This window comes from Microcaecilia unicolor, chromosome 1 (assembly GCF_901765095.1).
Source record: "Microcaecilia unicolor chromosome 1, aMicUni1.1, whole genome shotgun sequence".
NCBI lineage: Eukaryota > Metazoa > Chordata > Amphibia > Gymnophiona > Siphonopidae > Microcaecilia > Microcaecilia unicolor.
This window is the reverse complement of record NC_044031.1, coordinates 180,723,029-181,011,386: the sequence shown is the minus strand read 5'-3', so window position 1 is coordinate 181,011,386 and position 288,358 is coordinate 180,723,029. Positions and strand designations below refer to the sequence as shown.

The 288,358-nt window shown below is 44.8% G+C and overlaps 3 protein-coding genes and 3 long non-coding RNA genes across 9 annotated transcripts; 4 read left to right on the top strand and 2 right to left on the bottom strand.

The window, feature by feature from the left end:
• Nucleotides 1–67,243: 67,243 nt before the first annotated feature.
• SEPTIN3 (septin 3) lies at nt 67,244–137,890 on the top strand. The gene is given in 11 exon segments (XM_030189978.1): nt 67,244–67,253; nt 72,589–72,734; nt 72,736–72,781; nt 87,248–87,376; nt 92,590–92,671; nt 106,653–106,790; nt 114,182–114,299; nt 114,854–114,949; nt 116,334–116,433; nt 129,505–129,556; nt 136,679–137,890. Coding segments are annotated over 11 exon segments (1,056 nt in total). The 3' UTR covers nt 136,818–137,890.
• A 6,089-nt stretch (nt 137,891–143,979) lies between these two features.
• Nucleotides 143,980–148,911, bottom strand: LOC115470012. Its single transcript, XR_003942104.1, has 3 exons — nt 148,871–148,911; nt 147,160–147,251; nt 143,980–144,583 (listed from the first exon to the last, which is right to left on the bottom strand). It is a non-coding gene; the product is annotated as an uncharacterized LOC115470012 (long non-coding RNA).
• Nucleotides 148,912–150,456: 1,545 nt separating this feature from the next.
• Nucleotides 150,457–164,530, bottom strand: LOC115460138. The gene is made up of 4 exons (XR_003940387.1): nt 164,443–164,530; nt 163,347–163,441; nt 158,112–159,156; nt 150,457–150,821 (listed from the first exon to the last, which is right to left on the bottom strand). It is a non-coding gene; the product is annotated as an uncharacterized LOC115460138 (long non-coding RNA).
• A 79-nt stretch (nt 164,531–164,609) lies between these two features.
• PHETA2 (PH domain containing endocytic trafficking adaptor 2) lies at nt 164,610–185,201 on the top strand. Its single transcript, XM_030202838.1, has 3 exons — nt 164,610–164,788; nt 180,165–180,259; nt 184,063–185,201. The coding sequence occupies exon 3, from the start codon at nt 184,075–184,077 to the stop codon at nt 184,933–184,935; it is 861 nt and encodes a 286-aa protein (XP_030058698.1). The 5' UTR covers nt 164,610–164,788; nt 180,165–180,259; nt 184,063–184,074; the 3' UTR covers nt 184,936–185,201.
• Nucleotides 185,202–185,624: 423 nt separating this feature from the next.
• Nucleotides 185,625–209,464, top strand: LOC115470007. Its single transcript, XR_003942103.1, has 3 exons — nt 185,625–185,636; nt 200,766–200,779; nt 209,389–209,464. It is a non-coding gene; the product is annotated as an uncharacterized LOC115470007 (long non-coding RNA).
• Nucleotides 209,465–211,514: 2,050 nt separating this feature from the next.
• CEBPG (CCAAT enhancer binding protein gamma) lies at nt 211,515–259,467 on the top strand. 4 transcript variants are annotated; one of them, XM_030202818.1, is made up of 3 exons: nt 211,515–211,547; nt 257,024–257,558; nt 258,483–259,467. In XM_030202818.1, the coding sequence occupies exon 2, from the start codon at nt 257,085–257,087 to the stop codon at nt 257,553–257,555; it is 471 nt and encodes a 156-aa protein (XP_030058678.1). In that variant the 5' UTR covers nt 211,515–211,547; nt 257,024–257,084; the 3' UTR covers nt 257,556–257,558; nt 258,483–259,467. The 4 variants fall into 4 exon arrangements, with proteins under 4 accessions (XP_030058678.1, XP_030058660.1, XP_030058669.1 ...); XM_030202800.1 differs by lacking the exon at nt 211,515–211,547 and adding an exon at nt 212,289–212,387; XM_030202809.1 differs by lacking the exon at nt 211,515–211,547 and adding an exon at nt 212,505–212,893.
• The last annotated feature ends 28,891 nt before the right edge of the window (nt 259,468–288,358 follow it).

Below are 288,358 nucleotides of genomic sequence, written 5' to 3'. Positions count from 1 at the left end.
TGGAGAAAGAAGAGCTTATGATCACCTGGGACATCCCCATTCTGATAAAAAGCTGGATGCAAGGAAAACGGGCACAGTGATAAGAGAAAAAAACAATAGAATGGCACTGATCACAGAGGCGTCAGTCCCAAGTGATTTCTCTGGGAATTGTGTGGAGAGAGCGAAGATCCTCAAGTAATAAGAAATGCAATCCAAGTCCAAGAAAATGTGACAGAAAGATACAGAACTATTTCCCATTGTTCTGGGTGCCAGAGGCCTGATTAAAAGGAATTTTCAGGCACATTTGGATAAGTTGCTTATACATGCTACAAATCTAGTGGGGAGCTCTCTTTGGCATGATACAAGTTCCATGGCGAGTGTTAGCAAAAAATCTGACAGACTGAGATCAAACTCCCAGGCTTAAGAGTGAGGTTCATTTCTGTTATGGTATGCACAAAAATAACCCATTTGGAGACATTGCCCCCTGAAGAGGACTTGGTGTATTTAAGAACTGATCTATTTCAGCTGGCTGAATTAAGGGGGAAGGAAAGCCAGTCAGTTGGTCTTGATGGCAGGAGGAAAGGGAAACAAGCTCACCTGGGAGGAAATAGGGAAGGGGGGTCAAGATGATTTTGGAGAGTGTGCAGGGGAAAGGAGAAAGGGGATTGAGAAGGTCGGGGAAGAGGGAATGGAGACAAAATACAGCACCTGCCTAGGAGATACACAGGTAAGAGATTTGGGCTAGTTGGTGAGAGGCAGGAAGATGAGTCAGATGATTGGTGGGGGGGGGGGGGGGGGGGATCCCAAAGAGCACATAGATTGTATGCTGATTATTCCAGGGATAAACAGTGAATTTCTGAAGTCTACCTTAATAATAGTTTATGGACTTTTCCTCCAGGACCTTGGCCAAACCTTTCTTAAATCCTGGATGATGCATGCACCACACTATTGTGTTTGCCTGTAACCTCCTGTCTTGAATATTGCGATATTATCCTATCCAATCTCCAGGGCCACCAAGACACTGAGCCAGACCAGGAGCAGGGTCACCGCCGCCGAGCCCAGGGCAGGGTTGTTGTCGCCGCCTCCCCCCCCCCCCAAATCATTATCGTTGCCCCCCCACCCGCCCTCCCGAAGTACTTTGGTTGGCCACGCCAGCTGCAGGCAGCGCGGCTCCTTCCTCTGCCCAGCATCGCCTGCCTTTCAACTGCTTTCCTCAGGTGGCACATGCTCAGTCTCAAAACTGAGCAGGCGCGGCCTGAGGGCCCAGCAGCTGCTAGGCAGGCAATGCAAGGGGGGTCCTGGCATCAGAGTTTTCTCTCTCCTGCTCCTGTCGGAACGCGATCACCCGGGTCCCATCAGGAGCAGGAGAGAGAGAGAGACCCCTGCGCCGGGCCCCCCCTGGAGGTCCAGGCCCAGGGAATTTTGCCCCCCTGCCCTCCCCTATCGGTGGCTATGATATGGCTATTCTTTCAAACTACTACTACTACTACTACTTATCAACCTAACACCTTGAACTATATTCTTAAGTGCTAAATTATTGGGTTGCCTCTCTTTCAACCTAGTTGTGGTATAAATATGTGCGCAGAGATTGATATTCAGAAATACTTAAGTGGACAGCTGAGGAAGGAGCAAACTGCCTAAATGCTTTTTAAAAAAAGATGGGAGGTATTCAATAGATAATTTTGGATGCATAAATTGTTTTATGCCCAAAGTTAGATTTCTGAAAAGGGGGCGGGATTTGCTGCATTCCGCCAAACTATCTTACATTACCCAAAATTTCCTATTTAATTTCTTGCAGTGCAGTTCTATCCATCTCCACCAGATTATCCATGCTTATGATTCACAGTGACATATCAGCTGGATGTGACTGAGTGCCCCATCTGGAATATCTGACAGACCCCCCTGGTGACATCATCGTTTTTTCTGGCATAGCACAGAGGGAAGTTTCATACCTGACACAATTTGTTTCAGACGCGGGATCTGCTTTTACAGCAAAACAGCACCATTGTGACCTGGAACCTTGCTTTTACAGCCTTTGTTTATGCATTGTTTGAAGTGTTACCATTGTTTTCTGTATTATCCAACTTTTCACTTATCCGACAATGGGTCGGTCCCGTTTACATCGGATAATCGAGACTTTACTGTACTTTCTTCACATACTCTGCTCAATTGTAGCTGCAGCAAAGCATTTGAAGGAATGCTCAATGTTCTGTTACCCATTCAATTCTCTGCTCATTTCCAGTTTTACCAGGAAAAGCATTCTTTTGGTACTGAAACCAGCAAGAAAAATGATTTTGATTAAAGGCACTGAGGGGCCAATGCACAAAGACTCACGGTGGAGCCATGTACGGATATTTGAGGCATGGTTCTTACTGCGAGTGTAATACCGCACCATACAGAAAGTTAAATATATATTCGAATCTTATGTGTGGAAAACTTGTGGCTAATGGAGGGGGGAGCACACCTCACCAGGTTCATGCCTCAAGCTGGCCTTGTGAATTCCTCCTATGTCTCTCCACAGCAGAACCTTCTAATGACGTAGGTAGAGACTGGCAGTGAAAGGGTAAGCTCACTGGGAGCTATGACAGGTAAATGACTAGGTCAGTACTCCCCCTGACTCACCCCTCCCTTTCGCTTACTGCTGCTGCAGCTGCTAGCATTCAGCTTGCTTGGCTGAGCTGTCAGTATCTATCAGCATGAGCAGGGAAGAAGGGCAAAGCTGGACCTTGGATTTCTGAGATCACTACATGCTGCAGTGGGGAAAAGCATGCACAGTGGCTGCGTAGAACAACTCCCGTTCAGAAGTTCACACCAGATTTTCAGTCTCACTAAAGCATTACTATAGCCCAATACAAATCAAAATGGAATTAAGGTCAACTGCACAGCATTTGGTTGGCTTGAATAATATTTATTACAGGAGTACGGCAGCTGGCAGGACCCTTAAACCAACAATATGCTGGTAGGTAGTCTTTCCAATTGTTTGCCTCTCTCAATCAGCAAATTCCCAGTGGATAGAACAAACCATCTCTCTTACCCCAGCCAGTTCAATTCTGCTCATCGCATCTCAAAAAAGATATAATGAAATTAGAAAAGGTACAGAGAAGGGCAACCAGAATGATAAAGGGGATGGAACAACTCCCCTATGAGGAAAGGCTAAAGAGATTGGTATGCTCAGCTTGGAGAATGACTGAGTGGGGATATGATAGAGGTCTATAAAATCATCAGTGGAGTGGAACAGATAAACAAGAATTGATTGTTTACTCTTTCAAAAAGTACAAAGACTAGGGGACATATTATGAAGTTACTAAGTAGTACATTTAAAACCAATCTGAGAAAATACTTTCCACGGAATTTATTACCTGAGGATGTGATAGAAGCGGTAGCATAATTTAGTTTAGTTTAATTTATTGGGCATTTGATATATTACAGTGGTGTATGTAGCTTGGTTGCCAGTGCCACCCAGGGTGGAACACCCCCTCCCTCCCTCCCTCCCTCCCTCCCTCCCAGCAGCAAGTGAGGTGAAGGTGGACTGAAGAGTTGCATGGCTGACGGCTCTACTGGTCCCCTGCCCCAGAACAGGATGTTGATGTCAGAGGGGGCATCTGCGCAACTGCTCAATGTACCTCCTTACTGCCTGCACCTGGGATGGACCACACCCACCACCCTGCTCTTGGTACGCCACTGATATTCTGCCTTTCAAGTAAAATCAAAGTGTTCTACAATGAAATTATAGGAAAAGAAAGGAACTACATAATGACAACAGGACAGAGGAAGACCAGAGAAAAGGATAGGATTGGGAAAAAAAACATATATATAACCTGCATACTAATTGCCAGTCTGCTCCAAGATATAACACAACTCTTCCACTGTTCGATTCCCTAATGTGGCTGTGCCATATGAACTTTATCTTACCACTACACCACCTTGTATTTGTTAACACCGGAGCCTGCTAACGCCTCTCCAGTATTATGTAAGCCACATTGAGCCTGCAAATAGGTGGGAAAATGTGGGATACAAATGTAACAAATAAATAAATAAATAAATATTTGAGAAGGCCAGTGATAAATAGGTGGGTCTTTAGGGAGGCCCTAAATCTTCGATAAAACCATTCAGCATAAAGTTCTATGGGAAGGGAGTTCCATAAGGTAGGAGTGATGCAGAAAAATACTGACTGGCAGGAGGATTCAAGGCAGGAAAATGGACAGGAGAAGCAACTAGCAGTAAGCAGAAGCTGAGCACAGAGACAGGAAGGAGTGTAAGGGGTAATGAGAGAGGAGAGACGAGAGAGGTTCTGAGGGATTTGAGAACAGCAGAGGTGGTCCCTCTTCACAAGAGTGGTGATAGGGAAGAAGCTGGAAACTACAGGCCGGTAAGCCTCACTTCGATTATTGGAAAAGTAATGGAAGCGATGCTGAAGGAAAGGATAGTGAATTTCCTGGAAGCCAATAAGTTGCAAGATCCGAGACAACATGGTTTTACGAAAGGGAAATCGTGCCAAATAAATCTCATTGAATTCTTTGATTGGGTGACAGGAGAATTGAATCAGGGATGAGCTATAGACGTAATCTACTTAGATTTCAGCAAAGCTTTTGACACGGTTCCCCACAGGAGGCTCTTAAATAAACTGGATGGGCTGAAGATAGGACCCGAAGTGGTGAACTGGATTAGGAACTGGTTGACGGACAGAAGCCAGAGGGTGGTGGTGAATGGAATTCGCTCGGAGGAGGGAAAGGTGAGTAGTGGAGTGCCTCAGGGATCGGTGCTGGGACCGATTCTGTTCAATATATTTGTGAGTGACATTGCCGAAGGGTTAGAAGGTAAAGTTTGCCTATTTGCGGATAACACTAAGATCTGTAACAGAGTGGACACCCGGGAGGGAGTGGAAAACATGAAAAAGTATCTGAGGAAGCTAGAAGAATGGTCTAAGGTTTGGCAATTAAAATTCAATGCGAAGAAATGCAAAGTGATGCACTTAGGGAATAGAAATCTTCGGGAGACGTATATGTTAGGCGGGGAGAATCTGATAGGTACGGATGGGGAGAGGGATCTTGGGGTGATAGTATCTGAGGATCTGAAGGCGATGAAACAGTATGACAAGGCGGTGGCCATAGCTAGAAGGTTGTTAGGCTTTATAGAGAAAGGTATGACCAGCAGAAGAAAGGGGGTGTTGATGCCCCTGTATAAGTCGTTGGTGAGGCCCCACCTAGAGTATTGTGTTCAGTTTTGGAGGCCCTACCTTGCGAAGGATGTAAAAAGAATTGAAGCAGTGCAAAGAAAAGCTACGAGAATGGTAAGGGATTTGCATTACAAGACGTATGAGGAGAGACTTGATGACCTGAACATGTATACTCTGGAAGAAAAAAGAAACAGGGGTGATATGATACAGACGTTCAAATATTTGAAAAGTATTAATCCGCAAACAAACCTTTTCCGGAGATGTGAAGGAGGTAGAATGAGAGGACATTCCAAGCATCCACTACTCTCTCTGTGAAAAAATACTTTCTGACATTTTTCTTGAGTCTGCCCCCCTTCAATGTCAGAAAGTATTTTTTCACAGAGAGAGTAGTGGATGCTTGGAATGCCCTCCCGCGGGAGGTGGTGGAAATGAAAATGGTAACAGAATTCAAACACACGTGGGACAAACATAAAGGAATCCTGTTCAGAAGGAATGGATCCTAAGGAGCTTAGCCGAGATTGGGTGGCAGAGTCGGTGGCGGGAGACGGGGATAGTGCTGGGCAGACTTATACGGTCTATGCCAGAGCTGGTGGTTGGGAGGCGGGGATAGTGCTGGGCAGACTTATACGGTCTGTGCCAGAGCCGGTGGTGGGAGGAGGGGCTGGTGGTTGGGAGGCGGGGATAGTGCTGGGCAGACTTAAACAGTCTGTGCCCTGAAAAGGACAGGTACAAATCAAGGTAAGGTATACACAAAAAGTAGCACATATGAGTTTATCTTGTTGGGCAGACTGGATGGACCATGCAGGTCTTTTTCTGCCGTCATCTACTATGTTACTATGAGAGATAAGGGGGAATTCCAGTATGAAGTACATTGTGAGGTAAGGTAAGAATCTTAAAGTGGAAGTGAAAGGGAATGGAAAGCCAGTGGTGTCACGCAAAAATGGGGCAGAGGTAACATGATCAGACATGTGGGCATGTGAAAGTAGCCAGATTGCAGTATTCTGGACAGTTTGTAGACGTTTGAGGAGAATGTTAGGGAGATCGGCATCGCTTGAGGTATTGGACATGTAAGCACTAATTTTACAATGCACACATGTACAGTAACTGCTGGATTTTACAAAATTGGATATAAGCATGAGCTAGTTAAGAAGCCGAGCGAAACAACTTTGGAGGTGCTTTCAAATACCGGAGAGGTAAGTACGATTGTCCCTCAAACACTGGTGCATACCTCAGGTCCATATGAGCAACTATTTGATACTTCTACCTGCCTTGGAGCATGTGTAAATGCTGACTTCTAGATGGTTTAAAGCATGGTTTATGTTTTTTTTAATTTCTTAATAGAGCACCTTTCCTGGCAGCATGACAAAGTGGTTCACAATAATAACAAACTTTTTGGGAGTAAGAAAGGAGCGCTATTTCATGATAGCAAAATCAAGGTGAAAGTAGAAGATAGGATATAATTTATGAGGGCATTGGCATGGTTATCTACTGGGACTGCTGGCCAGAGTCAGATTGCAATAATGGACGTTGGCTAAGAGGGAATTCCAAAGAAGAGGTGTTGTGCAGTAGAAAGCACAGAAACGAGTGAAATCGAGCCTTACACAGTATGGGAGTAGAGGAATAGCCTAGTGGTTAGAGCACCAGTCTTGACATCCAGGCGTGTCTGGTTCAAATCCTGCTGCTGCTCCTTCTGACCTTGGGCAAGACACTCAACCCTCCATTGCCTCAGGTAGAAAATTAGATTGTAAGCCCTCCAAGGACAGAGAAATGCCCAGTGTACCTAAATATAACTCACCTTGAGCTACTACTGAAAGAGGAGTGAGCAAAATCCAAAATAAATAAATACAGGAGGTATAAGTAATCTATAGTCATTTAGGGATCAAAGAGTTCCAGTTGGCATGTAGAGGATGATTAAGTTGGAAAGATGTTAAGGGAAATCAGGGACGCAAACAAACTGGGCAACACAATAATAATGGGGGATTTCAATTACCCGCATATAGACTGGGTTAATGTAACATCTGTACACGCAAGGGACATAAGATTTCTTGATGAAATCAAGGACAGCTTCATGGAACAGCTAGTTCAGGAGCCGACAAGAGAAGGAAAAATACTAGACTTAGTCCTTAGTGGTGCTCATGATCTAGTGCAGGGGGTAACGATACGAGGGCCGCTTGATAACAGTGATCATAATATGATCGGTTTTGATATTGGCATTGAAGGAAGTGAAACTAGGAAATCAAGTACGCTAGCGTTTAACTATAGAAAAGGTGATTACGACAAAATGAGAAAAATGGTGAAAAAAAGACTGAAAGGAGCAGCTCGCAGAGTAAAAAACTTGCATCAGGCGTGGATGCTGTTTAAAAACACCATCCTGGAGGTTCAGGACAAATATATTCCACGTATTAGAAAAAAGGGAAAAAAGACTAAACGTCAGCCGGCGTGGCTAAACAGTAAGATAAAGGAAATCATTAGAGCCAAAAAACAATCCTTCAGAAAGTGGAGAAGAGAACCAACTGAAAGTAACAGGATAGATCATAAGGAATGCCAAGCCAAATGCAAAGCGGAGATAAGGAGGGCAAAAAAGGACTTTGAGAAGAAATTAGCGTTGGAAGCAAAAATACATAGTAAAAATTTTTTTAGATACATTAAAAGCAGGAAACCGGCCAAAGAGTCGGTTGGGCCGCTGGACGAAAATGGTGTTAAAGGGGCGATCAAGGAGGACAAAGCCGTAGCGGAGAAATTAAATGAATTCTTTGCTTCGGTCTTCACCGAGGAGGATTTGGGGGGGACACCGGTGCCGGAAAGAATATTTGAAGCGGGGGAGTCGGAGAAACTAAACAAATTCTCTGTAACCTTGGAGGATGTAATGGGTCAGTTTAGCAAGCTGAAGAGTAGTAAATCACCGGGACCTGATGGTATTCATCCCAGAGTATTAATAGAACTAAAAAATGAACTTGCGGAGCTACTGTTAGAAATATGCAATCTGTCCCTAAAATCGAGTGTAGTACCGGAAGACTGGAGGGTAGCCAATGTTACTCCGATTTTTAAGAAGGGTTCCAGAGGAGATCCGGGAAATTATAGACCGGTGAGTCTGACGTCGGTGCCGGGCAAGATGGTGGAGGCTATTATTAAGAATAAAATTGCAGAGCATATACAAAAACATGGACTGATGAGACAAAGTCAGCACGGATTTAGTGAAGGGAAGTCTTGCCTCACCAATCTAATGCATTTTTTTGAGGGGGTAAGCAAACATGTGGACAATGGGGAGCCGGTTGATATTGTATATCTGGATTTTCAGAAGGCGTTTGACAAAGTGCCGCACGAAAGACTCCTGAAGAAATTGCAGAGTCATGGAATCGGAGGTAGGGTATTATTATGGATTAAGAACTGGTTGAAAGATAGGAAGCAGAGAGTAGGATTGCGTGGCCAGTATTCTCAGTGGAGGAGGGTAGTTAGTGGGGTCCCGCAGGGGTCTGTGCTGGGTCCGTTGCTTTTTAATGTATTTATAAATGACCTAGAGATGGGAATAACTAGTGAGGTAATTAAATTCGCCGATGACACAAAATTATTCAGGGTCGTCAAGTCGCAGGAGGAATGTGAACGATTACAGGAGGACCTTGCGAGACTGGGAGAATGGGCGTGCAAGTGGCAGATGAAGTTCAATGTTGACAAGTGCAAAGTGATGCATGTGGGTAAGAGGAACCCGAATTATAGCTACGTCTTGCAAGGTTCCGCATTAGGAGTTACGGATCAAGAAAGGGATCTGGGTGTCGTCGTCGATGATACGCTGAAACCTTCTGCTCAGTGTGCTGCTGCGGCTAGGAAAGCGAATAGAATGTTGGGTGTTATTAGGAAGGGTATGGAGTCCAGGTGTGCGGATGTTATAATGCCGTTGTATCGCTCCATGGTGCGACCGCACCTGGAGTATTGTGTTCAGTACTGGTCTCCGTATCTCAAAAAAGATATAGTAGAATTGGAAAAGGTACAGCGAAGGGCGACGAAAATGATAGTGGGGATGGGACGACTTTCCTATGAAGAGAGGCTGAGAAGGCTAGGGCTTTTCAGCTTGGAGAAGAGACGGCTGAGGGGAGATATGATAGAAGTGTATAAAATAATGAGTGGAATGGATCGGGTGGATGTGAAGCGACTGTTCACGCTATCCAAAAATACTAGGACTAGAGGGCATGAGTTGAAGCTACAGTGTGGTAAATTTAAAACGAATCGGAGAAAATTTTTCTTCACCCAACGTGTAATTAGACTCTGGAATTCGTTGCCGGAGAACGTGGTACGGGCGGTTAGCTTGACGGAGTTTAAAAAGGGGTTAGATAGATTCCTAAAAGACAAGTCCATAGACCGCTATTAAATGGACTTGGAAAAATTCCACATTTTTAGGTATAACTTGTCTGGAATGTTTTTACGTTTGGGGAGCGTGCCAGGTGCCCTTGACCTGGATTGGCCACTGTCGGTGACAGGATGCTGGGCTAGATGGACCTTTGGTCTTTCCCAGTATGGCACTACTTATGTACTTATGATACTGAGGATTGCTCTGAAACGTATTTTGTGTGTCAGTGTGAGGATCTTAAACAGGGATATTTTGGGTTTTAACTTAGGTTTTTTTTGAAGAAGAAGAATGTGAAAGAGTAAAAATAAATAAACATATACTGATTATGTTTTTTGTATGTGATTTTGTTGTATTACTGTGTTTGTTTTCTTGTAACCAGACTAGTTAATTGATAAATAAAATAAATTTTCTATAAAAAATGGGATGCCAGTGATAGTGAATAAGGAGTGGAGAAATGTGATCAAACTTTGTGTGTGGCAGAGAGCTCTGTCTGTGACATTCTGAATGGATTATAAATGTTGAATAAGCAATATCAGAATACATGATGCTACAGGAATCCAGTTGTTTGATCACTAATGCATATTTTTATTATTATTATTATTATTATTATTATTATTTGTTACATTTGTATCCCACATTTTCCCACCTTTTGCAGGCTCAATGTGGCTTACATATAACCATTAACGGTGTTACTACTACTACTACTACTACTTAACATTTCTAGAGCGCTACTAGGGTTACGCAGCGCTGTACAATTTAACAAAGAGAGACAGTCCCTGCTCAAAGAGCTTACAAACTAATAGACAAGTGAACGGTCGGTCCGATAGGGGCAGTCAAATTGGGGCAGTCTGGATTCACTGAACGGTAAGGGTTAGGTGCCGAATGCAGCATTGAAGAGGTGGGCTTTAAGCAAAGACTTGAAGACGGGCAGGGAGGGTTTGAACAAATACATAGTATGAATGAATACAAAGTGATATTGTGGTATAATGAGGTATACGTCAAGCCCCGGAGTAGAGTAGTGAGTTCCTGTGTCAGACAAAGTCCAACAGCCGAACAACCCTGATCTTACCTTGGGAACGGAGATGAAGAGCCAAGGTACCACAGCACAGTCCAGGTCCAGGCAAGGTTCAAAGACAGGCGGCAGGCAAAAGGCAAAGTCCAGGTCCAAACAAGGTTCAAGGCAGGCGGTAGGCAAAAGGCAAAAGTCCAGGTCCAAGCAAAGGTTCAAAAGCAGGCGGCAGGCAAAAGGCAAAAGTCCAGGTCCAAGCAAAGGTTCAAAGGCAGGCGGCAGGCAAAAGGTAAAGTCCAGGTCCAAGCAAAGGTTCAAAGGCAGGTGGCAGGCAAAAGGCAAAGTCTAGGTTCAAGCAAAGGTTCCAAGGCAGGCGGCAGGCAAAAGGCAAAGTCCAGGTCCAAGCAAAGGTTCAATCCAAACAACGAGAGAAATAAGCGCCCAGGAATCCACACACGTAGAAGCCGAAGCAGTGAGTGTCAAAAAGTGCTGCTCTTAAATAGCCCTCCCCATCAGGAGGGCAGGGAACAGCTGGTAGGAGGCGGAGCACATCTTCGAAGGCCAAACAGCCCCGGATTGGCCGGCCAGAAGAGAGAGGCAGCGTCAACCGCGGGTGGCCAATCCGGGCGTCGAGAAGAGAATCTCCATCTTCTTAGGCCCCGCGCCCGGAACAGACTCCTTTCTTCGGGGATGCCAGCACTGCCAACATGGCCAGCGATCCCCAGCCGCAACTGCAGCAAACTGGAGCGCCAGAGCTGCCCAAACGGCCGACAGCATGCCTCTGGGGCGCTGGCGACGACCAGTGTCAGTCCGATTCTCCTGCCCCGCACCCCCTCCAGCAGAGTCGCAGGTGAGGAAAGCGACAGTATATGTATGGTAGGAAACAGTTGGGGGGAACTTAGAGAAGGAAAGGGGAAAGAAGAGTCAAGTAATGTCCGTTGCAGTCTTTGGTTATGTTGTGTCATAAGTGACCGGTATTTTTATGTTGGGTCAGTGGGATATGCTCTTCTGAACAGGTCTGTCTTTAGTGCTTTCTGAAAATTTAGGTGGTCGAGCGTAGTTTTTACTGCTTTTGGCAATGCGTTCCATAGTTGTGCGCTTAGGTAGGAAAAGCTGGATGCATAGGTGGATTTGTATTTGAGTCCTTTGCTGCTTGGGTAGTGGAGGTTTAGATATGATTGTGCAGATTTTGTGGAGTTTCTGGTTGGCAGGTCGATGAGGTCTGTCATGTACCCCGGTGCCTCACCGTAAATAATTTTGTGAACAGTCATGCAGGTTTTGAAAGTGATGCGTTCTTTGATTGGTAGCCAGTGCAATTTTTCTCTGAGTGGTTTGGCGCTGTCAAAACATGTTTTTCCAAATATAAGCCTGGCTGCTGTATTTTGGGCGGGCTGAAGTTTCTTTATGATTTGATCCTTGCATCCCACATAGTTTCCATTACAGTAATCTGCGTGGCTTAATACCATGGACTGTACCAGGTTATGAAATATTTCCCTCGAGAAGAATGGTTTTACGCGTTTGAGTCTCCACATTGAGAAAAACATTTTCTTTATGGTGGACTTCGCTTGGGTCTCTAGTGATAGGTTACGGTCGATTGTTACTCTGAGAATTTTCAGGCTGTCTGAGACAGGGAGGGTGTGTCCTAGGGTGTTAATGTTTGTGGGTTTGTATGTATTGTATTGGGATGAGATGATGAGACAGTGTGTTTTTTTCTGTATTGAGTTTTAGTTGGAATGCATTTGCCCATGAGTTCATGATGTTTAAGCTTAGTTTGATTTCATTGGTGATTTCCGCCAGATCATGTTTGTATGGGATGTATAATTTAACGTCATCAGCATAGATAAATGGGTTGAGGCCTTGGGTGGATAGGGTCTTGTCTAGTGGAGTCATCATGAGGTTGAAGAGGATCGGTGATAGTGGTGATCCTTGCGGTACTCCACAGCCTGGTTTCCATGCTGACGATATGTTTGTTTTTTATTTCACTTGATATGTTCTTGTGGTTAGAAAGCCCTTAATCCAATTCAGAGTGCCACCACTGATTCCGAAGTATTCTAGGATTCTTAGCAGTATGTTATGGTTAACCATGTCGAATGCACTTGACATGTCAAATTGGAGGAGGAGAATATTCTTGCCTATTGCTATTTCCTGCTTGAATTTGGTTAGGAGAGTGAGTAGTACTGTTTCGGTGCTGTGTAGGGGTCCAAATCCTGATTGTGACTCATGTAGTATAGTGAATTTGTTTATGTAGTCGTTGAGTTGTTTGGTCACCAGTCCTTCCATGAGTTTGACTACTAATGGGATAGAAGCTACTGGGCGGTAGTTGGTAATATCGTTTGTTTTTTTCTTAGTGTCTTTCGGTATTGGGGTGAGCAGGATGTTGCCTTTTTCTTGAGGGTATATACCCTGTTGTAGCATGAAGTTTAAGTGGGATGTGAGATCTATTATGAAGGGTTGGGGGCAGATCATATTAGGTAGCTGGGGCAGGTGTCCAGGTGACAGTGGCTGTTTGAGTATTGTTTAATCGCCTGGGTAACTGTGTCGGCTGTGAGTAGAGTGAAATTGGACCATATTCGGTCAGCAGGGTATTCACCAGGGGTTGGGTCTAGACCATTAATGAAGTTTTCTTTGTCCATGTTGTTCTGAGGTAGGGTTTTGCATAGGTTTATGATTTTTTCATTGAAGTATTTAGGATTAACTGGGAAGAATCATCTAGCTAGTTGCAGACTGATTGAATTGATGCAGAGCATAGAATCCTTTTCTTACTGTTGCATTGGTCTGCAGTTCAAGTGTGAGTTCTTGATCTAAAGGGATACGTAAGTATTTAATATGGGGGTCCAGAGTGACTGGGGTATTGCAGAGAGAAGGTGCCAAGGCAGGGTTATAAATTTGGCCTGTTATCCAAGTAGCTATATTTTTGGTCTGGTTCAGGACAATTTGATTGTTCTGTAACCAGAACCACCACAAAGAGCAAACCAGGGGCATAGCTACGGGTGGGCCTGGGTGGGCCCAGGCCCACCCAATTTCAGCTCTGGCCCGCCCACCCACTTTTCCTTCAGGCCCGCGCCAGCCCCAGCTCCCATTGCCGGCCACTGCTGCTTTTCCTGATGAGCAGCAGGGCCGGCGCTACAAAAAGAAGAAGCGCTCAGCTGACTGAGCTGAGCGCCAATGCAAACGACGACTCGACGAGAAAAAATGTTTTTTAAAAAACGCGGCACCGCAGGCAGCCTCGAAGCATTGGCTGCTGGCTCTGCAGGCTCCGCCCGTCTCTTACGTCACTGCCCTTGGAGCGAAGCAGGGGCAGTGACGTAAGAGATGGGCGGAGCCTGCAGAGCCAGCAGCCAATGCTTTGAGGCTGCCTGCACTGCGGTGCCGCGTTTTTTTAAAAAACATTTTTTTCTCATCGAGTGAGTCATCGTTTGCTTTGGCGCTCAGCTCAGTCAGCTGAGCGCTTCTTCTTTTTGTAGCGCCGGCCCTGCTGCTCATCAGGAAAAGCAGCAGTGGCCGGCAATGGGAGCTGGGGCTGGTGGGCCTGAATCGGGAGTGGGAAAATGGATGGCAGGATGATGGGGAGAAAAAGGGAAAATGGAAGGATGGGGAGAGAAAGAGGGAAAACAGATGGGAGGAAGGCAGAGAAAGAGGGAAAACGGAAGGATGGGGAGAGAAAGAGGGAAAACAGATGGGAGGAAGGCAGAGAAAGAGGGAAAACGGAAGGATGGGGAGAGAAAGAGGGAAAACAGATGGGAGGATGGCAGAGAAAGAGGGAAAACGGAAGGGTGGGGAGAGAAAGAGGGAAAACAGATGGAAGGATGGCAGAGAAAGAGGGAAAACAGATGAAAGGATGGCAGAGAAAGAGGGGAGATGGATGAAAGGATGCAGAGAAAAAGGGGAGAGACTGGAAGGATGTGGAGAGAGAAGGGACACTGAACAGAAAAAGGTAGAGAGATAGACACTGGTTAGAAGGAGGGAGAGAGACAATAGATAGAAGGATCAGGAGAGAGGGTAGATGGGTAGAAGGATGGGGAGAGAAAGAGGGAAGATGCTGGATGGAAGGGTAGGGAGAAAGAGGTGACATGATGGAAGGATGCAGAAAGAAAGATGGGAGACTATTGGAAGGATGGGGAGAGAGAGGGGAGACACTGGAAGGATGGGGAGAGAAAGAGGAGAGCTGCTGCATGGAAAGGGGGAGTAGTGAAAGATTGGAGAATAAGAGGAAGGGGCATGGGGAGAACAAGGGTGAGAAAAAGATGAAAAGCCATAAGTACATAAGTACATAAGTACATAAGTACATAAGTACATAAGTAGTGCCATACTGGGAAAGACCAAAGGTCCATCTAGCCCAGCATCCTGTCACCGACAGTGGCCAATCCAGGTCAAGGGCACCTGGCACGCTCCCCAAACGTAAAAACATTCCAGACAAGTTATACCTAAAAATGCGGAATTTTTCCAAGTCCATTTAATAGCGGTCTATGGACTTGTCCTTTAGGAATCTATCTAACCCCTTTTTAAACTCCGTCAAGCTAACCGCCCGTACCACGTTCTCCGGCAACGAATTCCAGAGTCTAATTACACGTTGGGTGAAGAAAAATTTTCTCCGATTCGTTTTAAATTTACCACACTGTAGCTTCAACTCATGCCCTCTAGTCCTAGTATTTTTGGATAGCGTGAACAGTCGCTTCACATCCACCCGATCCATTCCACTCATTATTTTATACACTTCTATCATATCTCCCCTCAGCCGTCTCTTCTCCAAGCTGAAAAGCCCTAGCCTTCTCAGCCTCTCTTCATAGGAAAGTCGTCCCATCCCCACTATCATTTTCGTCGCCCTTCGCTGTACCTTTTCCAATTCTACTATATCTTTTTTGAGATACGGAGACCAGTACTGAACACAATACTCCAGGTGCGGTCGCACCATGGAGCGATACAATGGCATTATAACATCCGCACACCTGGACTCCATACCCTTCCTAATAACACCCAACATTCTATTCGCTTTCCTAGCCGCAGCAGCACACTGAGCAGAAGGTTTCAGCGTATCATCGACGACGACACCCAGATCCCTTTCTTGATCCGTAACTCCTAATGCGGAACCTTGCAAGACGTAGCTATAATTCGGGTTCCTCTTACCCACATGCATCACTTTGCACTTGTCAACATTGAACTTCATCTGCCACTTGCACGCCCATTCTCCCAGTCTCGCAAGGTCCTCCTGTAATCGTTCACATTCCTCCTGCGACTTGACGACCCTGAATAATTTTGTGTCATCGGCGAATTTAATTACCTCACTAGTTATTCCCATCTCTAGGTCATTTATAAATACATTAAAAAGCAACGGACCCAGCACAGACCCCTGCGGGACCCCACTAACTACCCTCCTCCACTGAGAATACTGGCCACGCAATCCTACTCTCTGCTTCCTATCTTTCAACCAGTTCTTAATCCATAATAATACCCTACCTCCGATTCCATGACTCTGCAATTTCTTCAGGAGTCTTTCGTGCGGCACTTTGTCAAACGCCTTCTGAAAATCCAGATATACAATATCAACCGGCTCCCCATTGTCCACATGTTTGCTTACCCCCTCAAAAAAATGCATTAGATTGGTGAGGCAAGACTTCCCTTCACTAAATCCGTGCTGACTTTGTCTCATCAGTCCATGTTTTTGTATATGCTCTGCAATTTTATTCTTAATAATAGCCTCCACCATCTTGCCCGGCACCGACGTCAGACTCACCGGTCTATAATTTCCCGGATCTCCTCTGGAACCCTTCTTAAAAATCGGAGTAACATTGGCTACCCTCCAGTCTTCCGGTACTACACTCGATTTTAGGGACAGATTGCATATTTCTAACAGTAGCTCCGCAAGTTCATTTTTTAGTTCTATTAATACTCTGGGATGAATACCATCAGGTCCCGGTGATTTACTACTCTTCAGCTTGCTGAACTGACCCATTACATCCTCCAAGGTTACAGAGAATTTGTTTAGTTTCTCCGACTCCCCCGCTTCAAATATTCTTTCCGGCACCGGTGTCCCCCCCAAATCCTCCTCGGTGAAGACCGAAGCAAAGAATTCATTTAATTTCTCCGCTACGGCTTTGTCCTCCTTGATCGCCCCTTTAACACCATTTTCGTCCAGCGGCCCAACCGACTCTTTGGCCGGTTTCCTGCTTTTAATGTATCTAAAAAAATTTTTACTATGTATTTTTGCTTCCAACGCTAATTTCTTCTCAAAGTCCTTTTTTGCCCTCCTTATCTCCGCTTTGCATTTGGCTTGGCATTCCTTATGATCTATCCTGTTACTTTCAGTTGGTTCTCTTCTCCACTTTCTGAAGGATTGTTTTTTGGCTCTAATGATTTCCTCTATCTTACTGTTTAGCCACGCCGGCTGACGTTTAGTCTTTTTTCCCTTTTTTCTAATACGTGGAATATATTTGTCCTGAACCTCCAGGATGGTGTTTTTAAACAGCATCCACGCCTGATGCAAGTTTTTTACTCTGCGAGCTGCTCCTTTCAGTCTTTTTTTCACCATTTTTCTCATTTTGTCGTAATCACCTTTTCTATAGTTAAACGCTAGCGTACTTGATTTCCTAGTTTCACTTCCTTCAATGCCAATATCAAAACCGATCATATTATGATCACTGTTATCAAGCGGCCCTCGTATCGTTACCCCCTGCACTAGATCATGAGCACCACTAAGGACTAAGTCTAGTATTTTTCCTTCTCTTGTCGGCTCCTGAACTAGCTGTTCCATGAAGCTGTCCTTGATTTCATCAAGAAATCCTATGTCCTTTGCGTGTACAGATGTTACATTAACCCAGTCTATATGCGAGTAATTGAAATCCCCCATTATTATTGTGTTGCCCAGTTTGTTTGCGTCCCTGATTTCCTTTAACATTTCCGCATCCGTCTGTTCGTCCTGGCCAGGCGGACGGTAGTACACTCCTATCACTATCCTTTTCCCCTTTGCACATGGAATTTCAATCCACAGTGATTCCAAGGAGTGTTTTGTTTCCTGCAGAATTTTCAATCTATTTGATTCAAGGCTCTCGTTAATATACAATGCTACCCCTCCACCAATCCGATTCACCCTATCACTACGATATAATTTGTACCCCGGTATGACAGTGTCCCACTGGTTATCCTCCTTCCACCAGGTCTCAGAGATGCCTATTATATCTAATTTTTCATTTAGTGCAATATATTCCAACTCCCCCATCTTATTTCTTAGGCTCCTGGCATTCGCATATAGACATTTCAAACTATGTTTGTTGTTCCTAAGTACATCATGCTTAGTACTTGACAGTATTAATTGGCAATCTTTTGTCTGATTTTTATTGTTATTTAGAGATACCCGATCTACTACAATCTCTTTTGCAACCTCACTATCAGGATACTCTATCTTCCCTGTTATGGTGATATCTTTGAAAGATACCTTATCCCGAACCATGCTCTTTTGAGCGACTGTCGGCCTTCCCCCCATTTCTAGTTTAAAAGCTGCTCTATCTCCTTCTTAAACGCTGATGCCAGCAGCCTGGTCCCACTCTGGTTAAGATGGAGCCCATCCTTTCGGAATAGGCTCCCCCTTCCCCAGAATGTTGCCCAGTTCCTAACAAATCTAAAGCCCTCCTCCCTGCACCATCGTCTCATCCACGCATTGAGACTCTGGAGCTCTGCCTGTCTCTTGGGCCCTGCGCGTGGCACAGGTAGCATTTCAGAAAATGCTACCCTGGAGGATCTGGATTTCAGCTTTCTACCTAAGAGCCTAAATTTTGCTTCCAGAACCTCTCTCCCACATTTTCCTATGTCATTAGTACCCACATGTACCAAGACAGCCGTCTCCTCCCCAGCACTATATAAAATCCTATCTAGGTGACGCGTGAGGTCCGCCACCTTCGCACCAGGCAGGCAAGTCACCAGGCGATCCTCACGTCCACCAGCCACCCAGCTATCTATATGCCTAATGATCGAATCACCAAGTACAACAGCTGTCCTAACCTTTCCCTCCCGGGCAACATTTGGAGATATATCCTCGGTGCGAAAGGATAATACATCCCCTGGTGGGCAGGTCCTGGCTACAGGAGTACTTCCTACTTCACCAGGGTGATGCTCTCCTTCTAGGAGACCTCCCTCCTCCAAGGTAGCACAGGGGCTACCTGACTGGAGGTGGGACTTCTCTACAACATCCCTGTAGGTCTCCTCTATGTAGATGAAGGAAATTAAAGAATGGATAGTAAGAATGAATTAAATCTGGACAGAGAGAGAGAGGCAGAAAAATATTGAAGAAAGCAAAGAAAAAGGAGAGAAAAATGACAAATGGCCAGGAAACCCTGGCAGAAGAGTTAAGCGAAAACGAAGGAAAGCAGAATCTAGAGACTGGGAGCAACACAATGAGAAAAAGTAAATGGCCATACAACAAAGGTAAAGAAAATAATTTTATTTTTAATTTAGGATAAAGTAATATGGTGTTAATAAAGTTTCAGAGACCAATACTTCCTTCCTTAGGTCAGGAGAGGATACCGTAACAGCATTATACTGACCTGAGGCAGGAGGTTTTGGCCTCTGAAAGCTCACTGAAAAGGATTAGGCTATTAAATAAATTGTCTGAAATCGGATGCACTGAAAAGCAGCACTTTACCCTGTGTGACAAATGCATCTGAGTGTGACTAAATTTTGCTGGGGGGGGGGGGGTATAGAGAAAATTTTGTGCCCACCCACTTTGGGTTCAGGCCCACCCAAAATTGGCAGTCTGGCTACGCCACTGGAGCAAACAAGGATATACAAAACAGAGTTAACATCTAACTATAATAAATATCCATTGATCTCTGATGTATATATTAATTTAAAAAGAGGAAAAGCCTCAAAATCTAGAGAAGCACTCTATCGTTGATCACATCAACATACAGGAGGTCCTCTAAATCATCATAGGCAAAAACCTCTTTTTTATTAGTATGGCTAACCTGCTCAAATACCTAAAAAAAACAACCATGTGAATATTCACTAATCGGTTACTTATCTTTTCTTTTATGTTCAGCAGTCAAAAGAACACCAGCCACGGCCCAACTTCGGCCCAAGTTTCGAAATACTGCCTCAGGGTCCGTGGTGTATGACTGAAAAGATCTAAAAAGAAAAGAAAATCATCCATCAGTATTGTTTCCGAGCTTTCCGAGCTATTAAAGCACTTGTTATTCAGCTCTTACAAAGCGGTTTTGAATATATCCTTTTGAATGATTTGACAAGTCTTTTCTTTGTCTTTAAGACGATGCATACAGATTCTACATGTTTTAGGGGTGGAGTTAATAAAGGCGTCTGACGTCAGTATATATAAACTGCAGCCATTTTGGGATCAGTTGGCGAATGAACTCGGACAGAGAAACCGCTTTGTAAGAGCTGAATAACAAGTGCTTTAATAGCTCGGAAAGCTCGGAAACAATACTGATGGATGATTTTCTTTTCTTTTTAGATCTTTTCAGTCATACACCACGGACCCTGAGGCAGTATTTCGAAACTTGGGCCGAAGTTGGGCCGTGGCTGGTGTTCTTTTGACTGCTGAACATAAAAGAAAAGATAAGTAACCGATTAGTGAATATTCACATGGTTGTTTTTTTTAGGTATTTGAGCAGGTTAGCCATACTAATAAAAAAGAGGTTTTTGCCTATGATGATTTAGAGGACCTCCTGTATGTTGATGTGATCAACGATAGAGTGCTTCTCTAGATTTTGAGGCTTTTCCTCTTTTTAAATTAATATATACATCAGAGATCAATGGATATTTATTATATTTAGATGTTCTGTAACCAGGCCAAAATGAAATCTAATGCCAGTTGGATGTTGTACAAGTCTGGCTGAAGGGAATCAGTATGGCAGATTAGTAGTATGTTGTTGGCATAATAGAATGCTGAGACACCAAGATCTTTTGTTCATAAATTTTTATTGATTTTTGCAAAAGTACAAGAAAAAAAGAAAACAAAATACATATACATTTGCGAAAGTACCAAAAGTACAAAAAGGGAAAACATGAGCACGTAAATTAGCCCGTAATATAGGGGAAGAAAAGTAAAAGTAAGAAATAAAATCAAGAACCAATCAACAATGATCAAAGCAGTACAGCAATTTTAACCAAAGTTACTATAATCATGTGTGAGAATCATCACAAAACTATAAACAAGGCAGATATATATTGCCCATATAGTACAAGTCAAAACTTGTTATGTACAATAACACAAGTGTCTATGAAATTTTACACTTTAAGTTGAGTGTATATAGTCCTGTGAAGGAGCCCAAGTCTTATCATAAGCACGTAGTGATCTGGTTTTCTCTGCTGCAATCCATTCATATTTCATATACCTATTTGGAATAATCAAATGTTTCAGATTAATGGTAAAACCATCTACTGCCCCACTGTGGCGTAAATCAGGCATTGTGACTATTCATCAGTTGATAGAAAATTCCATGTGGATTCCATTCCTTACTTTAAGTACACGATACCACCTTCTTCCTCATCACATTTTCCACTAGATGCAACTTAAACATTGTATACCCTCTAAGTTAAATATCTCAACATTATCATCTGATGAACCAAGTGTTTGGGCTTTGTGCTACACTTCTCAAGCTAACATTAAACCCGCCTCCACTTGGTATAAACTTCTACAATAGTGGAAATACATGTCACTTCTTAATACTGAAGAAGCATGGTCAAATGGCATTAAACAACAAATTTCCTGAGACACCAAGATCTTGTGTAAACAGGGTTAGGAGACCCAAGAAGATGCTGAGGCAGAGGGCTAAAACTGAACTCTGCAAACCTCTGCAAGCTAGCCTGAAAGAGAGGATCTGTCTTGCAGGAAAGAGCAGATCAGTCATGCAACAGTTTGTTGAAGACTCTCAGGCTTATTTTTGAACGAGAAGGGCGCCCATCTTCCGACACAAATTGGGAGATGGGTGTCCTTCTCTCAGGGTCGCCCAAATCGGCATAATCGAAAGCCGTTTTTGGGTGTCCTCAACTGCTTTCCGTCGCGGGGACAACCAAAGTTCACGGGGGCGTGTCAGCACCGTAGCGAAGGCGGGACTGGGGCGTGATTAAGAGATGGGTGTCCTCGGCCGATAATGGAAAAAAGAAGGGCGTCCCTGACAAGCACTTGGCCGACTTTACTTGGTCCATTTTTTCTTGCGATCAAGCCTCAAAAAGGTGCCCGAGCTGACCAGATGACCACCGGAGGGAATCGGGGATGACCTTCCCTTACTCCCCAAGTGGTCACCAACCCCCTCCCACTGTAAAAAAAAAACTTAAAAAACATTTTTTGACAGCCTCTATGCCAGCCTCAAATGTCATACCCAGCTCCATGCAGGTCCCTGGAGCAGTTTTAGTGGGTGCAGTGCACTTTAGCCAGGCGGACCCAGGCCCATGTCCCATATTATACAGACCCATGTCCCATTTCTTATCCTTTAGGTATATCCCTTGTTTATCACTCTTAATCTTTGCGCTTTAGTGTTAAGCAGAATTTACACTTTCCTCACCTGACGATACATTATTATTTCTTTTTTTTTAATTTGGAAAATTTTTATTCAACATTCAAATAACAGTGCAGTTTACACAATATTAGCCATCAGGCTTCAGAACTCTCAGTATCAAATCAGTCCTTAAATCAACTTACACACATACATTATTTTTCCCTCTCCCCCCCATTGCTCCCCCCCAAAATACTCCCCTACCCCCCTCCTCCCTCATTTCCACATCCTCCCCGTCCCTATACATTATTATTTCTGCCTGATTTCACATCAATTCATTTCGATTTCTATAGTTTGTTAACTTTGACCAATCAGCCATACAATCAAGCATACCTCTTGTTTGTGTATATATACGTACATTACTAGCACTGTGGACTCCTATAGCATATGTATTGTACTAGAATCATACACACTTTTGTATAACATGTTTTACATATATAGTCAATCCAATATTACGTTTTATTGTTTGGAACTGTCTCATTTTATTTTCGTCTTTTTAGTGACAAGGATAACTTGTACTTCTTTTAAACATTGTGTTATTATTGTTTCTTTTATGAGGATGCATCTACTTACTTCTATTGTATCTTTTTTTGTTATTTGAAATGATTGCTATACATACGTTACAATGTATCAGCCACACTATTAAGTATTTCTTTTTATTTTTTTCTTTATGCATTTTTTAGGCACTAGATTACTTTGTGCATGTTTCTGCATATACATTCTCTTATACAGCAAATGTTTCCATGTTTTATTCAAGATTGTATTTTAATAGTTATATTTTTATGTGTATCTATTATCCTAGACTCCTGAAGCAGGCCTGCGGCTGAAACACAGTACTGCGTCGAGTCTCCTACCAACAAACTTGTTCTAAGAAGCTTTACATCGCTGTCCTTTTCTCTTGAGCTCAAGGTCTACTTCCCATTGTCCATCACTCCTTGTTTGGCTGGAGGCCACTAAACAGTTCAACAAACACAGGTTACTCCACTGTTCTTATAGGTTATATTCACTGAACAGCAAAATTTAAGATGAGATGATCCACTGTTTGTGTGACAAGGTTTGCAATAGCAAAATCCTGTTACCAGTTTTGCTGTTTCATTGGTTTACTGAGGAATCATTTATATCTCCCTTTTGCTTTTACTTTTTACTTTTAACTGCAAGCATCAGATGTAACTGAGTAAAAGTAGTAAAGCTTGAAAAAAAGTATTACTTCTGTAAAAGTAAAAATAACAAATGTTATCCTGTACTTCTTTACAAGTACAAGTAATTAAACTTTTACTTAAGTAGAGTAACTAGTTACATTTACTTAGTAACTATACAACATTGCATGGGGACCAGGCAACCCTAGGTCGACCTTTGGTCTCACTGTCCAGGTAGTGTAGTTGGGCATCGGTATTCCGGGTGCCCACTGTACGGTGCATGTTGTGTCCTCTGCCTTGCTTTGAGATTCATCCACCGGCGCAGGGTGGAAGCCTTGCTGGTGCAGGTGGACATGGAATTGGCCTTTCGATTGCCCTCAGTTCATCATTCTTGTTCCAGCTGTCTGGTCACCCTTTGTGGGTGTCGGTCCCCAAAATATCTGTATACGACTGTGTACTTCAGGATGTGTGGCTCTTAGGTTCTATGAGGGCTGCTCAGGTGCCCGGCCTTCTGTACTTGGTTCCTGCTTGTATTCTGTCTCACGGGGCTGGCCCTTCTGTTGGGTAAACATCTCTCGTGTTTGACAGCCTGCTTGGCAGGTTGGCAGAGTTTTCTGGGGTATCATTTGGTAGGGTCAGATGAGTGGGACCAGTTCCTGAGCTCCCCTGTTTGGTGTGGTACTGATCGCTGAGCACATGGCCCAGGTCACTGATGAGGGGGAGTTGTCAAGGAGAGTGTCTTGTGTGGTGGTTCTTGTGGCTAAGAAATTGCGTTGCATACTGGGCAGCCTCAGCTGGGTGATGTCCCAGTCTCCTGTTAGCTCCTGTACAAATGGCCGATGGGCAGGGCGCCAACAACGGGTGAACCTTCCCTAGGAGCAGCTAGTGAGAGCTCCGCGGTCCTTGTTTTGTGATTCACCTTTTTATCTTCTGTTTTCCCCTTCCTCCTGTGCTGGCCCTCCTCTTCTACCTGCGGAACCAGCTATGGCACAGGGGGTAGGGGACAAGGGGGCCCCTAATCTGGTGCTGGTGCATTTCTCAGGGAGGGTGGGGGAGCACTATGCATGAGAAAGGATGTGAGCAGGTTTCTTCTCAGTCTGCTTCCTGCTCGTGCGGGGTCTTATGGGTTGTGTCCTCGCTACTGGCACGGTCTATCTGTGCTGAGACAGCTCTTGTATTCACTCAGGGTTTCTACTGCTGCCTGATTCCTCCCTTATCTGTCCTTCGGCAGGTGGCTGACAGCGGTACAAGCAGAGGATGGTGGTTTGGAGGGAGAACAGTTGCTGAGTATGTGGTAGAGGGCACTAATTGTCCCTTCACTCTTTCGGATCTAGGGGCAGTTTCGGGGTCGGGGATGGAGCAGGCTGGCGGTTCCATAGGTCATCCTATCCTGGCTTTTGCCTGTAGGGTTACCCTATGGGTGGGGTTTTTCTCAAGATGCCAGGCGGCGGCTACAGGTGGTGTCGACAGCCTGCGCCATTTGGTGCGTGTGTCAATAGGACTTAGGATGGGCCTCAGGGGATGGGGGTTTGGAATCCTTTATGGTTGTGGCATTGTAGGGAGCTGGTCTTGACGGGCCCACATTAACTAGGGGCTGGGCCACTTACCTGGAGGCTGGGAGCTGCTGGAGGTGGAAGCATCCAGAAGGTGGGTGGTCCCAAGTAGGGCAAACACTTTGGGGGACTGGCGTGGCAATGGGATTGGTCACATCATAATGCAGCTGACTTTCCTGCCGTTTCTCCACAGCCTGATTGGATCCCCTAAAGGTGTGAGGCATGTTGCAGATGTATTTAAATGAGGATTCTCTCAAGATCCTTGGAGGCAGCTTACCCACCCACCCTCCCTCCCAGTATGGTAGGTTTGATGTGCGGGTTGTCAGCTAGCGGGGACCCGAGCTATTGGTGGTGGTGGCTCATGGGGGATGAGCCACAACTTGTTGCAGAGATCATGAATTGATTGTCGTGGTGAGTAAATTACATGGGGCATGGAGGTCCATGCTAGCTCCAAGGCCCTAGCTGTCAAGGCGAGGCCTGGGGAAGTGAAGATACTCCATGATGGAGCAATGGATGCAGTGGCTACTTAACTGTCAGGGCGAGTAGCTGGAGGGAGAGAATTTTGTTTTTGTTACCATATCAAAGTAGCTCAGGGTGTAACTGTTTTAATTCATTGACTTTATAAATTGTTAATAAACAAAGCTGCACACTATTTATACTCACAATTGGTGTGTGTTGAGTTATTTATACTGTTTATTAGGGTTATAATATTGGTCAAGGGGTGTCGGGGTGGGGGTAAGGGATTTGATAGCTTTAGGTAAGAAGATCCCAGCTCCGTTGGATAAAGAATAACATAGTAAATAACAACAGATAGACTAAAATGGCCCATCTTGTCTGCCCGACAGTGTGTTTAGGACTGTGGTTACCCCCTGTCTTTTTTCAGGGTTGTAACTACTGCTCCATTCCTGATCCCCCTCCTCGATATCTTTGTTTAGGGTTGCAACTGCTGTTCCATTGCTGTTCCCCATGTCTTTGTTTAGGATTGTACTGTCGCTTCATGCAGGTTACCTCCCTCCCATGGCCTGTAAATGCTGCTGTATTTGTGTCCCTTCCCCTGTGACTTTGTGTAGGGCTGTTACTACTGCTGCATGCAAGATATTCCCCCTGCCTTTAGGAAAGCAAAGTACAGTCATTTTATTTATGTATTTGTTTGTTTGTTTGTTTATTTGTTTATTTATTGGCTAGCATGATTCCCTTTATCCTCATTTTAGTCTATTGTTCAGGTACAGCCTAGGGATGTGTTAAGACCCAACATCTACAGGGAGACTTTTGGCCATCTCTGGCTTTGGGACTTGCATCCTAATGTATTGTGGGATTTGTAGTCTTCATGGCTGCCATGTGACATCAGCGCTTTGGGTATCGGGATGTTGGGAGGGGTGGTAGTGAGGAAGCCAGGGGTGGGATCAGGTCTTCCTGTGGAAAGCGGGTCATCTCACTTCCCTGCAGCCTAAAAATCATCTCCATTTTGCTAGGAAGTCATTGGCTAAAAGAACACTGAGCTTTGCTGGTTGTTGCTAGGGAAACAGCTCAATGGCTGAAGCTCTGCTGGAGTTCAGTTGTCTCAGACACAGTCCCTCCATCCTTGGGTTTGTGCACTCCTTGGGGAGGGTGGAGGGAAGAGGACCACAGCTGAATTGCTGGAGGAAGGCCAGCCCAGCTCCATTCTTGAAAGGAAGAAAAGACTGCATCTGAATAGCCCCTGAGAGGGACAGGGACAGATTGTAAGACTGAAAGAGAGAGACTTTAAGACTCAGACTGCAAGAGAGACACAGATAAGAAGAGACCGACACAGCGAAATAAAAGAAGGATGCAGAAAAGAAAAGAGAGACATCAGTGTGAAGAAAAACATTTTCAGGCTGAGTCTGTCTTTGCTCACATTATATCCTCGTCCTTGCTACCCAGCCATCTCTTTCACTGACAAACGGGCAAGTTCCATCCTTTTCACCAGCAGTCCAGCATCATGGAGAGACAGCACGCCTAGCTTCATCTCCAAAACAGGAGTCCCTACGGTGGGCCACTGGAAAAAGAGGCAGTGGGATCATCATCAGTGGAAAGGTAGGCAGAGAAAAAATATTAAATCACCTTTAAATAAAATTGTAACATCAGCACTCTGGTCATAGAGCAAGAGGGGCATTAAAGTGATAGTATGGTTTAGGATCATTTCACATGTGTACCTACAGTCTTATGTACCACACCGTCAGTGGTGGAGGCTGGGTCCCATCCTGTGATTCAAAAACTGCCCCTTTTCCCTTCTCTCGAAGGCCTTGCTCCTCGCTTCCTCTCATCTGGTTTCCCTTTCCATCTTAAGCCTAGTGAAATATAATTCTCTATATTATTTCTAATAATATCTCACAGATCAGTAGAAATGGCCCATTGTTTTCAAGGAATATTTACAAAAATTCCATGAACACCATTACAATACTAAAAATAACAAATACAAAGTTTATATAGCACCAAAGAGGATTTTCTTTGATTGGCAAAGCAATCTTTATAAAAAATTATACCCAGAAACCTTCTGTAGACACTCCAAAGAATTGTAGATTACTAGGGGCGTCTTTTACTAAAGCTTAGCTCATGTTATCTGCAGCAGGGCCCATTTTATTCCTATGGGCCCTGCTGCAGATAACTAAAGCTAAGCTTTAGTAAAAGACCCCCTAGGTGGTTTGGCACAGTGCTCTGGTACTACAAGAACAAAAGGTGCTGCAGGGTAGAAATGAGCTACACAGCAGAGCTCTGACTAAGGTCCCAGTACTGGAATAGCAGGGGAATTCTGTGAGTTGGACCTGGTGTCACCCCTGAGGAGAAGTGCACAAGTTAAGGTTTGCTTAGGGCAAGTTACCCTTGGCTGGCCTACGCCAGTCCACATTGAGGTTTACAGCTGCCACCACCTGCTTTGCTGACAGCTGGGATTGTGCTATACCAGGCCTTCCGTGTGCTCTTTCACTAGTGAGCTGTATCTGGTGACAGTTCAGAGACACCACTAGTTCTTTCACCACTAGAAGCTTCCAGGAAGTGGTCTCAGTTTCAGATATAGTCTTCTCTGTGAGTGTCTTGGCATCTGCAGTATAAGTGAGCATCATCACTGTTCTTGGATGGGATAATTCATTTTACTAAGGATTTTTATCCCTTCCAACTCAGTGTTTCTCTCCATCACAGCCTGAATTTCTTTGGAGCTAGTTCCCAGTGGCACATCTTATAGTAGGAAGACCCTAGCAGGGTCTACTCCCTCAACTCAGCACCAATTAAGCAAATTTTGCATCGCCATGTTTCACAATTGTGGGGCAATAGAATACAAGTCAAAGTCACACAGCGCTGTGTATGTCTAGTAGCGCTATAGAAATGATAAGTAGTAGTAGATCACAGCTTGCTTGTTTATTTTTTCAAAATACCAAATCCGCACCAACGTGTAATTCAGCTCTGGAATTCGTTGCCAGAAAATGTGGTAAAGGTGGTTAGCTTAGCAGAGTTTAAAAAAGGTTTGGACAGCTTCCTAAAGGAAAAGTCCATAGACCGTTATTAAATTGGACTTAGGGAAAATCCACTATTTCTGGGAAAAGCAGCATAAAATGTTTTGTACTTTTGGGGGAGATCTTGCCAGGTATTTGTGACCTGGATTGGCCACTGTTGGAAACAGGATACTGGGCTTGATGGATCTTTGGTCTGTTTCAGTGTGGCAATACTTATGTACTTATGCACTTCTCTGATAAATTCAAGATCCTGCTGTCAGGTGCCACTTGTGTAACTCCAGGGGTCAGTCTGCATGCTAGCAGCCACCTCACTGATGACGGCTGGACTCCTGTACACCTCAGGCCACTGCTTCTGGGACTGGATGCCAGATGGAATTTGGGCTCTGGAGCAATTGCAATGTATGATTTTATGTACCCTCTAATAAACACTAGTATTCCCACCAGGGGCATAGCCAGACACCCAATTTTGAGTGCGCCTGGGCCCAAGATGGGTGAGCAGAACTCCACCCTGTCCCACAAGTGATTTGGTCTCTCCCTCTCTCGCCTGCATGCCATATGGTCTCTCAAATATCCCCCCTCCCCGCATACCTTTTAAGTAAAAGATTTTCACCGGCAGCGAGCAGCAACTAAGACACACTACTCATTTTGGCCCCATAGCCTTCCCTTTGATGCAACTTCCTGTTTCCGCATAGGTGGGAATAAATCAGAGGAATGGCTGTGGGGCCAGTGCAAAGAGTATGTATCAGTCACTGCTCTCTGCAGGTGAAGATCTATTATTTACAAGGTATGCAGGAGGGACAGTTGTTGGGAATTTTCGGCTGGTGGGGCTTGGGGATCCCTGCCAGTCACATCATAGGTGTGCTGCTACTGGGTAGGCCTGAGCTCAAAGTGGGTGGGCCTGGGCCCACCCTTGGCTATGCCACTGAGCCCCACACTCAGACAGCCTGCTGTAATAAATATTACCCTCGCTAATCACTTGGAAAGATAAAGAAGCCTTGTGGGACAATTTATCCTGTATAGGCTATTACAGGGTAAGGAGTCATGAAGATTAAGCAAAATATTTATTTATTGTACAACTTTACAATCTCACGATTCTAGGCAGTTTTCAAAATAATATACACAATAGAATCATTCAAAACATAAAAGTAACATATTAACCACAAATAAAAAAAATTATACATACACACAGCAGTCAAACATAAAATTATTCATTGCAGCAGTTACTTTAAAAAGTAATATGTCTAAATATCAGCAAATGCTTGGCTAAACATATACACTTTTAGTTGTTTCTAAATTGCACAATAGAACACATTTTTTGCAATGTTTCTGGCAATGCATTTCAAAGAACAACCCCTTTATATAGAAAATAGAGGAAAGATATATGTCCAATCGAACATGTCTAACAGACAGGACATCAAGCAACAAGCAAGTCCACCACTCTAACCACTAGGCCACTCCTCCACTCCTTTTGTTAGAGCTTTATGAATCTACTGTAGGCAATAGGATTACATACAACATCTCAACAGCACAGAATTAACCAGGGCTGTACATTGTACAGACTACAATAAATATAACCAAAGGCTGTTTGCGGCCTCTTTTTGTTACCTAATGCTCCAGCTTGGGGGGGGGGGGGGGGATGGAAAATGTTCTGCTGGCTAGTAGATGGTTTGCAAGCAAGTTGTAAGCAAATTCAATCTGAGATGTGTTCCAGATTCTTGTGGACCCCTAGTGATTGCTTCAGTAATTTATTTATTTATTTTTTTTTAATCTGACCTCCTTGCAGAGGCTAGTCTATGGCTTGGAGTGTATAAGGGAATATATTTATCTCTCTTTCCCGCAGGTTACCTGTAGGTGGAAGGAATAGATCCTTCTTTGAATAGGAGACCAGGCTGGTAATGTGGGGCTGCAGCCTGAGTTCTCTTCCTTCTTCCACGGTGTTACAGTCCTTGCAAAAGTGCTGTTAACAAACACTAAGCTTGGCTGTCAGTTAAACCAGAGAATAGAACGTCACTGTTCAGACTCAGAACTCTTGAGCCAAAATCTTCTTTAACACAGAATCAAAGGAATTGACTTACAGAGCAAGAGTTTCTGCTCAGCAGATTGGAGAGTCTGTTCTCAACCAGCTCATTCTGAATGCAAGAAGAACCAGGAGATCTCAGCACCCAGCTGAGAGAGAGTAGATGTTGTAAATACTTTTAAAACTGGTGAAAATTTGATGATGTTACAAAGGTTTTGAAAGGCTCAAGCACCAAGGTACAGTGCTTAGTTACAGTTCATGGAGAAGTAAGCTGCAGTTCGATTCCCCCTGCTTGAAGGAGAGGGAGGGGCTAACTCCCAACAAGCTTAGAGAATCAAGCTAGCCAATAGGGTGAGTTCCATAAGACACAGGGAACTGGAGGGCTCTTTTATTATGCCGTGTAGGTGCATACAAGCATCCTACGTGCGTCAATTTGGAGTTACCGCCCAGCTACCATGTGGCCCGGGTGGTAATTTCATTTTTTATGCATGTCCGCTACGCACGCTGGAAAATAATTTTTATTTTCCTGTGTGTGGTGGAAATTGGGCAGCAATCGTCATTCTACGTGCGTGGACGATTATCGCATGGTTACCGCATGAGACCTTACTGCTAAGTCAATGGGTGGTGGTACGGTCTCAGACCCAAAATGGATGCTCACCAATTATTTTGCTGCACGTCCATTTTCAGCAAAAATTTTAAAAGGCCTTTTTTACAGGCGTGCTGAAAAATGGATCAGCTTGCACCCAAAACATGCGCCTACACTGGCACATCCCATTTTTCAGCGCACCTCAGTAAAAGAACCCTTGGGACATGTGCTCAGGAAGATCCTATCAAAGAACTACAGAATGAGAAAAAAAAGTGTAGTCCTATCCTATTTAAAGGCACAGGAACTAAACCTGGCTATAAGCAATGTCCAATATATACATATAAACAACCTGTCTCCATGCAAATGGGGGCAGAACACATGGGCTGTACTCTCCACATAGGTGAGGAACACAGTTGCAGTCCACAGCAGGCTGTGTTCATGGTCTCTGTGGTAGGATAACCTCTACTGAGTTTGAATCAAAACACCTCACTGAAAGTGCCCTCTTTAATCTGTTCTTCCCAAACTCACAGTCTGGCAAAATCTTGCAGAGAGTCTAGTGCCTCTCTTCTCTCCCTCTCAGTCCTTTTCCTTGGCATTTGTCTGTGTCACATTCCTCTTCCCACCTTATCAGCAGAAAAAGAGGGAATATTCCATGGCCTGGATAAGTGCCATTGAATATCCCCTCTGAGTGCCACAACCCTGGTCATAGTGCCAGGATGGTCTGTGAGTAGTCAGAGCATCAATATTCAGAGCCAGTGCCCACATATTTAATTAGGCCCAGTATGCATTGGTGGCCTAAAAAGTAAGCAGGATGCTAGAAAGTTTTAGGAAAGGAATGGTAAATAAGACCAAGAATACTATAATGCCTCTGTATTGCTCTTTGGTGCAACCTCACCTTGGGTATTGAGTTCAATTCTGGTCTCCATATTTTAAAAAAGATATACCGGAATAGGAAAGATTCAAAGAAGACCAAAATGATAAAGGGGATGGAATTCCTCTCATATGAGGAAAGGCTAAAGAGGATAGGGCTCTTCTGCTTGGAAAAGAGACGTCTGACAGGAGAAATGATTGAGGTCTACAAAATCCTGAGTGGTGTAGAACAAATAGAAGTTAATTGATTTTTTACTCTTTCAAAAAGTAAAGAGGTGTGTTAGCCGTGTTAGTCCACTCTTAAAGGTAATAAATAGAAATCAAACAAAATTAAAACATGGAAAAGAAAATAAGATGATACCTTTTTTATTGGACATAACTTAATACATTTCTTGATTAGCTTTCGAAGGTTGCCCTTCTTCATCAGATCAGAAATAAGCAAATGTGTTAGCTGACAGTGTATATAACAGTTCCTCATAGATGGTCTAGCAGGGTGGGTAGGAGATGTATATGGGGACTTCAAAGCATTCCATAGTCTAGCAGGATGTTTGTGGGGAGGGGAGGGGAGGGGAGGGGAGGAGAGGGTGATAAGCAGTGAAATACAACTTATGGTTTATAGTGGGCTAGAAAGCCCAGATCCTTGTTAAGTCCTGTCCATTGGGTGTCAAAATATTCAATCATTCTGATTTCAAAGGTTTTACGTTCCTGTATTGTTTTAAAGTTACCTTTCAGTATTCTCACTGTGAAATCACTGGTACGGTGTCCTGGTTCTGTAAAGTGCTGTCCCACTGGGATTGGGGCCCTACTGGCAGTATTGTTCGTGTGATGTCTATGTAAATTGAATCTTGTCTTAAGCATCTGGCCTGTTTCTCCAATATAACAACCTTCGTTGCATTTTTTACACGGAATGATATATACCACATTGGAAGATGAGCATGTGAAAGATTCCTTTATGTTGAATATCTTTCCTTTGTGCATGACTGTGGGGTCCTGTGAAATGTTTTGGCATAGTTTGCAGCTAGGTATATTACAAGGACATGTGCCTTTCTGTTCACTTTCAGTCTGTGTTGGCAGTTTACCTCTGATAAGCTTGTGTTTTAAGTTGGGTGGCTGTACCACCAGTACTGGCCTTCCGAGAGCCACCCAACTTAAAACACAAGCTTATCAGAAGTAAACTGCCAACACAGACTGAAAGTGAACAGAAAGGCACATGTCCTTGTAATATACCTAGCTGCAAACTATGCCAAAACATTTCACAGGACCCCACAGTCATGCACAAAGGAAAGATATTCAACATAAAGGAATCTTTCACATGCTCATCTTCCAATGTGGTATATATCATTCAGTGTAAAAAATGCAACGAAGGTTGTTATATTGGAGAAACAGGCCAGATGCTTAAGACAAGATTCAATTTACATAGACATCACATGAACAATACTGCCAGTAGGGCCCCAACCCCCGTGGGACAGCACTTTACAGAACCAGGACACCGTACCAGTGATTTCACAGTGAGAATACTGAAAGGTAACGTTAAAACAATACAGGAACGTAAAACCTTTGAAATCAGAATGATAGAATATTTTGACACCCAACGGACAGGACTTAACAAGGATCTGGGTTTTCTAGCCCACTATAAACCATAACTTGTATTTCACTACTTATCACGTTCCTGGGTCCTTTGGCATCCAATAAAAAAATAATCTGGCTGATACTCTGCCCGCTGCAGGCAGCATTTGTTTAACACTGACCACCACGGGAAGAATAAACCCCCGATATTCAAAGCCAGGTCATGTCCAAGCACCAGTTTGAACATCAGGCTCTAGATCAAGATAAGGAAGCCATCAGGGCTTATGCGGGCCATGACTGTGGGATGAATGAGGGAACAGATGAGAGAGAATGTAAAGAGGCAAAATGAGGAGGTAAAAGACAAAGAGAGGAAAGGTGAGGTGTAAAAGAAGAGGAGAAGGAGGAAGATATAGTGGGAGAGCAAAAACTGGAAGGGCTGAAGATGGAGGATTGAGAGGGATGTACAGAGGAGGAAGTTGGATATGTGATAGGACAGTGAAGAGGGAACATGGGGTGAGTGAAGGTAGAGAGATGCAACCAGTAGAATGGACTGACTGAAGACTGAGCATTTAGAAAAGGAAGCCATGAATGGGGGAGATTGAGGGTGAAGGGTACAAATGAAGTGATGATGGATAGAAGAGAAACGGCAAGGCAGACGGAGGAGGATGTACAGCTGCAGAAAAAGGAGAGACTTAGAAGGAGCTAAAATGAGATGTGTCTCATGGTTTCATATTGTGTATTTTATCTAAGCTCCAAGAACAATGACAAGAAAAAAAAATTCAAAGAATTAATATTTATTGGATAATGTAAGTTTTAAAAGTTTTAAATTTACATATGGCAAAATTTTTGAAATTTCCATGAATTTCCAATAAATAGGACATATAATAATGGACAAGTGGCAGTGTTTCCCTGTTTTAGGGAAGAGAAATGGGACTTGATATACTGCCTTTCTGAGGTTTTTGCAACTACATTCAAAGTGGTTTACATATATTCAGGTATTTATTTTGTACCAGGGGCAATGGAGGGTTAAGTGACTTGCCCAGAGTCACAAGGAGCTGCAGTGGGAATTGAACTCAGTTCCCCAGGATCAAAGTCCACTGTACTAACCACTAGGTTACTCTGCCATTCCACTTACTCAGTAAGTGCTATTTTTTTTATGTTTTCCCAGATTTGAAGAGTGCAGTCTCCAGCTCTAATTTCTCTCAGCCTCAATCTTATCCCTGAACTTGATCATTAACTCCCCCTCAACATGGCTGCTCCCAGGAACTTGCAGGGGAGCTGCTAAATGAGTTTCAGGAATGTGATTGCTAAAAACATGAGCACTGCTGTTTACTCCTTGTATGTTTTTAATACCATGCCTATGGAAGGTGTGTCTTTCTTTTTAACCATGGGCATTTCCCCAATGCAATGAGACAGTTTCTGTTACTTGACAACTGCTGCAGGGCAGTGTAAAATTCATTTTTCCTCATCTTCTTTGTTTTCTTGCCTTGTAGTCACAGCGATGCCACATTTCTTGGACTGGTTTGTGCCGGTGTACCTGATGATCTCCATCCTCATCTTGGTGGGCTTTGGAGCCTGCATCTACTACTTTGAGCCAGGCCTGCAGGAAGCACACAAGTGGAGCACCCAGAGGCCCATCATGGAGCGTGACATTAGGAAGAAGCTGATGATACGTGATAGCCTCAGTTTTGGAGTTCCCGAGGTCTAATTCAAGGAGGTGCCAATCAGCCAGATGAATAGCTACGGATAGCCAAGCAATAACCATGCTGTGGTCTTGTGGCAACTGTTCTCACCAGTCAAGTCAGAGCTCATATATATTATGCCTTCTTTGACATGGACTCAGTCCTAAGTAAACCATTCCAGTCTGCCATTTTCACCTGACAACTCACTCATTTTCCACTACCATATAATAGTTGTCAGAAAGCATCAAGATTCAAGCACGGCAATTTGGAAATGTGGCATATAATGTTAGTGGATTTCATTAGCTCTAGACTTGTGTAAATAATCCACCACAAGATAGCTCTCTGGTCCCTTACCAACTTAATGATGTCCTTAATCTACTCTCCCCAAACTCACTCTTTCCCTTCTCCCCAAAAAACTTTCAAGTATCTGGCCTAGCAAGACAATTCACTCTTCAAGAACCAAACTAGTTTAGCTTTGATAAGATTATAACACTAACCCAAAGTCACTTACCAGAGACTAAAAATTGATATCAGTCAGAGCAATTAAAATGCAAGAAACTTTATTGATTTGATGCTTTAAATGAAAAATTAAAACTGAGGGAAATACATACAGCATATACAGTTGACATGGAGGCTATAGTCAGTCACCGTTACTCCAAGAGAGCAATACTCTATAGCAGAAAATGTTGTTCTGTTTAAAAAGGCAGTAAACCAGACAGTTTTGATCATAAGCAAAATCATTTCCTCTCAGTATGTATTAAGGCACAAGGTTTTTTTTTTTTTAAGATCCTGTTACATTACATTAGAGGCTTCTATTCTGCAATAGCCTATACAGTTCCATGCAGATCACATAATCATAAAAGTTACCAGAACAAACATCTGGGAATATACACAATAGAACTTCATCTAAATTCAAATTATTTTACATATTTCTCAAACAGAACAGCCTTGAGCTGTCTACAAAAAGATTGAAAGTGAGTTCAGGAACGTACAAATAATGGTAGAGTATTCCAAGCTGTCGCGGCTTGATAGGGAATAGAGACTGCTAGCTGTTTTATTCAGTCATCTATGAAATAATTTACTATGGTGGGGCTCATTTTCAAAGCACTTAGACTTATAAAGTTTCATAGGCTACTATGTAATTTTGTAAGTGCTTTGAAAATATGCCTCGGGAGTCACCTCTCATAATGTAAGAACCTTGAAACTGGGAAAGAAAATCACAAGTAATAGCTGTCTGCTGAAACTTGTGTGTTGTGGTGTTGTGTGCCATAAGATGTACCTCATGGAAGATATAGATATATACAGTAGAGCCTCGATTATCTGATATAAATGGTACCGGCCCTTTGTCAGATAAGTGAAAAGCCGGATAATATGGAAAACAATGGGAACCCTTCAAACTGTACAGAAAACATACTTTATGCACATAGAACAGGCGGATGGTATCTTTAATTAAAATATTATTAACACTAATCAGCAATGACAAAAAAAATTAAAACAATTTGTACAGCAGGCAATTTGAGCACAAATACAGAGAAGTGTACACAGGATAGCAATTGTACAGCAGGTAATGTGAACAGCTCAAAACGTTTTCAATGGTTCCCTCACTGCAAAAGCGGAGTCCCAGATCCAAAAATTATGGTTCCCTTGCATAGAACCATGGTCTCAAAAACAATTGATGCATGAAAGCATAGTCTCAAATCAAAAAATGGTTCCCTCGCTGCAAAAGAGGTGTCCCAAACAGGAAGAGAAGCCAGGCACTTCTTAACTCAGATGAGGGGTGCATGAAGGAGGATCAGCTGCAAAGCATGGTTCCCTTGCAGAGAAGCATGGACTCAGCTCAAATGGGGCTCAAAAAATGGCTTCCTTGCAGCGTGTGAAGCCAGAAAACAGGAAGAGAAGCCACATGCTTTCTAAGAGCAGGATAATCAAGACTGTACTGTACATACATATATATATATATATATCTTTTATAAATTACCAACAAGTAATTAATTAAACAAATATTGAAAGACATTCCTTCCTTCCATGCCACCAGCATTAACTGTAGATCCATTCTGCCATCACCCTGTCTATAGGGGTGTATTATTAAGAAATCCATGTGCAATTCAAGACTACCAATCATGTGATCCCAATGATTAATGTCTTCACAATGATTGACTTTATTTTCTGTTCATCAAAAGATAAAAAGTGCAAACCTTCACTACACAGAAGGCCCATCTATATCATGCATCAGCTTTGGTTACCGAGATGAACTCGATTTTTCACAGGATTTTGCTTTCAAACTGTGACTTCCAGACTAATTCTTCATGTGCCATAACTTTAAAAAGCTGAGCTGCTCATCCTGTCCATAATCTGTATTCTTAACCAAGAACAAATTTCATCCTGTTCCATTCTTTAGCTTGGCTCGTCATAACCCTGAAGGACTTCATCCACGACAACTTCAGCCTTCTTGAGCAGAAACAATGCATATGTTTTCATCCACCATGTCTGCAGGCCTTGTACAACAGCATTGCCTTGCTATTTCTTCAGTGTTTTCTCAAGTATCATTACCTAGGTGCTCCTCCTCTGCAGATCTGTTGGATGAGGAGTCCGGTCCTGAGTCTAACTGACCCAATTCAGCAGAGTCTGACACCAGTACACCTCTGTACACCTGCCTGCACACTGCCAGAGCAGATGTCATCCTTTGTCTCATGTGCACGTATCCATATGCATTCTATACAGGGACTCCCTCTTACTATCATATAACAACCTGTCTTTAAGCAGCAATGCCATTAATTTCCAAGAGTGACTGTTTGGTCTTAGTTTATGTTTAGAAACTGAAGCACTTACAGTCCTGTTTATTGAAGTCTGCTACGCAGAAAATGTGGGAATTAGCATGTGCTGTTGGCAGTGCAGCTTGACAATGTGCACTCAGCTGCCACACAGGTAATGGGCAGGACTGTGGCTCACAGTTAACATGGATGTGGTTAGTGCACATTAACTGTTAACACAGCAGATAACTTGGAGCGTTATCTGCATCTGCTTTAAATGTATTTTCTCTATATTAACTGCAAGGAATAATGCTGGAAATGCTACCAATAGCACCGCAGCTTTGCAGTTACCATGTGGTGATTTTGGCCATGAATGCATGCTAACTGCCAAACTTGAAAACACTTTATTACATAGGGCCTTTAGGGGAGTAGTTATTAAGGTGTGTTTTGGACATAACGTATATTATTTGCCCTTAATGCGCATTAAACAATAATGGGTGTTATACTTCCATAATGAGTGGAGGAGTGGCCTAGTGGTTAGGGTGGTGGACTTTGGTCCTGAGGAACTGAGTTCAATTCCCACTTCAGGCACAGGCAGCTCCTTGTGACTCTGGGCAAGTCACTTAACCCTCCATTGCCCCATGTAAGCCGCATTGAGCCTGCCATGAATGGGAAACCGTGGGGTACAAATGTAACAAAAAAAATAATGCATGTTAAAATACTGTGGGATACATAATAATGAGCTACATTATTCCTGGAAACATAATCATACTGCCTGCAAGCACTGCATCACTAAGTTGTAACCTGATACTCCCAGGCTGCCTCTTAAAGAGGCAAGCCAATAATAGCTGAACTGCCCCTTCCCCTGAAGCCCCCTATCACATTCCCCCTTCCCAAAGAGTCACCCCCATCACATACCCCTACCAACAGGGGTTAGCGGTGCCATTTTGAACCCAATGCTGGCAGGAGCAGGAGTGGCTGGGATCACTCCTGTCCCACTAGACCCAAAGGATATGAAAAGCAAGGTCGGGGGGGGGGGGGGGGGTCAACAGGAGGAAGGGGGCTTTTGTGGAAAGGAAAACATTTGGAGGGGGATATGTGCAAATGGGGTTTTCAGGTGGGTAGTATATGATGAGGTGGAGCAACGGGAAGGGAATATGTAATGGAGGGGATCTTTGGGGCAGGAGGTATGTGTCTAGAGGGGGGGCTTTGGAGGGGGGTCATTATTGGTTTGCCTCTTTAAGATGCTCCCTGGTAATATGAATAACACTTCTTGCATGGTTGATTGCAAACAACGTTATTCATATACTACAAGAATGACTAAATTGTGTTACAGAGATACCGCGGGTTAGTCACTCCCATGGGAAATTAAAATGCAGTAAAAGCTTGACTTCTACTGCACCTTCTTGACTACCCCCTTAATGTGTTCAGCAGCTAAAGGGCTGTCCTGCACCCCATTATTTTATCCTCCACAATGTGAAGATGTTTTGCATACTGTGAAGTGTAAAGCACTGACCATCATACAGCGTCAGGTACTATGTACAGGTATAATCCATATTTGGTGCTAGCATCCCTAATGTGAATATCTGCATTGAATTTCTAAGAAAAGTAATGATAAACTGCTTGTCCTGTGAAACTTCTCTCTCTAATACCCTATTGTACGAATAGAAATAGAGACTGGCTAAAGGTTCTCCAGGAATCAGGGGATGGTGTCATGGACGTAGTGGTGGGCGTGGGATGTTTTGTGCTATGGGCCTCTAAGAATGGGTAGGAAGGCTCATTTGGCTTTTGCTGTACAAACACTCTTAACTCAGTCAAAAATATTATTGCACCCATGACATTGTGTGTTGTCTGCCTGTACAATACTGTGGTGTGCTGGGGGGGCACAGTTAATTGGAACTGGAGCTGTGATCTTGTGTGAAGTCTTCATTTGCAACTGCCTCCCAACTTCTGTAGCCCAGTTACTGCTTGGAGGGTGGCTCCCAGTCCTGAATTGGGACCACCCTCCATGATTTTCTCTGGCAACCTGCACTTTTGTGGATCCGCAGAGTGACTGCAGGGCCTCTGCAGCCTCAGAAGCTGGTTGTGAAGCATCTCTTACCCTGGCTGATATGGGGAACAGAAGACCTGACCCAGAAATTAAAGCCAGGCTAGCCATGTGGAATTAGAGATACATTTTTCATGGTCTTGCTGGTGGTGGTGGTGTGTGTGTGTGGGGGGGGGGGGGTAATATTTCCTGACAATTATTGGAACAAACATGGGCACTGCAGTGAGCAGGAAGGATAAAATCCTTAGTTTTCTACATTTGTAAGGTGGACTGTTTCAGGGGTCTTTATCTACAGCTGTCCAAGAGAACATTTGGTTTATAAGTCTCATTAGATTTTTAAGTCATCTACCCTAAATAAAAAAAATAAATAAATAAAAACTCTGAGCAGTATACAATAAATGCATAAACAATAAATCATTCAACTATAGCAGCATTGTTTAGTATGTTAAACATTAATCAATAAAAATATAAATAAAAATCCTTATGCCTAAATCAATGGGACCACAATAGAGGCAAGAGACAAATAAGGAAAAAGCCACAAGCATCAAAATACACACACAAAATCAATAAGGAACATTAGAGATGCTTCCAGAGGATATAACAGAAACAGAATAATACAGAACAGGGTGATAGTGGCCAGGGTGAATAATTAACAAAACGCCACAGAGACCAAATATATAAACCAGGACATAAATACAAAACATAAAAGTTACAAAGACCAGATATATAAGACAGGGAAATAAGAAAGAGAGCTGTACAGAAACAACAATCTCCAGGGGAAATAACCCATATTTAAGAACATAAGAATAGCCATACTGGGTCAGACCAATGGTCCATCTAGACCAGCATCCTGCTTCCAGCAGTGGCCAATTCAAGTCACAAGTACCTGGCAGAAACCCAATTAGCAGCACTATTTTCATGCTACCAATCCCAGGGCAAGCAGTGGCTTCCCCCATGTCCATCTCAATAGCAGACTATGGACTTTTTCTCCAGGAATATGTCCAAATCTTTTTTAAACCCAGATACGCTAACCACCATAACCACATTCTCTGGAAACGAGTTCCAGAGCTTTATTCTTTGAGTAAAAAATATTTCCTTTATTTGTTTTAAAAGTATTTCCATGCAATTTCATTGAGTGTCCTCTGGTCTTTCTACTTTTTGAATGAGTGAAAAATCGATTCACTTCCACCTGCTCCACAGCACTCAGGATTTTGTAGACCAGAGTATGGATAAGGGTTTTGATAGTGTGTTAAGAATGAAAGAAATGCATTTTGTTGATGTCAAGGATGATCCAAAGGTTGCAAGCTGAGGAGATGGAGAGGATGACATTGTTTTATACACAGAAATAAAGAATGGAGGAAGAGGAGAGGTGGGTATAGGGAGTATAAAGGACACTCCTGTACAGTATTTCAAAGATGTTCTCCTATGTGGTGTTTAAGAAAGAACATGTTGCACAATCGTCCTACCTTTCCACTGTCTGGGGGTATAAAGCAGGAGGGAAAACATACAGATTATGGCTTCTGGAGTTCTTTCCAACCCCTATGTGTATTTGTGGGTTTGTGCGTGCATGTGTGTTGAGACATTTACAAGGTGGGGTTATTAGTGGGCACAATTTGTGGGTGATGGGATAGTTATGGGGAGTTTTGGAGGGTGGTAGTAGTCTACAGTGTGGCAGGACAATTGCAGGGTTTAGTTCGGAGAGTCTGAAGGGTAGAGGGGACAGTTGTAGGGTAGTTTTTGGAGCTGGGGCAGTCAGGTTTTTGTAGCAGTTGCAGGGGATAAGTATTGTGGGTAGGGCAATTAATGGGTTAGCGGGGCAGTTACAAGGAGTGTGTTTTAGAGTTTGGCCAGTTTGCAGGGTAGTGGAGCAGGTGGAGAGTAGTTTCTGTGGGTGGAGGCAGTTTATGAGGCAGGAAGTTGAAAGGGAGTAATTTTTAGCTCTGGGGCAATTTGTGAGGTAGTGGGGCAGTTGTGGGGAAGTAGTTGGTGGCAGTAGACTGCAGAGTGGTGGGGCATTATGGGGTAATTTTTGGAGCTGTTGCAATTATCAGATTAGTGGGGTATTTGTGAGGGGCTAGCTTTTGTGGATGGGACAGTTTGTGGGATAATGAAACAGTTTCAGGAGTAGTTTTAGGGGGTGGAGCAGTTAGTGGGTTTATGGAGCAGCTGTGGGGGAGGGAATTTAGGGGGTTGGGCAGTTTATTTATTTAGGACATTTATAATCTGCCCATCATGATATCTGAGTGAAGTAAAATCAAAATATACATAAATGAATATACACCATCCCCTGATTCCTGGAGATTTGGACACACTACAGATGAACTGCATAGAAAAAGTCTTTAAAATGGGTTTCAAAAATAGCAATTTGGACAAAAAAAAGTCCATCTGCTGCTTTGTGCTGCTTGTTGGACTTTTTTCCATTTGGAAAATGAGCCCCATAAAGCTGATGTCATTTACATTAAAAATATACTAAAGGGTGTTAAGCCCTTAATGCACAGTTAGCACATGCTAACAGGCTACTACAAAATGCGTTAACATGTTTTGCAGTATTTTGCCTGTTTGTGCACAGGAACCCATGTTACTTATTCTTTTCAAAGTTTTAGGAATGGATGTGTCATGGGTGGAGAGCGAGCACTCCCATGTTATCCAGCTAGTGCGTTAGGATTTGCGCAGTGGGGGCCCCTTTTACAAAGCAGCGATAAGCCCAAAGAAAGTACCGCCGGGCTACCGCAGCATCCCGGCAGTACTTCCCAACCCCAGCGCCATCATATCCGGCGCTACAAAAATATATCTATTTTTGTAGTGCCGGTGTGTACCCGGTGGTAATTGGGCAGTGCCACACAGTGCCCGGCTACCACCAGGTTAGTGTGGGAGCCCTTACTGTCACCTCAATGGGTGGCGGTAAGGGCTCCCCCCCCCACCGAAATGGCCACGCGGCCACTGTTTACTTGCCACATGGCCATTTTCTGCAGAAAAGCAAGACCTACCTTTTACCCACTGCAGTAAAAGGGGGCCTTGGCATGCATCAAAATCACCCTTTTGCCACAGCTCAGTAAAAGGGGCCCTTGATAACACAGGAGCACTTAGTGCCTCCTAAATAGGAGGCGGTAAGTGCTCCCACATCAATTTTTTGCAGGTATTCACACCAATGGGAACATTATTAGCACACGTCCTGGAAAGATAAGAAAAGAAAAGAAACAGCCTTCCAAAAATGCCGCATGGGAAAGTCCCACATGAGAATGCACTAAGCCCAGAATTACTGCACTTTAGGTAAAAGGGCCCCATAATGTGACTCATACAAAAGTTATACAGTATTGTTCTTTAAAAACAAACTCTTTAAAACCTTACCACGCTACATATTGACATGTGCCAATGTGGTAGGGGAGGCTACACACATCACCATACCATAATGTGCAACAAGCATTTGATGAAATTAAGAGTTTCTGCACAATGTCCATCATCATGCAAGAGCATTGAACTTTAATAAGATTCACTGAATTGTAATTCGCATGTTATAAAATGCGAGAGATCTCATCACCACTCCTTCGACGAGATTCACTCAATTCTGCTTTGCACAGTATAAAACGTGAGAGATGCATGACATCACAAGGCCTGACTGTAGCCAGCAAAAAGATTTTTGGGTTTTGGCCAAAATGGGCTATTTCAAGGAAGTTCAGTTCCATCGGATAACCCTTGACTTGTTGAAAACAATATTCAGTGAATATATCCGTACCAAAGAGCATGATTAGAACAAGCGGCTCCCCTAAGCTGTCTGGCTGCAGAATTCTGGATTAACTGTAGAGCCCTAATGCTAGCCTCTGAGAGTCCCAAGTAAAGAGCATTACAGTACTGAGGTTTTTGTCAGAATCAAGCTGTGGACTAAGAGCTTAGGGAACTCGGTTCAATTCCCACTGCAGTTCCTTGTGACTCTGAGCAAGTCATTTAACACTCCATTGCTACAGGGACTTAAAAAAACCCACACAGATTGTGAGCCTACTAGGGACAAAGAAAGTACTTGCATATAATAAATATAAAACTGCTTTGGTTGAACCACAGAAAGGTGGTATATCAAATACTTGCCCTTGACCTTTTACAAGATTGTTTTAAAGTCCTCAAAAGACAGCATTGGTTTTAGTCAACTCAATAAGTAAAGCCTTATAATAAGGGACCACATCACTGAAATAATATGCATAGAATCAAGGATGACCTGAAAGCCACAGACTTATTGGGAGAGCCCGCATCATTGGAAAGGACGCTGGAGGGAACATCAGGTGCATGAGATTGGCTAAGCACAAATCTCGGGTTTATTCACATTCAGCATAAATCTTTTGGAGGCTATCCAGAAAACAAGGGCCGTCAAGCAAAGTTGTTTACTTATTTCCTCAGAAATAGGACAACTAAAGGGAAAAAGAATGCTGTCAGCTGATGAAGCATGACTTTTGGCTGTTGCTGTTTCAGCGCCGGCATTTCTGTACTGCTGTCATGGCACAGAACTTGGCTGCAATAATATTGGCTGCAGTGGAATTTTGGACATGGCCAAAATTTTTGCTCTTCTCACAGAACATGCCCCATACTTCTGCTGGTACTGGAACAGCAGGCATCTTCAGCTGGGGGGAGGGTGTCACCCTCACCACGTGTACCTGTGCTCTCGCACCTCTTACCTGCTCATTTGTGTTCTCTTAAGGACAGTGTACAGTGGGTGCGGGGAGGCTGTCCCTAGCTGGCTCCCTATCCCCTCTGCTCCCCTATGCTCCTATCCCCTCCCCTCCATTGTCTCTCACCACTGACCACCAGATCTTGGGAGCAGGGCCCATGCCAGTTCGCTGCTGTGCAGGTGGGGCAGTTCTTGGGAGCAGCCAGGGGTCCTTGAGCAGAAGGGAAATGTGAGCTGCCCCAGGTGGTACCTGTGAGGGAAGGCAGAACAGGCTTCTTGAAGAACTGTCCTCCCTCACAGGCACCACCTGGGACAGCTCACATTTCCCTTCTGCTCAAGGACCCCCAGCCGCTCCCATGAACTGCCCTGGCTGCACAGCAGCGAGCGGGCACACGCCCTGCTTCTGAAAACCAGAGGTCAGTGGTGACAGACGGCAGGTGGCAATGGGGTCTTGCAGTGAGAGGAGCAATAATTTTGACTGCATCCATTTTTTCCCGGCACCTATTTTTCAGCACCATTTACTGAATCTGGCTCTTTGCACCTAATTTTGGGCGTGAGCCTTTACGCCTACCAAAGGCTGGTGTAAATGCTTATGCCCAACTAATGGCAGATAGGCGCAGAAATGTAGATATTCGTTAACACTGTGCCTACATTCTGGGAATGCCCCTGACCTGCCTTTGCCCCTCCCATGACCACTCCCCCTTTGGAACTGTATGTTATGAAATTTAGACCCACATGTTATAAAATAGGGTATAGGGCAGATCTGTGTGTAACTCTTAAGTGCTTGTTAATGCCAATAATTAATTGTTAGCTTATTAGTTTATATGCAGATCTGCAATCCGTGCCCAAAATTGTGCAGGCAACTTTGAGCAACCTCTACAGAATCCGGGCCCTAGTGATTACGAATGGGGAGACTGTTTCTGAAATTATAGTGGGTGATCATCTGACATCCTATGATCACCAGATGGTGTAGTTCAATAATAGGACAGGTGTGGAGAGGGTTCATTTAAAAGTGAAGTTCTAGATTTCAAATTAAAAAAACAACTAACTTTATTGAGATGGGGGATTACCTCAAGGGAACATCTGGAAGAAGTAGAAAAGTAGTGGGCAAAACTAAAACGACCTTCATTTTAGGAAAATAAATAAGGTGGAAAAAGAGGCCACTTTGGTTCTCAAAATGGTAGCTGAAAAGATAAGGGAAAAAAAATCTTTGTCTCCTCCTCAAACACCAGTCAAAACCATTTAAACTGTTAGAGACTGGCCTCAGACTCTGGCACAGACAGGCCCCTTGAACTCTGAGTCTCCTGAACTCCGTTCCTGACGGTGTCATTCCGATTCCTCTCATTTCTATTCAAGGATCAGGAAACTGCTTTTCTCCTCTTATTCCCCGAGGCCTCCTTTAGCCTCTTTCATCTCACATGGAGACTAGCCAGCTCATTTTCGAAAGGGATCGCCGGCGATATTCCGACACAAATCGGGAGATCGCCGGCGATCTCCTGATCCCGGCCAAATCGGTATTATCGAAAGCCGATTTTGGCTGGCCCCAACTGCTTTTAGTCGCGGCGCCGGCCAACCTTCAAGGGGGTGTGTTGGTAGGGTAGCGAAGCCAGGACGGGGGGGGGGGACGGGGGCGTGGTTACAGGATGGCCGGCTTCACCTTATAATGAAAAAAAAAAATGGCCGGCTCGAATGAGCATTTTGCCGGCCGGATTTGGTCCATTTACTTTTAGGACCAAGTCTGAAAAAAGTGCCCCAACTGACCAGATGACCACCGGAGGGAAGCGGGGATCACCTCCCCTTACTCCCCCAGTGGTCACCAACCCCATCCCACCCAAAAAAAAAACCTAAAACTTTTTTTGCCAGCCTCTATGCCAGCCTTACATGTCATACCCAGCTCCTTGACAGCAGTATGCAGGTCCCTGGAGCAGTTTTTAGTGGGTGCAGTGCACTTCAGGCAGGTGGACCCAGGCCCATCCCCCCCTACCTGTTACACTTGTGGTGGTTAATGTTGAGCCCTCCAAACCCCCCCCAAAACCCACTGTACCCACATGTAGGTGCCCCCCTTCACAGGGCTATGGTAATGGTGTAGAGTTGTGCGGAGTGGGTTTTGGGGGGGATTTGGGGGGCTCAGCACCCAAGGTAAGGGTGCTATGCACCTGGAAGCTTTTTTTAAGTGCCCCCTAGGGTGCCCGGTTGGTGTACTGGCGTGTCAGAGGGGCCAGTGCACTACAAATCTGGCTCTTCCCACGACCAAATGCCTTGCATTTTGCCGGGTTTGAGATGGTGGGGCCCGGTTTCCATTATGGCTGGAAAACAAAGCCGGCCATCTCATGTAAACCCAGCGATCCTGCTGTAAACCTAGCGAGCGATTTGGCCGGCGCCAAGCGTATTTTGAAAATACGCTTGGCTCCGCCCCCTCACGGAGCCGGCCCTGAAAATAGCCGGCCATCGATTTGGCCGGCGCCATTCGATTATGCCCCTCTAGGTTGTCCAGCAGTTTAGCCAGCCAAAGCCAGAATGCTTTTGATACAGTAGCTAGTCAAACCAAAGACAAGGTTATGTCCTTGGCAGGGACTCCTCCTATTCCTACCTTACTGGTGATGAATCCTCCCAAGCCTGGAAAGTTTTTTCATTTTAGATAATATCAACTCTATTTCCTGGTAAATCCACTAGAGATCTTGACATAAAACTACTCTCATTACCAATTCCTCTCCTCCCTTCTTGCACTGAGATCTCATCCCCAGTGGCAGAAAATTCTGCCCAAGCAGCCTCCACAGTGCAGGGAGGGGTCCAGTCAAGAAGGGGATCCACCCAGCCCAGTAACCCTGCACTGCACTGGTGAAAGCAAGCATAAAAAACATTTCAACCAGGCCTTTAATGGAACGCGCACACACACACACACAAGGAGTGACTCGGGCTTGAAATACTGCAGCAGGACATGTTTATCCACTCCTACTCTAGCTGGGATCATATTTAACCATCTCTATGACCTCATGTGCACCTTTCTTTAAATTATTTCCTTATTTTCTAACTCCTCTTCCTCTCTTTCCTATCTAAATGTTCCATCTTTGCTTATACCCTACACTGTCAGTTAAAATGTTCTATTATGTATTGTGTTGACATTGTAAGTAGTGTACTATGCTGTACCTCCCGTAACCTCCGTTCACAGGATAAATCCCTCCTCTCAGTACCCTTCTCCACCACCGCCAACTCCAGGCTCCGCTCATTCTGCCTCGCCTCACCCTATGCTTGGAACAACCTTCCTGAACCCTTACGCCAAGCCCCCTCCCTGCCCGTCTTCAAGTCTTTGCTTAAAGCCCACCTCTTCAATGCTGCGTTCGGCACCTAACCCTTACCGTTCAGTGAATCCAGACTGCCCCAATTTGACTGCCCCTATCGGACCGACCGTTCACTTGTCTATTAGATTGTAAGCTCTTTGAGCAGGGACTGTCTCTCTTTGTTAAATTGTACAGCGCTGCGTAACCCTAGTAGCGCTCTAGAAATGTTAAGTAGTAGTAGTAGTAGTAGTACTTTGTACTGTTATTTGAATGTTTTTGCTGCTGTTATTGTCTATTGCTCATGTTTGACTTATTGTACACTGCCTTGAGTGAATTCCTTCAAAAAGGCAATAAATAAATACAAATTTTCTTTAAAATAGGTTTCTACGCCATCTCTCTCCTCCACTCTAATGAAAGTATTCTTTCCCAGTCTCAAAGAAGCACCTCCTCCTGCTGGGCAGAAGTCTCACATTTACAGCTGAGATAAGTGGAAAGAGGCAACACAGCAAAGATAAAGTAAGTTGTGGTTGTCAACTGCTGCAATCTTCCTTATTTAACTTTATTTTTTGGGGGAGGGGGCTGAGTGTAGGACCCTGCCTTCCCCATCCCCCAGCTGCCACCGCCGCTATGGAAGCCCTTCATTTCAACTTCCACCACTGCGCTTCTCACCTAAAAATACTTGAAACAATAACAAATTAAGGGCTCCTTTTACAAAGCCATGCTAGCGATTCCAGCGCAGTAAATGCAAAGAAGCCCATTCAGTTCCTATAGAATTCGTCACATTTGCTGCACCAGAATGAACCAGTGCAGCTTTGTAAAAGGAGCCTTAAATTATCCAGACACATAAGAAAGTTTGGAAAGCAACTTTGATTGTATACAGTAAAACTTATTTAGGGGTCCTTTTACTAAGATGTGCTAGAATTTAGGTTTAGCACATCCTAACGCAGGACTTTCCCTGTCATAGTGGGCAGGACATAAAACAATTATACTGTTAACAGTGACAACCAATCCACCTGTTTATTAAGCCCATTAGGTTCTACGCTGTTCCACTGAAAAATTAACTTCTTCTCTTTTGCAGAAGTTAATTTTTCAATGGAAGACTGTAGAACCTAATGGACTTAAAGAGGTGGATTGGTCATCGCTGTTAACAATATAATTATTTTAAGTCCCACCCACTATCATGAGTTGGGTATATCTAGAAGCAGGCAAGTCTCTGCACATGTGTGAGCATCTTTAGAGCTGAAAACACCATTGATGAACAGTCATTAGACTCCTTATCCTGCTATGGCAGACGGTAGGAATTTAGGTATTTTATATTTTTTAATTTTGAGCTAGTATACTTAGGAGAGATATATAGTTATTATGTCTTTTTGTTGTATTAGGATTTGGTCTCCTGAAGAAGCCAGGCAAAACATGGTTCATGTAGAGACCAAGTGGTTATATTTCATATACTGCTCTTGGAGTATGAGCCATCTGCATGTTCACTAGCTTGTTCATCTGTATGTTCATTTGCAAAGCCAACAGGAGTTCAGATTATGAGTTTTGCAAGCACCAAAGGATTTGAGCTGAAGATTTGAATGTTTGACTGGGAGATTTATATATGAGCTTTAACAACATATTTTTTGACCCATGGATTAAGCGTTATTGGAAAAGACAAGATCTATATGAGAACTATGGGGTTTTCCTCAGGCCAGCCAGTGTGATCAAAAGGACTATATAAGACTATATTGAACCTTGAGAAGGCTGTTTAGATTCATTGTCAGTTCTACATCAATCTCAGCCTTTCAGATGCGGGGTGTGTTTTGTATTGGGTGAATTTTAGCTAGTTTGTTTTATTATTACCTGTGGAGAAGATTGAGAAAACCTTTTAGTTTCTCATTATAATATGCACAGATGATACCCTGGGTGACAATTGTGAGTATTTAAATGGTTTTGAGAGGTCAGTTGTATTGTTATTGGTATATATTTGTTTAATAAAGTATATTTTTAAACTTTTCTTGTATAAAGATGAGAATGTAAAACATTGTAATCAACAACTGTTATAGGTAACTGTGTATTCTTGGGAGATATCCTGCAATTTGCAAACGTAACCTGTGTGTCTCTTGAGCTCCAAAAATGGTCACCTCCACACCTGAGATTCTTCCCCGTGCCACAGATTTCCAGGGAAGGCAGTAGGTGCAGCTGAGGCCTCTGAGGAATGGACTGCCTGGGCTGGGCAGATGGATGACCAGCAAAGATCTCTGTGACATGGCTGCATCTGGGAAGGAAAGGAATGAATATAATGTCAGGACTCTGAGCCCTGTGGGATTTCCACAAATGGCCCTTTCTTCATCTCCCACTCTATAGCTCTGACCGTCCTGTAAACAGAAGGAGAGAAGGATCGAAGCAGAGAGAGGGGAGGAGTGGAGGAAAGGGATGTCAGCTAAGGATCACAGAGGGGGAAAGAGCCCCAGAACGTCCTGAACTATTAGCCCCAGCCAGAATCAAACACGTGACTTGGGGGTCAGGTGACAGCTAGAAAGAGAGAGTAAAATAAGGGAACAGCGCAGACATTGTAACCTGCGGATTCGCTATGGACAGAGAATGTTCATTCCTTTGTCCCCGTGCCTTCGTGCCTGTTTTATCCTGCCTGTTCCATTCTTTTCACTTTTTGCTCACTAATGCTTTGTAATGCCAGTTATGGGAGGATGGTTGTGATGGCGACCTCTTTCTCTCATTTCCTGCTTGGCTCCCTTGTATTTTCCGCTCTTGTCTTGCTATTCGTCTTCCCCTGATCCGGGCTCTTCCCCACTCCCCTTCCCCCGATCATTCTGCCAGTGTCTCCTGCTTCCAAGATCTCAGCCGTCTCCTGCATTTTTATAGCATCAAAGGCCTCTAAGAAACGAACAGCAAAATGAAAAGTAGCAGACGTGGCATAGCATTAGTCAGTCCCAGAGCAACAGTGAGCTGTATTACGCAATTTCACGATATAGTATCACATACCTGTAAACTGTGTATGATAACAAAAGAACAGAATGGCAAAAGGCATTGTTTCATAGCATCGAAAGTGAGAAAAGGGGGGAGCGGAGGTATCCTGGTGCAGGACTGCAGCATGCATATGCCTTATTATCCTGCTTGTTGCAGGCAGCCCAAGCTATGTGGTTCATCCTGGTCTTTTCCCCATAGATGCAGAATAGGAGAAATGCCTTGCAAATGAAACCCAAAGTTTGAGGCCACAGGCTATGTAATATGTCTATTCCATTCTTCTTGCTTCAATGCCCACCCCCCAGCTGCATTCCTCCTGCTCACTCCCCCTCTCTTTAAATTCTGTCACACTCTCTTTTCTCTCTTTCTTTCTTTCTTTCTTTCTTTCTTTCTTTCTTTCTTTCTTTCTTTCTCTCACTCCCACCGAACTTCTTCCAGTTCTTCGAAAATTCTTCCAGTCAAGAGAAGGGCAGAGAGAGCACAAGAGATCCAGGAGGCCGGAGGAAAGGGAAATGTGTGGCCAGCCAACAGAGAAGGGACCTGTAACTTGGGCATCTCTCCTGGCAACTGCCACCTGGGCCAGGGCAAGCCTGCCATTTCCATCACTGCCAGGATCAGCTATGTATCATTTGCAATCAAAAGGACCTCCCTCCTGAAACCTTCCCTAGCTCACCCTCCAGCCACACCTGTTCAGAGTTAGGTAAGTGGTCACCCCTACAAACCAAGCAATGAAAGCTAGAACAGGGCTATTTTACCACCCAAACAGTGACAAAAGGCAAGCAAAGCTAGAGCTGAAAGCAGATAATAGTGGTATCAAACATTCTGTAAACCAGTGGTTCCTAAACCTGGTCCTGGAGGCACCCCTGCCAGTCAGGTTTTCAAGATACCCCCTGGGCTTTTTTGAGGGAGTACTTGGGGGTACTGAGTACCAGCACCTTTTCCATTGTCTGCTAAAATTGGCCCATGGACCCCAAGTTTTAATGAAAGAACTCCTCTACACACCAGTTCTGCCTTGTCATGATTCATGCAAGGCGCAGTGCCCCGTGGGTGCACAGAGCCGAAAATAACATGGTGCCGTGCACCGACGGGCATGCGCGCTGAGGCCAGCGGGGAGCGAGCGAGGCGAGGGAAGGGGCAGGACCCCGTCGCCAAAGGCTCCCCGCTGGCAACAGGAGGAGCTACAAAGGGGTTAAAAGCCCACGAAGAGGGCCAGGACGACCTCTTCCGGTGGCCAGGGCAAGCGGACTGCACCCAGCCCCCCCCCCTCCCCAGTATAAGCATGATGTACACACGTATAAATTGTCGCAGCTTTGGCAGGGTACCCAAGCCAGATGGTATTAGCTAGGCAGCTGGCAGCTGCGATTATGATTTGACCCCCTTGCTGTGTGGCGGGGAGCTCTGTTCAAGATTAGCCAGTCTTGCTAGGGCTGCGGACTTGGCTTGGGGGTTATTGAGCCAGAGGCTGGAGCGGCTTGGGTATGCCCAGGGTTAAGATATGTTTTGTATTTAAAATAAAGCTGCGGCCAAGTTGTGCCAAGTCAACAAATACTATGTGTGAAGTCTTTATTGAGTTATGGTGGCAAATACAGTAAATGGGGGCCCGAGGGGTCTCGGCTGCCTATGTTATGTGACTGGTTGCAGGGTCCTGGCTATTGTGGGGTGGGTCCCTCAGTGATCACCCCACCACCTGAAGGGTAGCCAAGCATTTGAGTACCAGCACCTGTTTTGCTAGATAAAACACACTGCCCACAATGAATATTCAAGAGAGAGGTTTGCATGCAGTGGAGGCAGTGCACGCAAATCTCTCTCTCAAGAATAATTGTGGGTATCTTGAAAACCTGACTGGTTTAGGAACCTCTGGTTTACAGAATGCTTAGTCTAGTATTCTCTGAGTGTAATGAACAGTAGAAAATTTGTGCTTAGCACACAGCATCTTACCACCTAAATTATGGCAACCTTTTCGGAATGACCCCCAGTGAGGACAATTCTATAAAGGGGCCTGTTTTTAGCCTAGCTGGAGCCTGTTCTAAAGGACAGTAAATGACTGCCTTCCTTCATAAAGCACTAGGGTAACTGGTAATATGTGCAGATGTGTGTTCCGCTGCGAGTACTTACAGCAGCCATAGAGCTGGGGCGATATGCATGTAACACGTGGAGGGGCATTTTCAATATGATGTCTAAGCCCAATTTTGGATGTTTTGCAAAATTGCGAACATAGCCATTTTTGAACCAGAAAAATCTCTATCTTTTTGTTTTGAAAATGGCTATTTCCTAGACATTTTGTGCTCAGTGCGTTTTACTTTTGTGACCATTTTTGGGAAAGAGAAGTCCAGGGGGAAAACACACAAAAACAAGTCATTGGGATGTATGAGGGCCAGCATTCTTAGTAGAGTGGAGGAAAAAAGTCCTCAGCCCCAGCCAGAATCATACAAGTGACTTGGGGTCAGGTGACAGCTAGGGAACAGTGCACACATTGCAGCCTGCAAACTCACTATAGACAGAGAATGTGCATTCCTTTCTCCCTGTTCCTTTGCTTCTGTATTATCTGCCTGCTCCATTCTTTTCACTTTTTGTTCACTAATGCTTTGTAATGCCAGTCATAAGAGGATGCTTGTTGTGATGGTGTCCTGTTTCTCTCATGTCATTCTTGGTTCCCTTGTATTTTCCCAGATACACATCTCACTGTTACCCCCTTATATTGTATGGTAAGCTCTCCAAAACCTACCAAAATCCTACTGTACCTAATTGTATACCACTACAATAGCCCTTATGCCTGCGGTGTCACCTATATGTGGGAACAGTATGTTTTTGGTGGGTTTTGGAGGGCTCATACTTTCCACCATAAGTGCAGGGCCACTGAGAGGCAAAGCCAGACCGCCCCCCCCCCCCCCCCCCCCGGCATGCTTACTTGATTGTCTTCTTCTGCTTGCTCTGCTTTGATGCACAGGTCCTTCTTCCCCCTACATCCAAACAGGAAGTACTGTACACAGAAGGCAGGACGTGGCTGGCAGAGCAGAGTTAATGCTGATAACGCAATAACTGCTCTGCAGCACAGAGGAGCAGGAAAGCCATGCCAGCACCGGCTTCCCCTTGGAGGCCAGACCCTGGGGAAGTTTACCCCCCATGCCTCCCGTTCTCGGTGGCCCTGCACAAGTGCGGCAGTTAGGGTGGGATATGGGGGATATGGGCCTGGGTCCCCTTCTCTACAGTCCACTGCACCGACCACTAGGCTACCCCAGTGATCTATTTGCTGCTCTCATAGGACTGACTATAACATCTGACGCTGTCATAGAGGCTGATATGTACTGTTTCTTTCACATCTATGGGGGGTTGGAGGGGTTCGGTGACCACTGGGGGAGTTAGGAGAGGGGTCATGCCTTAGTCCCTCTAGTGGTCATTTAGGGCACCTACTTATGACTTACCCCACTGTTTACAAAGTCACGCTAGTGGCTGCTGGTGCACAAATGCTGACACAGCCCACCATTCACTTTGAATGGAGGGTTGTGATTGAAACAGGTCTAGACTAAACCATTTCATTTTTAGCCCTGGACATTTTTTGCTTTGTTTCAATAATGTCAGAAAAACATCTAAGTTTTGGGAATGCCCAAATCCTGCCCCCAATACACCCCCTTGTGATTTGTACACACTGCAGACAAACTGCATAGAAAAATGTCTTTCAAAACTAGCTATTGGACATTTTGACCAAAAAAAATCCATCATCCACTTTTTGGACGTCTTTCTGTTTTGAAAATGAGCCCAATAGTTTTCTATAAGTTATGCACATATGTGCACCCTTAAACACCCACCAGCAAATGTACATGCTATTTCAAATATCCACATACTTACCAAAGAAGGTATAGCTATATTTTTTATTTATTCATGTTATGTGTTTAGACGTGAACTGGTGTAAATGTTTGCATCTAGATTGGAGAGATAGGAATGTCCCTTATGTGTGCATCCCACCCAAACTCTAGTCTCCACCCATGTGAATGTCCACCTGCAACGTATAGAGGGGCATAATGGAACAGAAACGCCTATCTCCATGGGCGTTTATCTCCGAGAACGGGTCCGTGAAGGGGCGGGGCGGATCGTATTTTTTAAAAGAAAAAGACGCCCATGTTTTATTCGTCAAGGTGTGAGCTGGGCGTTTTTGCTTTTCAGCGATAATGGAAAATGAAATCGCCCAGCTCAAAAACGAATAAATCCAAGGCATTTGTTCGTGGGAGGGGCCAGGATTCATAGTGCACTGGTCCCCCTCACATGGCAGGACACCAACCGGGCACCCTAGGGGGCACTTTTACAAAAACCAAATAAAAGGTAAAAGAGCTCCCAGGTGCATAGCACCCTTCCCTTGGGTGTTGAGCCCCCCAAATCCCCCTCAAAACCCACTGCCCACAAGTCTACATCATTACTATAGCCCTAAGAGGTGAAGGGGGGCACCTACATGTGGGTACAGTGGGTTTGGGGGGGTTGGACGACTAATAGCATTAAGCAGCACAATTGTAACAGGTAGGGGGGGTGATGGGCCTGGGTCCACCTGCCTGACGTCCACTGCACCCCCTAACAACTGCTCCAGGGACCTGCATACTGCTGCTTGGGAGGAGGGTATGACATTTGAGGGTGAAAGTAAACAGTTGTGAAACATCATTTGTTGTGGTGGGAGGGGGTTAGTGACCACTGTGGGAGTCAGGGGAGGTCATCCCCGACTCCCTCTGGGGGTCATCTGGTAATTTAGGGCACTTTTGGGGGCCTTATTCGTAAAAAAACAGGGTCCAGGAAAAGTGTCCTAAATTCTAGCTCAAAACTGTTCCATTATCGGCGAAGGGCGCCCATCTCTGTTCGCCCGATAACCACGCCCCAGTTCCGCCTTCGACACGCCTTCGACACGCCCCCGTCCACTTTGTCCGCATCCGCGACGGAGTGCAGTTGAAAGCGACCCAAATTCGGCTTTTGATTATACCGCGTTATTCGTTTTTGTGAGATAAACGCCCATCTCCCGATTTAGGTCGGAACTTGGGCGTTATTCTCGTTCGATTATAAGCTGGATATTCTACTGAAGATATGCATGCATTTACCAAATAACACATATTGATGTATTCATTTAGCTGGTTTGTTATTTATTTATTTATTTTATTTTCATATTTATATCCTGCTTTTAATCCAAAGCAGGTTACAGTAAAAACATACATAAAATCAATAAAACAAAACAAAAACATAAAATCATATGTTTCATAAAATATCTAACATTATACTGCCATCCTAGGAGAACAGTCCATTACAAATCTGAGATCAGTCATCAGCAAAGGACTTTACAAAAAAGTATGTTTTTAAATATTTCTTAAATTGATGTCTATTAGAGCACAATCTCAAATAACTGAGAAAGTGATTCCATAGACTTGCTCTTGCAGTAGAAAAGGCCCAGTTGCATGTCGTGGCCAAACGACTGAAAGGAATGCACAGTTGCTTAGTGCTCTCTGAGCGTAACGCCTGCCTTGGGTGATATACAGACAAAGCATTCAGAAAATGTTGAATAAATACAGTGAATCAAAAGCAACAGGTATATGACTAGACTACCAGCATTTACGCTCATATTTGCTGCCTAAATCTTCCCAGCTCCGTATAGAATTCTGTTCTCTGTGTTGTACAGTGATTTGCTAGTGGTACTTCAGCTCATTCTAAGATGTTGACTAGACTGAAGGGTTTTTCTCATGAGCATATAACATTGTTGAAATGCTTGTTCAGGGGGTTTATTTCCAGATGCCTACCTTCTTACTGAGCCTTCAGGTTCATAATCAAACAAAAATATTAAAACAATAAATAAAACATCATGCAGACTCTAAATGAATAAGAATATTGATAAGTAAAAGCTCCATCCTAGATTATACACATTACTGTGGTGTAGCAATTCTGAGAAAAAGATTGCTGAAAAGGTGAGCTTTCAGTTGTTTTCTAAAAATAAACCATGCCAGTAAAGTGACTACAATAATCATGAAGCCTAATCTGTCTAAATGAGGATAGATCAAATAGCCCCTTATCAGCATTATAACAATTTTTCATACACAAAGAAATGTGTGTCCCATAGCAGGTAGGACATTTGTTGTAAAGCTGTTATTTTGATGGTTGTGTTTCCAGCTCTAATCTGAATTTCCCAGAGAGGGAGAGAGTCTGCTAGGGTTGCTGTCTGGTTCAGTTTCTAAAGAACAGGTGGATTCAGTCCTGGTTCTAGCCCATTGAACACATGGATGGGTAATTTTGATTCTTCTATTGAGTTCCCTCAGAAAAAGAACAAGTCCCTACATGCAATGGGGCAAAACCAGGACTACACCAACAAAATGGAAGCAGAGAGCAACCCTACTATATATGAAAAGAGGTTTTGTCAAGTTCAGCTGCTCAAGCAGAGTATGAGTTGCTCAAATTTCCTTTTGACCAGCTGACACAGAAAGTGAACAATGTTTTTTGTTGTAATTTTTTGTTAAAGGGTAAAAGCTAGAGAAGACAAAAGAATGGAGATAGATCCTGCTTCTTCACTTCCTGTACTGAAAAGAGACACAATGAGTGCCAAGGTCTACCCTCATCCCAAACGTCTGCCTTGGCTGACTGCAGGAGGAATAGAGCTCAACCCCATTGATAGTACCATTGTGAAATCCAAACTCCATGTAGACAATTCTGCTAATCAGTATTCGTCCAACATGGAGGCCTTGACACGTATGAGCCAAATTCCAGTTAGCAGGGTCAGGACAGTAACAAATATTACTGCCAGGTACCAGGAAGCAAGAGTGTCTGTTAACAGTGAACCACTTACACAACTACTGCCTGCAGCCCCCGGAGAGGAATTATCAAACCCAGGAGATCCCTTTAAGCTCTTCTCAGCACAACCAGGAATAAAGAAAATTAATTCTTTTTCTTTAAAACTTAGAAAAAACAGTTGTCCTTCTTCACCAGTTCATCCCACCTCTAGCCCCTATCTGAGTCAGCCTATAAAAAGGCACTTGTCTTCTGCTATAAGTATGCCACCAAAGGAAGAAAATTGGAGAAATGGAAATAAAGTGTTATCAAGGAGTGTGTTTACCACCTCACCTCTAAAGAAAATGCCCAAGTCCTCAGCAGTACCTAAGCTCTCTGTTGGTCAACCTGAGATCCAAGGTGATGGACACATTGATTCCAAAATGTCAGCACCTGAAAAAGATGTTATGACATCCTATCACCACACATCCTTACCCCAAAAATGGGTGTCTCCCCAGCCCAGAGTTAGCCATGCTCTTGTGCTCTCTCCTCAGCAATCAAGTGATGTCCAGAGCACTTCTGATGTGCTAACTGTTGCTGGGACTGGAAAGGGGGATAGGAAGGCATCTTCCCAGAAAAGTGCAGATTTGAAGAACAGAAAAAGTCCAAATATATGGACTCAGATGAAGAAAGAACCTGATCTCTCTCCCAATCCTGTATCACAGATGATAGAACAGATTGGAGAACATGGATCTACAAGCATTCATATCATGGTCTCCTCAAAAGGTACTATCACAACTGGCTTGCTCTAGCAGCACAGAAAAATGGAAGTAGGAGCAGATGGTTTGCTTGGTAAGTGTACAAAAGATGTCAGGTTTGGTTTGGGGTTTCATCATCTTTTTGACATATGAATACAGGCCGTAAATCAATGGTTGCTTTCTCAGTCATTGTTTAGACAATGGAACTGAGTAGCACACATCACAATCATCCTCAAGGTATCTCTCTCAATTGCATAGCAGCCCACAGAGGTGCATAAAGGATAAATAGTTCTATGACCTCTTTGTCTCCAAAATAATTCTTCATCCCCAAATATCTCACAATATTCATAGCTTTCAATCAATGTTTAATAATTACTCCTCGTATTGCAAGATACACAGAAGAAATGAGGAACATACAACATCAATGATCCTTACCTAGTCTATAAGTCTTTGATGCCTTGCATTATCCCTGGGATTCTGTATAGTGCAACTTAAGTTGCACATGCATCTCCAGTCAATTCTGGATTTCCACACACAACTTAATTAGTTAGCAAGCCAATCATTGCCAATAATTGCCACTTAACATGCAATTATTGATACTAATTGACATTAAGTAGAACTTACCTACATAACTGTATTCTATAACATGATGCACATAAATTCTAAGTCACGTGGTTGAAATGGGGCATGGAATGGGCGGGTCATGTGCATTTCTAAAATCTGTGCACGTGGTTATAGAATACACCTGGTCCACACATAATTTAGTCATCAAGATTTACACAAGTTTTACTTGGCGTAGCTGCCCACGGCTAAATGTAGTCACACAGATGGGTGCTTGGCGTATTCTATGAACCACGTGGAAATTTAGGCTTATTCTATAAAGTACACCTAAATTTAGGCATACTTTATAGAATACGCCTAGGTGTATTTCATTTCTGTGCCAATTCTTTAGGCATCATATATAGAATCTAGTCCTATAAGGGCAATTCCATAACAGGATGGTTATATACCACTTGTACACATACATTTACAGAAAACCGGCACTTATGTGTATAAATGGCAGCTAAGTGACTGAGCAATAAACTATCAGGGTGTATGTAAGTAGCAGAGCGCATAAACGCAAGGGGGCATTCACAAGGAAGGGCATCGTCTCCAGAATATTTTTCAGATTGATTTCTTTCCCTTTGGATCGTAGAATCCTGAGAGCCTGAGATCCAAATCATTTAATTTTTTCTTCATTCGTTGGTACTCATTATATGAAAGTTCTAGAGGATTCTTTGTTTTCAGGCTGTTCATTTTTGGCTCTCATTACCTTTGGATCGCCGAGCTTCTTCATTTTACCTCTCCTTTCACAAAGATCTGAAAGTTACTTATTTAAAAAAATTTTGGTTCAATGAATTCTGTCCTCTCGCATAGAAATCTAAACCTACTTGTCCATAATTCTTTGGTTTATTAATATGCTGTACTGACTACCTTAGTCTTTGTCACCCACTTTGAACCTCTGTTGTTTGGGAGTTAGTGGGATACAAGAATCAAATTACATTACTTTACATTACATGGGTGAGGCTGCTACTTATATGTGCAATTACAGAATACAGTAAATTGCATGCATCTTTGCAAAATCTTGGAACCCATGGTTATGCCCACTCTGTGGCTGATGTAACTTCAGGTACCCAGATGTTAGGTGCACTGATAGCAGGTTACACTACTATTTGGAGTGGAGTAATGGCTTAATGGCTAGTATAGCAAGCTTTGATCTTGGTGGCCTGGGTTCAAATTCCTACTGCAGTGCCTTGTGCCCTTGGGCAAGTCACTTAACCCTCCATTGCCTCAAGTACAAAAACTGAGATTGTGAGCCCTCTAGGGCTAGAGAAAGTACCTGCTTATAATGCACAGTTGTCCTCCACCTTGAGCTTGATGGTTAAGCAGATTATAATTGCCTAAATTAAATTCTATAATGGAATCTGCTCATCCCAGTGCTATTTTAGAATAGAGTCTTATTGCAAAGCAATAGAAGGGGGTACGCACCTCCTCAGAGTCTGGGTGTTTGCTGTATTCTGTGTGAGAGGACAGCCTATAGGGGCTAGCATCCACACTAGAAGGACACATTCTGTGATGTGCAGTGAGTGTACTAGGCACTCCTCTGAACATGGGCCCACAAAATGTAGTGGAAAATCCAAGAGTGAAAAATGCTCTCATTCAGATTTTCAGTTGTATTTTAAATTGTCTCTTAATCTGAAATCTCTCAGTTTAACAGAAGAGCTAATTCCTCTCTCAGCAGTTCATGCAGATTGAGTTATATGCAATTTGATAAATTTGTCTACCAAAACATCAATTGAAAGATTACAGGTTTCCTCCTCCTTCACTTCCTAGGAAGAACAGAATTGGGAAAGAGTACACCAATAAACTTCTTATCTCCTTCTTTAGAAGAGGAAGTATTTTCCCCCAAACCCCAGTTCTCCTCTTCCCACTTTATTTCTGTGGATAACAGTTCATCAGTCCCCTCAACCTATAACCTTCATCTTCTTTCTCTCTTTTAGTTGTATATTCACAGCACTGCTCGTTTCCTTCTCAAAATCTGTCCTTTCTTTTTGGAGAACACTACCAAAACACTTATGCACTCTCTCGTCACCTCTGGCTTAGACTACTGCAACCTGCTCCTCACAGATCTCCCAGTAGGCCTTGTGTCTTCACATCAATCTATTCAAACTTCATCTGCATGAATTATCGTTGGTCACTGCATTCAAACAAACTGTTTGATATGCTACCAGATTAGACAAACCTTCTTGGCAGTTTACAAAATGTCTGAAATGCAGTAGCTAGATTATAGGTTAGAAATTGAAAACCACAAGAATTACATTAGTATTACAGAATTATAGAATGGAAGAGTATGATAGAATTAAAAAAGTATCAATGTGGCTCCCTATATCCTTTCACATTCAGCTCAAGCGCTTCACTATCTCTTCTTCTTTATTTCTTCCTACAAACACTTCTCATGAACTTTCTCATCAAACAAGATACATTTATCTTCACTCTTCTTCTGCATGGACACTCCCAAGAGGTTTGATTGACAGGAGACAGCATCACATGGCAAGGCTGAAGCCATCTATACCCAAGGAGGTCTAATTGAGTCCCTATTGCTTTAGGCCAGATAATGGACCAAACACGCTCCGGCTGTCTCCTGTCAAACCTCCTTGGATAGTCCCACTGCTTTCTACCTTACTGTACCATATGCTTGGAATAGATTTCCTGAGTTGGTGGGTTAGGCTTCCTCCCTGGCCTTATTCAAATCCACTGAAATCCTAAAGCCTGTTTCTCCTGGTCACAGCCTAGCTGCTTTTAGCCATTTTCTTAATAAATTAAATTCCTGAAATCTTTGTGTCATGTATATTTGTCTTGATCAGATTGTAAGCTTCTGAATGTATTTGTACAGCACTTCATAGTCTAGTAGTGCTATAGAAATAAGGAGTAGGAATTGTACTTGGTCAAAAAAGAATGATGCACATTTTGATGTACTTTCTGAGGATTATTACAAACAGTTGGACTCTTTTAGGAAGGAATTGAAGCAAATTAAGAAGAGATGAAATGGATTATAAGAATGGAATTGTATAACCTTGGCAGAGGAGAGGCAGGAATAGAAGGAGTAGACACATCTCATTTAACAATAATAATAGAAATATGGGTAACAAATGGATTAGACTATCATGACAGAAATAATTTACCCCTACAAAGTGAAAACCAAACATGCAAAAAGTAAAGTGAAGAAAACACAGCAGCAATCCCACAAAAACTGAAGAAACAGAAACCTTCAGATGTTGTGGGATTGCTGTGTTTTCTTCACCCAACAGGGATATTTGCCAATTTAGTATTGGTGGTTTTCCAAGACACCCTGTGGCCAGCGGTACTGCACCGGTCAAGACGGAATTGAGTCCTGAGGCAGACGGGACTTCTGCCGAAACATGGACCATGCCAGTTCTTTTTTTTCCACTGTTGGTGCTTTGCAAATAAACATTTATCCTTGAGTCCCTTTTGGCCTTATGTGGTTTGTGATAGCCATTGCCTATCCCTACTTTTTGCTTGTTTAGAAATAATTTACCACAAGGTCCAAACTATGAGAAGGAGAGTAAATGTAGCAACAATGAATCAGAAGAGGTCTTGATCTCTCAGCTTCCTTGTACCAAACTCCCCCCTAAACACAATATAGAACAGTAAGTGTTTTGCTTAGGAAAAGTGTGGAAAAAGAATTCAATATCAGATGAGGCCTTGCATCAGGGGAGATAGAAAACGATGGGAGAGGGAGGGGAAGAATCGTATAAAATAGGACATTAAAAGAACAAGACCATCAACAGCTGTTACATTCAATATCTTCCACTAGCACAAGAAGAACAGTAGGAAAGATCTTTAAGCTATCAGATAGGAGACTAATGGGCTCATTTTCAAAAGAAAAGGACGCCCATCTTTCGACATAAATCGGAAGATGGGCGTCCTTCTTACAGGGTCGTCCAAATCGGTATAATCGAAAGCCAATTTTGGACGTCCCCAACTGCTTTCCGTTGCAGGGACGGCCAAAGTTCAAGGGGGCATATCGGAGGCGTAGCGAAGGCGGGACTTAGGCATGCCTAACACTTGGACGTCCTCGACCCATAATCGAAAGAAACAAGGACGTCCCTGACGAACACTTGGACGACTTTACCTGGTTATGTTTTTCTTACGACCAAGACACAAAAAGGTGCCCAAAATGACCAGATGACCACTGGAGGGAATCGGGGATGACCTCCCCTTACTCCCCCAGTGGTCACTAACCTCCTCCCACCCTCAAAAAATATCTTTAAAAATATTGAGTGCCAGCCTCTATGCCAACCTCAGATGTCATACTCAGGTCCATCACGGCAGTATGCAGGTCCTTGGAGCAGTTTTAGTGGGTGTAGTGCACTTCAGGCAGGCGGACCCAGGCCCATCCCCTCCTACCTGTTACGTTTGTGGAGGAAACAGTGAGCCCACCACAAACCCACTGTACCCACATCTAGGTGCCCCCCTTCACCCATAAGGGCTATTCTAGAGGTGTACAGTTGTGGGTAGTGGGTTTGGGGGGCTCAACACAAGGTAAGGGCGCTATGTACCTGGGAGCAATTTATGAAGTCCACTGCAGTGCCCCCTAGGGTGCCCGGTTGGTGTCCTGGCATGTCAGGGGGACCAGTGCACTACAAATGCTTGCTCCTCCCATTGCATTTGGTCATTTCTGAGATGGACGTCATTGGGTTTCGATTATCGCCGAAAATCAGAAACAGCCAAGTCTAGGGACGACCAAATTTCAGGATTTGGACGTCCCTGACCGTATTATCGAAATGAAAGATGGACGTCCATCTTGTTTTGAAAATACGTGTTTCCCACCCCTAGATCGGGATGTTTTGCGAGGACGTCCATATCAAAACATGGACATCCCTTTCGAAAATGCTGTTTGAGTAAGGGTCTTTCCTTCACCCCCAACCCTCATTATAATGCATTTAATACCAGAGTTGAGCTTTTCTGTTTTACCAGAAAATTGAGAATTATCAACTATTTTCAAAACAAACTGCTAACCACGCTGACCTCTCGACTGTCAGACGTGACAGTAAATGGAATCCTCCAGGTAATGCCAATCCCTTAATTTTAGCATATACCTGTAAGAACCTAGTTTTGAAGGCTATGGAGAAGCTAGAAAATAGCAATGGAGAATTGTTCATAATCTAAGGAAGGAAGAAAAGAAAGCGATTGACTCCCTCAGGAATGATGTTATCATTGTTATTAAATCAACTGATAAGGGAGGAGGTGTGGTCATTGGGCATTATTTGAATAAAATCCTTGCAGTACAAAGAAACTCCATTTTTGTGATCTACATTTCTTCTGCACCTCTACTGGTTGTGGATCTAGACAGCCTCTCTTGTAGTCTAGTAGTGCTACAGGAATAAGGAGTAGGAATTGTACTTGGTCAAAAGTATCAACAATTTTGTATTGTCCCAGTCTCCTTCCTAAAATCTCTCCAGTTCATTCAGTGGAAAGGCAAGACATCACCTTTCTTCTCTTATCAAATCAGCCTCTTGGTAGCCCTCGAATGTTGGGGTGTGTACATGGGGTCATGGATTTGATGTACTGCCTTTCTGTGGTACAACCAAGGTGGTTTACATATATTATACACAGGTCAAGCTAAGTTTTTGTACCTGGGGCAATGGAGGGTTAAGTGATTTGTCCAGGGTCTCATGGAGCCACAGTGGGAAGTGAACCCAGTTCCCTAGGTTCTTGGCCCCTGCACTAACCATTAGGCTACTCCACTCCTGAGGCCTAATTTTGTAAAGCATGTTTTGCACATTACATATGGAAAAGGGTTATACACAGCTGAATAAAGAAGGCACATAGAACATTAGTCCCTGGGGGCATAGCTTTGGCAGAACAGAGGCAGAGTTGTGGTGTTTGTATATATTTTAGGACCAGGCATGAATTTGTGTGAGAGGGTTTATGTGCTTCTGGGTGCCTATGTTGCCGTTATAAAATAGAACTTGGTTTTTAGAACTTGGTTATAAGCCCCTCTTACAAAATGGCTGTAGCTCTTTCAAGCCCTTTACAAGAACAGTTCCTCCATGTTCAAAGAAATCACACAAATGGAACAGCAACACTATGATCTCTGCATCATTAATCCTAAGCCTGCAACTCATAGAGGAGTAAAGGTACCCAAAAATGCTGATGATAGCAAGACAGCAAGAACAGATATGCTACATATAAAAACAGAAGACATGCTCCTAAGCAGTGCAGCCCCTATATTCCACCCCCTCAAGCACCAGAATCTGTAGCAAAGACCCTAAAGAGAACCTTGCCCGTGGAGGCTCTCTCTACAAGGAGTAGGCATGTGCATTTGTTAGTGAGTGTTTGGTTCGTTACCACACCTTTAAAAATTTAGTGCACGCTAAATGGATTTAAGGTACTTTAACTTACAAACTAATGTGCATAAAGTCAGGGTACACTACAATTTTTTAATTAAAATCAATGTGTGAAACAAACCAAAACGACACCTGAAAATCAGAAAATAAGCCCAAATGAAGCAAAATAGCCCTCAAAGCTTTGTCCTGTCACAGCCCTAACAAGGAACAGGTCTGTGTTACAGAGAGAAAAGGTTTGCTACAAAGCAGCACTGTATTCAGAGCTGTTTCTTTTTACCCTCAGGACACCTATCTCCAAGGTCCCTTAGCTCTTCACAAGTAATTTCCTTGGTCTGCACTGGAAAATACGTGTAAGAGACCTGATGCATCTTGGAGATGGCTGCATTGCTTAACAAGGCCCAACAAAACCGGGGAAAATATAGTCACCAAAATAATATGTGAAAATGGAGAAGCCCTCTGATGAATGACTCACCCTTGCCACAACCTTCAAAGTTTAATTGGGTGGATTTTTTAAAGTATTTTTCATAGGGCAAACTCCAACAAAATGTGCTTAACAATTAGTATTCAACTGTATCTTTCACATTCAAGGAGTGGAGGAGGAGTAGCCTAATGGTTAGTGCAGTGGGCTTTGAGCCTAGCAACCTGTGTTCAATTTCCACTGCAGCTCCTTGTGACCTTGGGCAAGACACCCAACCCTCCATTGCCCCAGGTACAAAAACATAGATTGTGAGCCCTCTAGAGACAGAGAAAGTACCTGCTTTATAAAGTGTATAGCACTGCAAATGTCAGGTAGCACTATAGAAATGATTAGTAGTAGTAGTAGAGTCCACAAAAAAAAAAAAAAAATATATATATATATATATATATATATATATATATATATATATATATATATATATATATATATATATAACTCCCCTTCAAACACCCAACACTGCAGCTTTCATCTCAGCAACTTCCACAAGGACTCATGTGAACTTTATACTTCTATGATCCTTCTCCAAGAAGCATAATATCTCTGCTGCATGGGTACTTGTAAGACTCCCAGCAAAAAGCATATCCTGGAAATGATATCATCACAATTGATATAATTGATATAATTAACTTTATTAACATCAGACTTTATGGAAACATACATAGGCAAATTTTTCTCTTTGACAATGAATAGCAAGCCAGCACCATATCCCTTTAAAAATCAAATAATGGAATTCCACTCTATAGATTCATTTAAACCAGAAGGAGAGACTGATTGTAATTCAAAAATCCAATATTGCTCTCTGAGTCAGTAGTAAGTCACGATCACCCTCATGTTTGGAAAGAAAAATCTGATCTATGATATGCCACCTGAGGTCCTCAAACACATGTTGTTTCTATAGACAATGTGATACCAAAGGTGGAAACATGATACAGGTATTCAATCGGCTCTTATGTTCTGTTAAACGCATCTTTATCCTTCTGGTTGTGCGTCCCACATATATGAGATCGCATAAATTAACAGGCATCACCAACCTCACAGAGCTCTTTGGAAATGTTTTAGACTGATTAGTGATACACCTGGATTCCAAGGGTGTGTCATAGGATGTAGATTTAGTCATTAGCAGACACACCTTATAGTCTTGTTATTTAAATGTTCCACAAAGCAAGTCCCACCACAACACCATCTGATGTAAAATCCCAGATCCACCAGGGATATAGGCACAACATTTCAAACTGATTGGAGGTGCCAAACACAATACAAATCACCCCTCCCTGGACACAGTGAAGGAGCTCACTCAAGACTGGGGGTAGTTCAGCACCCACAGAACTGGCTCCTATCACCAGGGAGCCTTAAGTGGCAGATGAGAGAATGACAAAAAGAAAAGATTCAGGCAGAGTAAATAGCAGGCATGTATTTTGTCTGAGAAACCACACACACACACACACACTAGCTTTCCTTCTCCTCTCCCCCATTGTTCTCTCAGGACAGCTTTACAGCATACCGTGTCTGACATATACAGTACATACGCAGAGAGAGAGGCTCTGACACGCAGACACACTCTGTCACCCTCCCTCTCCTATCTCAGCCCAGCCAGCAGCTCTCAGGTGGAGAGGGAGAGCTCAGGGGATTCTGCAGAGATGCTTAATATTCAGATCACGTGAGTACAGCTGCAGCCGCTAGAGCAGCATCCCTGAGAAAGCCAGGGAAGAGCAAAGCCAAGTCCAAGAGGCCGAACCGCTTGGAGGACAAGGGTGGAATAAAACCAGACAGCCATTTCTGAAGGAAAAGAGGAATTCATGTTTAAAGGTAGTATATTCTGTTTCTGTGTATGACGTGGTATTTCTACAACAGAGGTCAGGGAGGCAGTGAAGATAGGCATCCACGATACACATATGCACACACACAGATATAAAAACACACACATACCTACCTGAAGATATTCATATCCACACACATATATACACTCATTGTCATCAAGATACCTACATTCAGAATGGAGGCTTGGCAAGGGAAATATGTATTTGCAGGAAATAAAAAAACAAAGGTAGATGGCCAGACATACATAAAGGAGAAATATGAAAAACAGGAAAATGAGGAGGCGAGAAGAGCAGAGGGAGGAGGGAAGAAGGGAAATCCCTTTTCACTATATGAATTCTTTGGGTATTTTACAGTTCTATATTCAATAACATTTCTCACACATGCATTTGATTCTCATCTCATATAAAGGAACTCCCTGGCTTGTCTTAGCAGGGGCAGATGTGAGAAAGGCAGGGAGGGGGGCAGCAGCATGAGCCGCCTGTTCTGCCAAGGGAGGAAACCAAGCGTTTGAAGCAGAATTATGCTGGAGCAGGAGGTGGTTGAGAGGAGGAGGGTACCACAGAGGGGCAAATCAGAGACGGAGAAAATTATTTCTGGGCTCACGCTCTTCCCCAGAATACCTTGTGTGAAGCTGTAAGGAAAGTTGCTCCCAACCTCCTTTTACCTTAGAGACACTGAGTCTGTTTCCCTCCACACTGTCAGGGGGTGACGAGTTTCATAGGTTAACTGACTTGGATGAAGAAATATTCCTTTTCTCTCCTGGTTGCTGTGCTAGTTCACTTGACTCTTAAATTCCTTCTATTTCAGAGATTCATCAGCTGCTCTCTAATTCTTGTACTATCAGACACAGGGCTATATTGAATAATGACTTTACCCTCTGATAAAATTACATGAGTTTTGCATGTACAAATATGGGCAGTGCCAAGGACGAATGTAATTTCAGAAGACCCATGGGTAGGCGTGCTTGAGGAGAGCATGGTCAAGAGTTGACCTAAAGCTGGATACTCTCAATAGCACTCAGAAATGGGCACTGGAAAAGATTGGCACTAAGTGTGATTCTATAAACAGTGCCACTTCCTGTGACCTTAGTTTGGACACAAGACTTAACGTCTGCTGAAACCTGGTGTAAATGCTGGTGCCCAAGTTGGGGATGGAGACCCAGTATTCTGCAGCAATGCGCAACTTTTCAGAACACCCCTGACATGCCCACACCCTTCCCATGGCCATGCCCCCTTTCGAGTCACATGCAATGGAATTTGAGCACCTTGCTTTACAGAATAGCATGCAGCCAGATGTGTATGCAAATCCTATTTGGTGCTAATTAACATCAATAATTGATTAACAGACAATTATTGCTTATTAATGGCTCATTAGCCAGTTAAATTGCACTCACGCGTCTCAGGATCATGCACAAATATAGGCACTCAAATCTGGGCACCATCTGTAGAATCAGGGGGAAAGGGCACAGAAAGTTTACAAAATACACATCTGTGCATGACAGGTGTATGTGTACACTGCCTCATTGGCAGCATTTGTAAGATTATTTTATAGCCACTTAGGCGCACATGTATGTTTTTAAAATAGCCTCAAAATAGGGGCCTACTTGGCCTCCCAAAGCAGGTGACTTAAATGTGAAACCAGTAAATCAGCATTTTGGAAACCCCTGAAATACTTTTTGTTATTTAAACCTTTTATGATACTGACTGATGACGTATTTGTGATCTGTCTTGAGTTCTCAGGTTTTCTGTATTTGTTTTGTATTTTTTAAGAATGTTTTATTGTAACCCGCCCTTGATAAGGGTGGGCTAAAAAATAATAAATCTAATCTAATCTAAATCTATTTATGGGTGCCAAGAAGGCATCTATTTAGTGCCTGTTCTATACAGGGAAGTAGGCACCTATAGAAGATTAGTGTAACAGGTCATATGTGTGCCTATATTTTATGCATGGCCACTTATACCAGCCATAAAGCTGGTGCACATGCTCACTCTTAGAATACTGATACATGTAACTGCACTCCAGCCGGGCTCCTCCATGACTTCACCCCTGTGCATGACCACCCTCAAACCACGCACCACCACATTTAGGCAGGGCCGCCGAGAGGGGGGAATGGGGGCAAGATTCCCCCAAGCCTAGCCTCCAAGGGAGGCCCAGCCTCCAAGGGGCGCCTGGTGCAGGCAAGGCTTCTAGTGGCAGGCAGGCAGGAATACACAGGTAGAAGGCTGGATTGATGATCTGCTCCTGTGTGCCGGGTTATCATGAGTTATCGTATGAACATGCCACAGGTCCTTCTTCCTGCCTCATCCTGCCTCCTTCTTTGTGAAGTACTTCCTGATTCCGTATAGGCAGGAGGGGACACAGCAGAAAGAAGGACCTGTGGCGGCAGAGCAGAGTATGCATTAACGTGATAACACGGGTCCCGGCACACAGGAGAAGAAGAGAGAAGACATCGAAGGAGCAGATGCAGTAACTGACAGTCAAACTGGAGGAGGGCACCACAAGGGTAGCCACAGGGGTGCAGGAGGGCCATTAAGACTGATTGTTTTGCCCTGGGGCCCTGCCCCATCTCTCAGAGTCACTGCATTTAAGGACCATTTTAAAGAATAGTGTTAGCTGGAATACTGTCCTATTTGCACCTACACACCTATTCCGGTCATTTACAAATGTTCTTGGCACCTAATCATTTGTACTGTCTTTATAGAATTATCCCCCAAGTCTGTGTCTGTGGAAAACAGTCTTTATTGAATAAGGGCACATAATGAATAACAGTTCCCCACTGTCTTCCTCCATACATTTCATGATTTTATTTGTGTCCCTCTCTCTCAAATTTCTTCAATCAGTTGTCTCTTTTGTAAGCCAGAGCACCCTAGGTCTCTTCTGTGTGTTTTCTAGGTCTCCCATTTTCTTTATAGGAATCGTCTAAGGTACTTGTGCATTATGTCTGCTAGCTTTCTGTTGTAGTAGGGGTGTTCAAATTGCCTTCAACGTATAAACATTACTGTGGTAGATTTTCAGAACAATATAGTCACCTTACAACAATGTTAGACAGCTGGAACTTTGAAAATCTCCTGCCACACTGAATGGCTAAAGAGTCATCTAGTTTTACTTATCAGCCAAATTGAGATGCTGAAAGTCTTGGCAACCCCATGGGTTTAGTTAGCCTGGGGAGAGTAACTTAGTCTGCAAGTGCAGGGAAAACTAGTTTAAATCTAACCTGCTGTGCTGCAGCTGAACCTTTGCTTAAATCTAGCTGGCTTGATTTAAGCTATGCACACATTCACAATTGGCTTCACTGCATTAAGGAGTAATGAAGGAACTGGCTATATAAGAAAGCAAAGAATGATGGATGCATCAAATGATTAGTGAAAAAACCCACAAGAGAGTAGTGGTAGAACCATATGATATCTGAAAGATTATTTATTCATTCATTTATTGGGGTTTATTTATTTATTAGGTGCAGGAAAATGATCTCAGCTAGAGTAGGAGTGGATAAGCAATATTTTCCGTAGAGATTGATAGAATTCTTGGATCTGTATTACAGATTTGTTTTGTTTGTTTAATAGATCTCCCCAGGACATACTGGTGTGCTACAGATACCTTTGCATGAATAGCAATCATAGGCAGCGAATGTGGAATAAGATCTCTTTCTCCCAGGATCCCACATGATCCACAGACTGTAGAAAGTCCTTGTCATGGGGTCTAGACTGTCATAAAATAGCCTGGTTTACCTACACTGGTATCACCAGACAAGAACAGAAAATAGGAACCCAGGGATTTATTAAAGCATGTTTCTTGGACAGTTAGAGGACAGTTAGAAATTGGAAACAACTTGAAAAACTGGCTTAACCTTCACAGGTGTTTCACTGCTGTTCAGCACTGTGGTCCGGACAGCTCCACCAGCCTGTTTAAAGTAAAAAAAAGTGAGGGACAGACAAGCTGAAATGCGTTTTTTTTTTAACATATTTGAAAGATGTCCAGAATAATTCAGTGGTGTAGCCAGATGGCTGATTTAGGGTAATTTTGTCTCCACTCTTCCCCCCTCCCACCCCCGCACAGCTCCTCAAAACTAAAAATAGAAATAACTGAGCTGCCTCCCAGCCAAAGTCCTCCTCTCGGATGGAACACTTGCAACCTGGACAACCGGAAGTGATGTCGTCAAGCTGCCACCACTGTCACAACCAGGCATACTCAGTTTCATGCATGCATACATGCACTTAAACTGAGTATGTAAGGGGGCAGGAAGGCTGGTGGTGGAGGCTTGAGAACACTCCTGCTGGCTGGCCAGGTTGCAAGTGTATCAGCTGGGAGGAGGTCTTCGGCTGGCAGGGCTTGGGGATCCCTGCCATCCACACTAAGGTAGCACCAATTCTGGGGGGGAGCCTGAGCCCAAAGTAGGTGGGCCCCACCCCACCCAAGCTCACCTGTTGTGAATCTGATATAATATAATATGGACATTACAAACTAGATACCTAGAGGTCTATTTTATCACCAGAGGCTAGCTTTGTACCAAAAGTCAGGTCTATTTCAAAGATAATAGGGGAAAGGATAAGAAGTTGGGCTTACTAGCAGAATAGGGAACCCTACAGCAGAATCAGAGGTACACACTCTACAACCTTTGCAGGGAGTATAAAAATACTATTTGGGCACCAGGGCCGTGCCAACACAGTAAGCGAGGTAAGCACGGCAGGAGGGCGCCGTCCTCTGGGGGGCGCCCCGCCGCGCCATGCTTACCTCGCCCTCTCCCAACTGCCCGCCCTCTTCTCCCCCCCCCAACAAGATCCCTTTTAAATTTACCTCCGGCAGCGAACGAAGGCGCAGCGTCCGTGAAGGAGGCAGCGCTCCCATCTCTATTAGTCTTCCCTTCGCTCAGTGTTCCGCCTTCTTCTGACATCAAGGAAATGATGTCAGAAGAAGGCGGGACATAGAGCGAAGGGAAGACTAGAGACGTCGGGCGCGCCGTCTCCTTCACTGACGCTGCGCCTTCGTTCGCTGCCGGAGGTAAATTTAAAAGGGATCTTGTTGGGGGGGGGAGAAGAGGGCGGGCAGTTGTGACATGGCCCAGGGAGCAGGAGGGCAGCGATCACCTTCATGGGGGGGGGGAGGGGGGCGTGCAACTGTTCGTCTGCGGGGGGGGGGGGGGCGCCAACTGATCATCTGCAGGGGGGCGCCATAGACCCTTGGCACGGCCCTGTTGGGCACTGGTCTTTTGGTGTAGAAATCTGTTCATGGATAGTGTGCTGATTATTTGTACAGAATGACAACAAAGCTCCAAATTACTCTTCACCCCACCAATTTACAAAAAGACTTTTCCTTCTTGTTGTAGGATCTGCAGATAACAAGTCGGAAACAATCATGTCCGACCAAGTGCCAGAGACCAGACCCAAGCCAGCTGTGCCCATGAAACCCACTGGCATCAGCACCAACCTTCTGGGCTACATTGGCATTGATACCATCATTGAGCAAATGCGCAAAAAAAACCATGAAGACGGGCTTCGACTTTAACATCATGGTTGTTGGTAAGAGATCAACATAGATCAGATTTCAAGAATCCCCAGCACTTATTACTCATACAGTGATATCAGGGGACCCTGCACTATGCAAGATAATAAATGAGGTAACAAGATCCCTTTCCTGAGAAGCTTACAGTGTAAATGTGAGCACGGGAGGGGTTAAGTTACTTGCTCAAAGTCATGCCTTGCATAACGGATGAGATTTAGGTGATGTTTCTTGAAGGATTACTCCATAAGGTGATAATTTAATAAAAGATTTTCACACTTATAGACCTTTTCATGACCATAAAAGGGGCCTTATTAAATTACACCAGGGGTTACGTGCATTAAAGTACATGCAATATACTTTTTTGTGACCCGTGTGTAGGCATGTTCAGGGATGGAGTTTGAGCAGAGCATGGCTGGTAATTTACACACATTACAGTAGATATTCAGCTGGCAGTAGTCAGAGTTTTTTTAATGCTGACCGCCATGGACAGAATTTGCCATGGAAATTCAGTGCAGGGCCATGTCCGGGCATTGTAACTAAATATCTGGGGCTAATTTTTTATATATTGGTCACTGGAGCTTATGTGGATCTCAGCCAATATTCAGCTTGGATCTGCATAAGATAGTTATGTGGGCCTCGGCTGAATATCAGCTGTGACACACATAAAAGATGCAGGTGTCCTCTGGTCCCCTCTGCTGCCCCATAAGGCAAGATTTCCACTCCCAGCCCCCCAGGTCCATATGCACTCCCCCACTCATGATAGCCCCACTGGGCCTACTTAAATTCCCCAGTGGGGGGGCCTATCATAAGTTGGGGAGTGCCTATGGACCTGAGGAAGCTAGGAGGGGGATCTTGCCTCATCAGGAGGAGGGAGGGAAGGGGACCTTGCCTTGTTGAGGGGGTGGCAGAAAGGGAGGGAGGATCAGAGAGGGGCTTCAACTTTTTCCAGGAGTGGAAGGGAGTTGGGGAGGCTGCAGCAGGAGGTTGTGATAGCCATTTTCATGAGGCAGCTAGTAGGGGCAGGAGTAAGTGGGGTATGCTCCAGACCCCATTGAATCATCAAGGACTTTAGGTAGGCCCGGGGGGGCTATTGTGAGTAGGGGGAAGCGCGTATGGACCTGGGGAAGTTTGGAGGGGGAATCTTGCTTTGTCAGGGGGATCAGAGGGGGGTCTTCATCTTCTTCTGGGAGGGTGGAAGGGAGGATTATAGAGGGCTTCATCTTGTTCCAGGGGGTGGGAGGAAAGTAGGGAGGATTAGAAGGGGGCATCAACATGTTCTGGGGGGTTGTGAGGGAGGGAGAGGGTTAGTACCATTTCAAGCTGGGACCCAGAAGTTAACCAGGCACTGGCCGATGTTCAGACCGGTGCTCAGTCTCTCCACATAAAGTTTAGGACAGCCTTTTTGTCTGTCCTAAGTTTGGGACCCTTTAGTAAAGCTTAGCACATGTAATAAACATTGGCATGCGCTAAATGCTGCACATCCTATTTTATACCTAGGGGCCACATGGCACGTAGCTCACACTAATTTCCTTTAGTAAAAGGACCTCTTTATGCGGTTGCTCAGCTGCTTAGCAGACTGAAAATCACCGTTAACCGATTCTGCTCCATCCTTGGACCACCTACAAACTATCTGGTTTCAGCATGTGCAGTTGGAGGGGATATTCAGCGGAGCTGTCCGGTTAAGTACTGCTAAATGCAGTTAGCCCTGCACAAGCAATTTAAACAGACAGGAGGCAATGTTCTGTTGTGGATTAGGAATTGGTTAATAGATAGAAAACAGAGGGTAGGGTTAAATGGCCATTGTTCTCAGTGGAGGAGGGATCTGTACTGGGGCCGGTGCTATTTAACATATTTATAAGTTATCTGTAAATCGGAACGACGAGAGAGAGGATTAAATTTGCAAATGACACAAAACTGTTCAAGGTTGTTAAAACACATGTGGACTGTGAAAAATTGCAGGAAGACCTTAGGAAATTGGAAGAATGGGGCATCCAAATGGCAGATGAAATTTAATGTGGGAAAAATGCAAAGTGTTGCACGTTGGAAAGAATAATCCGAATCATAGTTACCTGATGCTAGGGTCCACCTTGGGGGTCAGCACCCAAGAAAAAGATCTAGGTGTCATTTTAGACAAATCTTCTGCCCAGTGTGCATTGGTGGCCGAGAAGCAAACAGGATGCTAGGAATTATTAGGAAAGGGATTCAATATAAGACATGAATATTATAATGCCTTTGTATTGCTCCATGGTGCGACCCCACCATAAGTATTGCATTCAGTTCTGGTCGCCGTATCTCAAAATAGATATAGCGGAATTAGAAAACATTCAAAGAAGAGCAACCAAAATGTTAAGGGGATGGAACTGCTCTCATATGAGGATTTTGTATGGTGATGGTGCTCATTTGCAAAGCAAATGGGCATCTTTAAATGCTTTTAAAAAGTCTAGCTGCTAAAAATGCTCAAATCCTGATTTTTGGAAAGTCAGAATTTGGTTGTTTCACTCTGCAGTTTGTCCAAATAGCAAGGGGGCATGTTGTGGGTGGGGCTAGGGAGGGCCCAAAAGTAGGACATCCAACAGGGATTTTTGAATGGGAAGAAACATCCATGTCTAAAAAGAAGAATATTTTTATCTAGACCTGCGTCAGTCACATCCAAGTTACACAACGTTTCACCACTGGAGGGATTAAGGCATGACCCTTCCTTAATGCCCCAGTGGTTGCTAGCCCTTGGTCAGCTAAAAGTATTATGACCATTCTGAACAAAGTAATAAGCAGGTCATAGGAGTAAGGTAGTGGTTAGTGCAGTGGACTATGCGCCAAGGGACCTAGGTTCAAGTCCTACTTCACCTTTTTTTTAAATATAATTCTGAGCCTTCCAAAAACAGAAAAATACCTACTGTACCTGATTATATAAGATACCTGCAAGCCTGAAGGCTATTGAAGGGATGTATATTCAGGTACAGTGAGTATTTTTCAGGTCCTGGAGAGATCATATTTTTAAAAAAAAGAGTTATAGTGGGGTTTGAACCTGTGTCCCTTGCTTTACACTCTACTGTACTAACCACTAGGCTGCTCCTCTATTCTGAAGGCACATCTGTGTGGCTATATTTTTGAAAATGATGCCAGACAAAAATTCATGTCCCTGCTTTTTGTCATTCAAAAGTTGGATGTTTCACTTTGGACATTTTCAGTGCAAAAATGTCCATCCCACAGCCATAATCGAACAGGAAATCTAGATGTTTTTCTTGTTTGATTATGGCTTTGAGATAGGCAGGCTTTTTGGACATTATGAGCAGGACTTTTTTTTAAATTCCCCTCCACATATTTGAATTTACACACAGGGGTCGATATTCAAAGCGATTTAAGCGACCAGAAATGGCTCCTGACCAGTTAAATCACTTGTTCGGGGCCAACTAGTCATTTTCAGTGGCAGTTAACTGGTTAGTGCCGTTGAAAATGTCTGGTTAGCACCGAATTCAAAACCGGCTATTTTGGGGGAGTCAGCACTTGGCCAAGTGTCAATATTCAGAATATAACCAGCCAAGACAACTGAATAAACAGGACCACATAAAAGTTTGTCCTATCTTTATGCAGTGCCCCATAGCCGGTTAATGCTGAATACTGCACTTCACCATCTATGCTTTAGTTGGCTCCACAAACCTGGAAATTCAATGCTGAAGCCCAGACATGGCACAGCATTCAGTTTCTGGGCATAACACTCACAGCGGTCATCAAAACCCTGAGTGCTGCTGGCTGAAAATTGATCCCATATTTTTTACCAGTGAGATATATAGGCACAAAGTCAACAATCCCAATCCCAAACTAATATAGGGACATAGGACCAAAACAGCATTAAAGAAATAATATATACCTTGTAGTCCACAATTCAATGGAAGAACCCAGCTGTACCTGGAGCCCAGATGAAGCAAAGATAATAACGAGAATGTGTAGTAGCATTAAACCCGGAGCAGAAGCCCATCAAGAAGCGTTGCCAGGTTGGGATGTCTGGGGGACTGGAGAGCAGAATGCGCAGGCACACCCAGGTGCAACAGACCGTTCCCTGGATTCACATCATCTGACAGAATATGCACCTGAGTAAATTGAGGAAGCCTATTTGCTTGCTAAAAAAGAAAGAACCAACTTCTCTTTTTATTATTTTTATTTTTATTATCATGCCGGTATTAGCGGCTGCCACTACTGCATTATGTAAGCCACATTGAGCCTGCAAATAGGTGGGAAAATGTGGGATACAAATGCAACAAATAAATAAAATTATAAAATTTTACAAGCAAAACAGGCACTTCCTCCATGTGAACATTGGACTCGGGATCTGGGAGTGGACATTATTTCAGACATGCTCCAAAGTCTTGTGTTCCTTTTGATTAGTATTCACCACCTTGGCTAAAGGAGTAAAGACATTTATAAGTTTGCCTTCTGGGCTTATATAGAACCTGATAGGGACCAAAAGATGGGTATTGTTTGTATAAAGAGACACTTGTATAAAGTGTGGACAGCAGGCAGCTACTTGACCTATCTATTTTAGTCATGCAAATATATACAAAGATTTTGGGAATGAATGCATAGATATATCATTTGAGTGTTGTATAAACAGATTTCCTTCAGTCCTTAATTGTTTTTGATTCATAATTGCTCATCAATTCGATGCTCCACAAGTGTGTCTGAAATCAGTTATTTTATTACCTGTTTCTTTTAGCTCGGAAAAGTATTTTATTACAATGATGCAGTGCCTCTCTGTCATCTTTGATGCAATGTCTGAACTTGGTTTTTGCTATGATGGTACAGGAGCACCACAGAGTGGGGTGGAAAAATATGAGACGTTAGCTCAAGTTTCAAAATGTTTGGGAACCAGTATGGAGAGGAATGCCTCATCGGGCACACATCTGGATTCTTAATTATTGAGCCAGAGGGTCCTGTAAGAGGGTTTTTATCCCTCTTTGTTCTTGTTCATTTGACTTGGGTGTAAGGAACACTGCCCAAGTTGGACCATTTTTCTTTTCTTGGGGTTGTTACTTTTGGGAAGGAGGAGATTAGGTTAAATTGTTTCATTTAAAAAAAACAAAACAAAACTCAAACAACGTGTAATGTTCCAGTTATTGTACTATGATATGGTGGCATTCACTGTTCTAACAGTTGTTCTGAGTTATGGTCTTAAGTATTCTTCTGCTACTTTTTTGTTCTCAATACAGTGAAAAAGAAAATTATCAAGGTGTTCAACTTCTAGTCAGCTTTTCATCTAACTTCTAATGGCTATCAAAAGATTTATTTTAAAGCAGGGATTCTCAGCCCAGTCCTTGGGACACAGCTAGCCAGTCAGGTTTTCAGGATATCCACAATGCAGGGGTGGACTGCCCCGGGCAGTAAGGGTAATTGAGGGCCCCCTGGCTGCTGCCCACCGCCCCACTGCTACACACTACAACCTCTTCCCTGCCACTGCAGTTGCTGCCCCTCTCCCACACACTACAGACCCCTGAGTCTCAGTGGGCCTTCCCTGGTCCTACCTTGAAGGACCCTGGTGGTCTAATGGCTTCTTTGGGGGCAGGAATGAACCCGACTCTTTCCTGTCCACTACTGCTATTCTGCCCGGCACTGCCGTGTTTTCAGAATGGGTACCAAGACTTCCGTGGGTCTCGACAGTCTTGCAAGACTGCCACAGGGAGTCTCGGCAGCCATTTTTAAAACACGGAGGCTCCAGGCAGAATAGCAGCAGCAGACAGGACAGAGTGTTGCTCTTTCCTGCCCCCGCAGAGATAACTAGACCACCAGGGCTCTTCAAGGTGTAACTGGGGAGGGCCCACTCAGGTTCAGGGGCTGTAGTGTGTGGCAGCAGCAGGGGTGGGGGGAGAGAGCTTTTGGGCCCCCTAGAGCCTCTGGGCCCTCAGGCTCAGTCAGCCCCTGCCGCAATGAATGTGCATGAGATAAACTTGCAAACAGTGGAGGTAGTGTATGTAAATTTATCTCATGCATATTCATTTTGGATATCCTGAAAACCTGACTGGCTGGGTATGTCCTAAGGACTGGGCTGAGAACCACTGCTTTAAAGCAATGCGTATTATATACCTGAATGAGGATTGATTATAAAAAGCTTATGCTTTGCTCTCTTACTGTTCCTCTGCTACACACACACATGCATATTGTATATTTTTATCTACTACATTGCTTGTCCCAAAAGGCTTCAGAGTGGTTTACAGCCACAGTAAAGATATATATATATATTTTTTAAAAGCATTTGATAATAATTACTAAAATTAATCATGAACAGCTGAGAGCAACCAAAATTATAAAATGTATAGAAAGAAAGCAAGTTCTAGCATATTTTTATTTCTAGAGCAGGATTTCTCAACTGAGTCCTCGAGACACATACAGCCAATTAAGTTTTCAAAATATAGAAAATGAATATGCATGAGATAAATTTGCATGCAGTACCTCCATTGTTTGCAAGTTTATCTTATGCACATTCATTGCACCGGCGTCCAGATGAGTGAGGCACCATTTTCTCCTGGCACCAAAGGAGGTCTGCTTTGACCACACAGTTTGAAAATAAGTTACTTCAGTTGAACTCCTGACAACGCTTAGTGAAATGCAGTGACTATGTCGGGTTTCACAAAGGAGGGGGAGACTGCATGAAAAGAATATTGAGGCTATATTGAGGCGATACTTTTATCTCAAACATGAGTTGGAGGAAGTAATTTTAGGCTGTAACAGTGCCCTCGGCAGGAGGAATTTACAAGAAAATAGCATGGACATGTTGAAGAATTGTTGCTTATAAGTGACTGGTGCAACATCAGGATGTTTATATGGTTTAAATTTGTATGGCCATAATTAGTAGTAGTAGTAGTATATAATAGAAGTTAAGAGAAGCTGCTTTCTACAACTGAAGATTAATGGAAAGTATTATACAGCTTTAAAAGGAAAACGATAAACACTTAAGTTTGGATAGTGAAATTCCAGCATTAGAGGGATTATTAGTAAACGGTATTATTGTTAGATTGGCATGAATGTGAGGAGTGTATAAGTACTGAGAGAAGAGAATTTTATGTATAATTTATGTATTTAATAAAGAATTTTGATAATTAAAGTTAGTAGTACAGTTACTGAAATAAGACATACTATTTATAACTAGAGGAACATATATACTCAGTGGATGATTATATATGCACATTTGTTGTGGATATCCTAAAAACCTGACTGGCTAGGAGGGGCATAATTGAAAGGGGCGCCCAAGTTTTCCTGAGGACGTCCTTGCAGGACGTCCCAGCGAAGGGGCGGGGAAACCCGTATTATCGAAACAAGATGGGCGTCCATCTTTCGTTTCGATAATACAGTCAGGGACATCCAAATCGTAAAATTTAGGTCGACCTTAGAGATGGTCATCCTTAGAGATGGTCATCCCCGATTTTCAGCCATAATGGAAACTGAGGACACCCATCTCAGAAACGACCAAATGCAAGCTGTCATGGAGCTGGGTATGACATTTGAGGCTGGCATAGAGGCTGGCAACAAATATTTAAAAAGTTTTTTAGGGTGGGAGGGGGTTGGTGACCACTGGGGGAATAAGTGGAGGTCATCGCCAATTCACTCCGGTGGTCATCTTGTCAGTTTGGGCACCTTTTTGTGGCTTGGTCGTAACAAAAAATGGACCAACTAAAGTCGCCCAAGTGCTCGTCAGGGACGCTCTTCTTTTTTCCATTATTGGTCGAGGACGCCTATGTGTTAGGCATGCCCCAGTCCCGCCTTCGCTACGCTTCCGACATGCCCCCTTGAACTTTGGTCATCCCCGTGATGGAAAGCAGTTGAGGATGCCCAAAAGCGGCTTTCGATTATGCCAATTTGAGTGACCCTGGGAGAAGGACGCCCATCTCCCGATTTGTGTTGAAAGATGAGCGACCTTCTCTTTTGAAAATAAGCCTGCAGGTGTCCCAAGAACTGGGCTGAGAACCCCTGCTTTAAAATAAATATTTTGATAGCAAATGGAGACAGTACATGCAGATCTATCTCATGCATATTCATTGTGGATATCTTGAAGCCAGACTGGCTTGGTGTGTCCCGAGAACTGGTTTAAAACTCTTGTTCTAGAGAGAGAAGATTCCAAACAGTGGGGCCCATATGAGAAAATGCTCCTTGTCTGGTTCTGTAAGCATTACAATAGAGGGTATGACTAGACAAAGCTCTTTTCTCCTTTCTTTGCTCCTCCACCCCCATCCCATACCCCTCTGTCCCAATTCTTGACTCCCTTGCCTCACATACAATCTCTTGTTTTCTCTGCTATGTGCCTCCTGCCTCACTCACTTCTTTGTGCACTTCTCTCTCTCTGCCCCCTTCCACATACACACATTCTCTTGCCAAAACAACATACACCACACTTCAGATATTATTACAAGTATAATCCTCTTCTGGGAGTGCCTGAAGTTGCTCTGAATCCCAGAAAATAATAAAATTGTCCTTATATTTCAGCTTGCACTTGGCTTGATAGGATAACACAAAGTCAGCACTCAATACAACATGAGGGGTTTTTTTTGCTTTTGAGAGGACCTTTCTTTTGTGTCTCCTCTCCTCCAGTTACAACACAATATAGTTTTGATCTTAGTACCTAATTTCACTAATGATAGCCTTCATACTAAATTCCTTGTAGGGCTCTTAGACAAAGGAAACAAAGAGTGGATTTCTGACATTCCAAATGTAGAAAATTACCTGAAATATTCAGAGCTGAACATTCACCAGCAACCCGAGGTATCAGTGGTAGAAAATGTGCACTTAGAATAGTATTGGTGGAAGGGTTACATTCTTCAATGGAAGGCTGCTTTAAATCTTTTTCTCCTCATTTTCCAGGTTCCCCTGTTCCCTTAGAATAGTGATCATCATCCCAGTCCTCAGGACACATCTAGCCAGTCAGGTTTTCAGGATATCCATTATGAATATTCATGAGAGAAATTTGCATGCACTGCCTCCATTCTATGGAAATCTATCTCCCCGCCAAGGATCGGGTAGAGTGTCACTGCCTTAGAAAAAGAGTGATCAACATAATATTCAGTTGGCACAGCTCTCCTGCCCCAGTCTGTATTCACCAGCAGTTTTGTTTTTTTTTAAATGAGAGTTGGCAGAAGAAACATGAAGACAACATACCAATATGGCTGAGCCCAGGATAACTTCTCTCCTGACTACCTGGTTCAGCATGTCCTGTCTTCACTGTCTGCAGCAGGCTAGCAACCACACTGTGTCTGTGTGTGCAGTGTGCACAGTTTTACTGCTACCAGACCCAATGCATACTGCACCAGTGCCAGCAGCCCACTGTGTGCTAGTCCCAGCCCACTGTCCACCACATCTTTGCCTGCTCTACGTGCTTCACCAGCATTCCTTTTTGGTTTTCCGATGTCTAATGATGTGGAGGTACAGTGATTGAAGGGTGAGCCACAGCATCCATTTACTGGCACCAGCTTTTTTTGGTGAGTGGCACATCAATGGCCAGCACTGACTGAATGAGAAGAGCAGCCAGCCAGTCATGGTCCTGGTCCCTAGTGCAGTGCAGTCCTGCCTGGAAAGAGGAAAACACAGCAGCAAACAGCAATGGACTGGTAATTTTCAGCAGCCTGTGCTCAGGGCTAAATTTATCTATTAGTAGCTGGGTGGCTGTATCCCCTTAATGCAAAGGGCCCAGGGCCAACAAGGATAGTTGTATCCACTGTTCCCTCTAAGCCAATGGTTCCCAAACTTGGTCCTGGAGGCACCCTAGCCAGTCAGGTTTTCAGGATATCCACAATGAATATTCATGAGAGAAATTTGCTTGCCCTGCCTCCATTGCATGCAAATCTCTTTCATTAATATTCATTGTGGATATCCCAAAAACCTGACTGGCTGGGGTGCCTCCAGGACCAGGTTTGGGAACCACTGCTCTAAGCTGAGCAGAAGACCTCCACCTATAGTCCTGACAGTGGGAGGTGCTATTTCATTATCACATTTTCAATAGTGAGGGACAGGCAAGCTCTGCATGACTCCAGGGAGCCTGCCTGTCTCTAGCAATTGATAGCACAATATTGAAGCAGCACCCCCTACTGGCAGCAGTGCAGTTGGAGAACTCCCACTCAGCTTACAGAGAGCAGTGATTGCATCCCCATCTTCTGTTGACTCCTCCTCTGCCAGACAGTTCAGTCACGACCACAAAAAAACTAAAAATGATGGGTGCAGGATGTGCAGAGCATTCACTGGGATTGAGAGTAACATCAGGTTCCAGCAAAGCAATGCAAACACAAGTGATCAGGTCAACATCTCCTCAATGGATGCCAGCCTCAGTCATAGACAATAGAAAAGGGAGAGCCAATGGAGCCATGACCCAGTTAAAATTTTGCCCAGATCAGCATCAGCAACTAGAAAGCTTGGAGGTGGGGCTGGAGGTTGGTTTGTTGGCCCCTTCAACTAAAAAGGCATTTCACTGTCCCTGGGCTCAGCAAAGACACAGAGGAAACAGTTTGGGGGGGGGGGGGGAAACTGATCAAATCTTGGCCTTGTGTGTCACCATCACTGAATGAATAGGTAGCCAGGCAGAGGAGAAGTATCTACCTTCAATTTCTCTTCAGGTGCCATCTTAGGGTTTTTTTTTAAATCTGATAGAACCTCTCCATTATTGATTGAACTTCATTGGCTCTTGTTTCATGCTCGTATTATTTTTCAATTAAGTCTAGTCTATAAAATTCTCACAATTATTCCACCAGTTTTTTCACCAATCTTTTATCCAATGTCGTGAAGGATGTCCTACTTACAAGGTGACTTATACTCTACTACCCCTTGGTCATCGGTCTATATTACAAAACAGCAATGCCGACCAGTAGTTAACTACTTAGTTAAACTACTTTTCAGTAGTTAATCCAAAAAGTGTAACTACTCAAAAATAGTTGGTAGTTGCCCAGCAGTTAAACATTTTAAGTAGTTACTTACTAAATAGTTTAACTACATTTTAAGTAGTTAACAACAAAAGAAAATATCTCAGTTGGATTTGCTTAATAACGTACTAACACCTCAGCTAGTGCAGTTCCCTTGTGATATAATATCTTTAGTTCTGGAGCAAATGATTGGATAAAATGAGAAATTGTACTGTGATTGGATGGATAGGAAGGAAGTACTGTGACTGGATAAATGAGAAGTTGCACTGTGATTGGATAAAATAAGAAACTACTATGATTGGATGGATAGGAAAGAAGTAATAGTCTGTGTTTGGATAAAATGAGAAACTGCATTGGGGATATTTCTTTTGTGTTATGGCGTAGCTGGTGTTTTTTGTTGATTTAGGAATCAGTTGATGTTTAAATAAGCCAGAATGAATAGTTTGATAGTGAGAGAATTTTGTGAGAAATTGAGATTGAAAAGTGATAAACCGGATGAGAAACATTTTGTAGCGAACTGTAAACTCTGTGGGCAGCGTGAGATGAGTGGCCATAACACTTCATAACACATCTCGTGCTGAGTATTGTAAGCTACTGATACACCGATTGTCCGCTTCTTAGTGTCTCATTTTCATATAATTTTCATTTATATAACACTGGTTTGGCAGATTAAAATGTGGCGGCAGCACATATTTTACCAACAGCTGCAATTTGTTAAAATGCTGTTGTGATTTATAACTATCTGATAAATGATTTGAAAATCTATGTTTAATACTGTTGCAATGCAGTTGTTATGTAAAAATTAAAGTAAAAATAAAATTTAAAATCACTTAATCTCTCCCTTAATTTCATTCCTTCATTTACGCATTATATTCTGTTCAGTGAGACTAAGGATGTTTAGTCTAACTTCCATAAAGTAACTTATGTGCAAAACATTGCATTAAAATAGGAACAACATCCTAGTCATCCATCAAGGTTCAAGGCCATGCAGTCAACAACGGCAAAAAAGAATGGCAGGAAATGGAGTGCTGAAGGAAGTGATCTATCCAAGCAACCAGAGCCACCAGTGAAAAAATGTATCCAAGTTCCACTCAACAGTTCTCTGCCCAGACAAGGAACTATTTCACAGAAACAATTTGATCATGAAGTCTTGTTGATGATTGCAGAAGATATGATGCCACTTGCAACAGCTGAACAAAGTGATTTCAGAAAGATTTTCAGGGATGTATGCCTGCTGTCCAACTTCCAAGCAGACACAATTGAACATGAAGCTTAAACAAACTGTATGACATTCACAAAAACTTGCATATTACAGAATTAAAACAGGTAGAATATGTTTCGGTAACAGCAGATCTTTGGAGCACCACAAGCGTAGTTTTCTTAGTATGACCGTTCTTTACATAAACAAGAAGACACTATTGTGCCGTTTCCATGCTTTGGCTTTTCGAAGGTGTAAACATTCCTACACTGGGGAGAAGATTGATAATACGATGGCTGAACTATTCACAGAATTCCACATAACAACTAAGATCATTTGCTGCATTACTGACAATGCACAGTGGAGTGGAGGCGTGGCCTAGTGGATAGGGTGGTGGACTTTGGTCCTGGGGAACTGAGGAACTGAGTTCGATTCCCACTTCAGGCACAGGCAGCTCCTTGTGACTCTGGGCAAGTTACTTAACCCTCCATTGCCCCATGTAAGCCGCATTGAGCCTGCCAGGAGTGGGAAAGCGCGGGGTACAAATGTAACAAAAAAAATGCACAAATGGCTTGCATCTTCTGAAAAACAATTGCGCTACTGGCAATGAAGAGAATGGCAGTTCATTCTCAACAAAGTTCAACAGCCAGTCACTTTCCAAATCAGAGGTAGTCGAAACTGCTGATGCTGGATTTCCGTTTGATGCAGTCGAAGATGAATCTTGCGCTGATAACATTGACCCCAACTGATTTCACAAGCACAAGAGATAATATGCCAGTCACACAATCAGTGTTGTAGCAGTTGTTGACAGCCGTGAAGTATGAAAAGAATTGTGCTACAAGCAACTGTTTGACAGGGCAACAGGGAAAGTACAGGTTCTTAGCAATGCAGTCAATTAGAGTACTAAACATGCGGATGTTGTTGAAGAGATGGCTGGCCTTACATTCCTCAATTCAAACTGCATGAAGTGGGTTTCAGATTACTTAGCCATCATTCGAATGGTTACAGTTGAAGTGGAGAAAATACGAGAATGTCAACAAAAAACAGGACTAGAACTGAAGACAGATATTGAGATGGTGTTCCTCAAGAACTAAGTCAGTGTCATTAAAATACTAGGACTAGGGGGCATACAATGAAAATACAAAGTAAATTTAATACGAATCAGAGAAAATTTTTCTTCACTCAATGTGTAATTAAACTCTGGAATTTATTGCCAGAGATTGTGGTAAAGGCGGTGAGCTTAGCGGGGTTTAAAAAAGGTCTGGATGGCTTCCTAAACGAAAAGTCCATAGACCTTTATTAAATTGACTTGGGGAAAATCACTGCTTATTTCTAGGAAAAGCAGCATAAAATGTATTGAACTTTTTCGGGATCTTGCCAGGTATTTGTGACCTGAATTGGCCACTGTTGAAAACAGGATGTTGGGCTTGATGGACCTTTGGTCTGTCCCAGTGTGGTAATACTTATGTACTTATATACTTATGATCACATTTACATGTACCATACATCAGTTTTGCTGCTGTGTTCTGCCTCAGCCTGAGGAAAACTTTCCTAGTTAATTATGATATCTGGCTTTTCATGGTCAAATGAAAGAGTCTACGAATATCCCCAGAACCCTCAAAGATGTTTGTAAAGGAAAATGAGAGCCCAATATTTTCAAAGATGAACTCAAAGGATCCCAGGAAGAAGGGGAAAGACATTTGTTTTATTAGTATTTAATTTTAGTTTATATTGAGAACCCCATTATTCCATCAGTCTAAGGTGATCAGCTATTTTGCTTACACTGTCTTCAACTGATTTGGATAATGGAAATAAGATTGTTATGTCACCTGCCTATAAATACACATTATCTTTAGAAAAATCAAAAAACTTCCTTAAAGTTGTCATTAAAACTTTAAAAAAGGATTGGGGAAAGTTGAGTGAATACTACTATTACTGACTTTATAGAGTGTCCCCTGTGCTTTCTGAAAGAGTAAACCACCAATCTGCACGTACCCATTCTATTCGACTCATGAATTTATGTTCCTGTATCCTAACTCCCTCAATAATGCAGACAGTTTTTAATATCAACAAATTTCAGTCCAGAAGACAGAGTAGCATAGAGGACAATGCTGAAAGAAAGCAGATACACATTAAAAGAATACCAGTGTGACATCTAGAGATACTGGTACAAAAGCCAGAGATACCAGTGTCATAGCTGAGGATACTGGTGCTAGAGATGTGGAATACTGGTATAGAAGGAGGGAATACCAGCTATAACACAGGTAGTACTGGTGTTGCTGCTGGGGATAACAGAGCTGGTGCTGCCTAGATTTACTGGTTCCAGGGGATCAAATCTGGCACTGGGAATGGTGGTGACAGCGCTGCTGTGTTCTCTTTCTCTCTTATGCCAACAGGTCAGAGTGGGTTGGGCAAGTCCACACTAGTGAACACTCTCTTCAAATCCCAGGTGAGCCGGAAATCAGCAGGCTGGAGCCGGGAAGAGAAAATCCCCAAAACTGTGGAGATCAAAGCCATTAGCCATGGTGAGTGATAGCGAGGGGGTAGGGTCTCAGCATTCTTCATTTTCAGCATTTACACATGTTCAGCCTGTGCATGCTTTCATCTATCGTAAGCACAGTCTTAATAGTTCAATTATTTTGTAACTTTCTTATGCATAGGCGTAGTTTGACTGTTTCATTTGGGGGGGCAAAAAAATGGGCGGAGCATATTAGCATATCATTTGCATATATACATATGCAAATGAATATGCTAATATGGAGGAAGGAAATGAAATTTACAGGCAAAATATCACAGATGCACATTTCAAAAAGCTGACATTTCAATTAATAAATTATGAATAAAATAAACTTTTATTTACCTTTGTTGTCTGATCATGTAGTTTTTCTATTCGCTTTGATCCCAGTGTCTTCTGTTTTATGCAGTGTCTTCTTTCCAGTAGGCTTCCCTCTGCTGCCCACCCTCCCAGTCCCATCCATCTCTTGCTCCTTCCCTCTGCTCCCCACCCCTCCCAGTCCCATCCATCTTCTGTTCCTTCCCTCTGCTCACCATCCCTCCGTCCCATCCATCTCTTGCTCCTTCCCTCTGCTGTGCCTGACCTCTCCAAATCCCATCCATCTCCTGGTCCATCCCTCTGCTCCCCACCCCTCGCAGTCCCATCCATCTCTTGCTCCTTCCCTCTGCTCCCCACCCCTCCCAGTCCCAACCATCTCTTGCTCCTTCCCGCTGCTCCCCACCCCTCCCAGTCCCATCCATCTCCTGCTCCTTCCCTCTGCTCACCTCCTTTCCCAGTCCAATCCAATTCCTGGTCCTTCCCTCTGCTCCCCACCCACCCCTCCCAGTCCCATCCATCTCTTGCTCCTTCCCACCCCTCCCAGTCCCATCCATCTCCTGCTCCTTCCCACCCTCCCAGTCCCATCCATCTCCTGCTCCTTCCCACTGCTTCCCACCCTCCAAGTCCCATCCATCTCTTGCTCCTTCCCTCTGCTCCCCACCCCTCCCCCCCGCGCGAGGTCCAAGATGGTGACTCCGTTTACCCCCTCTCTTCCTCCCTCCCTCCCTCCGGCGCAGGCAGCAGTCTTTTCCAGCGTTCCTGGCAGCTGTAGCGATATACACGCTGCCTTCGGTCTGCCCCGGAAGCCTTCTCTTCAAGTTCCTGTTCCCACCTATGCGGGAACAGGAACTTGAAGAGAAGGCTTCGGGGCAGAGCCAAAGGCAGCGTGTACAACGCTACCGCTGCCAGGAAGACTGCTGCCTGCGCCGGAGGGAGGGAGGAAGAGAGAGGAGTAGACGGAGAGACGCTCCTCTCCGTCCGCTTGGCTTCCCTGCCCTCTCTGTCTGCGTCCCGCCCGAAAGGAAATGACGTCAGAGGAAGGCGGGACGCAGATAGAGAGTGCAGGGAAGCCAATCAGACGGAGAGGAGCGCGTGCCTGCATGTGGTTTTTTTTTTTTTTTTTTACTTTTTTTTTTTTTAAACTAATGGCGCGGCAGCGCCTCGCGTCGTTTGGGGGGGCACTGCCCCCCCTCGCCCCCCCCAGTCTACGCCTATGTTCTTATGGCAAATCAGTTCTCTTATGCCTTCCTTTCTGGTTCCCATCACCACCAGGCAGACTTTCCCCAGGTCCTCATGAACAGGAATCCAGTCCTACAATGCCCTCCTGTGGCTGAGATGGCAGCTCCCTCAGAACCCCTTCTAGCACCACTCCTGAAGTGGCCAGAAAATGCAATTTCACGAGGGTATACTTAGCGGGGCCTATATTCTCAGGATATGAAAATATGCTGGTCAATATTCAGCCTGCAGGCCCTGGATATTCAGAGTCAGATGCACAGAAGTCCCGTTAAGGATCCGTCTGCATTTCCAAATCGGTAAAAATTTACCGATTTAGAAACACAGAGGGATTCACAAAGAAAATCGCAAGCAAATGAGCTGCTCGTTGCTTTTGCGACCCAGCTCATTTGCATGCGATATGGGGGAAGCAAGTTGGTGAGCTGAGCATGCGCAGAACAGTCAATCGCTATGCGTGAATGCTTTGCGCATGCTACAGATGGAAAGCAATAGATTTAACCTTTTTTTCTTTTTTGCAAGCACTAAAGCGCTTTTCTTTGGATGGGCATACCTGTATTGCAGCTCCCTGCCTCCTGCTGCTGGGAAAAAGTGGGGGCTCTTCTGTGAGGAATCAGCAGCATCAGAGCTTGGTTACACCCCCAGCTGTTCCTGCTGCTTCCTTCTATTTGCTGGCTGACATCCTAGAACGTCCATCTCCCTGAAGATGGACTCTCATTGGCTGGCTGCTGTCCCAACTCCTCCTCCCTGCAGGGCTTCCCTGATGACATCACTTTAGAGCTGTGAACTGATTGGATCTGAACTTCCTGGTGTCCCCCTCCAGTAGTAAGTGGGTGGGACATCCCAGGCTGATGCTGTCTAATTGGTTTAGCCCCTCTCTGTGGGAGGGAGGGGCACCAGGAAGTTTGGATCCAATCAGTTCATAGCTCTAAAGTGATGTCATCAGGGAAACCCTGCAGGAAGGAGGAGTTGGAACAGCAGCCAGGCAATGAGAGTCCATCTTCAGGGAGATGAGCATTCTAGGATGTCAGCCGGCCAATAGAAGGAAGCAGCAGGAACAGCTGGGGCGGAACCAAGCCCATTTCCCACAGACAACGTTTCTTTGATGGACCCTTGTCTTCCTTGCAATTTTGGTAAGTCACCATTACTTTTATGCTTTATATTTCGGTATTGCCTCCCACACACAAAGTAGTGGCAAAGAAGCTGCGTGTAAGCTGGTATACTTTTTTTTTTGTGCTCCATCTTCCCTGACTTGTTTCTCTCCTTCTCCTACTTGCGATAATGAAGAACCGGCAGACCCAGACCTCCCATTAAAATTTCCACAGTAAAGGTAGGGACTGCTTTTGTGAATGGGGTCAGAAACGGTAGTGTATCGCATCGCATTCACATTATAATAGTAATTAGCTCATTATAATAACTTTGCATTCCATTTTCGTTAGTTGCTACCATGACAGGAAAATGACTTGGAAAACCCTTTTGTGTATGTCCTGGTTTACTACTTGCACGCTAAACTGGTTAGAACTAGTTTAAAAACCACGTTGCTGGCTCGTTAAGTTTAGTGCATCATGGCCCTCAATGCCAGGCCATGCCCAGGCACCAGCGCTGAATATCCAGGATGTGCTGGCCACTAGAGGTTATGTGGGTCACAGCCAATATTCAGCCAGGACCCATATATGACAACTATGCGTGCCCTGGCTGAATATTAGCTGGGACCTGCATAAGAACAATCAGATGCCTCAGCCCCTCCAATACTTCACCCCCCCCCCCCCAGGTCTAATGCCCCCTCCCTCTTCCATGGAAGACAATAATAGCCCTGGCTTGAGCTTCCACCCCTATAGGACCACCAGATCTACCTGGAATCTCCCTAGTGGTCTAGGGGTCTTATGGCCAGGAGCGTTGCCCATTTGCTCCTGCTCATCATGGGTCCGGCCTCAAAATGGCTGCTGTAACCCCCAGTGGTAGTCTCACAGTCCCATGTTGCTCTCCAAGCCCATGGTGAGAGAAGCAGATACACGGCTGGCCTCACCATCTTGCCTACCAGCTGTTGGGAGTAGGGAAGCAACATTGCAACTCATCATTTCTAATTGTCCGCAATTTGAAAGAAGGTAAAAGATGGAAGCAGATACTCATTTTAATCCAGCACCAGGCATAACAAAATTCTCTCCCTCCACACAAGCAGCAGGAGCAGTGCTTAATGGTGCATCAGCTTCATGACTCTGTGTCACACAGGAAATTGATGTGCTTAACCAGGGGAAGCTTATGCACCATTAAGTATTGCTCCTACTACCAGGGAGGAGAGGATCCAGAAGACTTGATAGGTGTTAGAGGGGCCCATGGTTGAAGAAAAATCCTGTGTCTCTGTCCCCAGTTAAAGCAGCGACAGGAAGTAGTTCTAGTCCATGGAATTGGGAATATTAGTGAAAATCAAGGACAATGCCAGAAAATCAGAGATGTCTGGTAACCTTAATATATATGTAGAACAGTGGTCATCAGTTCTGGGCATCAGACCACCCCTCCCCCAGAATCTGGAATATTTGTTATATATATTTACATATGGTGCATAAACTAACATCTCAAGTTGGTGCCATTGTTGACTATCTTAGCAATGGCCAAATATCACACAGGAGTGGAAACTGAACATAGGCACCTGGTATAAGCGGTATGGGGAGGCTAAGTCTTCCCCAAACCTAGGCTGGCAGATAAGAACAGGAGCTGGATCAAATTCAGGTAACTTTATTAGCATGACAGTTTTACACATCACTTGCAGGAAGCTGTCTGCCTGCTGCAGCTCAGCTGCCAATTCCCCAATCCCCACCTCTTGCCTCCTGCCTCTTATAGGTCCTAGCCAGCAGAAACAGCCAATAAGCAGCCAGGGGTAGGGAAATACTTTCTCCAAATGTAGTGGTGACTGACAAGGGAAGGGGGGGGCACAGAGCAGTGTTGCCAGGTGGGCGGTTTTACCGCCCAATTGGGCGGTTTTCCGCGACCCGCCGCAGGAAATTTTTGCCCGCGGCGGGTTGCGGTTTTTTGGGCTGTTTTTTGGGCTTCCGGGCGGTTTTTTGTGCGGCTTTTTCGGCCGCGGGGGGCGGGGTTAGTGATGTTTTTGGGCGGGGTTAGTGACGTAGGAGGCGGGGCCGATGACGTGGGAGGCGGGGCCGATGACGTGGGAGGCGGGGCCGTGATGGGGGAGGCGGGGCCGGTGACGGCAGGGGCGGGGTTAATGACGGCGGGGGTGATGACGCGGGGGTGGGGGTGTCAGGGGCGGGGTTTGAGTTTGGGCGGGTTTTGGGCGGGTTTTGTGCTGCATTGGGTGGGAAAAAAATTTTCCACCTGGCAACACTGGCACAGAGAGACTACAGGAGATGTATGAGTCAGAGAGTTCATGGGAAGGGGAGAAGAGGGAGGAAAGAGACAAAATCTGTGGAACCCAGGGGGGGACCACCCCAGCCCCTGTTCCTCTGCTTCAGCCTCCCCAAACAGCTGGGTCACCGGCTGTCTATGAAACTGAATTAATTCTCCTGGACCTTTTGACTAATAATTGGTTTTATAAATTAAAATTAAAATTACCGTTAAATAACTGTAGGGTTTCCATCTTACAAACATTTCTGTATAGTGCAAGTAGGAATTTTCATTTTTGAAGCATTAACTGTGACAAATTCCATCTGCTTCTTGCAGTTATCGAAGAAGCTGGTGTCAAGATGAAACTCACAGTGGTCGACACGCCAGGTTTTGGAGATCAGATCAATAATGAAAACTGGTTAGTTTACCATGTGTTTTCCTCTCCCCTTTCCATTCACTATCTGATGTACCCTCCCCCACCCCACCTCTTTGTGTCTCTTTTTTTGGGCTTGGATGACTGCCAAATGTTTATTTTTAAATGTGACCAAGACACAAATTGTTTGGTTATTTCATTGTGCCCTAATTCCACCTCCTTTAAGTTTTCAATTTGAGGGTGTTTCACTTCCTGTTTTACATTCAATTAAAAGTTTGGGATGGTTTTGATTCATCTCTGTCATTTAAACATCAGATCTCTGCAGTTATTAAGACCATGTTTTTAAAGATAAGGTTAGTGATGAGACTTAAGAGTTTTCTGTCGTCAGACAATTTTTGTTTAGTAATGCAAAATTTTGTTTTGCCTCATTTGGACTACTGCAACACTCTTTTTTGTGGTCTTCCTTAAACTTCTATAAGAACTTTGCAGGAAGCCCAGAATTCTGTTGCTTGGGTGATTGGGGGAGTTAGTAAAGTGGACCATATCACACCTCAACTTATTAAATTTCACTGGCTCCCAATGGCTTGGCGAGTTAAATTCAAAATACTATTGCTGGTATTCAAATCCTTACAAAATGATGCGCCAGATGCTATTTCAAAGTCTTTAAAAATCTATCATCCTACTAGAAATTTCAGATCTCAAGGAATCCCTCATTCCGCCAGGTTCGACTAGAAGAAGATCACTCGCAAATGTATGTTTATAGCTGGTCCAACAATGTGGAACGATCTTCTTCTAGAGTTACAACAAATAACTTCACTCTCACTTTTTAGGAAGCAATTGAAAATGCACTTATTTCAGGAGGCATATTATTAAAAAGTCAATTAGTCTATGTTGCTTAGTCAAATGTGCTGTGCTTGCCTATAATCGTTTGATGATTTTGTTATGACAGATTATTTTAATTTCATAATTTTAGTCTTTTTTTAGTAACTTCTGTTTATTTTTGTATGATTTATAATTGTATTTGTTGTATTGTATTGTATTGTTATGTTTCAAATTCTGTTTTATGTTTCTTTTTGTGACCCGCTTAGATTGTATGGATAATGCAGGATATAAATGTGATAAATAAATTCATAGCCTTTATCTGCTGCACAAGCGTCTCCATGCCCTCAATAACTACGTCACCACCCTAACCCCTCTCCCTGTACATAATCACTCTCACACATGTAGCAGAACTGTTGTGTGTCGGAGCTGAGGGTTGCCCCAGAGGCAGATACATATCATTTATTTTAAGGTCTGTGGCCAAACTGCACTCCAATGCACCCACATTTCTATCTCATGGCACACAGACAAGTAAAGGGTCCCTCATTAGAGAGCATATCTTATTAAGTGGAATCATAGTTAAACACAGGAGGATTGCAAGAGGCAAAAAGGGATGGAGAGTCAGTTATTTTTGAAAATAAAAGTCCCTGTAATAGACTCTTCAGTAATGTACAAATATACACTGAAGAAGGAAAATTAAAACAATGAGTCAATTAGCTTTAGATTTTATAAATGGCGCCTTAAAAATCTGTGCCATAAAACCACATAGCGTGATTCCATAAACTACACCTAAAGTTAGGCGTAGTTTATAGAATACACTCACGTATCGCTGTTGTGACTAAAATTTAGGCACACCCATTTAGGCCACCTAAAACCAGACCTAAATACCTGTGCCTAAGTTAGGCGCAGATCAGGTATATTCTATAATAGTGTAATTTTTTGAAACACCCACCCATTCCATGCCCATGGCCATGCCCCTGTTTGACTGTGCGCATTAGAATTTGCATGCACCACGTTTTAGAATACGTGTAGAAAGTTGTGTGTAAATTCTAATTAAATCCAATCAGTGCTGCTATTTGGTTAAGTACCAATTTTCAGTGCTGATTGGCTTGTTAATCAATTACGTTGTGTGCGCAATTTGGCCATGGGGCCAAATTAATGCACAAAACGTAAGGCGCCATATATAGAATTTGGGGGTTAGTCCATAAAATCAAAGCGAGATATGGTTTATGGTTGGTTTATTGTTTATGAACTTATATTCCACTTGTAACTAAATGGAGAACATAATAACACACATAATCATAAACATTTACAATAAATAAATAAAAATCAATAAAAACACACACAAAGAACAAAGAACTAAAAGATTATATTACAAAACTATAATTGGACCAAATTATAAGGACACACATAAACTCTTCCAACTTGTGAATAAACTACTAGATACTACACCAGTCACAACCAACAGCAAAGACACACCAGGAGCAGACAATCTCACAAAATACTTCAACGAGAAAATCGTACAACTGCGACTTAAGATACCTATCAGTACCATCGACTATGCTGAACTCCTTGAATGTCTAGATCCAGACCCTGGCATTTACCCAGCAGACAGAACCTGGACCAACTTCGAGACACTATCAGAGGATATCGTCTCCCAAACGCTCAAAAGATTTGCCAAATCCCATTGCAAACTAGACATATGTCCAAACAACCTTATGACATCTGCTCCTCAACAATTCATAACAGACATAACGAAACACTTGAATTATAGGTTACAAAATGGACTTGTCCCGATGGAGAAAGGTAACATCCTACTCACCCCCATACCCAAAGACGCAAAGAAAAGTGCCAGCGAACTAACCAACTACAGGCCAGTAGCATCCATTCCCTTAATAACCAAACTAACGGAAGGATTAGTGACCAAACAACTCACAAACTACTTAAATAAATTCTCAATACTCCACGACTCCCAGTCAGGATTTCGGTCCAACCACAGTACTGAAACTGTACTAGTCACTCTCATGACCAAATTCAAACAAGCGATTGCAACTGGAAATAACATATTACTTCTACAATTTGACATGTCAAGCGCTTTCGACATGGTTGATCATGGAATACTACTACATATCCTTGAGTACTTTGGGATTGGAGGTAACGTTCTCAACTGGTTCAAGGGATTCCTAACCACACGATCATACCAAGTGACATCTAACTCGATGTATTCAGCCAAATGGATACCTGAATGCGGAGTCCCACAAGGATCCCCCCTTTCGCCGACTCTATTCAACCTAATGATAACTCCCTTGGCCAAACTACTATCAAACCAAAACCTCAACCCATACATATACGCAGGCGACGTAACGATCTACATCCCATTTAAACAAGACCTAAAAGAAATTTCCAATGACATCAACCAAAGTCTCCAGATCATGCATTCATGGGCGGATGCATTTCGACTGAAGCTTAACGCAGAAAAAACCCAATGCCTAATACTCACCTCTCAACATAACAAGAACAAATTCACTGCCATTAACACACCAAATCTGAACCTTCCAATCTCGGACACCCTAAAAATTCTTGGAGTTACCATCGACCAACTCCTAACACTTGAGACCCACGCGAAAAACACAACCAAGAACATGTTCCACTCAAAGTGGAAATTAAAAAGAGTAAGACCTTTCTTCCCAAGGACTGTTTTCCATAACCTGGTACAATCAATGGTGCTCAGTCATGTAGACTACTGCAACGCACTCTACGCCGGATGCAAAGAGCAAATAATTAAGAAACTTCAGACAGCCCAGAGCACTGCAGCTAGAGTCATATTCGGGAAAACAAAATATGAAAGTTCTAAACCCCTACGAGAAAAGCTACACTGGCTCCCACTTAAAGAACACATCACGTTCAAAATATGCTCCCTAGTCCATAAAATCATTCACGGAGATGCACCAGCCTACATGTCAGACCTGATAGACTTACCACCCAGAAATTCCAAAAAATCATCCCGCACATTCCTTAATCTACACTTCCCTAACTGCAAAGGTCTAAAATACAAACTAATGCACGCATCAACCTTTATCTACTTGAGCACACAGTTATGGAACACATTGCCGCACAACTTAAAAAAGATCTACGAACTAACGAACTTCCGCAAACTACTGAAGACCTATCTCTTCAACAAGGCATACCGCACAGATCTACCAATATGAATACACACAACTCCTCCACATTTACTCAGAACTGTCTTATAATTTCTGCTCGTTATACTATTATCATGTTTTTTTCATTATTATCTTGCCCAAAATCCTTCTGTAACACTAAAGTCTACTCTCTAATATATGTTCACCATTCATGATGTATTGTACGCCACATTGAGCCTGTAAAGAGGTGGGAAAATGTGGGATACAAATGCAATAAATAAATAAATAAACATACACTACCACCTACAACAAGGTAGCTGAAAAAGAATCAAACAACTTCATCAGAGAGAGAGCTGTAGGTCTCTTGTGGACAGTATTTTCCACTTCCAGCTGAAGCACCCTTCACTGGTCCTAATACCCAGCTTAGCTGTAAAAAGCCCCTTTCTCCTTCTTAGGATGCCAGTGTGCTCCTCAGCTGTTACTCTGGATCCCTTTTCTCCTGGCACAGATTAAACCTAAACTCTATTTTCTTTCTCTCTCTGGTGGCAAACGGTGTTTCTGTGCTCTGACTCCTTTTATTGGTTTCAGTATTGCTCTCTGATGACTCTGTGGTTCCCAGGTGCTGTGGTTTACCTTGTTGAACAGATTAGTGGAGAAGGGCCTTGGAAAGTGTTTTATCCCTTTCTGCTTAAGGTTTTAGCACTCAGCAGATGCACTCTTTCCACCTTTCTGGTGCCTTCCCCTATTAGGACCCTCCTGTGGTTACAGTTGCACTCTTTATTCTTTCTGACATAGGATCAGGGTCAAGCCTCTCTGATGACCAGACCACTCTTCCTTCAGGGCACTCTGGAGCTGATGTAGAAAAGGAAAGGGGATGGGGTTTAATATACTACCTTTCTGTGGTTACAATCAAAGCGGTTAAGTACATAAGTACATAAGTAATGCCATACTGGGAAAAGACCAAGGGTCCATCGAGCCCAGCATCTTGTCCACGACAGCGGCCAATCCAGGCCAAAGGCACCTGGCAAGCTTCCCAAACGTACAAACATTCTATACATGTTATTCCTGGGATTTTGGATTTTTCCAATTCCTTTTAGTAGCGGTTTATGGACTTGTCCTTTAGGAAACCGTCCAACCCCTTTTTAAACTCTGCTAAGCTAACCGCCTTCACCACATTTTCCGGCAATGAATTCCAGAGTTTAATTACACGTTGGGTGAAGAAAGATTTTCTCTGATTTGTTTTAAATTTACTACACTGTAGTTTAATCGCATGCCCCCTAGTCCTAGTATTTTTGGAAAGCGTGAACAGACGCTTCACATCCACCTGTTCCTCTCCACTCATTATTTTATATACCTCTATCATGTCTCCCCTCAGCCGTCTCTTCTCCAAGCTGAATAGCCCTAGCCTCCTTAGTCTTTCTTCATAGGGAAGTCGTCCCATCCCCGCTATCATTTTAGTCGCCCTTCGCTGCACCTTTTCCAATTCTACTATATCTTTCTTGAGATGCGGCGACCAGAATTGAACACAATACTCAAGGTGCGGTCGCACCATGGAGCGATACAACAGCATTATAACATCCTCACACCTGTTTTCCATACCTTTCCTAATAATACCCAACATTCTATTCGCTTTCCTAGCCGCAGCACACTGAGCAGAAGGTTTCAGTGTGTTATCGATGATGACACCCAGATCCCTTTCTTGGTCCGTAACTCCTAACGTGGAACCTTGCATGACGTAGCTATAATTCGGGTTCTTTTTTCCCACATGCATCACCTTGCACTTGCTCACATTAAACGTCATCTGCCATTTAGCCGCCCAGTCTCCCAGTCTTGTACGGTCCTCTTGTAATTTTTCACAATCCTGTCACGAGTTAACGACTTTGAATAACTTTGTGTCATCAGCAAATTTAATTACCTCGCTAGTTACTCCCATCTCTAAATCATTTATAAATATATTAAAAAGCAGCGGTCCTAGCACAGACCCTGAGGAACCCCACTAACTACCCTTCTCCATTGTGAATACTGCCCATTTAACCCCACTCTCTGTTTCCTATCCTTCAACCAGTTTTTAATCCACAATAGGACATTTCCTCCTATCCCATGTCCCTCCAATTTCCTCTGTAGCCTTTCATGAGGTACCTTGTCAAAAGCCTTTTGAAAATCCAGATACACAATATCAACCGGCTCCCCTTTGTCCACATGTTTGTTTACTCCTTCAAAGAATTGAAGTAAATTGGTCAGGCAAGATTTCCCCACACAAAAGCCGTGCTGACTCGGTCTCAGTAATCCATGTCCTCAGATGTGCTCTGTAATTTTGTTTTTAATAATAGCCTCTACCATTTTCTCCGGCATCGATGTCAGACTCACCGGTCTATAATTTCCCGGATCTCCCCTGGAGCCTTTTTTAAAAATGGGCGTTACATATTATATTTAGGTACTTATTTTGTACCTTGGATTAAGTGATTTGCCCAGAGTCACATGGAGCTGCAGTGGGAATTAAACCCAATTGCCCAGGATCTCAACCTGCTGCACTAACCATTAGGCTATACCACATGGTAGAGCTGTATGCCAATGCTTAAGCACGCATCATCTAGTGCAAGATCAGTGGCAGCCCTACCATTAGGCTACCTGAGGCGGGGGCCTCTGGCAGCACTCTTCCTGGAGCGGCATCACCTCCTTCCTTCCTCCACGCTCGTCCCAAATTTACCTTCTTTGTCCATTTTCCAAAAGGCAGCAGCAATTCCCATATGCTGCCCTGCCACTGGCACAGGCCTCTTCTCTTTACTGTGGCCCGCCTCTCTGATGTAACTTCCTGTTTCTTCAGAGGCAGGCCGCAATAGAGAAGAGGCCGGTGCTGGCAGCAGGGCAGTGCATGGGAATTGCTGCCACCGCTGCTGCCTTTTGGAAAATGGGAAAAGAAGGTAAACTCAGGAAGATGGAGAAAGGGAAGAGGAGATGCCAGACCGGGGTCGGGGGGGGGGGGCAGCGGCAGTGGCATCTCATTCTTGCCTCAGGCGGCATCTTGCATTGGGCTGCCCTGTGCAAGATTAACAAGAAAGTATTCTGTGGCAATGCTGTAAATTAATGAGATGCAAATTAAACATATGCTGTAGAACTTGCATGCTAATCAGGGAAAGCCTACTCTGTACATGCACAAAAAGATTCTGCAATAAGGGCACTTTCACTGTGCTCATGTCCGAGCCAAAACAAAAGGGCCAGCACGCATCTGCACATGAAACATTCTGCACATAAATATTAGCCTTGCAAAAGTCTCTTGCACATAAAAGTTTTGTGAGGCTGATATTTATGCACAGAACATTCCGGTTTGTGCACAGATGTGTGCTGGCACTTTAATTTTCTTTGGATACACACACAGAGCTGTTGTTACCTCCAGTTCTATCTCTTATTATGTCTTTTAAAGTAGCAGGCACTGATCTGTTTCCAGAAAAAAAAAAGAAAAAGACGAGGCATTTAAATCCCCAAAACTGGCATTAAATTCTATCAGCCAATCCTTCTACGCTGCCTTGGACCTGGCAGAAATTTTTCCACAGTGTTACAATCCCCTGTTTACTTCGGTGCATTGCAGAGGAATACCTGATGGCCTCATTACCATTTATCTCATTTACCATTTATCTCTCTATAACTGCTTGACCAAATCCTCTTGTTTTACTGACTTCTTTATAACACCACTTGTATTTCTCTACCCTGGCATGGCGATGCCGTAACAGGTCTTTGTAAGCCACACTGAGCCTGCAAATAGGTGGGAAAATGTGGGATACAAGTGCAATAAATAAATAAATAAAAAGTCTGTGCTCATCTCGGCTGCACATGTTAATTGCCGTGGTGGTGAAGCCCTTTCTGCATATGGCAACCAGTAATGTGCACACTGTACCCTTATGTTTCTGCCCATGGTAGCTTTCTGCATCGGCTCCTCTGCACCTCAGGGAACAGCCGTGAATCAGGCTGGCAGTCCCTGATCAGTAAGGGAACAAGTATCTCTCTTTTCATTCACTACAGGAGCAGGCAGGAAACTCCTGTGTTTGTGTCTTCTCCCCTCTTCCTTAGCCCTGAGAGCAGAGTCATAGCTTAGATGGACCCCTGGGTGGGTTAACCCATCTGCTGCTGTCCAACATTCTCTTTGCTGGACCACTTCCAGAGAGGAAAAGATTCCTTCTACTTGGGCCTCTCTATAGGAGGAAAGACAAGGCTTCTTCCTTAACTTTCAATGTAGGAGTCCAGAATGTTCTTCCTGCAACTGTATAAGAAAGCACATTTTAGCTTTCTGCCACCCAAGAACAACTATAGGGATGTGCCCTGCAGAGGTACTCACACCACTAAGACTACCACAATACTCAAAAGATACCAAGGGGGGGGGGTCATTTTATAACAGGGCGCCTAAATTTTATGCCTATTTTTAAAAGGCAACAAAGGCCAAAGGTGGTTACCCCTGGATTCTATATATCGCATCTAGATTTTTATGTGGAAATCCAAGCGTATTCCATAACAATGCGCCTAACCTAACTGGTTAACAAGCTGTTAATTGGATGTTCAACAAACAATTATTAGCACTAATTGGCTTTAATCAGAACTTACACGCAGAACTCACTAAGCACATTCTGTTACCTAGTGCATGTAAATTCTAATGCGCATTGTCAAAAAGGGGGCGTGGAACGGGCAGATCTTGGGCGTTCTGAAAATTTACGCACAGGGTTATAGAATGTACCCGCTCTGCACCTAACTTAGGCGCCGGTATTTACACCAGGTTTTACTTGACGTAATTCTCCTCGACTAAATATAGTCGTGCGGATGTCAATAAGCATATTCTATAAACCGCTTGGAAATGTTATAGAATACGCTTAGGTGGAAATGTTTTCTGTGCAGATTTCTATGTATATGTACCTCTGTACAACTGTACAATAATTATTCTCCACACATAAAACATGCACCAATAAAAAGTCCAAATAATAGAAACAGCTTTGTTTAAAATATAAGGCTTATCAGTGTGGTATGTTCTAGAAGGAGTGGGAGGCGGAGTTCTTTACGATGATCCATCCCCACTGGGAGGGATCTTATTCAGTAATATGATAGTGCTGACTCTGGGTCACTGGGTTGGGGGGGTATTAGAATGTTCTGGAAGCAGAGTTAAGGAGTGGTGGAAGCAGAGGTAACATGTTGCTATGTCTAGTAGGGCTTTAGAAATGATAAGTAGTAGTAGTAGTAGAAGACATGAAGGGGAGGCTGCCTTCAAAGGCACTCTCTCCATTGAGTGACTGTGTTTCACATATAGCCCAGCTTTTCAGTCCCCCCACCACATGTACAGGGCACATGCTTGCTTAGATTTCTGTTCCTAAAGCTGAAAGAGGGATGGATGGAATTAAAAAAATTGAGATCAAACAGGTGCCTTGGTCAGTTCATTTTGATGTTTCTTGTCAAAAGGCTGGCAGAATATGTAAGAGGCCATTGAAAATAATTTTGTTTAAGAAAAAAGATGACCCCAGAGTTCTTCTATATATATAAAACTCACCCTCAACGTTCTGAAGATAGTGACGTCAGTGAAGCCAAGCCCTGACTTCCTTCAAAAAGGTTCGAAGGTTCGTGGTGGTGAAGCCACCAAAATCGCTCTGGGCCCCCCCCCCTCGAGGGCGGAGCAATGGCAGAACAATGAAGGGGTTGGCAGGGAGGGAGGCGGGGGGGTGGGAAATCGCTCCGGGCCCCGCCCTTGCATCAAACGTCATGACGTTGAGGGCGGAGCGATGCCAGAACAACGAAGGGGTTGGCAGGCAGGCAGGGAGGGGGGGTGTTGCCGACGAAAACCTTCATGGCAGAACAAGGAAGGGGTTCACAGGGAGGGAGGCGGGGGGGGGGTTGCGACATCACTCCAGGCCCCACCCTCGCGTCAAACGTCATGACGTTGAGGGCGTAGCAATGGCAGAACAACGAAGGGGTTGGGCAGGGAGGGAGGGGGGGTGTTGGCAACGAAAACCTTGCTAGCGCCCGTTTCATTTGCTCTGAAACGGGCCTCTTTTACTAATTTATATATATTAGGAGGTTTTACCGTGAAGCTGAAGGAAGGACAACTAGAATAATTTGTCAGGACCCGGGATACAGAAATGAGTATAGTCACTAAAGTGGCAGTATTTTATTTACCAGAATATAAGCCAGTCCCCTGTTTTTGAAGCTCTGAAAGTGGAGGAAGCCACAAGTACAGGAAAGAAAAGTAACCCTCAATCCTCAGCAAACTGCAGAGCAAGAGGAAATGCAGGCATGCAAAATGAAAATAGACTGGTTTCCATGTAAAGCCTCATCTGTCTATGTCTGCCAGTGGGCAATATCGAGTACAGTTTTATTTTTGGGAGGAACACACAGTTGTAGGATAGTGCTGGGATAAGTTCCTGGGACTACGCTGCACTTCAATATTAGAACATGTTGGGTCACGCTATATCTGATTGCCTGCGTTTGGAGGTCAAGAAGACACCTATTTTAGACACATAGGTGGCTATGGGACTCATTTTCAAAAGAGAAAAACATCTAAAAAGTGGCATAAAGCAGCATTTGGATGTTTTTCTTTCCAAAATGTCCAAATCAGTATTTTCAAAACTCATTCTCCAGATGTTTTTCTATGCTGTTTGCAAGTACATCCAAATCTCAAGGGGGCATCTTAAAGGCAGGATCTGGGCGTTCCTAAGACCTGGATGCTTTTTAGCCATAATGGAACAAAACAAAAACATCCAGGACTAAAACTAAGAGGGTTTGAGCTAGGCCTGTTTTAATAACGACTAAGCTACAAAAAAGTGCCCTAAATGACCAGATGACCACTGGAGGAATAAAGGAATGACCTTGTCTTACACCTCCAGTGGTCACTGACCCCCTCCCATCCCCAAAACATAAAAGAAACAGAACATTCCAACCTGTATGACAGCTCAGATATTATGGCCAGTCCTATTAGTACAGCAAGCAGGTCCCTGGAGTAGCCTAGTGGTCTGTGCAGTGCACTGTGGTGAAGAGAACCCAGGCCCATATCCCACTCTAACTGTTACACTTGTGGTGGAATGTGTCAGCCTTCCAAAACTCACCAAAAACCTACTGTACCCACATACATGTGACCCCTTCAACCATAAGGGCTGTCGTAGTGGTGTATAGTTGGGAGCAGTGAGTTTTGGGTTGGAGGGCTCATCAGACAGGATAAGGGAGCAATGGTGAGATGTGTATTTTATATGAAGCCCACAGCAGTGTCCCCTAGGGGGCCCGATTGCCCTCCTGGGATGTCTGTGTGGCCAGTCGACTAAGAATGTTGACTCCCCCTACATCCCAATGGCTTGATTTTGTGTGTTTTACACTTGGACTTTAATTTTCAAAAATGGGCCAAAAAGAAACACACAGAGCACAAAGATATCGAGCATGTGGCCATTTTTGAAAAATAAAGATAGATGTTTTGCTGTTTCGAAAAGGGCTATATTACTTGGGACATTTAGCACAAAACGTCCAAAGTCCGACTTAGGCGTCATATTATTATTATTTATTGCATTTGTACCCCACATTATCCCACCTTTTTGCAGGCTCAGTGTGGCTTACAGAGTGTTGTTATGATGCAGTCATTACATGATCTTAGATACATAAGCTGAAAGTAAATGAATAAGATGCAAGGTCATTACATGATTTTAAATACGTAAGCTGAAATTAGATGAATTAGATGCAAGGTGATAGAGAAGGTGTTGTGAGAGGTATTTATGATGCACCTGAGTGATTTAAGGAATGATTTATTAAGGATGTCTTTCGTAGGCTTTGTTGAAGAGGTGTGTCTTCAAAGATTTGCGAAAGCTGGTTAGATTGTCCATATTTTTCAGGGCCATGGGTAGTGCGTTCCATATCTGTGTGCTTTTATACGCAAAAGTAGTAGCATATGACTGTTTGTATTTAATTCCTTTGCAGCTGGGGAAGTTTAGATTGAGGAATTTGCAGGCCGATCTTTTGGCGTTTCTAGGTGGTAGGTCCACTAGGTTTAACATATATGATTTTGTGGACGGTTGTGCAGATCTTGAACTCGATTCGTTCCTTGAGTGGTAGCCAATGTAGTTTCTCTCTTAGAGGTTTCGCCCTCTCGTATTTAGTTTTTCCAAAGATGAGTCTGGCTGCAGTGTTCTGGGCTGCCTGGAGTTTTTCTAAAATGCCCCTCGAGTCTTTATAAAATATCAGGGGTAAACTAGATTGCAGCCAGGGACATGTATGCCAGCTCAGGAACAGGTGCAAATGGTAGCGGATAAAGTAGTCATGTATTTTCTAAGTTATAAATGTAAGTCATGATTGTAGCCATGTCTCATCCACACTCTACCCATGAACACACAGACATTCGGTGAGGAAAAATGAGTGCTTTCTTGTCATTGCCAAACTCATGGGGTAATTTTTTACGCTGTGGAGAAAGGCCTTACGTATATGTGTCCCTCGTTGATTCCTATGAAGAGGAGTAAAATAAGTCTTTCCAAAATGATAGGAATGAGGCTGTCTGGGGTTTGACCTATGGGCAGGTGTGTTTGGTTTCTTGCCCTTAGGTCAGGCAGACATCATCCCACATGTGCCTCAAGCAACCTCCCAGCTTTTTTGATTGGGGGCTGATCTCACAAGAGCAACATTTAGTGCTGAAAAGGAAGAAGAAGATTCATGCATAGGGAAATGAGGCCTCTAGAAGACAATTTATAAACAGGCACGGAGCCTTACGCACCTAGAAGGTTCCTATCCAGAGCCTTTTCTATAAAGGAAATCAAGCACCTATTTTCCTTACACCAAGGATGCTCAATGTCAGTCCTTGAAGGCCATAACCCAGTCAGGTTTTCAGGATTTCCCCAATGAATATGCATGAGATCTATTTGCATGCGTGTTCATTGGGGAAATCCTGAAAACCCAATTGGGTTGCAGGCCTTGAGGACTGACATTGAGCACCCCTGCTTTACACAATACCAGCGTAACCGGGTATATGTGCCCATGTATGATTAGGCGGGAGCATGTATGCCAGCCATGGAGCTGGTGCAAATATTCACTCCTACATTTCATAGATACATAACTTATAGTATTGTATAAATGACACATGCAAGCTGTTCCCTGCCCGTCGTCTGCCCAGACTCCATTCATGCCAACCTCCACCTGCAAATTACACACTATCAAAGATATCTGCATAGTTACAGAATAGCGCATAGCTGGGCTTTTGGCATTTATGTGTATATATGCTGATACTGTAGTCATTTATGGGCTTACATTACATACCAAATAAGCCCATAAATGACTACAGTATCAGCATATATACACATAAATGCATAAATGCATTCTTTATAGAATTGCCTCCTCCAGGCATGCCACAAAGATATGATTTCCTTCATTATATAATTGTATCCAACTTCTGCCTCCTGAATAGCTCCTTACTTCAGTCTCCTTTCCAGCTGCAGGGCTGGGCCAACCATTAGGCAACCCTATTCACACACGCAGCAAAGTTTATTATTTAAAAGCCTGATGTATTGGGGGTGGGTCTGATTAGGGGCCTGAAAGTTAATTGGAGGGGGCGTAAGCTGAAGGTTTACTTAGAGCATTGTTTCCCAAGTCCGGTCCTGCAGTACCCCTTGCCAGTCAGGTTTTCAGGATATCTACAATGAATATGCATGAACTTGATTTGCATACACTGCCTCCATTATATGCAAATCTCTTTCAAGTAAATTCATTGTGAATATCCTGAAAACCTGACTGGCAATGGGTACGCCAGGACCGGACTTGGGAAACACTGGCCTAGGGCACCCAGTACACTTGATTTGGCCTTGCCCAGTTGTGTTTACAGTTACTGATGTTATAATTCTCCTCCTCACTCTTTCACAGTCTTTGTTCTAAAATCAGCAATTCAGTGTTATCTGTCTCCTTCTCTCTTTCTATATATGTACCGGAATTTCTTCTCAACCTCCCTCTCTGTCTTTGACTTTAGCCTGGTATTACTTCCTGTCTTTGTGCCCTTCTGCTCCTCTCGCTGTGCTTTATTCACCCCATTTCTCTCTGTCTTCTCCTGATTCTCTCTCCCTGTTCCTCCTTCACAGCTGGGACCCCATCGAGAAGTACATCAATGAGCAATACGAAAAGTTCCTCAAAGAGGAAGTGAACATCGCAAGAAAGAAACGGATCCCAGACACTAGAGTTCACTGCTGCCTCTACTTTATATCACCCACTGGCCACTCGTATGTGAAATCACTATTCTATATTACTCACTTGGTTTTGGCGCTTGTATCCCATGATAGCACCACTTTCTATCATCCAAAGCCCATTTGAACAGATTTTAAAATACTGAATGTGCTTTATACTCCCCGCAGATCATGAGCCCAATATTCAGCCGGCAGTGATTTGTGTTTTACTGATTGTCGCTGGCATTAAACCAGGAAACTCAATGCTGGGCCATGTCTGGGCTTTGGCATTGGATTTCCGGGTTTTCAGGGCTGGCTAACTTGTGGAGGGGCATAGTCAAATGGGGAGCCCAAGTTTTCCTGAGGGCATCCTCGCAGCAGGACGTCCCTGCGAAGGGGCGGGGAAACCTGTATTATCGAAACAAGATGGGCGGCCATCTTTCATTTCGATAATATGGTCAGGCACGCCCAAATCTCCACATTTAGGTTGGCCTTAGAGATGGTCGTCCCTAGAGATGGTCGTCCCCGATTTTCGGTGATAATGGAAACCGAGGACGCCCATCTCAGAAACGACCAAATCCAAGCCCTTTGGTCATGGGACGAGCCAGCATTCGTAGTGCACTGATCCTCCTGACATGCCAGGACACCAACCGGGCACCCTAGGGAGCACTGCAGTGGACTTCAGAAAAAGCTCCCAGGTGCATAGCTCCCTTACCTTGTGTGCTGAGCCCCCCTAAAACCCACTCCCAACAACTGTACACCACTACCATAGCCCTTAGGGATGAAGGGGGGCACCTAGATGTGGGTACAGTAGGTTTGTGATGGGTTTTGGAGGGCTCACATTTACCACCACAAGTTTAACAGGAGGGGATGGGCCTGGGTCCGCCTGCCTGAAGTGCACTGCACCCACTAAAACTGCTCCAGGGACCTGCATACTGCTGTCATGGAGCTGGGTATGATATTTGAGGCTGGCATAGAGGCTGGAAAAAATAATTAAAAAAATGTTTTGAGGGTGATCACTGGGGGAGTAGGGGGAGGTCATCCTTGATTCCCTCCAGTGGTCATCTGGTCATTTAGGGCACATTTTTGTGGCTTGGTCATAAAAAAAAAAGGCCCAAGTAAAGTCGGCCAAGTGCTCGTCAGGGACGCCCTTCTTTTTTCCATTATCAGCCAAGGACGCCCATGTGTTAAGCACGCCCCAGTCCCGCCTTCACTATGCTTCCGACACGCCCCCGGGAACTTTGGTCGTCCCCGCAACGGAAAGCAGTTGAGGGCGCCCAAATCGGCTTTCGATTATGCCGATTTGGGCGATCCTGGGAGAAGGACGCCCATCTCCCAATTTGTGTCAAAAGATGAACGCCCTTCTCTTTCGAAAATGAGCCCAATAGCCGGTTAAGTGTGATATTTGGCACTTAACTGGGTTACCGCATAAAGATAGGACTAATTTTATGTGGCCCTATTTATGCAGTTAACCTGCACTTAGGGGCCCTTTTACTAAACTACAGCTGGGTTACCGCAGGAACCCAGTGGGAATTCCCACCCCCAGCACACACCATTTTTGACGCTACAAAAAGTTTCTGTTTTTGTAGCGCCAGTGCTTACCCGGTGGTAATTGCTGCCTGGTTACCACCGGGTTAGTGCAGTAGCCCTTACCGACACCTCAACGGGTGGTGGTAAGTGCTCTCCCACCCACCAAAATGGCTGCGTGGAAAGTGGTTCACTTACCACACGGTCATGTCTTCAGAAAAAGACAGCCTTTTACCCGCTGCGGTAAAAGGGGGCCTCAGCGCAGGCCCCTTTTACTACAGCTTAGTAAAAGGACCCTTTAACCAGCCAAGTGCCAATTCCACCCCCAGAACATCCCCAAAATAGCCAGTTTTCAGTTTGGCAATAAACAGTTAAGTGCCTCTGAAAACAACCGGTTAGCCCCAAACAGGCAATTTAAATGGCTAGGATCCATTTCTGGCCAATTAGAGCACATTGAATATTGACCCCCATTGTGTATCAGTGTTTAGAATAATGGCATTTACCTGTTTATGTGCGCATACGTTCATTCATTCATTTATTTCACTTTCTATACCGCTCTTACTAACTGGCAAACCAGGGTGATGCAACACACAAGGGTGGAAGCGAACAAGTTCCAAGTGACCAGCCCAAACAGGAAGTAAGAGCGTCAAAATGAGTTTATTGAGACCCTACACGGTCCGTGTTTCGGCAAACAAGCCTTCCTCAGGGGTCCAAATGCTTTGAACTGCAGTAGCGATGCAGAAGGCATATGAGCCTTTAAAAAGGCACAAAGATAATGCGCTGCTACTGTGAAGAAACCGGTCTCCGGGAGGACCAAACCAAACTAGGGTGGTGTACAGACTAAAAAAGAAATTACAAATAAATAGTAAGAAAGGAACTACAATTTTAGATAGGAAAGAAATCTCATACATTCAAACAAAGTCGTTAAAAGGAAAAAAGGGAGGTAGGTAGGTAAGTAAGGAAAAGGAGAAGGAATAGAAGGGGAGCGGAGGGAAAGAGCAAAATTCTGACAGATGGATGTCACCCCTCCATGCAGGACAAAAAGTAAGGGTAAAAAGCCAGGTTTTCAAGGCAATATTAAATGATTTCAGTGATGATTCTGCACATATAGCTAGAGGCATTATATTCCAAAGGAATGTTAAAGTGAAAAAGAAAGCTCTGTGTCTGATGAATTCAAGAGTAGACTGTTTTGGGCTGTGAGAACCAAGTGATGATCATTCAGGGATTGAAGAATCAGTGCTTTTTTTGTGCCCGTACGCAACGGTACGGCGTACCGGCACCTTTTTTTTTTGCTCTCCCCGCCCCGTGACGGACGCAGTGCCAGCCCCCATTTCCGGCCGCTGCTGCTTCTCCTGTTGAGCAGCAGCGGCCGCTACACAAAGAAAAAGATTTTTAAAAAACTTCAAACCTGGCTGAAACGCGGCACCCCGGCACTGTAGACAGCCATTAGGCATTGGCTGTTGCCCCGCAGCCGCTCCTCCTCTTGCCTCTACGTCACTGCGCTCCTCCGGGGTCTTCCTCCAGGGGCAGTGACGTAGAGGCAAGAGGAGGAGCGGCTGCGGGGCAACAGCCAATGCCTAATGGCTGTCTACAGTGCTGGGGTGCCGCGTTTCAGCCAGGTTTCAAATTTTTTTTTTTAAATCTTCTTTTTCTTTGTGTAGCGGCCGCTGCTGCTCAACAGGAGAAGCAGCAGCGGCCGGAAATAGGGGCTGGTGCCGCGTGCGTCGCAACTTCGCGCCGTTCGCGGGAAACTTGGCAGGGAGAGGGAAACAAACAGAGGGAAGGATTGGGGAGAGAGAGAGGAAAAACAACAGAGAGAAGGATTGGGGAGAGAGAGAAAGAGGGAAAACAACAGAGGGAAGGATTGGGGAGAGAGAAAAAGAGGGAAAACAACAGGGAAGGATTGGGGAGAGAGAGGGAAAAACAGATGGAAGGATGGGGAGAGAGAGGGAAAAACAGATGGAAGGATTGGGGAGAGAGGGGAAAAACAGATGGAAGGATGGGGAGAGAGAGGGAAAAACAGATGGAAGGATTGGGGAGAGAGGAGAAAAACAGATGGAAGGATTGGGGAGAGAGGGGAAAACACAGATGGAAGGATTGGGGAGAGAGGGAAAAAACAGATGGAAGGATGGGGAAAGAGAGAGGGAAAACAGATGGAAGGATGGGGAGAGAGAGGGGGGAAAACAGATGGAAGGATGGGGAGAGAGAGAGGGAAAAACAGATGGAAGGATGGGGAGAGAGAGAGGGAAAATGGAAGGATAGGGAGAGAAAGAGGGAATACGCTGGATGGAAGAATGCAGAAAGAAATAGAGGAGACACTGGAAGGATGGGGAGAGAAAGCAGAGCTGCTGGATGGAAAAGGGGAATAGAGAAAGACTGGAGAATAAGAGGAAGGGGCATGGGGAGAACAAGGGTGAGGAAAAGATGAAAAGCCACAGGTAGATGAAGGAAATTAAAGAATGGATAGTAAGAATGAATTAAATCTGGACAGAGAGAGAGCCTGAAAAATATTGAAGAAAGCAAAGAAAAAGGAGACAAAAAATGACAAATGGCACAGAAGAGTTAAGCAAAAAAAAAAGGAAAGGAGAATCACAGACTGGGACCAATATGGAAAGAAAAACAGTCACCAGACAACAAAGGTCGAAAAAAATCATTTTATTTTCATTTTAGTGTTTGTAATATGTCCAATTTGAGAATTTACATTGGCTGTCTTATTTTGCACTGGGTATACTACTACTACTACTTAGCAAATCACGTTATTTTTTTCTCCTATAGTACTGTAATATTTTCAATGATGTCTCTTTATATGTGCCATGGCTGGTATAGGGGGTGTGGTTAATGTAGGTGTGGCTATCATAGGGGTGGAGCCATATGTGGTGACCCCGCCCACAATGAGTACCGGCACCTTTTTTTCTACAAAAAAAGCACTGTGAAGAATACGATATGGGGAATAGGGGATTGTTAAAGAAGATAAGTATTCAGCTAAACCTACCTGAAATGCCTTAAAAGTGAGGAGTAGTGTTTTACAAATGACTAGTAAAAAAGGCCCATTTCTGTCAGAAATGAAACGGGTGCTAGCAAGGTTTTCCTCGGAGTGTATGTTTGAGAGAGAGTGTGTGTGACAGAGCGTGTGTGTGTTTGTATGAGAGAGAGAGAGTGTGTGAGAGACAGTGTCTGTGTGTGTGAGACTGTGTGTGTGTGACAGAGAGATAGAGTGTGATAGACAGAGAGTGTGTCAGAGAGAGTGTATGTGAGATACAGAGAGTGAGTGAGTATGTGCCCCCCTTTAGGGTCTGAGGACCCCCTTCCACCCCCACCTCTCTGGTTTCAGGACCCCCCTCACCCCTTCCCTCTCCCCTGCCCCCCTCCAGCCACCCATATCCAGCAACCCTCCTCTCCACCTGCCCTCCCTGCAGCCACCCATGTCCAGCGACCCTCCTCTCCCCCTGCAGCCACCCATGTCCAACGACCCTGCTCTCTCACCTGCCTCCCCTCTAGCCACCCAGGTTGTGTAGCGAATTCTTCGGGGCAGGCAGGAAAGATCCCCAGTCCTGCCTGCCTGCTGCTGGGCTGGCGCTGACCCTCCCCTGCTGCCGGATCGCTGTTCAAAATGGCTGCTGAGACTTCCAATGGCGGACTCGCGAGACTTCTGCTGTAGTCTTGGAGGCCGCCCTTGTAAGTGTCGGCAGCCATTTTGAATAGCGATCCGGCAGCGGGGGGGGGGGGGGGGGGGGGTCAGCGCCAGCAGTGGGCAGGCAGGACCAGGGATCTTTCCTGCCTGCTCCGAAGAATTCGCTACACAACCTGGGTGGCTGGAGGGGAGGCAGGTGAGAGAGCAGGGTCGTTGGACATGGCTGGCTGCAGGAGGGGCAGGGGGAGAGGGGGGGTCGCTGGACATGGTTGGCTGCAGGGGGGCAGGGGAGAGGGGAGGGTCGCTGGACATGGATCAGCTGTGAGGCATGGAATGTTTTTTTCTTTTCTTGCGGGTTCTGAAGTTGCAACGGTGACGTCAGCCTGACTACGGAGCCTAGCTCAGCAACTCCGAAGGAGCCACGGACACAGGCAGCAAGATTAGAACGTTGGAGGTGAGAATTATTATATAGGATGCGTTGTTCCACTGGAAGCCAGTGATGACTCTGAAGAAGAGGAGAAACGTGGTCAGAGCAGCAGGCATGACATAGAAGTCTCATAGCAGTCTTCTGGAGTGTTTGCAGCTTTTTTATTTGAAAACTAGTAAAAAAGGCCCGTTTCTTAACGCAATGAAACGGGCGCTAGCAATGTAATGAGTTCCTGCCATTAATGTTTCCACGGTTGTATTCTGAATATAATTGTTGTTTACATGTGTAAGATTTCTTTAGATACAATATTTTTTGTGTAAACTGTGTTACAATGTGGTAAAAGGTTTCCTTGTTCAGGCCCTTCAATCAGTTTAACAGTCACATCAGAAGAGCTCCTTACTCGTGAGAATGCAACATACAGTTGCCCATGTGAGAAACTGAGAGTGACAGTGTGTTTTACAGACAGTGTAAGAGAGAGATACACAGAGTGATTGATTGATTGAGTGTGTGTGTGTGTGTTTGTGTGATATGTGTGAGTGAGTGAGTGACAAAGTGATTAAATGTTTGTCTTCCCTTCTGTTCTGTGCACTTGCCTCCACTGATGTTCGTACCTCCCTGTATATGATTGTTTGTTAGAGATTCAATCCACTCCACTTCCCTCCTCCAAGTTCCGTTCTGTCTGATTGGTGAGGGTGGGGACAGTGAGAGCCAATGAAACGCTGAACTACAGACTTACGAACCCTACAGTGCCACAGAGTTAGCTTCAGAACGTTGGAGGTGCTTTTTATTATATAGGATGGGGAACAGCCAAGGTACACGATATTATAATAATCCAATCTAGGGATAAGCAAAGAAAGAATAAGAGAGTGGAAGGTGTTGTGATCAAACTGCCACAATTCTGCCTGTGCTGCTCTGTAAATACCCACTTCACTTATAAAGCGCATATTTGCAAGGGGCGCACACGTGGGTGCAACTTACATTATTTACACACATAAAATTTAAATAGAAAAACATATTATAAGTTATGTGCATATCTGCATCATTTAGACACTAATTCTTACTCCAGCTCTATTAAGTGCTCAACTTTTACACATGTGTTTTACCTATTACACTCGTATTCTGTAAAGGAAGGTATTGTCTACATCCCTTGGTAAAACAGGCTTCTACTAGACACCCTCCAGGTGCTTAGTTATTGAACAACCCTTATGCATAACTCACTGTCGCTCCACTGATGCTGTAAAGTTGTGTGTATTTTCCTGTAAACCCTGGAAATACAGATTCTGTTGCTGTGTATTTCCCCTTTGCTTCCCTTGCTTTTTCCTATATATTTACACAATTGTTAGAGAACCTCTTTGATTCTGCAGGTTGTTACGAATATGAAGTGTTTTGTTACTGGAAAGAAAGACAAGCAGGGGCAGAAGAGGCCAGGTTGGGACAGAGTGCATGAAGTCATGTGGAAGAGAAGATTACAGAAAGGAGGCAGCATGTTAGTGATATTCATTCTCAGTCCTCAAGGGGCACCAGTGGATCAGGTTATCAGGATCCCTAATGAATATGGATGAGAGAGATTTGCAGCCGTTGTGTATTCATTAGGGATATCCTGAAAACCTAACCTGTCAGTGGCCTTTGAGGATGAAGTGAAGACCAGTGAGCTATGGGATGGCCCTCTGCTTATAAATGGCTGAGGTTCTTGCTGTAAGATGTATTCTGGTATTTAAGAAAGGATAAGGTGATAGAAGAAGAGCAGAGGATTGTCCTGAAAGAAGACTTTCAGGGATCTAACCTGCTGTGTGGAGAAGAGAGGGAGAAAGGATAAGGGTTTGCAGGATGTCCTCTAATGTCAGTCTGTCTCTTTGGATGCAGCCTACGCCCTCTGGATCTGGAGTTCATGAGGCATCTTAGCAAAGTAGTGAACATCATCCCTGTTATCGCAAAGGCTGACACCATGACCCTGGAGGAGAAGACAGAGTTCAAACAGAGGGTGAATATTATTTTAAAGAAATAAAATACTGAATATGTTTAGATATTTTTGCTTTCTGGTAGTGGAAATTGTTCAGGCAGATGACTTATATTATTTTATTCTGTTGAGTTATGTTTTGTTTATTCTATTATTATGCGTGTCTTTTTGTAACTCAGTTTAGGCAGGCTAAAAAAAATGATTTTAAATAAATGAAAGGACCTCACTGCAAGTGCATCTCCATGGGAAGCATTTCCTTGAGCACTGCAAGAGCTGATGTTAGATGAGGCATGTTGAAAGTCTAGATCAGGGGTGTCCAGCCTCGGTCCTCGCCCAGTCAGGTTTTCAGGATTTTTCCACTGAATATGCATGAGATCTATCTGCATGCACTCCCTCCATTGTATGCAAATAGATCTCATGCATATTCATAGTGGAAATCCCGAAAACCCGACTTGGCGAGGGCCAAGGTTGGACACCCCTGCTGTAGATAGTACTGGTGAGGCATAGCACTGCTGGAAACACTATCAGATGAAGGCTGCACAGAATCACTGATGCTTTTGTTTACTCTTACTAAATAGGTCCGCAAGGAACTGGAGGTCAACGGGATTGAGTTTTACCCACAAAAAGAGTTTGATGAGGACCTGGAGGATAAAACAGAGAATGACAAGATCAGGGTAAATTCTTATGTTTCAGCTTTTTTAAAAATGGTTCTACTTCAGTTCTAATTTCAGAGGTGTGACATTACATCCATGAGATTTGCTGATGAAAAGTCAACCATGCTGGAAGCAGTGTTAAAAATGACATCACTTACAAACATACACACTAGACTTGGTCAATATGATTCATGATCTCATCAACTGGATCATTTAGTCTTCTCAAAGTAGTCACACCTATCATAGGATTTCTTTTTAAAAATTCATAACTTATCCAAGGTGTACACAAGAGGTCGACTTTTGAAATGATGCACACATACAACAAGCAGAATTGTCTTGTACTAAGGGCCTTGTTCTTTAAGGATGTCACGAAACGCCTAGTTACCCCGTGACCACATAGAGGGTCTATCCCCAGCACAGCTCGGGTCCGCCTTCACCTGCCGCTTGTGCTCTACACTAGCACCCACTGACTGGGTCCCAACTGCCTCTGGGCAAGTCTCCCGCTCTCAAATTATCCCCAGTGATTTGTAGGTTACTGGAGCCACACTCCCAGTGGTACCACAGTTCCCAGAAAGCACTTACACACCCAACACACAAACCAAAAGGATTCTTTATCAGTCCAGACAAACAGGCAATAAACTGAAAATTGTTTGTCTTAAAAATTTTACAGTGTAACATAAAAAGTGCAATCAGCAAACAATAACAGGTAACTGAAACATGGATCAATTATAACACTAACTAAATGTTTGTTTACTTTCTAGAAAGTACCTGGGCAGATCAGAACATATAGCTGCTCACCAGTTGTCAAATATAACTGTTTTACAGGGCTTCAGCAAAGAGTTTCTCTCTCTCTCTTCTCCCGAACTGAAACTGAAGCAAAAGCCAGTACAATCCAAATGAAATGAGCTCCTGGGCCAATCAGAGCCCAGAACAACAAATTTCAAAAATAGCTGGTTACATTACTACAGGCTAACTAAAAAGAAGGAACAGTCATTCCTCTGTAACAGTTTTAAACATAAACATGCACTATCTGCTGGCCAAATTAGAGAAATACACATCAAGAAATATTCAATACAATTTACAGGTTTAAAAACAATGCTGTTCTATCACAAACCCAGAGATCCCCCTCTTCACTCTTGCTAGGGTGAGTCTCTTCTTCTGGAGGTCCACAACACAAGGCTCCAGTGTAGGGTTCTTTCAAGAATTCTCCAGAAGCATTTCAGTTTAGTTCATCCAGTAGCACTGAAGCAGGTATAAAGACACCATCCTTCCACTGTCGACGCTGGAGGCAGTACTAGATGAGACACTGCACTGCTGGAGGCATCAGCCTTCCAGGGCTGATCCTACAAAACAGTGGTGAAGATATGTAGAACTAGTCTATTATGTCTCTCCTACTTTTCTCCAGCAGGAAAGTATGCCATTTGCTGTTGTGGGCAGTGACAAGGAATTTCAAGTTAACGGAAAGCGAGTCTTGGGTAGGAAAACCCCCTGGGGCATCATTGAAGGTAAAGAGGTTCAAATTACACAATAGTTGTTTTTGAAAAACTACAAGCATCAAGAAAACAGCTTTTTCCTACAGGTGAACTCTCTTACTATGCCACATCCACAAGCACTTCCTATATGAGACTTGTGGAAGGTAAGCCTTATCAGTCCCACCTGTGATCTTCCCCTCCATGCTGCCCACTGCTGGGTGCACTGCCTCTCTGGTAAGCCGATGCTCAGAACTCCCACGGTAAGCCAACAGTGCAAAAACCATACTGCTAGAACAGTGCAGAAACCTAGCTTGCCAATGCTCAAAGGAAATGGTATTCAAATTGTATGTGCTCTGTAAAAGCGAAAGCAAGGGGAGAACATGCTTGGCGAATGTGCAGAAGAGTTTCGTGGCAAGCTCAGCTCCTCTGTACATGCATCAGGCAAACCCGAAAGTGAAGCACACATTGAGGCATATTTTCAAAGCACTTTGGGAGGCTAAGTGCCATAGATTTCTATGGAACTTTGGGAGGCTAAGTGCTTTGAAAATAAGCCTCATTGGCATCTGTTTTCTGTGCCTTTAAATATGTGTTTCAATTTTTTTTACTTGGAAGGCTTATATTTAAATGCAGGAAATAGGCGCCAATGTGTGCTTTCACTTTTGGGTTTGCTCTGACTTGCACACATTCATCTCTCACTACCAGCATTTAAGGGCTTGCACAGGCTTCCTTCTGCTTCCAAATTAAATATAAACTGGTAGATTTTAAAGAAAGAATCATGAGAATTTCTCTCTTCAAACACCCTAACGCCTAGTCCGAGTTAGTGTTATTTTTTCAATGGTAAGGCAGCTTTGTTTTCTGCACTGTTCTCTGAGCATTGGGAGGGAATAGGGAATGGCCTCATTAACATCCATTTGACTACATTTGCATGCTATTTGCACTAATCTTTACACACACATTGTCTCTCGTGCTAGAACCTCTGAGCATTCTGCACTCACTAATGTGGGCGCTAGTCTAGTGCTAATTGCCTTTAGTGCCCGTGTTTGGTTTTGAGCATCAGCCCATGGGTCTGCAGCGGTGGCAGCAGAAAACAACAAATAGAAATCAGGCATGGGGCCATTGTCCTCTGTTTGCTGCTGATGGGTCTGCTGGTCCTGCCCCTCTGAAAAAAAGAAGTTACATCAGAGGGAGAATAAGGCCAGGAGAGCCAGCAGCACACACAAGGCAATGACCCCATTCCTGGTTTCTATTAGTTGTTTGTCACTGCACAACAGACTCAGGAAAGCAGTGAGCCCAACAGAGGTGCCGACAAGTAAATGACTGAGAAGGAAGGAAGGTGGAAGGGAGAGGAAAGAGAGAGATGAGGTGATGCTGGATGGTGGAAGAGAGAGAGGTGGTGTGATGCTGGATGGTGGAGGGGGAGAAGAAGAGAGACAGGGAATGGTGGGAGAATATAGAAAGGAGCACTGATGAATAGTGAAGGAGAAGAGAGAGAAAGAAAGAGATGGGGTAATGCTGGATGGGGGAAGAGAGAGATGGGGTAATATTAGATGTTGGGGGGGGGGAGAAAGAGATGGTGCAATGCTGGATGGTGGGGGAGTGCATGACAAAAGGAGCAAAATCGGATTTGGGGGGTGAGACACAGGTAGAGAGGAGATGCTGGATGGCCGGGGCACAGAGAGAGAGTGTGAGAAAAGTGATGCTGTATGGCAAGGAGACAGAGACAGAGAGGAGATCCTACATGGCCGATGAGAGAGACAGACAGACAGACAGGAGATTCTGTATGCCTGGGGGAATAGAGACAGAAAGGAGATGTTGTGTGGCTGGATGGATAGAGAAATACAGGGAGGAAATGCCACATGGCAGAGGGGAGAGAAAGACAGAAAGGAGATGCTGGATAGCAAAGGGAGAGTGAAAGAGAGAGAGATAGGGAGATGCTGGATGGCAGAGGCGAGAGAAGGAAGAGTTAGTGAAAGACTGGAGAATAAGAAAAAGCAGAATGGGAGGACCTGCATGAGGGAAAAAGATGGGAAGCTGTAGGTAGACCGAATTAAAAAAAAGGGAGCCTGAAGACTGGAAAATAAGAATGAATGAGATTTCAATGAACAGAGAGGCAGAAATATGGAAGAAAGCTGAAAGGAAAATATCAATATCAGAGATGGATGTAGTGGGAAAGGTGAGGAAAACATGAGGAGAAAGAAACAGGACAAATGGATAGGAGAATCTGGAAAAAGAGTTAAGAGAAGACATGAAAGCAGTAACTGGGACCTACACAATTAGAAACATTAAATGGCCAGTCCACTAAGGTAAGAAAAGAAATTTATTTTTAATTACAGGTGAAGTACTGTGGTAGCCATATTAGTCCACTTTGTAGGTTGATAAATAAAAAAAAAAAAAAAAAAAACAAAGGAAAATAAGGTGATACCTTTTCATTATACTACATATATATTTTTAACAGCTTTCAGAAACCAAAATATTTTTCCTCAGGTGAGGGTATATTCTGATCTGAGGAAAGAGTTTTTGGCCTCCGCAAACTAATCAAAATATGAAATAAATTAGTCTAATATAAAGGTATCACCATGTTTTCCATTTATGTTTTATTTTTATTAATTTAGTGAGTGGAATGTGCCAGTTTTTGAAATTTACCTATGCCATCTTTATATTTTGCACAATACAGGGGGACATGCATCATGGTTTCTGTTTCTTGGAGACATGTATTATGGTTTCTATGTCTCTGACGTTACACTGTAAGCAGAGTCCAGCTTCCTGGGGTTTCAGTTACATTTTTGTCTGTACATTTTTATTCTTTGTTTGTGGTTATTCTATACTTGGTGAGAGTCTCTCTTTGTTCATGTGTGAAAAAAATCCAGGTATTCTGTTAGCACTGAATGTCTGTGCAGGATTGATCCATACTAATCCAGCTTGTTTAGTTTCCCAATAGGTGTATTGATGTTCTGCTACTTACTGCAATGTTTACGGTGCTGCCTTTTCCTGGGTGGGCCCTTGTTGTGTGACTCCTGGAAGTTAGCTCTATTATATGAGTGACTTTTATAAGGTTTTATATTACTTCACAATAAGTCTGGTACTGGATTTTGGATTTGGGTTTATCCTTTCTCAGTAGTGGATCAATACAAATTACATTTCGCTACAGTAGGTAGTTTCCTGTCCCTGGAGGACTACAATCAAAGCCTGTAGCTGAGACAATGGAGGGTTAAGTGACATGTCCAAGATCTCAAGGAGTGGTAGTGGGATTTGATCCCCAGCTCTCCTGCTTCTCAGACTGCTGCTCTAGCCAATAGGTACAGCTAATATAGATAAAGCATATTCCAGACGAGTTTGGTAACTCAATAAAAAACTAAAGGCCAGTATCATCTGATAGCTTTGGATGGTTTTTTTGTAATTAAATATTTATTTCTGTGCACTCAAGTGGACTAACATGGCAACCACATTACTTTCTCCAAAATTGTTTAAGGATGTTAAGTTGCCCTGTACTTTACAGTTCTAAAATGTGTATGTGCACACATATGATAACCAGCCTGTGCTATCCTTGCTACACTGTGTATGGAACCATCTCTCACAGGGTCACTGTATACAGAGGCTCATTTTCAAAGCACTTAGACTTACAAAGTTCCATAGGTTCCTATGGAACTTTGTAAGTCTAAGTGCTTTGAAAATATGCCAAATGTAATCTGCTGGGGAACTGCTGCTCTCTTGTGCTGGTAGTTAGTACAAATGTCAGTAAATGCAAAAAATATTACAGTTGAACCAGAAGTGTAGCCAAGTTTTAATATTAGGGGGAGCAGACCTTTTGTAAAATAGGTACAGGTGCAAGCATTGATACACATACAGTAGGTGTCATTTCATTCAAAATCCGTTTGGGAACTGCTACTCCCTTTGTACCCTCCTAGCTATGCCTCTTCTCACCACTGCTCTGCTCACTTCTCTATCTTAGGCCCTCAAAGCCAGTTGATATGTCATCTCTCTCCTCCTATCTTCTTTCATACATCCCTTTCTTTTCTTCAATTCTGCGTTTCAATCCATACTCCTAGTGAATTTTACAGGAAGAGGTGTACTGTGCACACACAGGACTAACAGCCAGCGAGACAGTGATGTCACTCTGTATTGTGACTTTCCACTGCTCTATCCCTGGTATACCATGCCAGCTTCTCTTTTATCTTTTATCTTCTTATGTTCTTTCATACCTTCCCTATGTTTGTGTTAGACATTGATCTTTCCCTTTCCATTTCATTTTAGTTTTGATTCTCGCTCTCTCTAAATCTTACAGTGAAATAGAACTCTGTCCTCTCACTCCTTTCATTCTTCACTTCTGTGTCTCAATTCATAACACCTAGTGAACTTACAGTACTACTACTACTACTACTACTACTTAACATTTCTAAAGCGCTACTAGGGTTACGCAGCGCTGTACAATTTAACATGGAAGGACAGTCCCTGCTCGAAGAGCTTATAATCTAAAAAGACAAATGTACAGTTAATCAGATAGGTCAGACAGATTGGGGCAACCTATATGTTCGAAAGGTTAGGTTCCGAATGCAGCATTGAAGAGGTGAGCTTTAAGCAAGGATTTGAAGATGGGTAGGGAGGGGGCTTGGCTAAGGGATTCAGGAAGACTGTTCCAGGCATAGGGTGAGGCAAGGCAAAATGAGCGGAGCCTGGAGTTGGCAATGGTGGAGAAGGGTACTGTGAGGAGGGATTTGTCATGTGAGCGGAGGTTACGGGCAGGAACGTAGGGGGAGATGAGGGTAGAGAGGTAGGGTGGGGCAGCAGAGTGAGTGCATTTGTAAGTAAGGAGGAGAAGCTTGAATTGGATGCGGTATCTGATCGGAAGCCAGTGAAGCGACTTGAGGAGAGGGGTGATATGAGTATATTGGCTCTGGCGGAATATGAGTTCTGAATGGATTGAAGGGGGGATAGATGGCTGAGTGGGAGGCCAGTGAGGAGCAAGTTGCAGTAGTCGAGACGAGAGGTGATGAGAGCGTGGACGAGAGTATGGGTGGTGTGCTCAGAGAGGAAAGGGTGAATTTTGTTGATGTTGAAAAGGAAGAAGTGACAGGTTTTGGCAGTCTGCTGGATATGCGCAGAGAAGGAGAGGGAGGAGTCGAAGATGACCCCGAGGTTGCGGGCAGATGAGACGGGGAGGATGAGGGTGCCATCAACTGAGATAGAGAGTGGGGGAAGAGGAGAAGTGGGCTTAGGTGGAAAGACGAGGAGCTCGGTCTTGGACATGTTCAGCTTCAGGTGGCGGTTGGACATCCAGGCAGCAATGTCGGATAGGCAGGCCGATACCTTGGCCTGGGTCTCTGCGGTGATGTCTGGTGTGGAGAGATAGAGCTGGGTGTCATCAGCGTAAAGATGATACTGGAAGCCATGAGATGAGATCAGTGAGCCTAGGGAAGAGGTGTAGATAGAGAAGAGAAGGGGTCCAAGAACAGATCCCTGGGGAACTCCAACAGATAGCGGGATGGGAGTGGAGGAAGATCCATGAGAGTGCACCCTGAATGTGCGGTAGGAGAGATAGGAGGAGAACCAGGAGAGGACAGAGCCCTGGAACCCAATTGAGGCCAGTGTGGCGAGAAGTAAATCGTGATTGACAGTGTCAAAAGCGGCAGAAAGATCGAGGAGGATGAGGATGGAGTAGTGGCCTCTGGATTTGGCCAGGAGCAGGTCATTGCAGACTTTAGAGAGAGCTGTTTCTGTCGAGCGGAGAGGGCGGAAACCGGACTGGAGTGGGTCGAGGATGGCATGAGAGGAGAGAAAATCAAGACAGCGGCTGTGAACGGCACGCTCAAGTATTTTGGAAAGGAAGCGTAGGAGAGAGATGGGGCGATAGTTGGAGGGGCAGGTAGGGTCAAGTGATGGTTTTTTGAGGAGAGGTGTGACTACGGCGTGCTTGAAGGTGTCAGGGACAGTTGCAGTGGAGAGAGAGAGGTTAAGGATGCGACAGATGGAGGGGTTGACAGTATGGGCGATGGTGTTAAGTAGGTTGGTGGGGATGGGATCAGAGGAACAGGTGGTGCATTTTGAGGAGGAAAGAAGGCGGGAGGTTTCATCCTCGGTGATCTCAGGAAAGGAGGAGAAGGAGGCCTGGGTTGGTTGGTTGAGGGAGAGGGTTAATGGGTGAAGAGGGAGGGTGGGGGTGATGGCTTGGTAGTGAATTCAAGGTTGATCTTTTGCACTTTGTTGTGGAAGTAATCAGCCAGTGATTGAGGAGAGAGTGAGGGGGGAGTGGGAGCGGGGGGCACCTTGAGGAGAGAGTTAAGGGTGGTGAAGAGACGACGAGGGTTGGAGCTGAGAGAATTAGTCAATTGGGTGTAATAGTCCTGTTTTGCAAGGAATAGGGAGAGTGGAAGGAGGATAGCATGAATTTATAGTGAAGGAAGTCTGAATGAGTACGAGATTTCCTCCAGAAGCGTTCGGCAGATCGTGCGCAGGAGCGAAGGTAACGGATGCAAGGGGTCAGCCAGGGCTGGGGATTAGTAGGCTTTGTGGGACAGGAGGTGGATGGTGCGAGGGTGTCCAGAGCAGAGGAGAGAGCGGCATTGTAAGCGGAGACCGCTTTGTCAACAGTCTCGGAGGACATGATGGATGGGAGGAGATTAGAGATACTAGCGGATAAGGTGAGGGGGTCAATGGCCAGGAGATTCCTGGAGGTGGTGGTTAAGGTTGGGCGGGGCCATGGGCGTAGACTGGGGGGGGCGAGGGGGGGCATTGCCCCCCCAAACGACGACGACTTGCAGCGGCGAACGGGCGGCCAGCAGTAGTAAAGGCAGCAAGCAGCAGACAGGCTCGACTCCGCTTCTCTGCCCTCTCTGCATCCCGCCTTCCTCTGATGTCATTTCCTTTCGGGCGGGAAGCAGAGAGGGCAGGGAAGCGGAGTCGAGCCTGTCTGCTGCTTGCTGCCTTTACTACTGCTGGCCACCAGTTCTCCGCTTCAACTTCGGTACCAGGGGCTGTTGGTAGCGGCGCTGCAGCGATTACAACAGTCTGCCTCGGAGCCTCAGCCTTCCCTGCCACACGTCCCGCCTATGCGGAACAGGAAGTTGTACCAGAGGAGGCGGGACATGTAGCAGGGAAGTCCGAAGCAGACTGCTGTTATTGCTGGCTGGCTGCAGTGCCGCTACCGGCAGCGATCAATGCAAGTGAGTGAGGAGGAAGGAAAAGGGAGAGACGCTGGAACCGGGATTGGGGGGGAGGTGAGAAAAGGAGAAAAATGGAGGTACTGTTCAGCTGCACCTTTGGGAGGAGCGAGGTGATGGAACCATGTGGGTAGGGGTGAATGGTGGCAGGAGGAGGATCTACAGGATGGAGGGAGAGAGGTGCAGGTCTGCTGTGCTGGATATTTTTTTTTTTGGGGGGGGGGATGATGAACAGAGAGGAAGAGGTGATGGATTGGGGGGGGGAAGGGATTGTTAGATGTGGATTAGCTGGTAGGAGGGAAGAAGGGAGAATGGATGGTAGGAGGAAGGGAAGAGAAAAGAGAGTGTCAGGGAGACAGAGAAGCGAGATTCTGGTCATTGAGGGAGCATAGAGACAGGGACACAAAGGGACAATGCTGGACAGAGAGGGGATAAGGGCATACAGGGACAATGCTGGGAGGGAAAAAGGGATATTGGAAGATGCAGGACATAGGGTGGGTAAGAGGACAGGGGAGATGCTGGAAATGGGGCGTAAGAAAATGATGGGGGGGTGCTAGACATTGTACGGGGATGGGGACAAAGAGGGGATATGCTGGACATAGGAGAAATAATGATATAATGGAGAAGCTGACATGGAAGGGGACATGGAGGGATGCTGGATTGAAGTAAGGGAAGGAAGATATGCTGGACAGAAGAGGGTGAGAAAAAAAGAATATACTGGTCAGAGGAGTGAAAATAGGGAGAGAGGGTGCTGTATAGAAGGGAAGAAATAGAAAGAGAGGGTGCTGGAAGAGGGGAGAATTAGCAAAAAAAAAACCAGGAATAACAGGATGAAGATTGGGGTGAGGGACACATTGAGGGCAGATACTGAAACTCCAGGAAGGGTAGGGACAGGGCTACTGCATAAAGAAGGCACTGCATAAAACAGAAGACACTTGGGACCAAAGCGAATAGTATTTTATTCAGAATTTATTAATTGGAATATGTCAGCTTTTGGAAATGTGCATCTGTGATATTTTGCATGTAAGTTTAAATTTTTCTGGTATTGCTGCATGCTGAGTCTGTCCTTGGAATTAGTGCTGTTATGGTTTAGTAAGAATATGAGTGTGTTTTTGCACAAGTTTGTGTATAGCATTTTGCAGTGGAGAGATTGTGTGTTGGCCTTACTGAGGTGGCACCAAAACATCAGAAAGGGTGTAGAGCCTAAATCATGACACACTACCTCTTGAAGGATCTACATATAGCCTATGCATTTCTAAGGTCAACACTGGCATGGTATGGGAAAGGGGGTGGGGAAATACTACAGGAGAGGAAGAGGAGGTGCTGGGTAAGGAGGAAAGAAGGAAGGGAGAAAGAGCCGGCTTGATATCTCATACATATTCATTATGGTTATTCCAAAAAAAAGCCAGCTCTTTTTCCCTTCCTTCCTCCCTATTAGCATATTCATTTGCATATGTATATATGCAAATGAATATGCTAATATGCTCCGCCCCATCCTTTGCCCCCCCAAATGAAACAGTCAAACTACGCCTATGGGCGGGGCAGAGGGGGGGTGAAGAAGTGTGAATATGATCAGGTGGTGATCGGAGAGAGGAAGAACTGAAGCTTGGAAATTGGAGGGTGAGCCGGATGAGGAAAGGACGAGGTCAAGACAATGGCCGTCACGGTGAGTAGGGGTGGTAGAGCACAGCTGGAGGTTGAAGGAGGAAGTTAGGGTGAGGAACTTAGAAGCGTGAGGGTCGGATGGGTCATCAACATGTATATTGAAGTCTCCGAAAATGAGGGATGGAGATGAGGGTTCAAGAAAGACAGAGAGCCAGGCATCGAAGTCGGTAAGGAAGGAAGAGAAGGATTTATCAGGGGGGCGGTAGATGACTGCCACTCTGAGTGGTAACGGGTTGAATAGCCGGATGGAGTGGGCTTCAAAGGATGAGAAACAGTGAGACTGTGGTAGGAGGAGGGGTTGGAAACTACAGGAGGGCGAGAGTAGTAACCCAACGCCTCCACCGCGGCCAACTGGGCGGGGAGTGTGTGAGAAGAGGTAACCACCATGGCAAAGGGCTGCGACTGAGGCAGAGTTGTCCGGGGAGATCCAGGTTTCGGTTAGGGCGAGCAGTTGAAGGGAGTGGGAGATGAAGAGATCGTGGGTGAAGGGCAGTTTGTTGCAGACTGAGTGGGCATTCCACAAGGCGCAGCAGAAGGGGAGGGAAGAAGGGGGGAGGAGGGGAATAGAGACGAGATTGGAGACGTCCCGGGATCGTCCGTGTGGATAGGATGGGGACAGATGAGGGGGACCTGGATTAGGGTTAATGTCTCCGACGGATAGTAGGAGGAGGAGCAAGAGAGAGCGGAGGAGGGAGGGGGGAGGACGGGCGACGAAGGCAACGAAGACGGGGTGCACTTAGGAGGAATGGGGATGGGTTAATAGCAGGAAGGAAGTGTTGAAGGAAGAGAAGTGCTGGACACACACACAGGACTAGCAGCCAGCTAGGCAGTGATGTCACTCTGTATTGTGACCTCACCATTGCTCTGCTCACTGCTCTGTCCCAAGCCCTCAAAGTCAGTTTCTCATATCGCTCTCCTCTTATCTTCTTTAATACCTCCTCTATGTTTGTGATCTTTCTCCTTCTTTTTCTATTTCATTATATTTAATTCTCTCTCTCTCTCTCTCTCTCTCTCTCTCTCTCTCTCTCTCTCTTTTACAGTGGAATATAACCCTATCCTCTTGCTCCTTACACCCTTCAGTTGTACATCTCAGTTTCTAGGAAAGAATGTACAGGGCATACACAGGACTAGCAGCCAGCTAGGCAGTGATGTCACTCTGTATTGTGACTTTACCACTGCTCTCTTCACTGCTGTATTCCTGGTATACTAAGACAGCTTCTCTTTCATCTCTCTCCTCCTCTTATCTTCTTTCATACCTCCCCTACGTTTATGATATTATCTTTCTATTTCCATTTCATTTTAGTTTTATTTTTGTCTCTCCCCCCTTCTCTGTCTGCCTCTCAGTGAAATATTACCTCTTCCTCCTTTTGCTCTTCAGTTCTCTGTCTCAATCTGTACTCTTAGTGAATTTCTAGTAAAGGATGTGCACGGCACACACAGGACTAGCAGCCAGCTAGGCAGTGATGTCACTCTGTATTGTGACCTCACCATTGCTCTGCTCACTGCTCTGTCCCAAGCCCTCAAAGTCAGTTTCTCATATCGCTCTCCTCTTATCTTCTTTAATACCTCCTCTATGTTTGTGATCTTTCTCCTTCTTTTTCTATTTCATTATATTTTAATTCTCTCTCTCTCTCTCTCTCTCTCTCTCTCTCTCTCTCTCTCTCTCTCTCTTTTACAGTGGAATATAACCCTATCCTCTTGCTCCTTACACCCTTCAGTTGTACATCTCAGTTTCTAGGAAAGAATGTACAGGGCATACACAGGACTAGCAGCCAGCTAGGCAGTGATGTCACTCTGTATTGTGACTTTACCACTGCTCTCTTCACTGCTGTATTCCTGGTATACTAAGACAGCTTCTCTTTCATCTCTCTCCTCTTATCTTCTTTCATACCTCCCCTACGTTTATGATATTATCTTTCCATTTCCATTTCATTTTAGTTTTATTTTTGTCTCTCCCCCCTTCTCTGTCTGCCTCTCAGTGAAATATTACCTCTTCCTCCTTTTGCTCTTCAGTTCTCTGTCTCAATCTGTACTCTTAGTGAATTTCTAGTAAAGGATGTGCAGGGCACACACAGGACTAGCAGCCAGCTAGGCAGTGATGTCACTCTGTATTGTGACTTTACCACTGCTCTGCTCACTGCTTTCTCCCTGGTATACCAAGCTAGTTTCTCTCATCTCTCTCTTCTTATCTTCTTTCATACCTCCACTATGTTTGTGTAAGACATTGATCTTTACCTTTCCATTTTATTTTAGTTTTATTTCTCTCTCTCCTTTTACCCTTCAATTCTATGTCTCAGTCAATTACTCCTAGAGAATTTCCAGAAAGAGATGTGCTGGATACACACAGGACTAGCAGCCAGCTAGGTAGTGATGTCACTCTGTACAGTGACATGACCACTGCTCTATCCAAGGCCCTCACAGCTTATTTATATTTCATCTCTCTCCTCCTATATTCTTTAATACCTCCCCTACGTTGTGTCAGACTTTGATCTTTCTCTTTCTCTATTTCATTATATTTTAATTCTTTCTCACCCTTCAATTCTACATTTCAATCTGTACTCCTAGAGAATTTCCAGGAAGAGATATGCTGGATACACACAGGACTAGCAGCCAGCTAGGCAATGATGTCACTCTGTATTGTGACCTTACCACCAGAATTGCAGCCAGGTTTTGATGTCGAGAGGTGCAGATCTTTTGTAAAATAGGCACTGGTGTGAGTCTGAAGGGCCAATCTGCATAAGCGTCATTTCATTCAAAATCCTTTTGGGGAGCAGCTGCTTCCCTTGTGCCCCTCCCCTGCTACGCTTCTGAGTTGAACAACTGAAGACAGAAAGCCCCCCTCAAATAACTGCAGTACTATATTCTTAGCTGAAAAGTAATCTATAGGTCCAACTAAATCTTCCAGATGCCAGAGATAGTTATGGAGAGAAGTAACGGCTTTCAATTTAGTTATAAACAAGTAACTTCTAGGTAGCAAGAATAACTGATTCACAACTTGGCTAAATCAGGCTGTCCAGTAATTCTGGTGACTTGGTGGGTTTCTGTGGATCTGGTGGTACTACCACCACTTGTGAAGAGATTTAAGAACATAGGGATATAAAACACCATGTTGGGTCAAACCAAAGGCCCATCAAGGCCGGCATCCTGTGTCTGACAGTAGCCAGTCCAGGTTAATAGGAAGCAGTGGTAGACCCATTACATGCAGTTCCTTCAAGCCATGAGTGGTAAAGCATTCCGAAGTCTACTTGACTAATAATTGCTTATGGACCTCTCCTGTAGGAATTTATCCAAAACCTCTTGAAACCCAGCTATGCTAGAAGCCTTGACCACAACAGATTCCACTACCTGATTGTTCATTTATTGATTTTCCTTAGCAGTGTCATCAGCAGAGCATGTAAACTTGCTGGGCTTGGGTCTTGTCAAGGCATGGGCAGTTGTTGTGATGGTCTTCTACCTACCAAAGTAACAGAAGCAGTTGTGGATGGGGGGTGAGGTCATAGAGAAGGAAGGCTGAAGAGTGGCAGCCAGCTTTTGAAGTTTAGCCATCAGGCATCCCCTTGGGAGTTTGTCCCTTCTCCCAGGAGATGTATCATCTCACCACCACTGATAACTAAAACAGTAAAAACTAAGCCAAACATCATCCCAAAAATTAATACTTCCTGTCACTGTCGGAGAGCAGTATTCACAAGAATCAGCTCCCAGGACTGCAGGGATAGGTGGTAAAACACCCACCCAGAGCTTAAGAGAGTCCCAAGAAAAAGAAGTGAGAATTAAACCCAAAAGAAAGAGGGAGCAAGAGAGAACTGAAAATAAACTCTCATCTTCAGCATTTAGAGAGGGAAACTTTCACCCAACAATTATCAACAAAAAGTAAAAGAAAGGTATGTATCTATAAACTAAAATATGATCATATAGATGAAAAGAAGAATAAGAAACAGAAAGGTGAGTGAGAGAACATGAGAGAGAAAGGGAAATTACCCCAAAAGATGAGGTAAAAGTGTTGATATTATTAAACATAAATTAAAATTTCCTTCAAATTTAACTAACATAAAACAACAACAAAAAAACCACAAGGAAGTCACAAGCACAGGAGCACAAGGCATGCACATCTTCTGTTGGTCTGGGTTGGACAGGACTGGCTCGGCCTCTTTTGAAAAGCTGGGGTGTGATCAGCCCTGCCTATCTGCAGCACTGATTCTGATGAGAAATCTGCCCCTTGCCACTGACATACCGTTAGAGACTGGCATAGGGCGCTTACTCACTTACTTTTCTCCTCTCTTCACAGTTGAAAACTTGGCACACTGTGAGTTTGCTCTTCTGCGAGACTTTGTCATCAGGTGAGTGCCAGTCACACTCTATGCCAGGTCCCTTAACATAGACACAGGTCTCTTGAAAATAATCACATGTTTCCTAGACCTAAGGAGGTGCCCATGCAGTGCCCCCTTCCTTCTCCTCTGCCTGCTAATCCTGAAATCACAGGAGATCATGTAGGCCATATAAAACTGAGCCAAGTTCCTCAATGCTTCTGATGGGGGGAAGGGGAAGGGAGGGGTTATAAAAGAAACCTGGCTTCTCTGTCCTACAGCCACCTCCCTCCTCAGGCCTGGATTCACACACAGACCTACCAGGCCAATAAAAGTTTGGGGACAGTAGAGTTCCTGCTTCCATCACTCTGTAGGCCTCCAATTCTGCCCTGGATCTCCCTGCATTCCCATTGAAGGGATAGGATGGGGGTGTGAGTCTATGGAGTCATAGAGATGGAGAATTGGAGCTTTGATGGAAGGAAACACAGGACAAAAACAATCCCCTTCTCAAGAAGTTTAACAGCTGCTTCCTGATGTGCCCAGCAGATTGATCCCATCCTGGCATTACCCTGGTGCATGCAGGGACTTGTATTTCTGATTTCCTTTCCATTTCCTAAGAAAAACATGACAAGACCATGACTGCAATGGGGTAAATCCAGATCTGAAGCGAATTGTTGGGGAAATCCTGAGCCAACTGGCAAAACTACACATTCTCATTTTGTGCATCAACTCGACTCTAAAATTCTGTCAGGATGGGACTGGCCTACTCTTACCCTTATAACAGAGGTGAAGTAAGATCACTCCTTTTCCCCCTGCTAGGGGTAATTGCTTACCTTATATTAGGCAAAAGGTATAGCAGTACTATTCACTTTTTGTAAAGAAGACAATTGTGAACTATGAATCTGTATTTTGGTTATGCTGCTAGAACTGTCAGAGGTAACTGGAATTCTTGGTGTCATCCCTTTAAGGGGTATACAAAAAGAAGAAGCACCTGCAGCCAACCCAGTATCAGTCCAAGAGCGAAAGTGCCAAACCAATACATGAGGCAGTATTACCAATAATCTTATTATTATAACATAAAGGAGCCTTTTTTTCTAAACTGTGTTAAGCAGCTAATACAGGTTTTACCATGCGGTAGGCGTTAGCATGGACCTGCACTAATGTCTACCATGTGTTAAAACCAGTAGTATTGTACAAAAACACGAGCTACCTAGCAGGAAAAAGGCATGACTTGGGTGAATCAGAGGAGTAGTTGGTTGTGACAGCTGGCACACAAGTTGGTACTGTACACTAACTGTCACCACTGTCAATAGCTGAAAAGGAGGCGCTAAACACAGCCGCATTATCAGCAGTTCAGTAGTGTGGCTGCTCTCAGTGGAGAGGCAGTGGTGTACCCCTCCCCCCCCCCAATGTCCAACCCCATTTCCCATGACCCTCTGATGTGCAATCACCACTCCCAACACCTCCTGAAGCTGCAAACCCTCCCCCCCCCCCCCCCCCCCCCCCCCCACCAGTCGCATCCTACCTCTACTCCTATCCACCCTGGGACCTACTCATGGGTCTTTTTGAATAGTTCAGCGGTCCCGGGCAAGAGCAGCCTTCCTTTGCTACCACCCAGACCTCGACAAAGATCCAAAATGACCACCATGACCCCTACAGTAGTTTTGCAGTACTGCTGCTAGGAGGCATCCTTCCATATATGTGCTTACATTTAACTCTCTGTGGAGTTATGACATCAGCTGTCACTCTGAGTATGGTGCAAAGTTAGCCACTGTAAAAGTAGTGTGGCTTTTAGTTTTAGTTTTTATTAACTGTGATCCATATGCTTGAAGGTAAATTATATTCTGGCTTGGATACTGTGAGTTTAGCAGAGAGATTTAGACTGCAAGCTTTGACAATCACCAGCTGCCCGCACTGGTTCACAGTCACACAGTCAAACTTGAGTTTTCAGTTTTGGCTTTAACCAAACTCAGGTGATGTGTTTCGGCTGCAGTTTTGGTTGAAAGCTTTTAGGCAGTTTCAGTGGCAGTTTTGGTTTTGGCCAAAACTAAAAATAGTACTTTCACTCATTCTTTCTCAACAGTAGGCCCTCCTAGGTCTAGTTTAGAAGCCCTACTGGTCCAGCGGTGAGGTTGGAGCAGGTGCAATCCCCAGTCACTTTTGCCCATCTTGGCTCGCCTTCTAAAATGGCTGCCATGAACTCATGAGACTGCCATTAGAGTTCACAGCAGACATTTTGCAAACTGAGCTGGGGATCGCTTCTAATCCGACCTCACCTCTAGACCACCAAGACTTCAAAGGTTAGATACAAAGGGGGGCCTACCTTGGTCAAGTGAGCAAGGAGCACTTGAGGGGAGATCCAGGAGGGGGGAGGCTGCTTCTGTGTGGGTGGGTAGGGGTATGAAGCACTTTGGGGGAGTTTCTGGGATGCCTTGACATTTGAGAAAGAGAGAGAGGGAGGGAGAACGCGGAGCCCGATTGACCCACTGTCAATTAAGAATGTCGGATATCAAAGGTTGGTTAGCTGAGACTCTACTGTAGTTTGGTATTATAAGTGTAATTTTGGATTGAAGGATGTTTGAAACATACTTTGGTAATTGTAACAGGATGCATCATTAGAATGGTGTCAAATTATAAATACAGTAAGTGGGGGACATTACTATGTTGCAGTATAAGTTGGCCTTTTACCACAGCTTAGTTTACTGAGGGGATCATTGACCTGTGGTAATGCAGTACTGCAGATTAGTGACTCCCATGGTACAGGAATAATGCAACTTGTGATAAACCTCACATGACCTGATGCTCCAAAGGAACTTTTCTTAAAGGGGCTGGTGCAGGAATAGAAGTGGCTCCCCTCTCCTTCCCTTCCCCTCCCCCCAAGACCACCTGATGGTCTAGGCTAGACCACGCAGGAGTGGTCCTCAGTCGCTCCTGCAGCTGCTTTCAGTGGCTTCAAAATGGCACCTGCAATCCCTAGCTGTTGTCTTGCAGTACTACCTCTAGGGGTCAGACTGCCACATAAGGGCAAGACTCCTGCTAGGGATCATTTTGAACTTGGTGCCAGCATAGGCAGGAGCGATTGAGGATCATTCCTGCCTGGCCTACCCTAGGCCACTAGGGATAAGGTAGGCCTGAGGAGACCAACAATGGGGAGTGGCAGGTCTTCAAGGGAAGAGAGAAGCTGTTTCTAATTTTCCAACGTTGGCTCCTTTAAGATGGCACCTGGAGATACAAGGGTGATAAAGATTGCCTACAAGAGACTAAGGGGCTCATTTTCAAAAGACAAAAATATCAAAAAAGGTGGTATAAATCTGCATTTGGATATTTTTCTCACAAAAACATCCAAATTGGTGTTTTCAAAACCAATTTTTACACGTTTTTCTATGAAGCCCATCAGATGTGCAAACATCCAGTGCTATAAGTTGGATGTTTTTGTCTAGACCTGTTTTATTAATGAATAAGCCACAAAAGGTGCCCTAAATGACCACTGGAGGGAACCAGGGATGTCCTCCCCTTACTTCCCCAGTTGTCACTAACCCCCTCCCACCCCCAAAAAAAACCTGCTTAAAAACATTACTTACCAGTCTCTATGCCAGCCTCAGATGTAATACTCTGGTCCATTAGAACAACATGCAGGTCCCTGGAATAGTCTAGTGGTGGGTGCGTTGCACTGCAGACAGGTGGACCCAGGCCCATATCTCCCTCTACCTGTTATACTTGTGATGGAAACTGTGAGCCTTCCAAAACTCACCAGAAACCCACTGTACCCACATATAGGTGCCCCCTTCACCCATAAGGGTTATTGTAGTGGTGTATAATTGGGGGTTGTGGGTTTTGCTTAGGTTTTGGGGAGATCAGCAGACAATATAAGGTAGTAACGGTGAGATGTGTACCTGGGAGAATTTATTTGAAGTCCACTAGGGTGCCCCATTCTGCTCCTGGGATGTCTGTGTGGCCAGTCTACTAAGAATGCTGACTCCTCCTATATTCCAATGGCTAGATTTTGTGCGTTTTTCACTTGGATGTTTTTTTGGGGTTTTTTTTCCGAAAATGGACAAAAAGATAAATGAACAGAGCACAAAAACATCTAGCAAATAGCCATTTTCGAAAAAAAAAAAAAAAAAAGATAGATGTTCTGTTTTGAAAATGGCTATATTCCTCACTTGAATTGTGGACGTTTTTAGCAAAACGTCCAAAGTTAGACTTAGACGTCAAAAATGCCCCTCCATGTTTTCTATACAGGAGCATTAGAAATTGAAGTTTTCTTGGATGAGGCATCACTATTCTGCGTCCTCCACCAAAAAAAGGTCAGGAACTGCAATTCTTTTTTTTTAAACAATCTTTATTAGGTTTTGTCATATAATAACACAACCATCATAAACAACAATAAAGATTATGTATTACCCCATCCCTTCCATCCTCAGAATGCACATTGCCAAACATCACTACATGAGAGGTTCCCGCCTTTGTCCAGGAGCCTCTCTCATCCCCTACATAAGTCTACTGTCTACACCAGGTTTTATATACATCCCATATTTCATGAAATTGCAGTATTCAACCCTGGCGAATTGCTGTCATCTGGGACATGTGATAAACATAATCCAAGAGTCTAAACATGTGATTCTCAGTAGGAACTATACTACGTTTACAGTTTGCAGTTAACACACTTTTGCTTGCTGCAAACAGGCAAGTTGCCAGTTTGTGTACCTCAGGTTTAATTCCCATGGGTTGAAAGTGCAATAAACAATATTTTGCTTTCTGTGGATCTTGCACCTGAGTAATGCAATATAGAGTATCTAAGATATATGCCCAGTAAGTACACACCTTGGAGCATGGCCACCAGAGGTGAAAAGAATTCTCAGGGACTCCACAGTCTTGCCAACAATGTCACAAACCAGTTTTATATAGTTGACAAAGTCGCATAGATGTATACCATCTATACAGTATCATGTAACCGTTTTCAATCACATTTGCAGCCGACACTCTTACTTAATTCTTTCATAATTTCTCCAGGAAATCAATAGAAATCAAACAAAATAAAACATGGAAAAGAAAATAAGATGATAGCTTTTTTATTGGACATAACTTAATACATTTCTTGATTAGCTTTCGAAGGTTGCCCTTCTTCGTCAGATTGGAAATAAGCAAATGTTGGATATAAGTGAAACATCAAAGCATTCCCGTGACAGTCTAACACTAACAGGATGGGGGTGGATAGGTGAGAGACAGGAAGAGTCGGGTGGATGAGGGACAGGGAGATATGCATGGAGACAGGAGGATGACCCTATATTCTTCTGTTTAGTACACAATTTACCCAAAGAAAAGTAAATATAAACTCATTTATATAATTATATATATGCACACGTATAAATATAATAATCAGGATTTATTAATCGCCTTCATGAAGAGATTCACCCAAAGTAGTGTACAGCAGATACAGCATGAAATAAAATTTACAATTTTGTTAACAGTATAACAATAGTAAAATGATCACACGAGCATAAATACAATCAATGTGATAAACTGGCAAACTGAGTCCTAGAAATAAGAGTAACATGATACAGTATCAACACAGTAGAACCCTGTAGTCAAAGGTTTGATAACACCCCTTTAAGCTATATTCAAGGAATCTTCTATGTTTGGGGAATTCCCTTTTTGGTGCTGGCATATTCTTATTACTCAGAGAAAATCAGGAATGGAGCAGATCATTTTTAAAGATGTAAAATATAAAGGGGCCTATCTTCAGCCCACAGTGATTAGCATTTTTTTAAGCCTCTGACAGCTGCGGGCTAAATTAAGCCCAGATACTCAGTGCTGGGCCATGTCTGTGCTTGGCACTAAATATCCATGTCAGTGTGACCACCCAGAAGTTAACTGTGCACAGGCCAATATTCAGATTGGTGCCAGGTTAGCTTGGGGGATGAGGTTGTAGAGATGGAAGGCAGATAAAGGGGTCCTTTTATCAGATGGCGGTAAAAGGGGTCCTGCGATGGCATCGGCAAATAGGTTTACTGTGTGCCAAGGCCCCCTTTTACCACCGCTGGTAAAAGGCTTTTTTCTTTTAAGGAAGGAAATGGTCACGTGGTAAGTTAAACAGTTGCCATGTTGCCATTTCCTGGGGGAAGCCCTTACCGTCTCCTATTTAGGAAGCGGTAGGGGCTCTGGCAATAGCCCCTGGTGCTAGAAAATTTTAAAAATATTAAATATTTTCTAGTACCAGAATTGGCAGGTGGAAGGAGTAGGTAGGGCCGAATCACCGCATGCCCAACTGGCACTACCCCTACCGCCCTCTTGTAAAAGGGCCCCAAAGTTAGGACAGCTAATAAGCTCCACCCCAACACTGACCGCATAGTGCTGCAGTAATCAGAGCTGAATAATCAGCAGCTAGCCCATTCAGCTTGGAGGAGTAGCCTAGTGGTTAATGTAGTGGACTTTGATCCTGGTGGCCCCTGGTACAAAATAAGTACCTGAATATATGTAAACCGCTTTGAATGTAGTTGCAAAAACCGCAGAAAGGCGGTATATCAAGGTCCATTTCCCTTTCCCTTAAGTGGGCAGAATAGTTCTTTTAGAAGCACTATAATACATGTCCAATACAATACAAATGAAACTTATGTTCCGCAAGCTTCCAAAAATGGTCTTATGTGGTTTACAAAATAAAAACTAGTCATTCCTAAGTAAAACAAGTAGGATTAAAACATAATCAACCAAGTAAGTATTTCTTTAAAAGATAGATTTTAAATTTCAAATTAATATATAAGAATATAATATACAGAACATTATGTACAACCACCACCATATATGAACCCAGATGCAAGAGTTTAGCTGAAACAGAGAAGTTGGGTCCATTTTTCTGCACTGCCCTTGGTTTTGTGTTGCAATAATAAGGCTGTTGGTAATGCTGCCTCCTGTATTAGTCTAGCACCTTCGCTATCCACTTGAAACTACACTGCCTTACATGCAGTGCCCATAATGCATTTAACTGGGGCAGCTTTGCATGAGGAAAACAAAGTGAACAAGTAGTTTAGTGCGATCCTGTAAGAAAATAAGCCTCATTTTGTAAATAAATGAATAAAAACGTAGAGGCAGTAAGATGCAGGAGTGATTCATGTGCATCCTCGGTTCACCACCTTTCCTTCCCCCTCTCCCTGGCAGGACCCACCTTCAGGATCTGAAAGAAGTAACACACAATATCCACTACGAGACGTACCGTGCCAAGCGGCTGAATGACAATGGGGGGCTCCCACCTGTGAGCACAGCTGAAGGTAGCGAGGCCACCGAGAGCAATGTGTGAGAACCATTTCTGCCCCCTGCCACGAAAGCACATCCACGCATGGGAGCAGCCTGTGGCATTCCACCCATGTCACATGGTCTTTGGGCAGGGTGTGACCAGCACTTGGCTCTCTGCCTCTCCACTTGAGGTTTTATGCGTTTTGCACTGTCTGTATGGGGAAAGGGACTCTTGGACTGGCCTTGCGAGGATCACTGTGCTGCAGCCCTGAAGTTTTACAAATTTGAAACCTCTGTCACTGAGAGGAGGCTGAAGGGCTCAAAGTTAGGAGATCTGGAGGCACCTGCACCTCTCCCCCATTCTGTAAACGTCCAGGTGCACGGGGAGTATCTTCAAATTTCTATGATCATTTCAGCTTTTACTGTGAGCTTAATTAGGCAAACCTGAGAAGTTTATATTGTAAAAGTTTAGCCAAGAACTTCTTACCTGTGAAAGCTAGAACATCCGAAAATGCTGCCCACTGAGAGTTTTATGTTATTTCCTGCCCATAGAAAGGGCACTGGAAGTAAGGATTACAGCCAGACCAGAAAGCCTAACAGCTGTGTGTCCCAGAGGGAATCTGCAGCATGAAGGCCCTGTGCCTCTTCTCCTACCTGCTTTATGTTTTCAGAGCTACTGCTTACAATGACAGGTTCTCCATCACAACCCCAACAAAGAGCACACACCAGCCTAATAAAGGTTCCTTCGGTATCCAATGAAAGTTAAAACTTGGCTTTGTGGGTCCCAGGAAAACCTTTTCATCCTGCTGTGGTTATGTCCTGTGGCATCAGACTAGGCCACAGCCTATTGCCCTGACAGTGCCTTGTAAAAGTCTTCACGCCCTTATAAATTTTTCATGTTTTAAAAAAAAATCAATTATAGAAACATTCAACATAATGAACATGCTAAGATATATTTACATACAATAGTCTTCAGGAGATGCAGATCTTTTTCCTGCATATTCATCTTGGTAATGTCTCCAGGAGAGTGTTGAGAAGCACTGCATTAATTAAAAAGTCTTGGTTGCATAAGTCTTCATGCCCATTTACTTGGGGATTGATGGAAACCGCTTTTGCAGCAGTGATGTCCAGGAGTAATTTAAGATAGGTGTCTACCATCTTTGCACAGTGAATGAGGCAGTTTTTGTCCATTCCAGTGGCATAGCCATGCAGGAGGCTGGTCCCCCCCCCCCCCAAATTGAAGTGCTGTGTGCTGATTTGGCTGGCGGGGTCCCCAAGCACTGCCAGTGGAAGCCCTTCTCCACATGAAGCCTGGCAGATGGGCTTTTCCTGGGCTACCGAAATGCCATTTCCCCCCCCCCCCCCACACACACACACACACACACAAATGGTGGGTTTTGTAACACTGAGCATAAATGAGGGAGACCTGCCACCGGCACATGCACAAAAACCAAGCATGCGCAGGGATCAGGCCTCTCCCCAGTATGCAGGGGTAGGAGGCTTTGTGTGACGGCCCAGGAAATACACCGTTAACTGCCAGGCTTTGGGTGGAGAAGGGCTTCCACTGGCAGGGCTTAAGGATTCCTGGCAGCTCAGATATGTGGGGCTGATGGGAGCAAAACTTTGTGGCCCCCCTCACTTTAGGCTCAGGCTTCCCACCCAAACCCCCCCCCCCCCCCCCCCCCCAAGGTCTGGCTACACACCTGCTATTTCAGATTATTTATGGCTCTACTTCTGAGTTACTGGTAAGTACAGCCCCCCCCCCCCCCAGGAATGGCATTGTGCCTGCGTATGTGGGAAAATGTGGGGTAGAAATGTACTATAAATAAATAAATGGTACATAGCCCGGCTATCCTGCAATATTCAGCAGGGGATAGCCAGCTATCTCCCGCTGAATATTAACGGTCACTGGATAGCAGATAACCAGTTAAAATGCCCAATTTTTAAAGCCAGTTTAGTGGCCATATTTGGCTGCATAAAAACACGGGATGCCTTTTGCTGATATAAAGATAACCAGCTAGTCCTGAATATTGGCTTAACCGGTTATCTTTACACTGGCCAAAAATAAACCAGCTAGTCAATGCCGGTCACTGGAAATGGCCCAACATTAAATATCCAGGCTTAGCACCGACTACTGAGTTAGCCAGTCTAACTTCCATGGCCTGAATATCAGCCCGAGTTTCTGTGTTGTTATTTAGATTTTCATCACATCTGCGTGACCAATTGACTATCCACCCACCCTTTTTTCAGAAATGTGCACTTTCTGAAAGTGGTCAATACTATATTTTCTGTCATTGGAGTGTCATTTTGGAATTCTCTTCCTTTTCATATTAGGATTGAACAAAATTACTTGAAATTTAGGAAAAAGTTAAAGACCTACTATCTTTTTTATCAACCATCTTATGCTGCTGAATTTGAGTGATGAGGTTGTAATTTTTTAAAAACTTTTTCTTGTATTTTATATCATTATTATTTTTATTCTAACTTTCTGATGGATTTCTCCATTCTTGTACACCGTATTGAACTCTTTTTAGGGGAAATAGCGGTCAAGAACTACACTGATAGTAATTGATACTGATATTGTTCTTAGCAGATGTTACACTAATAGGATAGGCAGACACCCAAACATTGTAACTGAAAGAGAAAATAATATAGTCAAGAGGAATTTTATTTTATTTGCAAGTTAAAGTTCCCCATCATGCTCCTTTTACCACACGGAATAGCCATTGGAATCTTGAGGGCAGGTCTTTTGGGGTTACACCCTTTTGGACAACATCCTTGGCCTTCAGTTTTCAATCCTGAATTTCTCCCACACCCTCGGTAGGCAGGCAAGCCATGCCGAGACAGAGCCCCTCATAAGATAGGCAGACAGTCCAAAAGTGGAACAATACCCCTACTAGCCCTTCTTCTTTTCCCTCTCCCCCAAAATAGTACCTGCTGCACAGACAGATGAATGAAGAAACAGAGAAACAAATATCTCCCATGCCCAGGGCAGAGGCACTCTTCTCATTCTCTTTTACTCATTCCTTTCTTCTTTTACTGCTGTCCCGTTCTTCTCCACCCCTCAACCTTTGCAATGTATGTAATCTGTGTAGCCACTAACATCCCTTCTTCTCTCTGTTTTTCACTCCACTGTGTTCTCAATTTGCCAAATGGATCAAAATCTGGTCCTGGAGGCACCCCAGGATACCTACAATGAATATTCATGAGAGAGATTTGCATGCACTACCTCCACTGCATGCAAATCTCTCTCATGAATATTAATTATAGATTATCCTAAAAATCTGACTGGTTGGGGTGCCCCCAGGATCAGGTTTGGGAACCACCCCTAATCTACACCTATCTTGTTGTTGGTGTCGTCCCTGTTTTTTGAAGATTTTTACTGTTCTGTGGAAATAAAGATTGATTATAACATTAAATACACCTATCTCCACCATCGCCAATGTTCCTTGCCTCTCTGTATGAAGTGATTTTTATGTAACCCTTATTTGCTCATTGAATATGAGGCAGGTTATGTAAAGAGTATTTGACAACTGGTTTGTGGGATCAGGGCCAGGAGCAGCACTGCTGGAAGGTACAGTAAATCCACTCAGGCAGCACACATCTTCCATCCAATACACCAGGCCAGGCTAGAAGGTACAATTCCAACAAAAGGGGTTTACTTAACTTGGATAGGAAAAATGGTTTTAATACACTGTTCTCAGAATAACTATTTACAGTCACAAGTAAAATAAAGTTATATTCCATACTTGCAGTCTATATTCCCACTTCAGGCACAGGCAGCTCCTTGTGACTCTGGGCAAGTCACTTAACCCTCCATTGCCCCATGTAAGCCGCATTGAGCCTGCCATGAGTGGGAAAGCGCGGGGTACAAATGTAACAAAACAAATATTTAGTAGTAGTAATAACTCTAGTAAATCCTCTGTCATGGAAAGGGGTTCATTCTAGAAAGTTCTTTCTGCCCTCTGGTCCCAATTTCTGGAAAGGGTTGTTATGAGGTAGAAGTTTCTCAGGAAGCTGGGCTCTTTGGATGTGTAGGTTACACAGTCCTAGCAGCTAATCCCTTCACCAACGGCATTAATTTCTGGGATTCTCTGAGCAGATACTTTGCCTGGGATAAGTGGTTTTCACTTCTACTGCTCCTCTCCTTCGTTTCTCTACTGAAGAAATGCGGTAGCCTGGTCTCCATTCTAAAGACAGCTGCTATGTTCTGTTCTACTTCCCTTCTTCCCTCCCCTGTGCACTGTCTGATAATCCAGCACAAGCTTCCCTTGTTTAAAGTGGTGTAGTAAAGGCTCTGTCCAACCACTAGGTGCTGCCGCTGAGTGGTGGCAATGTCTCTCTCACTCCCTGGGACTGTGAACCCTGTCACCGCAGCAGCTACTGCTCAGGCGTACCTGGGCACTCTGCCCATAATCTATCTCCCCTGCCACTGAATCAGCAGGTTGACTCTTACTACAACTTAAATCAAATCAAGTACGTAGGTTCTACACCCAGAGTGGGAAAGCATTTCTGATAGCACGGTGGCAGTCACCTAAAACAAGAATGCTATTTTCATCCTAGGAACAGGATTGCATTTAATATTTATTAACCACTTTTTTTTAAAGAAAGTCACCCAAAGTAATGTTCAACAAAAGTAAATGTGGCACAGGCAAATATATTAGTATAATACACAATAAGAGCAAGGTGAACTTGGATAAAATGATAGTAGCAATAATGATACTGTCAACAGCACACATTAAAGCAACAGAATATTCTTACAATATACACTAAAACATTTATATAAAGCAGAGGCATGTTGTGGTGCTACTCAGGGCTCTGCATGCTCGCAGTGGCTTTTTCTTTTTACATTTTTTTTTTTTTTTTTAGGGGAACTTGGGTATGCTATGGGCCTCTACTGCCAGATTTATGCTGACATTCAGATTCTTTTTCTGTTGACTCAAGTAAATTAGGACTCATTTTAAATCGCTTGCTGGCTTAAAAATAAAAAGACAGGTCTGGACCACTGAAAGACAGCGCTTCAGATGTTGGGCACTTATTGCTGTTCTCGACCACAGAGCTGGAGGTAGCCCTTCCAGTAGGTCAGCTGAAAGATTTGGGAGTTGGTTTGGAGCCTTGGTTCTCTCTGGAAATACAAGTTTCTCACACAATACTGTAAAATCAGCTTGATTAGGATTCTTCTGGTTTGCAAAAGGTTACTAGTGTCTCTATGCATTTTTGGACCTGTTATTCAGTCTAGACTCTAGATCAGTGGTTCCCAAACCTAGTCCTGGAAGCACCCCAGGCAGTCAGGTTTTTAGGATATCCACAACAAATATTCATGAGAGAGGAGGCAGTGCATGCTAATCTCTCTCATAAATATTTATTGCAGATATCATGAAAACCTGACTGGCTAGGGTGCCTCCAGGACCAGGTTTGGGAAAAACTGCTCTAGATCAACGTTTCCCAAGTTAGTCCTGGAGTAGCCCCTTGCCAGTCAGATTTTCAGGACATCCACAATGAATGAGATTGCATAGACTGCCTCCTTGATAGGCATGCATATTCAGAGTGGATATTCTGAAAACCTGACTGGCAAGGGGCTACTCCAGGACCAACTTAGGAAACGCTGCTCTAGATTTCTTTAGCCTCACGCAGAGGCTTCATATTCTTGAGATTGCTGCAGGCTGCCTTCAGTTCACTCCCACTCTGTCTTCAATTACAACAGCCACAGTAGCTTATGGTTAGGCTGCCTACACAATTAAAAGGTAGACACACTTCCTTTCCAAGCACTTAAGGGCAAGAGTGCTTGCTCCCATAAACAGCATTGCTGGTTAAGAACTTAAGAAAAGTCAAGTCAGACCAAGGTCTAGCAGGCCCATCCTGTCTTCAGCAGTAACCAATCCAGGTGAGTAGCCAGCTGCTCCCAAAAAAGCTAGATCTATTCCTCATAGCTCAGTTCCAGGGATATAATTGCCCTACTGTAGCCATCTAATTTTTTTTTAATGGACTTTTCCTCCAAGAATGTCTAAAACTCTTTTGAGGCCTGCTATGTTAATTACCAGCCGCATCATCCAGCAACAAATTCCACAGCTTATGTACTGCATGAAAGGGGGAGGGGGAATCAACTCCCCCCCCCCCCCCCTGGTTCTAATTTCATGGCTTGTCGTCTCATTCCCCCATCTCTTCCCCCACTAGTTTTATAAATTTGTATCATACCACCTCTCATTCAACTTTTTTCCAAGTCTTACTAGGTTCTATCACACCAAGCAACCTGAAGTCCAGGGCATTTTCCATGCAGTTGGCCCTTCTGGCTACACTGCTGTGTACAACACACACACACACACACACAATCTGGCCATGTCTCTAAGAGGGGTGGGTATCTTTCTACAATTCTGATCTGTTGAAAAGTTTACTAGGGCTCTTACTTCAGAATTTTATTTTACAGATGGGTTTATCATCTGTATACCACATTGAGCTGCAGAAGTAGTTTAGAAATGTTTTAACTAGACAATGCAGGTACGATATGCAATAATGTCAACAAAAAAAATGAGTTAATGACACTACAGGTGGAAATTGTAAATTAAGTGGAGCTAGAAGAAACCCCTGGAATCAGACCAGTACACCCTGCATTACAATAGCTCAACTTGGACCTATTCACAACATAGGCCTTTGTTATTAGACTTGCCTTCTCAATGGGTAGAGAACAGTTGCCAAGGTGAGATACAACGTTTGAAGACTGACAGAGACTGGAGGACTATTTAGTGCAGGGACTGAACTGTGGGATGAAGGTAGCATGTATTTATTATTTATTTATTTAATTGCATTTGTATCCCACATTTTCCCACCTATTTGCGGGCTCAGTGTGGCTTACAATACATTGTAAATGATGGAAATACAGTTTGTTACATTACGATTGTGTGTGTAAAATTATCTACTACCTTAGGGTTGGAGTTTTCAAATTCAAGTGTGACAACATTGTGCACAGAGACGGTTAGTCTCCCCAATGCCCCTGTGTCACCACTGCCAAGCACCACCCTCCCAGGGGGCAGTACACAAAAACACCACTCTTCTATAACATAAGAAAAACTCCATAAGGGCTCCCTGCTAGTAATGGAGAGGAACGAGAGCTAAAAAGATAAGAGAAAGGCACAAATTGTTCTCTCTAGAAACAGGGGACAAAAAGACACCACACACAATAACCAGATAAAAACAAAATTTTTTTAAGTACTACCTTTATTATGGTTTATGGGGTAGAATAGATAAAGACAAGACCCACAGGGAGGGCCTGTAACAAGAGAAGCATGATATACAGCTTTAATAGAGAGAAAAAAAACAACCTTACATACCACTATTATATCAAGAAATACAATTATTGACATGCTGTTCACCTCTAGCAACTGTTTTCATTTAACAATATTTAAATTATTATTTGACTGTACACATTCTTTTAAAACAGTGATTTCATGGCTTGCTTGCACACCATCTCAGACCAAATGTGGTTGTATTGGGGTACACCAAAGTATATGTAAAGAATCACTGGCTTTGGGTCTTTGACCTCTTGACTAAGATACTTGTGTCTCAAACTACACGCAGCTTCATAAGAACATAATAGCCATACCGGGTCAGAACAATGGTCCATCTAGCCCAGTATCCAACAGTGGCCAATCCAGATCACAAGTACCTTGTAGAAACCCAATTAGTATCAACATTCTATGCTACCAATTCCAGGCAATCAGTGGAGGAGCATTTAAGAATTCTTGCATTGATGGATAACTGCTTGTAGAGCGTACTGTTTCTTTAGCAGGTAGTATGCTGTGCTATTTTTCTCTCTTCTTTCCGGTGGTGGAATTGCTTGAGTTTTTATGGATATGGTAAATGAAAAAGGGGGAGTAAAGGACATGGTTATACCCCTGGCAATTAAAGCATGAGGAGCCATGGGCTCATTTGTATCTTTCCACTTCTACCCCAGAGGATCCGACTGGTGAAGGCGGCTCAAGTTCCCCATACAGATGAAGAGCTTACTTTCAAAAGCTCTTTAAGCCCAAATTCATGCTCACCGCCCACTCCACCTATGGCGATGCTGACTGCTGTCCCTTCTATAGCTGCCTCTCTGGAAAAGAGTGAAGCAGCTACAAGAAGTTAATAAAACTGCTTACTCCCATTCCCAGCAAGCTCTTCACCTTCCCCCTCCCTCAGTCATAAGCCTATACCGGACCTTGAATTTGGAACACTCTCCCTTCTTACCACAAATTGAAAAAGGGAGGTGTACAGTTTCCAAAAAGTGTCTTAAATCCTGGCTTTTTAGCCAGGCCTTTCCACATACGGAATACACTCTATATATCATGCCCAAAAAAAAAAAAATTTTGGTGTGGTTTATAGAAGATACCTAGCTCCCATCCACACAACTAAGTTAGTCACAGGCAGTTACACCTATTCTATAACATACATAGTTTTTAGAAACAGCCACAACCTGCCCATTCCATGCCCCCTTTGCGGCAGCATGCATTAGAATTTAAGCATATTCTATAAAGTAATGCGTGTAGCAAGGTGTGTGCTTAAATTCTAATCAAAGCCAATTAGTGCAAATACTTGCCTGTTAGTTGGCAGTGCTGATTTGCTTGTTAGCCAATTGAGTGCATGCACAAATCCAGAATATGACCAGATTTGCATGTGCAACTCAACTCATACTATATAGAATCTTTGGGGGGGGGGGGGGGAGGGGCAGGGTAGTGAAATAATGCAGGGCTTCACCTTTTACGATTTCCTCTTTTTTTCCCCCCAACCCTGCTCATTGAGCATTTTATGTTCACTGCTTAGCCACAGTTTGGCGACTGACAGTATATTGTTAAGTTGCTTATTTTTCTTTTGTTGATTATATATATATATATATATATATATATATATATATATATATATATATAACAGCCTAATGACTGAGATATAAGATCCAATTTATTCATTTAATCTATTTAAATAAACTTCTGGTTTACACTTTTCTAGACAGAGTAACTTCTATTTGCCTAAACACACAATTCCTACCATGTCAGTTGAGAAATGTAAATCAAGAGTTGATACACCTCCAGTAAATGACCTTCAAGTAATATTTAAGTATGACTTTTCTGTCTGTCACTTGAAAGCTGAGCCCTATCCCTGGTGAACTTTAAATTCAAAAGTGGGAGTAGGAATCTGAATAGGTACATGATCATAAATTAGGGCAGATGATAGCAGCTTCACTCTTACAAACCACCTGTAGAATTATGTCAGACTACCCTAGAAGTGCCTTTAGCAGACAAAGTGCAGACTTCTGCCAGGAATTATCCATCATTGTTCTTGGATTATTATATCCCCCCACACTAGAACACTCAAGACATGCTTGTGCACATCCTATAATGCTGATAATGCTGGCCTGTAGTGTCAAGATTCTGATCTCAAAGAAGTCAGTAAAATCAGCACCAATGACTTCATTTTTTTTTGGGGGGGGCAGCACTTGAAAAGTAAAGATTAGTGTACTTACAAATAAGATTATGGATAATCTAAAAAAAGTGTATATTTGACATTTAATAAATATCAAAATGTAGCATTCAATATAAACTGCCTAATGAATACTGCGAGGCACAGTATAATCAAGAAAAAGGAATGGGACAAAACTGCTGCTGGAGTCAGACTGTTGCAAAATTGAAAAATAAATAAATAGGAGTGAAGACTACTAGCCAAAATATTTAACTTAAGGCTTGCAGGAATCCCAGGAAGGGATGTACTGCCAAACCTGGTAGCATTATCAGATTTATTACATACCATGTTTCCCATTCAAAAAAAAATGGGATTGTATACCAAGAGACTAAACCAACACTGAGGCAACAGGGGTTTATTTTCAGAAATAAAGTTGTACTAGGTTAATAGGGAGAAAAAGCTGAACTTGTCCCCACAGTTCTGTGCTCAGTGAGCTGCGCAGTAACTGCCACCTTCTCTACCTCACCAGGAAGGCGACAGCTGGACTGCTGAGCTCTAAGTTACTGTAGGCCATAGCTGGAACAGGCACCCTCACCCCACAACTAGCTAACAAGGCTATGCCCTGTGATGTGGGAAGGGAAGCTGTACCTCAGTGTGCGAGAATAATCAGAACCACAGCCCGATGATATAAATGGACTAGGAAAGGGGGCCCCATGATAGAACCTCCCCAGAGCGATTCCAGTGGCAGTTAGCCTCCTGCCGCTTGCCCAGTCTAGTCCCAGCTTCCAATGCCTCTTGCTTTGTCAAAAGAAAGGCAAATAGGGAGATGAAATTCACAGTAGACCTCTTCCTTTCAACTGGAAAAAGAATGCCATGCATTCTACACCTCCTGTTCTGGCAACATTGGTTACTTCTACAACTCTCTTCTCATTGACTACCTAGGCTACTGATGTTACTTCCTCTTACTGTGGACTCACCTGGCAGCTGTTGCTACTACTTCCTGCTCCTTTGGGGCTGCAGTGAACCAAGTGAAAAAGATTCTGGGTGGGGACTTCCACAAGATTTGCTCCTAAAGAAAATCCAAGAGTTAAAAATTCCAAAATTTCAGCATCACCAAGAACCCCCCTCCTCCCCCCCACACACTATAAACACTGGGTAGAAACAGATCACATTCTGCGCATATACAAGAGAAAGCAAATGTTCCAACTCTGCTGTTGAAAAGATAAGTACTGTCTATGCCAGTGATGGGCAACCTTTTGAGCTTGGTGTGTCAAAATTCACCAAAAAACCAAGCATAACTCGGGTGGTGTGTCACTTCAAGAAAAATCACTGCTACTAGGACCACCCCCGGGCCCCCCCTACCCGAGATCGCTGCCCACCCGAGGTCGCCAGGCCCCCCCTCCACCCGGTACCGGGCCCGGAACTAACCTTAAAGCCTCCTTTCACGTTGCAGCAAGCAGCAGCAGGGCAGACCTCTCCTTCCTTCTGTGCTCCGCCCTCGCGGACGTTACATCAGGCGAGGTCAGGTCACGGAAGGAAGGAGTGGCCTGCCCTGCTGCTGCGACGTGACAGGAGGCTTTAAGGTTAGTTTCCAGGAGGGACGGCGGACCACACTGCGGCAGCGCCGCATGTCATCAAAAATGGCTACACGTGTCAGTGCTGACACACGTGTCATAGGTTCGCCATCAGGGGTCTATGCACTAAGCAGGAGAAGGGGGGGGGGGGGGGGGGGGGGGAACATACACACACAAGAACAAAGCTAGGCAAATTTCTCCAGCACTAAGATTATTGCATTCCTCTGAGCTCAGGTATCTGCTGCAGACAAACAAACATGAGGGCAAGGCTGGGAAAGTGCTAGGATGGAGATTAAGGAAAGTAGCTGCAGAACAGATGCGTTCTCCGAGAAGTTTAGCTTTTACATGAAAGTCCCAAAAGGCACCTGTTTTTATAAGGGGAAAGGTAATGTACCACAGAGGCAGTATATCAAATGCAACCAAAGCGGTTCACATACAAGGCTGTGTTGCTTTATATTTATTAGGATTTATTTACTGCCCTTTTGAAAGAATTCACTCAAGGAAGTGTACAGTAAGAATAGATCAAACATGAGCAATAGACATATACTATTTACAATGTCAACACAATACGTACTAGAACATTATAATTGATAGTGAAGGGTAAAACAAAGAGATAACATATAGATAGAAAGTAGGAAGAGTTAGAAAGTAAGGTGATTGATTTAAAGAAATTGCACCTGAGGTCAGAGAAAGGGTTAAATATCTCAGCTAGGGTAGGAGTGGATAAACATGTCCTGCTGTAGTATATGCAGCCTGAGTCACTCCTTGTGTGTGTGAGTGAGATTCACGAGTTAGTTATTTCTTCCATTAAAGGCCTGGCTGAAGAGCCAAGCTTTCACCTGCTTCCTGAAGGAGATAGTCTTGTATTAATCGTATCACTTGTATTCATTCATTCATACTATGTATTTGTTCAAACCGTAATCGGCTAACGCCGTTAACGGTTATATGTAAGCCACATTGATCCTGCAAAAAGGTGAGAAATGTGGGATACAAATGTAACAAATAATAATAATTGGAGCTGGTGCAGACCCTTTGTAGTCAGACCATTGTATAGCGCATTGCAGTAATCCAGTCTTGATGTTATCATGGCATGTACAACTGGGATAAGATTTACCTTCTTGATGTAAGGAGAGAGGCAGAATAGCTGTCGCAAATAGTAGGAGCAGCTCTTGAAGGTTGCTTGGATTTGGGGACTCAGAGTAAGTGTTGAATCTAACTGTATTCCAAGGTTCCGAACTTGTAATGTCTCCCCTGAAGTGCACAGCTTCTCCAAGGCAGGAGTGGATTTGTGTAGACTTATGGATACTCTGCAGTTTCACCCAAGCTACAACCCCAGTACAGAATGTTAGTGTGCCTTCTTGCACCCGTGTGCATGAAGAACATGCTTTATAGATGGGGGGGGGGGGGGGGGGAAACTTTAGTCAGGTTCAGGATATCCACAATGAATATGCATGAACTTGATTTGCATACACTGCCTCCAATATATGCAAATCTTATACATATTCATTGCGGATATGCTGAAAACCTAACTGGCAAGGAATACCACAGGACCAGACATAGAAACACCGATTTAGAACATCCAGGTCAGGACAAGCACCCCTTGTGTCGGCTTTACAAAGAAAAAAAAAAGCCATGTTCAAATTCCTATATATCCAGCAGGGCAGCCATTTTAGTAAGCAACAGTCAAGAAAGGAGCAGATCATTGCAGTTTTTAAAGAGCCAACTAAGTTGGGGTGGGGGGAAGAGAACTCATTTGTAAGCCAATTTAAACACCTGGCAGAAAGCATAATGGCTCCTTCAGTCACTGGTGGAAATCCCATGTACACAATGAGCATCTAGAGAATACATAGACCAGGCAATGCCAACATATATTGTCATTGCAAAAAAGTTTGAGTTCAAGGCATACTTTGCCAGCCTGCCCAAGTATGCCTGCATGGTTCTTAACAGGTAACTAGAGTCTTTACATACTTAGAGCACCCAAATCTCAAATGCAGGCTTTTTTTCCTGCATTTGCCCCTGAGGGGGGGGGGGGGAATGGGTGATTAGAAGAAGAGTTCTCTGCTTTGATCTCTTTTCCAACCATAACCCTGTAAGCGACAGGAGAGCAGGGAAGATACAGGAAGGGACTATATTCAGAAAATAGCATCTATTCTCTCAAGGAGTGAGCGGCGAGGGGGGGGGGGGGGAGATACATGCCATTCTGCTTTAACCCCTCACCTCTTCTCCAAGGTAACATGCAGGGACAGCAGAGGGGCCCAATGCAAGAGCAGCATCAGAGCAAAGGACTGAGTTAAGTTTGAACCATTGGCCAAGAGGTTGTGATAAAAGCACTGTGATTCCAATACCACAGCATCACCTCCCCATTCCCCCCCCCCCCCCCCCGAGTACTATGGAGGGGGCTGGAAAAGACAACAGTCAGTACACAGCTATGTGTTCTTGGGATTTGGGACTCACCTGGTAGCCAGGGAGGGAAAAGGCCTAAAGTGTCTGGGTAGTGCAAAGTAAAATGAGGAAATGCACCAAGTGTATGGGGGAGTAAAAAAGGAGCACCAGCAGAGGGATGAGTGCCAATAGCATCAGTAATGTCTCATAACCTCTCTAGCAAAAAAGGGAAGGGATAAGGCAGCCCCACTAGAAGACAAAAACACAGTTCATACCCCTTCACTAGACCAGTAAATGCTTCCCAAATGGAGGGTTGGGGGGGGGGGGGGAGGGAAGAGAGAATGAAAAGCAAGATTTTACCACAACTCCTTACAGGCCACACAAATTTAGTTTAAAGGAGAGATGGACTATCATAGAAAGGGTAGTGAACAATGCTCATGTAAGATTCACTAAACCCTGAAAGAGTATAATCATAGGTCCATGCCAATCTCAAAATTTTTTTTTTGTCTTTTCAAAGTAATGCAATTAAAAACAACCCAGTACTTATCTTGCTACTCATTTAATAGTGTGCATGGAGTTCATTAGACCATCACGATGCCAAGTCTGTCTCTAATGATATTCTGCATTCTTTGTATGTCCAACAGCACACTCACTCAGAGGAATCCATGCTTCATTATAAAACACTGGAGCAAAGCAAATAAAGACCAAACTGCATAAGAATTTTCAAAATAAATCTTAATAGGCCTATTGGCAATAAGTCTCTTTGCAGTGTAAAAAGACATCAACTTAAAAATCCTGCAACAGTACAACATCTTTTCATTTTTTTGGGGGGGTGGGGGAGGGTACTTGGCATCTACAGACCTGGCTTCTATTTTGAGCCAGCTCCTTATTGTTTGGGGGGGGGGGGGGAGGAGGGTTGTTTGTATTACTTGGCATCCCCATCATTTGAAGTATTGGTATCTACAATACAAGAGAGCACTCATGTATTCTGCGCCTCAGAAACTAAAGAAAAAAAAAAAGTCAGTCAGTCACTGCTCCCTATAGCTGATGTGAGCACCATGGTCATCCCCATACCACAGAAGACTCGTTTCAAATATAGGCAAGTGAGCAACTGGCTTCAATGCCAGGTCTAACACTGCTCAGGTTGAATATAGAGGAGTTGTCTTCATGGGAGATTGGCCTAATCAATGTTAATGGGCTGAGCTGTTCAAACACCTCATATATAGTTGGACAAGGACAGACAAGTCACAAGCTGATTATCAGTGTTTTACACCTTCTCATATATTCCTCACTTTGTAAGGATGTTAGATCAGCCCTGTTATCTGAACACTGGCTGCTTTTCTTGTGATCAAGTGTCTCTATACCTCTCAATTCAGCATTTGTGTGCTAGCAGGCAGATGCACTAAAGCTTAATGAGCCTTTAACGACCCTCCAACGAGGAAATTTTGATCCGTTGCATGCAAAGGGCTTTTACCGAGGAAGCTAGCAGCTAACGAAAACGGAATGCAGATGAGCAATTAGTGTACAAACCCCATTGAAACGAGATGCACTAACCTTTTCCGATTGCCTTTACGCAGGAAAAAGGCAGGAAATCTAACGAGAGGTCTGTACCTCTCGTTAGGGCTGTCTGCTACAAGTTTATAAGTGAAATCTATTTAAAAAAATAACTAGGGGGGCGAAAACGCGCGTCAGAGGCATCCTTTATTGACGCCCCAGGTCACCGCTGCTCCCCTCTCCCTCAGCACCAAAAAAGAAAGAAAAAAAAAATCTGGAGGGGGCAAGGGCGCTCGTCATGAGCATCCTGTATGGACGCCTTGCCCCCCCCCCCCCCCGCACGAAAAATCTCCAATTTTAGCAGCCCCGGGCCGGCCCTCCTCCCTTCCACACTAGCTCCGCCTCCTGCCATGCTCTGGTCCCGTGCCCTGCCGCGCCCCTTAGGTCATCGCCGCCGCCGCTCCCCCCCCTCCAACGACCCCCCCTTTGCCTTACCGGCCCGTGCAGCGCCTCTCAGAGGAGGGCGGGCCCAGGAAGAAAGAAGGGACGTCTGAGGAGGCCTGCTGTATCGCCGATCAGCTGTTATTGCCCGTGCAGCAGAGGTGAGAGGCGCTGCACGGGCCGGTAAGGCAAAGGGGGGGGGGTCGTTGGAGGGGGGGAGCGGCGGCGACGACCTAAGGGGGGGGCGGCGGGGGCGGGGCAAGTGTGGGAGATTACACAGGAAGGGAGGAGGGCCAGCCTGGGGCTGCTAAAATTGGAGTTTTTTCGTGCGGGGTGGGGGGGGCAAGGCATATATACAGGACGCTCATGACGAGCGCCTTTGCCCCCTCCCGAAACACACGTGTTTGTGGGGGGTTTTTTTGTTTTGACATCTGTTACATCTTTGTGGCATGCGCAGAGCAGCCAGCATAACGCTCGGCTGCTCTGCGCATGCTTTTGGCGCTGATTAACGACGGGTTTAACGGTTCTGTGATAAATCCTACTTTGCAATACAGATCCGAACATTTCTGGAGCGTTTTTGTACTGCATTCTTCGTTTTTTTAAAAATCGTTAAGTACTTTTACGTTTTTTATTTTTTAACGTTTGATTGATGCATCTCCCCACCTAATCACGGAAGGCTGTGAAACTTCACGTCAAATACCAGTGGTAACCACAAATCGAGGCGTGAAGTATAAATAAATCACAAAGGAAACCTCACTAAATGTGCAGTGTCACAAAGAATTCAATTCTGTTTCAAACACATACACTTTTCATCAATTCATACCCAATTTGTATCCAGAGGAAAACAGCCTCAGAATTTTGCAGGTATGTTAAGTTTAACCTGCTGCTGTCTATCAGCTCAAAAAGCCTCAAATTTAATCGTTTTTCTTAATAACAAAAAAAACAAAAAAACAAAAATCAAGGACTTAATTGCCTCAGTCACAATCGAAAAAGGATTTGAGGTTTCTTGAGCCGATGATAGACAGCAGCAGGTATACCTGCAAAATTCTGAGGCTTTTTCCTCCGAATAAAAATTGGATACGAGATTTGATGAAAAGTATGTGTATTTGAAAGAACTGAATTATCTGCTTCACTGTGCACATATTTAGTGAAGTTTTCTTTGTGACTGCAATGCAACTTTCCTATTGTGAGCCATCCTGAGCTAAAGGTTGAGACAGTTTAAGTTCTATTTATTATATATGATTTTTGTTATATTGCTTTCAGTATTAATTGAATGTCTTTTCTGGAGTCATGTAAACTGCTTTAACACTTTGAAAGTGGTATGTAAAATAAATTCAACCCAATTGCCAGTTCTAGTGTATAGGCAAGTATTTTTACTGATATATTTTTTTTTTATATTGTAGAATGCATACCAATGGGACCTCTGTGTTATGTCTGTGCAAATAGTTTTCTGTGCAGTATTTGTAATGGTCAAGGAATATCTGTGACCAAGAATGCTGAAGTCCAAAGTCCATCACAGAATATAAGCAAAAGAAATGTCTTTTTTTGCAAGTCCTCACACAAGTTTCTTAGGAGGACACCTTTCACAGCACAAAAATTGTTCATCTTTAGGCTTGCAATGAACAGGAGTGGATATGGCATTCTTTCCTTAAAATATAAGGTGGGGGGGTGGGGGTGGGGAAGAGAACACATTAAGCAAAATGGCAGGTCATAGCGAGTTAAGCAATTTTTTTTTTTAACCCACACAAGTTGTAACCTATTCAGACTGGTGCCATGATGGGAAAATTAGGTTCTTACCTTGGTAATTTTCTTTCCTTTAGTCATAGCAGATGAAGCCATTACGTATGGGTTGTGTCCATCAACCAGCAGGGGGAGATAGAGAGCACTCAACTTTTCACAGTGCCTCATGGCCAGCCAGCTCCACTGCCTCTTCAGTATTTGAAGCTTCCAAAGCAGTATGGCAAACCGCAATGGGAACAACATGAACTTTCCTCACAGCGAACGATGGCCCCTTAACAAGGGCATGAACTCAAAAGGAGGGAATGAACACATCCTCCTGGAGGGAATAAACTCGTCCTCCTTATTGTATAACTGGAGGGGATACACGCAACCTCCTGGAGGGAATAAACTCATCCTCCAAAACAAACTGGAGGGAATGGACTCATCCTCCTTTAAGTGAACATGAATCCTGAATACTGGTTTCCAACTTTCTCCCAAGGAAGGAACTTCAGGAAACAAGAACAGAACCTGAAACAGATTCACAGCATACAGACAATCATACAGGGAGGCCTCATGGCTTCATCTGCTATGACTAAAGGAAAGAAAATTACCAAGGTAAGAACCTAATTTTCCCTTCCTTGTCATCAAGCAGATGAAGCCATTACGTATGGGATGTAACAAAGCAATCCCTATATAGGGTGGGACCAGGTCACACCACGCGCTAGCACTTGTGCTCCAAAACGCGCATCCCTCCTAGCAGCCACATCCAGCCTGTAATGTCGGGCAAAAGAGAGCTTAGAAGCCCATGTTGCTGCACTGCATATCTCTTGACGAGAGAGTGCTCCAGTTTTAGCCCAAGAGGAAGAAATCGCTCTGGTAGAATGCGCCTTAAAGGCTACAGGCGGAGGCCGGCCGGCAAGCAGATAAGCTGAAAAGATAGTTTCTTTGAGCCAGCGGGCAATAGTGGCTTTAGACGCTGGAGACCCTCTGCGAGGACCTGATAGCAAAACAAATAGATCATCATAGATCCTGAAAGAGATAGTAACTCGCAGATACTGCAGCAGAGTCCTGCGCACATCCAACAGGTGCAACTGCCCAAAAGATTCTGGAAACTCCTCCTTATCAAAGGAGGGCAAGAAAATAGGCTGCTTTAGGTGAAACCACCTTAGGCATGAAGGAAGGCACGGTCCAAACCATGACCCCGGACTCTGAGAATTGCAGAAATGGGTCTCTACAGGACAGCGCCTGGAGCTCTGACACCCATCTCGCCGAAGTAATGGCCACAAGAAAAACGGCCTTTAGTGTCAAATCTTTCTCCGATGCTCGCCGAAGCAGCTCAAAAGGAGAAGCCTGCAGGGCCTTCAAAACTAGCCCCAGGTTCCAAGCTGGACAGGGTGCTCGCACGGAAGGCCGGAGCACCCCACTAAGAAACCGTGCCACATCTGGATGAGCAGCTAAAGACACGCCTTCAACCTTACCACGAAGGGAGGCCAACGCTGCCACTTGCACCCGCAGGGAATTATAGGCCAAGCCTATTTGTACACCATCCTGCAAAAAGTCCAGAATCAGCGAGACAGGAGCCCGCATGGGTGTAATCGCTTTTGAAGCACACCAAGACTCAAACTGGCGCCAAATCCTGGCATAAGCCACAGAAGTGGAACGCTTGCGGGCCTGCAGGAGAGTGGAAATGACTGTTTGAATAGCCTTTGTCCCTCAATTGCGCCCTCTCATTCGCCATGCCATAAGACCAAAGCGGACAGGCGTCCTCCATGGCTACCGGGCCCTGTGACAACAGGTTCGGTACCAGAGGTAAAGGAAGGGGAGCCTCCACTAGCATCTGTCGGAGGTCCGCATACCAAGGCCTCCTGGGCCAATCCGGGGCGATGAGGACCACTTCTCCTGGGTGCAGCCGAATCCGCAGGAGCACGCGCCCTATCAAGGGCCACGGAGGGAACACATATAGTAGGCCTGGAGGCCAGGGCCGAGTCAAGGCATCCAACCCTGCCGAGCGAGGATCTCTCCGTCTGCTGAAGCAGCACGGGACTTTGGCATTTGAACTTGTCCAGAATAGGGCGAAAAGACCCACCTTTTCGCAGCACCACAAAGTAGATGGAGTATCGGCCGTAGCCGTGTTCGGCGGAAGGTACCAGGGACACGGCCCCTAACTGAATCAGACCTTGCAAAGTCTCCTCTACCGCCGCCCGTTTGGCGGCAGAACCGCATCGGGGCTCCACAAACACGTCTCTTACTGGGGCGTTGAATTCTATTTTTTTTCCAACTCCTCACCAAATAGGAGAAGGCCTTGAAAGGGCAACTTCACCAATCTTTGCTTAGAGGCCATGTCCGCTGCCCAATGTCGTAGCCAAATAAGACGGCGAGCCGCCACTGCTACTGCCATTTGTTTAGTCGAAGCTCTGACAATATCATAAAGGGCATCAGCCAAAAAGGACAAGGCCGACTCCAGCTGCGGAGCCACATCCGAGAAGGGCTCCGCTCCATCTTCGGGCTGTTCCACTGCCTGTTGCAACCACGCCAGGCAGGCTCTAGCAGCATAACTGCATGCAGATGCCCGAACAGTAAGACCTGCAATTTCAAAGGACCGTTTTAAGTGCTGCTTCCAGCCTACGGTCTTGTATATCCTTCAGGGCAACTCCTCCTTCCACAGGGAGGGTAGTTCTCTTTGTCACCGCAGTGACTAGGGCATCCACTTTAGGCATTGCAAAGCGAGCCAAATGCTCCTCACATAGAGGGTATAATTGCCCCATAGCCCTGGAAACTTTCAAAGGTCCCTCGGGGTCAGCCCACTGAGCGGAAATAAGCTCTTGGATGGGAGTCATGCAAAGGAAAGGCTCGAGCAGGCTTTTTGGTACTAGCCATCCTAGGATTCACAGAGGAGGCCATGCCACTGTCAGGCTCAATAGAAAGGACCTGTAGGGCATCTGAAATAAGTGCTGGCAGCTCATCACGGTGGAAAATCCTCACCGCGGAGGGATCATCCAGATCCTGTGGTAATTCTGCACCTGACTCTGGCTCCTCAGAGCACGAAGGTCTGCCAGAACTCTCCGAATCCTCACAGCCCGACCACGGGGGGGGAAAAAGGAGGTGCACCCCAATCTGAAGGGGAATTAGCCCTTCTACGCTTTTCTTTATGCCAATTATCAGGGAAAATAGCTTCAGCGGGCAGTCCCAGGCCAGAATCCACTGGGGGGGGGGGGGGGGGGGACACAATAGAAGGGGCCTCAGACAACCCTTGAAGGAGAGCTCTTTTCAGCATGTATGCTTTATGCAATAACACAAAATCAGGGGAGAAAAACTCGCGCTGGGCACCCAGATCCCGTCCGGGGCTAGCTGCTCCCTGAATAGCCTCAATTCGAGGTGTTCCCCCCCCCCCCCCCCGGGCTCAGGGCTCTCTGTCTCTACGGAGGCCACGCCATGCGGAGAATTCAAAATGGCGTCCGCTGCCAGCTCTGAGCGGGAAGAATCATCGCTCGCCATGCTCGGGCCAGCTCTTACACCTGTACAGCACGATTTACAGAGCCCCGCTGCTGATTTGCGCTTGCCACACCGGGAACAGCGCTTTACATTCTCTGCAGCCATCGCCGAAAATGGCGGAAAAATTCAAAGTGGCGGTTTCGCGACAAAAACGCCCCGATCGCGGGCCCACCCCGGAGGAGTTAGAAAACACTCTTACCTCACCGGACCGAGTATCACAGCTCCGGTCCCATAGAAGAATCAAAGGAAAACCTCTGTTCCATTGTTTTTTTTTTTTTTTTTTTAAACGCTGTGAGGAAAGCAGAGGTAATAAGAACTCCGGAGGCTCAGATGAGTGTGAAAGGCGAACCAATGTGCCTGCATCCACTGAGTGGGAAAGGACAGGGAAAAGCAGGCTAATATGTCCATATCCACGGGGGCATGGGTAAGGCAGGGAAAGGGCTAACCTATGTGCCTTCAAAGTGAAGTTGCTATAGCCTCTAATACCCCGGCTAACAACTGGCAAGTCAGGAGCCACCCCCAGGCAGATTTTTGATGGAGCTCGAAGAAGCTGTAGCCACCCTGCTTGGGGAGATAGAGAATACTGAAGATGCAGTGGAGCTGGCTGGCCATGAGGCACTGTGAAAAGTTGAGTGCTCTCTATCTCCCCCTGCTGGTTGATGGACACAACCCGTACGTAATGGCTTCATCTGCTTGATGACAAGGAAAAGTTCAGTTTCTTGATGAAATCTCTCATATAAAACAAAGAAAGGATTGTTATCATATGATCAATATCAATATCAATGCACCTTTAAAAAGACTCTTGTCTGAGCTAGTCAAGGGTTTACCAGAGACTATAATTGCAGATCCCTCTGTCCTACCTCCATTTGGTCAAAATTATTTCCAGGAGCAATTCCACCTGTTTTCACCGAATTGCCTAGCTCGGCGATTGGAGGAAGAACGTCTGCGAGTTTGAGAAGAACTCCTGCCCGCACCGAAAAAACGCTGTCTTTCAGAGAAGTCATCACAGCTACTACCTGATTCCTCTGATGTAAAGCCCCAATACTGTTTTGATGGACCTTTTGTTTCCCGGGTCATCCATGGATACACATTACCAATTCTGTAGTCCCTCTCATCCCGTCTGAATTTCTTGATCTTACGACGCCTGACATTAGATCTGTATCGCTCTATATAGGCTTTAAGGTCCTTCGTGCACCTTTTATATGTTTTTGAAGAAAAGTCCAATTTCATGTCTTCCTCCAGTTCTGATATAATACTGTTGGTTTCAGCTATTTTTTTATTGGTAGTTTCTATAATTAAAAGCATTAAATCCAACGAGCATTTATTCAGAATAGCATTCCATTTTGCAATAAATGCTGAATCGTCATTGAAGGATTGTGGTTCCTTTAGCACTCTTAAGCCCCGGGGAATCATCTCCTGTTTTACATATTCAATGAAAGTGGCTTTCCGTAGCTCTTCTCGCGTCAAGCACTTATAATGAAACAGAAGATCTGACCAGTCAGAGTCAGACTGAAAAGTGCTTCTGAATAAAGCATCTTCATCCCATCGAACTAGGGCCATACTTATGTTGGACAACAGGAAAACTCCCTCAGAGTGGCGAGAGAACAAGCAAAAATTATACTAAACTCCCAAGCTATCACACAGTTTGAACTGTGGAACAAATGGATCCTAGATGGTATAGTGAATGGTCACTACTTAGGTAATCGCTGTCTGATCTTCCAGTGTTCAAGTAATGCAAGTGAAGCAGTACTTATCCTGCTGCTGACAATTTATTAGTGTACATGGGAGTTCATTCTGCCTTGGGGTAAGCTGTATTTCTTGTGTACCCAACAGCACAATCCACTCAAAAGAAGTCAGCACTTCATGATCATTCTGAAAGAGCAAAACAAAGTGCATAAGAAATTAATAAATTCCTAGCACAATCTATTATCAAGAAAACAGACAGACAAGTGTTAGTGTTCTTAGCAATATAGAAAGACACTTGGGAGGTCACCCAGAACCAAGTACTGGGTCTTCTTCCTACAAAGGAAACACACACACACTGGATAGGACACAGCTAAGTAACTGGTCCAAGTCTGTTTTTAGGATATCCACAATAATACATGTGCGCACTGTATGCAAATGCATCTCATAAATATTTAGTGTTGAGATCTAGAATGCAGTTTGTGCACTTGAAGACTGGGTCATTCCACCTCCCCCCCCCCCCCCCCCCCCCCCCCCACGGGTCAGGGGGTATTTCAGAACTATTCTCAGAAAACACAAACTTAGGGCTATGTCCACCAGATGTATGCATTAGAGTAACAGAAAGGTGGGCTAATTTCATTAAGCAATTAAATAGCTAGCCTAGTGCTTCTGAACCCCCTCAGGGGATGGGGCAAGATGTCAAACAAAACATTCGCCCTAAAGGCCCACAGCACAGAAAAATAGTTAAACCAATGCTCAAAGCTAATTATATTTACATTTTATGAGCAATTAAAAAAAATCATACTATGAAACAAAGTAGGGGGAGTTATGTACCTGGCACACGAGCATAAGGGTTTTGCAGTAAGCAGGGCTCTTGTGTGCATGTCCAGATGAAACCAGAAGTGCAGGCACATATCAGCGCTGTTCTTTTGCACTTAAGTATGAGCCTTTAAAAAAAGTTATACATCATATTTAAACACAAACAGCGCCAATGTGAGCTCCAACTTTTGTCTGAAACTCTCAATCTGTGCTTAAAACATGCCCGGGCTTCCTTTCCTTTACAAGAGAGGACAAAACCTGCACCTTAAATGTGCCAAATTGACAAGAAGTTGTCTCCTAAAAAAAAAACTTTCAATGCCACCCCCTCCCCCCCGAGCTGTATTCAGCAATAAGGCCAGCATTTGCTTCTGCACTGTTGTCTCAGCATTGGGAGAGAATACTGACCGATCTCATTAACATCTATTTCAACGCATTTAAATACAGTTTGCTGTTATCTTCAGCACCATGTTAACACTTGCCCTAGAGCCCTCTGCACATGTTATTGTGCATGCTATTCTAGTGCCAACTGCCTTTAATGCTGGCATTAGCTTTTGAGCATTGGCCCCAGGGAGACACAGCTAGCCTGATGGGTTTAAAGAATTACCATAAGGAATATACAAGAGAGTTTACATGCAGTGTGTCCAGTTTATGTAAACCTATTTTGGTAATCTGAAAAGTTGATTAGCTAGCTGTGCCTCCAGGAAAGGGCTGAGAAGCACCGAATTATGCAGTGCTTAAAAATATTTACAGTGCTGAGAAGTCCAACACACCCCTAGGGTAGTCTGGTTTAGCATAATTTCCGCTCTAAAGCTGATTAAGTCTTTCTGAATTATGCTGTGGTTATAACAACAACAAGCATCCTGTTTTGAAAAGTATGTGAACCTTTCATTCACTAACTGGTGGCACCTCTTTGCCCAGCAATAAACTTAAGTAAACTCTTCTTGTAAATGACAGTCTCACATTGCTCTTGATAGGTCTTGCTACAAATATTTCAATAGTTTTAAGTTGTGGACTGATCAAATAAAATGAAAAAAAGTCACACACTATGTAGAAACTGAAGAAAACATTTCTTGTGACAAGTTCAAGTTTTCATTTCTCCAGAGAACATTCCAGAAGTCTTGTGGGCCATCTTGGATGCTCTTTTGTGAACCTGAGGGGGGCAGCAATTTTTTTTTCTTTAAAAGGAGTAATTGTTAATGGGAAGCTAGCTGAGAAGAACCACTATTCTAATCCAGGAGTCCTGTGACCTTTAGGAGTTAGTCTGTAGATGTTCCTGTTTATTCTTGGGATGATCTTAGCAGGACAACAACTCCTGGGTGGCATCCTGTAGTCTACAAATAGACAAAACTGAAGACTGTCCTTACAGTTGAACGACTGAGCCCCAAAAGGTTTCAAAATAGTCTTTTAATCCTGTTGAATCAATTAACTAAGCTTTATGGGGGCGTCTGAAATTAATTTGCTCATAGAGAATCATATGTTCCCACTATCTTGGACCTTGGTATAGGACAAGGTGCCCAGACTTCACCTGCAGGGTGCTTTACCCAAGTATGTAAGCAGCTAATTTTATTAGCCAGATAATTGTGCTAAGCAAATTAGGGGCTCATCAAATACTCATTCTGCATTAGCCTTAGTGTTCCCACTTGGTGCACTGTGTCAAGAATCTTACAAAAAAGGGGAGGGGGGAAACTAATTCAGTTGGAGTATACAAACAACATTACACCTCACTAGACTCCAACTTTTATATGCAAATTTCTCTTTATTATAAATATTTATGCCTTATACCAGCTATTAACTTTAAAAATTAAACCACTCATTCATCACCTTTCAACCACCGCTCACCCTATATACCAGTTATCTAAAATATCATTAGAAGTTTAAATATTAAACCATTATACATGATCCTGCTTCATAACATTGATGATGCAGACAGTCCATGGCAATCAATCATATCCACTGCTGTAATATGCTGTAAAACCGTCATAACGACGTCCACTGTGTGGCCTTTATATTAGTCAATGTTCAGCAGCTGATTACATCGCTCCTCGTTGGCGAAATGAGGTCCAGCATTTAAGAAAGAAAAAAGAAAAATGTCATGTGGTCCAGCATTGGGGAATCGTGTTGTTTTTAACTACCTTGTGGTGGGGTTTGCCCATTCACCCAATACTTGTGAAACCTATACAATGAAAGCCACAGGACAATGTGGCGGTTTGTAAACAGCAGCGCTGAGAACTTGTGTGTGCAATAGCTCCTACGTGCCAACGAGGAGCGACGTAATCAGCAGCTGAACATTGACCAATATAAAGGCCACACAGTGGACGTCGTTATGACGGTTTTACAGCATATTACAGCAGTGGAGATGATTGATTACCATGGACTGTCTGCCTCATGAATGTTATGAAGCAGGATTTTTTTCATGTATAATGGTTTAATATTTAAACTTCTAATGATATTTTAGATAACTCGTATATAGGGTGAGCGGTGGTTGAAAGGTGATGAATGAGTGGTTTAATGTTTAAAGTTAATAGCTGGTATAAGGCATAAATATTTATAATAAAGAGAAATTTGCATATAAAAGTTGGAGTCTAGTGAGGTGTAGCACTGTGTCAAGAAACAGATGCGTTTCTTTGACACCCTGTTACAAAAGGAGAGTGGACGTGATTAAAACAGGGTAGTATGGCAAGAATGTGCAATTGTAATTATATTTGTGATTCACAGGTGCTCTCAGCACACTCTCCACATTGCTTGTATGTGGTTCCAGTCTGCCACCAAAATGAATAAGCAAATAGTTTTCTTTGAAAGGGCATTTGGAGGGGGGGTAGGGGGAAAGATTAACCTAGGCTAGACAGAATGATTCCAACACCTATGCTGATTGACCTCCAACCAATCAAGTTTTAACTATTTGTCATGAATATGCATGAGCGATTTATATTCAGATCTCATTCGTATTCGTTGTGAATATTCTAAAAACCTGATTGGTTCAGGATCCCCAGGTTTGGGAAATCAGAGGAAAGATGGGATCATAAACCAACATTTTATAAAGCAGCCGTACTCAGTAACGAAGAACCTATTAGATCAGCAAAACAAATAAGTTTTATAGAATCATACATGCTTACTTCAGGATCAATATTTGATACCCAACTAAAGTTTGATCAGACCATACAGTGCCAGCCCAGGAGTCCGACACACTAGGCAAACCTTCAGACATGCACATGCATTCAGCATCTCTTTCCTTAGCCCCTCCGGAGCATCACTGATGTGGCAGTCAACATATCTACAGAAGATTCCATCATGGCCAGCAAAGCACCTTCAGCATTTGCATATGCTCAAGGCCCCTGCACCAGCCATAAGTCTTATAGACACTAACTGCACACCAGTACCACCCCTGGCAGGTACTACTAAACATTTCTAGAGCGCTACTAGGGTTACACAGCGCTATACAATTTAACAAAGAGAGACAGTCCCTGCTCAAAGAGTTTACAATCTAATAGGTACCTAATACATCTAGTGGTCAGGTTGGCACCAAGTCCATACATGAAACCTTTTATGCATACTATACCTACCGAAATTGGTAGCAATAAAATGAAGTCAAAGGGCCCACTTTCCCATATTGTCAATTCCGCATACTTCCACTTTTTTTGTCACTGAGTTTAAGCACCTATGTAGTAAAAAAAACAACACTTTAAGAATGACATGTCTGTGACAGAAACACCTTTCCAGCAATAGAACAAATACAAGAGAAAGATAATATCTACCCTTTCTTTCAATGTAGGCAATTTAACGCAATTACAAAATGTTTGAGAAACATTGATAAACAATAAGACTTGACTACCTTATCAGCTATAGCTATCTCTTTACAAAGTTACTTTATGTAACGGGATCAGAACTAACCTTAAGGCAACACAAATTTGGAGACAATAGTCTGTGGTAGTCCTTAAGCAAAAGGAGAGAAACAAGCCTTGAACAGATATGGGTGCTGAAAGCCTACAGCCCTCACCCCCCCCCCAAAAAAAAAGGAGAAGTTCTGAGGGGGCAGGAGACAGCAAGCATTAATATTTGTGTGCTCACTCAAGGCCAGGGGCAGCAGCAGGCACTCTCATTTTGCTAAGGGTCTCTGGTTTAGCAGGAGGCAGCAGCGGCTTTGCTCAGGACAGCTCCAGGTAGTGAACAGCTGAAATGCTGAATATCTTAGAAGAGGTGAGGCACTGGACAGAAGGGATGTAGGAAAAGAAAGGGAGTAACTAGACCAGAGTGCAAAGAGCACTTCTATAGATTGTATCACATAAAACAGGGTTGCTTTCTTTCCTCTATTAAAACTTTTTGAACTTTGAAGAGCTCAAGACGCTCTGTAAAAGCACAAGTTTCTACATCTAGTAACTAAATATCTTTAGCAACATGAGCTTCTTTGCATCCACTTAATCAAAACTAGTCCCAGGGCTCTGCTTATTTAGTGTTATACATTTAAATTAACTGCAGAAGACGGAAACTTTTAAAAGCATCCTTAAACTCATAAGCAATAGGACCAGTTAAACAAACAAAAAGCCAAAGAACCTTTCAACCTACCCTTATTATGTAGTACGAAAACACAAGCCTTCTATCACTATCTCTCCAAAACATTAATTTCCAAGGTTCCCCCATAAGTAGTTCAGTGAAACCTACCCATCTTTCACACACGCACAGAATAATCTATCCACCTCTTTCTCTCCAAACGCCAGCAGCTCATCTCACTAGCAAACACACCCGCCATTTGTCCACCTGGCTCGAGTGAATCATGTGACCTCCATGCTGATCACCTGACCGCATCAGCTGACCCACCCGCCCCAGCCAGCAGCAATAGCATTACACAACACTGTGAGGCCCGCCTGGGGACAGGCCGCAGGCGGCGCAGCCACGGTAACCGGTCTGTTCACGGGTCCCCACCATTGTACCCGCATCCGGGCTGCCCGCACCCTCCCCATTCATGGAGCTAAGCTAGTGAACAGTGCCGAGGGCAAAGAAGCCACAGGTGAGCGAACAGCCACGTAAACAGTGTTTCCATCCTGTGATCAACTCTAAGGGTTCATTAATACTAGAGGTACCGGCTGTGCGCGAGGACCAAGGTCACCCACCTCCATCATTCCGTCTGGGAGGTGTAACGTGTGTTTGTTTTCTAAAGCAGGTTTCGGGTGTTATACTTTTGCATGAAAGATACTATATGAAATAAGATTGTAGCACTAAGTGCTGCACGACTTATCATTTCTGTAGCGCTACTAGACGTACGCAGCGCTGTACACGGAACACGTAAGAGACAGTGCCTGCTCGACAGAGCTTACAATCTAATCAAGACAAACAAGACAAAGAAAGAATTACTTAAGGTGGGAATTACAAAACAGATATGGGTACTGAACGAGTGAATAGGAGTTAGGAGTTAAAAGCAGCCTAAAAAAAAGGTGAGCTTTAAGCCTAGCTTTGAAGACTGCCAGAACTGGAGCTTGTGGTACTGATTTAGGAATATTGTGCAGAATGTAGTAGTGTAGTCAACCTCCCATTCGCCTTCAGTAGCAGACTTGGAAATATTTTGAGAGCTGTCCGTTTATCTTGTGTAGATGTTAAAGCTCTAGATAAGAGTTGTATCATATCCCTGAGATGCATTAGCATAACATAATACTATAACATACTCTGCCTAAGCTTTGTGGTTCAAGGAGGCTCACAATAAAAGAAGCTGGCCATATCCAGGAATCTAAATTTAAAAAAAAATACTTGGATTAGATTGAATAACACATTTCTGAAACAAGTAGGTTTTTATAGTTTTTCAAAATTGTAAATAATTTGTTGCAGAGAATAGTAAGGTTAAAACTTCTTTTTCAAGGTTGAGATGCAAGACTTTATTATTATTTCTTTTTTATTTGTAGAAGAATTTTATTGAGAAATCAAACACATTTGTCCAACAGGAACAGCAAACATATGGTTAGCAAAAGCAGAACTTAGTGATTCACCACTCCCAACAGACTGAATTGAAAAGTCCATTCTTCCATATTTTTGTTTGAGATAAGAACACTATACAATAAGACAATCCTCTTAACTTTTACAACAGGCCCAAAGCAATACCCCCTCCCCCCCTCCCTCCCCCTCCCTCCTCCCTCCCCTGTAGATGAGGATACCATACAAGCAACAGTTTTATGTCGACCAAAATCAAATTCCCGTGTTTGTTTTTTCCTTCCCCCCTCCTCTTCTCTCCCCCTCCCCTATCTTTACACAGAGCATGCTTGTATAAAAGGGGCCCAAATATCTTCCCATCTTGCATAAGTTTGTCTCTTAATTGCAGTCAATCTTTCCGTGTCACAAATGTACCATAATTTAGAAATCCATCCCAACAAGGAAGGCACGGACCTCTTCTTCCAGTGCCTGGCCAGATTTAGACGAGCAGCTTGACAAGCAAAACATACCAAAATTGACTGATTTCGAGAGAGTCCAGACGGCCTCTTTCCAAGTAAAAACACAGCGGGATGCCACTGAATCCCCCCCCCCCCCCACCTAGCCAGCCGTGCAAACAAGCCTGATTGCCCTCCAATAAGCCCTTGCTTTGGGACAAGTCCACCACAAGTGTACCATAGTCCCCTTTTCCAGACAACCACGCCAACAAGAAGGTGAAACTCCAGAAAACATATGATGTAGCCTAACTGGAGTGAGGTACCATCGATAAAGCACCTTGACTGCATTTTCCTTAACAGAAATAGCAATGGTGGATTTCAATAATGCTTTTTCCATAGTGAACCAGTCATCAGGAGATATAGCTAGCCCCAATTCCCGCTCCCAATTTGCCCTATGCAATTGGGACACAAGAGCTAGTTTACTCAGATGTTGATACAGACAGGTAATAAGTCCCCAAGTACCCCTCGAGTCTTCACACAAGTCCTCCAAGTAAGTATCATCTCTGACTATACATGCTTGAGAATGCAGGCTCTAAAATGCCCAAAAGGGAGGATCCTCTAAAAAAAATGCTTCAGCTACAGATAGGCATACTGATCAGAAAGGGGGAGCTGAAACTGTAAAGGATGCAAAAGGTATACATTCATCATTTTCGAAGAGCTGGCCCCATGTACTCAGGCCCATGCTCACCCACCGAGAAAAAACACCCCATCTATTCCAGGGGGGAACATAGGGTTACCGACAATAGGCGTATGCCGTGATAAGATAGCTTTAGGAGTAGGAAACAAAGAATCCCAGTAATGAAAAGTAGAGATAATGGATGGGCACAAATCCCGCAACAAAGAGTGGTATTTACGAGGCAGCCAGATAAGATGTTTTAGAGGACGGGCCCCTATCATATGTTCCAGAAAAATCCATCGTTTAGACGGCGATGCATTAGATCACTCGATAGCCGCACGAGCCTGTGCCACCCTGTAATACCAAAACACATTCGGGACTGCAAGCCCTTCTTGCCTCTTTCCCTTATACAAAAAGGCCCTAGGAAGTCGAGGTCTCTTGTTATTCCATATAAATCTAATTAGCCTATACTGTGTCCCAGCCAAAAAAGATCTAGAAAGCTGTAATGGCAATACCTGAAAGAGATACAGGAATCTAGGTAGGATGTTCATCTTAAGAGTAGCTATCCTACCAAATCAGGACATTTCCAACACAGACTACCTATCCAAGTCTCTAAAAATCTCACGAACAAGAGCCGGGTAGTTAGCCTTAAAAATGGCCTCGACCACTGCAGGTAAATTTACACCTAGGTAACGAATAGACTGAGTCTTCCATTTAAAAGGGAAAGAGACATTCAAAGCCTATGAGCATGCCCTCTGATTTGGAGGGATTATGTTTGTGGCCTAAAACCGCTGAAAAGGCCCAGTTCCACAATTACATTAGGGAGAGAGATCAAAGGACGGCTAAGCGACAAGAGAGCATCATCTGCAAAAAGGGCGATTTTAAACTCGGGTTCACACCTAATGCCCACTATATCTGGGTTACTCCTAATTGCCACTGCTAAAGGCTCTATAAACAAAGCAAACAATAACGGGGAGAGGGGACATCCCTGACGCGTACCCCGAGTGAGTGGAAACAAGGCTGAGTTGCCCCCATTGATACGTATACAGGCCTTTGGTGACGTATAAAATGCCTGAATCCAATGACGAAACTCACTTCTAAACCCATATCTTGACAAAGCCCTATCCAAAAACTCCCAATGGACCCTATCAAAGGCTTTCTCCGCATCTAACCCCAATAGGCACATAGGTAGCCCCTCCCGCCATGAAAGGTACAGCAAATCAACAGTTCTCCTCACATTATCCATAGCCTGACGCTTAGCCACGAACCCCACCTGATCCGGGTGCACCAAATCTGGTAGCACCACAGACAACTGGTTAGCTAGAAATTTTGCCAATATCTTAACATCAGAATTAAGAATAGAAATAGGGCGATAGGACGCACATTCAGTCCTATCCTTATCAGGCTTTGGTATTACTGTGTTTTAAATGCACCTATGAAATAACAACTGCCACCCATGCTTCCATCATCGACGGGGGCAAGAAAGCTCCCTCTCAAACTGAATTTATTATCAAAGCCAAATAGGGGGCCAAGTCCGCTCTAACGGCCCTATAAAATTCGTTAGTAAACCCGTCCAGGCCAGGAGATTTACCAGTAGGCAGATTTTTTATCACCAGAAGAACCTCCTGGACTGTAATAGGTGCATCCAAGGCCTCCCTTTGGGTAGTAGATAGGGCTGAAAGATTTTTGGACTGCAAATACGCGTCAGTCTCTTGGGGAGAAATACCTGGATCTGCTGTGTACAAGTCCTCATAAAAATGTTGAAACCTCTCCCTAATCAGAAATGACTTAGTCAGGAACCCCCCACGACCATCCTTCACACGAGGGATACATCGCTCATCTCTCGCCCTCCGCAGCTTAATAGCCAGCAGTCTACCTGCTTTGTTACTAAACTCTTAATAATTTTGCTTCAGGCAGGAGTTAGCAAATTGTAATTGTTCATCATGAATAGCAGCTATCTCAAGATGCAGCGACTGAAGTTATTATTATTATTATTAACATTTGTATAGCGCTACCAGACGCACTCAGTGCTGAACACCTGACATAGAGACAATCCCTGCTCAATAGAGCTTACAATCTAAAAATAATACAGACAGACAAGACAATTAAGAGCGAGGGAGTACTGGGTGAGAAGGAACACCCACCTCTCCAAGGGCCTTATGTCTCTCCTCCAAGATACCTAATCTAGACATACATTGGGCCAATTTGCTTTTGTGCCCGATTACTAGCTTTCTGTAGGAAGAAGCCCCTTGCCACTGCTTTAAAAGCATCCCAGATCGTACCCATGGAGGGCCCGGATTCCATGTTTAAATCAAAATATTCCCTCAATGACTTTTGGAAAGATTGATATGTTTCCTGATCTTGTAATAACAAGTTATTCAGTGTCCATCGTATCATATACTTCCTGCAAGAGAGAAGGTATAACTGCCCAAACAGGTGCATGGTCTGATATAGTGATATTACCAATGACCGGGGAACAGACCACATCCGGCAAGGTCTTATCTAGAAAAATATAATCCAAACGAGAATAAGTAGCATGTGGGTTTGAGAAGAAAGTATCATTCTTAGTAGCAGGGTATGCTAGCCGCCAGACATCATACATGCCCAGGGAGTCAACCGTAGACTGAAAAGCCTTTGCCAGTCTCAAGTCCACCAATGATGAGGAACCAGTCTTGTCCAGGGCAGGCTGCATGGTTGCGTTAAAATCACCCACCAAAAGAAGCCTACCTACCCTGGACAAAAACCGAAAGAATGGACTGAAGGCGAGCAAAAAAGAGATCCTGATACTCATTAGGTGCATAGACCGAAGCTACAGTCACTGCCACCTGATCATGCAAAACATGCAATAAAAGGAAATGACCACCAGGATCCCTCCTAACACTGATTAACTGAACAGATAAAGATTCATTAAATAATATGGCCACTCCTCGCTTTTTTTTGCCCGGGAACATCAGAAGCAAAGTAAATGTTTGGATAGCGAGCGTGTCTCAATAACTTCTCATGCTGTTTTGTAAAATGCGTTTCCTGTAAACACACAACATGTGGTTGAGCCTTCAACAGTTCCCTAAAATGAGCAGAACGTTTGTAAGGGGAATTAAGTCCTTTGACATTATAGCTTAATAACAAGTGCTGGCATTCAACCAAATGAATTACCTGTAACCAAGTGACATTATCAAACAATGAAGCACAGCACCCTGAATCCAAATTATCCTCATCCACAAACCCCCCCCAACCCCTCCCCCGTACCCCTAACTCCCCCCAAACCCCACATACTGAACACCTCCACCAACCCATGGCTCTCCAAACCCACAATGGAGCCACTTGGTGGGAGAAACGAGGGCATAACCCCCAGCCAGACACAATCCTCACCCCCTCCCTACTCCATACAAGCATCAAATCATTTAACCCCCCCCCCCCCCCATTTGCTAAGTTGTCATCCTCCCATCAAAGCATATTAAAATTCACACATACTTGACCCTCATTCACACTCGTCACACAATCTCAAAGCCTCATATTAGAAATCAGAACCAGAAAGTCCTCTGAACAGAACAGTTCACTTTTTCTTACGCCCCTTCTCAACCCTCTTCCACCGCTGCAGCTTTTCTCTCGTAGCAGGGGCCACTAGCGATGGAGGAAGTGCCATGGGTGCAAATCCAGCCTCGTGTAGTATCTTCCAGGCCTCTGCCAATTCTCGCACACGGTGCACTTTCCCTCCAGCAGTAAAGCTCAAAGCAAATGGAAAGATCCAACGATATTTAATTTTAGCTGAAACAAATATATCCAAAGCTGGTTTCATGGCTCTGCGATGCTGCAGGGTGTATGCCGAAACATCTTGGTAAATCAAAACCTGGGCATTGTTATACAGAACAGTAGACTCTTGTCGGACTCGCAGCAAAACACGCTCTTTATCTTTAAAGTGAACAAAGCGCACCACAGTGTCCCGTGGAAGATTTTCCCTAGGTCTTCCCAAGGGTTGATGAGCTCTTTCAAGTGGAATAGCTCAGACTTCCCTCCCTCCGCCAGCAACTGACTGCACAATGTCTGCACTGTTACCGGGACCTCCTCCGTGTCCCCTCCTTCTGGAACCCCGCAGAACTGCAAATTCTTCCTGCGGCCACGATTTTCTAAATCGTCAAGTTTGTACAGGAGTTCCTCATGTTGCTCGCACAGCTGTGTCACCTGCGTCTGAGTCATCGTGAACTGCTCCTTGTGCTCTTCCACTTTAGTTTCCAGTTCCGCTACCCGGTTGCCCAGATCCCACATGTCCACACTCAAATTCTCAATGCGCTCAATAATATCCTAACGGGACGCCTTAATTTCATCCTTAATCTCCACCAGCCAATGCCGTAGCCGTCGAGCACCTCCAAACGTCTCCCCTGGCTCGCCCACTGAGCCCGCAACCAACAGCGCAGAGTCTGAGTCCAACTCCGGAGTAGGATCCGAGACAACATGGCTGCGGTGTGTCTTCACCGAGAGTTGGGACGAGCTTCTCTCCTTAGTCACCAGTGGAGGAATGGCCTAGTGGTTAGGGTGGTGGACTCTGGTCCTGGGGATCTGAGTTCGATTCCCACTTCAGGCACAGGCTGCTCCTTGTGACTCTGGACAAGTCACTTAACCCTCCATTGCCCCAGTTACAAATAAGTACCTGTATATGTAAGCCGCATTGAGCCTGCCATGAGTGGGAAAGCGCGGGGTACAAATGTAACAAAAAAAAAAATTCTGCGATTTACTCATTGCAAATAAAGTCAGAAGGCAAATGCTCACAGAATCTGCCCAAACAGCTTCAGGTAGGCGATGATGAAAGGTGATATCTAATGGAGTGGAGGGGAGCAAAGCAATCAGGCTGCTATCTTGCCGGGTGACATCACTTCCCCCTTATTTTTTTTTTACTATTTCCTTCAAGGGAACTGGTGGAATGGTAAACAAAATTTAAAACCCCCAATAAAAAATCTTCTCAAACGATGTAGTCGAGAGCCTGCAAAGAGTAATGTATATTAGTAATCTGTTAGTTATTTTTATTTTTGAAAACTGTCTCGGAAACTTTACAAATATTAGACAGCAGTGTGCCAGGGCTGTGTGAAAAGTGTGGCTGCATAGGGCACAGAAATTGCTCCCAGCCCAATGTCGCTTGTTAGCAGTGGTACACCATACAGGGCACCAATGGGTGAGTCACATAGGGCACAACTAAAGCTCAGTATGGTCCTGTTAGATAGGAATCCTTCTTAGAGCTGCCAGAAAAGGGGCAATGGAAGGGAGGAGGGTAATAGGATTGAAACACCTTCTTTCTCCCCATCATTCCTTAGTTCTAACAAAAAATGCACTTGAAAATCTTTTTTCTTTTTCTGTTTGCAGCAAGATTGAGTTGGGCGTAGCTCCTCTAATTTTTTTCCACTCAGTCAAATAGATATGAAACACAGCCCATCCATAAAACCTTTACTTTTTTTTTAAATGTTGCTTTTGCCATTTTTTTTAAGCATTCCATTAGTAATGTCGCCAAAATCAAGTTTTAGACTTTACCCAAAATGTAATTGAAAGATCCAGAATTTCAGTATGCATAACAAGTATCTCTTGGGCTTCAGTTTTGACCACAGTAAACTTTGTGCTCAAATGTTACCAAGAACATGGAGAGATTATCTCAGTCATTTATGGGAAACTCTGTGAAGCTAAGTAGAGGAGTGTGGTAGCCATGTTAGTCCACTCTTAAGGTTATCAATAGAAATCAAACAAAATAAAACATGGAAAAGAAAATAAGATGATACCTTTTTTATTGGACATAACTTAATACATTTCTTGATTAGCTTTCAAAGGTTGCCCTTCTTCGTCAGATCGGAAATAAGCAAATGTGCTAGCTGACAGTGTATATAAGTGAAAGCATTCAAGCATGTGAAGCTAAGAAAAGCAGGTCACTGGAAAAGAAAAGAACTCGTCTGTGCAAGAGGTGACTAGTTCTGCACATACTGGTCAAGAATATTCCATGGAAAGGCCATCAACTGCATGAAAGCCAAATATCAGGGTACTTTCTCATTCTGCCCAAGGGTTTATCAGCCCATACTGGGCTAGATTCAATCAATGGCGCACCAAATTAGGAGCCAGGTTGACCTGAAACTAAACATGACCAAAACCGAGGTTCTCCTCTTTCCCCCTAAACCTGCCTCTCCTCTCCCCCCATTCTCTATTTCGGTAGATAACACTCTCATCCTCCCTGTCCCGTCTGCGCGCAACCTTGGAGTCATCTTTGACTCCGCTCTCTCCTTCTCTGCTCATATTCAGCAGATTGCCAAAACCTGTCTTTTCTTTCTCTATAATATTAACAAAATTCGCCCTTTCCTCTCCGAGGACGCTACCAAAACCCTTACCCACACCCTTATCACCTCTCGCCTAGACTACTGCAATTTGCTTCTCGCTGGTCTCCCGCTCAGCCATCTATCGCCCCTTCAATCTGTCCAAAACTCTGCTGCGCGTCTTATATTCTGCCAGAGTCGCTATACTCATGTTAGCCCTCTCCTCAAGTCACTTCACTGGCTCCCTATCCGCTTCCGCGTACGGTTCAAACTTCTCCTTTTGACCTACAAGTGCATCCACTCCGCAGCTCCTCAGTACCTTTCCGCTCTCATCTCTCCCTACACTCCTCCCCGTGAACTCCGTTCACTGGGTAAATGTCTCCTGTCGTCCCCCTTCTCCCCCACTGCTAACTCCCGGCTCCGTTCCTTCTGTCTCGCTGCTCCCTATGCCTGGAATAGACTCCCTGAGCCAGTACGTCAGGCTCAGTCTCTGGCTGTCTTCAAGTCTAGGCTTAAAGCCCACCTCTTTGCTACTGCTTTTGACTCCTAGCCATGACTCTCTTACTCAACACCTTCACTTATCACCCCTACCACTGCAATTTCCCCACCCCTAGCTCTCTGTTCATCTGTCCAATTTAGATTGTAAGCTCTGTTGAGCAGGGACTGTCTTTTCATGTTCATTTGTACAGCGCTGCGTAAGTCTAGTAGCGCTATAAAAATGTTTAATAGTAGTAGTAGTAATCTGTGCTAAGCTAGTATTGTATACAGGGCACTCCTTGCAAATGTCCTTTATAGAATTACATTATCTTAGGATACTTATAACTCGTGCTAGCCTCCGAGTTCAGTGCAGTTTATATAATAAAAGAAGCCAGGCCATCAACTTTCCTAAAACAATACTTTTTAAGCAACAGATTTTTGGAACAAAAGTGACTTTACCCATTTGAGAAATATTTTCATAATTGGTAAGTCATCGTATATGAACGGACAAAGAATTCCACCATTTTGCAGATTGATATGCAAAATGCTTTGACAAACTGGACTTATACATTACATTTAAATAGAGGGGAAGTTAAGAGTCAAATAGTTTCTGGGCAGGATGTCACAGTTCCTTATATCATATAGCTTGGGGTTCGACCTTGAAGAATAAGAAAAACCAAGTTGCATAAGGTCTCTTTTATCAAGCTGTGCTAGTGGCTAGTGGTTCCCGGTATGGCAATGCCGACAAAGCTCATTCACTTTGAATGGGCTCCATTGACATTGCCACTGTGGCTTGATAAGAGGCCCATAGTTTGAAGGTAAACCATGACTCAACAGGTAGCCAGTGTAGCTTCTGATATAATGCTGCAGAATTCTGCAGTGTTTGAAGTCTTTTCTGAATTGATTCCTGACATCCCATATATATATATATATATATATAGTGTTACAATAGTCAATATGAGCTGCTAATATGCTTAACTTTGGGCACGAGTGTTTATGCCTGATGTAAATGCTGCTGCCCAACTGATGGCAGTTAAGTGTACAATAATACGTGCCTAAATTCTAGGAATACCCCTCCCATTGCCATGCCCCCTTTGGACTTGTGTGCATGGTACAGAATGGGGTATAGGGCAGATTCATGTGTAACTCCTAATTACTGCCGTTTATGTACTTGTTAACATCGGTAATTGATTGTTGGCACTTAATTGACCAGTTAGTTTACATGTGGATCTGGGATCTGTGCCCAAATCAGGGAAACCTATACAGAATCCAAGGAAGTATGTGTACCCTGAGGATACGCCTGCCACAGAAAGCATGTATGATAAAAGACAAACATGTTTGAAATCACTGGAAGATGTATAACTCAAATCACAGAAAAAGCAATCGGTGAAGAAATGAAGAGTTAGATGTGTTACATATTTGAAGAAGGTATGTATACGAAGAAATGGGGATAGAAGCAATATGAAAGAAGCTTAAAAATTAGAGGGTAAAACAAAGGAAAGAAGAAAAAAGGGAAAAAAGAAGGAGAAAAAGGACCCAAATTGTTGTGAAAAAATTAGGATAAAAGAAGGAAAATCCAATTGTGTAGTGAATAATCCATCATATGAAATTGGAAATTAGAAAATAGAACCAGAGGTCTAAAAAAGGCAGGAGTAAAATTTTTTTAAAAATATGTTTAAAAAGCATCAATGTGTCACGAAAATATTTTCCGTAAAATAACTTATGGTATCATGGTCCAGCTTGGAGGAAAAAAAAAAAGAGGGTTACAGCCCATTGTGAGAGTGTACCACACATGTATGTGTAAAAAGACGGCGAATGAGTGGTGTGAGACAGACTGCTAGGGAGAAAAGGCACGCGTTGGAAAGCCAACAGAGCAAAAAATGAGGCAATCTGATACGCGAGTAGCTGCCAAAAGTTGAGTGCGGAGAGAAAAAGAAACATACTTGTAAAAAAGGAGACGGCTGTATATGTAGTTTTATTTCTTCTTTTTATAAATGATTTGCAATGTCCTTATTTATTGGATTTAACTTATTTTTATGCTGTTTTTTATATTTTATTTGACCTTTTGTATTTATTATATATGCACACATATTTGTATTTTATTAATGTATGTATTCTTTATGGACCCCTGATGTAGGCTTTTTGCCAAAACACAATGCTGTGTCAGGTCCTGAAGAATAAAGTTTGTTTTCCACTATACTTCTCGTCCAACTAGTTTTCATGTGGAAGAACCCTGCTAATCACACTACTCCCTACTCTGGTATCAAAAAAAATGCATACATCTACATATCTATTAAGAGAGTACAGTGGCAGTGAGTAGTGTTATCAGAGCTCTCTGTTTTTTTTTATATTATATTCAAGCTTTCTAAGCCATTACTGGTTTTCCTGGTGCCGAAAAGGAAGGATGGATCTTGGGCTTCTTTCCGCCCATCTCGTCTCCCCTCTTGGTGTCAAACTGATTTCTGACTTCTTGATGGCTAGTGCTGCAGGTATTCCAGCTGAACTGGGTATTAGAAAGAGCCCAGATCTCAGGAGTGAAGTTTGCTCAGCCCAGCAAGCCTAGTCATTCCCCCTGCTCGACAGGTGCACCCACATGGGAACTGTGTTGCAGCTTGCCACATTGGGAGGAATACAGCCATTGTGCGGTTCCCCAAAAGTTACAAGCATAGCGGCACTTGGGAAACAGCTGCCACTATCAGGAGGAGAAGAGGTTCCAAGTTGTGGGATTGGGTTTACAACTCCACACTTGGAAAAGCCAATTGAAATAAACTTGGAGGCAGTATAGCTTGCCTTGGAGTCCTTTGTGCAAGGTTTTCTCAGGAGAATTACCTGCGATTCAAAGGAACTCAGTGAATTGCAAACCATGGAAACCAGAGGGTTGGAGCTTGTGAAACTAAGTATGAAGATTTAACTGTTCAAGCTTTTTTTTTTTCTTCTGATTTTAGTAATATGTTTAATTTTTTTATTGTATGAATGTTGTTTGTGTAAGTATTGTGGTTAAATGATGCTTATGTTTTATTGTAACCTGTCAACATTGTCAAATTGAGTGGAATATAAATCTGGAAAATAAATAGAAAATCAAGCATCCTTTTCCCAGGATAAGATATTACACTGTAAGGTAGAAAATTACATAAGACACTTAGGAGCCCTTTTATGAAGGAATGGTAGGGCTACTGCATGGGAAGCGCATGGCAATCAGCACTACCACCGAGCATGCCCAGGCACCCTGCGGTATTTCTGCCTTTGCCACATGCTGTTTCCCATGGTAGAAATACAGAGTGGTATTGCGTTAAAGTTCATGAGTGACAGAGTAAATTAGGTAGTCAAGCAGAAAGAGTTAAGTTTTGTCCCGTTCTGGTATATGTTTCCTTGTATTGCAGTGTTCAGGTGTTTAGGTTGGATCATTATGGTATGCCTTGTTGAACAAATTGGTTTTTAATGATTTCCGGAAGTTTGTTAGGTCGTGCATTGTTTTCATGACGTTTGGTAGTGCATTCCATAGTTGCATGCTTATGTAGGAGAAGCTGGCTGTATATGTTGATTTATATTTTAGTCCTTTGCAGCTTGGGTAGTGGAGATGTAGGAATGTGCGTGCTGACCTTTTTGTGTTCCTGGTTGGTAAGTCTATGAGGTTTGCCATGTAGACTGGGGCCTTGCCGTGAATAATTTTATGAACCAGGGTGCAGATTTTGAACGCAATTCGTTCTTTGATTGGGAGCCAATGTAGTTTTTCTCTTAGGGGTTTAGCGCTTTCGTATCTCGTTTTTCCAAATATGAGTCTGGCTGCGGTGATTTGGGCAGTTTGGAGTTTCTTAATGATTTGTTCTTTGCATTGCAGTAGTCTAGGTGACTTGGCACCATTGATTGTACCAGGCTGCAGAATATTTCCCTTGGGAAGAAAGGTTTTACATTGAGTGGAACATTTTCTTTGTTGTAGTTTTCGCTTGGCTTTCTAGTGTGAGGTTTCGGTCGATTGTAACTCCGAGAATTTTCAGGCTGTCTGAAACAGGAAGGGTGTAGTCTGGGGTGTTTATATTGATGGGTTTGTTCATGTTGTATTGTGATGAGAGGATGAGACAATGTGTTTTTTCTGCGTTGAGTTTTAGTTGATATGCATCCGCCCATGAGTTCATGATTTGCAGGCTGAGTTTGATTTTGTTTGTCATTTCTGTTAGATCGTGTTTGAACGGGATGTATATCGTGACATCGTCTTTGTAGATGTAAGGGTTAAGGCCTTGGTTGGATAGGGATTTGACTAGTGGGGTTATCATTAGGTTGAAAAGGGTCGGTGATAGCGGTGATCCTTGGGGTACTCCACATTCTGGTTTCCATGGTGATGATATATTTGAATTTGATATCACTTGGTATGTTCTTGTGGTTAGGAAACCCTTGATCCAACTAAATACACTTCCACCGATCCTGAAGTATTCTATGATGTTTAGTAGTATTTTATGGTTTGTCGAACGCACTAGACATGTCGAATTGTAGGAGAGGTATGCTTTTGCCAGTTGCAATTTCTTGTTTGAATTTGGTTAGGAGAGTGCTTCCTTCGGCTATATTGCTTTTGGATCTCCTTAAAATGTGGACTTAGTGAGAACTTTCTGTTTACTTCTTTTTGTTTATTGTCCTGTTATGTTATACAGATCTTCTAGCTCGCAAATACCAAAAATAGTTCATTGCAGATTACACTCAAAAAAACAGGCGGCAATATTCCAGGAATTACAATGTTAACCATAATAACCTATTGCTGAGTAACAAAATATAAAACATTTATCAAGAAAATTCCTGTAAAACATCATCAACTATCTAATTCTTAGACAATACAATATCTTTGTTGTTTCCTGAAATCTATCACTACTTTTCCTTTTCACAGTTTTTGCTTTGATGTATTAACTTAAAATCAAATTAAAAAAAAATAAGAGTGTGCCATTAAAAGATATTGCCCTTATGAGGGCAAATGTCAAAATAGTCTATGGAGTTGCAAAATCCACATATACTTTTGCAATACCTCTCAAAGGGAAAATTTTTATTTTCCCCAAGAAAATGTCCATGCAGAGATCTGCAAAACTAGCCATGGAAAATTACTGACAGAAAAAGCAGGTGCATTTCTCTCCCTGGCCTAAACCTACCCTGAGCCCTATAAGTAGGTACACTGTTAACCCATTAGTGCCCAATATTCCCATATTTATTTATGTATTGCATTTGTATCCCACATTTTCCCACCTCTTTGCCGGCTCAATGTGGCTTACAATACATCATGGAAATGAAAATGAGGAGAGGTTAAACATTTGGAGTTACAGAAGGGTTAGGGTTGAATGGTAATGGAATACATAAAAGAAACATAAGGCATATTTGTTCCAACATAAGGGAACATTGGGCACTAATGGGTTAATCCCTGAGAAACCCGGGGAAAGGGTGAGCAATTTTCAGACAGCTAGATTACACCGGGAAATAGCTTTGAAAAATTGCGCCTCCTTTTTGTTTTGTTAGACCTTGATTTTTTTGCATTACAGCTGGATTAAGGATCCCTTTTACTAAAGTGCATTAAGCAGTTAATGCATGAAAAAACATGTGCGGTTATTGCTCAAGCACAGTAACTGTTACTGTGGTGGCATGACAGAGCGAGCAGATCTGCATGCACGTTAACTACATTCTGTGGGTATGGGCAGATAATAACATGAACTGCACACATACGTACACAATTATATAAGCGTTGCCATACTGGGACAGACCGAAGGTCCATCAAGCCCAGTATCCTGTTTCCAACAGTGGCCAATCCAGGTCACAAGTATCTAGCAAGATCCCAAAACAATACAATACATTTTATGCTGCTTATCCTAGAACTAGTCCAAACAAACATACAATAGCAGAGGATTTTAGGCGAGTCAGCTTAGCGTATTGACTATGCGGGGTGGAGTCTCATAAGACTAACACGGCTGTTTTTATTTCACTCTCCAGTGAATCTTTGCTCGTGCATGTATTTTAATCATAGATCGTCCCCCATCTACCTATATCTTTTTTTTCTATTTTTATCTTTTTTAGTTCTTAAACATTTTTTAAATTGCAACTCCTTGATTCATTTCATAACGGTTTACTAAGCACACAGCACTTATCTGTACTCGTTGTTGAGCTCATGCACCCCGACAGGTGCCTGTTTCGCTGTGCTTTATCAAGGGGGAGTATCACCAAATCAGCTTACTAGCCACTAGTCTTTGGGTCTTGAGCTCAGACACAAGGGCAGAGGAGAGAGGAGGGTCCTTTTTTGTTGGGAAGAAGAATCCTTTTTGTTGCTCTGTTTGTCACTCAGGTCCATGCATATGCAGTGCTGCTAAGTATTCAGACTCTTGTTGTTCAGCAAAATGTTCAGCAAAATGTTACCACTTTCTGGCTAGAAACTGTTCATGGCATTTCAGTGGGAGGCTTAAGCAGCTCTCTCCCTTTTGGGATGGAGTGAGGTTGACATAATATGAAAACACAGCAGTCATACTGTGATATTCCTCCTTTCAAGTCCATTCCAGTCTGTGCAGGCACAGTAAGGACTTGGAATTACTCTTTCTGATATTGAGTGACTGACATTCTCTCTGCTGTGTTTTGCAGGGTGGACTCTATGGTGGTGAGAGGGATGAGGTGGGGCAGGACCCCAGGACCTCCTAACTGGACTCCAGGGAGATTGCAGCATTGACCAGCTCAGGGTATGCATCGTTCACTTGCCCAGTGCTCACCTTCCAGATGGCTTAGACCAGTGATTCCCACCTCCAGATGTTAGCTTTTCTGTGTGCATGTTTAAATAAATCCTGTTAGGTTTGGAAAGGTAAGTAGACTGATTCTGGTAGTTTAGGGTGATGAGTATTGCTTGTATAGTTCCAGCAATCATGTGCAGCTCTTCTTTGAAGTTTAGCGAAAACAGACAATGAGGCTCATTTTCAAAGCACTTAGCCTCCCAAAGTTCCATAGAAACCTATGGAACTTAGCCTCCTAAAGTGCTTTGAAAATATGCCTCAATGTATACAGACAAGACCAAAAAAAAAAAAAAAAAAACACCTCAAAAAACCAATGTGGTCATGACTAGGATGAACAAAACCAGGTTTGGGTAGACTGAATGAAGAAATTGAATGTGTATCCCCAGAGCCCCCACAGGCCTTGCACCTCATACATATTCATTGGGTATGTGCATATATATGATCTACAAACTGGGTTAATGTGCATGTTTTGCTGAGCTGCAGTCTGCCCGTGGGCTACAAAATTGAGAACCACTGAAACCAAAATCTTTTTTTTTTTAATTATTCAAAAACATTTCACCATCTTGTAACAAGCACATGGTAAGAGAAGGGAAGATGGAATAAATTCAGCTGTTTTATTTCATGTAATGCCTGCTTTTAGTTGTCTAAGCCTAAAGCTATGTATACCTAAAGAAATACAAAATATTTAATGGTCAGTTTCAGGCTTTTATTTCTGGCTTATTGGTCTTGCAAAATTTTATAAGAGAAAAGTGCTAAAATTTCATTTCAGAACTGAAGGATAAGACTTAAAAAAGCAAGAAAAGATAAGATTTTGTTATATTAAATATGTTCAGAAAGGCAATTATTTCTATAAAGTAAATAAATTGAATGGTTTTAGTACTTTGGGATCTTAGACTAAGAAAAATAATGGTAAAGTTAGGAAGCCCATGCTGGTCCGTTTTATTGTAATGGTGGATAAGAGAATAGCCAGCCAGAGCTGATCCTCTTTAAGCGGTCAGTGTACAAGGTGCTACCTGCCTCTCTCATTCGTATTACACCAGAATAACATGGTTACCCCTTGTAATGTCTGAAAGCCAGCAGGATCCCCTTAGCCTCTTTGCTTCTGTTTTCCAGGAGCCAGAGTGCTCCTACTCCAACCCCTAGACCAGAAGCACAGGGTCAGTATCAATCTGGAAATGAAGACACCGTTCAGTAGCCTGTATACAACTAGAGAGACTCTTACTTTAGCAGTACACACTAGGTCCATGACCGTATGCAGACGCTACCATTCTCACACAGAAAAGAGATGGGAGATGACGAGTCGTTCACCTGACTGGAAGCCCTTGTCCCAGATAACCCAGTGAGCCAGCAGTTCTATAGGATTGGTTGGTTTATCTGTTTGCTTTCACTTAGTGAATCACCTTGTCCTCAGCAGAGAAGTAAAGTGATGTACAATGACATAGCTAATAACAAGTACACACATTAAAAATAACATAGCAGTAATAGTTTGCTTTGTCAAGCAAAGAGTACATGATACCTGCATATTTATACTTGCGACACAACATAATCAAAGACTGCAATGGACATTACTTGACTCTTCTTCCCCCTTTCCCTCTCTTAAGTTCCCCCCAACTGTTTCCTACCATACATATACCTCATTATACCACAATATCACTTTGTATTCATTCATACTATGTATGTAATTGGCTAACACCGTTAACGGTTATATGTAAGCCACATTGAGCCTGCAAAAGGTGGGAAAATGTGGGATACAAATGTAACAAATAATAATAATACTGTGTGAGGTGCCTCCAATAGGCCAGTGTTTACTGGCATTTAAAAGTCCCACTACTACCTCTATTAATATGTTTATATATTGTGCTACAAGATGTTGTGTTTATTACACTGACATTTCTTATGCTGTTAACACAAGTCCCTACTTCAAAGAGCCTACAATCTACACAAGACATATAGGAAAAACTTCATTCAGGATAGAAATGATTACACTTTAAAATGCCATGATCAAGGAACTAGCATTACATTTTAAAGCAGGTTCAAAAAGAGGGATTTCTAGATGGGATTTGACTGTAAGGGAAGGGATGTGATGCACCAGCTTGAGAAGGTTATTTCGAACATTTGATGTGGTGAGGTGGAACACAGAAGCATACACAGGAAAGCACACCTGTGCTGCATAGCTACAGCTGAAAGAAACTTCTAGAGAAAAAGACAAGAACAAAGGGCCATATTGTTTCTGGCTGCTCCTGGTGTGTCCATGGCTGGTTAGCTCCATAAGTACTGACATGCCACCCGGTTTAGAAGAGGGATTGTCCCAAACAGCTTCTGCATATTCTCCTGAAATGGACTGTAGCAGCCAAGATATGATTGTGTTGTAGAATGGTGCAAGTGGAGTGAACCTTACTATTACAGCAAGATAGGCAGTGCCAAGGTGGAGTCCTTGTTTGTGACAGATGGGGTGCCAATATCCCTAAACTTAAAGGCTTATGTGAAAAAGGGTAGCAAGATTAGGAAACAAATAGCAATGTTGTATGATTAGTGTCCTATGAATGCTGGCACTTTGAGGAAAGGATGTGGACATTGGTGTACAGTAGTTTCCCTACACAGTTCGGGGGGGGGGGGGGGGGAGTGGGGCAGGGAGCAGACAGATCATACTAATAGTGTGTGGGGGGAGAGGAGCCAATTCAGCACCAGCACTTGGAATATTGAGGAAAAGGGTTGCCATCCCATGCCCTCCCAAACTACACCTATAGCTGTGGAGTAAAAATCGGGTCAGTGAGAGGAAATGGACATCTCAGGAAGTAGGTTTAACTCCCAACGTCTATCTTTTTGGACATAGACCATTCCCCTTCTGAAATGGGCCTGCCCTAGTCCCACCCAAATCACACCCAGACCACACCCCTTGCCCTTTAGACATTCGTCAGTTTTAGATGTCCATGTCCCAACTTTGTAAAATTGCTACTTGGACATCTATGCATGATAGATATGTAAATGCCAGTTATAGACATCCAAAATGCAAATAACACTTTTAAAATAAGCACCATAGTATCATACTTGGTTTAATTGTATTATTCTTTCCAAATCAACAAAATGTTTGGGTACTTGTACCATTCAAGCTGCCCCCCTCTTCTCTCACCTCCAAGTCAAAGAAACAGACAGAGAATACAGTTACATGTATTCACATGCAGAGGGGTTTGAAAGCATTCCATGAGCCATGTTCCGCATGCTTTCCCCACTCTTGTTCTTAAAGTGCATTCATTTTATAAGATCACTTTGTTAGTATTCTTTAGGCATACATGTCTGCCACTCAGTATGGTTTTTTTTTCCCCACAGTCTCACAATAGAAATGTTCCCCAGAAAGGTGGTATATCAAATGCATGACCATTTTACCCTCTAATTTTAACAAACCAGTGACATAGGTTCAGTGTTCAGATATGAGGCATTTGTTGTTGTGTCATTTGTCCTCTGTGCTTCCTGTCTTCCCCTGGAGTTTGTTTTGTATTTCTTAACAGACTCCAATGACCCAAACGGAGAGGAAATGACACACCAACTTAGCAGGAAATTGGGAAAAGCTGAGAAATATGAGAAGATAATAGTTACCCCTCCAATGTTGGGATCTCTATAAGGACACATCCACAAGCAGTACAGTGGGAAGTTTCCCCATACCCATCCTCACCTACAAATAACCACCCTTTCACCAAGTCACTCAGTTTGAAACATCAGAAAACAAAAAGCTCTTCTCTTTTTCTAATGTCTTGCAGAAAACGTCCAGGATGAAGTTGAATGAACGAAGTGTGGCCTACTATGCCACCTGTGACTCACCGGCAGACAATGTGGGCTTCTTGTACAAGAAGGGAGAACGTCACACCACCTATCAAAAGCGCTGGTTTGTCTTGAAAGGCAACATGCTCTTTTATTTTGAAGAAAAAGACAGCAAGGAGCCAGTAGGGGTGATCATTCTAGAAGGCTGCACGGTAGAACTGTGCGAGGCTGCTGAGGAGTATGCCTTTGCCATCAAATTCGAAGGTGCCAAATCGAGGCCTTATATCCTGGCAGCAGACAACCAGGCAGCAATGGAATCCTGGGTGAAATCCCTCTCCCGTGCCAACTTTGACTACATGCGGATTGTGGTCCGGGAGCTGGAGAAGCAACTAGAAGAGATGCAGGAGACCCTAGCAGGAAGCCAGAGGAGCCGTAGAAGGTCAGGCATTTACCGAAGACGCCCTGTCTCCAGCCCACATGCTGCTCTTCATGCTACACTTCGCCCCTCTCAGGAGAAACCTGTCCCCCATGGCTCTCCAGTGAAGGAAAACGGCTATGCTTTCTGGAATAACCCCAAAGTGGAGGAGACCCTTCCTAATGGCTATATCCACTCCAGTGCTTTAAACATGAGGATGGGCACCGATGATGGAAGTGAATCTAGCTCCAGGCCTCCTCCCCTGCCACCTCGGAGGCGCCCAATGTCTGGCAGTGAAATTGGTGGTAGTGGTGCTGCTGCTGTGCTGGGCCTTCCAGCACCCTCTTTGGAGAGCCCCTTCTGTCCCGGTACGCTATGTTTTGAGAAGCTACATGACTGGTATGGAAAGGAAATTGAAGAGCTGAGGAGAGAGTGGCAGGAGAGCAAGGATGACTAAGGAAGGGATATGCACTGCACTGTCAACATTGGGAATGCTGTTCAAGCTTTGTTCTCTTCTAGCTGGGTGGGGTGGGGGGAAAGTCCTAAATATTCAATAAGGCATGCACAGTTGTGACAGTTGAAACCTCAGTTTGCTGGAGATTTTCCATATATAAAAAGATAGGGAGAAAAAGCATCTGTTGAAGGGGCATGAGCAAAGGAGCAAGCAAGGAGGATTGGTAGTTTCATGCTTTTCACCTGCCCCCCCCCCCCCCCCCCACACCAACACACACACTTTCATCAGCAATCCCACCTCCTTATGTCCACAGTTGGTATGGGCTATGTACATAGGCATGTGCTGCTCTCCCTGCTGTGGCTGGCATCTTTCCTCCCAAGGCCAGTGCTGGCTGTATATCGGCTTCCCTCTTGCAGCTTCTACTAGCCTTGTGCACCTCCAGCTCTGCTCATCACATGAGAGTTCTGCACCCATCTCCTGATGGAAGAGACTCTTGGCAACTGAGAGAGATTTTGGCACATGTGGATTACTCTGTGTCTGTGGTGAAGCCACTTGGTGAAGATTTCGTCTAGTAAGCATTAAAAGTAGTAGTTCATTGGTGACCTGGGAAGAAAAGTCACCAGATCCTGTAGCCCGACAGACTGATTTCTTTAGCTTTAAAGAGTCAAAATTTGTTTTCCTACATGTGGCAAGTTTTCGCCTGAGTGGTAAATATCAGAAAAATGGTTGCAGTCCTATTCTATGACCATGTTACCAGGAATGTCACTGTAATACTTGATTCCCAGGGTTCTTGAGACTGATCTGCTTATAGAAGTTACCTTATTTCACCCTGTGGTCATACAGATTTCCAGGGAGTCACATGAACTGGCAACCTGTGTGGAAAAGCACCTAGCCAGTGCATAGCCCATCCGAGGGACTGACACACAGTAGGGTAATACCAGTCCTGAGGAGATCTGGGAATGGTTGAAAGTTTGAAAGGGGATTCTGTGAAACACGCCTGGAAATGATCACTGCAGTCTCTTGATACAGGAGGTTGTGATTTTAAGAAATGGTGTCTCTCTTTTTAAATCTGTCCCCTTTTTTAATGGTTTTTGAACCCAGTTCTCATGTTTGGGTTCTAGTGGTACAGTGGGTTCCAGTGGCACTGTAAATTATTTTAAAATCGGTCACTTATATTTAAAACGGACACCATTTACAAAATCTCATTCTCCTTAGAAAGTGCCAGATGTTCACATTCACAGAAATCAGTGGTGGACTGCCAAGTTTTCTCCACTAAACTGAGCCACTGTGGGGGAAGCAAGTGAACAGGAATGCTAAGATGACTCTTCAACGTAGGGACTGGTTTTCTGCAATAAGTAGCAGCTCACAGGGTAAGCAGTGGCGCCCTTCAGCTGTTCAAGTAGTCTCACTAATTGGTGGTGCACAGATACCAAGCTACTGGGACCTCCTTTTAAACTGAGCGCAATATGCCACTAACACACTGCTGGTTCAGTGTCAGTGGCTGTCTTTAATTTATTGTTTTTGTTAACACTAAAATGTTTACAGTTTTTAAAACGGGATTTTTCTTGAGGACTCTATTAGATGTGCTCGAGTTCATCCAAACGGGTGGGGGGAGGACCGGGGCACCCTATCATCTTGTTTTCATATTTTGCAATGGGGGTTGGAACAGTTAAGGAGGTGTCAGATTCTGCTGCCCACTTACGAGTAAGCTCTTGCAACCAACCAAGAGTTTCACAGCCAGGAACGGAGGTTAGTTCCTCATATAAAGTGAAAGGGACTCCACAACTGCATCCTAAGTAGCGAGACAAAATTCCTGTGCCATATTTTTGTCCGTATGTCCCTTGGACAGAACATTATATAATGCAAGCAAACTGAAGATAACAAAAATGAATACACACAGAATGTATTTTGGGAATGGCCTCATTTGTTAAGTTGGTAGCTCGGAGAATTGGTTTGACAGCTTTTACTAGTTTTCCCTATGGTCTTGCATTGGCAGCACCATAGCAAGAGCACACAAGAGAGAGCTGTCTTTACCTACCCCAGAGTGTTGTCCACTGGATCTGGAACTCAGTTTCTAGAGGGAGACTTCTGGCCAGCCCTAGCTTTCCACACAGCTCTTCCTGACAGTGTGCTCATACTTGTGCAAGAAGCACAATTCACCAGGACAGAACTTCAGTGAAAGCTAAGAGCTCTCGGGTATCACCTTCCAGAAATGAGATCGCTTAGCAGCTGTGCTGGAGAGAAACTTGCTCGGCTGGATCCAAGGCTCCAGCAGAGTCGGGGCAGTATTTAAACTCTGCAGTTGACATTAGTTTTAGACACTAGCATGCTATGCGACATTTAAATTCACAGATGCTCAGCACCACTTTTTGGATATCTAGCTGGAAAGTCTGAACATCCACTTTTGTGTCTTAACTTTGTGGGTAGTTATCCGGAGATCTGTGAATATTGCTGCCAGCTCCACCCATGCACTGCCTGACCCTATCCAGACAGTGTCGAGGTGCTCTGTAAGGACAGTGCTGCTGGATATCCACAGCCAGCAATAGTTAAAGGCATTTATTTATCTGGCTAATGGCGCTGTATCCAGTTAAATGATTTTGAATATTGGCCCCAATGTGTGTCCTTCTCATTTGCTGGAAGATTGACATGAATGCTGTGCCACAAAACCCAAAACTCATCCAGTTTCAGCACTGCCATGCAGCATACCAGAACAGCCAGGTGTGTATTTCTGGTGCTGCTTCCTGACAGTTTGGGGCATTACTGTTGCACAGTTTGTTCTTTTTCTTTTTTTTATAAAGTAAATGTATAAAGGGAGTGAAGTCCAACATGAGAACATAAGACTAACCCATGGCAGACTTTCAGTTCCAGTATGAGAGAGCTTACCACTGCTGCATGCTACACAGCAATTACAAAATGCCAGTTCCAAAATCAGTTATGAGTAAAATAAACTAGGAAAAACTGCATTGATTCTTACCAGCAACTAGCAGCAAGCTGAGCCAAGAAACCTAACATGCCTGCCCCCTAAAAGGGCCTTAATGTGTGCCTTTGGTATTTTTGGTTTGGGGTGATATTACATGAGTGGAACTGTGCTAAATGTTTTGATGGCACACAGCTGAATGATTATTGCAGTATAGGCCTCGCCTTGGCTAGTCCTGTCACTGTGAGAGAGGGCTTGGTTTGTCTCAGTGACACTGCCGTAAGGGAAGCTTTTTACAGTCATAGTAACAGGGGATCTTGTTACATAAGAAACTCCACTTTCACAAGAATGTGGTTCTAGTGGACAGGGAACTCCTCAGCACATTTGTAGCTACGGGGCTATTTGTTCCTGAGTTGCTTACAAAGAACAGTTCTCTAATGGATAAAGGTTTTAATGGCCAGTCAGTCAGAGGACATATTACACATCTAGTGGAGTGTGGATAGGTTGGGGTTAGAAGCTGGATGACTGGTGAGGTGTGGTTTGAATTGCAATAAACTTTATTTTGTAGCCATTTCTGTATTAAGAACACTACAGCCCATCAATAAACTTATGTTATTGTTTATAAAAGAAACGCTGGAATCCAGCCCAAATTACAGCAGCGTTGGGGAATAATGGCTGTGTGAAGACTTCCTACCCTATCAAATGCTAAGGTTGGATAACTGGATTCCTCAGCTGCTAAATGTTTTTGGGTTTTTTAACAGTTGTTACTGGACATCTGTGCCATCAATAAAGCTTTAGTAAGAAGATATCTCCTCTATTGGTCCAGTAACAGCTAGCTGATCATTCTGTATCAGATGCCGTGTTTTATAGTCAAGGTTGTCCAGATGCCTTTGGGTCTCAACAGACTGATAAAGCTGGCCCATTAAATGTAAATATTTAAGGCTGGTAGATGGGGGTGGCTTCATGGCTCAGTAGCAGTGCTGTTCTTAGGCTCCTCAGGGCCAGCCATAGCACAACAGTGACACCTACTGGCTAATCTGAGCAATGGAAGCTCTCCATTTATGTCTTGACAGGGCAGAACTATATGTACCAGAAATGCATTGGTGTGGGAACCTTCTTTCTGGACTACATGTACCAGAATGCGCTGATGTGAGTCTCTTCAGGGCAGCTGTACATGTCCTCATAATCAAGAATCAACAAAATTGCTTCCTTTTTAGATAAATTAATTTGGAAATGAGTATTTTCTCCCATAGAGAGCTGTTTCTTACCAAGGAATCTGTTAAATTTAGTTATTGCGCTCCATGAGCTTGGATTCTGTTGATTTCCTGCTTGAAACCCAAAGGCATTTTGCTCATATTAATCCTCAAACACTTCCAAATATTCTGTTACCTGTAGTTGACAGTTGTGCATGTTAGATTTTTGAATGTATACTATTTTTTTTAAGAGAAATACAGAATACATCTGTTGATGTTATATTTTGTTGATATTCTTGCATTCCAGATCTCTTGTAATATTGCATGCAGAGTTTTTTCTTACGCTGTGTTTATTTAAAGCACACTTCATTTTGTATTTTGATTGTGCACAATAAATAGCCTGATTACAGGTTTTTATGCTGGATCAGCAGATGCTTCTTCTCTTCATTTGGTTTCTTGAAACAATCCAGTAATCGCTTGTGTACACGTGTGGGAGGGAAAGGATAATCGTCCCATTCTGACAAAACCAAAATAAGGTGGGCTATCAGTTTAAACTGAAAGAAAATCAGCTAGGACCACACAAGAGGGATTACAGCAACACAATTAAAAAAAAAAAAATCCCGTAGAAACACAAATGCAGCCATTGCTGGCTTTGACATGCTGATGTTAGCCTGTATACAGAGGCACAACAAGAGAGTAGCATTCATCCACTGGAAACACTCTTAACTTCATTATACCAGAAGAAACACTGTGTCTGATATTTAGCCAGTGGCTCTCGTTTGCTGCCAGCGTTATGCTCAGAAATTCCATGCTAGGCCATGTCCATGCTTCAGCATTGAATTCCTAGGTTTGCAAAACCGGATAAAGTATAGCTGGTTAAGTGCAATATTCAGCACTTAGGCTATGGGGCACCATATAAAGATAGGGCTGGCTTGTAGGTGTATTTTCAAAGTACGTAGACTTACAAAGTTCCATAGTAACCTATGGAACTTTGTAAGTCTAAGTGCTTTGAAAATGAGCCCCTTAGTCAGTTAAGTGCTGAACATTGGCACGTAACCGGCCAAGTGCTGACTTCATCCCTGGAGCGCCCCCAAAATTGCCAGTTTTCAGTTGGGCACTAACTGGTTAAGTGCCGTTGAAAATTAGCGGTTAGCCCTGAACAAGCGATTTAACTGGTCAGGAGTTGTTTCTGGCTGGTTAAATTGCTTTGAATATCGACCCAACTGAGATCACAACCCTGACCCAGTTGCACCGAGATGTGTATGTATGAGAGAGGATAGAGAGGCGAGATGAGGAGGAAAGAAGATAAGATGGTGAAGGCTGAAAGGAGGTGCACTGAGAAGGTGCTGGTACTTTTTTCTTGAGGGGGGAGGGAATTGGGGTGAGTGCACTCATGGCACAGTCCTCCCCTTTATGTTCTCCATTCCAGCTGCAGAACACATTAGAGCAAAACTCTTCCTCCTGAAGTTTCCACTGCTGCCAAAGCACTAGTGGGAGAGGAGAAAATGAAAAAGTGAGAGGGAAATGTTGAGAGAGACTCCACTGCTGTTTGTTTTTATCTCTTGTCCCTTCACCACTGGTATGTTTTTGTTTGTTTTTTTGCTCCTGTCTGCCTCCCCCCCCCAACAACACAAGAGATGCCTTTCTCTCTCTTAATTGCCTTGTTTCCAGATAATGTAAAACATGTTCCCAAGTCTTTTGGTAGGCACAATTACTAAAGGGTGGAATGGAAAATATTTACAGAAGGAAGGAGGGGGGGGCCAGTGTGTACATATTTATATCTGGGGATGGGACATATTTACAACAGGGAATGGGGGGGGGGGGGATGAAGTATCTTCAGCAGGGGGAACAATATATATTTACATCTGGGTTGGGTGGGAGAGCGGTGCAGGGGGGAAGAGGGTCAGAAGGGTGGCACATCCAGACCTTGTAACGAAGGAGTAGTGTAGCCAACAGGACACTGCCAAGAAGAGACGAGGGAGACCAAGGTTACTCAACACAAGTTTACACCTCCTTCTTTGGACTAGTGATCAGCTGGGCCCAGATGGCACTGAAACTTGAGAAAATCTGGCCCAAAGCTACTGGGTAAGGTAGCCAAGGCAAGACTGCTGCTTCCAGCTGAGCTTGCCCTACAGGTGTTTTAATGGATACTTGAGCTGACGAATACTGCCTCTGGTCACCATGTACACATGCCAGGGTCACAGTTTGCTCGTAGTTCAATTGCAGATGATTGAGTATCTCTCCGAACAAGGCTCTTGACACTGCCGGAGTCCACTAGTGCTTGGTATGGCTGTCCTTCCAGCTCAACTTGTAATACACAATTTCTGTTTTCTGGATAGAAAACTTCCACAAAATTATAGTTGTGTGTGTCCACCATGGCATCTCTGGCTAGCCCCTGGCAGTTCCTAGTTATATGACCTCTTCCCCCACACCTGAAACAAGTGGGGGAGTAAGGATCCTGTGACCAGGCTAAGGGTGCATGGTACATTCATGGGGATGAGGGCTTCTATCACTCTGACCCCTTCTTTGGAGACCCTGGGCTGGAAGGTGGATACTGATCCCTGTGGTTGTCTAGTCCAGCCTTATCTCTTTTCCTCCCAGGACTTCCAGCCCATTTCTTTTCTTTGTAGAGTTCTGACTCTGGTTGTGCTTGGTAGAAGGCTTCGGCCACTTCAAAAGCACTATCTGGGGTCAATTTAGGGTGCTGGCTCACTCACTGTTTAGTAGGCGAGGGTAACCTTCAAGGAACTGCTCCAGTAGGATGACTTTTGTGATCTCTGGGCTCATTTTGCCTTCTGATTGCAACTATCTCCAGGCTCCCTCCTTGAGTTGGTAGAAGAAACTCTGGGGGGTTTCCAGTAATACTTCCAGTAGGCCTCTTGGGTGCAGCCTGCCCTGTCCAAAATGGCGGCCTTTACTTCCACATAGGTGGTCATCCCACCGGAATTGACATCTTAGAATGCCACATGGCTTCTACTGGTCAGTAAATTCCCTAGATAAGCTGTCCATGATGCTTCTGGCCAACAAGCAAGGTGGGCAGTTCTTTCGAAATTGGTCAGGAAATAGTCCAGGTCATCCTCCGGTACCATCTTCGGTAACACTGGAACCAGAGGGTGCAACCTGGGAGACTGCAAGGTTTGCGACACCTGCATCAAGGAGCTCTGTTGGTCTTCCAGAGATCTTTGGGATGCTTGCTGGTGCTCCCATTGCCTTTGTACTACTTGCTGCTGCTGGCCTTCCACTAGAGCCTGGAGTAGCCTCATGCTGTACAGCCTTGCACAGAAACACACACTGTGTGAGGAAAGCAAAACTAAATCTGCCTGGGATCCAAGATGGTGGCGATACAGGTTGGCTGTTAACACTCTCTTTGTAGTTTTCTTAGTTCATGAATATTACCTTTTATTCATGCTTGAACACGCCAAAGAGGAAGAAAAAGCTAAAGGGACTTCCCCTCCTGAAGCCAGAGACTCCTCATATACGGCAGACTTCTATAATAGCCTTTGCTATTCCTTCCCCGATATCAGGCATTTCTGCTTCCAAGACTAGGCAAAGTCCCGGATTAGAAAGTGTTTCATCGCTTAGCCCAGTGGGGCCAGCAACCCCTCCACTCCCGCAACCAGATACAGTTAATGTGCCGAGTCTTCACTTAAAGGAAGAACTGAAGGGGAAGCATACTGCATCTTTGGAAGCATTGGGAGATTGCTGCTGTAGGTTTAACCCCACAGCCCTTTCTGGAGGGAACCCAGCATTTCTTGGACATGGCGTCAGAGGAAGCAACAGAGGAAGTTATTTCTTCAGCCTATACTACGAACAAAATTGCTCTTTGTGCCTCTGTAATTCAGCCATTAGTGAGACCACAAGAAATTTCGCTGGAATCAATATGGACAGGCCTTGAAACCTTGCATAAGGTTTGTACTTCCTTTGTTTCTGTTTCCTTAAATAATGCTGTGCAAATTAGAGAGGCTAAGAAAGTTACAGAAACTGTTACTATTAAGCAAATGAAGCTGAGGTGACTAAATTACAGGAGAATCAAGCTCATTTTGCAGGAGATAGGCTTTTTGCTTCATTGTAAAGTGGAAAATTTGGAGAATTCAATAAGAAATTTAAACTTACGAATACTTCATTTTCCATACTCAAGATTTGTTTCAGCTACAGACATGTTTCATAATTTTTTTAAGGAGAACTTTAAATATCCAGAGAATTCTTTTCCACCAGTTTCAAAACTATCTATATTAATAAATCCCACCTCGAATGTTCTGAAGCTCAGTCCAAGGCAGAGAAGCACAAAAATCCTGTAGTCTTCGTAGGCTAGGACCAGTCACCCTCACTCCTAGACCCGCCCTCAGCCACGCCCCATCTGTACATAAAACGCTACCTCAACGTTCTGAAGACAACCTGCTGAAGCCATCAGCAAAATCCCAAAACAGTTCGTTAGTTCATGGTACTGAAGCCATCCAACTCACCAAGCCCCTCCCCCCCCATCGACCGCCTCGCCACCCGCGACCGCTAATACAAACTCTGTCCGGCGGCTGCTGCTTCTATTCAGCACCAGCAGCCCATGCATAAAGAAAACAAACAAAAAAAATACAACCTCCTAAAACGCACCTCCTTGAAGAACCATCTCACATTGGCTGACGTCTCTGCAGCCGCTCCTCCTCTCCCCTCAACGTCAGTGCCCCTGCCGGAAGACCCCGGAGAAACGCCGAGACGTCAGAGGAGAGAGGAGGAGCGCATGCTGAGACTTCAGCCAATGTGAGATGCTTCTCAACGGAGGTGCGTTTTAGGAGGATTTGGGGTTTTTTTTTGCTTTTCTTTATGTACGGGCTGCTGCTGCTGAATAGCAGAAGCAGCAGCCGCCAGACACAGTTTGTGTTAGCGGTTGCGGGTGGCGAGGGGGTCGACGAGGGTGGGGGGAGGGGCTTGGTGATGCGCCGCGGTGGAGGGGTCAGGTGATGCGCGAAGGGGGGGACAAGGGGATTTCTTTGGGTGCTATGCCGGGTGGGGGGGGAAGGGGGGGTCTCGCTGGACATGGGTGGCTGCAAGGAAGCAGGGGGAGGGGAGGGTCGCTGGACATGGGTGGCTGCAGGGGGGGCAGGGAACAGGGAGATGGGGATGGGGCTCCACACACCACATGGGTGCCTGAAATATACACTTCGAGGAAAACCTTGCTAGCGCCCGTTTCATTTCTAACGGAAACGGGCCTTTTTTTTACTAGTACTATATAATGACAATACCATTGAAATTAGAGGAAGTTCAGGAAAAACAGGATGAGCAATCTCCAAAAGAAACTTCACTGGATAGTTTGGATGTTTCTATGCCTCGGTGTAGTATCATTAATAGGCCCTGAGGTAAAGGATCCGGCTTCCTCGGGTGGGGCATGCCCCAAATCCCTCTCCTGACACCATATGTAACACTGTGAGTGAGGATTGAGAGTGGCCCTTCACAACAACACAGCTGGACAAGGTTGTAAACATAAAATAAGTGCTTTATTAAACTTCAGTCTGAGGCCTATTACTTCACAGGCCCAGGAACAAAAAAAGTCTCTTTACTTCAGAGAACAAAGTCTTAATCAGAGCATGGCTGATAGGGCCCAAAACACAGTCTGTAGCTTGTGTTCTCCGAGGACAAGCAGGCTGCTTGTTCTCACGACTGGGTTGACATCCACGGCAGCCCCCACCAACCGGAACAAAACTTTGCGGGCAGTCCCGCACGCAGGACACGCCCACCGCGCATGCGCGGCCGTCTTCCCGCCCGTGCGCGACCGTTCCCGCTCAGTCTTTTCTTTTCCGCGCTGGAGAAAGCCGTGTTCGTCTCTCTCTCTGTCAGCCCCGGAAACCGGATCGCGCTTTTGCCGCGAGATTTTCTTTTTCGTTGTTTTTTCTTCGTTGTTTTCTCTGTTTTATTTTGTTTTTAAAAAAAAAACGAGAAAACTTTGTTTTCCCTCGTACTTTTAGCGGGGGCGTCTCATTGCGGCCTTGTGGCCGCGCAGTCGATTTATTTTTTGAGGTGTGAATTTTACCGCCACCATCGACGACTTTGACTTCGCCGACGCGATTTTTCCATCGATGTCCTTGAAGGTCCCGAGTGCATTTAAGAAGTGTGGTCGGTGCGGCCAGCATATCTCGCAGACCGACACTCATGCTTGGTGCCTCCAGTGCCTCGGGCCGGAGCACAATACCAAGACGTGCACCTTGTGTCTCGGTTTACGGAAACGGACACAGGTGGCGAGGAAAGTTCTGCGGGACCGTCTTTTTGGAACTTGCGCCGGCCCCTCGACGTTGACTTCGACGGCATCGGTGTCGACGGCCGGATCTTCGGTACCAGTACCGATGTCCACGAAATCGGCACCGACGGCACCGACCCCAGGAGCACAGGTCCTGTTGGCCCACCGGTCTTCCGGAGATGGCAGGGGTGAGCGGCCGCGTGGGCAATCGGCCCCGGTCACTCCCTCTTCCCAGGGCCCTTGGGACCGAACCCTGTCGGACCCGATCCCTCGAGGCCGAGGGGGATCTACCTCCTCCTCTTCGGTACCGCCGAGCGCCAATGACGGGCACCGGAAAAAGACAAAAAAGCACCGTCATCGGTCGCCCACGACGCATGTGGCTACCGGCTCCAGAGATGATTCGACGCCGAGGAAGCGGCAGCGCCGGGACGAGCGGTCCCCCTTGGTAGTAGAGGTATCGTTGTGTCAGGGCACCAGCACTTCGGTGCCGTCTCCTGGACCCGAACAGCTTCCGGCACCGACACCTCTGCCGGCCCCCTCGCCTTTCCCGACAGCGGGCCTGGATGAGTGCCTCCAAGCCATCCTTCCGGGGATCCTGGAAGGGCTGATGCGCCAGACTGTGCCAGCGCCGGGGGTGCTTGCGCCCTCGGCGCCGTTGATGGAGGCGCCGGCGTGCTCTAGCCCGGTGCCGAGGCCTTCGACACCGACGCCACTTGCGGTGCCGGTCTCGACTGCCACGCAGGTGGAGTCTCCGTCGATGGAGGGAGCTTCATCCCCGCCAGCGTGGGAGTCCACCGCTCGACGACGCCACGAGGACTCGGTGCCTCGAAGTCGAGCCGGGCCCGGTTGAGGTCTGAGCTACAGGAGCTCATGTCCGACACCGAGGAAGAGGCCTCGTGGGGGGAGGAGGAGGACCCCAGATATTTCTCCTCAGAGAAGTCTGTGGGCCTTCCCTCCGACCCCACTCCTTCACCAGAGAGGAAGCTCTCGCCACCTGAGAGTCTCTCCTTTGCCTCCTTCATCAGGGACATGTCTATTTGCATTCCCTTCCCCGTGGTCTCTGTGGATGAGCCGAGGGCCGAGATGCTCGAGGTCCTCGACTATCCATCACCACCTAGAGAGTCCTCCACGGTACCGTTGCACAATGTCCTCAAAGAGACACTGCTCCGGAACTGGTTGAGACCTTTATCTAATCCCACCATCCCCAAGAAAGCGGAGTCCCAATACAGGATCCACTCAGACCCAGAGTTAATGCGGCCTCAATTGCCTCATGACTCGGCGGTCGTGGACTCTGCTCTCAAGAGGGCACAGAGTTCGAGGGATACCGCCTCGGCGCCCCCGGGGCGGGAGTCTCGCACTCTGGACTCGTTTGGGAGGAAGGCCTACCAATCTTCAATGCTCGTGACCCGCATCCAGTCCTACCAGCTCTACACGAGCATACACATGCGGAATAATGTGAAGCAACTGGCGGACATGGTCCGGAGCAGTCCAGGCCTTTTCAGGAGGTGGTCAGGCAGCTGAAGGCGTGCAGAAAGTTCCTGTCCAGGGGTATATATGACACCTGTGATGTGGCATCTCGTGCTGCGGCCCAAGGTATAGTGATGCGCAGGCTGTCATGGCTGCGTGCCTCTGACCTGGACAACCGCACCCAGCAGCGGCTGGCTGATGTCCCTTGCCGGGGGGATAATATTTTGGTGAGAAGGTCAAGCAGTTGGTAGACCAACTACATCAGCGGGAAACCACCCTCGACAAGCTCTCCCACCGGGCGCCTTCAGCATCCACCTCAGCAGGTGGACGTTTTTCCCGGGCCAGGCAGGCTGCGCCCTATGCCTACAACAAGCGTAGGTACTCCCAGCCGGCCCGAAGGCCTCCTCAGGCACAGGAACAGTCCCAGCGCGCTCGTTCCCATCAACAGCGTGTGCCTAAGCAGCCCCCGGCGCCTCCAGAGCAAAAACCGGGGACGGGTTTTTGACTGGATCCATGGGAACATAGCCGCCATCAAAGTGTCCGTGCCGGATGATCTGCCAGTCGGGGGGAGGTTAAAACTTTTTCACCAAAGGTGGCCTCTAATAACCTCCGACCAGTGGGTTCTCCAAATAGTGCGGTGCGGATACGCCCTGAATTTGGCCTCCCCTTCACCAAATTGTCCTCCGGGAGCCCAATCCTTCAGCTCCCAGCACAAGCAGGTACTTGCAGAGGAACTCTCCGCCCTTCTCAGCGCCAATGCGGTCGAGCCCGTGCCACCCGGGCAGGAAGGGCAGGGATTCTATTCCAGGTACTTCCTTGTGGAAAAGAAAACAGGGGGGATGCGCCCCATCCTAGACCTGAGAGGCCTGAACAAATATCTGGTCAAAGAGAAGTTCAGGATGCTTTCCTTGGGCACCCTTCTACCAATGATTCAGAAAAACGATTGGCTATGTTCCCTGGATTTAAAGGACGCATACACTCACATCCCGATACTGCCAGCTCACAGACAGTATCTCAGATTCCGCCTGGGGACACGGCACTTTCAGTATTGTGTGCTGCCCTTTGGGCTCGCCTCTGCCCCACGGGTGTTCACGAAGTGCCTCGTGGTGGTCGCAGCGTATCTACGCGAGCTGGGAGTGCACGTGTTCCCATATCTCGATGATTGGCTGGTCAAGAGCACCTCAGAGGCAGGAGCTCTCCGGTCCATGCAGTGCACTATTCACCTCCTGGAGCTGCTGGGGTTTGTGATAAATTACCCAAAGTCCCATCTCCAGCCAGTCCAATCTCTGGAATTCATAGGAGCTCTGCTGAATTCTCAGACGGCTCAGGCCTTTCTTCCCGAAGCGAGGGCCCACAACCTCCTGTCCCTTGCTTCCCAGACCAGAGCGTCTCAGCAGGTCACAGCTCGGCAGATGTTGAGACTCCTAGGTCATATGGCCTCCACAGTTCATGTGACTCCCATGGCTCGTCTTCACATGAGATCTGCTCAATGGACCCTAGCTTCCCAGTGGTGCCAGGCCACCGGGAATCTAGAAGATGTCATCCGCCTCTCCATCAGTTGCCGCACTTCACTGCACTGGTGGACCATTCGGACCAATTTGACCCTGGGACACCCATTCCAAATTCCACAGCCCACGAAAGTGCTAACGACGGATGCATCTCGCCTGGGGTGGGGAGCTCATGTCGATGGGCTTCACACCCAGGGACTGTGGTCCCTCCAGGAAAAAGATCTTCAGATCAACCTCCTGGAGCTCCGAGCGGTCTGGAACGCACTGAAGGCTTTCAGAGATCGGCTGTCCTGTCAAATTATCCAAATTCGGACAGACAATCAGGTTGCAATGTATTACATCAACAAGCAGGGGGGCACCGGATCTCGCCCCCTGTGTCAGGAAGCCGTCAGGATGTGGCGTTGGGCCTGCCAGTTCGGCATGCTTCTCCAAGCCACATACCTGGCAGGTGTAAACAACAGTCTGGCCGACAGACTGAGCAGACTCATGCAACCGCACGAGTGGTCGCTCCATTCCGGAGTGGTACGCAAGATCTTCCGAGAGTGGGGCACTCCCTCGGTGGACCTTTTCGCCTCTCAGACCAACCACAAGTTGCCTCTGTTCTGTTCCAGACTACAGGCACACGGCAGACTAGCGTTGGATGCCTTTCTCCTCCATTGGGGGACTGGCCTCCTGTATGCTTATCCTCCCATACCTTTGGTGGGGAAGACCTTACTGAAGCTCAAGCAAGACCACGGCACCATGATTCTGATAGCGCCTTTTTGGCCCCGCCAGATCTGGTTCCCTCTTCTTCTGGAGTTGTCCTCCGAAGAACCGTGGAGATTGGAGTGTTTTCCGACTCTCATTTCGCAGAACGACGGAGCGCTTCTGCACCCCAACCTTCAGTCTCTGGCTCTCACGGCCTGGATGTTGAGGGCGTAGACTTCGCTTCGTTGGGTCAGTCTGAGGGTGTCTCCCGTGTCTTGCTTGCCTCTAGGAAGGATTCCACTAAAAAGAGTTACTTTTTCCAGTGGAGAAGGTTTGTCGTTTGGTGTGAGAGCAAGGCCCTAGAACCTCGTTCTTGTCCTGCACAGAACCTGCTTGAATACCTTCTGCACATCAGAGTCTGGCCTCAAGACCAATTCAGTAAGGAATCACCTTAGTGCGATTAGTGCTTACCATCTTCATGTAGAGGGTAAAGCCATCTCTGGAGAGCCTTTAGTCATTCGATTCATGAGAGGCTTGCTTTTGTCAAAGCCTCCTGTCAAGCCTCCTGCAGTGTCATGGGATCTCAACGTCGTCCTCACCCAGCTGATGAAACCTCCTTTTGAGCCACTGAATTCATGCCATCTGAAGTACTTGACCTGGAAAGTCATTTTCTTGGTGGCAGTTACTTCAGCTCGTAGGGTCAGTGAGCTTCAAGCCCTGGTAGCTCATGCTCTGTATACTAAATTTCATCATAACAGAGTAGTGCTCCGCACTCACCCTAAGTTCCTGCCAAAGGTGGTGTCGGAGTTCCATCTTAACCAGTCAATTGTCTTGCCAACATTCTTTCCCAGACCGCATACCCGCCCTGCTGAACGTCAGTTGCACACATTGGACTGCAAGCGAGCGTTGGCCTTCTATTTGGAGCGGACACAGCCCCACAGACCACTAAATAGGGAGAGTGAAACAAGACAAGGAGATCAATTAAACAGTAAACAGAAAAAAAATGTGATATTAACCTGATTATCCCCAGATATTACTCGTCTAATTCATTATTCCACATTGATCATCTGGTTGGCTTCTTCAAGGCCAATACGGTGTATAGTCAAATCATTTAATTGAAAACATACTTATTGTCCAGTATTAGTTAGAAATAATACATCTGATTACATTCTTTCTCTTTTAAAAACCAGAAGTTATTTAACAATACATATGCTTAAGTCTCTAATTCAAATCCCACTGATTAAAGTAATCCCAGTTTTCACAGACTTCACTCCTTTTAAAGTAATAATTGAAGAAATATTTCTGAGGAAAACTTTAGGAGTCATACCTGGAACTCTGGGAAAAACAATAATGTCGATATTAATCATCTATAATAATAATCATTTTATTATTCAAAGTTTCTGGTCTATTATCATTTTCAAAATCATAACCACTTCTTGCTTGTGTAGAATCATTTGTTATATAAATTTTTCACTCTCAAAGGGTTCAGTTAAATTGTCCATGTAACTCTCTAATAAAATTATATCTGAAACAAAATTATTTACTGCCACCGTTAGGTCCCGAAGCGCCTTCCAGATTATATTCAATGTAACCTCCACAGGAGCCAAAAACTCCCAAGTTGATTTCTCTTAGGTGTTTAGGAGTGGTTCCACCGATTCGGGTTCTGCTATAAACGTCCTCCGTTTCAGCAAATGCCTCTAACTCACTCCTCCACTCCTTTGGACATGGTGGTTGAATAATACAGGAGCGATGGAGTTGTTTTTTCCAGGTCCAAGAGCGTCAACACTCCTTCGCCGGCACTAATCAAAGGACTCGCCAACCCTTTCATCTGTGGACAGTTCATCGCGCAGCGGTCCAGCACTTGCTGCTCAGGGGACAAAACGCTGGCCATTGGCGGCTGACCGCTGGTTGTCCCCTTCCTCTCAGTTAAGGTAACTGCAATTGCAGAGAGGAAATTTACGTAAAGAAGATGAAACTTAAGAGGGCAGCTGGGCCATTGGGCATACGAACTTCAGGTTGCCATCTTACCACTCTCCCAGTTTGGGACATTCTTTATCTGGTTTCTCCTCAGAGGCCTGCCTGATATGGGTAACCCTTCAGCATAGCCCTCTGAGTCATTGAAACACAGAAGCCCCTCCACCACTACAAGGTGGTGTCCCTTCAGAGGGGAGTTTATTAAATTCTTGCTAAACCACCTTTCCAGTAAAAACCAAAACGGTGTAGATGCTGCCTTCGGCGCCTAACCGCTTGAGAAATATAGAATGCCCCAATCTATCCACCCTATCAGATTAACTGTTCACTCATCCTCTAGATTGTACACTTGTCTTTAGATTGTTCTCTTGTCTTTTAGATTGTAAGCTCTTTGAGCAGGGACTGTCCTTCTATGTTTAAATTGTACAGCGCTGCGTAACCCTAGTAGCACTTTAGAAATGTTAGTAGTATCATAATTATTTCACAGCAATGTTTAATGACTGTCCGGATTCTGTACAGCATTGGAAAGAAAAACACACAGACACAACCCTGAAAAAGATACTCAGAGCCTATAAGATATCATAACAACCCTGTCTAAGAAAAGGCAACACCTGTACGTAGTATTTTGTTCTCCTTCTATACCCTGCATGCCACCAAGGACCAGATCCAAAATGTCTCCCCTTCTTGTCAGTTCCTGGACCAGTTGCTCCAAGAAGCAGTCATTTATTACATTTAGAAATGTTGGGGCCCTTTTACTAATCCACGCACTGGTTTCATTTTTACCGCAGGCCCTTTTCCTGTCCCATTTTTAAAAAGTAATTTTTTGTAGATGCAACTTAGTATTTAGTGCATCCTAATTTTTAGCATGCACTAAAAATGCTAATGCACCCTGAATATTATTATTACAGTTATGAGCTTTGGTTCAAGATTTAAAATTGAACTTCAGTGTTGCTCAAAGGCATATAAGCTATTGGGACACTGCAGAACAAACAGAAAACCACAAGGGTGGGGGTCTAACTGACAGAGTTGCATGGATGTAGCAATATGGTGGTAACAGATGTTTTTGAAAAACAGAACAAAGATGGCTTCATAGGAAGATGACCAGGGGGCTCATTTTCAAAGCACTTAGACTTACAAAGTTCCATAGGTTCCTATGGAACTTTGTAAGTCTAAGTGCTTTGAAAATATCAAGTGTCACAGAAAATGTTTTGAGGAAGATGTGGTAAAAAATGTAGAAATGAGGGGTCTTGCAAGAAGGTGGCTTAGTCTTCCAGTAAGGGGTGGCCTTTGCTAGCTTTCCCAGTAAATACTCATTACTATAGCCAATCAGTGTTAACTTTGACATTAACATAGATCCAATCAGATGTGCTTACTGTCATATTACCCGTATCCTGAATGGACATATAAAAATGAGTGTACTTCCTACTTCAAGCCAGAGAGACAGCCAAGCTGTCCTCTCCTATGAGAAACCAATCTGAATTGGCAAGTAATCCCATTGCTTTCTCATACATAACTTTGAGTCTTTCATATCTACTAATTGACTTTGAGTAGTAAAACAAAACATGAAAGACTCAGGCCCAGAAAACACCTATGTGTAGCTAGGGTATTATATTCCCATAACCAATTGATTGTACATGTTACTTCATAGTCCTTGGAGAAGTCAAGATCTGTTATATCAGTTTGATTCGCTGTCTGTCTACTCCCTGTATGAGAAACTGCTTTGATTGCTGTACTAATTGATATGATAGAAACTATTTGGTGAGTATTGTATTAGCATATCTGTTTCAAATAAACCTAAGAGCTAATGTCTCATATATCTGTTGTATTTGGCTTGTTTGTTCTCTCCTGACCTGCTCAGAGTAAAGTGCACAGCTCTGGTAATTTAGGAGTCTGCATAATATGAGGTAAATATACCAGAAGCAGCCTTGGATGGGATTCATTCATCCCTAGATAGCGGTGGCTGATTCACTGCACTGGGAGGAATAAATCTCACCATAAATTTTATATAACCCTTAGCAATCCTTAGTAAACAGGGCCCTAATTGTTCAGCCACTCTTAGGATTCACCTTTGGGTTTAAAAAGCAAAACCATGTGCATGTAAGGTCAGGACAAAGAAATTAAAACAATCAAAATTTGAAGGAAATGCCCATAATATGTAATACATGGTAGCAATAATGAAACAATGATGGAATGTTCACATAGCAGGCAGTCTGAGCCAACATATTTATTTTCCACTGAACATAATTAACTTTTTATGAACTTGGCAGGTAAGTGGAGGAGTGGCCTAGTGGTTAGGGTGGTGGACTCTGGTCCTGGGGAACTGAGTTCAATTCCCACTTCAGGCACAGGCAGCTCCTTGTGACTCTGGGGAAGTCACTTAACCCTTGTTTTAAATGCCCCCCTTTTAGACCCCTTCTTGACTCCTCTGGGAGGCATCAGAAGGCGGAGTTCACACCTTATTCCCATGACCACAGCTTTCTGTCTAATAGGGTCTAAGGAGATCTTTGACCATTTATGTTCCCACCTATAAAGATCTATCTTAGTTAGTTCAGGGAGTGAGGATCTCTTGTGTATGGTTTCCTTTGTAGAATAAATGACAGATAAAGAATAAATAGAAATAAAGACACAGTTGGTTTTCAGAAAGAAGGTTCAATTTATTCTTACCAAGATTAAATCTTCAACTTGGTACATTCATCATCAGACAGATTCTGGGTTCAATTGCACAGAGCTGTGCCTTCCGAGAAGAGTTGGAGAAATGTTCCAACTATCTGGCAAAATCTTCTCTCTTTTATAGGCACAGGTCTTAATACAAGTCAATGGCAAGTGCCTTTTTTTTCTTAATATTTCACAACCTCTGAATCATTTTTTTTCCTTTTCCGGCAGATGTCCATCTGTACCCTCGTCTTTCCGGTTTTAGCTATTACAAGATTTCCGTTATTGTAAACAACATGTTTTTTTCTTATTACAAAAATATCTTGCACCTGTTTGTGACATTTCCGCTTTTGTAAACATCTTATTTTTCTCTTCTTGATACAAAAATACCCTATTATTGACATCTCAGTTTCATATCTACTTTCATATGCTCTTATGATCTGAGTACCACAAACTTCATTTTAAAAACCAGATTTTATCCATTTTAGTCCATTATTCAATCATCATATGTGCTACATTCAATTTGTAAGTTGTACCAGGTTTCATTAAGACTCCTCCTGCAATCCTGCTTTTGCAGGTTCTCAACTATAAGGCCATCAGTGGGATATCAGGCCTAGTCAGGGCTGCTCAGCTGGCCAAAGCCCAGTAACTTGGCCCGCCACCATTCCAGTGGATAGGCCTCAAGCTACAACACATATTAACATTCCCCTCTTCACCCTATCCCATGGGGTGACACCAGGGTTAACGTACCATGGTACCATCCATTCCAGAAGGTATTCTATAAAGCTTTCGATTTTTGAGAGTCTAAATGTAACTAACCTGGTACTGTCAGATTTGTTTGGTTTGAGATTACCATGTTGGCACCACTTCTATCATTTCAATCCTTCTTATCCATTTTTACAGTTAGGCAACATACTATAATTATAAAATATTTTTCTTTACCCATTAATATGCAGGTTCTATCTTACTCTTACCTATATGTGTATATATTGTATATATGGTTCACAATCATAAATTCTTTGGTTATATACTGATTATATTTTGAGTATACATTCGCATAGATTACATAGAGCTGATTATTGATTACATCATTTCTTCAGGCTTAACACTATTATATTGCATCCCCGTGTGCTATTACATGATTATACAGTTGCAGACATTTCTATAGTGTCTCTAGCATTCGCATAGCGATTGGTCCGTCTCAAAGGGAGATAGTCCAATGTGTTATCTCCAGTGGTGTTGGGAAGGAGATTTTCATACAGGACATATTGTCCTGCTGTTGTCTTTTTTGTTATTGCAGTTTCAATCAAGCATTCTACTAAGCCTCTAGCACAAGGGATTATGCAACATCCTACTAGTACAAAAATTGCTACCACTATGATTATGGTAGTGGCTGCAGAAATGATAAATGTCTTCCATTTACCAAAAGCTTTATCCATCCAACCAGTCCAAGATGTGTCGACACCAGAGTTCTCTGCCAATTCTTGTGACAGTGAGGTTAAGCCTTGTAAAGCTCTAGTGATCGATCCATCTGGAGCAGTATTGTTGGGGATAAAAGTGCAACACTGTGTACCTATCTTACGGCACACCCCGCCATCCGCTGCCAAAATCTGGTCAAGCACTAATCTATTTTCTAACGTCATTCTGCTGGTGGCATCTAATTGTGTTGCAATTCCTTGGACCGCGTCTCTGGTGTAATTGACAAATCTCTGCTGGTTGTAGTATATATAGTTAATCCAGTCTAAATTTTTATTTATAGTCGCCCACCAAAAGAAAGCTGATTCGAACCCTGCAGCTATCTGGTTTCTAGCTTTGAACTCATCAGGTACCCCTCTTGGAACTCCAATTGCATCTATATAGACTCGATCATCAAAGGATCCAGGTATTGCATGTCTCTTCACTCGTGAGGAAGAGCTGCTATGAGGAGGGAGTAAGGATGCTATTATAATTGGAATTACCAATTTGACTAAGGCACATCTGCCTGTCCAACTTCTGTGAAGTGTATGGTGGATAGTATGGGTTCCACAATACCACCATACATCTGCTCTAGCCTGTGAAAAATCTGTGAGGTTCAGACTTCGCAGAGCCCCTTTTTCTAGGGTTGTGTTACAATTGGTCAAATTCCCTAGAAACCGTGTATTTTTCACCCCATATCGTTCCAGACATGTATGATATCTGGTAGCAGGATCTGGAATCCTGAATGCAGGTGGAACCCTCATCCGAGGGGGTAAGTAGGGGTGATGTTCGTCAAGATGTTGACAAGACTGATTCACTTCAGTTGTTACCTGAAGTAACTCTAGCATACACCAAAAACCATCTGGGTCATTGTGGAGATCCAAAGGAAAGGGGACTACTGTTGGTTCTGCTCTTGCATGGGAACAAAAATAACAATTAGAGACATTCAAACTCTTTGTAGTATAATGCGCCCATTCGAGCCACAAGTTTGTCTCTCCAAATCCTGTTTCTAGTGCCATTAAATCTTTGGAATTATTAATTGGCACGATCTGGTAAGGAATCTTTACTTCTGGGATCTTTGTTGGCATCAAAGGATTCTTTTCTGGTTGTGCTGGGGGTGGAACAATCTTAAATTTGCCAATGGGGTCTCTACCTGTGGCATCAATTCCTAAGGAATAAGTTCTGTATGTAACAGCCGTTACTCCTCTGAAAGTGATAGCCACTTGATTACATTTGGTCATTGAACAAAAGCCAGTCACTCGCAATTTCATAATGGAAATGCTCTTTTTGAGATCTGGAATTTCGCTACCTGAGTAGGGAACCCATGATCCTGTGTACCACCATACCTGCGCCCAACTTCCGCAATTGGAGAAGGGACACAGGTATATTTCAAAAGCTGAAAAATATTGCTGCACAGGATGTTCACCACACATAGTGTAAGCACACACATCAAGGGTTATTGTGGTCGTGTCTTTTGTGGTGGGTAATGTTATTTCGTAAGTGGTCGTAAATTTTTGCAGAAATTTTTCTAAGTCCTGTGCTCCATGTACAATGGGCATAGTGAGCACACATAAGAAAAGGGCCAGGCACTTCATGTTGGTAGTTTTCATGATTAGATGTTAGATCTGGACTGTACAAAAGGCAATTGGCGGTTGAGAATAAAAGTGAGTAACAGAATCACTCCTAGGGTTTTAGCAAGCGCTGCAATGACAATAATCAATATCCCCAAATATACCAAGACTTGATATATCATTTAGGTATGACTTGGGTAAGGGGGGTAAACTCTGATAGCCCCTTTCTCAGTGGGATCGGGTACTTCGAAAAGACTATATATTTCCAAAGGTCCCAATCCAACCTCTCTGAGAAACAAAAAAGGTATCCAGTCAGTGCCAAGTATGGCGTATGTGAATAACCAAAAATCCACCACGTCACCAGTTTCTGGTCTTATTAGGAGCTCATCAGTCTGTTCAACCTGTAAACCCAAGCTTCCTCCAAATAATGCTAGAGTATGAGTAACTGTTCGACTGGGACCGAGTGTCCAACTCTCAAGTAAGGGTTCACACAGTGTCTGATATCGAGTGAGGGGATCCCAATTGGGATCGTCTTCTGGAGCTGGGTCCCAATGGGGAAATCTTAATTCTCGAGGATCTAAAAGGTACTCTGGGATTACTTGATCATCTAAATGAGGCGACGGTAGTGGAGATTCAAGGGAAGGAACTGTTTGCGGCGGTGAAGGCTGGTTGTTTAGTCTGCTATGGGACATATATTATGTCACGGGTGTAACAGTTAATGGGGGTGTTGGGCTATCTGGGAGGGCGTGTAGCTGGGACTTTGATATTTGGAGTGGTTAAGGTAGTATTCGTGGGAGGAGGAACGTCAGTATTAGGCACCAAAGGATAAGGAGGAGGGGTGGTTCGCAATTCAGACAAGGTAATATTGTCCTCAAAAGTATTTGTAATAGTGGGGACTATTTTGTCCGAGCTACTGTTAGTATCGGAAACACTTGTAGAATGCAAAACAGGAGAATCAGTAAGGACAGGAGTAGTTGCAGCGTTTTCAATAGGCACTGTAGGATTGCCAGTTGAAAAGTCTGTTGTGGCAGATGTGTCTGCCCAGGGGGTGGGATTCCTGGTGGCAAGGGGACTGATCTTTTTGATCGTTTGGAGGGATGTGTGTCCAAACAAGCGTGTGAATGTGGTGTACTGTTGGGGCTCTGTGTAGGCTGCTGTAGTAGGTGGTGGAACCGGAGTAGCTGCAAATACAGAAGTAGTTGCAAGTACTGCAGGGGTAGTTGCAAGTACAGAAGTAGTTGCAAGTACCGTGGCGTTTCCAACAGCTCTGTGCACAAAGAATAGAACAGATAAGCACATGGGGAAAGTACACGCAAGTGACATAAGTAGGGAGGAAGACCCAGTCACAAAAGCAGCAAATAAAGGTGGACGGGAGAACAGGGAAAAAGGACCGACCAACCGGGGCAAGGAATACAGATACTTGAAATGAGTACACAGGACGAAAGGGCGGACAGAGTTCACTGACTGCGATAGGAAAGAATAAAGGAAGGGAAAGAGGCCGTGGCTTAACCACAGGAAAGAATGCAAACGTAGAGAGAGAAGAGAAGACTGCTATAATAAGGGACATGAGACAGATGGGCATGGGAATTTTAAATATCAGTCATCTCCCCAAGATCTATAGACAAAGAGACAGGAGGAAGGCGTGACAGAAAGTGAGTATTGCAAAGGCGTAATACAGGTGTAAAGAGAAGAGAAGAGAGAAGAAAGAGAAACAAACATGGGGCAGCATAGAACCCATACGGACAAGAAAAGAATAGGAGAAGACAGGGAGGGCAAGTAGGAAAGGGAAAAACTGCAAGAATTAGAGAGAGAGAGACAAATTGGAAGAAAAACACAGCCAGATAGCGAGAAAATAGAAAACGTACAAAATCTAGGTATCGTTGAGCAAGAAGCTCGCATAAAGACCAATGCGAAGAATTGAACGCGAAAGGAGCAGGCAGCAACCACGAGATCGGAGTCTCCTCGTCTCATAGGAATGCACCAATCACGCAACAATCACACACTTACACGCATCACGCAAATCAAAAACGACAGAGTAGAAGAAAAAGAAGGAGAAGAGAGAGCTGAGACGGGGACAGAAAAGAAGAAGGAGGAAAAGAATAGGGTAAAAGGAAAGGCAGGAGTAACATCCCAAGATGACCTTGGACGCATAGAATAGAATGTCCCCTCTTGCGGACAAGGTGGAACAGAAAAGAAAGGAGAAGGAAAGCCGGGAACAGGGAATACTGGGAATACACCCTCCATTGCCCCAGGTACAAATGAGTACCTGTATATGTAAGCCACATTAAGCCTGCCATGAGTGAGACAGTGTGGGGTACAAATGTAACAAAAATAAATAATAGTGTGCTGAACTGGGCAATGTTGACACATTTAGACTCAGTCTGGACTTCTGCATGAAGGTAGCTCTGCCCATATTATTCAATATATGTCTTTTAAATAGTAGTAGTAGATTCTTCTAGAACATTTCCTACAGAGGGATGGGAAAGTCATGACTTACCTAGAGTTTGAGAGGCTCTGTGCTGGAGGAATTTTAGTGAAATTAGCTTACTACCAGTTATCACACTATATACATAGCCTCCCCGCCGCGAATCTATTACCAGAGTTTGGGATGAGTATCAGGGAGCTCCTGGCCGTGGAAGCAGCTGGACAAATATCAGTGTCATGGTTTCACAAGGTGCTGGTAGGAAAACAACCTAAAAGAGAGGTTAAGCCGTTAGCTGAGAGATGGAGCCAGGAGGCGGGACGTAGAATAGCAGAGGGGATTATATTAGTCGCGCTTCAGGGAGGCGTAAGGGTGGTGCATAGTTCTGAGTTACAGGAATGCCACTTTAGAACTATACACAGGGCATATTTTTCAGCTAAGCAGGCGTGGTATGCAGGAGTGGTGGAAACCAGTGAATGTCCCAAGTGTGCAGTAGACAATGCATCATTTCTCCACGGTGTGTGGCAATGCAGGGTGATACAGGGGTTCTGGTCGGCTCTCTCCCGGTTCCTAAGTTGGGTCCTTGGATATCAGGTGGACCTGTCCTTTGAGCGGGTGTTATTTAGTTCAGTGAGGGCTTGGAATAGAGGCTCACTAGAGGAAAAGATTTTTCTTAGCAAAGTCTGTATTTTGGGGAAAAAATGTATTCTCAACCATTGGATAATGGATAAAGGCCCTTCCTATTGGTAGTGGAGGAACAAGCTTCATGAGCTGATGTTATGGGAAATGCAGGATGCCCGTAGTTCACCAAAGAGGCGGCAGCGGTTCATGAAAGTTTGGGGGGCCTACTTGCATAAAATATCCCCAAGAGCATGGAGTCAAGTATTGAATGTTTTAGGTTAGTTTGGGTGCATGGAAGAAATGTGGTAAGAACGAATGAGCTGAGAATTTGTGGTAAACCGTCATTGCTGGAAGTAAAAGGTGTGGTGAGTGGGGGAGGAGGGAATGGAAGCCTCACTGCTTACTGTCATGCTCGCTACAGTACCCACATAAGAAGATTGGGATACCAAGGTGTTGCAGGGGGGGTATGTTCTGTGTCTCTCACATGCTCACTTGCTACTAAGTGTTATTATAGTGAAGAAGAAGGGGATAGGTAGGAGGGAGGGAGGTAGGGGGAGGGGTAGGGGGGAAGAAAAGGCTGAAAAGATACGGGATAATGTTTAGTTGGCATTGGGAGTGCTGTCGTAAGGTTTGTTTATGCTTTGAGCTTGATTTGCTGCAAGTATATAATGTTATAATATGTGTAAATCCTAATAGCAAACTTTAACAATGGACCCCTGAACATGTACTCCACAGTGGTGACATATTGCGACGGGGGGCTATAAGAGCCAAAGCCCCTTGCGCATCATTGTTTTCATGATATCAAATTAGTGGGGTGCTGTTGGGAGCTTACTGATGACATTGTGGTGTTAGTTATGGGGGTGACCTTATGCTATATAAAGGAATAAGCAGGTTGGAGGTTTAATATTGGTAAGCACTTGTTGGAGTTATTGCATAAAGTTGGGGTTGGAATGGGAATGGGGCACAGGGAAGGGAAGGGTTGGGGGGAGGAAGAGGGGGGGGAAATTGTATGGAGCTACATGTTTAAGGAATGTTATATCGTGATTTTAACTGTTGTATCTGATGTAATTCCATCAATAAAACAGATTTAAAATAAATAGTAGTAGTAAAAATATCAAATGCATTTTTATAATACACCACTTCAATCCACAAAACAAAAGGAGGAAGTTATTTTGATGTAGGCACAGGAAAAAATGCTCCCAGGTTTCAACCTAATTCGTGTCTAATGTGTAATATAAATGTCATAAATAAGTAAATAAATAGAAACTAATGTTGAGCAACTGATTCTCAAGGCATGATGGCTCTTCCTTTTCCTTAGGGATCCCACGAGCGTATTGCAAATGAAACACGGATTACAGTTTATAACATGGGCGCCCGGTATAAGAGGCTTGGGGAGGCTAAGCCTCCCCAGCCGCAGCAGGACGGATCAGCTGTTTCTTTCTCTCCGACTCCAAGAGTAGACCAGTCCTGACTCTTCTTTTCAGACAGTGCTGCTGCCGGCTCGCCATCACGCTGAGCGCCATGTCCAGCCCATGCCCAGTTCTGCTCGCTACTCGGTCTCTCACCGTCACCGCGGGCCACGTCCCAGGCTCCTCATTCTCCTCTTTTTGCCTCCACTCCACACCGCCGGTGCTGATCCGCCTTAAACAGGCTTTGTTCGGTTCGGGCTTGCAACATCACCGATTGCATCATCATGATGTGCTTCTTGCCTCACAGGCTCAGCCAGTCAGAGTCAGCCTTCCCTAGTGAGCTCCCAGCCCGTCACTTCCTGTTCCGCATAGGCGGGAACGCGCGGGAGGGGCCATCATCACTGTGACTGAAGGCTGGTTAAGAGTGTCTGAGGTGTTCCCAGACCCAGAAATTGTGGCACACAGCGCAGCGCATGTTGGATTTCAGGAGGAGAGAGCTAGGTGCTGCTGACTCTGAAGGTTTTATGTTTAAATCGTTTTTATTCAAGAGATAAGTATGAACATTATTTGTAATACAGTTACAATTCTTTTCTGTTTAACCCATTAAACCGAACCCCCCTTTTCTTAATCTTCCCCTTCCCCCTTTTCCACCTCCCCTCCCCCCCCCCCCCCCCCCCCCCCAAGTTGACTGAAGGTTTTAAGTCAAAATAAAAAAATAAATATTTTGTTTCATGCAGATCTCTTTTGTTTAAACATAACTAAATGGGCTATAAGCCCCTAATGCTTATCTAATATCTACATTTAATAAAAGGTGTTAATTGTAACTTTTATTTTTACTTATTTTTTTCTGTGTCAGACAATTATGGATGTAAGCCCCACCCCCACCCCGTCCCCACCCTAACCCCACCCCCTTTAGCCTCCCCAAACAGTTGGCCCACCGTCCGCCTCTACCTATGAAAAGTTATTCCATTATTATACTTCCCCTATGTACATCTGTATGCTGCACAAGCTGGCATTTTTGAAAATGTAAGTGAGATTAAATAAAAATGCCACCAACAATAAAAAGCGACAACATGAGTGCCGCAGCTCATAGGTTTGTTTACTTTGTTTTGAGTGTACGTGGAAAGATGGATGCGCGGGGGAGAAGAAACTGAAATTAACCTAATTGGCTTCAACGTTTTGACGTCATACCGCCACTGTTCTCAATGAAATGCCCTTGGGTCTGCCCTCATCTGACGCAAGTTCCTGTTTCCAGCAAAGCGAAGGCGGGGACGCATCTGATGGAGAGAGAGAGTTGTGTCAGAGGGGACGGGGCACCGGAGAAGGAAAGCTGCGGGGATTGGTTGTGGGCGTTCTTAGGTATGAGTTTGACGGTGGAACACGGGGAGGTGGGGAGGGGTTTTGAGGGAGAGGTGCCGCATCGCGGGCAGGGAGGAGGAGGGGGACCGGGACATGTTGGTCTAGGGAGGGCGGAAGAGAAAGGGAGAGATTGCAGAGCACGGGGAGGGGAGACGCTTCCCCTCCGAATGCGTGTGTCACGGTATCTGTGGGACTGTGACGTTTCTGTAGGTTGCACCGCGCTCTCCGAACAGTCTTTTGTTTGAGCGCTTGCGTTAGGGTATTTCCCTAAATTAGAGGAGACTGGGTGGCGGCTCGGGATTACCCTGGGGGTGGCTTGCTCCCTTGCGCCGGGGATGATGCAATCCCCAGGCAACTTTCCTTCTGTGGATGAGGTCATACGTGGCTGGATAAGGGGGTGGGGCTGCTTACCCTCTATCGAATGGAAGGGGGAGGTACGCAGATCTCAATAACTTGGTTTAGCAGCGTCTCAGTGTGTTGCTGGGGCTATACCTTTAGCAGTTAAGGTAAGAATAATAGGTGGCAGCTTGTAATTTTACTGTTATTGTCCTTTCTTTATACTATAAATAATAGTAACAACGATGCTTTGCAAGTTCAGGTGGTGCTTTCTGATCAGGTCGCATTTCTTGCCTGGCAGCAGGGTGCAATATATTATGTTGTTATAGCTGGTTTCTTTTTTTCACGGATATACCAAGTTTTTCCTGCTTGCTGCTTTTTGGGAATTTTTTTTTACTATATCTGTTACCTTTGGGAAATGTACATTGCTAGTTCTTGTTTGGCTGTGATCATTTATTCTATGTTTGACGAGTCTCATAGTTTGCATGTGTGACTGAAGTCTGGTATTCTGCTGGCATGTAACTTGTGTGCAAGGAATCTGTAGGATATGTATTGGTGGCGTGTGGCACTCTGTATTAACTGTTGTGTTTGTGTGTGTGTTTTTTATAGTTTGGGGTGATTTTGGCAAGGCAGATTTGGTACATGTTGAGTGTCTCTTTTCCCCAAGGTTTTGTGTAGCGCCGAGTGCCAGGTAATGAAGTTTGTCACTGTTGTTGACATAATACCAGAATTTGAGTAGTGAATACTAGTGAAGGTAAGCATCATAATTCTGTTTTACATAGTAACATAGTAGATGATGGCAGAAAAAGACCTGCACGGTCCATCCAGTCTACCCAACAAGATAAAATCATATGTGCTACTTTTTGTGTATACCTTACCTTGATTTGTATCTGCCATTTTCAGGGCACAGACTTTAGAAGTCTTGCCCCGCCTCCCCCCACCAGCTCTGCCACCCAATCTCGGCTAACCTTCTACATAGTAACATAGTAGATGACGGCAGAAAAAGACCTGCATGGTTCATCCAGTCTGCCGAACAAGACAACTCATGTGTGCTACTTTTTGTGTATACCCTACTTTGATTTGTACCTGTGCTCTTCAGGGCACAGACTGTATAAGTCTGCCCCGCACTATCCCCGCCTCCCAACCACCAGCCCCACCTCCCAACCACCGGCTCTGGCACAGGCACAGACCATATAAGTCTGCCCAGCACTATCCTCACCTCCCCAGCCCTGCCTCCCAACCCCGGCTCTGGCACAGACCGTTCAAGTCTGTCCAGCACTATCCCCGCCTCCCAACCACCAGTCCCGCTTCCCACCACCGGCTCTGGCACAGACCGTATAAGTCTGCCCAGCCCTATCCCCGCCTCCCAACCACCAGCCCCGCCTCCCAATCTTGACTAAGCTCCTGAGGATCCATTCCTTCGGCACAGGATTCCTTTATGCTTATCCCACGCATGTTTGAATTCCGTTACCGTTTTCATTTCCACCACCTCCCGCGGCAGGGCATTCCAAGCATCCACTACTCTCTCCGTGAAAAAATACTTCCTGACATTTTTCTTGAGTCTGCCCCCCTTCAATCTCATTTTATGTCCTCTCGTTCTACCACCTTCCCATCTCCGGAAAAGATTTGTTTGCGGATTAATACCTTTCAAATATTTGAACGTCTGTATCATATCACCCCTGTTTCTCCTTTCCTCCAGAGTATACATGTTTAGTTCAGCAAGTCTCTCCTCGTACGTCTTGTAACGCAAATCCCATACCATTCTCGTAGCTTTTCTTTGCACCGCTTCAATTCTTTTTACATCCTTAACAAGATACGGCCTCCAAAACTGAACACAATACTCCAGGTGGGGCCTCACCAACGACTTATACAGGGGCATCAACACCCCCTTTCTTCTGCTGGTCACACCTCTCTTTATACAGCCTAACAACCTTCTAGCTACTGCCACCGCCTTGTCACACTGTTTCGTCGCCTTCAAATCCTCAGATACTATCACCCCAAGATCCCTCTCTCCGCCCGTACCTATCAGACTCTCCCCGCCTAACACATACGTCTCCCGTGGATTTCTACTTCCTAAGTGCATCACTTTGCATTTCTTCGCATTGAATTTTAATTGCCAAACCTTAGACCATTCTTCTAGCTTCCGTATGTCCTTTTTCATGTTTTCCACTCCCTCCGGGGTGTCCACTCTGTTACAGATCTTAGTATCATCCGCAAATAGGCAAACTTTACCTTCTAACCCTTCGGTAATGTCACTCACAAATATATTGAACAGAATCGGCCCCAGCACCGATCCTTGAGGCACTCCACTACTTACCTTTCGCTCCGAGCGAATTCCATTCACCACCACCCTCTGGCGTCTGTCCGTCAACCAGTTCCTAATCCAGTTCACCACTTGGGGTCCTTTCTTCAGCCCATCCAGTTTATTTAAGAGCCTCCTGTGGGGAACCATGTCAAAAGCTTTGCTGAAATCTAAGTAGATTACGTCCATAGCTCGTCCCTGATTCAATTCTCCTGTCACTCAATCAAAGAACACAATGAGGTTCGTTTGGCACGATTTCCCTTTGGTAAATCCATGCTGTCTCGGATCTTGCAACTTATTGGCTTCCAGGAAATTCACTATCCTTTCCTTCAGCATCGCTTCCATTACTTTTCCAATAACCGAAGTGAGGCTTACCGGCCTGTAGTTTCCAGCTTCTTCCCTATCACCACTTTTGTGAAGTGGGACCACATCCGCCGATCTCCAATCCCTAGAAACCTCTCCCGTCTCCAAGGATTTATTAAACAAATCTTTAAGAGGACCCGCCAGAACCTCTCTGAGCTCCCTCAATATCCTAGGGTGGATCCCATCTGGCCCCATGGCTTTGTCCACCTTTAGCTTTTCAAGTTGTTCATACACACTCTCTTCCGTGAACGGTGCTCTATCCACTTCAATCTCATTTGTACTTTTTGCAGTCCATCGCGGTCCTTCTCCAGGATTTTCTTCTGTGAAAACAGAACAGAAGTATCTATTTAGCAAATTTGCTTTTTCTTCATGATTATCCACATAGCGGTTCGCAGTATCTTTTAGTCTCACAATTCCCTTTTAGTCATTTTCCTTTCACTAATATACCTGAAGAAAATTTTGCCACCCCTCCTTACATTTCTAGCCATTTGTTCTTCCGTTTGCGCTTTCGCCAGTCGTAGCTTTCTCTAGGCTTCTTTCAGTTTCATCCGGTATTCCTCCTCGTGTCCCTTTTCATGAGTTTTTTTTGTATTTCTGGAACGCCAACTCTTTAGCCTTTATTTTCTCAGCCACTTGCTTGGAGAACCATATCGTTTTCCTTTTTCTCTTGCTTTTATTTACTTTCCTTACATAAAGGTTCGTGGCCCTATTTATTCTGAGGATCCATTCCTTCCGGACAGGATTCCTTTATGTTTATCCCACGCATGTTTGAATTCCGTTACCGTTTTCATATCCACCACCTCCTGCAGGTGAGATTGAAGGGGGGCAGACTCAAGAAAAATGTCAGGAAGTATTTTTTCACGGAGAGAGTGGTGGATACTTGGAATGCCCTCCCGCGGGAGGTGGTGGAGATGAAAACGGTAACGGAATTCAAACATGCATGGGATAAACATAAAGGAATCCTTTCTGGAAGGAATGGATTCTTAGAAGCTTAGCCGAGATTGGGTGGCAGAGCCGGTTGGGGGAGGCGGGGCTGGTGCTGGGCAAGACTTCTGTGCCCTGAAATTGGCAGGTACAAATCTGTATCTGTTGTTGGAGGTATTTCTGTAGATACAGAGTATCTGTTTGCAGAACTGGAGATGGAAGTTTTGTCCTATCTGATATAATGTGGAGGTTACACCCCCCAGCCCTTATTTCTGTATAACAAGATTAATTGGATTGTATTATCAAATATGTTTAATTGTAGTTTTACTTGGGGGTTGTATTTGTGGGGGTTTCTTGTTGCATAAAGAGAAAACCTGACTGGAGGAAGGGAAGGTGGAAAGGGAAAAAAAGGTCTCAATGGGTTCAGTACAATGTATCAAATCTGCTGTAAAAAAAAAAAAAAAAGGTGTTAACTGGAAAATGTACCTGATATGTAACCAAGCATTTAAAGGGACATCAAATACATTTGTTCTTGTGATGGGTTTTTTTTTTTTAATTTCTTGCTACATTTGTGGAAACATTTTACATTTTTTTTCTGCATTTGCTTATAAATATCATGGAATGGCTGTATCTTCTGACACACAAACATAATTTAATTTTAAAATAGGCATTTCCATATCATCATGCTGATCAATCCATAGACTGGTGGGTTGTGTCCATCTACCAGCAGGTGGAGATAGAGAGCAATCCTTTTGCCTCCCTATATGTGGTCATGTGCTGCCGGAAACTCCTCAGTATGTTTTCTATCTCAGCAGGTGGTGGTCACACACAGCAGCAGCTCTGGCTAGGTCTCCAAGCCTAATTCTTAGGTTTTGTTGAGGGCTCTCCTTGAGCAAGTGCAAACCTGGTGGTGCCAGGTCCCTCCTTTTCTCCCCCCTCCCGCTGGCTCCGTTAAAAAAAAAAAAAAAATTTTTGGACGTCCTTTAAGGGCGTTTATTTCAACGTTTATATCAGTGTTTATTGCAGCTACTCACTGGGACACCAGTTCGTTACAGCTCGGAGCGAGAAGCAGGTAATTTTACCTTTTTATAGCGGGCAGGGGGTTCCCCGTTCAGTCTCCACGTGGCTTATGGCGTCAGAGGGCGAGGGCGCGAGGATTTGCTCCCCAGACCGCGTGTGTGCATCTAGCGGGGATGTGGGGATTTCAAAGCCTGAATCGCTTTTGTTGGGCATCAGTTTGGAGTCCGGTCAGTGTCCCGGTTCTTCCTCTGGTGCGGCGGTTTTTCCCGCCATAAGCGCCCATCTCCCGCTGCTCGCCCACTCCATGTTGGCCAGCCACTTTGCTCGGACGGCTTCTTCTTGGGCCGCCCTCGAGCTGGGAGACGTTAATGCTATGGTCGCCCTTGATTCGGGCGATGGCAAGAAAGCGGCGAAAGTTAAGCGCCGTTCTTCCCGCGCGGCTCCTTCTCGGAGTTTTGCGCCGGACGCCATTTTGGATGCGCAGCATGTTTCTCCCCCGCTCTTGCAAGCGCCGGTTGAGGGTGCGTCTAGGGCCGTGTCCCAGGCGGCAGAAGTGCACAGTTTAGGGGGTTTCTCCCCTGAGTTCATTTTGCTGCTGTATCAGGCTTTTCTTATGATAAACGCTGCCCCGGCTCCCCCCCTCTGATCAAGGGGCTGAGGCCTCCGGAAGCAAACGACCTCGGGTGGACATCCAGGCCCCAGAGGACTCTGTCTCCTCTGATGTAGATGAGGGCAGCGTATCTGAGTTCTCCCAACTGTCCTTTGGGGATTCCTTGGAGGAGACGAATTCCCGCTCGTATGGAGTGGATGACCCCTCTGCAGCACGGATCTTTCGCTCAGAGGATTTGCCCAACCTGTTAGTGCAGGCCATGAGCATTTTGAAGAGTTCCTCTCCGGAGGACGTCTCTCCCTCAGCCTCTGTTGGCTCTGCCATTATGCGGGGGACTAAGCGCCCGCCTAGAACCTTCCACGTGCATGAAGCCATGCACACCTTGATTTCGGCTCAATGGGATTGCCCAGAAGCGAGCCTTAAAGTGACTAGGGCTATGTCCCGCCTCTATCCTCTGCCTGAAGGTGAACGGGAAGCCTTTCTTGGGCCTACCGTGGATTCTTTAATCACTGCGATGACTAAGAAAACGGCGTTGCCGGTGGAAGGTGGCACGGCCCTAAAGGACGCCCAAGACAGGAGTTTGGAGGTGGCGTTAGTCATCCTTCGAGGCGGCTGCTTTAAGTTTACAGGCCTCAATTTGTGGCTCCTATGTGGCCAGGGCGTGTCTGATGCTTGCGCAGCGGGCTTCCCCCTCGGATCCTTCCTTGAGGGCTGATTGGCCAGCCCTGGAATCAGGCTTGGCCTACTTGGCAGGCTGGCTGTATGATGTCTTGAGAGCCTCGGCTAAAGGTATAGCTCAGACAGTCTCTGCACGGCGGTGGATTTGGCTGAAGCATTGGTCTGCTGACCACGCCTCTAAGTTTCGCCTGACTACGTTGCCTTTTAAAGGCAAGCTGCTCTTTGGGGTCGAGCTGGACAAGATTGTGACCGATCTCGGCACATCTAAGGGCAAGAGGTTACCGGAGGTCAGGGCTCGGGCCAATGGTGCCCGCCCCGGTTCCTCCAAAGGACGGTTTCAGGAAGCCCGTCGGTACTGCCCGGGCAAGTCGAGCTCCTCTGCCCCCTCTTCCATCAAAAGGAATTTCTCCCCCAAGCAGCATTCCTTTCACAGAGACCGCCGTCCCGGAGGTGCCTCCTCCGGTCCTCCCCCAGGGTCTCGTACCCAATGACGGGGCGCTGGTCCATGGCCCAGAGCAGATTGGAGGACGCCTATCCTCGTTTCTGGGCGAATGGACCAGGGTAACTTCAGACGCTTGAGTGCTGGAAGTCATCAGAGACGGCTACAAACTAGAGTTCTGCCGACCCTTAAGAATCGGGTTTGTGTACTCTCCCTGCAAGTCTCCGGTCAAGCTGTGGCAGTGCAGCAGACTTTGGACAATCTGATCCGCCTGGGTGCGGTCGTTCCGGTGCCAGAAGGTCTCCCTGGCAAGGGACGGTACTCCATTTACTTTGTGGTACCTAAGAAAGGAGGTTTTGTCCGGCCTATCCTCGACCTCAAAGGGGTCCATTGGGCCTTGGAATTTCGGCACTTCCGGATGGAGACTCTCCGCTCTGTTATAGCTGCAGTGCAGGCAGGGGAGTTCCTGGCATCCTTGGACATCAAGGAAGCTTCCTTGCATATTCCCATCTGGCCTCCTCATCAACGCTTTCCGCGTTTTGCAGTTCTGAGGACACTCCCAGTTCAGAGCCCTCCCTTTTGGGTTGGCTACTCCTCCACAGACCTTCTCCAAGTTATGGTGGTCATCGCGGCCTTCCTACGCAAGAAAGGAGTACAAGTCCATCCTTATCTGGACGACTGGTTGATCCGAGCCCCCTCTTATGCAGAGTGCGGCAGAGCTTCAGACCGGGTGATTGCTCTTTTGAGCTCCCTGAGGTGGATCATCAACTGGGAGAAAAGCCAGCTGCGCCCGACTCAGTCCCTGGAGTATCTGGGAGTTCGATTCAACCCCCAAGTGGGCAGAGTGTTCCTGCCAGACAATCGGATTGTCAAGGCTCAGGCTCAGGTGGACAAGTTCCTAGCAGCCTCTTCTCTTCGGGCTCGGGACTATGGGCAGCTGTTGGGCTCTATGACGGCCACGATGGAAGTAGTGCCCTGGGTCAGGGCCCATATGAGACCTATACAGCTCTCTCTGCTGCAGTGATGGACTCCAGCTTCGGAGGATTACGCTGTGCGCCTTCCCTTGGATCCAGCGGTGCGCAAGGCGCTGAGCTGGTGGCTGAGGCCAGACAAGCCGACCGCAGGAATGCCTCTTGTGACCCCGGAGTGGGTTTTTTCGTCACGGCGGATGCCTCTTTGTGGGGCTGGGGAGCCCACTGCTTGGGAAGGACAGCGCAGGGGCTCTGGTCCCCTGCAGAGGCAGAGTGGTCTATCAACCTCCCGGAACTCAGAGCCATTCGGTTGGCGCCTTTGGAGTTTCTCCCGGGTCTGGCGCTGAAGCCAGTACGGGTCCTGTCGGACAGTGCCACGGCTGTGGCCTATGTCAATCACCGGGGAGGTACCAGGAGCGTCCCTCTAGCCAAGGAGGCCATGAAGCTATGCCTGTGGACGGAAACAAACCTGGAACAGCTGTCGGCGGCCCACATTGCGGGAGTCATGAATATTGCTCAGGCGTTCTTGGACATCACGAAGCGCTGGGGCCAGCCGAGCCTAGATTTGATGGCGTCTTCAGCCAATTGCCAAGTGCCGCGCTTTTTCAGCAGAGGACGGGACCCTCGATCTCTGGGAGTAGATGCTCTTCTCCCACAGTGGCTGACACAGGAGCTCCTCTTTGTGTTCCCGCCTTGGCCCATGTTGGGCAGGGTGCTAGGCCGGGTGGCAAAGCATCCAGGCCGGATAATCCTGGTGAGTCCGGATTGGCCCAGATGTCCCTGGTATGCGGACTTGATCAGGCTCTCAGTGGACGGACCTCTGCAGATGCCAGCGGAGCGGGACCTGTTGCATCAGGGTCCTGTGGTGATGGAGGATCCCTCCCCCTTTGGTCTTACGGCCTGGCTATTGAGCGACAGCATCAGAGCAAGCAGAGCTTCTCAGACAAGGTCATCGCCACTATGCTGAGAGCGAGGAAGCGCTGTACTTCTACTGATTACGCCGGGGTTTGGCGTACCTTTGCATTGTGGTGTGAGGCAGGCTCACTTTCTCCCTTCACTGCTCCAATTTCATCAGTGTTGGCGTTCCTGCAAGAAGGTCTGGAAAAAGGCCTGTCGCTCAGTTCCCTTAAGGTCCAGGTAGCGGCTCTGGCTTGCTTCAGGGGTCACCTGAAGGGTGTTTCCCTGGCATTGCAGCCAGATGTGGTGCGCTTTCTCAAGAGAGTTATTCACCTGCGCCCTCCTCTGCACGCAGTGGTACCTGCGTGGAATCTCAATCTGGTGCTAAGAGCCTTGCAGAAGCCGCCTTGTGAACCCTTGTCGAGGGCATCTCTGAAAGAATTGACGTTGAAAGCAGTCTTTTGGTGGCTATCACTTAGCCAGAAGAGTTTCCGAGCTCCAGGCGCTATCATGTCGAGAGCCCTTTCTGCAGTTCACTGAGGCAGGAGTGTCTATTCGCACAGTGCCTTCCTTCCTGCCCAAGATTGGTCCTCGCTTCTATGTGAATCAGGAGCTCTGTCTACCCTCCTTTCGTAGGGAGGACTACCCAGAGGAGTACTCTGCTCTCAAATATTTAGATGTGAGACAAGTCATCATCAGATACTTGGAAGTGACCAATGATTCCGGAAGTCGGATCATCTGTTTGTGCTGTTCGCAGGTCCTCGTAAGGGTCTGCCGGCTGCTAAGCCTACAGTGGCACGATGGGTCAAGGAACTCATTGCAGCGGCTTATGTGGCCACAGGGAAGGTGCCGCCTATCCAGCTGAAGGCTCACTCCACTAGAGCACAGGCGGCCTCAATGGTAGAGGCCGAGTCCGTCTCCTTGGAAGAGATTTGTAGGGCGGCAACTTGGGCATCGGCTCATACCTTCTCCAGACATTACCGCTTGACTGTGGCTGCTCGGGCGGAGGCCCGGTTTGGAGCTTCAGTGTTGCGGTCAGGGATTTCTATGTCCCGCCCTGGGTGAGTACTGCTTCGGTACATCCCACCAGTCTATGGATTGATCAGCATGATGATATGGAATGTAAAATTATGTATCATACCTGATAATTTTCTTTCCATTAATCATAGCTGATCAATCCATAGCCCCTCCCAATTATCTGTACTATTTATATTCTGGTTGCATTTCAGGTTCAAGTTTAGTCTTCAGTTCCTGTTCAGGAGGACTTCGTATTCAAGTTTTTTCAATTGGATTCTTCAGGAGTTGAGACGATTTTGTGTTACAGTGAGCTGCTGCATTCCTCTCCCCTCCGTTTTACGGGGCTGGATTGAGACCTAAATTCTGCCGGACGCTCCCTCCCGCTTCGTGCGGCTGTAGGGCAGCTTTGTACCCCTCCCGCTTCGGCGGTGTTAGGGTCAGTCAGCTCCTCCCGCGGTTGCGGTTGCAGGATAAGCCAGATCCCCTCGCATCGGCGGGGTGGTGTCCCTCCCCCGCTCCGCGGGGATGAGCTGGACGGATTCCCCTTCCCCACTTGTGTGGGGATGAGCTGGGTTAATTCCCCTCCCCCGTTTCGGCGGTGGTGAGCTGGGCAGAGTGTCCCTTTGTGGGTGTAATTCTCTAAGTGCTGAGTCCTGCGGATGGAGCTTTGATATCGACATACTGAGGAGTTTCCGGCAGCACATGACCACATATAGGGAGGCAAAAGGATTGCTCTCTATCTCCACCTGCTGGTAGATGGACACAACCCACCAGTCTATGGATTGATCAGCTATGATTAATGGAAAGAAAATTATCAGGTATGATACATAATTTTACCTTATAGCCTGCTTTACCAAAACAGTTCGGGTTACAACAATAGCACATTTATCATAGGTTACACAGAATAACTCCCAGGATACATAAAATATCCCACCTCAATAAAAACCTACTAAAACAGTCTTTGAAAGAACCGCATTGTCAAATCTTGGGAAAAAAAAAACCTTATACAAAGAGACAGTAAAGCTGAAGGTAAACGTGCCAAGCTGCTGAACCCCCTAAGACAGTTGTATTTCTTGTTAAACATAAGTTGCCTACTGCTAGATCATAAGTCAGATTTCGTGACTTTTGTGCTTAATTGTCTTGACATTTATACAGATGTAAAATGAGTAAGGTATTCTGGGGCCATGCCTTGTAAAATTTTAAATATGTGTGCCAGTATTTTAAATTGAATTTTTTTTTCAACAGTAACCGGTGTAACTGGATCATGTATGGGCTGACATGATGTATCGAGCTTCCTTTCAAAATTATTTTTGCTATTCCCTTTTTATAAAACTTGAAGTCTTTGCAATTGCCATTTCGGGAGGCCCAGCAATAAATACCATGTTAAGAACATAAGCATTTGCCATACTGGGACAGACCGAAGGTTCATCAAGCCTAGTATCCTGTTTCCAACAGTGGCCAACCCATATCACAAGTACCTGGCAAGATCCCAAAACAGTAGAATACGTTTTATAGTACTTATCCTAGAAATAAGCAGTGGATTTTCCCCAAGGCCATGTTAATGATGGCTTATGGACTTTTCTTTTAGGAAGTTATCCAAACCTTTTTTAGTAATCCAATTGTGATACAACTATAACTTGAATAATTTAGTCACAAATGCAGGAATTCCAGGAAAGGTTTAATTCAACCATATGTTATTTAAAAAAAAAAAACAAAAAAAACCCCTGCTTTATCACCATCTTCACATGTGACATCATAGTCAGTTTAGAATCTGCTTCCCCCATCCCCAAGATTGTGATCTCAGATTGTAGCAGAACTGAACCCGCAGACATGAGTAGTTTGAGGAATCTCCTTAGTCTGGCCATCTCCTATAATACATTTGTTTTAGCTGGATTTGATTTCAAACCATTTGTGCACATTCATCTATGACTCCCATCAAAAACTATATTGCTAAAACTAAAAGTTTCCTGAAGAGAATTTTTTTGTCTCAGATGAATTACTTGAACAGAGGTAGTATGATTTACTCCCACATCAGGAGTCTTCAGCATTGCAGTTAAATATAAACTATCCACCAGCTCTTGACAGCTGATATTGCAACCTCTTCCCCTCACTTCTGTGCCTGTTTCTTAAATGAAAAGTAAAAATTCCTAAGACAAAGTAGTATTTCTATTGGAATTTTGAAGGTCTCTATTGGGATTTTTTTGTTTGTTTGTTTGTTTGTTTGTTTTAAACATCTCGGGCAGTTTTTGTGAAAGTTTGAGCTCTCAGGTTCATGTCTCCATCTTGGGCCAAGGTTGTAAGTGGCCAACATTTGAGCTCTGTACTGCAGAGCTGGATATTTGTACGTTGTACAGTGAGTTTCTGGGACCTCTGTTTTTAGTGTTATACTGCAGTTTCTTTTAGCCGTTTCACTTGCTCTTTACCCCAAGGGAGACCTCAAATGGTGTTTACTTTGGACTTGCAGTTTACAGTTGTCTGCCAGATGGGCTCAAGATAACACTAAGCCTCTCTACACCAAATGAGCATAGTTATGAGGTTGCAGTTGTTGCTGTGGGCTGAGCTGCTTGTTCTGTTCTCACTAAATTGATTCAACCTGCATTGACAGTTGTCAGTTTCATCAGATTTCAGGCTCCCCATAGATCACTTTGTGGAGAAGTTGCTGTTAAGATCACAACTATTTGTCTGGCTCTGTCATGGGGCCCTTGGAAAGCCCAGCAACCATACTCTGGCATTCCCACACCAGCTGCCCCACCACTGAATCCAGGAACCAGTAGAGGAGTTTGGGGCTGAGTAGGTCGTCCTCCTCTGACTGGGGTAAAGTTACCTTTTTCAGCACCAGCAGCAAGGAGATCTTCCGACGCTTAGGTTTTTATTAGTGCCAGCCAATTTCAGGAACTGTAGGAAGAAAAGAGCCTTAGGAAAGAGAAATGGGACTTGATATACCGCCTTTCTGAGGTTTTTGCAACTACATTCAAAGCGGTTTACGTATGTTCAGGGACTTATTTTGTACTAGGGGCAATGGAGGGTTAAGTGACTTGCCCAGAGTCACAAGGAGCTGCAGTGGAAATCGAAGTCAGTTCCCCAGGATCAAAGTCCACTGCACTAACCACTAGGCTACTCCTCCACTCAACCCTTCTCTTCCCCTTTTTCTTTTGCCATCTAAGCAAAGTAAGAAAGAGAGAGGAAAATAAGCAAAATCAGAGTAAGGAGCTTGACTAAGAGGTTTTGTGCTCTCAGAAACACAAAAAATGTAAGCAGGTAAAGACCATATGGCTTATCCAATCTACCCATTCATGCCATCTACTCTCCCTATCACTTCCTTAGAGATCCTATGTACATGTCCCAAGCTCTCGAATTCAGATACTGTTTTTGTCTCCACCACTTCCACCAGTGGGGTTTTTTAAATAGGCTTGCCCCATTAGCAATGGAGGGTGGACTTGGGGGTTAAATGTAAAATGCTTGATTGATGGTTTCATGTTTTGTTTACTCAAGTTTTGCAGCTGTATTTTATTGTGATTTTATCATCAATAAAAATGATTTAAACATAAATAGGCTTGCCCCTAATAAAAGATACCCTTTTTCTGAATCAAACCAATATATATCAGGGTAAAAAAGTAAAGGGACTAGGAATAAGAGCCAAAGATGAAACCGAGGCAGGTAAATGGTCATTTTGAGCAGTTTGCTTAGTACTTCAGTTTTAACCTGTGCTATCACAAATGCTCCCTTTACATCTTATTTAAATAAGAGAAAGAGGGGAAAAGTTCACAGTAACTGGATACGGTTGTCCATGTTCATCATCTGAGCTACTGTATGGGTTTTGAGCATGCAAAGTATTGAGTTAATTTGCATCTCATGAAGTCTTAATCTCTGTTAGTCATTAGCACAAATTGCCTTAAAGATTGTACTTTGTTGACAAAAATTAAACAAACATACTTTAGCAGATGTGGCATAGGGTATCTGTAGATCTGTACTGGCAAAGGGTGTGTAGTTAGGTAGCATGTACCCTGAAGTGGAAAGCTTATGGCACAGCTTTGTTTCCTAGAGCATGAGGTAATTGTGTAAACGTGCACGTTCTCACTGCTGTCACTTGGCTTCCCAGTTGGAGTACACACAAGGAAGAGGAATCGGGAGCTTTTCCTTATGGGCCGATGGTCAGCACTGACTGAAAGCAAGGGGAGGAACATGTCTGGTTCATGCCCACAAGTGTTTTGCAGTAAGCAGAGCTCTTGTACGCATGTGCCAGGCAAACCCAGAAGCAAAGCACACATCGGCGCCGTTCTTCTGTGCCTTGAAATATAAGCTTTTCAAAAATTATATTCCTTAGCGTCCCTCCAGACCGGCCCAGAAAGTGACTGATGAGTTGTGCACTCCTTCCAGTAGGTGGAGACTGAGAATTCTGACTCTCATGAGAGCCACTATGAGCCCTGGTTAGCTAGAGTGAGATTCAGTATTCTTAGTCTCCAGCAGGTGGAAAGAGGTGAGCCCTTCAGTCTCTTTCTATTTTCTTGCTTATGGCTTAAAAAAAAAATTACTGCTAATAGTAATTAATCAGAGCCTTCTGTGCTCTGATGTTTCTCTTAAAGTTGGAGGCTGATACCCGTGGGGGTTGTCAGTAAGCCTCAGGGGTGTTAAACTCGGGTGGCCAGGTCCCTCCCCTCATAAATTCCTCCCAAGTTTTCTGTTTAGTGCTACCATCTTCTTCTGTTGAATTTTTTTTGTTTTCACTGCCTTAGCCTCTTCACGGGAAGGGTGTTCTGAGAGAGACAGCCACACTAATTCTGAGCTTTAAAAAAAAAAAAAAATCTAAAAAGAATGAGCAAAGCAGCTCTGCTTTATCCTCCATTGTTTGCTTCCTTCAGCAGCCCGCCCTTTTTATTTGGCTTGCTGCTAGTTGGCAGTCTTTCCTTGCTGGGATAGGTTTTTCAGCTGTTAAAAAAAAAAACAACAACGCTTAGTTCACCAGTCTCTGCTATGGCAGAGAAGCTACGGCGCTGAGTGGTCTGTCAGAGAAGAGAGATTACAGCACTGTCCGAGAACTCCCGGTGGCGGCTTCTGTCACCGAAGTTTCCCGTCTTAGCAATGCAGGGACTCAAGTAGCATCGGCTTCAGTTTTGGCGGGAAACACTGCCATTTTAGAAAAGCAGACTGCTGTGACAGAGAGGCCGACTCCTGTTAAAGACCAGTTGTCGGGGGTTTCTTTGCATCCTTCTCATGAGCAACAGGGAATTCCTGGGGTGGGGGGGGGGGAGTCCCTGTGAATTTGTTTTATAAATGTATAAGGCTTTTTTTCTGCATAAAGCTGTTTCCTCTTCACCAGCTCCTTCTGTGTCAGAGAGGTTTTTAGCTTCAGCTAAGCATCCCAGGGTTTCCTGGGATCTAGCGGATGATCTTACGTTTGATACAGACCCTGAAATCCCCATCCTTGAAGACAATATTGGTTTGGAGGACACTCAAGACTTCTCTGAGGACACCGAATCCATGATTCCTGTTGAGGATGCGCTTCTACCTGGAGAAGATCTTTCAGTGGTGCAGATTTTTCATAAGGAAGATTTACAGGACCTCATCTCTGTAGTTTCTTCCACTTTATATTTTGAGGAAGAAGCCTCAACTCTACAGCAGCATAAGATTGACCTTTTAGTCAAGGGCATTGGGGCAAAACGTTTCCTGTGCATCAGGATATCAGAGATATTCAAGCACAGTGGGATGAGCCTTTACGCTTTCAAGATCCATGATTCATCTATATCCGGTTCCTGAACAGGATAAATCTCTTCTTAAGCCTCCGGTGGTGGATGCGGTTGTCTCCGCAGTTATCAAGAGTACTGTGCCTGTGGATGGCGGCACAGCTCCTAAAGATGTTCAGGATATCCATTGGGGGCTTATGTTAAACTGCTACAAAGTCTTCATGCCACATATTCACATCTCTTTACGGCTACAGGTAGCATGCTTTCAGCAGCATTCCCGACGTAGCATCGGTTTCAATAGATGATACAATAGAGTTAGTTTGGGTTTTAGAATCCAGCTCCACCCACCTAGGCCCATTTTTGTGTCCCAGGCTACACTTTCAACGATTTGCACCTGGATTCAGGCTTATCTATGTTCTGACCTCACTGTGGCGAGGTGCAGTTCGTCATTAACTGTGAGTTTCAGTGAACCTGGTAGTTAAGGATTCCCCACATGTGAGAATATTAGCCTGCTTGTCCTCAGAGAAAGCAAAGATACTTGACAAGCTATATATTCTCACATACCTTCCCACCTCCTTTTGGAGTTGTTTTTATTTTATAGTGGGCCGGAAGGCACACGCATATGCGAGGTGAAGCGTGAAGTCCACTTCAAAGAGCTCTGAAAGATTGTTACAAGCTCCGGACTGGGGCAATGTGGACTGCGTTACCCACATGTAAGAATATATAGCCTGCTGTCCTCAGAGAATACCTGCTACAGGTAAATATCTTTGCTATGCTGCAATACTGGATGCAGCGTACAGTGCCCTAATATTGATACCAGAGAAATGCTTTTCACACACTACTAAGCTTAGAAGCTCAGGATGCATGTCTCACTCTCAAATGAAAAAAAAAAAAGATATTTTGGAGCATATGGAAAGCTTATATACAGGCCCTACTCCTTAAAGCGAGAAGTAGGATTCTTAATATATTGGACATGTAAATTTAACAAGAGTTGTTGACTATCCATTGACAGCAGGAAGAGGTGAGGGAAGACAGTGGATTGGGAAAGGAGGGAGGGGAATTAGGGTTGGGGTGGGATGGGATGGAGGATGATGTGGTAGGTTATAAGAGTCAAGATCTGCTGCTAATGTTTAAATATTTGTGCTGCATGTGGGGGGAGGGGGGGGGAAGAGGGATTTTGAGTACAAGGATTGTAAATCCTAAACTAAAAAGGAACAATGTCAATTTACACGTAACTTCAGTTTTGTTTTGCTATCTCTGTGTTGAGATCGTTCATGAAAAAAGATTTAAACATAAAGATCAAAAACCGTTCAGTGTAACATACATACAATATAGGGGAAATCAGGAGGGGAATAAATACTTTCACATCACCATATCTAAAATCAATAAACCAGTTGATATCTTCAAGGTGTCTTGGTACATTTTCTAAATATTTAAGCTGTAGTGCACATGATGATATTCCTATGTTTGCAGTTCATGCTGACAGTTACTGTGCAGATACAGACTTAGTTGGTTTGAAGTGTGCCCAAATTTTGTTATGACACATGGCATCAGTTCATTTTACTACGGTGACGATATTTTACTTATGCATTACACCGATCCTGTAACTCCTGCTCTTCTACAACTTCAGCACTTCGTACTTGTTGCTAATTAGCTCCAAGTACACAGTTGCACTGAATAAAAAAAAAAATGGTGGCCTCCTGGTTCTCTGGCACTTTGTCTCCTCCAACTCTGGTGCCCATTCTCTTTGATAGTCCTGTTACGCCTGTCCCTTTCGTTAAATATCTGAGAGTGATTTTTGACACTCACTTTTTTTCATCAGATTTCTACTGTTCTAAAGTTGGGATTCTATGTGCTATGACAACTGAGCTGTGAGAAATTACCTTGATATGGATTCCTTTTGTATTCTTTTCTATGCATACATAAACTCAATACAATTACTGTAATGTCATTTACACTGGCCTAACTAAATCCAATTTGAAGCAACTTCAAACTCTTCAAAATATTATAGCCCGTGTATTATGTCGGGCAAAATGCAGAGACCATGTGAATTCTTTGCTAAAACAACTTCACTGGCTCCCAGTTACACGGGATTATATTTAAGATCCTTACATTAACGCATAAAGCTATTCATGAAGGTAAACCTGACTGTTTGGCTGCTTTAACCATTCCCTATGTGGGACTTTTTTGGGCTCGGATGTTTGAGCATCACTGAGAGCAGCCATTTTTGCACCCGTGAGTTTTGGGCACTGCTCTATTGGCACCTGACTTTTTGGTACCCATACAGGTAGCTTCAAAGAGTCCCCCCCCCCTTTTCCCTACACTCTCTGGGGTCTGAGTTGGTGGCCTTCCATGCTTGCAGAGGCATGATTCTGCGGGTGGAGAGGTCCTCAGAGCATAAGGAAGAACATAGCTGCCCCAGAAGATTCCTGTGAGAGAAGACAGAACAGGGAGCATCCTCCCTCACAGGTAATGCCTGGGGCAGCTAAGATCTTCCTTTTAGCAGCAGTCCTTGGAGCTTAAGGGAAAGCATAGCTGCCCCCTGGCATTACCTGTGAAGGAGGATGCTCCCTGTTTGTCTTCTCTGACAGGCACCTGTTGGGGCAGCTTTGATTCCCCCTTTATTTATTTATTTATAATATTTATATCCCACAATATTCCCGCCCTTGGGCAGGCTCAGTGTGGCGTACAGTAGTTAATAAGCAAACCATAACACAATAGCACAAAGTACAGTGGACAGGGTCACAGGAGGGAGAAAGAGATGATTGATGAGGGGAGAGGAAGAGAGGGTGGGTGATTGGGTATCACAGAGTGAGCTGTGGGCTAAAAGGCTGTGGCCCCTGCAGGACTCGTGGCAAACGCTCTGCCAAAAAGGAAGGACTTGAGACGCTTCTTAAAGGTCGGGTGATCCGAAGTGATTTTGATCTCATGAGGCAGTCCGTTCCACAGTTGAGTGCTGAGATAAGGAAAAGAGGAGCCATAGATGGCCTTATATTTGAGGCCACGGGAAGCAGGGTAATGGAGAGTGAGGTACGAGCGGGCCGATCTGCAGGAGTTCCTGGGCGGTAGGTTAACAAGAGGGTCCATATAGGAAGGGGCATCTCCATAGATAATTTTGTGCACCAATGCACAGGTCTTGAACGCGATGCGGTCCTTCACAGGAAGCCAGTGCAGCCGCTCACGCAGTGGTCTCGAGCTTTCAAATGTAGATTTCCCATAGACGAGCCGGGCAGCTGTATTCTGGGCTGTTTGTAATTTTTTTAGGAGCATACCTGCACATCCTCCGTAGACCTGAACCAGACAGCCCCTGAGTGGAGGGGGGGGATTCTAAGTCCTGCTTCGCTCTATACCCTCACTCGTTGCCTTCATTCACCTAACGATCACAGACTTGTCCTTCCTCTATCATCATGGACTAAATGGGAATCAACTAGTAACGGTGAGTTTCTCAACAGAGTAACCCTTTGTACTAACTTCATAATCAGCCCAACTGTAGTACAGCACTCCCTAAAGCACCACTGCATCCTTAAAGGCTGTACCGAGGTGGCCCACCTGTCAAGACTATAATTGCACTCTAGATTTCTCTACCATGTAGATAGCAGCATTTTAACTACAGGTTTTATATGTTCAGACTGCTTACTGCCAGTAGATGTGAGTTTACATTATTGTAGTGATGCATCTGTAAGGATGATAATAGCTAAAAAAAAAAAAAATCATATCCTACTCTACCCAGCGTTCTAGGCAGGTTACAATCTACAGTGGTACTCGTTTTCAAAGCACATAGACTTACAAAGTTACATAGATTGCTATGTAATTTTGTAAGTCTATATGTTTTGAAAATGAGCCTCATAAGACAATAAAATAAAAACTAAACAATAAAAACATAAGAACATATATTATGAAACAAGATTCAGTAGAATGAAAAATACAATGACACGTGGAGGGGCTTTTTCGATATGATGTCTAAATCCAATGTAAGACGTTTTGCTGAAAACGTTCAAAAATCAAGTGGCGAACATAGACTTTTTCAGGTTCGAAAATGGCCATTTCCTAGATATCTTTAGACTTTAATGCTCAATGCATTTTCTTTTGTGACCATTTTTGAAAGAAAAAAAGTCCAAAGGAAAAAACGCACAAAACAAGGCATTGGGATGTCTGAGCAGCATTCTTAGTAGACGGCGCCACAGATATCCCAGCAGAACAGTGCATTAGACTTCACATAAAAGGTCCCAGGTACACATCTCATCATTACCCCCCTTATGGTGAGCCCTCCAAAACCTACTGTATACCACTACAATAGCTCTGCAGGTGTCACTTATATGTGGGTACAGTAGGTTTTGGTGGGTTTTGAAGAGCTCACACTTTCCACCACAAGTGTGGGATGCGGGCCTGGGTCCCTTTCTCTACAGTGCACCCCATCTACCACTAGGCTACTCTAGGGACCTGTAATAGGATTGGCCATAACTGTCATGTACTTTTTTTTTCACATCTTTGGAGGGGTGGGAGGGGGGTCAGTGACCACTGGGGGAGTAAGAAGGGGTCATGTCTTAATCCCTCCTTAAAGGGCTTTAATGGTAGCATCAGAACTTAATACAAGAACAGTACTGGGCAGACTTTGCGGTCTGTGCCCTGAGGAAGGCAAGGACAAATCAAACTTGGATATACATATAAAGTATCACATACTATGTAAAATGAATTTATCTTGCTGGGCAGACTGGATGGACCGTACAGGTCTTTATCTGCCATCATTTACTATGTTACTATGTGGTGCATCTCGGAGCTTCAGGCGCTCTTGTAGGGACCCTTTTCTCCTATTTTTGGAGACGGGAGTCTCGTTTCGGACTGTATCCTTGTTTTTTTCCAACTTGGTGACTTTTGGTGATTGGATATGTTCTTCGTCCTGTTTGGTAAGCAGAAGCTGGGTCTCTTGGCTTCTAAGGCTTCTATTGCCCGTTGGTTGAAAGAGGCAGTGTCCGCATCCTATATTCTGGAAGGAAGTCTACTCAGGTCTTGAAGACTCACTCTACCAGGCATACGGCCACGTCTTGGGCAGAGGCCTCGTCCTCTCCTGGGGATATATGCAGGATGGCGACTTAGGCTTTGCTGCATACGTTCAATAAGCACCATAGGGTGGACGTTGCTGCACGCTCAGAGGCAATGTTTGGGGTGTCCTGTGGACAGCTTCCCACCCTCATAGGGATAGCTTTTGAACATCATCCTGGAAGAGTGGGAAGAAATGTAATGGAAGGAGAAATTAGGTCTTATCTGATAATTTTCTTTCCATTAGTTCTTCACACTATTCCAGGAGCCCTCCCATTTCCTGATGCCTGTCCTTGAGTAGACCTCTGCACAGTATGGGTGTGCTGCTTTTTAAGGCCAAGTCTTTGAGTGCCTTTGTTGGGATCTTGGTCTGTTGGGTTATGCAGTTGCTGAACATGCTCCTAGTTCTTTCTTGTTTTCGGACTGATACTGGGGAACTTGGCTGCTAGCAGTGGGCTGTGTACTAGGGTTGAGTTCTGTATGATCTATCTCCACCTGCTGGTCAATGGACATGACTACCCACTCGTCCTAGAACAGTGTGAAGAACTAATGGAAAGAAAATTATCAGGTAAGACCTGATTTCTTCATTGCACACAGGTGGAACACTGGCACATGAAGAACTGCCTGCTGCAACAGCTGCTGACCTCCCGGAAATTTTCTATCACTAAAGTGGGCAGTCCCTTCTGTGCATACCTCGGAAACTGCTGTGCATCCTTTGGAATGCACATTTGAATACTGACTTCATTTGAACGTATTCACTTACGATTCCCGGTGTCTGCTGCCACGAACTGTAAAAAGCCCACAGAGCCTCTTTGTGCATTCATTACTGGATTCCCTGCTTGCTAAACTGCCTTGAAACGTTCAAAAACTCACATTGCTGGCTCGGTAATTTTAATGCATCTCCCCCGTAGTCGTGATTAAAATAGGTCCAGACCGAAACATCCAACTTTTAGCCCTGGACATTTTTGCTTTGTTTCAGTATGGCAGAAAAGCATCCAAGTTGTGGGAATGCCCAAATCCTGCCCCCAACTTGCCCCCTTGTGATTTCTCTGCGGATGAACTGCATAGAAAAAACATCTTAAAATGTATTTTGAAAATAGTGATTTGGATGTCTTTGCAAAAATTGTCCTCCTGCCACTTTGTGCCATTTTTTGGATGTTTTTCTGTTTTGAAAATGAACCTTGAACTGTCGTAGGTATCAAACATCAAATATTGTCCTGTTTTCATTCCAAAGATGTTATCTTGCGCCCACAGTATGAGTTTGTTCTGCCTTAGATAGATCTCTCATCAATTCGTCCAAGTCAGGCTGTTCATCATTGTCCCTCATATGCCTGGAGAAACAAATAAGCTTTAAGATGCTTTCTAAATGTCAATAATTTGAGTGTGGGCTTGTAAATCTAAGGGTAATTAATTCCATCATATAAAGCCAGCAATAAAGAATGTTCAGACTTCTAATTTCTGCCAGATGCAAATATTTTACATTAGGAACATGCAAAAGCAGTTGGCTTTCTGATCGTAAAGATCTAGAAGGTTGATAAATCTTCAAGGCAGAACAAAAGCTCAGAGGAGCTGCTTTCAGCAATGCCTGAGAAAAATAAATTTTGATGAAACTAGGAAAAACGCCTTTTCAGTTGTAGGTCCTTTAGTTTGGAACCAGCTACCTATGCAGATTAGATTGACAACAGAGACCACCAAATTTATGAAAATTTTGAAAGGATTTTTATTTTGTAAAGTGTATAGGCAAACAATATAGTGGGTGATTATAAACATGTTTGATTAAGAAGATTTGATTAGGGAGATATGATATCATAGAATCCTGGCAATATTATTCTTATGTTGTGGTTTTATGGAAATTGTGGATTTGTTCTTATATGATCATGTATATGCAGAGTGTGAACCACCTAGGTCAACTATAAATATCATTATGATAATCTTGAACTGTATTCTTCATTTAACCTGCAGCCAGTGGGGGGAGAAGGTTGGTCTCATATGCTCAAAGCAGACACCTTCACGTATAATTGGGGCCACCACATTCTGAGTAATCGAAGGGCATATAAAGAAGATTTGAGGGAGACTTCGATTATTGCAAAGGCCTTTATTTAAGTGCGATAATACCAAACTCTGGATGACAGTGAGCCGTATTTCAAAGCACTTACACGAAAATGCTTTGAAAATGAGCCCCAGTATGAACAGTTTTGAGAGCCTACTATTCTTTGTGTGATCCAGTTGCACACACAGCAGTAGCAGAACGTGTAGGGTGAGGGAAACAAAGGTAGCCTCACCAGGAATCATACTCCATGCTGATTTGTCTCCTTCCCTCAGGGCTGGAAGTGTTTTCTCTCTAATGCCTCTCTAGGGTCTAAGGTGTCTCTTCTTTGTAAAGCATGTTCATTAACTACTGCCTTTGTTTGAGTGCATTTTGAAATGTTGATTAACAATAATGGGTTGTGAATTTTTGTGTGTGTGTGAGGAAGAAGGGATATTGTTTCTTCAAATAAATATAAAAATATGGTCCCTCGCTCATGCTGTGATACGTGTTGTGCCTACTTGTGGAGTTCGTGCATTCTGCTTTCAAAACTTGAAATAAAATAGTAAAAAGCTACTATGACTTTTTTTTTAGCCTCGTTTTGTTACATTATCATTTTATGTTTTTTTTATACTTTTTATTGTACTTGTTATATGACAGCATGGTCAGATTGTCTTTGAAAGGAATAAAGCTACGATTCCTATATGGCAAAGTAGCTTTCAATCTTTCTTTTGTGTGTGTGCATCTGGCTTGTTTCTCTTAGCAGGAGTACAAAAGTGGGAAATGAAGGACAGCTGGACAAAACCCTGGTCCAACAAATCTACTTTATTCTTCAAACGTGTGTAAGAGTCTGTACATGCGTTTGAAGATTAAAGTAAATTTGTTGAACCAGTGGTTTGTCCAGGAGGGGTCCTTCATTTCCCACTTTTGTACTCCTGTTTGGTCCTCCGTGGGATTTTTCCTGCTCATCTACCGTTTGGTTCTTGTTTCTCTTATCCATAGGGCATTGTGCTGAATTACCGTAGTCACACCACTCCTTAAAAAAACCTTCATTGGACCCTACCTGTCCTTCCAACTATCACCCCATCTCCCTCCTCCCTTTCCTGTCCAAGATTCTTCAACATGCTGTTCACTGCCATTGTCTTGACTTTCTTTTATCTCAAGCTATTCTTGATCCACTTCAATCTGCTTTTTGCCCTCTTCATTCAACTGAAACAGCGCTTGCTAAAGTCTCTAATGGCCTATTCCTGGCCAGAGCCAAAGGTCTCTATTCTATTTTCATTCTTCTCGTTCTATTTGCTTCTTTTGACACTGTTGATCACCGCCTACTCCTTGATATGCTGTCCTCACTTGGATGTCAAGGCTTTGTTCTTTCCTGGTTTTCTTGTTATCTCTCCCATCGTACTTTTAGTGTATACTCGGTCCTCCTCCACTTCTGTCCCACGATCAGTTGGTTTACCTCAGGGATCTGTCCTGGGACCTGTTCTTTTCTCTATCTATACTTCTTCCCTTGGTACGCTGATCTTATCCCATGGTTTTCAGTATCACCTTTATACTGATGACTCCCAGATGTACCTCTCCATACCAGAAATTTCAACAAGAATCCAGGCCAAAGTATCAGCCTGCCTGTCTGGATGTCTCACCAACATCTGAAACTAAACATGACCAACTGACCTTTTATCTTCCCCCTAAACCAACTTTTCCTCTTCCCCCATTTTCTATCTCTGTGAATAACACTCTTTCTCCCTGTCTCACCAGCTCATAATCTTGGGATCATGTTTGACTCCTCTCTCCTTCTCTGCACATATTTAACAGAATGCTAAAACCTGTCATTTCTTTCTCTATAATATCACCAAAATTCGACCTTTCCTTTCTGAGCACACTACCAGAACCCTTATCCACACTCATATCACCTCTCACTTAGACTATTGCAACTTGCTTCTCACAGGTCTCCCACTAAGCCGTCTCTCTCCCCTTCAATCTGTTCAGAATTCTGCTACACGACTTATATTCTGCCAGTGTCACTATGCTTATATTAGCCCTCTCCTCAAGTCACTTCATTGGCTCCCTATCCATTTCCACATACAGTTCAAACTCCACTTATTGACTTACAAGTGCGTTCACTCTGCAGCTTCTCAGTACCTCTCCACTCTTATCTCTCCCTACACTCCTCAGTGGGTAAATCTCTCTTATCTGCACCTTTCACCTCCACTGCTAACTCCAGACTCCATTCCTTTTATCTTGCTGCACTATATGCCTGTAATAGACTTCCTGAGCCGATACGTCAAGCTCCATCTCTGCCCGTCTTCAAATCTAGGCTAAAAGCTCACCTTTTTGATGCTGCTTTTAACTCCTAACCCCTACTCACTTGTTCATTCCCACCTTAGTAATTCCCTTATCCCTTATTTGTCCTGTTTGTCTGTCCTAATTAGATTGTAAGCTCTGTCGAGCAGGGACTGTCTCTTCATCTCCAGTGTATAGCGCTGTGTACATCTAGTAGTGATATAGAAATAAGTAGTATTAGTAACAGTATGTGCAAAGTAAGTCTGAACATATCTATATAAATAAAACCCACCTCGAACGTTCTGAAGCTCACTCCGTGCACTGAACTCCTGCACTCTTGGTAGGCTAGGGTATCAGGAACACTCACCCTCACTCATAGGTCCGCCCTCAGCCACGCCCCATCTGTACATAAAACGCACCCTCAACGTTCTAAGGCACACTTTGTGGCTTCAGGTTTCGTAAGTTCGAAGCTCTGTAACCACTTTTAAAGTGCCCCGCCCTCGCGTCAAAACGCGGTGACGTGCCCGCCCACAGTCAGCTTCACAACGTTCGGGTCATCTCCTACACAGACTACAACGCACTGACGTCTGTGACAGCTGATTCCAAAGCAAAGGGGAGGACTCCTCCCCCTGTCTCGACATCAGCTGTCACTGCACCGGAGCAAGTGTCAGGGAGCTGCCAAACACAGACCCCCCCTCCCCCCACACTAGCCGCATCAACACACCAAACTCCCCACCCGACGAACATGCACATCCCCTCTCCCCTCACGGCCCTGCCACCGACTTCCTGGCTGACACTTGCCTCCATTTTCAAAACTTCTGCCCTGCACATTATGGCCCCCTGTACCCCCCTTCCGCGACCCTGTCCGACAGTTATCTTCCACAGCCCGCCCTGCACCCTGTGCCATACACCTTTCAGCTATACCCGTCAATAACGGACAACTCCCCGCCCTCACCTCCGTTCCTCACTCTAAAGATAGCCAATAAGAACGGACCTCTTCAACTCTAGGCCACGCCCCAGTCCTCGCATCAGCCAATAACAGTGCAGCTTCTTCAACCCCTGCTCCGCCTCAATTTCTTTTATCAGCCAATAACAGTGACGTTTTTCAACACCCCTCTACCTATGTTCCTTTTACATCATTCTACAACACAGCCTGCCAGTTCCCTCCCGCTCCGCTATTGAAGTTGCGGAGCGAGGCTTCTCTCTGGCGACAATGTGGGCGCGTTGCAGCTTTAGATGGTGCAGCTCCGGTAAGGGGTTTGACTGAGCTCCTGCACCGGTTGCCACTTATTTTCCTACTGCTTTATGGAAGTCCTTCCGGTTTTGGAGGGGGGGAGGCGTGATGGCACCCTGTCGGGGGTGGGGGTGGAGAGAGGTCAGCGGTTGCGACTTTGACATTGGGCGTGGCGGCAGGGGTCGGACCTCAGACTACAGAGGCGGAAGGGGTCCACAGGGGATGGGGGTCCTCACACCACACAGGAGGGGGAAAATAAACATGAGAGGGAGTGGGCATAGGGAGGATGAGGTCCAGAACGGCTCTTCACACCACAGATGGGGGGGAGGGGGTCCTGACAGCAAAGACGAAAGGCGCATCAAGACACCTGACAGGAGAGGTGGACGGAGACCTGTGAGCAGGGCGGCAGACACACCACACAGCACGGGGGAGGGGTCCTGCGACCACACAGCGGAAGAGGCGGGGGGGCGGGTCTACCCAACACAGAGAGGCAGAGGGGAGGTATCTCTGTCACACACAATCTCTCTCACTCACTCACAGTCAGTGTCTCTCTCTTATACACTGTCTACAACACACGCTATGGCTCACACTGTTATCACATTCACTCTCTCTGTCACACAGTCACTCTCAAACACTCTCAATCTCATACACTCCATCTCACAGACAGTATGTGTATCGTACACTTCCATATCATCAAGCTGATCAATCCATAGACTGGTGGGTTGTGTCCATCTACCAGCAGGTGGAGATAGAGAGCAAACTTTTGCCTCCCTATATGTGGTCATGTGCTGCCGGAAACTCCTCAGTATGTTCTCTATCTCAGCAGGTGGTGGTCACACACAGCAGCAGCTCTGGCTAGGCCTCCAAGCCTAATCCTTAGGTTTTGTTGAGGCCTGGGGTTGAGGGCTCTTTTGAGCAAGTGCAAACCTGGTGGTGCCAGGTCCCTCCTTTTCTCCCCCCTCCCGCTGGCTCCGTTTAAAAAAAAAAAAAAAAAAAAAAAATTTTAAACGTCCTTAAAGGCGTTTATTTCGACGTTTATTTAAACGTTCATTGCAGCTACTCACTGGGACACCAGTTCGTTACAGCTCGGAGCGGCAAGCAGGTAATTTTTACCTTTTTATAGCGGGCAGGGGGTTCCCCGATTCTTCTCCTCGTGGCATATGGCGTCGGAGGGCGAGGGCGCAAAGGGTCGCTCCCCGGATCGCTTGAGCGCTTCTAGAGGGGATGCGGGGGTCTTACAGCCTGATTCGCCCTTGTTGGGTGACAGTTTCGTGACCGATGAATGTCCCGGTCCTTCCTCCGGCGTGGCGGTTTTTTCCCCGCCATAAACGCCCATCCCCCGCTCCTCGCCTCCGCCATCTTGGCCGGCCACGCGGCTCGGACCGGCTTCTTCGGGGCCGCCCTTGAGGTTGGAGACATTAATGCCATGAACGCCCTTAATTTGGGCGAGGGCACAAAGCGGCTAAAGTAAGCGCCGCTCTTCCCGCGCGGCTCCTTCGCGGAGTGTCGCGCCGGACGCCATTTTGGATGCGCAGCATGTTTCTCCCCCGCTCTTGCGAGCGCCGGTTGAGGGTGCGTCTAGGGCTGTTGCCCAGGCTGCGGAAGTGCACAGTCTGGGGGGTTTCTCCCCCGAGTTTGTTTTGCTGCTGCATCAGGCTTTCCTCATGCCAACGCTGCCCCTGCTCCTTCTTCTGATAAGAGGTTGAGGTTCCCAGAGGTAAACGGCCCTCGGGTTGATTTCCAGGCCTTGGAGGACTGTGTCTCTCCTCCGATGTAGATGAGGGCAGCGTGTCTGAGGTCTCCCAACGGTCCTTTGCGGATTCCTTGGAGGAGACGGATCCCGCTCGGATGGAGCGGATGACCCCTCTGCACGCGTTTAGCCCAGAGGATTTGCCCAACCTGTTAGTGCAGCCATGGGCATTTTGAAGATTTCCTCTCCGGAGGACGTCTCTCCCTCAGCCCCTGTGGCTCTGCCATTATGCTGGGGACGAAGCGCGCCGCCTAGAACCTTCCACGTGCATGATGCCATGCACACCTTAATTTTCGGCTCAATGGGATGTCCCGAAAGCGAGCCTCAAGGTGGCTAGGGCTATGTCCCGCCTCTATCCTTTACCTGAAAGTGACGTGAGGCCGATCTGTGGCCTACTGTGGATTCTTTAATCACTGCGGTGACTAAGAAAACGGCTTTGCCGGTGGAAGGTGGCACGGCCCTAAAGGACGCCCAAGACAGAAGATTGGAGGCGGCCTTAAGGTCGTCCTTTGAGGCAACTGCTTTAGTTTGCAGGCCTCGGTTTGCGGTTCCTATGTGGCCAGGGCGTGCCTGACTATGGTGCAGCGGGCTTCCCCTCGGATCATCCTTGAGGGTTGATTGGCCGCCCTGGAATCGGGCCTAGCCTATTTGGCAGACTTGCTGTATGATGTCTTGAGAGCCTCAGCTAAAGGCAGGCTCAGACAGTCTCTGCGCGGCGGTGGCTTTGGCTGAAACATTGGTCTGCTGACCACGCCTCTAAATCCGCCTGGCTAGATTGCCTTTTAAAGGCAAGCTGCTCTTTGGGGTCGAGCTGGACAAATCGTGACCGATCTCGGGCACGTCTAAGGGCAGAAGTTACCAGAGGTCAGGGCTCGGGCTAGTACTCGTCCCGGTACCTCCAGAGGACGGTTTCAGGAAGCCCGTCGGTACCGCCCGGGCAGGTCGGGCTCCTCTGCCCCCTCTTCCTTCAAGAGGTTTTCTCCCCCAAGCAGCATTCATTTCGCAGAGACCGCCGTCCCGGAGGTGCTCCCTCCGGTCCTCCCCCAGGGTCTCGTACCCAGTGACGGGGCCTTGGTCCACGCCCCAGTGCAGATTGGAGGACGGCTGTCCTCGTTTCTGGGTGAGCGGACCACAGTAACTTCACAAGCTTGGGTGCTGGAAGTCATCAGAGACGGCTACAAGCTAGAGTTCTGCCGACCCTTAAGAGACGGGTTTGTACTCTCTCCCTGCAAGTCTCCGGTCAAGCTGTGGCAGTGCAGCAGGACCTTGGACAACCTGATCCGCCTGGTGCGGTCGTTCCGGTGCCAAAAAATCAGATTGGCAAGGGACGTTACTCCATTTACGTTGTGGTACCAAAGAAAGGAGATTCTGTCCGGCCTATCCTCGACCTCAAAGGGGTCAATCGGGCCTTGAAAGTGGAGACTCTCCGCCTCTGTTATAGCGGCAGTGAAGGCAGGAGAGTTCTTGGCTTCCTTGGGCATCTAGGAAGCGTACCTGCATATTCCCATCTGGCCTCCTCTCCAACGCTTTCTGCGTTTTACAGTCCTGAGACGACACTTCCAGTTCAGAGCCCTCCCTTTCGGGTTGGCTACTGCTCCGCGGACCTTTTCCAAAGTAATGGGGGTCATAGCGGCCTTCCTGCTAAAGGAAGAAGTACAAGTCCATCCTTATCTGGACGACTGGTTGATCCGAGCCCCCTCTTATGCAGAGTGCGGCAAGCTATGGACCGGGTAGTTGCTCTTTTGAGCTCCCTAGGATGGATCATCACTGGAAGAAGAGCCAGCTGCGCCCGACTCAGTCCCTGGAGTATCTGGGAGTTCGATTCGACACCCAAGTGGGCAGAGTGTTCCTGCCAGACCATCGGATTGTCAAGCTTCAGGCTCAGGTGGACTAGTTCCTAGTAGCCTCTCCTATTCGGGCTTCGGACTACGTGCAGCTGTTGGGCTCTATGACGGCCACGATGGAAGTAGTGCCCTGAGCCAGGGCTCATATGAGACCACTACAGCTATCTCTGCTGTTGCGCTGGACTCCGATGTCGGAGGATTATGCTGTGCGCCTTCCCTTGGACCCAGCAGTGCGCAAGGCGCTGAGCTGGTGGACGCAGACAGTCAAGTTGTCTGCAGGAATGCCTCTGGTGACCCCGGAGTGGATTGTCGTCACGACAGACGCCTCTTTGATGGGCTGGGGAGCCCAATGCTTGGGAAGGACAGCGCAGGGGCTCTGGTCTCCTGCAGAGGCAAGTGGTCTATCAACCTCCTGGAACTCAGAGCCATTCGGTTGGTGTTTTTGGAGTTCATCCCCGGTACTGGTGTTGAAGCCTGTACGGGTCCTGTCGGACAATGCCACGGCTGTGGCTTATATCAACCGCCAGGGAGGTACCAAGAGCGCCCCTCTAGCCAAGGAGGCTATGAGTCTATGCCAGTGGGCGGAAGCGAACCTGGAGCAGCTTTCAGCGGCCCACATTGCCGGAGTCATGAATGTCAAGGCGGACTTTCTCAGTCGCCATACCTTGGAGCCCGGAGAGTGGCAACTATCTGCTCAGGCGTTCTTGGACATCACGAAGCGCTGGGGCCAGCCGAGCCTAGATCTGTTGGCGTCATCGGCCAATTGCCAAGTGCCGCGCTTTTTCAGCAGAGGACGGGACCCTCGATCCCTGGGAGTAGATGCTCTTCCTCCAACAGTGGCCGACACAAGAGCTTCTCTATGTGTTCCCGCCCTGGCCCATGTTGGGCAGGGTGCTAGACCGGGTGGCAAAGCATCCCGGCAGGGTAATCCTGGTGGGTCCGGATTGGCCCAGACGTCCCTGTATGCGGACTTGATCAGGCTCTCAGTCGACGATCCTCTGCGGCTCTCAGTGGAGCAGGGCCTGTTAATCAGGGTCCCGTGGTGATGGAGGATCCCTCCCCCTTTGGTCCTTACGGCCTGGCTATTGAGCGGCAGCGTCTGAGGAAGAAGGGCTTCTCAGACAAGGTCATTGCCACTATGCCTAAGAGCGAGGAAGCGCTCTACTCTCTACTGCTTACGCCAGGGTTTGGCGTATCTTTGCAGCGTGGTGTGAAGCAGGCTCACTTTCTCCCTTCACTGCTCCAATTTCTTCAGTGTTGGCGTTCCTGCAAGAAGGTCTGGAGAAAGGCCTGTCGCTCAGTTCCCTTAAAGTCCAGGTAGCGGCTCTGGCTTGCTTCAGGGGCCGCCTGAAGGGTGCTTCCCTGGCTTCGCAGCCAGATGTGGTGCGCTTTCTCAAGGGAGTTAATCACCTGCGCCCTCCTCTGCACTCAGTGGTGCCTGCGTGGAATCTCAACCTGGTGTTAAGAGCCTTGCAGAAGCCGCCTTTTGAACCCTTGTCGAGGGCATCTCTGAAAGACCTGACGTTGAAAGCAGTCTTTTTGGTGGCTATCACTTCAGCCAGAAGAGTTTCCGAGCTCCAGGCGCTCTCATGTCGAGAGCCTTTTCTGCAGTTCACTGAGCAGGAGTGACTATTCGCACAGTGCCTTCCTTCCTGCCCAAGATTGTTTCTCGCTTCCATGTGAATCAGCAGCTCTGTCTCCCTTCCTTTCGGAGGGAGGACTACCCAGAGGAGTACTCTGCTCTTAAATATCTGGATGTGAGACGAGTCATCATCAGATACTTGGAAGTGACCAATGATTTCCCGGAAATCGGATCATCTGTTTGTCCTGTTTACAGGTCCTCGTAAGGGTCTCCAGGCTGCTAAGCCTACAGTGGCAAGATGGGTCAAGGAAGCCATTGCAGCGGCTTATGTGGCGCAGGGAAGGTGCCCGCCTATCCAGCTGAAGGCTCACTCCACGAGAGCTCAGGCGGCCTCGATGGCAGAGGCCGGGTCCGTCTCCTTGGAAGAGATATGCAAGGCGGCAACTTGGGCTTCGGCTCATACATTCTCCAAGCATTACCGTTTGACTGTGGCTGCACGGGCGGAGGCCCGGTTTGGAGCTTCAGTGTTGAGGTCAGGGATTTCAATGTCCCGCCCTGGGTGAGTACTGCTTCGGTACATCCCACCAGTCTATGGATTGATCAGCTTGATGATATGGAAGGTAAAATTATGTATAATCATACCTGATAATTTTCTTTCCATTAATCATAGCTGATCAATCCATAGCCCCTCCCAGATATCTGTACTGTTTTTATTCTGGTTGCATTTCAGGTTCAAGTTTAGTCTTCAGTTTCTTCAGAAAGACTTCGTGTTCAAGTTTTTCACTTGGATTCTTCAAGAGTTGAGACGAGTTTGTGTTACAGTGAGCTGCTGCATTCCTCTCCCCTCCGTTTTACGGGGCTGGATTGAGACATAAATTCTGCCGGCACTCCCTCCCGCTTCGTGCGGCTGTAGGGCAGCTTTGTACCCTTCCCGCTTCGGCGGTGTTAGGGTCAGTCAGCTCCTCCCGCGGTTGCGGTTGCAGGATAAGCCAGATCCCCCCGCATCGGCGGGTGTGGTGTCCCTCCCCGCTCCGCGGGGATGAGCTGGACGGATTCCCCTCCCCCACTTGTGTGGGGATGAGCTGGGTTAATTCCCCTCCCCCGTTTCGGCGGTGGTGAGCTGGGCAGAGTGTCCCTTCGTGGGTGTAATTCTCTAAGTGCTGAGTCCTGCGGATGGAGCTTTGATATCGACATACTGAGGAGTTTCCGGCAGCACATGACCACATATAGGGAGGCAAAAGTTTGCTCTCTATCTCCACCTGCTGGTAGATGGACACAACCCACCAGTCTATGGATTGATCAGCTATGATTAATGGAAAGAAAATTATCAGGTATGATTATACATAATTTTACCATACTCTCACACTGTCTCACACACACAGTCTCTCAAACACTGTATCTGTGTGAAACACTCTCTCACACTCACTGTGCCTCACATACGCACTCGCACACACTCTCAATATCACACACACATACTCTGTAACAGACACACTCACTCACACAGACACTCTCACACACACTCTATGAAACATACACACTCCCAGGAAAACCTTGCTAGTGCCCGTTTCATTTGTGTCAGAAACGGGCCTTTTTTACTAGTGCCTGATAATATTTCCCAATGAATTCTTTAACTACATCCTCCTGTGGTCAAAATTGGTCAAAAGTATTCCAAATCCCTGGGTGCGAGGTTAGAGAGTTCACATAATGTGGCATTTGTAAATATCTGTAATAGTCCTTATCCTCTAATCCATATTGTTCTTTTAACACCTCAAAGAGGTTTAGGTATTGTAGTAATTGGGGCTCTATTAGTAGTATAAGGAAATTGTCTATTCCTTTTCACATCTTCAAGTACTGCCTGCAAAGTAGGTATTATATGATGGCCCAATAATTATAGTAATCCACTAGGAGAACGTCTGGACCAGGTATTTTGTGAAGGGGATAACTGCCCCATAGCTTTTGTAATTAATGTACCCTTCCAAGGTTTGTTTAGTTTATGTAACTCCTGGGGCCCTAATTTAGGTAAGTTAACTTGTTTCAAAGGTCTGTCGTCATCTTCTCATTCCCTAAGAAGGCTTTATAGAATCTTTCATAATATTGATGAAAAATTCTGTTAATAACCTCATTTTTTTTGTGAGTAATGTTCTCATCTTTCATCTAAAGGATAAATCTTGGGCCATTTATAGTACTAAACATGCCAATCAACTGCCTGCCTTGTTCCCATATTTTAAACAAAAAAAAACACTATATTTGGCATATAACAAGAGTTCTCTGAGTGCATTGATGCAACAACATTCGCTGGCTATTAAGAAAACATTCCTTTGTTGTTGGTGTTAATTTCTTTGCCATTTGAAGCCTTGGTAATTTGGTTAGGGTAACATTTCCTGATTAAGTTTCTTGTATTTACTTTTTACAGAAGATACTATCTCTCCCCTCATTACTGCTTTGGATGCTTCCCAAAACAAACCCATATTATCCTCATGTTGCTGATAATTCTTCGCATAATTTTCCCACTTCTGAAGGATAAGTGTCTGAAAATTGGTATCCTCTCCCAGTCCCCTTGGAAATCTGCACACCGCAATAGTATCTCATCTCTGATCATGCCAGTTGGGTAATCTGTACTAATTGTATTTGAGAAAATATTTGTGTATAGGGCTGTAATCGCATGGCTAATCGCGATCAAAATTTTTAATCGTGGGATTGATCGCGTGATCCAAATGTAAAAAATTTAGCATAGACATACGGAGGAGTATTTTCAAAGCATTTAGACTTGCAAACCCCCCCCCCCCCCCCCCCCCCCATTCGTATCTTTCTCTCTTTTTTTTTTTTTTTTTTTTTTTAATCCTGGCAGTTCAAACTCTTCTTACCTCTCCAGCAGCCCCCACTTCTCTGCAGCTCCATCTTCCTGCTCCTCACAGCCGCTGCAGTGAAAGTATACTGCTGTGTCGCTGGTGCCAAAGCCTCTCTGTAACAGGAAGTTCCGCCTCCTCTGACAGAACTTCTGTTTCAGAGAGATGCTTGGAGCGAGGTGAGACACAGTGTGCTTTGAGTGCAGTGGCCGTGAGAAGCAGGGAGAAAAAGCTGCAGAGGAGAGGAGTGTGCCAGAGAAAAAAAGAAAAAGTTCAGGCAGAGCAATGCTGGATGTTTACAGGTGGGGGAGAGAGAGGTGTTAACACGTATTAAAAATTGTAACATGAGTTAAACATTTAACACATTAATTGTGTGTTATTAACACGTTAAATGTACAGCCCTATTTCTGTAAGTAGTCTTTGCGGCTCTGGGTGTGTATTTTCTCATCCAGAAGGATGTAAAATCCTCTATGAATCAGTCAATCCTAGGTCATGATGTAATACCTCTTCTCCCAAAAACTCCTCGCGCACCGTCTTTTTGTAGCCATGTTTATATTAAAATTTTCTTTTAAATAATTCCCATTCCATGCATGCCCAGTAATTTTTATTTATTTGTTAGGAATTATTTACCACCTTTTAAAGGAATTCATTCAAAGCGGTCTACAGCAAGAATAAGTCAAACATAAACAATGGACAATTGCAACAGTAAAAATATTCAAATACAATATAAAGTATGGCATAGTTTCGCTTTTTCCACATGAGAAGCAGCTGCTTTCTGTAGTGGTTCCTCACATGCCCAGTCAGAATGTTTTGCAGTTTTTTGCAGTGCCTTCGGTGGTTTTTTTGTTAACCTGCTCTTCTTGCTTTTGTTGTTTAAAAAAAAAAAAAAAATTCCCTCATTTCTTTAGTTTCCTTTATTTTTCGACGTGAGCCGCTTTTAGGCCTGCCCTGTCGGGCTGTTCTTCTTTGTACCTTTTTCCTCTTCTTCAGGCACCATCACGTCTTTTGATTTGGCCGCTGCGGTTTTTCCTTCCATGTCCATGAAGACTGCCAGTGGCTTCAAGCATTGTACTCGGTGCAACCGCTCTGGGAAGGACACCCATTCTTGGTTTCTTCAGTGCCTGGGGCTCGACCATAGCCCAGCCAACTGTGTCCTCTGCCTTCATGAAAAAGAGGACTCAGATTTCCCGAGAGGCTCAACAAGCCAAGATTTTAGAGCCCAGTCCTGTCCATCAGCATCGAGGTTGGAGGTGTCGGCATCAACGTCGAGTGTTGCACTGACAGGAGCTCAGGTAGGAATGGCTGCTTTGAGTCCCCATGACACGGAGCAGTGAGACATTGATAGGGTCTCCAGCTGTCTCGAGGCCTTCTGCTATGCAGGCCCTCTGGGACCGCCCATTGTCAGACCCGACCCCGAGGTGACAGGAGGATTCAGCATCGTCCTCGTTGGCACCAAAGAGCATGGGTGATATGCATCGGACAAAAGCCAAAAAGCACCAACACTGATCTCCTTCGATGCATGGTGCCGGGAGTTCCGGGATTCCAAGGGATTCGGCACCCGAGAAGCGTCAATACTGGGAGGACTGCGCCCCCTCTATCCAGGAGGTGCTGATTGTGTGTGTCTCCAAGCAGCTGAGATCCTGCTCCTGCACCAGCCCCAGCAATTCTGCAGCCTGTGCCTCGGCCGACACCACAGTCTTTACTGATGGCAGCTACACAAGCCGGTACCCCATCGACATTGGTGGAGGAAGCTTCACCGGAGTCTAGACGGGAGCCAGTTTCTCAATGCCGCTCTCAAGGACATGGGTCCTTGGCATCAAGACTGGCCTGGTCTCGGACATCCCTTAGGGAGCTGCTATCCAACATCGAGGAGGAGCACTCATGGGCATCGGAAGAAGATCCCAGGTACTTTTCCTCCGACGAGTCCTGTGGAATTTCTTCTACACCTGAGAGCCTCTGTTTCACCTCCTTTGTACGGGAAATGGCTGAGGCCATTCCATTCCTTGTAGAAGTGGAGGATGAGCCCATGGCCAAGTTGCTCGATGTCCTGGACTACACCTCCCCTCCTAAGGAGGAAGTGATGGCTCCTCTCCACGAGGTACTCGAAAGTCCTCATTAGGAATTGGGCATCCCCTCTGTCCCTGTGGTCCCCAAGAAGATTGACGCCTAATATCAGATCCACGGGGAACCTGGTTTGGTAAGGTCTCAGTTACCTCACGATTCCATGGTGGTGGATTCAACTCTCCAGAGCCAGGAGTAGAAGGAACTATGCCTTGGCTCCCCCAGGCAGAGAAGCTAAGACCCTGGACTCTTTTGGGAGAAAGATGTATCAGGCCTCTGTGCTCATCGCCCATATCCAATCATACCAGCTCTTCATGAGTGTGTACTTGCAGAACTCGGTACGGCAGCTGTCAGACTTGGTCGATGCACTCCCTCCGGAGCAGGCCTAGCCATTTCGCCAGTTGGTCAAGCAGCAGAAAGCGTGTCGCAAGTTCTTGGGCAGGGGTACTTACGACACCTTTGACATGGCATCCAGGATCTCTGCCCAAGGTATAGCACTGCACATACTCTCATGGCTGTGTGTTTCTGACCTGGAACATTCTGTTCAGCAGAGGTTGGGGGATGCCTCCTGCCAGGGGATAACCTTTTTGGAGAGAAGGTTGAGGAGGTCGCTGACCAAATCAAGAAGCGTACTGATGCTGTGTCTTCTCTCTCCCGATGGGCGTCTTCTGCAACTGCCTCCTCATCCAGGAGGTATTTTGGTACGTTACTCCTACTGTAGGCGTAGGTACACTCCTGCGGCTCGCCAGCCTGCTGAGGCTCCAGCCCCAGTGTGCTTATTCTCATTAACAGCATGTGCCCATACATTCACAGCTCACTACTGCTTTGTGAAGGATACTTGACGCAACAGTCGGTTTGGGTAGTCAGTGTTGCAGAATCTGTTTGGGGTCTAGAATCCAACTCCACCTTCCCAGGCCCGTTTTATTCTGTTTCAGGCTTCAGTCTCATCTAGTTTGTATATAGTTTCAGGTTAATCTGCTTTAAGTCCTCACCGTTGCAAGGCCCAGGTGACCACTGTTTCTTGTTTTGGGTTAGCCTGGATGCTAGGGATTCCCAATCTGTGAGAATAAGCAAGCCTGCTTGTCCTCGGAGAAAGCAAAGATACTTACCTGTAGCAGGTATTTTCCGAGGACAGCAGGCTTCTTATTCTCACAATCTTGCCCACTTCTCCTTGGAGTTGTCTTTTAGATATTTTCATTTAGTTTTTTAGCTTTTGTGTTTAAATTGAACCTGAGCGTTCACGCGGTGGTCGGGAAGACACTGGCGCATGCGCAGCTCGCGCTTCTCAAAGCTCTATCTTTTAGTGTGGCATTTTGCCAGGTTGGGCAACGCGGGACCAGCGTCTACCCTTTGTGAGAATAAGAAGTTTGCTGTCGTTGGAGAATACCCGCCACAGGTAAGTATCTTCGCTGTCAGGGCCAGCCTTATGCAGGGTCATCAGGGGCAGCTGCTCAGGGCCACACCCTCCTAGGAGCCCCCATGCTTAATTGAACCAGCTTTGCAACAGTCCCATTACTTGTGCACAAAATGGATCATTAAGTGCATACAAAGACGTAATGGGTTCTCCAAAACAATTCCCTCATAACTATTAATCATCTACCTTCCCTATCCTTGATTACCTGTTGCTCATTGAATGGGAAGACGTTATGCAAAAGAATCACCACTCCTGCCTTCTTATTAACTGGACATGTAGTATAGAAACATTTCTCCACCCAATCCCTTGCTGGCTTTCCATTGTAATGTCTGATAAATGTGTTTCTCGAATAAATGATATCCCTGTGTTAAATCTCTCTTAAGAGTTGTCAATATCTTCTTACATTTATTAGGGGACCCCAACCCTCCCACATTCCACATCACAATCCTGTCCAGTTTCAAAATTCCTATTTCGTCTATAATTCTGGAATTTACTGGTGGTAGTACCCATCTGTCCAAAACTTTTCCACCTGCCCTCCCTGCCCTTTATATTCCAAATATTTGTGATCTTCCAGATTCAAGCTCCCTCCCGCCAACCTCTAGTATACAAGAAAAATATTAACATTTTGATCACCCCCCCCCCCCCAATCCGTGCCCAAACTCCACCTTTAAACTTTTTGACAACAGATATTCAAGAAAAACAAGCTTTTAAATTACCCCCACACTATAACAACTGTTACATATAATTCTCTCTCCACATTTTCCTTCCATCTGGTCTCATTCAATGTGGCCTAAAGACAGGCTCTCATTCCCACGAGATAAGCGCTGCATACTCAACAGTTCTGTTGTAAGAGACAAAAATATATTATGCTTTGGAGGATTGCCATTTCAGTCTCTCTTCACTCTTCAGTATCTCTCTGTCCCACTAGGGACAGAGAAATTACCTGCATTGAATATGTAAACTGCTTTTGTTGTACCACAGAAATGCAGTATATCAAGTCCATCGCCCTTTACCCTTTATACATTGCCATCTGGGCAACTTCTCTCTTTGCAGTTTGGTTTCTGTGACTTTATTTTGTGATGGGAACTTGCAATCCAGCCTTCTCCGATGCTTGTAATCCTTCCTTCGTAGTTTCTACTCTGCACACTGTCCCTTTCTCTATAAACTGGAGGCCAAATGGGAAGAGCTATTTATTGTAGATCCATTCCCCCTTTCCCTTCAATCTCAGCTTTAGCAACCTGTCCAGATTTGTCACCTCATGGTCCTCTTTTCAGGAATAGTCTCTTTTTTCATTATCCATAACAATAAAGTCCATTCATCCTGCTTTCTGCCATCTTGATCTGTTTTCATATACCTGGTTAAAAATCTCTTGAATCTGATTTATTTCCTAGGATCTTTCAAATGATTAACACTAGTCTCTCCTAAGGGATAGTGCCTGCATCCTGGAAATCCACAGTAGTATATCCTCTCTTAAAGAAATCATCCCTGGATCCACAACTTCCCATTCATTACCATCCTGTATCCAATCTATATTTTCTTTTCAAAGTTTTGGAAAATATTGTGTTTACCCAACTATCCACCTTTAGTAGTAAAACTCTTGCCCTCCACCCCAGACAATCTGAATTTAGGCCACACTACAGTACTGAGTCAGTTTTAACAACTGTTGAGTGAAGTGAATACATTTGTAGATGACACAAAACTATTCAAGGTTGTTAAGACACATACAGACTGTGAAATATTGCAGGAAAACCTTAGGAAATTGGAAGAGTGGGCATCCAAATGGCAGGTGAAATTTAATGTGGACAAATGCAAGGTGATGCACATTGGAAAGAATAATCCGAATCATAGTTACCTGATGCTAGGGTCCACCTTGGGGGTCAGCAACCATGAAAAAGATCTGGGTGTCATAGATAATACACTGAAATCTTCTGCTCGATGTGCAGTGGCGTCCAAAAAAAGCAAAGAGGATACTAGGAATTATTAGGAATGGGATTGTGAATAAGACCGAAAATACTCCATGGTGACCTTACCTTGAGTACTGCATTTAGTTCTGGCTGCCATATCTCAAAAAAGATATAGCGGAATTAGAAAAGGTTCAAAGAAGAGTGGCCAAAATGATAAAGGGGATGGAACGTGCCTCATATAAGGAAAGGCTAAAGAGGTTAGGGCTCTTCAGCTTGGAAAAGAGACAGATGAGGGGAAATATGATTGGTCTACAAAATCCTGAGTGGTGTAGAACAAGTAGAAGTAAATTGATTTTTTTCTTGTTCCAAAAGTACAAAGACTAGGGGACACTCAAGGAGGTTACATGGAAATACTTTTCAAACAAATAGGAGGAAATATTTTTTCACTCAACGAATAGTTAAACTCTGGAACTCTTTGCCGGAGGATGTAGTATCTGGGTTAGAAAAAGGTTTGGACAAGTTCCTGGAGAAAAAAATCCATAGTCTGCTATTGAGACAGACATGGGAAAGCAACTGCTTGCCCTGGGATTGGTAGCATGGAGTGTTGCCACGTTTTGGGTTTCTGCCAGGTACTTGTGACCTGGCTTGGTCATTGTTGGAAACAGGATACTGGACTAGATGGACCATTGGTCTGACCCAATGTGATGGCTACTCTTTTATGTTCTTATATAATCTTCTGTTGGCACACTTATCCTCTTTAGGTATTGGTGGAACTGTCATAGCATGGTTTACTTCTTTTATTTCTAATCACTCTTATAAGGTTATTGCCGCTTCCTCTAGAGCTTCTCCATGCTCTGTAACTTGTGGTGTGCCACAAGGATCAGTCCTGTCACCGCTCCAACCTATTTCTGAGTCCCCTCGCTACACTGATCCAATCAATTGGGAGTGTCTTTTCACTTCTTCATTGATGATATTCTTCTGCTATATCCCACTGATCCAGTTAACGCAACTCTCGTTCCTCTCCAAGATTCCCTAGCTCTAGTCTCCAATTGGTTAACTGCCCACAAATTGGTTCTAAATAAAGGGAAAACAGTGGCATGTTAGTTCACTTGTGGCCTTTCCATGCCTACCATCCCTTTGAATCTCTTTGGAACTCCTATCTGCCCAGTGGGGTCATTTTGCTATTTGGGAATTATCCTGGATTCTGGTCTCACTTTTTCTGCCCAAATCTGTAGCCTTTGCAAATCCAGTTTCTACATCTCCATCAATTGCATTTGATTTACAGATGTTTCGATCAAGACACATTTCACTCTCTTGACAACTAGGCTCAATTACTGTAACATTGTTTATTTAAGATGCTGTTGCTCAAATTTGAAGAAGCTTCAATTGATACAGAACATGGTTATTAAACTCGTATGTCACGCATGAAAGTTTGATTGTGTTTCTCCCCTGTTTTGAAAAAAAACACTTAATTCCAATAGAAAAATACATTTTATTGAAACGCCTCATTCTCATTTTCAAGGCTCATAGACTTGGTCTTCCTGACTATCTCTCTGCCCTCACAATTCTGTATTCCCTGACACGACGACTCCGCTCAATAAATGACTATCTTGTTCTTCCACATCCTAAAGTTTAACTTGAATCCATCCGCCTTCGCACATTCTTTTTTGCAGTTCCAGCCCAATGGAACTCCCTCCCGCTGCTTATACGGTCTGAACGTTCCTTTAAGAACTTTTAAAAAAGCTCTGAAACCCTGGAGTTTTGAACAGGCTTTCAATTAATTACATAAAAGATTTTGGAAGAGTTATGTTGTCATGTCTCACTGTTAAATCCTCCCCTGGTCCTTGCTCTATACACTGTCCTCCTTCCCTTCCCCTATCTCCTCCATTTACCCATCATCTTTGGCTGATTGTGCTACTGCTGAGTGATACTGTCAGTGCTATCAAATTGTAGTTCTTTTCTGAATTTTCTGTTTTTAGCTTGTAAACCACCCAGATCTGCAAGTTAGCTTGAGCAGTATAGTAAGTGCAAATGAACTAAACTAAATGGTATTATTTCCTTGCATAGACATGGGATGATATCTTTCAACTCCCTGCGTTGTCGTAATTTTGTTGCAGACAAATGATTATAGATTTCAGTTAGGTCACCTTTCCATTTAATCTGACCCATCTTCCTTGCTTTGCAAATAATCAAGTCTTTTATGGTAAATGTATGCAGACAGGCTAATATGTCCCTGAGAGCATTTCCACGGCGTGCTCCCATTGTTCTGTGTGCTGTTTCCACCTTTATTGGACTGTTGACATTTTTTCCATCAAGGCCATATGCAAAAACAATACAAGTATCTGTTGCATTAGTTCTGTGCAATTCTCATCACCATCACGCTTCCGAACCCTTTGGTTGTACAGATTTGTTTGTGTGATCAATTTTCCAGTCTTCTAATTTATCAATTAAAGTTTCTGATTATAATTCCAAATGGTCAGTTCTGGTAACTAGTCCATCTAAATCTGTTTGTTTGTGCTTCTATTTTGTTCTCCAAATCAGATGCCCGCAGTCCTGTTCTGCCAAGTCCGTGTGCAGCTCTGTTAAAGTTTTAAGCTCCCTCAAGCTGGTTCCCATTTCTCTCTGTCTGTTTTAAGTTCCATCATTTCTTTGAGAGAGGTTTTGTTAAGCACATCCTTACCATTGGTCGATTTCACTAGCTATAAAGTCCAAATCTGAAACTGCTTATTCCTCCGCACCTGAATCCACTGTGTCCACCATATTGACTGCATGCAACATACTATTCTTCTCTGTGGCCAAAAAATATGTCTTTATGACCTGGCATGGATGATCGTGCTCTAGGTGCTTGTGTTCCTCAATAAAAAATATTTTTGTTTTTATAGGCATGGAAGAGGGGGAGATTGCCTTTGAGATCAGGGGAGTGAGGAGCCTGAAATTCAAGCAGCCATTGTCAACGACATCACCCGGAAGTTCCCCCGTTTTGTTTTTTAATAATAATACCTGTGATCATCGTCTCCTTTTCATCAGAGTAGTCTCGCTTTGTTTTGATGTCAGGAGGCTCTTCCCAGTAGTGTCTGTGGCTAGTAATGCTTCTCCAACACCATGGAAACAAATCTGCCTATGAGAGAACCAAAGAATGTAAACAATTTGAATTTTGTTTTTTAATCCTTAAGAGAGGGAGCTAGTGAAGGAAGGTAAAATACTCAGGGGGGGCTTCTGTCCCTTCCCTGTGCAAGTTCTAATTAGTACCACCTCATGTCAGATTTCTCTTTTTTTTTTTCTTTCTGATTTTACTGGTTTATTCTTTGCCCTTCCGGGACTGGTAGGAAGTTCTAGGCCAGACCCATACATACCATACCAGCTTGCTTTTCACCTTTGAGCCCCTAACTCTGTGTCATCCGTATCCATATTAGAAATTCTCTAGTAGAGTGACTTGGTATTGCCTGTTCAAAGACCAGGGTCTGTCCAACCCACATAAGTACATAAATATTGCCATACTGGGACAGACTGAAGGTCCATCAAGCCTAGCATTCTGTTTCCAACAGTGGCCAATCCAGGTCACAAGCACCTGGCCATCACACTAATCCACAAGATCATCTATGGAGTGTCACCATGTTACATGGTCAAACTAATAAACCTTCCATACAGAAACATGTCAACATCCTCACGATCATACCTTAACCTTCATCTTCCCAACTGCAAAAGGCTAAAGTACAAAACCTACCATGCCTCTAACTTCCCCTACCTGGGATCCCAACTCTGGAATGCTGTACCTAGATACATTTGGTCAATTAATTAATATCTTCCCTTTAGGAAACTTTTGAAAACCCATCTATTCAAACAGGTTTACCCAAGTGACTTGACCTATCACAAGCAAACATAAACAAACCATCTATCTACCGGTTCAAATAACCATTAACAACAATGACTCAGAAAATATCTCCTACCAACCTTCTTACCCTCCATGCTCTTCCCATCTTCTCCTTTATCGCTCCACCACCTTACCTATCCCTATCCTTTTTCTCATACTTCTTCTATCCCAGTTACTCCTTGTTCATTTGTCCTATCACATACCTCCTTTGTTGATTCTATTACTATAGATTGTATTCTTTTGTTATTATGTAAGCCGCATTGAGCCTGCGATGAGCGGGAAAGCGCGGGGTACAAATGTAATAAATAAAATCCCAAAACTGTACAATACATTTTATGCTGCTTATTCTAGAAATAAGCAGTGGATTTTCCCCAAATCCATTTTAATAATGGTCTGTGAATTTTTCCTTTAGGAAGCCATCCAAACCTTTTTTTAAACCCTGCTAAGCTAACCACTTTTACTACATTCTCTGGCAACCAGTCTGCTTTTCAGGATATCCAGAATTAACATGCATGACAAACATTTGTGAACACAATGGCTGGGTATATGCAGGTTTATTTCATGCATATTCATTGTGGATATCCTGACAGACTACCGCTGTTCAGGCTGAGACTGTGAGGTTAACCAGGACAGGTTTGGAAAGCCCTGGACCGGATCCTGGTTGAAACAGAAAGTTCTACCCACAATTAAAGGAACTTACTGTCTAGAGTGGTGGGAGACAAAACTAAAGAATTATTAGAGCCACCTATTCACACTTTATAAGCTGCTTTTTCCTTTAGAAAGTAGGCTAAGTCATATTTCTGTATCCTAGGTTTCTGCCTGGAGATTTTTTAATTACCACTTTCTAGCATGAGATGCTGAAACCTTAAGGAAATGCTTTAACCTGTTCTGTGCTTCTACTTTGGTTACTTCTTTTAGGGCATGTGGGTTTCATTACATTGCTTTAACACTTCAGTATGAACCAGTATATAAAATTCATACATCAATCCAAATCTAATCTTATTAAAATGTGATTGATTTGCCCCTCACTTTGGGCATTAGAGTGGAGTGCTGTAGTAGTAGTTAGTGATATTTAGCTTTTTATGATCTATATTGTGGGGGGGGGGGGGGGGGGCAACCTTTATACACAGAGGGCTGCATGGATGTCAGTACTATCCTTGGGAGGCCACAACATTAGATAATGTCAGAACCAGAAATGTAAGAGCTCCAGAGCTCCTGTGATAAGTAAAAATTTGACTAAAATCAATGGAAACAAACTGCTAGAGTGGCTATTCTGAAAATATTTGTCAAATACAGTATTTAAAATCACCAAAACTCTGACTTTTTCTGTGTACACTTCCCATGCTCTCGCAGGCCTAATAAAATTCAGTGACAGACTGCAGATTTTTCACCTCTGGTCTATATAACTAACGTCCCTTAGGAGTAGATGGGAGAAAGTGTTTGGCCAAGGAGCAATTTGTCATTTTGTCTGGGGTGGGAAACATATGATTTGTTTTCAACCTACAAATTATCAGCATTCTCAAATCTTTGTTTTGTTTTTTTATAGGAGTTAGCCAGATTGTGGCTGATCACCACTAGTGTGAGTTGGGGACAGTGGCTTCATCCTGATGAGCAAGCCCCCAGGGCAGACTGGCACCATGGAGTCGAACGGGTTGGGCGCCCATCATTTACCATCTCAGAGCAGTGGGCTGCAGCAGGTACCACAGCTCACGCTGGTCAGCCCCAGTGGTGGGGGTAAGGCTACACCCCCCAGCAAGCATGGCAAAAAAGGCGCCCCGCTGGAGAGGAACACTGATGAGTACCGGCAACGCAGGGAACGTAACAACATGGCAGTGAAAAAGAGTCGCTTAAAGAGCAAGCAGAAGGCACAGGACACACTGCAGAGGGTCAATCAGCTGAAGGAGGAGAACGAGCGGTTGGAAGCTAAGATCAAGCTGCTGACCAAGGAGTTAAGTGTGTTGAAGGACCTTTTCCTGGAACATGCTCACAACCTGGCAGACAATGTGCAACCCCCCTCCTCTAATGGCACAGAAAGCGCTGCTGCTCCCAGCACAATTCAGGACACTGCGGGCCAGTAACAGGTTGGACCCCTCCCCCCCCCCCCCCCCCCCCCCCCACCACCTTGCTGGAATTTGTTGTGCTTCCTTTTTATTTAATACTGCTACTGTCAAGTCATTAGATGTGATTTGGCCCATTCCAGGCTCCAGAAGGTTAGAGAGGATGAGTTAGGTGTTCTGAGTGCCTCGGTTTCAAATGTGCAGTGGATTGCTTCACACAAAGGCTTACCTTTTCCGAGAAGTTTGGGTTTTATTTCTGCTTTGTTTCAGTTTTGTTTTTAAACAATGAAGCATGAGTTTGCTTATAAACTTAGCTTTTATTGATTACTTTTCAAAAATTGTATTTTCCAATTTTCCATTTGTTCATGTGTGTGTTAAAAACATTGTTCAGCTTTCTGTGATGCTTAGCCACGGAACATTGGTAGCACTTTTTAATCTTTACTAAGTGGCCTAATCAAATGCACCCAGTCAGGGTATTAAGTGACAGCATGTGAAGGTTAATAAAACGCTACTGGGTGAAAGTGACTGTGCATACTGCACAGCTCAGCTCGCACACAGTGAACTGTTCCTGTCATCTGCCAAAGACAAGGCAGGTTTAACCGCATTCCTGAAAAGAACCACACCCCTTTCTGGGTTATATTTTCATCTTTGATCTTAAGCTTGCTTTGTCTTATTCCCTGGCCTACTACTTTTTTTTTTTTTTTTTTTTTTTTTTTTAATCGGAAACTTCTCTCTTGAAAGCACACTGACTGTGTTTCTAGTAGTTAAATTTGTGATAACAGTGGTTCTAGCTTGGTATATTGATAACGAGCTTGGGGGAGAAGGGGGATTTTTTTTTTTTTTTTTTTAATAGAACATGTCATGATGCATGATAGCTTTACATGGCTACTGCTTATCAGGCTGAGGCACAACGGATGTGATTCACAACTGCTGATCTTATGTTTTTAGACACGATTGCAACATTCTTCACAATGTCATCACATCATCACTGGTTGTGTGTAGCCTCACCTGCAAGTGCTGAAATGCAGTCACCTGTCCAAGTTGATTTGTCCTGGTACTTCTCTCCCCTCTCCATATGTTGCCAATGTCTGTTGAAAACACCACAGAAATGGAGCTTCCATGACGAGTCTCTGCTTTAGCAGCGTTACCAACCATCCATTGCTTACAGTGACCAGATGCAAGTGCTGTTCATGCCAAGCTCCCTCTAGATTGGTTTGTAATCTATAATAGATTTAATGTCTCTTAGGGTGACAGGATAATAGTTCCTGTCTCAGAAGATGAAATGGGAGAAGATTATAGTTTACTGCTTGGGGATTGTATTACAGAACAAGTACCGAGTCTTTCTTACATTTCTGTTGCTGTCTTGTGGGCAAGGGGCAGAGCAAGACAAATCTTTAGAAACCATGAGCAAGAGATATCCATCCCTTCAAATTTTGGACCCAGGAAGAGGACACTGAATACCATTTTCAAACATTTTATTCTTGTGATGTGTTTTCTATTGTTGCTGTAGATGCAGACTGAGAATTTCTTATAAACCTCAGCCTTCCCCTCCCCCCCCCCCCCCCCCCCCCACCTCTGCCTCAGGTTTACATAGCTTTCAGGGATCTTGGTGAGCTACAGCCAAGATTAATAGCAAAACTGGGAGGGGAAGGGGGGTAGCCACAGTTTAGGAAGGGACTTCTTTAAATTTAGCCGTTTAGAAAATGATTGGATTTCTTCTGAAAAAGGCAGTCTTTGTCTCCTAAAAAATTGATTAGCTTTATAATAACTTTTATCAAAGTGTAATCCAAATAGAATGTAGAATTAACTATGATGGTAACCCATGTCCATTTTCTGTTCCCTGCAGGGTTTTGCTGATGTTATTTATATTTTTAAATCTTTAATTATTGCTGTAAGTGGTTGTTAACAATTTGCTGTTAGACTGATGTATGATAAAAAAACAATTGCTGTTGTATGATCAGTTTTCATGCCAATGTAGTTTCCAATACAGCCAGGTTAGCTCATGTGAGAATTGACCAAGAAGGCTCTGAAATAAAATGTACTTTTGGGGGTAAAAGAAGAAATATGGCTAGTGTTTCACCACTCCACCCTTTCTCCTTATTTTTTTCTTTTCCCTTTTTGAAAATGCATCTTATGTTGAAGTTTGATTACCCACCCTATCCTCTCATCCCCATGTGAATTATAATTCAGAACGACACATACAGTAACAATTTCTCCCTTTCACAAATAATGCATGTTGGCAGCTGTTTAAATTATTTCTGGGCAAGTAGACACTACCCAATGATAACATTAGAATTTTAGCTTCAAAACGGTACTAGGTTGAAAAGTAAATTATTACTGGGAAGCATGCCCAATGCTAACTTTGACACAACCATGTAAGCTGTACTTAATAGGTCGTGCCCTTTGAAGGTATAGGAAGTTAACAGACAGCCAATATGCTTTTAAGACGCAACAGGGATGTGTAAAAATGAGATGTCCTTATGGTGACACTGTGCTTGATCTTGAGTTCTTGGTTGAATGTCAATTTTATTCAGCTTTCAGGTTCTGGATAGTATCAAGTTTGGGGTGGATTCTGCCCTTAAATTAAGATAATTAGCTGATGACGTTCAGAAAGTATTAGTGCAATTCTTTCATTATGCATTGTGTGCTGTATGATATCCGGGTCACACCTCTGAAGAATGCAGGCTTGCCATCTTTTAATAATTGAGCTATGGAGTCATACGCTACAAATGTGATGTGAAGCTGCTATTGCTGCGTATTTCTGTAGAGCTATTAGAAACATGCATCACTGTAATGGAGACACTAATACTGACGATGGGGTTTGCCAAGTGACTAGTAGATAAATAGAAATAGAAAAAAAAGTTGGTGTTCCACATTTTTAAATACATGGGGTTTTGTAGTAGTTGTTTTTGTATCAGAAGCAACCTTTGGCTGACACCCAGCACAGGCAAATTATTTTGGATATTGCATGATGTAGCCTGGTGTAACCTCTATCAGCCATGATGGCACTGCAGTGTTAGGCTGCTGGTACTGTCAACCCCATGTGACCAGAAGCTTGCTACTGGGAATCGTTCATGTTTAGTTTTGACTTGTTTTCCATATGCCTGTGCTCTTTCTGTAGATACAAGCAAAAAAAGCCTGTTTCTCCAAAAATGAAACGGGCCCTAGGAAGGCTATCGTCTAAGCGATTTCTTCTCTCTCCCCTCCATGTCCAGCGATTCTCCTCTGCCCTCCCATCCCATCCCATTCAGTCCATATCCAGGGATTCTCCTCTGCCATCCCATCCATCCATGTCCAGTGACTCGCCCCTGCCCCCCTTTTAAACACCCGAGTTCCAGTTCAACCCCAGCCCTCACCTGCCTGCCCTCTTCTCCCACAACAGCTCTCCTTTCCTTCCTGCCGCCCTTCCTTTAAAAGTTGTATTTTACCTGAAGTCGCAGCGGTGTCAGTGAAAGCGGCAGGCTCGCCTCTCCTCCAGCCTTCCCTTTCCTCTCAGTGTTCTACCCTCCTCTGACGTAATTTCCTCTTTCTGTGAGGGTGATACACTGAGAGGGAAGTGAAGGCTGGAGGTGAGCCAATTATGTAGTAGCTCATTTGCATGCAGTTATGAACCCAGCCATCCATCCATCCAGGGATGCAGATTGACCAATTATTATATAGAGAGATTACAGTGCATTGTAGTGACTTTGGATAATCCTATGGCATTTCTGTCATGTCCCCTCTCTCCCCTCCCCCCCCCCAAAAAAAAAGTCTACCTACAGTTCTGTGAGCACTTCCTTGCTAAACACACAGGTTAACTGAAGAAACTTTAAGGCATCCTGAAACTTTGGCAAGGGGCAGGTTCCTTCCAGTGGTGGGGTCTTAGCTGCTTTGCTTTGTGCCTTCTCCCTTCCCCCCCCCCCCCCCCCCCCCCCCCCCCCAAAGAAGAAAAGCCCCATCAGGCCTGTCACCCAACCTTCTCGGGATTGCTGCCATACCAGTAGTTTTCTTTTTCTTCCAAACAGATCTCTTTGTGCTTATAGCTATAAGCACATGTGGAACATAAAGCATCCTCCTGCTTAGGAATGGTAACAGTGCAGGCTGCATAACAACTTCTGAAGGGAAGGGGGAGGTAAAGTACAGCACGCTCAAGACTTTGAGACACATGACTTGTCCAGTAACAGCTCAGATTGCAGCCTTGTGCAGTACAGGGTGCCTAGACCATGCCTTTTAGGGATGATTATTTCACCTTGTTAATATTTTGTATTTATAGGTTTGAATGCAGTAATGTTTTGGTAACTGGCAACAAATAATTGGATTGAAAAAAATGTTTGTAAAAAAAAAAAAAAAAGAAGTGTATGCTCTCTGGTTTTCTATATTGTATATGACAAAACTCAGAAGATAATACAGCCTCTATTTCTAATTGATGGGAGCGTTTTTTATTTAAAAAAAAAAAAAAGAAAAGTAGCGGAAATTGAACTTTGTTGAATAAAATTCCGTGTCTTTGCATCTTTCTTGCATTAGATGCCTTATTTTTTATTCAGTGATGTGTATGCTAGTGGTACAACTTTAACCTTTACAGCACACGCACAGGATTTCTTCTAGCTTCTGCTAAGCAAAATTTACCTAATAAGCTTTGAAACTTTCATTTTTAGGGAAGATATCTGTTGTACTTTCACATAGTTTAGAACCTTTTTTTTTTTTAAATAGATGCTATCAGAACATAATATAACTGGTGCAAACTTAGAAAATATTTGGTGCCTCTCCTTCTCTGACTCCAGAGCTGAATTGTTGTTCACAGGCTGATGAAGCTTCTGTAATAAAGTAATGTTTCATTTTTATTGATGTCCAAAAACCAAACATAATATATGCAACAGTAACAAATATAATTGCTTGTCGTCAACATTTTTTCTTTTTTTTTACAATTTTCACCCCACTCCCTCTCCCAGTAACTGGCAGAAGGCTAACAGTGAAAACATACTTAAAGACCTCCCTCCTCTCCCAAGTCCCCACCCTCCCACATGTGTTGGTCAAACTTCTGTGAATAAATGCAAACCCCATCCACACCTTCCCACTGATTATGATGAGCTTGAGCGTCTGTGTCTTGTACCCCCTCTACACCACTATATGAAAGCGCAACCTCCATAGCACCAGTACTGTCCAAGGAAGAAATATATTCTCAGCCTCCCATTGTCTCCATAGACCCACAACTGGCTTACTCGCCCCTGGGAGACAATATTTGCATATATGAGCCCCAAATTTGTAAATACCAGTTTTTGCATTTAGGTGATCCCCTAGTATCTAGAGCTTCCCACATGGCCATGAGATGAATTTGATTTCTACAGTGCCAAAAGTTAGGTGGGTCTCAAGCAGCCCAGTACGGCAGGATACATTTTCGCACAACCAAGCAGAACTTTCTTAGAAGTAAACTCACCTGTCCAGAGAAACTTATAAAAGCTCCTGGTTGATCCAGGAGTACCTGATTAGAACCAAAGTCCCCTGTACCCAGCACAGAAGAGGAGTAGTCCGCCAGGTCATTCCAAATGCTCTGCACCAAAGGACACCTCCAAAGAGCATGTATATAAGAACTATCTTTGGAGGTGCACTTCATGCAGAGAGGCAAAAGTGCTCCTTCCACATGGTACAACTGCATTTGGGCACAGTAGGCCCCTAGAAGTATACGATAATGGCTCTCCTGCAGCTAGGCACACTGCATCAGAAAAGGTATTTTCCTGAGTGAAATGGAAATCAACCCAATTTGCTTATTGATCATTACTTAAGCACAAATGGGTCTTTTTGCTTTAGGGTTATTGAACATGTGCCTACCACTGCTCTTTTTACTGTTTCACAATGGTGATTCCTCCTTACTGCTGCTAGTGCAAAGTGTGCACTCGTCTGCTTTGTATTTGATTTCAGAAGCTAAGGCTCTAAACTCTTCTAAGCAATAAAATAATTTCACTGTTGTTACCTCTTATAGGTAGCCCTGAAGACTAAGGCATCAAAAATGGTGGCATAAGGTACAGATACATTAGTCTAACACTAAATGCTAAGAATAAGTCTTGTACAGAAAATAGTACTATATAATCATAGAATAGCTTCAAACTGACAGAAAAAAAATGTATATTTTTTAAATTTATATGTCCAAATCCACAAAAAAAAGTGTTGTCTTCTGTAGTATAAATCAGTGAAACAAACTGTGCTGTGATAATACAACCCAGCCACCTTTTCTATAACATATGTCCATCTTTCCACAACTTGAGCTGGTGCTGGTTGTACATTTGTATCCTGTTCCAAACAGGAATGACCTTAAAGACTTGTAAAACAACTGCCTCTGCAATCTTTGTAGGCTACATGACATCATTAAAGTTTATTGGTTCACATTGTGTGGTATCACCAACGTCAAAGGCAGCTACTAAGCCAGTAATAGGTGACTGGAGACCCAGCGTTCCATGCATGGCAGGAACTGTTTATCACTTCTTGTAGTGAGTAAGGCAAGGCTGCTGATATGATAAGGTGGGTTTAATCAGGCTCTAAGAACGCTTTCAGCCAGTGATCAGAAGCCCCAGGGAAGCTGCAGCACATGCAAGGTGCTGTGCCCTCTACTACCATCCACTTGGCTGCTAGGTACTATAGTCATGCTAAAGCCATAAATGAAAAGTGGCTTAGAGTTAAAAGCAACATGTCAACAGCTTTATCTGTTATAATAAAAGGGAGGCCTCAATTACTGTTTTCTGATATATTGGGTGGTTTTAAGGTTATGGCTTTCTTCCAATAGTTTTCTTATACAGTTTTTTTTTTCACTGTAAGAACACTGTACACTTATCAACTAGTAGAGTAGGTGCTCAGTTTACCTACTTTTATAAGGATAAAAAGGTGAGTAGGCCATACTAAGCTTTAAACCTAGAAACCCCAGCTGAGCCTCAGGCGTGTAACTCTTATAAACTGCCTTGTACTCTGGGCTGCAGTCATGAGAGGAGTTGGGTTTGCAGTAAATAGAGAGACTGGGAATGCAAAGTAGTAAATGTGTGAGGAGGTGGGGATGATAGCAATGGTGGAACTCAATGGGATGGGGTTTGGGGGTTTTGGGGGGTTTTTTTGCTTCCTCTTTGCCACCTTTTGCTGCATTTATGGGTCACACTGGCCCTGCTCTTGCTGAGAGCAGCTTGTATAAGGAAGGAGGGAGGGAGGAACAGACGTTGGGCAATAGTTAGTAACGTGCTACTGTTAAGATGTGTTATTTCAGTATAGGTCCCATTTTAAGCAGTGTAGTAATGAGTTAATGGCAAAGTAACACATCTTAAGAGGATAGTTACTGAGGACTGGGGGGATCCAAGATGGCTGCACCTAGCTAAGTTGCTGTGAGCCTCGTTTTCCGTGCTCTATTAAAATGCCTAAACGAAGAGGGAGAACAACGAGCAGAGCTGCCCCGTTACCCCCCTCCTTACCTGGTCCGATGGATCGTTTTTTGAGGCCACAGGGCGCTACTTCAGACGGCGGAATGCAGCCAGTAGGGAACGCCGGCAATTTGGAGATTTCGGCTTCTCCTGGCTATGAAGTCACCTTGAGCCCCGCTGCGCCCACCCCTCCTCCCCAGCTGATCGGCGCAAGTTCTTTCCTTACTGAATCGACGGGGTCCACTCCGGAAGGTGGTAGGGGCCCAGAGGAACGCCGATTGGAAGCTTCATTTACATCTCAGGTTGGAACGGAGGGCAGTTTGCCCATGGAATCGCCGCGGATTGAGGGAGGAGGACCTGAGGGACTGGGTGAGACTCGTGAGCGGTTTTCTGAAAGGTTTGAATTACCTAAAGAGTTAGTAACTAAACCGAAAGAAGTGACAGATGCATTATGGGACTTAGTTTCTAATTTGGGACAAACCTTCCTAAAACAGACTAATGAAGTATTGCCAAAAGTAAAATCCTTGGAAATTGATTTACAAAAAAAAGATGAGCAGCTTAAAGAGTTAAATGATAAAGTGGATAAAATGGATCAAAGAATTGTGAAGATTGAAACAATACAACCTACTATGACGAAAGATTTGACAAACCTCAGACTGAAAACTGAAATTTGTGATAATTATACTAAAAGTTATAACCTGAGATTTGTTAATTTTCCTAGACTACAGAATGTTGCTCCCCTCGAGATGCTGAAACGCTATATGCGTGAAATTTTGATGATACCCGAGTCGAATTTACCACCATTAACTATGGCATATTATATTCCTGGGAAAGATTTGAACCAACTTGATAACCCGATTGATGTCTCTCTTTTGCTTCAGACTTCTGACTCTGAATTAGCAACTGCCGCCACGTTAGTGATGACAGTTGCATTATTACCGGATAAGAATTGGATCTTTCATTTATTTTTCCGAAATAAAGATAAGCCTTTTTTGGGCTTTAAAATATTATTATTTCCTGATGTCTCTATAGAGACTAGAAGACGGAGGAAACAATTCTTGCTCCTTAGGCCTGAAGTTTTGCATTTGGGGGGAACCTTTTTTTTAAGATACCCCTGCAAGTGCATAATAAGGCTTAGGGAGAAGAAATATGTTTTCACAGAACCAGCTCACGTATCGGCACTTATTGCCTCGGTAAAAGTGGATAAGCATTAAATTACAAGATAACTCCACTTAGCAAGGTTTGCACTATCTGTTATATATTTCCTTTTGTTATACTCCCTCAGACTTCCTAACCTTGGATTTCGAATTTATGGACTTGAGTATTGGTTACCTTGAAAATGTATGTTGGTTTTTTTTATATATATTTTCTTAATTTTCCTTAGTAGTTATATAACTGCCTTATCTTTGGATACTTTCTTAAGCAAGATGTTTCTTGTAATAAAATGGATAAATGAATAAATATTAAAAATTAAAAAAAGAGGATAGTTACTAATGTGGGCTACCATTTAGTCACCTGGGCTAGCCAGTCACCCTGAGTGTTGCTGCTGCTGCTCTGAGAGTGCATTATGTGGATTGCTGAGGGTTATGGACCTCAAAGGCACAAACATTTTGTCATTTGTTCTTTTTATTAAGATTAATTTTAATTTGATGTTCTTTTCAATAATTTTGTGTTAATCAGATGCTTTAAGGGATGTATTTTACCAGGAGCTATTTTAATTATGTTTGACAAGTGCTATTGAATCAGGCACACAAGTGGATGACATCAACCATGGGTTGATAGGACAGAACAACTCTCCCATGACTTGGTGTAAGTTTCAGAACATCTCTGGTAATCTCCTGAGTTCTTCACTTTTGATTCTTCTGCAACCCAGAGCAAACACAGCATGAAATGTAGTGTGCCTTGCACACTACATGTCATACCAGAAAGTACAGCCTTCCCTCAAAGGCTGGCACTTGGTGTTCAGGTCACATCCTGAAGCAGTTGGTCTGTGTGGGTAGCAGATCTGGAGACCTGATTCAAAGCTAAGTAGCTTTTTAAATAGCTTTTGAATATATATAAGAATTAGTAGTATTAATATAATAGCCTGGGGGGGGGGGGGGGGGAGTTTCTCTTTGACCAATGAGGAGGCAGATGAGTCATGAGCTGTATGCTCATGTGAAAAGAGTTGGTCCTGAGGTCACAGATAAGGATAAAAGTTAATTTTGTGAGTGCTGAGCGTTTGAGCAATATGTATGGCTCTCACTTTTGATACATTATACATCACTGACCATTTACATTGATATACCAGAAAGTACTAACACCAGCTTATTACAAAATCCAAGACCGATCCCCCACACACTATCAACTATCCCTAACTCAAGCCGGAAGGATTATGTCATAGTAGTCCAAAAGTCACATGTTCAAAGCTATGCTCTATGTGGCAATGTGTCCAGAGTAGGACTCCAGCCTTGCAGAAATAACTCCCAGCTGGGTGGGAGCATAGTGGAAATCTCCATCATCATATCGTGCAAAGCAGTATACCACTGAATCAAATATGGAGGATGATGCAACCTCCTACCAAATTAGAATGCTCTTTCATAACTTTAAACATTGAGAGCTGTACATAGGTCTAATACAAGAAATTCTGGCATTGGTAGAGGCTGTATTACTGTGATGGATGTTAACCTAGCACCGCTACCCAGATCTACTCTGTCCCCAGGTAAGCCCAACAACTATTCCTTTTCCTTACATTCAAGATGTTGCATGGTTTGTAGAAAGCCAGCCCAGTAGGCTTGGTACTGAGAGATGTTATGCATCAGAAACTTACACTGAATTTCATGGTGCAGAACATTGAGATAGTAGGGCTGTCTTTCAATTTACCTGCTGAACTACGTAGATCCACCCATACCCTTAAGTCTTGTCTCTGTTTATTTACCAGCCTTTGGGATCATTGGGTATTTCACCTTCAGGGGCTCAAGTAAAATCAAGAGACTAAGATTCTAGTCTGAGCCACTAAAAGAAGGTAAGCAGCCAATATTTCTGCCACCTCCCTTATAGTCTGGGTTGCCGCCTCCAATTGTCGAAAGATCTTATGAAATTAGGAGGCCAAAGCCTGGACCCCCACCACCCGGGTAAGCAACGGTATCAATTATCTCTCCAGCAGTGATGCAAGGCTTGAATGAGGTCTCTGCTGCTACCATCTTGTCTTCATGTTCTTTGTCCCTCTCCTTTCTGTTTTAGCAGCCATCCCTGTCCCAAGTTATTAGCAGTGTATTCACTGAGCATGAAGCAACTCCAGAAAGGAAGATGTTATGTATGGGATGATGCAGATCTTACTAATGGCCACTGACAGGGGGGGGGGGGGGGGAGACACCCCTCAGATCACTGAGAAACTCATCTCGCCCTGCTCACCACATCAAGTGATTTCAGATCTCCCTATTTTTTCTGATGTTTTAACCTCTTCATCTCCCGGCACTGTTGTTCATCGTTTCCTTTTCATTAAAAAAAAAGTGATATATATATATGTGTGTGTGTATAGCGAATGCAACATACCTGTAGAAGGTATTCTCCGAGGACAGAAGGCTGATTGTTCTCACTGATGGGTGACGTCCACGGCAGCCCCTCCAATCGGAAACTTCACTAGCAAAGACCTTTGCTAGTCCTCGCGCGCCAATGCACACCGCGCATGCGCGACCGTCTTCCCGCCCGAACCGGCTCGTGTTCGCCAGTCCCATATGTAGCAAGACAAAGACAAGGGAAGACACAACTCCAAAGGGGAGGCGGGCGGGTTTGTGAGAACAATCAGCCTGCTGTTCTCGGAGAATACCTTCTACAGGTATGTAGCATTCGCTTTCTCCGAGGTCAAGCAGGCTGCTTGTTCTCACGACTGGGGTATCCCTAGCTCTCAGACTCACTCAAAACAACAAACATGGTCAATTGGGCCTCGCAACGGCGATGACATAACTGAGATTGACCTAACAACTTATCCAACTAACTGAGAGTGTAGCCTGGAACAGAAAAAACATGGGCCTAGGGGGGTGGAGTTGGATCCTAAACCCCGAACAGATTCTGAAGCACTGACTGCCCGAACCGACTGTCGCGTCTGGTATCCTGCTGCAGGCAGTAATGAGATGTGAATGTGTGGACAGATGACCACGTCGCAGCTTTGCAAATCTCTTCAATAGTGGCTGACTTCAAGTGGGCTACCGATGCTGCCATGGCTCTAACATTATGAGCCGTGACATGACCCTCAAGAGCCAGCCCAGCCTGGGCGAAAGTGAAGGAAATGCAATCTGCTAGCCAATTGGATATGGTGCGTTTCCCCACAGCCACTCCCCTCCTGTTGGGATCAAAAGAAACAAACAATTGGGCGGACTGTCTGTTGGGCTGTGTCCGCTCCAGATAGAAGGCCAATGCTCTTTTGCAGTCCAATGTGTGCAGCTGACGTTCAGCAGGGCAGGAATGAGGACAGGGAAAGAATGTTGGCAAGACAATTGACTGGTTCAGATGGAACTCCGACACAACCTTTGGCAAGAACTTAGGATGAGTGCGGAGGACTACTCTTATGATGAAATTTGGTGTAAGGGGCCTGGGCTACCAGGGCCTGAAGCTCACTGACTCTACGAACTGAAGTAACTGCCACCAAGAAAATGACCTTCCAGGTCAAGTACTTCAGATGGCAGGAGTTCAGTGGCTCAAAAGGAGGTTTCATCAGCTGGGTGAGAACGACATTGAGATCCCATGACACTGTAGGAGGTTTGATGGGGGGCTTTGACAAAAGCAAACCTCTCATAAAGCGAACAACTAAAGGCTGTCCTGAGATCGGCTTACCTTCCACACGGTAATGGTATGCACTGATTGCACTAAGGTGAACCCTTACAGAGTTGGTCTTGAGACCAAACTCAGACAAGTGCAGAAGGTAGTCAAGCAGGTTCTGTGTAGGACAAGAGCGAGGATCTAAGGCCTTGCTGTCACACCAGACGGCAAACCTCCTCCATAGAAAGAAGTAACTCCTCTTAGTGGAATCTTTCCTGGAAGCAAGCAAGATGCGGGAGACACCCTCTGACAGACCCAAAGAGGCAAAGTCTACGCTCTCAACATCCAGGCCGTGAGAGCCAGAGACTGGAGGTTGGGATGCAGAAGCGCCCCTTCGTCCTGTGTGATGAGGGTCGGAAAACACTCCAATCTCCACGGTTCTTCGGAGGACAACTCCAGAAGAAGAGGGAACCAGATCTGACGCGGCCAAAAAGGAGCAATCAGAATCATGGTGCCTCGGTCTTGCTTGAGTTTCAACAAAGTCTTCCCACCAGAGGTATGGGAGGATAAGCATACAGCAGACCTTCTCCCCAGTCCAGGAGGAAGGCATCCGATGCCAGCCTGCCGTGGGCCTGAAGCCTGGAACAGAACTGAGGGACTTTGTGGTTGGCTCGAGACGCAAAGAGATCTACCAGGGGGGTGCCCCACACCTGGAAGATCTGGCGGACTACTCTGGAGTTGAGCAACCACTCATGAGGTTGCATAATCCTGCTCAACCTGTCGGCCAGACTGTTGTTTACGCCTGCCAGATATGTGGCTTGGAGCACCATGCCGTGACGGCGAGCCCAGAGCCACATACTGACGGCTTCCTGACACAGGGGGCGAGATCCGGTGCCCCCCTGCTTGTTGATGTAATACATGGCAACCTGATTGTCTGTCTGAATTTGGATAATTTGGTGGGATAGCCGATCTCTGAAAGCCTTCAGAGCGTTCCAGACCGCTCATAACTCCAGGAGATTGATCTGCAGATCGCGTTCCTGGAGGGACCAGCTTCCTTGGGTGTGAAGCCCATCGACATGAGCTCCCCACCCCAGGAGAGACGCATCCGTAGTCAGCACTTTTTGTGGCTGAGGAATTTGGAAAGGACGTCCCAGAGTCAAATTGGACCAAATCGTCCACCAATACAGGGATTTGAGAAAACTCGTGGACAGGTGGATCACGTCTTCTAGATCCCCAGCAGCCTGAAACCACTGGGAAGCTAGGGTCCATTGAGCAGATCGCATGTGAAGGCGGGCCATGGGAGTCACATGAACTGTGGAGGCCATGTGGCCTAGCAATCTCAACATCTGCCGAGCTGTGATCTGCTGGGACGCTCGCACCCGCGAGACGAGGGACAACAAGTTGTTCGCTCTCGTCTCTGGGAGATAGGCACGAGCCGTCCGAGAATCCAGCAGAGCTCCTATGAATTCGAGTCTCTGTACTGGGAGAAGATGGGACTTTGGATAATTTATCACAAACCCCAGTAGCTCCAGGAGGCGAATAGTCATCTGCATGGACTGTAGAGCTCCTGCCTCGGATGTGTTCTTCACCAGCCAATCGTTGAGATAGGGGAACACGTGTACTCCCAGCCTGCGAAGCGCCGCTGCTACTACAGCCAAGCACTTCGTGAACACTCTGGGCGCAGAGGCGAGCCCAAAGGGTAGCACACAGTACTGGAAGTGACGTGTGCCCAGCTGAAATCGCAGATACTGTCTGTGAGCTGGCAGTATTGGGATGTGCGTGTAGGCGTCCTTCAAGTCCAGAGAGCATAGCCAATCATTTTCCTGAATCATGGGGAGAAGGGTGCCCAGGGAAAGCATCCTGAACTTTTCCTTGACCAGATATTTGTTCAGGGCCCTTAGGTCTAGGATGGGACGCATCCCCCCCTGTTTTCTTTTCCACAAGGAAGTACCTGGAATAGAATCCCAGCCCTTATTGCCCGGATGGCACGGGCTCGACCGCATTGGCGCTGAGAAGGGCGGAGAGTTCCTCTGCAAGTACCTGCTTGTGCTGGAAGCTGTAAGACAGAGCTCCCGGTGGGCAATTTGGAGGTTTGGAGGCCAAATTGAGGGTGTATCCTTGCCGGACTATTTGGAGAACCCACTGATCGGAGGTTATGAGAGGCCACCTTTGGTGAAAAACTTTCAACCTCCCCCCGACCGGCAGGTCGCCCGGCACTGACACGTTGATGTCGGCTATGCTCTGCTGGAGCCAGTCAAAAGCTCGCCCCTTGCTTTTGCTGGGGAGCCGAGGGGCCTTGCTGAGGCGCACGCTGCTGACGAGAGCGAGCGCGCTGGGGCTTAGCCTGGGCCGCAGGCTGTTGAGAAGGAGGATTGTACCTACGCTTACCAGAAGAGTAGGGAACAGTCTTCCTTCCCCCATAAAAACATCTACCTGTAGAGGTAGAAGCTGAAGGCTGCCGGCGGGAGAACTTGTCGAAAGCGGTATCCCGCTGGTGGAGCTGCTCTACCACCTGTTCGACCTTCTCTCCAAAAATATTGTCCGCACGACAGGGCGAGTCCGCAATCCGCTGCTGGATCCTATTTTCCAGGTCGGAGGCACGCAGCCATGAGAGTCTGCGCATCACCACACCTTGAGCAGCGGCCCTGGACGCAACATCAAAGGTATCATATACCCCTCTGGCCAGGAATTTTCTGCACGCCTTCAGCTGCCTGACCACCTCCTGAAATGGCTTGGCTTGCTCAGGAGGGAGCTTGTCCACCAAGCCCGCCAACTGCCGCACATTGTTCCGCATGTGTATGATCGTGTAGAGCTGGTAAGACTGAATTTTGGCCACGAGCATAGAGGAATGGTAGGCCTTCTTCCCAAAGGAGTCTAAGGTTCTAGAGTCTTTGCCCGGGGGCGCCGCAGCATGCTCCCTAGAACTCTTAGCCTTCTTTAGGGCCAGATCCACAACTCCAGAGTCGTGAGGCAACTGAGTGCGCATCAGCTCTGGGTCCCCATGAATCCGGTACTGGGACTCGATCTTCTTGGGAATGTGGGGATTACTTGGAGGCTTGGTCCAGTTCGCCAGCAATGTCTTTTTTAGGACATGATGCATGGGTACTGTGGACGCTTCCTTAGGTGGAGAAGGATAGTCCAGGAGCTCAAACATTTCAGCCCTGGGCTCGTCCTCCACAACCACCGGGAAGGGGATGGCCGTAGACATCTCCCGGACAAAGGCCGCAAAAGTCAGACTCTCGGGAGGAGAAAGCTGCCTTTCAGGGGAGGGAGTGGGATCAGAAGGAAGGCCATCAGACTCCTCGTCAGAGAAATATCTGATGTCCTCCTCCTCCTCCCACGAGGCCTCACCATCGGTATCAGACACAAGTTCACGAACCTGTGTCTGAAGCCGTGCCCGACTCGACTCCGTGGATACACGGCCACGGTGGGAGCATCGAGAGGTAGACTACCTCGCCCGCACCGGCGAAGCTCCCTCCGCCGACGTCGTCAGGGAGCCTTCCTGGGAGGCGACCGCAGTCGATACCGCAAGCGGCACTGATGTCGGAGACCTCACCCCGGGCAAGGGGCCAGCCGGCGCCTCACTCGACGGTACCGGTGGTGCAAGCACCCCCAGTATCAGAGGGGAAGGGCGCAACAGCTCTCCCAGGATCTCTGGGAGAACGGCCCGAAGACTCTCGTGCAGGGCGGCTGTGGAGAAAGACATGGAAGCCGATGCAGGTGTCGAAGTCAGAGTCTGTTCCGGGCGTGGAGGCTGTTCCGGGCTGTCCAAGGTGGAGCGCATCGACACCTCCTGAACAGAGGGTGAGCGGTCCTCCCGGTGCTGATGCCTACTGGGTGCCGACTCCCTTGGCGACCCAGAGCTCTCGGTACCGATGCGGGAAGGAGACCGGTGTCGATGCTTCTTTGACTTTTTCAAACGAAGCATGTCACCGGAACTTCCCGGTACCGACGAGGAGGACGTAGAATCCAACCGTCGCTTCCTCGGGGCCGAGGCTGAAGAAGGTCGGTCTCGGAGGGGCTGTACCGCAGGAGCCCTCAGGGTAGGGGGAGACCCACCCGAAGGCTCACCGCCACCAGCAGGGGAATGGACAGCCCTCACCTGCACTCCAGTCGAAGCACCACCGTCCGACGACATCAGCACTAGTGGAGGTCCCAGTACCACCGACACCGACGCAGCCTTCCGATGTCTCGGTACCGACGATGCAGAGGGTCGATGCCTCGATGCAATCGATACCGTCGCCGCCGAGGTCGGAGGTCTTGACGCTGTCGACGCACTCGACACCCCAGGTGCTGTTGCCGACGAACAGCCCGAGAACAACACGTTCCACTGGGCCAATCTCGCTACCTGAATCCTTTTTTGTAAAAGGGCGCAAAGACTACAGGCCTGCGGGCGGTGCCCAGCCCCCAGACACTGAAGACACGACGCGTGCCTATCAGTGAGCGAGATTACCCGGGCGCACTGGGTGCACTTCTTGAAGCCGCTGGGAGACTTCGATGACATGGGTAGAAAAATCACGCCGGCGAAATCAAAACTCGTAATTGCGGTAAGGAACCAAAAAGAGGGAGAGAAAAAACTCGACCCGAGGCCACAAAAGGGCCTACCCTGAAAACGAAAGAAAACTTACCAGGGCAAAAACTGGAAATACGGGAAGGGGAAAAAGACCGAAAAGGCCCTTCTCCGAAATCTTTTTTTTTTAAACTAGCGAAAAGTCAAAAAGACGCGCGAGGGTCAACTTAAGGGGCACGAATGGCGCAAACACGACCGTACCGAGCGCGGACAAAAGAAGACTGGCGAACACGAGCCGGTTCGGGCGGGAAGACGGCCGCGCATGTGCGGTGCGCATGGGCGTGCGAGGACTAGCAAAGGCCTTTGCTAGTGAAGTTTCCGATTGGAGGGGCTGCCGTGGACGTCACCCATCAGTGAGAACAAGCAGCCTGCTTGTCCTCGGAGAAATATATATATACTAGTAAAAAAGGCCCGTTTCTGTTAGAAATGAAACGGGCGCTAGCAAGATTTTCCTTGGAGTGTATGTTTCAGAAAGAGCGTGTGTGAGAGATGGAGCGTGTGTGTCACAGGGGCGTAGCCAGACACCCAATTTTGGGTGGGCCTGTGCCCAAGATGGGTGGGCAGAACTCCGCCCTGTTCCACAAGTGATTTGGTCTCTCACTCTCTCGCCTGCATGCCATCTGATCTCGCAAACATCCCCCTCCCCCGCATACCTTTTAAATAGCAGATTTTTACTGGCAGCGAACAGCAACTAATACACACTGCATGTTGGCCCCACAGCCTTCCCTCTGATGCAACTTCCTGTTTCTGCATAGGTGGGAATACATCACAGAGAAGGCTTTGGGGGCCAGTGCAAGCAGTATGTATTAGTCTCTGCTCTCTGCAGGTGAAGATCTGTTATTTACAAGGTATGCAGGAGGGATAGTTGTTGGGAGTTTTCAGCTGGTGGGGCTCAGGGATCCCTGCCAGCCACATCATAGGTGTGCTGCTACTGGGTGGGCCTAAGCCCAAAATGGGTGGGCCTGGGCCCACCCAGGCCCACCCTTGGCTACGCCACTGGTGTGTCAGAGAGAGAATGTGAGAGAGAGAGAGACAGAGTGTATGTGTTTGTGCGAGAGTGTGTGAGAGACAGTGTTTGTGTTTCTGTGTGATACTGTGTGAGAGAGAGGGACAAAGACAGTGAGTGTGTGAGTGAGAGTGTATGTGGCAGACAGAGAATGAGTGACTGCGTGTGTGGTGTGAGGAACCCCCTCACCCCCTCCCTCTCCCCTGCCCCCTTGCAGCCAGGCATGTGCAGCGACCCTCCTCTCCCCGTGTTCCCCCCTGCAGCCACCCATGTCCAGCATCCCCCTGCAGCCACCCATGCCCATCAACCCTCTCCCCCTGCTGCGTCCTTCCTGTCTCCCCTGCTCCCCCTGCAGCCACCCATGTGGTCTCAGGCCCCCCCCCTCAGCATCCCTCCTGTCCCCCTGCAGGCATGCATGTGCAGCGTCCCTCCTCTCTCCCCTGTCCCCCTGCAGCCAGCCATGTCCAGCGACCCTTCTGTCCCCCTGCCCCCCCTGCAGCTACCCATGTCCAGCGACCCTCCTCTCCTGTGCAGCCACCCATGTCTGAGTACACTTCTCTCCTTTTTCCCTGTTCCTCCCCTGTGGCCAGCCATGTCCAGCGACCCACCTGTCCCCCCCTGATGACCACCAATCCTTCTGTCCCCCTGCCCGCCCTGCAGTGTCCGTCCTGTATCACCTGTCCCCCTTGCACGCACCCATGTGGTGTGTGGAGCCCCATCCCTATCTCCCTGTTCCCTGCCCCCCCTGCAGCCACCCATGTGCAGCGACCCTCCCCTCCCCTCCCCCTGCTTCTTTCCAGCCACCCATGTCCAGTGAGACCCCCCTTCCCCCAGCCCGTGCAGCACCCAAAGAAAGCCCCTTGTCCCCCCCTTTGCGCATCACCTGACTCCCCCACCGTGGCACATCACCAAGCCCCTCCCCCCTTCATCAACCCCCTCGCCACCCGCAACCGCTAATACAAACTGTGTCCAGCGGCTGCTGCTTCTGCTATTCAGCAGCTGCAGCCCATACATAAAGAAACCCCCCCCCCAAAAAAAAAATCCTCCTAAAATGTACCTCTGTTGAGAAGCATCTCACATTGGCTGAAGTCTCAGCATGTGCTCCTCCTCTCCCCTCTGACGTCTCGGCGTTTCTCAGGGGTCTTCCGGCAGGGGCACTGACGTTGAGGGGAGAGGAGGAGCGGCTGCAGAGACGTCAGCCAATGTGAGATGGTTCTCCACGGAGGTGCGTTTTAGGAGGTTGTTTTTTTGATTGTTTGTTTTCTTTATGTACAGGCTGCTGCTGCTGAATAGAAGCAGCAGCAGCCGCCGGACAGAGTTTGTATTAGTGGTCGCGGGTGGCGAGGCGGTCGATGTGAGGGGGGGGCGGGGCTTGGTGAAGCGGCGGGGGAGGGGTTGGGTGATGCAGCGAGGAGGGAAGGGGGGTAGGGGCTTTCTGATGCCCCATTGCACGGGTTGTTGTGGCTATGCGGCGGGGGGGGGCACTTAGAGGTGCACCGTCGAGGCTGTTTGTGTGTGTGTGTTTGTGTTTGTATGTGTGTGTGTGTGTTTGTATGTGTGTGTGTGTTTGTGTGTGTGTGTTTGTATGTATGTGTGTCTTTGTGTGTGTGTGTTTGTGTGTGTGTTTTTGTGTGTGTGTTTGTTTGTGTGATTGTGTGTGCGTTTGTGTGTGTGTGCTTGTGTGTGTGCATTTGTGTGTGTTTGCATTCGCGTGTGTGTTTATGTGTGTGTGTTTGCGTGTGTGTGTGCATTTGTGTTCGCGTGTGTTTGTGTGTGTGTTTGCGTGTGTGTGTGCATTTGTGTGTGTGTGTGTGTGTTTATGTGTGTGTTTCTGTGTGTGTATGTTTCTGTGGGTGTGTTTCTGTGTGTGTGTGTGTTTGTGTGTTTATGTGTGTGTGTTTGCATTTGTGTGTGTGTGGGGGGGGGGGTTTGCGGGTGGCTTTTGTGGTCGTGTGGTTGGGGAGTTTGCCAGCAGTCTGTAGCGATTCCTAGGCAGGGGGAGGAGTACGGGTCGTTGTTTGTTGAAGGGGGTTGCCAGTTGGTAGGGTGCCTTTATGGATCCCTTTACTCTCTGTGTTCCACCCTCGAGGGCGGGGCAGAGAGACATGGTGAGTTGGATGGCTTCACCACCATGAACTTACGAACTGTTTAGAGATTTTGCAGATGGCTTCAGCAGGTTGTCTTCAGAATGTTGAGGTAGCGTTTTATGTACAGATGGGGCGTGGCTGAGGGCGGGTCTATGAGTGAGGGTGACTGGTCATAGCCTATGAAGACTACAGGATTTTTGTGCTTCTCTGCCTTGGAGTGAGCTTCAGAACGTTCAAGGTGGGATTTATTAATATAGATATATATATAGAGAGAGAGAGAGGGAGGAAGTGACATCATTTCTAAATATGACAGCTGAACTGGGGTGCTCTGCTAAGAGCAAAATTGCCATGCAAATATATATCCATCCAAAGTAGCTGAATTGGTGGCATTGAGGAGCCAAGGAAATTACATTTGATTTATTAACTTTGCTTTCCATAACTAGTGTATTGAAGTTTATAATACCGCATTACAACAAGTACATAGTAAATTAAGCATATCATTGAAAATCTAGTAACCTAAATAATACGGGAAAACAGTCAATTACATTTTCCAATTAAAAGTAGTCAAATCTTCCAACTGACCTGAAAGGAAACCATTGTGGAGGTATGTGGCTGTGTGGATTGGGCCCCAGCTACCATGGCCATCACTAGTAGTGATAGCAACCTATTGCAGTACTAACAGTAATGTTGATGGAAATGAAAGGGGAGCAGAAGGTGGAATTCAAGTTGGCAACTACGATGAATGAGTTGATAGATATATAGACACATTCATCCATCTCTCTCTAAATATATATATATATATATAATAGACACAATATTCATTATTCAAATTCTGGTGTCAGCTCAGTAACAGCACCACAAAATCCCTTCACAAAACGTCCAAAATCCAATTAGGAAAGAAGGTCATTTTCAAAAAAGAAAATTGTCTTTTTTTTTTCACTGAAAATACCATTTCAAATAAGGTTTGTGCTTTTGAAATTTTTTTTTTTTGGGGGGGGGGGTGGGGTTGGTCCATTTTTGAAAACAAAAGTGCAAAATGTAGAGATTCATGCCATTGGGATGTAGGAGGAGACAGCATTTCTAGTAGACTGATCCACCAGACATCCCAGGAGAGCAACAGGGCAACCTAGAGGGCACTGCTGTGAACTTCATAAAAATGCTCCCAGGTACACGTCTCACCTTTGCTTCCTTATCTTGTCCCCTGAGCCATCCAAAACCCAAAGAAACATACTGTCCCCCACTACAATAGCCCTTATGGGTGAAGGGGGGCACCTATATGTGGGTACAGTAGGATTTTGGTGACTTTGGGAGGGATCATAGTTTCTACCAAAAGTGTGACAGGTAGAGGGAGATAGGAACCTGGGCCCCCACTGTGCAGTGCACCGACCACTACACTACTCCAGGGCCTGCATCCTGCTCTAATAGACCTGACTTTTAACATCTGAGGCTGTCACAGAAACCTTAAAGCAAGGATCGTGCCACCTGTCCTTCAAGAACCCTTTGCTAATTCTTTACAAGGAATCTACTTGGGACAGGGAGATGCAGTGTTTACACCCATGCTCATCCACAGTCCAAGAAGGTGATCTATTTAAAGCATTCTCCAGTCTCCAATGACCTATTACTGGCTAAATCCAGAGGTCAATATTCCATCCTCATTCTTCTTGATCTTTCCGCTGCTTTTGACACTGTCGATCACAGCATACTTCTCGATACCCTGTCCTCACTTGGATTCCAGGGCTCTGTCCTTTCCTGGTTCTCTTCCTACCTCTCCCTCCGCACCTTTAGTGTTCACTCTGATGGATCCTCTTCTACTTCTATCCCTCTGCCTGTCGGCGTACCTCAGGGTTCTGTTCTTGGTCCCCTCCTCTTTTCTATCTACACTTCTTCGCTTGGTTCATTAATCTCTTCCCCTGGCTTTTCCTACCATCTCTATGCTGATGACTCCCAAATCTACCTTTCTACCCCTGATATCTCACCTTGCATCCAAACCAAAGTTTCAGCGTGCTTGTCTGACATTGCTGCCTGGATGTCTCAATGCCACCTGAAATTAAATATGACCAAAACCGAGCTTCTCATTTTCCCCCCCAAACCCACCTCCCCGCTCCCCCCGTTTTCTATTTCTGTTGATGGCTCTCTCATTCTCCCTGTCTCCTCAGCTCGAAACCTTGGGGTCATCTTTGACTCTTCTCTCTCCTTCTCTGCTCATATCCAGCAGACCGCCAAGACCTGTCGTTTCTTTCTCTACAACATCCGTAAAATCCGCCCCTTTCTTTCCGAGCACTCTACCAAAACCCTCATCCACACCCTTGTCACCTCTCGTTTAGACTACTGCAATCTGCTTCTTGCTGGCCTCCCACTTAGTCACCTCTCCCTTCTCCAGTCGGTTCAAAACTCTGCTGCCCGTCTCATCTTCCGCCAGGGTCGCTTTACTCATACTACCCCTCTCCTCAAGACCCTTCACTGGCTCCCTATCCGTTTTCGCATCCTGTTCAAACTTCTTCTACTAACCTATAAATGTATTCACTCTGCTGCTCCCCAGTATCTCTCCACACTCGTCCTTCCCTACACCCCTTCCCGTGCACTCCGCTCCATGGATAAATCCTTCTTATCTGTTCCTTTCTCCACTACTGCCAACTCCAGACTTCGCGCCTTCTGTCTCGCTGCACCCTACGCCTGGAATAAACTTCCTGAGCCCCTACGTCTTGCCCCATCCTTGGCCACCTTTAAATCTAGACTGAAAGCCCACCTCTTTAACATTGCTTTTGACTCGTAACCACTTGTAACCACTCGCCTCCACCTACCCTCCTCTCTTCCTTCCCCTTCACATTAATTGATTTGATTTGCTTACTTTATTTATTTTTTTGTCTATTAGATTGTAAGCGCTTTGAGCAGGGACTGTCTTTCTTCTATGTTTGTGCAGCGCTGCGTATGCCTTGTAGCGCTATAGAAATGCTAAATAGTAATAGTAGTAGTAATTCATTCATTTATTTGTGACATTTATATCCCACATTATCCCAAACAAGTTTGAGTTCAATGTGGCTTACAATAAACAGTATAGGATATATAACAAAGAATAATGCATAAGAAAGTAATTTGTTGTAAGAATTCAATTTTACAATACAGTATCATAAACATACTGGGATAGCTATGGATGTTTAACATTTAGAAAATCTATTATGAATGAGAAATTGTACATGAAGCAAAGAGAAGGTTTATGATAAGTAATAATATTTAGTTGTTCTGACTGTAACATTGTATGCATCATATAATATCATCCAGTGAACCTGCCAACTCCTTTATGTGGGCAAAACCAAACGTATTGTGAAGAGCAGGATAAGGATAATAGAACACAGGAATTGCATTGGCCGCAACATCCTCTCTGCACCAATAGTTGACCACTGGAGCATCTTCAACCACACCAAAGTCCTCCATAAACCCTGGAGAGGTGGTGACATATACCAACTCTTACTAGAGAGGAACAGGAGACCATTTTCTAGACACCCTTGCACCATCAGGACTTAACTCCGAGATTGACGACGCTATTCTTATAACCATCCCTCTTACCTACATTCCTTTCATACACACATATTTTATGCTTTAGGATTTACTTTTTACCAGCTGCAGGTATTCTATCTCCAATGTGCTTGTGTTATACCCATTTGATTCATCTGTGGATTTGTATTTTTTAATTTTTTATTCTTAACTGGTTATTTCCCTTTTTAATAGCCAGTTTGTTTTTGCATAGCTGTTTTTTTTTAACCAGTCAGTTTATCTACGGATATTTTATTTTGTAAAACAGGTGCTGTTTACCTGTCAGCACTATGCTCATGAATATTTATATAAGAGCTTTTTAAATACGCTAATATTCCCACATACTCCTCTTTCTATGTCTGATGATGACATTGTTTTTGAACTCTGTTACTCGCCAGTTAGACTGTACTACAGTAAGCCTTTGAGAGTCAACTGGTCAATTTTTTAAGTGGTTATTTTCTTAGTTGGTTACTTCCTTTACTCTCACTGGCAATTGTAATATGTAAGTTTGAGTCCTTTGGCATGGCTTTCTTTTTTTTTGTGCTTTACGGTTTTTTTTGTTTTGTTTTTTTACCAGCCATTGATAACCGGTTATTTGTTAACCTTTTATATTTTTACCCAGATATCTGTATAAGTTCATATCTAAATCATACTGGTTATCACTTTCACCGCAGCTCATTTTGAGTTCCTTTTTTTTTTTTTGTAAGTTAAGGAGGTATTTTTTTCTTTTATTTTCTTCTTTTGCAGCTGGCAGTCCTCTTTGCTGTGTATATATACATACTGTGATGATTAGGCACTGCCCCCATGTCTACATTACCCTTGCTCCTACCGGATTCACACATAAGGGACTGCAGGAGGGGTTTAGAGCTAAAAGAAGGGGAAGAATACCCATGATGGAGCCCCTGGAGGGGAAGGAAGTTTTCCTTAGGGTGCATCAGTCCTGTGGCTGGCAGGTGTCGAAGGGGAAAATGTCAGTCCTTAAGAACCATTAGTAGAAAGAAGGAAACTGTACCTGGCAGACGCCTTACTTATATCAGGAATTTACCTTCAAAACTTATGTCTCCTCTTTTCCCTGAGCAGCATAGAAAGGTTACACACCCTGAGGGGAGAGAGAGAGGAAGCCTAGTCTCGAAGTAGGCTATTCCAAAAAGCTTGGGTGGATTTCTAAGAATCGCAGGGGACAGAAGTTCCAGCCACTCTCTTTGAAAGACAATTAGTACATGCTCAGCCCCAGGGCCGCCGAGAGACTGGGCCGGACCTGAGACAAGCCCCCCCCCCCCCCCCCCCGAGGTCATCGCCACCGCCGCTCCCCCCTCCATCTGCCACTGGGCCGGGCCCCTGCATTGAAATCACAGCGCCTCTCACCTCCATGTGAAAGCGCTGCAGGCCTCCTTCCTTCCCTGTGTCCCGCCCTCACAGAAGTTATGTTAGACGAGGGCAGGACACAGGGAGGGAAGGAGGCCCGAAGGGAGACAATAGGCTGCTGCCTGCAGCGCTTTCACACGGAGGTGAGAGGCGCTGTGATTTCAATGCAGGGGGCCCGGTGGCGGACGGTCGACGACGGAGGGTGGGTGGGACCAGTGGCGTACCTAGCGTATTTGACACCCAGGGCCTATCATTTTTTAACACCCCCCTCCTCTATATGAAAAACTTATTTTTAATAATCCACGAGTCACACAACAAGGGTGTACCTAGGAAAAGGCAGCATCTTAAACATTGCAGTGAGCGCTAGAACATCAATACACCCATTGTAAAACTAAACAAGACATTAGTGAAAATGATCTTGCCAACACAAAACCATTTCTTTTTCACATAGAACACAGATACATCCTCACCAAGGACAGAATAAGTAAACACAAACTAAAAACAGAAATATGTAGACAAAAATTAAACTGAACCCCCAATAAGTCAGATTCTGCATACAATGCAACGCCACAGAAACAGTGATGCATGTCCCCTAGTACTGTGCAATATAAAGATAGCAGGTGTAAATTTGAAAAAACTGACAAATACCAATCACCATTTTACAAATTAACAAACAGAAATAAAACAAAAAAATGGAAAATAAGATGATACCATTTTATTGGACTAATACATTTTTCAATTAGCTTTCAGAGGCCAAAACCTCCTTCCTCAGTTCAGTATGTTATGGTATCCTGTCCTGACCTGAGGATGGGGTTTTGGTCTCTGAAAGTTAGTCAAAAATGTATTAAAAATTAGTCTAATAGAAAGATCACCTTATTTTCATTTTGTATTTATCACCACAAGTACAATACTACTTTATCCTAATAATAAATCTTTTTTCTACCTTTGTCGTCTCTGGTTTCTGCTTTCCTCATCTTCTCTTCACTCTCTCCCTTCCATCCAACATCTGCTCCCTCTCTCTCCCCCCCCCCCCCCCTCCATCCAGCATTTGCCCACTTTCTCTGCCCCTTCCATCCACTGTTGCACTCTCTTCCATTCTGCGTCTGCCCTCCTCTCCCCCTTTCCATTGGTGTCTGCCCGCTTTCTCTGCCCCTTCCATCCAGCATGTGCCCCCTCTGTCCTTTTTACATGATGTATTCCAACATCTCTCCCTCTCTCCATCTTTATCTCTCCTCTCCCCATCCATCTTCTGCTTTCCAGTATCTCCTATATATTTTACTTTTCTCCTTCCCCTGTGGCCTGGTATCACTTTCCCTCCTTCTTCCCCCTTCCTCTGAGGTATGGCATCACTCTCTGCCTCTCCACCCCCTCTTCCCCTTCGGTCTAGCATTGCTTTTTCCTTCTCTGTCCACCCTCCTTTTCCCTTCCCTTGAGGTCTGGGCCGGCTTTGCTCTCCGTCCTCTCTCCACCCCTTCGGACTGGCATCGCCACGTGATCTTCCTCCTCTCTCCACCCCCTTTTCCCTTTCCCTGCGGTCTGGCTGACATTGCTTTTCCACTTCAGCTCTCTCCACCCCCTATCCCGCTCTGCAGGCCTCCAAGCTTTCCAGACCCACTGGCACGCAGCATCAGCGATGTAAGAGCTGCCTTTAGCCTGCCCCGGAAGCTTTCTCTGTACAGCTTCCCGCGTAGGCAGAACGTTGTACAGAGGAAACTTCTGGGGCTGGCCAAAGGCAGCGCTCATATCACTGACGCACGCTGCCGGAGGTTTGGAAGTTTAAAGGCCTGGAGAGCAGGGTGGGGTGAAGAGAGAAAGGAGAGCGATACATCGCACTAATTGGAGGGGGGCGCTGGGACAGAACCCCTATTGCAGCAGCAGCACCACAACCACCCCGCACTGGGTGGGACTGCAGCGCCGGGCCCCCTTGGAGGCCCGGGGAATTTTGTCCCCCCCAGAGCTTCTGTCTCTGACCTCCACCCAGCTCTGGGCTAGAAAGGGGCAGAGGAGCAAGCAGAGTGAGGAGGGTGGATGGACTGAGAAGGTAACCCTAAGAGGAAAAAATACCTAGCCCAGTGGCGTAGCTACGGGGGCCTGGGTCCCCCCAAATTGGATCCAGGGTCCCTGGTTTGGCTGATTGGGGTCCCTAACCCCCACCAGCCAAGGTATATGGGGTTGCAGCAGGGTGGGGATTGCAGCAGAGAAGCGGGCCAAACTGTGTCCCCTCTCACACACACTTTGGACTCTGGACCCCCCCCAAATGTTGAGGAGGTCTGGCTAAGCTCCTGGCCTAGCCTCTGATGGGGATGGGAATCTCCTGTCACTCTTTAGTTTGGAAGGATTTGTTGGGCTTTATAAGGATTTCTTCATTACTGTTTCTAGGGTTTGCATGAGTTTTGATTCAACAGATGGTGTGGAACTGATATTTTGTAACTTACATTCTGAGAAAAGTTATCATTGTTAGCTGCAAAGCTGTGTTGGACTTCTTTTTTTTTCTCTTTAAAAGAAATTAGCTCAATTGCCAAAGTGGGCAGAGTATATTCTTGGACTGGAACTCCTGGAAGTATTTTGGGGAGAAGATTGTTTCTCATTTGGTAAGGCCTGTTTTGCTTGAAGACAGATGCTTGATTATATTTTGTGTTGACCCTGAGTGCCTGAACAAATAAAAGTGTGCACTATAAAAGACTGCACTATTAAACAATCTGCTGTTTTGTCCTGCACAACACCCACAGTGTTACAACACACACATACATCATTTTAGGTTCTATAAACAAAGCAGTGGCTCACTAAAGGTAGCTTTTATGTAATCTGCTCCACACCAGTTGTAAGTGCATACAGTATTGTTAAGGGCCCTTTTACTAAAAGGCTGGCACGGGGCAACAGGCTTACCGTATGCCAATCTGGAACTACTGCTGGGCTACTGCAGGAACCCGGCGGTAGTTCCCATCCCCAGCGCATGCCATATCTGGCGCTACAGTAATTTGTTTTTATTTTTGAAGTTCCAGAACTTAACAGACAGTAGTAATTGGGCAGCGCCGTGTGCTACCCAGTTAGCACTGGATCCCTTACCACCATCTCAACGGGTGGCAGTATGGGCTCCCCACCAAAATGGCTGTGCAGTAAGTGGTTTACTTACCGCACAGTAATTTCTTGTCCTCAGAAAAAATAGCCTTTTACCCACTGCGGTAAAAGAGGTCCATAGTGCGCATCAAAAACATGAGCTAATGATTTTTTTTTAATTTAATGCATTTATATCCCACATTTTCCCACCAGTTGCAGGCTCAATGTGGCTTACATATGCTGTAGTAGGACTACAGAACAAATAGTATATTTAAACAGTTCAAACAGTAAAATATTAAACAAATGATAATGATAGCCATAGTTTAGTAAAAGACCCCTTAGTTTTTAATGCTATTGGTTTTAACATGCTTCACAATATGGCACCTTTAAGCTATGCAATTGATACTCTTTTACTCCCTTGTTAATAGTGGTGTACAATCTGTTAATTGGATGCCTCACTGTAGAATTTAACTATACTGTATCATAGGTAATACAGTCCCATGTTTTTATATTATGCAGGCCATGTTTTTTAATATACATTTTGTATATATATTATGCGCTCATATGAAGAAATATTTTTGCACCTAGAATTGTATGGTGTTAATATATTTTTGTACTTAAAATTGAATGTTGTTACGTTTTACATGTTTTTATGCAGTCTTGTGACCCCTGAAGCAGGCGACCAGTCCGCCGAGCATGGACCCTTAATAAATGGTGACTTAATAAAGACTTGTTTTCTGCTACTCCCATCTTGAGTCGTGCGTCACCCTCTACTCCAAGTTACAGAAAGATAACCCACATCTGTTTTGGGAAGCAGCTAAGTTGATGATGACATGGAGCAATGATTTCTTATGTGGTTAGAAGGTGGAAAAGGTTGAAGGCAAACTTGGTAAAGTTGGGTGAGGTCTTGCATAAGCTTTAGAAAGAAACTGGCCAAAAAGCCAACAGGAAAGTTAAGGGAGCAGTTCTTTCAGCAGAGAACAGCCATTTAGTTGCTTATTCACTGAAATTACTGGCTTTACTGAAAACATAAATTGTTCTGCTTTGGGAATAGAGCAGGCTGATGCTTGACAAGGTCAGAACACTCTGCTTCAGCACTGAAGGATGAGGAGGTCAGAAGCACACGATGAACAAGAGGACTGGAAAGATATTAGCTAAGCTATTCCCTCGCTCAGTTTAGAATAAAACTACTTTTTTTTCAAAATCAGCTGGATAGGTTCTTTGCAGGATTGGAGCTTGCCTCTCTTACAAATGACCAGGTAGAGACTTTACAGGCTCCAACAGAGAAAGAAGAAATACTTAATGTAATTCATAAGTTGAAGAATTTTAAGGCTGCAGGCCTCAAATAGATGCAAGCTGAATTCTACAAGGCTCTAGGAGAGCTTGTTGTGTAGGCCATGAAAGAGATGCATTGGGATCCGTCACAAAAGGCCTAGCCACCCGCCTGGGGTTACCCCGTGGCCAATTAAAGGGTCTATCCCTAGCACAGCTCAGGTCCGCCTGCACCTTTCGCTTGTGCTCTACAGTAGCACCCTCCTCCTACCGACTGTGTCACAAGCACCTGCGGCAGTGGACGTGTGCTTCTTGCCTACCGCCCAGGCAGCGCATGAAACCTTACTGCTATGGGTGGCGGTAAGGTCTTGGGCCAAAAATGGACGTGCGCTGGTTTTTATTTTGCCACACGTCCATTTTCCAGCCCCTTAAAAAGGCCCTTTTTCCAGGACGTGGCAAAAACTTGCCCAGCATGCGCCCGCACTGCCGCAGGCCACTTTTTGCCACGACTTAGTAGAAGGACCCCTGTATTAGCTGTGCCTAATAGAGCTGCAGGCTGAGAAACAGGGGGAACCCACTGCTGCTCCTTGAAAATCTTGGACAAGTCACTTAACCCTCCATTGAATCAGGTGCACAACTTAAACTGTAAGCCCTCCAGGGATAGGAAAATACCTACTATACAATGAATGTAATCTGCCTTGAGCTATTACTGAGAAAGCTGCGATCTAAATGCAAATCCAAAATCAGGCATACTTTAAAGTAATACAAACTACTACAAATGTCACTCAGGACCTACAGAGCAAGTCTACCATACCATAATAGCAGATAATTTCCACAAGTCATGTAACAAGCACCTACTTAGGAAAACATAGCACCATAAACACTGCAATGGGTACAAGAACATCAATAAGCCCTATTGGAAAACTAAAAAAGCCAGATTACTACAGAGCCATCCTGCACAGTTATTTGTAGCATTTGTATCCCACATTTTCCCACCAATTTGCAGGCTCAATGTGGCTTACATTTGCCGTAATGGCGGTTGCCATTTCTGGGTAACAGAATTATAAATGTTATTGCGTTAAGGTGCATACATACATGGTAACATGTATTAAACCTTAGTTGCCAAATATCAGTCCATTCCTCTAGCTTCGCTAGGTCCTTCCTCATGTCATTCACACCCTCCAGGGTGTCCACCCTATTGCAGAGTTTAGTATCATCCGCAAAGAGACAAACCTTATGAGATAGCCCTCCCACAATATCACTCACAAAGATGTTAAAAAGAGCCGGTCCTAGGACTAATCCCTGTGGTACTCCACTGATGACATCCTTTTCTTCAGAGCAAGCTCCATTTACCACTACCCTCTGTCTCCTACCAGTCAACCAATTTTTAACCCAATCCGTTACTCTAGGTCCCATACTGAGGGCACTCAATGTATTTATCAGTCGCCTGTGTAGAACCGTGTCAAAGGTTTTGCTGAAATCCAAGTATACCACATCAAGCGCCCCTCCCACATCCAACTGTTTGGTCACCCAGTTGAAGAAGACAGTCAGATTTGTCTGACAAGACCTGCCACTAGTGAAGCCATGCTGCCTCAGGTCCCGCATTCCATGTAGTTCAAGAAATCTCACAATCTTCCTGTTTAGAAGCGTTTCCATTAGCTTACTCACCACCAAGGTCAGACTGACAGGTTTGTAATTCCCAACCTCCTCCTTACTTCCACTCTTGTGCAAAGGAACTACATCCGCCCTTCTCCAGTCCACCGGGACCACTCCAGTTTCTAAGGAAGCATTGAAGAGGTCCGTCAGCGGAACTGACAGAACTTCTC

Excerpts from the sequence above, each read along its gene's own strand:
- CEBPG (XM_030202818.1), top strand. The coding sequence starts at position 257,085 with ATGAGCAAGCCCCCAGGGCAGACTGGCACCATGGAGTCGAACGGGTTG.
- PHETA2 (XM_030202838.1), top strand. The coding sequence starts at position 184,075 with ATGAAGTTGAATGAACGAAGTGTGGCCTACTATGCCACCTGTGACTCA.